Genomic DNA, 254,064 nt, shown 5'->3' on the forward strand with positions numbered 1-254,064 from the left:
AGGAAAAGAGTAGGTACACAGTCTACCGTCGGCGGGGTGCGCTGCGCGCTGCACCCAAACGGGTAGAAGGGAGGCGCTACAGGGCAGCAACCTCAGGTCAGTCTCCACTGAAACGTGCCCATCCTTCTTTCCTCCCCCCCCCAACATTATACAGTAAAATAAAAACACTGGCTTCCTCAGGCCCCCCTCAAGGAGCTAAGATGAATTTGTAAAAGGCGCTAGTTAACCAGTTAGAGCGAGAGCTATTTAAGGCATATTAGGAATTTCTGTCTACAGTTAAGCAAGGGAGGGTGTGCAGATAAGATGTTTGGAGATGAGTCAGCGTTGTTTCTAAGAACTAACGGGCTCAGGTAACGTGATTTGGGGTCAGTTTCCATATTTTACCGGTATTGTTTATACAGGTTAAAACCCAAGTCCCTTCCCTCCTTAATTAAGTGATCTTACCTAGGTTGGCTGTCAACGTTCGACAGTGTTTAAAGCCATGTTATGATTAAACTCATAACGCTCAGAATCAAGGTATATGGGCGTTATTAGGATACAGTACCATTATCTCTCTGCAAAGATTAATAGTAGCTCAGATTAGAACTCTGGGAAGAACATGTTACCATTTTAATGAGAGTTAAGTATGGCTCCCAGCTCAGGTCTTACAGAATTGATGGGTCGGAGGTTTGGATCACCTCTGTCTGCCCTTTGTTTCTCTTCCTCCTCTTGTTTGCCCGTCCCCTCCCCCACCCTCTTCTCTGTCTCTGTATTTTTCCTTCCCTGCACACTTTTCTTTTTCCATCCTTCCCTCTTTCTACCTCGAGTCTTCAACGTTTTGACCCCAGTTGTCTTTTTATATTCTAGCTGTATTACTACATACTTCTCCCTTGCCTCTATTTTTTAGCCTTTTCCCCCATTTTTAGACATTTTCTTCCTTCTGCTTTTCCCTCTTCTCCCCAACGTGTTAGTCTTTTCTTATTTTTGGAAGGGTCATTCTATCTTCATTTTAACTTGTACCTCTCCTTTTTTGTGACCTTTTTGGCTTTTTCTTTTTTCTTTCTCTTTTTCTTTTTTTCTCACTCTCTGCAGGGCAGCAGGGATGTTTTACATATGGAAGGAGCCTTTGACTAAATCTTCTGGCATTGTAGTGAGTTTCCCTCAACAGCCTTTCCTGGTGCCGAGGCTCTCACACTTCCTGTGGTAGAAAACTCTCTAGGAACAGCAAGCAGCCCGCCCACCTCCTCTTCCTTTAGAACTTAGTTGCTGGAGGAAACTAAGCCAGGTGGTGCCTTTTTAAAAAGAAGTGTTTTAAGTCTTGTATTTCTCAGTCAAGTGCAGTAGCTTTTAAATTCTAAGGAGGTGAATGGCGTGACTATTAAATCAGAGTTTCTTTTGCAACTAGCTCTGTGTATGCAAATACTCACCACTTTTTTGGCCACTGCTGGTGGTGGGAAGGATTGCAGCATAATTTTAAATTGACATGTGGGCTGGATGGTTACATCAGTTCAGCCACTTCCTGCCCAGGGGACTTTGGGAAATTCAGGAGGAGGGATGTAGGTGGGAGAGGATTTTTCTGACATTGTACTGTCAGTATTGCCCTTTCTAGACAATTGATAATAAAAGCTGTCCCAGTTTAGGAAGTCAGCTTTTCATTTTCTAGGCAAGGTGGTAATATCAATATCAATATATATTTTTAAAGCTCTTTAGGAAAGACCGACTACTTGAGTAAGTTCAAGTCTGATCACATTTGTGGACCAATTTGTTAGGTATGTTTAAATCATGTGTGACTAATTAGCAGATCCTTACACAGGCTATGTTTATCATTTTCATCCTGAGGCCTGCTCTTGCCACTTCACTTTCTCTGTAACCTTGTATTTTCTACTTTGGGCTGGCATCTCTTTTCATGTTTCACATGGCCCTTAACTCCTGCACAGTAGTCTTTGGATCTCATACTCTACTCCAGTCCCCTGTGTCATAAGGAAATTTTAGGAAAACAAAAGAAAACGAAAACAACTTATTATGGATCAAGGATCTTGATGCTCTCCAGTCAAAAGACCAGTTAACTAAGTAATATTTTGCATCCCACAATTGTTGGGCGTTTTCATTTGATTCTTTCACTTTTTAAAAAAATTTTATGATTTTTATTTTTTCCATTATTGCGGTTGATGTTTCTTTCACTTTGTTTTCTCTTCCAGTAAAATAACCCACAGGATAGTGTCAATTAATTACCTGTAGTTCCTCTTCCTGGAGCCTACTATTTATGTTTGATAACAGGCACATTTTTCTCTTATTCTCTTGCTCCAATCATGTTATCCTGCCTCAGTAGCACTTAGACTCTTGAATATATTCTAGAGGAGACTAAAACCGATTTTGAGAAATATTGAAATCTCAGTTTTCACTGGAAATGAAAAATGAAAGTGGAATTAGTATTCAATTATAAATATCTCTATGACTTTAAATGCTCTATGATAAATAAAAAGCACCCAGAAGAGGAAACAAAACTTTTAATAATGTTTACCAATTAATAAGGAAAATAAATTTCAAGAGATCTGTGCAGGTAATTCCATGTTTAAATAGGGACCCGTATAACAGAATGGACTTCTCTTATCCCTCTGTAAATGTAAAAAAGAAAAGCTTACTGCCTACCCTCCCTGAGCTCAGCCAGCCCTGGGGATAACTTAGTTTATTACAAAGGGGGGGGGTACATTTCATCAGAGGAGCCAAGGGTGATGAAATTAAGATCTTGTGGGAGTCCTTATTTTGTTTCTGATTGCTTCTTTGGCTGGGTGGTACCCGGTGGTTTCTTCCCTGCAGTTGGGTTTTTCAGGGGTCATTGGCCTCTTTCACAATCTCATAAAAAGGCTGTTACCATTTAAAGAGGCCACATCTTTCCAATCCATGTGGCTCATACCTTTTCCATTTCCTTGACAAGCTCTTTTTTGAGGAGGTATGAATGGTAAACACTATCTTAATTATAAATCTGAATGTCTAAAGTGTTTCTATTTAAAAATATAAAGGAATATATGAGACAGATCAATTTATAGACTACTTTCAAAAGCAGATCCCATAACACTATCTGGCATATCCAGATTATTGGCCTTACACATATGAGTTGTAATATTCATAGATGATTACAACACTTAGACTATATGCCCTTAATAATTTTTTTAGTAATGTAACCCTAATTTAAGAGAAAAAGCATGCTTATCCTGGTATTATTGAATTTCTAGAGGATAGTTGCTTTTTGTTATCTGAAAAAGCATCCTTATAAAGATTGTTGATTTTCTGGAGATTAGAATTGGAATGTCTCTTGTTTTCTAAAAACAATGGTACAAAAAGTAGTGGTCTTCAAAGAAAATATTCTACAATTTCTCACAGCCAGAGAATTAGTGCAAGCCAGATTTTTTTTTTTTTCCTTTAAAATAAGGGGGCAGCCGCGGGAGCGGCCCAAGAAATAGCAACAACAACAACAAAAAGACAAAAGACAAAAAAAAATAAAAAAAAATAAAATAAAATAAGGGGGCAAAGCAATAAGCTAGATAACAAGAATTGAAGTATTCTCTGGCCTAGTATTTAACAAAGATTTATTAGAATGTAATTTTTCTAGCCATTGATGTTATCATTAGTGTCTATTTTAAAAGTCTTAAAGCCTCAATATTTTGACTCTGAATATTGTGCTGAGATCTTTTATTATGGTATATGGCCTACTAGGTGTTAGATGAGAATAGGAACAGAAGAGCTAGATTTGCTTTGCAGGATATGGCAGTCTGAGGATAAAACTTGTTCTGCAATAATGATAACTGCCATTAGCTAAAGCTAATTTTCTCTTTTTTTTTTTTTTTTTTTTTTGCACTTTGGAGTGCAAACAGCCTTTATTTTTTTTTAGCTCCCTTTAATTAAGCATTTATTATATGCCAGTTCTGTACTAAGCCTTTACACATATCATCTGATTTTATTCTCATGGTAATCCGATGATGTCTGTACTATTATGCTTCCTATTCTAATACGCTTAAGGAAACTGACGAATAGAGTTGAAGGAATTTGTCAGAATCACATGGCTAGTAATATTTCTGTCCTGGAAGTGGAATCCAGGTCCACCTACTTCCTAAGTCCTTCTTACCTCACTATCACAAGGATGAAACCATTGCCACAGGCCTTCCCAGTAGGAGCCCATTGATACCTCAGGACAACCTCATTTCAGATGCAGATTAACACCTCTTAAGTAGTTTGCTGAAGGACACTGCTGGTGATCACAGATTCAAATTCAGGGTTTTCTGATGTGACACCATTTCTAGCCACTAAACCAACTAGTGCATCTCAGGATTGCCTGATTCAAATCAGTACAAGAAAAAGAAAAGCACAATTTGAGAATCATAGAGGGCTGTCCAATTTTTCTTTGCCAAGTAATAGTATTAAGAGAATAAGTCTATCCCCACCTTTTCACACACAAAAAAGACTTTTTTATCATTTTTTTCATTTTTTAAAGTTTTATTGAAGTATAGTTCACTTCCAGTGTTGTGAATTACTTTTTAAATCCTACCCTCCCTTTTCCCTTTTTTCTTTTTTGTCTCCACCGAGGCATATGGAGATTCCCAGGCTAGGGATCAAATCAGAGTTATAGCTGCCTGCCTACACCAGTCACAACAACACTGGATCCGAGCCGCATCTGTGACCTACACCACAGCTCAGGGCAACACCAGATCCTTAACTCTCTGCGAGAGGCCAGGGATCAAACCCGTGTCCTCATGGATGCTAGTCAGATTTGTTTCTGCTGAGCCACGTTGAGACATCCTTCTTTCTCTATATACGTGACCACACCTGCACTACATGGAAGTACCCAGCCTAGGGGTCTAATCAGAGCCACATCTGTGACTTAAGCTGCAGCTTGCAACTTGTGGCAACGCCTGATCCTTAACCCACTGAGTGAGGTCAGGGATCAAACCCACATCCTCATGGACACTGTCAGTTTCTTTTTTTTTTGTCTTTTTCTAGGGCCGCCCCTGTGACATATGGAGGTTCCAGACTAGGGGTCCAGTCAGAGCTATAGCCGCCAGCCTATGCCAGAGCCACAGCAACACGGGATCCAAGCTGCATCTGCAACCTACACCACAGCTCACAGCAACACACTGGATCCTTAACCCACTGAGCGAGGCCAGGGATGGAACCCACAACCTCATGGTTCCTAGTAGGATTCGTTAACCACTTCGCCATAACAGGAACTCCCAACGTCAGGTTCCTAACCTGATGAGCCACAACAAGAACTCTGAATGAATTACTTATTATAGAAAGAACATTCTAGGAGTTCACATTGTGGCTCATCAGGTTTGGAACCCGACTAGTAACCGTGAGGGTGTGGGTTCGATCCTTGACCTCATTCAGCAGGTTCATTCAAGCTGCAGCGTAGGTTGCAAATGTGGCTCAGATCTGGGATTCCCATTGCTGTGGTGTAGGCTGGCTGCTGTAGTTCTGATTTGACTCCTAGCCTGGGAACTTCCTTCCATATGCTGCAGGTGTGGCTGTAAAAAGGAGAAAAAAAGACATTTTAATAAGAGAAAACAGAAAGGCATAATTAAACAATAATTAGTTCGACTTTATGAAAAACTATATACTGCTTCATCTCTTTTGTTCATTTTGCCACAGACTGTGGTGATCATTCAGCTGTAGACCAGTTTTTGGTCATTTCTTTTACATCATATTTTCTTACAAATCCAGCAATCTATCAACTGTTAAAGAACCGTTACCCAGTTTGTTGTCATACTCTTGGTTCCATGATCCATGATTTAGGGAGCCTATTGCATATTTTGTATGGTGAGCTTCATTCTTGCTCATAGCTTGCTCTTATTTGATCGAAGATAATATAAGAAAGGGAATGTGTGTGTGTGTGTATATATATATATGTGTATATATATATATGTATGTATGACTGGGTCACTTTGCTGTACAGCAGAAATTGGCATGACATTGTAAATAAACAAAATTTATTAATTTTTTTTTCTTCTTTTTAGGGCCACACTTGTGGCATATGGAGGTTCCCAGGCTAGCCAGCCTACACCACAGCCACAGCAAGGCCAGATCTGAGCCTGTCTATGACCTACACCACAGCTCATGGCAATGTCAGATCCTTAATCCACTGAGTGAGGCCAGGTGGAACCTGCATCCTCATGGATGCTAGTCAGACCCATTTCTACTAAGCCACAACAGGAACTCCCCCCAAAAAAATTTTAATGAAAAAAAAAAAAAGTCATCTCTTAAACTCTTTCCTCAGCACATCACCACACAGGCAGAGATATTATCTGTTGAACAGTAAAGCTGGTAATTCTGGAGGAAAAAGAGGCTTATATTGTTCAAGAAACACTTCTCCTTGGAGATCCAATAATAGTAATACCATATCCCAATTAACAATCTACACATTTTGAGTTTTACACATGCACCCAAAAATAGCATACAATTTTGGGAGTTAGTTTTGACAAACAAGACTCACGGGCCTGGAGTTCCCATTGTGGCTCAGTGGTAACAAATCCGACTAGCATCCATGAGGACGTGGGTTTGATTTCTGGCCTCGCTCAGTAGGTTAAGGATCCAGCATTGCATGAGCTGTGGTGTAGGTCACAGACATGGCTTGGATCCTGCATTGCTGTGGCTATGATGTAGGCCGGCAGCTATAGCTCTAATTCAGCCCTTAGCCTGAGAACTTCCATATGCCACAGGTGCGCAACCCCCACCCGCAAAAAAGACTCATGGGTCTAACAAATATCTGATGAGTACCTCTTCTGTATAAGAAAGGCATTGTGGGAGTTCTCACTGTGGCTCAGCAGTTAATGAACCTGACTAGCATACGTGAGGAATTGGGTTGGATCTCTGGCCTCGCTCAGTGGGTTAAGGATCCAGCGTTGCGTGAGCTGTGGTGTAGGTCACAGATATGGCTCGAATTCCAAGTTGATGTGGCTGTGGCTGTGGCAAAGGCTGGCAGCTACAGCTCCGATTGGATGCCTGCCTGGGAACCTCCATATGCCACGGGTGCAGCCCTGAAAAGATAAAAAATTAAAATTAAAAAAAAAAGCATTTTGGTGGGCACTTCCCAAACCCAGAAATGGTGTCCTTTTTTTCTTTTTTACCCATACATATATATATTTATATACAGACACACACATTCCCTTTCTTTTTTTTTTTTGTCTTTTGTCTTTTGTTGTTGTTGTTGTTGTTGTTGTTATTGTTGCTATTTCTTGGGCCGCTCCCGCAGCATATGGAGGTTCCCAGGCTAGGGGTTGAATCGGAGCTGTAGCCACCGGCCTACGCCAGAGCCACAGCAACGCGGGATCCGAGCCGCGTCTGCAACCTACACCACAGCTCACGGCAACGCCGGATCGTTAACCCACTGAACAAGGGCAGGGATCGAACCCGCAACCTCATGGTTCCTAGTCGGATTCGTTAACCACTGCGCCACAACGGGAACTCCATTAGTGTGCCCCTTTCTTATATTATCTTCGATCATGGTCTATCCCAAGAGATTTGATATAGTTCCCTGTGCTAAACAGTAGGACCTCATTGCATACCCATTCTAAATGTAATAGTTTGCAAGGAGATGACTTTTTAAGTAACCATATATATAAAGATTAGAATTTGAGCTTTAAACTGCATGTAACTATAATTGTGGTTCCAAATGTAAAGAAACTCCCAAGTTAGCTTACTTCATCAACATAATCAGTTGTCACATAAGTTAAAATCAAAGGAGGTTTATTTGTGAATACAGGGTTAAAGGATACTTTTGTATTATACTTTTCCTTTGTATTCAGTTTTCTCTGTTCTTTATTTTTAATGAATAGTTGCTGGTGTTTCCTGGTAGTGCAGTAAATTATAAATGTCACTGCTGTGGTTTGGGTTGCTGTTGTGGCATGGTTTCAATCCCTGGCCCAGGAACTTCCACATGCTAAGGGCACAGACAAATAAATAAATAAATAAATAATAATAATAAAGAAAAAGAAAAAATTGCTAGTGAATATTATTTTTCAACTGAGAGAATGCATAGGAAAAAGACTGACTTCCAGTTTTGTTTTTATTTCAGACCAAAACCTCGTGCGACCAAGCACAACCATGGTACATCCAGATTCTCCTCAGAAGTGAGACTTTCCAAAGGACCAATGACTCTGTTCCTCGTGCCCTTTCAGTTTTTCCTACTCCATAACTATGTCTCGATCTCGCCATGCAAGGCCTTCCAAATTAGTCAGGAGGGAAGATCTAAACAAAAAGAAAAACAGCCAACTGAAGAAGGGATCTAAGCCTGCCAACAAAAATGTGGCATCAGTCAAGACTGTGAACCCTGGAAAATTAAAACAATTAATTCAAGAAAGAGATGTTAAGAAAAAAACAGAACTCAAACCGCCTTTGCCAGTCAGAAGCCTTCTGACCAGAGCTGGAGCAGCACGAATGAATTTGGATAGGACTGAGGTTCTTTTTCAGAACCCAGAGTCCTTAACGTGCAATGGGTTTACAATGGCTCTCCGAAGTACCTCTCTTAGCAGGCGGCTCTCTCAACCCCCGGTGGTCATAGCCAAACCCAAGAAAGTTCCACCTCCTAAAAATTTAGGAAAGCAACATGAGTGTGATTATAAGGTCCTTACTGACATGGGAGTAAAGCACTCAGAAAACGACTCAAAGCAAGTCCCAAAGCAAGACCCCCCAATCCCTCCTGATGCTGAGAATCTAATTGGCAAACAAAACACATCCTTAATTAAAGATGAGGGCCAAGAGACAACCCAGTCTTGGCCCCAAAGTGTCGAGGAATCCGAAGTAAATCATTCTACTCATAGTGGCCCTGTAGCAGAGATCCTTTCTGAGTCATTGGAAGGGACATGTGGTGGTGAAGGACTATTCTCCAAGGAGACATTGAATGATAATAGTGATTCTCCTGGAACGTTTGCTCAGGACACTCTCTGTGTTCCTTTGCTCCAAAGAGCAGCCCTCAAGGTTACCTCCGAAGGAAGCCCCAGCATTCAGTTAGAAGATTTGGGTTCAAGAGTAGAATCTCTTAAGCTATCTGATTCTTACCTGGATCCTATCAAAAGTGAACATGATTGCTGCCCCACCTCCAGCTTTAATAAGGTTGTACCTGAATTGGACCTTAGAAACTGTTTGTCTATTGGTGGGTCAATATATCCTACCTCATTAATAAAACTCCTCTTGGCAGGTTCAGAACAAGAAACCCTTTGTGCTAAACCAGATTATCAAGAGGTGCTCAAAGCTACCCCAGATCAACAGGAAATTCCTGATACCACCCCTGTCCTAGGACAGGTCTTTAGTGCTATCCCACATCCCTGGGAAGTTCCTGGTGCTAACCCGGTTCATGGAGAGCCTCTGGGTGAGACCCCAAACCCACCAGAGATTCCTGGTGCTATTCCAGTCCAAGGAGAAGTCTTTGGTGCTATCTTAAATCAACAAGTCCTTGGTATGGGTGGTGGTACTGCCTCAGACCCACCTATCTTTCTTCCTGCTCCTCCAAATCAAATTGCTACCTATTATCCTCTCCCAGAATGGCCTGAACCCCTGAGCACTGTTTCCTCTGGGCTCCAGGTCCAGGGTGCTATGCAGATTTTGCCTTTGGGCTCAGATCACACTCCTCAACCATCGTCAAACTCAGAGATAAGTTCGGTACCTCCAGTAATGGCTATAAACAGTATAGAAAATGAGAAGCAGGTTCATATAAGCTTTCTGCCAGCTAATACTCAGGGGTTCACATTAGCCCCTGAGTCAGGACACTATCATGCTCCACAAGGCATTGCCCAGCTCTCCCAGGTGAGTCCCAGCAGATTGGAAGGAGGGAGCTCCCAGATCAGCACCACCAGCACACTTGACGCCAACACCACAGTAGTGTCGAGGCCAGTGTCATTTGCAAGTACCTCCTCATCTCCTTCCTACACAACTTTGCTACCTACTTTGGAAAAGAAGAAACGAAAGCGATGCGGGGTCTGTGAACCCTGCCAGCAGAAGACCAATTGTGGTGAATGTACTTACTGCAAGAACAGAAAGAACAGCCATCAGATCTGTAAGAAGAGGAAATGTGAGGAACTAAAAAAGAAGCCGTCCATCATTGTGCCTTTGGAGGTAAGTACCCAAGAGGCTGGAGTCGCCTATGAGACTTGGTAGAATGGTCTGCGGAAGAGTTTGCTTTGGTAGAATGTTGCTTTCATTAGGAATTTGTGGTCTATAGGAATTTGTGGTCCTACCTGCTGTACATCTTGTGCAGTGAGTGATGCATTAGCTTATTTTTGGAATTTGTCTCAGAAAACTAGAATGTAAAGTTTTTCCATTATAAGATTTGATGGAGAAGAGGGGAAAGTGTATGAAAGGTGGTTTTGGAAAGATTTCCACTGTGCCTCATTTTGGCTCATTGTGGGTCTCTTTTGGAAGTTTTAGATTTAAAAATCAGGAGTGGAACAAAGTCATTAACTGCTTTTCAACCTGAGAAACCAGGGGAATTAAACTTCTTTTCAAAGAATAAGACTTGTCTATAGCTTTAATCTTGAAACTTTGCCTTGGAGGTATAACAGTAATAAAGCTTTCATCTCAACTTTTGGTGGGCGTTTTCTACCTGCTGTATACATCTCACAGAATTGTTGGGATTAAATGGTAAACAGAAGTTGGAAATGGCTTATAGACATTCATATTACTGTTATAGCTCTGAACTAAGGTAGTAAATTGACTTAGCTTTGTTTAAAGGGTTTTGTGGAGCTTGGTTAATACTTGGACTTGCTTTGCAGACCTTTAATTAAAGTACCTGTCAGCTATGGTGTTTTATGATTTTTAGATCACTCACTTGAAGTTATATTTATTTTGAGTCTACTGTGAATATGAGTATAGTAAAATAAATTAATTTCAAAATACTATGAACTGAAATTCAGTCAACCGTTTCTATTTCATTCTAGATTTAAATTATCTCTCAAAAAGTGCTAATTTCCTATTTGACTGACCCATTGCCAACAAGAGATCAGACATTTAACCAATCATGTATTGATGGCATTTAAGGTGTTTCGAAAATATTATGTTATTATAAACCTTACTGCAATGAATAATCTTTTTTTAAGTGATTCAGTTATATATGTACACATATCCATTCTTTTTCAGATTATTTTCCCATGAAGATTATCACAGAATATTGGTAGAGTTCACTGTGCTGTATAGCACCTCCCCGTCAATCAATCATTTCATATACCAGGGTGTGCATATGCCAATCCCAAACCCCCAGTCCATCCCTCCTCTGCACCTGTCCCCTTTGGTAACCATAAGTTTGTTTTCAAAGTCAGTGAATCTGTTTCTGTTCCGCAAATAAGTTCATTTGTATTCTTTTTTTAGATTCCACATATGTGATATCATATGATGTTTGTCTTTCACCGTCTAAGTTCACTTAGTATGATCGTCTCTAGTTCCATTCATGTTTCTGAAAATGGCATTATTTCGTTCTTTTTTATGTCTGAGTAATATTCCATTGTATTAATTTACCACATCTTCTGTATCCATTCCTCTGTGGATGGATGTCTAGGTTGTTTCCATGTCTCAGAAAACTGTAAATGGTACTGTGATAAACATTGGAGTGCATGTATCTTTTCAAAGTATAGTTTTCTCTGGGTAGGTGCCCAGGAGTGGAATTGCTGGATCATATGGTAGTTCTATTTTTAGTTTTTTGAGGAACCTCCATACTGTTCTCCATAGTGGTTGTACCAATGAATATTTTTATACAAATCACTTCACACATGTGGGAGTAGATCAAAATGTGGCCAGTAACTTGATAGATTAGGAATTTATATCCGAAACACTTTGTAGCAATATTTTTTATACAGAGAGACCTCCCTAGTAAGCTCCTGATTTGTAACATTGCCAAATGACATTGTTGCTAAAGGTACTCTAATACCTATAAACATATTTGTTCTCTTTTCTAAACTTGCTTCTCCTCCTGCATCACATATTTGGTTCAATGGTTTGGTTACCATCTACAGAATCACCCAAAATGGAGAATTTAGTCATCTCTAATGCCTTTCTCTCACTCTTCTGGTAGCTCTTGTTCTACAAGATGTGACTGTCCTATCTCTCCATTTTCATGGCTCCAGCCATGGTAGTTGAGGCCTTTATCTCTTACTGGGACAATTTCAGTGTGCTCTTTATTTTCAGAAAGTATTTATTGCACTTCTGCTCGGGGTTGTGCACTGAAATAGAGTCCTGAGGATACTAGCTAGCAGAGAAGTCAGAATGTTTTCTGAAACCCTGCTCCTATTTAAATACATTTAATGCATTTAATGTATTTTAATGTATTTAGTGTTCTTATGTTTGCTTGTCTGCTTTTTTGGCCTGCACCCATAGCATGCAGAAGCTCCTGGGCCAGGGATAAAACCCGCGTCACTGCAGTGATAGGGCCAGATCCTTAACCTGCTGAGCGTCAAGGAATTCCCATTTGGTGATTTTCTGTAGGTGTGGTTTATCTCACTCAAAGTGAAAGAAATGGTAATCAGATGTTGAAAATGGCAAAGTTTTCAGTACCTTCCAATTAGAGATGAAGCCTAGATTTCTTAGCATAGGATATAAGATCTTCAAGATCTTGGGAGTTCCCTGGTGGTCTAGAGGTTAGGGTTCTGCACTTTTACTGGTGTGGCCTGGGTTCAGTCCCTGGACTGGAAACCGAGATCACACTTCAAGCCTCTGCACACTGCAGCCAAAAACCAACCTATCAACCAAACAAACAGATTTCAAGATCTTGGCATAACTGACCTCTTCTGTCTTGTTTGCTATCACTTCTTACATTATACTCGAAGTTTCAGCAATATCGAGATACGTGTATTTCCCAAAGCTCACCATAGAGGATCCAGTCTCAGTGTCCATGCTCCTGGTACCTATTCTTCCTTTTCCTATCTGACAAGACTTCACCCACTCACTCACCCCTCCCTGTGCCACAACTGTATCTTTGCGTGTTCCTCAGGTTCCATATCTTGGGACTAGCCTGCCTAGGCTTGGTACCATGATAGGCACTAAATAAACACTTATTAGTGAAATGAAAATAACGTATTTGGGTCAAATAATCAGGTTTAGAATTTTTTTTTTTTTTGTCTTTGTTTGTTTGTTTTCAAGGCTGCACCCTTGGCATGTGGAGGTTCCCAGGCTAGGGGTCTAATCAGAGCTGTAGCTGCCGGCCTACGCCACAGCCACAGCAATGCCAGATCCAAGCTGCGTCTGCAACCTACACCACAGCTCATGGCAAGGCCAGATCCTTAACCCACTGATTGAGGCCAGGGATCAAATCTGCAACCTCATGGTTCCTAGTTGGATTCGTTTCCACTGCACCACGATGGGAACTCCAGGTTTAGAAATTTAGATGCTGGCATATGGTTTATTTCTGTAAACTTGCTCTGGCAAGCAAGTGTGGCCACTGTTGTCAAGGTCCATGAGTATGGGAAAAAACAAGTGTTTGTTAAGGAATGCAGAAATACCTTGGCTACTGGTTACAATCTCCTAAGTACCACATTCCTTTTTTTTTTTCCTCAGCCAAATGGTAGCATTTTATTGTATTACCTTATTACTTCCTTTTTTGCATTTTAAAAATTATAGTTTATTTACAATGTTGTGCCAACCTTATTACTTTCTCTCTCTCTCTCTCTCTCTCCTTTTTTTATTTTTATTTTTTTTGGTCTTTTTCAGGCTGCACTCATGGTATATGGAAGCTCCCAGGCTAGGGGTCAAATAGGCGCTGCAGTGCCAGATATGAGCTGTATCTGCAAACTACGCCACAGCTCACAGCAATGCTGAATCCTTAACCTACTGAGCTGGGCCGGGGATCAAACCTAAAATCTCATGGGTGCTAGAAGGTTTCATTACCACTGAGCCACAATGGGAACTGCTAATTTTTTTTTTTTTCCTTTTTTGCTACACCACTGCAGTGACAACACCAAATCGTTAACCCACTGAGCCATAAGAGAACTCCAATAAAATCTTCTAGTGAGATTGAGACTTGTAAATATACTGCTACCCCTCAAAGTTTTACTGCTCAGCTTTAGCATTCATTGATTTTTGCTTAATCATTGCCAAATGGTGATTTTCTATTTCCATCATTTCTTCTAATTCTATAAATTAGCTTTAACCCGAGAAAGAGCTTTTTCGTCTTACTTTATTTCAGTTAAACCTGTAGATTTTTTAAAGTTGACTTACAGTGTTGTCCATTTCTGCTGTACAGCAGTGACCCAGTCATACATATATATATACATACATACATGTATGTATATATATATGTGTACATATATACCTCTTTTTTTCTCATACTCTCTTCCATCGTGTTCTATCCCAAGAGGTTGTATATAGTTCTCTCTGCTGTATCGTATGACCTCATTGCCTATCCATTCTAAATGTAATAATTTGCATCTACCAACCCCAAATTCTTCATCATCCCATTCCCTCTCCCCTCCATAGATTTTTGTTATATTTTATAGGTTATACTCCTTTGTTATCATTACTTATTTTGGTGCTCAGATTTTCCCAAGTTTAGCTAGGGAGCACTTTCAACCATTCTTTGAGTAAGTCTTAATTTTCTGGCACAAACATTCTAAGCTTTTTTGTTTTTTGTCCATGTGCTGCTGGTGCAGCCATAAAATAAAATATTAGAATATGCATATGTTGAGTTAGTTCCCTCCCTCTCTCACGCACACAGTTATAAACATGCACTCTTCAGTATGGTTATGTCGTTCATTTTTAATATAATTTTAGTTATTTTATTTCTGTTTATATTCTATTTCAAAATTCCCTTATACTTGATGATATTCTTGCTTTCCCTCTTCCCCCAAAGATCCCCTTTTCCCCTGACAAAGCTGATTCAGAAGAATGTATGGTGTTGTCCTTATACTGAACTTTGGCAGTCGATAGATCTACTCATCCAATAGTGTGGTGAAGTAGAGGAGAATGCAGGGAGCACTTCTCTGAGAGAAGTTCATTCTGAGAGAGCAAGGAACAGTGGTACACTCTTTTGTTTCTGGTTTCTTATGCTTAATATCATGTTTATGATATTCATCAATAATGTTGCTTATAGCTGTGGTTATTCATTCTCATTGCAGTGTGATATTTCATTGCATGGAGAGTTCCCTGGTGGTCTAACGTTTAGGCCTTGACAATTTTACTGCTTCTGCTCAGGTTCAGTCTCTGGTCTGGGAACTGAGATCTCACATCAAGCAGCTGCACATTGTAGCCAAAAAAAGAAAAAAAGACTACTCCATTGTATGTATATATCACAATACTATTGTTTATGCTATTTCCCCCCCCCCCCCGCCCCCAAGGTCTCACTTGTGGCATATGATGGTTCCTAGGCCATGAGTCAAATCAGAGCCACAGCTGTCAGACTATGCCACAGCCATGGTAACACTGGAGCCACATCTGGGACCTACGTTTCTGCTTGCAGCAACACCATGTCCTTAATCCACTGAGAGAGACCAGGGATTGAACCCGCATGCTTACTAGGTTGGGTTCTTAACCTGTTGAGCCACAATGGAAACTCCTCATAATACTATTGCTAATGAATAGTGGAATGTTACTGTACAGAACAGTACAGTAAAATGAACATAGTAGTGCTATTATGGACGTTTTTATAAATGTCTTTTGGTGAATATATGTAGGCATTCTATTGAGTGTATTCCTAAGCGTAGAAGTACCGGGTTATAGAATTTGCATATGTTTATCTTCCCTGGATATTACGAAGTTATGAGAGCTCTAATTAAGACCCAACAGTAGTATATAAGAGTTCTACTTGTTCCACATCCTTGCCAACACTTAATATTTCCTTTTTTTCTTTTCTCTTTATTTTTTTTTTTTTTGCTTTTTAGGGCTGCACCTGCAGCATATGGATGTTTCCAGGCTAGGGGTAGAATCGGAGCTGCAGCTGCCAGCCTACACCACAACCACAGCAATGCGGTATCTTAACCCACTGAGTGAGGCCAGGGATTGAACCTGCATCTTCATGGATGCTAGTCGGGTTCATAATCCATTGAATCACAATGGGAACTCTGATATTTTCTCTCTTGTTTTATTTTAATCATTTTGTTCCATGTGTAGTGTTATTATTACTTTGCATTTCCTCATTGAGGAGAGAGATCAAGCTACTTCTCATGCTTCTTAGCCATTTAGCTATCATCTTTGAAGTACCTGCTAGGCCTTTTATTTATATTTAAATTGGCTTTTCTGTCTTTTCATTATTTATTTATGAGTTCATTATATTTTGTTGATACCAATCCTTTGTTGAATAAATGACTGCAGATATCTTTACCTATTTTATGATTTAATTTTTCACTCACATAATTGTGTGCAAGGTTTTCGTTTTTTTTTTGCTTTTTTTTTTGGCCATGCCCAGAGCACATGGAAGTTCCCAGCCCGGGGATGGAACCCACACTGCAGTTGCCACCTGTTCCACAGCTGAGGCAATGCTGTATCCTTAACCCCCTGTGCCACAATTTCCTTAATGGCCAGAAATTCTTAACTTTAATTGTAGTCAGGTTTACCAATCCCCTCCTTTAAGATAGCTTTTTATGTCTTGTTTAAGAAAATGTTGTCTATTTTTTGGCACATTCTAAGTCAAACAGATGTTCTCTTTTGTTGTTGTTGTCTTCATCTTCTCCTTCTCCTCCTTCTCTTTCTGCTTTTTAGGGCCACATTTGTGGCATATGGAAGTTCCCAGGCACTAGGAGTCAAACTGGAACTGCAGCTGCTGGCCTATGCCACAGCCACAGTAACACCAGATCTAAGTCATGCATGCAACCTATACCACAGCATGCAGCAATGCTGGATCCTTAACCTCCTGAGCCAGGCCAGGGATCTATCCTGAGTCCTCTTGCTTCCTCATGGATATTAGTTGGGTTGGTTTTTGCTGAGCCACAGAGGAACTCCCTTGTTTTCTTCTTAAAGATTTACTTTTTTAAACCTTTCACATTTAGATGTACAAAGATCTGGAATTGACATTTGTTTGGTGTGAAATAGGAGTCAAGATTCATTCTTTTTTCTTTTTTTTGTCCTTTTAGGGCTGCACCAGTGGCATATGGACGTTCCCAAGCTAGGGGTCCAATCAGAGCTGTAGCCACTGGCCTACGCCAGAGCCACAGCAACTCGAGATCTGAGCCGAGTCTGCGACCTACACCACAGCTCATGCAATGCTGGATCCTTAACCCACTGAGCGAGACCAGGGATTGAACCTGAAACCTCATAATTCCTAGTCGGATTCATTTCCACTCTGCCACAATGGGAACTCCAAGATTCATTCTTTTTCATATGGATATCTACTTGACCAGCATCTTTTTTTTTTTTTTTCTTTTTAGGGCTGCACCCTTGGCATATGGAGGTTCCCAGGCTAAGAGCTGAATAGGAGCTGTAGCTGCCGGCCTGCACCACAGCCATAGCAATGTGGGATCTGAGTCCCGTCTGTGACTAGACTCAAGGAAACGCTGGATCCTTAACCCACTGAGGGAGGGGCCAGGGATGGAACCTGCAACCTCCTAGTTCCTAGTTGGATTTGTTTCCGTTGCACCACAGTGGGAACTCCTTGACCAGCCCCATTACTGAAATGACTGTCTTTTCCCTACTACAAGCTCAACTTGATCGTAAGTCAGGTGATTTCTGAATTTTGTTTTTAGACTGTTTTCATTGGGCTTGTTGTCCATCTTTGTCTGAACTATCAATTACTAGGCTTTGTAACTAGTCTTGCTAACTGGTAGCATAAGTCCTTCAATTTTGTTTTTCAGTATTTTTTTTTTCTGGCTTACTTTTTTGTTCTTTGCATTTTCATCAGCTTTTTGAATCAGCTTGTAAATTTCCTCCAAAGATCCTACTGGAATTTTTACTGCGTTTATATTGAATCTCTACATCAATTTGGAGAGACTGACATTTTTACAATATTGAATCCTCCAGGTTATGGCTTTAGTATATCTTTACTTATATGTCATATTTACTTTCTTTCATTAACAGTTTATAGTTTTCAACATAGAATTATTTATTTGATTTTATTTTTAGGTATTTGATGTCTTTTTTTTTTTTTTTTTTTTTGGTCTTCTTAGGGCTGCACTTGCGGCATATGGAAGTTCTCAGCTAGGGGTCAAATTGGAGCTGTAGCCACCAGCCTATGCCATAGCCACAGCCACACCAGATCCAAGCCTCATCTTTAACCTGCACCACAGCTCATTGCAACATTGCATCCTTAGCAAGGTCAGGAATCGAACCCATGTCCTCATGGATACTAGTTAGGTTTGTTACCACTGAGCCATGATGCGAACTCTGATATTTGATCTCTTTGACATTTTTTTTTTTTTTTTTTTTTTTTTGGCTGCAGAAGTTGCTGGGCCAGGAATCAAATCACTGCCATGGCAATAACCTGGGCCACTGCAGTGACAGTGCCAGATCCTTAACCTGCTGTGCTATGAGAGAACTCTAATAAAATCATTCTGATGTAAGGAAGAAATATTTGAAATGTATTTGCTTACCAGTATTCTTAGTTATGAGAGTAAATGGCCTTCAGTCATTAAGAGCATAAAATAAACATCAAAAAATTTGATATCAGGAGTTCTCCTGGAGTAAATCCCTGGCCCAGGAACTTCCATGTGAGTGTGGGAAAAAAAATACATAAGTTACAATTCTTAAATTATTTTGCTTATTGAGAGTTGGAGTGAGAAAGAGAAAAATAACATTTACAGGTTTTTTTTTTCCTTTTTTTTTTTTTTTTCTCTTTTTTCTTTTTTGGCTACCCCTCGGCATATAGAATTCCCAGGCTAGGGATCAGATCTAAGCTGCAGTTGTGACCTATGCCACAGCTGCTGCTGCTTGGGATCCTTAACCCAACTTGCCAGCAGGGGATTGCACCTGGGTGCTAATGCTCTAGAGATGCTGCTAAACCCATTTCACCACAGTGGGAACTCCTATTTGCAATTTTTTAGTGTTAATATTTTTATTCTTATATGAAACATATATACATTTAAAAATTTTAATTTTAATTTTTAAAATTTTATGGGTACATCGTTGGCATATGGAAATACCTAGGTTAGGGGTAGAATTCAAACTAGCTGCAACCTACACCATAGCCGTGGCAATGCCAGATCTGCTGCACTGGGCAGGGATCAAATCCACACCAATGGCATTCTTAACCCACTGTGCCACAGTGGGAACTCCCAAATGTACAGTTTTATTTTTATTTGTAAAAATTGTTTTATTTTTTGGGCCATACCTGTGGCATATGGAGGTTCCCAGGCTGGGGGTCAATTTGAGCTGTAGCTGCCAGCCTACGCCACAGCTCACTGCAATCCTGGATCCTTAACTCACTGAGCGAGACCAGGGATTGAAACTGCGTCCTCTTGAATGCTAGTCAGATTCGTTTCCTTTGAGCCACATTGGGAATTCCCCAGATGTACAGTTTTAAAACAGAACTATTAGGAGTTCCCTGGTGGCCTAGTGGGTTAAAGATCCAGCGTTGTCAGTCCTGTGGTTCAGGTCACTACTGTGTCTCAGGTTTGATCCTTGGTCCAGGAACTTGCACATGCTTCAGCCAAGAGTAAAATTAAAAATAATAATAATAAAGGAGTTCCCATCATGGCACAATGGAAATGAATCCAACTAGGAACCATGAGGTTGAAGGTTCAATCCCTGGCCTCGCTTAGTGGGTTAAGGATTGGCATTACAGTGAGTTGTGGGGTAAGTTGCAGATGCGGCTTGGATCTGGTGTGGCCGTGGCTGTGGATGGCGGCTACAGGTCCGAGTAGACCTCTAGCCTGGGAACTTCCATATGCCCAGGGTGTGCCCCCCCAACAAAAAGACAAAAATAAATAATAATAATAGTTCCCCTTGTGGCTCAGCAGGAACAAATCTGACTAGTAACCATGAGGACGCAGATTCAATCCCTGGCCTTGCTCATTGGGTTAAGGATCCTGTTTTGCCCTGAGCTGTGGTGTAGGTCGCAGATGCAGCTCAGATCTGGTGTTGCTGTGGCTCTGGCGTAGGCCGATGGCTATAGCTCTGAATTGACCCCTAGCCTGGGAACTTCCATATGCTGTGGGTGCAACCCTAAAAAGACAAAAAATAATAAATAAATAAAGTAGAACTTTTAGAATTTTTTTCTTCTAAAATATTTAGCCTCCAGAAACGTACCATCTCTCAAAATATTGACTTCTAATGTCTAGGGGAAGTAAAAACAATTTTGATTTACTTTTTTTCATCATAGATTACATTTTTGTCTCCCAGTTGTCTTTTTTTAAATTGTACAGCAAGGTGATGAGATAGTCTTTCCAGTGATATCTTTGGCCAAGAAATAAAATGTTATTTTTCTGCCAAGTTAAGTTTACTGTTCTCCATATTCGGAAAAACCAGATAATTAAAAACACTTACTTTATAACTCATAGTTATCTAGAAATTTGCTCTTAGCTCATTATTCCTCATGTATATTTGTAATTTAGCAAATTGAGACCTATACATTATTCTATTTATTGAATGGTGATTGATGTTAAAAGTGGTGTGTGTGTGGGGGTGGTGCATTTTAGAAACTTAAAGAGTAGGTGCTTTGGCCAAGCTACACTTTGACAGATAATTTTTAGTGTGTTTAAAAACAACAACAGTAACAACAACAATAAAAACCATAGTTGTTTATAGTCATGCTTCTGATGGCAGGGTTTTGAATTACATATTTATAATACATGCGTTATCATGCATTTAATTAATGTGAATGACTAAGCAATTTGTGAGTTGACTGCCAAAGTGAAATAGGCTCCCTTACATTTACTGCAGTTAATATTGATTTTTTCCCCCACATTTTTTTTTCTTTTTAGGGCCGCACTTTCGGCATATGGAAATTCCCAGGCTAGGGGTGGAATCGGAGCTATAGCTGCTGGCCTATGTTACAGCCACAGCATCACAGGATCTGAACCGTGTCTGTGATCTACACCACAGCTCACAGCAATGCTGCATCCTTAACCCACTGAGTGAGGCCAGGGATCAGACCTTCAAACTCATGGATATTAGTCAGATTTGTTACCACTGAGCCACAAAGGGAACTCCCTCCCCACAAATATTAAAGGGTTATTGTATTTTTGGATAGATTAATAGCAGTATACTAGATAACACTGTAAAATGTATTATTTATTACTAAGCTACCTTCACATCTAATAGAAATTAACCTGGAAAAATATAGGTTTCACTTGAAAAACTGAAACTTAAGTAAGGAGTTCCTGTCATGGCTCAGCGGATTAAGAACCTGACTAGTCTCTGTGAAGACATGGGCTCAATTCCTGGCCTTGCTCAGTGGTGTAAAGATCCATTGCCGCTGTTAGCTATGGTATAGGTCACAGACACGACTTGGATCCAGAGTTGCTGTGACTGATTTAGGCCGGAAGCTGCAGCTCTGATTTGACTCCGAGTTTGGGAACTTCCTGCAGGTGTGGCCTTAAAAAGAATTTTAAAAAAGGGAAAGAAAAGAAAAAAAAGTAGTGGTATTATATAATAGACATTGAACCACTGATTCTTCACTCTCTGATGGATAGTGTGCTATCAGTCTATTTTCAGAGATGTCACTTCAGAATTGGTTAACATACTTGTTTAATTTTATCCATTTTAGTGGCAGTGGGGGTGGGGCAGGCCTCTCCTGACCACTGCTTTTCATAGTGTTTTCAAACAGCCGGATCTCATTTTGGCATATTTTGTATATGGCATGTGGAACAAATTTTTGCTACCAACTCTTGCAATTGAGGACAGATGTTATGGGTCCTTAAATATGCCTTTAAGGAATCTCTTTGGATCACTATGGAGACTTCAGTAGCATGCCTCATCACAGAGGTACCATAGGAAAAAAATCTTTGGCATTTAGGATCCCTGAATGTTTAGAATACATTTATGTATAACCGAATCATTTTGCTGTACCCCAGAATCTAACAAAACATTGTACCTTGACTATACTTCAATTAAAGAAATAAGTAAATAAAATAAAATCCCAAGTATGTCAACAAAACCATGCTGATTTTGGCTGATTCTGACCATGGGTCTTCATTTCTGGAATCTTGCCACTGTGATTCAAATCTTACCTTGCCATTCTGGGTAGACCATCTTGTCCAGGAAGAAAAAAATGAGTGAAACCAAAAAACACTGTCATCTGCTGTCAGTGTAATGCATGTTATACTGTCACTTACTAGTGAGCACTGTAGTTTGGTAGGTTTTTATTTTGCTATGGAGCTTAATGCCCTCTTTTTGTTGGTTAGCATCTTGATTTTTTTTTCTTTTTATTTTATTTTTTCCATTATAGCTGGTTTACAGTGTTCTGTCAATTTTCTACTGCACAGCAAGGTGACCCAGTCACACATACATGTATACATTGTTTTTTCTCACATTACCATGATCCATCATAAGTGACTAGATATAATTCCCAGTGCTATACAACAGTGAATCTTGGGTTTTTTTTTTTTTATTCCATAGTAGTGTTTTAACAGTTGCCAAAGTCACTACTTATAAAGTCACTTCCCAGTCGTTGTGCTACTCTGATGGATGTGGCACACGTGTAAGCAGGAAGGAGAGAAGGTGGAATCTTTTTTTTTTTTTTTTTTGGTATTATTATCATATTAAAACAAGATAAAACTAGCAAGTGAATCAGACTAATCTAAGCAATTCAGATCATTACCTTGATAATGAGATTCAGTGCTCAAGTCATGATTGTTCAGAAAGTCTTGGCTAATTTATCATCAGCTCTTCAGGTCTGCTTAGAAAGCAATAAGAGAAATCTTACTCTTTTCAGATTTATTTATGTCTCAACAATACTGAGTTACAGTTTTAAGAAGAAGGGCATAGTGTTCTTTGTGTGTGTGTGTGTGTCTTTTGGCCATTGCTTGGGCTGCTTCCACGGCATATAGAGGTTCCCAGGCTATGGGTTGAATTGGAGCTGTAGCCACCAGCCTACACCAGAGCCACAGCAACACCAGATCTGAGCTGTGTCTTTGACCTACCCCACAGCCCACGGCAAAGCTGGATCCTTAACCCACTGAGCAAGGCCAGGGATTGAACACACAACCTGATGGTTCCTAGTCGGATTCATTAACCACTGAGCCACAACAGGAACTCCAGGGCATAGTGTTCTGCAGAGAGATCAGAGGGCTGTTACTGCCTTGGCTTGGGTTGCTGCTGTGGCACGGGTTTGATCCCTGGCCTAGGAATTTCCACATGCTGAGGGTGAAACCAAAAAAGAAAAAAAAAGTCAAATTCAGTCAATCATGTATACCATTGTCTCTTTAAAGAAGTACACTATAGGAGTTCCCATTGTGGCTCAGTGGATTAATAGCCTGGGAACTTCCATATGCTGCAAGTTTGGCCCTAAAAAGACCAAAAAAAAAAAAAAAAAAAAAAGTACACTGTAAACCATTATATCCTATGTGTATTTAACATCATTTTAGCAGCTAGTACTCCAAAACATTTGGGGTGTCTTCTAGATGTCATTTTCAAGTACGAAAAATATTAGGATCACGGGATATCTATGAAAGAAATTCAAGGAGAGGACTTGAAAAAGATTTTAGGAAGTTACACAGTGCTTTAAAAATATGTTAGGAGGGGAGTTCCCATCGTGGCGCAGTGGTTAACGAATCCGACTAGGAACCACGAGGTTACGGGTTCGGTCCTTGCCCTTGCTCAGTGGGTTAATGATCCGGCGTTGCCATGAGCTGTGGTGCAGGTTGCAGACGTGGCTCAGATCACACATTGCTGTGGCTCTGGTGTAGGCTGGTGGCTATGACTCCGATTAGACCCCTAGCCTGGGAATCTCCATATGCCTCGGGAACGGCCCAAGAAATAGCAAAAAGACCAAAAAAAAAAAAAAAAAAAAAAAAGTTAGGAGGAGTTGCTGTCATGGTGCAGCAAAGTGAATCTGACTAGGAACCATAAGGTTTCTGCCTGGGTCCCTGGCCTTGTACAGTGGGTTAAGAATCCATTGTTGCAGTGGCAGTGGCATAGGCCAGTACCTGTAGCCCCAATTTGACCCCAGGCCTGGGAACCTCCATATGCCTCGGGTGTGGCCCTAAAATAGCCAAAAATAAATAAATAAATAAATAAATAAACAAACAGCTGCCTGTGTTCAAAATTGTTGCCATGTGCATTTATGATTGTGAGTTATACCAACTTTGGAAACTCAAAATTCTGAAGGGAAAAAGGACCATGAAAGCTCAAAATCATGTGTTTTTCTAATTGTAAAATGGAATTTAGAAAAACCATTCTAGAAGAATTACAAACCAAACTGTTGCAAGTATTTACCTCTGAGGATTGGATTTTTGGGATGGAGGAGGAGTTATTAGAAAATATGTGACTTTAACTTTTTGCTTCAGTTTTCCTACATCGTTTGAATTTCTTCATAAACAGCTTGTGTTGCTTTAAAAAGTAATAAGACATACTAAATTAAAGTAATGTGATTTGCATTTAGAATGTTTAGAAGCAGGAAAAAGATACACTAATTCTACTACATAAAGGTAACCACTATGAGTATATAGGCATATTTACGTCCAGTATTTTTTCTGCATTTAAAAAATAACATTGTGGAGTTCCTGTCGTGGCGCAGTGGTTAACGAATCCTACCAGGAACCATGAGGTTGCGGGTTCGGTCCCTGCCCTTGCTCAGTGGGTTAACGATCCGGCGTTGCCGTGAGCTGTGGTGTAGGTTGCAGACGCGGCTCGGATCCAGCGTTGCTGTGGCTCTGGCGTAGGCCGGTGGCTACAGCTCCGATTCGACCCCTAGCCTGGGAACCTCCATATGCCGCCGGAGCGGCCCGAGAAATGGCAAAAAGACAAAAAAAAAAATATATATATATATATAAATAAATAAAAATAAAAATAACGTTTAAATTTTTTTTTAATTCTCTAGAAAGGAAAGATAATGCTCTTTTAAATGTTAAGAGTGTACAAGTTGCTTTGTTACAATAAAACTAAATTGTGTGTACACACACAAACTAAATAGCATCACTGAAGCTGAGGTAAATTTTTTTCTTCTTCTTCTTCTTTTTTTTTGTCTTTTTGCCATTTCTTGGGCCGCTCTCGCGGCATATGGAGATTCCCAGGCTAGGGGTCTAATAGGAACTGCAGCTGCCAGCCTATGCCAGAGCCACAGCAACGCAGGATCCAAGCCGCGTCTGCGAGCTACACCACAGCTCACAGCAACGCTGGATCGTTAACCCAAGGAGCAAAATTATGTAACATATTGGTTTTTGTTTTTTTTTTTTAATAACCTCATCCAAGTCATGTGGAAATTCCTGGGCTAGGGATCGAACGAACCTGCGCCATAGTAGTGACCCAAGGCACTGCAGTGACAATGTCAGAACCTTAACCTGCTGGGCCACAAAGGAACACCAACATACTGTTTTATATACATTTTTTCAGAGAGATGGTCCTTAGTTTTTATTAGATTTCACAGAAATGTAAGTCATGTCTCCTATTCCCCCAAATAAAAACAAATAAGAGAATCACACCAGTCTTTTTGGACTTGGAAGGAGCAAAATGGAGAACTGTTACTATGGTGAAGGAAAAAACAGTTATACTACAGAGTTCCGATATCCCCCCATGTGGTCTTCAGTAAGAATGGATCTATTTGTAACATGGTGATAGTCTGACCTGTGAAAGCACAGATGGATACCGTAAGAAGCACAAGTGATGTCTACAAAGGGTCTGGCAGAGTCCCTGCTACACAGTAGATGCTCAAACGTGGTAGTTATTGCTTTATCCTTGAAGAGATTGTGTCTTCATTTCATTACTTTCACCCACTTTCCCTCTTGCTCCTTAATTCATGTTATTTAGAGGAAAGTAACGAAAATCCTCAGAAATAGCCAGTACACAACATTTCGCGGTATCTGCAAAAGCATTTTTCCTGCTAGAGGATTAAAATGAATGACTATGAATGAATTGGTTTCCCTGTTCCCATGTGATACAGAATTATGGTTGTGGCTTCCAGTGAGACAACGAAGCCACAGTTATTTTCTTGTCCTTGTATAATGAGAGGGTTTTAGTGTCTCTGCTGTATTCTAGACACTTACACTCTGCAGCTTATTTTCATATCATATTTCATATGAAACACCATTTTGTGGTGAGTTTTCTGTTAAAGGGCAAAAGTAGGATCAAGGCAGGAGGAAGTGGGAGAAAAGGACAGTGGAAGCCCACAGATGATCCAAGCCATGGGCTTTTGGAGGGAGCTGATCCAATTTAGGTTTAGAGAGAAGTAAGTGTGTGTGTGTGTGTGTGTGTGTGTGTGTGTTAGTTTCCTCCACTCTTGTAGGAGACAGTATCTTGTTTAGAAATTAATACAGAATTGGGGAGTACCCATTTCGGCACAGCAGAAACAAATCCGACTAGGAACCATGAGGTTGTGGGTTCGATCCCTGGCCTTGCTCAGTAGTTTAAGGATCCGGCATTGCCATGAGCTATGGTGGAGGTCGCAGATGAGGCTTGGATCTGGTGTTGCTTGGCTGTGGTGTAGGCTGGCAGCTATAGCTTCGATTAGACCCCTAGCCTGGGAACCTCCATTTGCTGTGAGTGTGGCCCTAAAGAAAAAGACAAAAAAAAAAAAAAAGGGGAAGAAATTAATACAGAATTGTAAAGAGATGTTTACTAGGCAGCATAACATAAAATTAAACTACCTTTTTTTATTCACCTAATTCCATTTTCTAGGAATACTTCTGATGCACCATGAGATGTTAAAACAAACAAAAATCAATAAAACAAGGAAAAGAAAAACAAAGTAGTTTTTTCTTTTAAAAAAGCTGTCAGAGTTCCCGGCATGGCTCAGTGGTTAATGAACCCGACCAGTATCCATGAAGACGCGGTTTTGATCTCTGGCCTCGCTCAGTGGGTTAAGGATCTGGCATTGCTGTGAGCTATGGTGTAGGTCGCAGATGCGGCTGGGGTCTCACATTACTGTGGCTGTGGCTGTGGCATAGGCTGCTGGCAGCTGCAGCTCCAATTCGACCCCAAGCCTGGGAACCTCCATATGCTGCTGGTGTGGCCATAAAAAGACAAAGAAATAAATTAAAAAAAAAAAAAAAAAAAGAAAACAGAAAAAAAAAAAAAAAGCCAGCAACCAGGAAACTTTGTCTTCATTGATAATAGGTATATAAGATTTTAACAAAATTTAAGCTTCTTTGACTTTGAAACACAGGAAACTGGTAAAGGAAAGGAAAGGGGGGAAAATAACATTTACTGAGAGTCTACTCTGAGACAGATATTGTGCTAAAAGGTTTAATGTTACCATATTTGATTCTGACAGTGAGTCATGAAGTATAATTATTAGGACTCTCATTTGGCAGACCAGGAAATGGAAACCCAGTTTAAAAAATTATTAGGAGTTCTGCCATTGTGCAGTGGGTTAAGAATTCGACTGCAGTAACTCAGGTTGCTGTGGAGGTGTGGGTTCAACCACTGGCTCAGGACAGTGGATTAAAGGATCTGGCATTGCCACAACTGTGGCAAAGTTCGGCAGCTGTGGCTCAGATTCAATCCCTGGCCTGGAAACTTCCATACGCTGTGCATGTGGCCGTTAAAAAAAAAAAATTGTATTAATTCCCCATGGCTAGCATGTAGTGGAGGTGCTCTTCCACTATGATAAAGGAGAATTAAACAATTTCTTCTCTTTAAGAAAAATGAAGGAGGGAGCTCCTGTAGTGGCTCAGGCGGTTACTAACCTGACTGGTACCTATGATGTGGGTTCAATCCCTAAGTTTGCTCAGTGGGTTTAGGATCCGATGTTGCCATGAGCTGTGGTGTAGGTTGCAGACATGGGTTGGATTGGCTATTGCTGTGACTGTGGTGTAGGCAGGCAGCTGCTGCTCCCATTTGATCCCTAGTCGGGAATATCCATTTGCTGCAGGTATGGCCCTAAAAAGCAAAAACAAATTTTAAAAATTTCAAAAATAAATATATAATTCACATATCATAAAATTCACTCTTTTCAAAAGTGTAACTATCACAATTTAATTCTATAACACTTTTCATCACCCCCAAAGTCCCCAGGATAATTAAGTAGTGACTCTCCATTCTTCCCTCCTTCAACTCCTCGAAACCAGTAATCTGCTTTTTGTCTTTATGGATTTGTCTATTGGGCCTTTTATAAGAATGGAATCATACAATACGTGGTCTTAGGTATCTGTCTTCTTTCACTTAGCATGTTTTATTTTTTTTTAGGGCCGCACCAGCGGCATATGGAGTTTCCCAGGCTAGGGGTCTAATCAGAGCTACAGCTGCAGGCCTACGCCACAGCCACAGCAATGCCAGATCCAAGCCGCATCTTCGACCTACACCTCAGCTCATGGCAACGCCAGATCCTTAACCCACTGAGTGAGGCCAGGGATCAAACCTGCAACCTCATGGTTCTTGGTCGAATTCGTTCACGCTGCACCACAATGGGAACTCTTCACTTGGCATGTTTTCAAGTTTCATCCATGTCATAGTGTTTATCAGTACTTCATTCCCTTTTATGGCTGAATAATATTTCAGAGCATGAATAAACCATGTTTTGTAAAAACCATCTATTTATGGATTCTGGGTCGTTTCTACTTTTTGGCTTTTGTGAAGAATGCCTTTATGAACATTTGTGTACAATTTTTTTGTGTGGACATGTAACTGCAGATATTTTGGGTATATTTTTAGGAGTGGAACTTATAGGTTATATGGTAATTCTTTGATTAAAGGGTTGCTAAACTGTTTTCCAAGGCAAGTGTCACTTTATTTTACATATTTTTAATTCTTACTTTTATTTACTTATTTTTTTGGTGGTGTCTGTGGCATGGGGAAATTCTCAGGCCAGGGATCTAACCTGTACCACAGCAGCAACCCAAAGCACTGCAGTGACAGTACCAGATCCTTAACCCACTGTGCCACAAGAGAACTTCCTATCTGATTTCTTTGTTTTTTATTTTTAATTGCTCAATGAATTTTATTACATTCATAGTTGTACAACGATCATCACAACCCAGTTTTATAGCATTTCCATCCCAAACCCCCAGCGCACCCTCTAACCCTGCAACCTGTCTCATTTGGAAACCATAAATTTTTCACTGTCTGTGAGTCAGTATCTGTTCTGCAAAGAAATTCATTGTGTCCTTTTTTTAGATTCCATGTAAGTGATAGATAGCATTGATGTTGGTGTCTCACCGTCTAACTTTAACTAGCATGATAGTTTCTATGTCTACCCATGTTGCTGCAAATGCTGTTATTTATTTCCTTTTAATGGACATTTAGGTTGTTTCCTGATTTCTTGATTATTGCCATCTTAGTGGATGTGAAGTGTTATCCCAGCAGGACTTTTTTTAGTTTTTTTTTTTATCTTTTGTCTTTTGTTGTTGTTGTTGTTGCTATTTCTTGGGCCGCTCCCGAGGCATATGGAGGTTCCCAGGCTAGGGGTCCAATCGGAGCTGTAGCCACCGGCCTACGCCAGAGCCACAGCAACGTGGGATCCGAGCCGTGTCTGCAACCTACACCACAGCTCACGGCAACGCCGGATCGTTAACCCACTGAGCAAGGGCAGGGACCGAACCCGCAACCTCATGGTTCCTGGTAGGATTCGTTAACCACTACGCCACGACGGGAACTCCTAGTTTTTAAATGATTTTTGTTTTTTCCATTATGGTTGGTTTGCAGAGTTCTCTCAGTTTCTACTGTACAGCATAGTGACCCAGTCACGCATATATATACATTCTTTTTCTCACATTATCCTCCATCGTGTTTCATCATAAGTGACTAGACATAGTTGCCTGTGCTATACAGCAAGATTTCATTACTTATCCACTCTAAAGGCAATAGTTTGTATCTATTAACCCCAAATTCCCAGTCCCTCCCACTCCCTCCACATACTCCTTGGCAACTACAAATCTGTTTTCCAAGTCCATGAGTTTCTTTCTGGTGGAGAGGTTCATTTGTGCCATATATTAGATTCCAGGTATAAGTGATATCATATGTCTTTGATATCTAAACTTCCTCTTTCTGACTTATTTCACTTAATATGAGAGTCTCTAGTTCCATCCATGTTGCTGCAAATGGCATTGTTTTGTTCTTTTTTATGGCCAAATAGTATTCCACTGTGTATATATACACCACATTTTCTTAATCCATTCATCTGTTGATGGACATTTAGGTTGTCTTGGCTATTGTGAATAGTGTTGCAATGAACATACAGGTGCATGTATCTTTTACAAGGAAAGATTTGTCCGGATATATGCCCAAGAATGGTGATTAATGATGTCAAGTGTCTTTATGTGCTTATTGACCATTTGTGTATCTTCTTTGGAGAATTGTCTATTAAAACCTGTCTTAGTCTGTTTGGACTGCTATAACAAAGTACTGCTGGGAGTTCCCATCATGGCTCAGAGGCAACGAACCCAAGTAGCATCCATAAGGATGCGGGTTTGATCCCTGGTCCTGCTCAGTGGGTCAATGATCCGGCGTTGCTGTGAGCTGTGGTGTAGGTCGCAGATGCGGCTTGGATCTGGCATTGCTGTGGCTGTGGTGTAGGCTGGTAACTGTAGCTCCTATTCAACCCCAGCTTTCAAATGCCATGGGTGCAGCCCTAAAAGGACAAAGCAAAACGAACAAACAAAAACAAGTATTTCAGACTGGGTGGCCTGTAAATAACAGAAATGTATTGCTCACAGTTCTGGAGAAGGCACCAGCATGTTCAAATTCTGTTAAAAGCCCTCTTCCTGATTCTTAGCTGGTACCTCCTCACTGTGTCCTCACATGGTAGGAGAGGCTAGGGATCTCTCTGGGGCTTCTTTTAGAAGGCAGTAATCCCATCCATGAGGGTTCCACCCTTATGACTTAAGCATCTCTCAAAGGTCCCACCTTGTTTTTTAAACTTCTATTTTTATTTTTAATTGTTATTTCCCCAATACAGTTTTTTTTCTATTGTACAGCATGGTGACCCAGTTACACATACATGTACACATTCTATTTTTGTACATTATCACGCTCCATCTTAAGTGACTAGACATAGTTCCCAGTGCTACACAGCAAGATCTCATTGCTAATCCATTCCAAAGGCAATAGTCTGCATCTATTAACCCCAAGCTCCCCAACCACCCCACTCCCTCCCCTCCCCCTTGGCAACCACAAGTCTGTTCTTTAAGTCCATGATTTTCTTGTCTGTGGAAAGGTTCATTTGTGCCATATATTAGATATCAGATATAAGTGATATCATATGGTATTTGTCTTTGTCTTTCTGACTTACTTCACTCAGTATGAGAGTCTCTAGTTCCATCCATGTTGCTGCAAATGGCATTATATCGTTCTTTTTAAACTTTTTACTTAAAAAAAACTGGGGGGAGTTCCATCTGGTCAGTGGTTACGATCTGACTAGGAACATGAGGTGAGGTTCATCCTAGCTTGTTCGGTGGTTAGGCTGGGTTGCGGCTGTGCGTAGGCAGTATAGCTCTGATTCATCCCTAGCTGGAACTCCATATACATGGCAGCCTAGAAAAAAAAAAAAAAAAAAAAAAAACAAAAAAAAACTGGGGGAGTTGCAGTTGTGGCTCAGCAGAAAGAAACCCATCTCGTATCCATGAAGGTGTAGGTTTGATCCCTGGTTCTGCTCGGTGGGTTAAGTAGCTGGCATTGCCATGAGCTGTGGTGTAGGTCTCAGACACAGCTAGGACCCTCTGTTGCTGTGGATGTGACATAGACTGGCAGCTAAAGCTCTGATTCCACCCCTAGGCTGTGAACTTCCATATGTCTCAGGTGAGGCCCTACCAAAAAAAAAAAAAAAAAAAAAAAAAAGGACTCTGAGGCTTGGAGAGGCCAAATAACTTGTCTACAATTGCACACTTGATCTTAGATTGAAGCCCTTGATTGGATGATAGTGCTCATTTTAACTACCATGTCCCTAAGCCAGGGCAACAAGCAAAATGTGAAGAACCCAAAGGGTAGAGAGAGGTGGGACCAAAAGGTGGATTGGTTGGAGTTCTCGTCATGACACAGTGGAAACGAATCTGACTTGGATCCATGAGGATGCAAGTTCAATCCCTGGCCTCGTTCAGTGGGTTAAAGATCTAGCGTTGCTGTGAGCTGTGGTGTGGGTTGCAGATGCATCTTGAATCTAGCATTGCTGTGGCTGTAACATAGGCCAGTGGCTAAAGCTACAATTGGACCCGAGCCTGGGAACCTCCATATGCCAGGGGTGCAGTCCTAAAAAAAAAAAAAAAAAAAGGTAGATTGGTTGATGATAGTCATGCTAAGTTTATTGCTGCTATCTTTTAGACTTGTGAAACTTCGAAAGAGATATGTAAGAATCCTGTAGGTTCATTTTCACAAGGATTTACTATATAACACAGAGAACTATATTCATTATCTTCTAATAACGTATAATGGAAAAAATATGTGTGTGTATTTTGTATATCTGATTCACTTTTCTATATACCAGAAACTAATTTAACATTGTAAATCAACTATACCTCAATTAAAAAAACTTTTTGGAGTTCCCACTGTGGCACATAGAAACCAATCTGCCTAGGAACCATGAGGTTGTGGGTTTGATTCCTGGCCTCACTCAGTGGGTTAAAGATCTGGCATTGCGTGAGCTGTGGAGTAGGTCGAAGACACAGCTCAGACCTGGCTTTACTGTGGCTGTGGCGAAGGTCTGCAGCTACATCTCTGTTTCAGCCCCTAGCCTGGGAACCTCCATGTGCTGAGATTGCGGCCCTAAAAAGATAAAAAACAAACAAACAAAAAACTGTATAGGTTCATTTTGCAAAATTATACATTTTTTGACATGAATCAAGTATTCCTTGAGTTTGCCAATTCCACTGCTTCTGTATTTTAATTTCAGGATTATGCTTCTCTTTACCCATCATTTTAAGTCTTTTCCTCCATTTAAAGTTTTTACTTCAGGTATGTTTCCACTCCCTGGACCTTGTTTCTTGTAATTTCTTGGTCTGGTAATTCATTCAGCACAATAATGGTAATTTTCCCACTCTTATACCTCCAAGCAGATGTTTTTTGTATTTTGTGTAGCTTTTCTAATTGTCTTCAGATAACTTGTTCCAAATTATCAATTGTGTTATCACTGAAAGTGAAAGTTCCATATTCTTTTTTTTTTTTGGTCTTTTTGCCATTTCTTGGGCTGCTCCAGCAGCATATGGAGGTTCCCAGGCTAGGGGTTGAATCGGAGCTGCAGCCACCGGCCTACGCCAGAGCCACAGCAATCGGGATCCGAGCCGCGTCTGCAACCTACACCACAGCTCATGGCAACGCTGGATCGTTAACCCACTGAGCAAGGGCAGGGACCGAACCCACAACCTCATGGTTCCTAGTCAGATTCGTTAACCACTGGCCACGATGGGAACTCCTCCATATTCTTTTTAACTAATAAGTGTAAGATGTTATAATGGTATGGTGAAATTAGCATGCCCCAGCTTGGGTAGATACCTTGTTAATACTAGATTTGTTTGGGAGAGATTGCAATATCCCAAACTATTGTTTGCTTAAATACCTTCATTTTTTAAAATTTGTATTGATTTATTTATTTTTGTCCTTTTTTTTTTTTTTTGAGTGCTGCACTTGCAGCATGTGGAATTCCCAAGCCAGGGGTAGAATCAGAGCTGAAGATGCTGGTCTACACCACAGTTACAGCAATGCCAGATCTGAGTCCCGTCTGTGATCTACACCATAGCTCACAGCAATGCTGGATCCTTAACCCGTTGAGCAAGGCCAGGGATTGAACCTGCATTCTAATGGATAGTAGTCGGGTTTGTTACCACTGAGCTACAACAGGAACTCCCTCCTATATACGTTAAATGAGGTTTTGTGTGTGTGTGTGTGTGTTTTAGGGCTGCACCTTCGGCACATGGAAGTTCCTAGGTTAGGGGTTAAATTGGAGCTGCAACTGCTGGCCTACACCACGGCCACAGGAACCCCAGATCTGAGACATGTCTGCAACTACGATGCAGCTTGCAGCAGTGCCAGATCCTTAACCCACTGATTGAGGCCAGGGATCGAACCTACAATCTCATGATGGTTACTAGTCAGATTTGTTTTCACTGTGCCACAACAGGAACTCCACTCAATCCCTTGTTTATTTGTATGTTTTCTCAATTAGTGAGAGGCATAGTTCTCTGTTGCTGCTGTGGAATCACTAGGAAGTCAGCTGCCAAACCACAATTTTCTCATAGCCATTATAGTATTTGACCCTACTGTCACCTTTGTCCCTCACTGAGCCGTGGGAGGTTAACTTTTTAAGGTCCCATAGTTAATAGCCATCATTGGGATTTGCATCTCACCAAGGACATACTGATTTTGTATGAGAGATCATAGTTTGATGTTGTATAACATTTTAAGTTGAACAGGCAAGCATGAAATAGTGCTTTATTTTAAAAAAAATCTGCAGTAATTTTCTGTATCACATGGATAATATAATTAAGAGATTTGTTGGATATGTTGGTTCTTCATTCCCCACCTCCAAACCCACTAATCCTTCATTTATTATCAGCAAAAGCAGCCCTATAAAAATATGAGAATTAAAGATTAATCATAGCATCAGTGAATGTAGTTTGATTTAAATGAAAAAAAAACTGTTATGGACAAGGAAAATAACAATTCACAGTTTGTAAATTTCTAGTAAAAATATAAGAATCATTTATTTTATTTTAAAAAACAAGAGCTAATGTGCCCTTTGGTTAAGTATTTGGGTGGTTTTTTTAGGGCCAAACCCATGGCATCTGGAGATTCCCAGGCTAGGGGTCTAATTGAAGCTACAGCTGCCAGTCTACGCCACAGCCATAGTAAATGCCAGAACTGAGCCACATTTGCGACCTGCACCACAGCTCATGGCAATGCTGGATCCTTAACCCACTGAGCAAGGCCAGAGATCAAACCTGCAACCTCAAGGTTCCTAGTCAGATTTGTTTCCACTGTGTACAACAGGAACTCCATGGTTAAGTATTTGAAAGTCAGGTAAAACAAACAGATTTGGAGGGAGATGATGTTTTCTTTACTAGACATTAAAAGTATCTATGGAGGAGTTCCTGCTGCGTCTCAGTGGGTTAAGAATCCTACCACAGTGGCTGGAATTGTTACAGAGGTGTGGGTTCTATCCTTGGCCTGGTGCAATGGCTTAGGTCGAAGCTGGGGCTCAAATTCAATCCCTGGCCAGGAACTCGAACAGGTTGCAGGTGCGATTGTTAAAGAAAGAAAGAAAGAAAAGAAGGAAAAAAAGATGTATTGAGTTCCTGTCATGACTCAGTGGAAACGAATTTGACTAGCATGCATGAGGACACTGGTTCAATCCCAGGCCTTGCTCTGTGGGTTAAGGATCTGGCATTGCCATAAGCTGTGGTGTAGGTCACAGATGTGGCTCAGATGTGGCATTGCTCTAGCTGTGGTGTAGGCCGTTGGCTACAACTCAGATTCGACCCCTAGCCTGGAAACTCCATGTGCCACAGGTGCGGCCCTATAAAGACAAAAATAAAAAATAAAATAAAAAACAAAACAAAAAGTGTCTATGGAAATGCCATTATAATTGGTTGTGCTAAAACATTCCTAATAAAGATAGGCAAGTTTTCATTTAAATCTGCTGGTTAACATAATTATAAGCTTGAGCTCCACACCTCTTGATTTGTAAGGTGGACTGTGTTAAAATAACTTTTGGGGGTTTTTTTGTTGTTTGTTACAACAAATATATCTCCTCTGGACTTCTCTTTGTGGCTCAGTGGGTTAAGGACCCAACTAGGATCATGAGGATGTGGATCTGATCCCTGACCTTGCTCTATGAATTAAGTATCCAGCATTGCCATAAGCTGTGGTGTTGGTCACAAATGTGGCTCAGATCAGATGTTGCCATGGCCATGGTGTAGGCCTATCTGTAGCTCTGACTTGACGCTTGGCCTGGGAACTTCCACATGCAGTGGGTTCAGGCCTTGGAAAGAAAAGCAAAAAGAAAAGATAAGAAAGAGAAAAAACAAAACCAAAACAAACTCTCCAAATATATCTCTTGATCCCACAAGGTATTCTTTAAAGGCTTTACATTGCAAAAGCTCAGGAGGATACCCTCAGACACACAACTTGGTAGTTGCAAGGTAGAAGAAATGTCTCTAGTAAAATATTGAAGATAATTTATTTATTTCTTTTTTTTTTTCTTTTCTTTTTAGGGCTGCATCTTCGGCATATGAAGTTTCCAGGCCAGGGTCTGATGGGAGCTGTAGCTGCCAGCCTGTACAGTAGCCACAGCAACACCATTCCGAGACTCATCTGTGACCTACACCACAGCTCAGGGCAATGCTCTGTTCTTAACCCACTGAGCAGGGCCAGAGATCCAACCCCAGGATACTAGTTGGGTTCTTAACCTGCTGAGCCACAACATGAACTCCTATTTTTTTTTTTTAACTTCTATTTATTTTATTTTAAACAAGAACTAATGTACTCATTGAATAAGTATTTGGATGTCATGAATGTCAAATAGCCTTTAGAAAAAGTTTGTTTTACGCATTCTATAGTTAGAAATATAGGCTCCATGGCAAGTTTTTTTGGTTTTAGTTTTTTTTTCGGTCGTTCCCCACCTCCTTCCCAAACAAAAACAAAAAATAATTCCTCTCTTCTCTACCTGAGTTGAGCTCATTGGAAAAAGAGTTATTCACCAAGTCAGAGATTCCACAGATGTTAGGTAGTGCCTCTAATATAATTGATGTTCTCTGTTCTATTTCTGGAGTGAAGAAAGGAAGGGCATCCCTTACTCTCAACATGGGAAACATCTGTCCAATACAGAGTTACCTGGCTGAAAGAGTAACATTTCTAAGCAGATATATCTTGCTTCTTCATAGATTGTATGAGACTCGAGTAAATTAACTAAGAAACTAAAGACGTTAACCCTTCCCGAGTAACTGATCTAATCTCGATAAAAACCTACATATACTAATTCTCAAAATGTTGCTTTTCGGAGTTCTATGTGGCTGAGTGGAAATGAATCTGACTAGCGTCCATGAGGACTCAGGTTCAATCCCTAGCCTTGATCAGTGGATTAAGGATCTGGCATTGCCGTGAGCTGTGGTTTAGGTCACAGATGAGGCTCTGATCTGGGGTTGCTCTGGCTGTGGCATAGGCTGGCTTCTATAGATAGCTCTGATTAGACCCCTAGCCTGGGAGCTTGTTATGCCATAGACGCAACCCTAAAAAGACAAAAAAAAAAAAAAAAAAAAAAGGAAAATACTGCTTTTTTTCTGATTAGGAGAGTTAGTTATATGTGGGGTGTTTCTAGCTTAAAAACAAGAATTTCAGATCTAGGCTAACTCAGTCCCTACTCCAAAGTTCTCTTGAAAAGGTAGCTGATATTTGTGATGAAAAATTTAACAGGAGTATCGTGTTGGCATTTGAAAGGACCATTATGGATAATTAAAAGTTGGAACAAAAACAGTTCAAACCAGGGAGTTCCGTCGTGGCGCAGTGGTTAACGAATCCGACTAGGACCATGAGGTTGCGGGTTCGGTCCCTGCCCTTGCTCAGTGGGTTAACGATCCGGCGTTGCTGTGAGCTGTGGTGTAGGTTGCAGATGCGGCTCGGATCCCGAGTTGCTGTGGCTCTGGCGTAGGCCGGTGGCTACAGCTCTGATTCAACCCCTAGCCTGGGAACCTGCATATGCCGCGGGAGCGGCCCAAGAAATAGCAACAACAACAAAAAAAGACAAAAGACAAAAAGACAAAAAGAAAAAACAAACAAACAAACAAACAAAAAAAAAAAAACAGTTCAACCAGATGGTAGAGAATGGAAGGCTGATTACATCTCTTCATTCCCCTGCTCAGTGACCAGCAATAATGCCCCAGTGGGAGCATATCTATTTGTATACATTCTCTCTGTAGTGTGACTGTCAATAGCCACATTACTCCCTGTGTCCTTGCACAGGTTGTTACCTCTATCTGGGGCACATACCCTCTTTCTGTCTATATTTCATCAACTCCTACTTACTCGCCTTAGGTTTCAGTGCAAACAAATGTCACTTCCTCTGGGAAGCCTTCTCTTGTATTACATAGCTTTTTGGGCTCATCCCCATTCTATACAGCAGCATAAGTACCCCTTTGTGAGATGGTCCATTGCAGAGGGCAAGCCCACATCTTTTTAGGGCCAATCCTGTGGCATATGGAGGTTCCCAGGCTAGGGGTCTAATCAGAGTTGCTGCTGCCGGCTTACGCCACAGCCATAGCAACACCAGATCTGAGCTGTGTCTGCGAACACCAGAGCTCACGGCAATGCTGGATCCTCAACCCACTGAGCGAGGCCAGGGATTGAACCTGCAACCTCATGGTTCCTAGTCGGATTAGTTTCTGCTGCGCCACGATGGGAACTCCCAATCTGCATTTTGAAAGTGCTCAATACTTGTTTTCAAACAACATTATTGTTTTAAAGGTTTTTGGCTATTAAGTGGAAATTTCATCATAAGAAAGTGAATTAATAAATTAGCTTGATTTTGCTAAACTTAGACCCCTAGGTCTAAAGTTCTCAGAAAGAATTGTGTGTGGAGTTCCCATCATGGCTCAGCAGTAACGAACCCGACAAGTATCTATGAAGACGTGAGTTCTATCCCCGGCCTCCCTCAATGGGTTAAGGATCTGACATTCCTGTGAGTTCTGGTGTAGGTCACAGATGCGGCTCTGAGTCTGTGTTGCTGTGGCTGTAGTGTTCCTTTGTGGTGCAGTAGCTTAAGGATCCAGTGTTGTCCCTGCAGCAGACTTGGGTCACTGCTGTGGCATGGGTTTGATCTCTGGCCTGGAATTTGCACATGCATCGGGAGTGCCCCCCCCAAAGGTTATACTAAGAATTGAGAAATTGGGGAGAGGTGATATTTCAGCCCCATCATTTATGGCATTATCATTGTCACCTGTTCTCACTTGGCAACTTCTGAAGATGACTGCTTTCTCACTTGTTCCTTAATTCTTCCTATTTGAGTAGTTGTGTTTTGTTTTTACAGTCAGTAGGCAGGACTGCTAGAGGGAATGTGGTTGGGTAGTAGGGAGACCTGGCCTCTTCAAGGTAAAATGGGCTGCTGTAGATAAGCCTCGGGGAAGGAAGTTGGGGAGGGAAGCCAGGGAAAAGCTATGCTGGGTGATCAGCCACCTATACCCACACAATTATTGCTCAACTCGGTCACCAAGGAAGATCTCCAGTGTTAGCCTTTTGGGTTCCTATGTTTCACACAAAATAAAATCAAACTAACTTTAAGATTACCATTAGAGTTGTAAAGGATGAGCTACCCTTTTAAAATTCTCATTGACTTGGAGTTACCGTCGTGGCTCAGTGGTTAACAAATCTGACTAGGAACCATGAAGTTGTGGGTTCGGTCCCTGGCCTTGCTCAGTGGGTTAAGGATCCGGCGTTGCCATGAGCTGTGGTGTAGGTTGCAGATGCGGCTCAGGTCCCGCATTGCTGTGGCTGTGGTGTAGGCCGGCGTCTACAGCTCTGATTCGACCCCTAGCCTGGGAACCTCATATGTTGCGGGAGTGGCCCTAGAAACAGCAAAAAGACAAAAAGCAAACAAACAAACAAAAAAACTCATTGAGTAGATGTTTACCAAAGATGGTCCTTGGAATACCTTACCCAGGTATCCCTGCAAACATAAGAACATAGAAGGATTTCATGGGAGAGGAGAGTGTGGCTAATATTGGAAGGAATTTGTGCTACAGAGGTGTCAGTTTGGGAAATAGTGAATAACTTTTGAGATTAACTTAGAAGTAGTCTCCTATTTGCAAGTCTAGTTTCTTGTAGGTGCAGAATTGCTTAAGTTTATAAAGAGAAGTAAAGGAGTTCTCCTGTGGTGCAGTAGGTTAAGGATCCAGCATTGTCACAGCAGCAGCTGGAGTCTGATATTTGGCCCAGAAACTCCCACATGCTATGGATGAGGCCAAAAAAAAAAAAAAAAAAAAAGAAAAAAGAGAGAAGTAGGATTTTGAAACTATTTATAAATTTTATCTCTGGGGGCACAAAACATATATTTTCAAAAGTACACCTAATGTAATGTTGATTTAAAATACTAACCTTCTGGAGTTCCCCTCGTGGTGCAGCAGAAACGAATCCAGTGGGGAACCATGAGGTAGTGGGTTGAGGATCTGGCATTGCCATGAGCTGTGGTGGAGGTCTGGCATCTGGTGTTGCTGTGGCTGTGGCATAGGCTGGCAGCTGTAGCTCCTATTTGACCGCTAGCCTGGGAACCTCCATGTGCCAAGGGTGAGGTCCTAAAAATCAAAAATAAAATAAAGTACTAATCTTGGAGTTCCTGTTGTGGCTCAGCAGTACTGAACCCAACTAATATCCATGAAGACATGAGTTTGATCCCTGGCCTCACCCAGTGGGTTAAGGATCTGGCATTTTTATGAGCTATGGCATAGGTTGAAGACTCGGCTCCTATCTGGCATTGCTGTGGCTGTGGTGTAGGCCGGCAGCTGTAGCTCTGATCTGACCCCTAGCCTGGTAACTTCCATATGCCCTACTTTCGGCCCCAAAAAAAAGCGGAATAAAATACTAGTCTTCTTGATCTACTGTTCTTCTAATCTAAAAATGATGCCTGTGAGGTTTTGTTTTGTTTCTTTGAAGTATAGTTTATTTATTTATTTATTTATTTACTTATTTTAGAGCCACATTTGCAGCATATGAAGGTTCTCAGACTAGGGGTCTAATCGGAGCTACAGCTGCTGGCCTACCCCACAGCCACAGCAATGCGGGATCAAAGCCTCGTCTGTAACCTACACCACAGCTCACCACAACACTAGATCCTTAACCCACTGAGCAAGGCCGGGGATCAAACCTGTGTCCTCGTGGATACTAGTCCGATTGGTTACTGCTGCGCCACAACAAGAACTCCGATTTATAATATTATATTAGTTTCCAGTGTACAATATAGTGATTCAGTATTTTTATAACAAAATGTGTGGTATTTTGTTTTGTCTTGTTTGTCTTTTTAGGGCCAAACCTGTGTCATATGGAGGTTCCCAGGCTAGGCGTCGAATTGGAGCTGTATCCACCTGCCTATGGTGCAGCCACAGCAACACCAGATGTGAGCTGCATTTGCTACCCACACCACAGTTTACCACAACCAGATCCTTAACCCAGCAAGTGAGGCCAGGAATGGAACCTGCGTCCTCATGGATGCTGGTCAGATTCATTACCGCTGAGCCACGATGGGAACTCCTGAAATGTGTGGTTTTGAAGATGGTTCTTTTAAGTTCATTTTGGAATATTTACAAATGTCTATTATTATTGAGTATTGAAAATGAAGAGTGGAGTTCCTGCTGTGGTGCAAGGGGATCAGTGGTGTTGCTAGGAAGAAAGTTCAATCCTCAGCCCAGCACAGTGGATTAAAAAGATTGAGCATTGCACATAGGTCACAATGGTGGATCAGATCTGATCCCTGGCCTGGGAATTCCATATGCTGTGGGGCACCCAACAACAACAACAACAACAACAACAACAACAAAAAGAAAAAAAAGAAAGAAAGAAAATTAAGAAGAATTGTAGAGAAAACAGTTGTAGATGTTTAGAATTAGGCTCTAGTCAAGTTGTAACTTGCTGTGTAACCTGAGTTAAGTAAGTTTACCTCTTTGGCCCTCAGTTTATCTATGAAATAATGTAATTAGACTAAATTTTCTCTTATTTATTTATTTATTATTATTTTTTTGCTGCACCCTTAGCATGTGGAATTTCCCAAGCCAGGGTTCAAACCCTTGCCGCACTAGCAACCCGAGCCCCCGCAGTGATAACACTGGATCCTTAACTTGCTGTGCCACAAGGGAACGCCTTTGATGTAATCATTTGGTTTTTGAAAGAAAAGAGATCTTGGAGTCCCCACTGTGGCCCAGTAGAAACGAATCTGACTAGTATCCATGAGGAGAAGATGTTCAGTCCTCGGCTTCGCTCAGTGGGTTAAAGGATCCTGTGTTATGGCTGTGGTGTTGGTCAGCTGCTGCAGCTCCAATTTGACCCCTAGCTGGGAACCTCCATATGCTGCGCTTGCGGCAAAAGCAAAAAAATAAAAAGAAAAAAAAAAGAAAAGAGATCTAATTTTGTAATATTTGAAAGAACCTAATACACTTGAGTTATGCAGTTAAATATCAACTCATGCAATTTAATTATAATAATTCCTTGTGGGAAAATCAAATAGATTTAAGTGATAAAAACATGTTCCAAATAAATAGGACTACAGCACAAGGTTTCTGAATCTGTCATTCATTCAGGATCTTGTTGTATGCATTTTGCCCTAAATAATAAGAGCATGGGAATCACTCTCTTGACCTCTATTTTCTCTGCTAGTAATCTCAGAGAACTATCATTCTCTCCATCAAAGCTCACTGTCGCCTGAGACTTGAACTGAGACTGACAAATCACTAAGTACAGGATTTAGAACAGATGGCTACAACCAATAGATGCTACCAATCTATTCTGTGTTCAAATAGATATAGATCTTCATGGAGTAGTATCAGTTGGATGTTTGGAGTTACTGGTAGCTCTGGTCACTTCCATTAACCCTCATTTAGCTGGGATGAGCTTTGGCTTTATTAACTCATTTTACAAAACACTGCACATAGAGCCTCGATGTTTGCTTAGTTTGCCAACTGCAATATTGTATCATTGCAATGGTTTCATGAGTATCCCATGAAGTGAAAATACTTGTTCATGGGGCTTTAAAAAAATGGACTTTTCACCACTGTGGATATTCAGTACACCTAACACTGATGCTGATTTTATTTTATTGAGGCAAATATATGGATCATGCAAGTAATAGACTGATTTAAAATATATAATCATGTCAACATATTATAGCTACTTTACTAAATATTGAGTAACCAACTGAGGAAAAAGTGATATTTTAAAAAATTATATTTAGCTATTTGAGGGGAAAGGCATAATCTATAATTGAAATGGAAGAAACATAGGGCTACTCTTGTATGCATTATTGATGGGAATGTAAAATGGTTAAAAAATGCTTTGGCTGCAGAAAATGTTTTGGTAGCTCCTCAAAATATTAAACAGGGAGTTCTCATTTTGGCTGAGTGGGTTATGAACCTGACATAGTGAGCCTTACTCTGTGGTTTAAGGATCTGGCATTGCCACGAGCTGTGGCATAGGTCATAGATGCTGCTCGGATCTGTCTGTGGCTATTGCTGTGGCCTAGGCCAGCAGCTGCAGCTTTGCTTCGACCCCTAGCCCAGGAACTTTCATTTGCCACAGGTGTGGCCACAAAAAGAAAAAAAAAAAAATTAAACAGATCTGTAATATGATCCGGCAATTCTTCTCCTAGGCATATACTCAAAAGAATTGAAGGCAAGGACTCCAGTAGATACTTATATACCCATGTTCAAGGCAGTATTATTCACAATGGTCAAAAAGTGGAAATGACCCAAAAGTACATCAACAGAAGAATGAATAACAAAATGTTGTGCATATACCCAATATTATTCTGCCTTAAAAAGGAAAGAGATTCTTACACATCTTATAGCATGGATAAACCTTGAAAACATTATGCTAAGTGAAATAAGCCAGACATAAAAGAACAAATAGGAATTCCCATTGTACTGCCACAGGTTAAGAACCCAACATAGCGTTCTTGAGGATGCTGGTTTGATCCCTGGCCTTGCTCAGTGGGGCAAGGATCTGGCATTGCCACAAGCTTCAGCGTTGGTTGCAGATGGCTATGGTGTAGGACAGCAGCTGCAGCGCCGATTCAGCCACTTGCCCCAGGAACTTCGATATGCCACAGGTGTGGCCAGAATGAGAAAAAAATAAAAGAACAAATAATGTATGATACTACTTCTATGAGATATCTAGAATAGGCAAATTTATACACGCAGAAAGTAGAACAGAAGTTAGCATGTGCTGGGAGAAGGTAAACTGTTTAATGGGCACAGAGTTTCTGTTTGGGATAATGAAAAGGCTTTTGAAATGGAAAGCAGTAATAGTTGCCCAACATCGTGGATGTACTTAATGCTACTAAATTTTACACTTAAACATGGTTGAAATGGCAAATTTAATGTCATGTGTATTTTAACATACATGCAAAAATCTCTACAGAGAAAAATGTAGGGTTAAAAGGTCTTGCATCCATTTTTCAAAACTTGTATTTGGTCCTGTTTTTCTACCTATTTCATGATTGCTTTATCCCCCGCAGAGAGCTTTTTAGTGTGGGTTCAGTGTACTTGAAGTTGCCATGGTGGATGTGGTGAGGTTAGGATCCACTGGTTTTGCATGTTTCTCACATTTGTTAAAAAGTTTGAGGGTGGGTGCATGAGGGAGAGGTAGTTTAAAGTGGGAAAACAATACATGTTGCACTTCCCATTCCAACAAGAGAAGCGTGCTTTTGTGGCAAACCGAAAGTCTGGGAATCAAGGGTGATGAAATACAGGCTTTCCGGCCCTCACTCTGTTCCTGATTTCTGGTTGTGGGAATCTGTTCTGAATCCAACTGCAAGTGGAAAACCTATCTTTGGCTGAGCAGCCAGAGAGGCCCTCTTGCCAATCCCCCAAATGTGCCGCTGAAACTCTGGCCCTGTGAGGATGTCTTCCCAAGATCTGTGCAGCTGTCAAGGTGGCTGTGATGGGACTGTGACTGGCCTCTGCACTGCATTTTGGCAGTGACCTTGAGACCTGCCAGCTCAAACAGCTGTCCTGGTTCTTCCTCCGCTGCCACTGTTGCATGTCCTGGAGACTGAAGGGAGGGAGCTAAACTCCTCTGGCTCTGTCATTCCCAGGGTCTGGCAAGTCCCAACTGTGGTGCCCGGCTCTCCCAGTGCCTACCACCCACTGGGCATGGGGGCCATCCAGGTGTGTGACTGTGGGTGGCTGCTTGTTTCGCCGCTGGCTCAGCTCCCCATCTCTGGGAAGTAAGTGGCTCTGTCTGACCATCAGCCTGTGCGCAGGCAGGCTCCACGTGGAAACCTGCTTGGCAGCTCTGTGGAGAGATGCTCAGTGACAATTGATGATCTTGGGAGACAGAGGAGCCAAAAGTGCCCCTTCTGCCCCAGAGGTCTAAGTCTGCCTTCTGGAAGGGATGGATTTCTTTGGGAGATGAAGGTCATCAGAAATGTCCAGAACAAGAGAAAGAAATGTTTTTGAAATCTCCAGCCACTCAGAGTGGCAAATGTATTTTGAAAACTCCTCCCCCCTCCTTGTCCTCAGCCTGTCCTTTTCCTTTTAAGTGGCCTTATTATTATTTTTTAATCCGCCTTTGTCACTGGACATTTATTGACAGAAATCAAATTGCTGTGTTTCTGGGCAAAGCGCCTGCTGCAAAGAGGTGTGGTTCCCGAGGAATGAGACACGCAGCCCAACAGCTGAGCCTACACTGTCCTCATATAACCTCCCTGCCTTAAATATCGCCAATATTTAGCCTTGCCTTATAAAGTAAAAATGCACAATACCTTCCAGAGTTTCAGCAAGCCCAAATGCCCCCCTCAGCTCGGTTATATCTCCTGTACGTTGGAGGCAGGGCCTCGCACCCCTCCCCCCACCCCGTGCAGACCTGCCCTCGGAGCCACCCAGAGGTTACTAATCAGGGAGACTCCGCCATCGATCCGATGGTGGAGACCTGGGGGATTTGTGTGCATTGTTTTTGCTGAAGCCTCCTGTGATTTCGGCGCGACCAGATCCTCTGCAGAGAACTCCATGTCGCAGCTTGTGGCTGCCTGTGTCCTGTGGTGAGAGCGGAGCTGCACAGGAGATCCTTTGTCTAGGAAGGCTAGGCAGAGATCACTTTGGAGTTTCTAAGCTCTGCATTGCCATTGGCTGCACTCTTTGTGGGGCTGTTTTTGCAAAAGGCATGCCCAGCACGTCTACAGTGCTGGCAGGCCAGGGCTGCCTTTAAACACCATGATAATAATACCAAAAAGCAGTTTGCAGAACTGTTCCACTGTAGAGGCTTCCTCTGCAGAAGCAAGCAAGATGGCTACCTCGTGGGCTTCGCTGTGAAGAATGCAGAGGCTAATTAAGACAGACTTTAAGGGGAAAAAAGGGTATTTCCCTACTTCATCTTTATGCAAGGCTTTTTTTCAGTGACTTTTAAAATATACATTTTACATAAGCTCTTTAGGTTCTGCCTAGCAAACATGTTGATGATTTTAGATGGTCTAAGTAGTTTTATAGAGAAATAGCCAAAAATTTTGGGGGGGTGGGAGCTAATTTTTTCTCTTAAACGGAGGCTCATTTTGCAATTTGATTTTTTTTAGGTTATAAAGGAAAACAAGAGGCCCCAGAGGGAAAAGAAGCCCAAAGTTTTAAAGGTAATCAGCTATTGATTAAATCATATTTATTTTTTTCCATTTCATATAGTATTTTTCTGTCACTTAGGGGTAAATTTGGAGTAGTGGATGTGAATTCTCCTGGATTTTCAGTAGATTAATGAATTTTTACTCAACTAAAGTGTTTTTTTTTCTCTCTCTCTCTCTTTTTTGATGTGCTGCATAATGTGCATATTAGCATCCTTTATTTTCAACTCCACACAAGTCTGCAGAAGGAAAACTTTATATGCAAAGTGTTGTGAATAAAATTTGTGGGTTTTTTGGTAGCTCCCTTTGTAGCATCTGCATTTGTGGTGCTGCACCAGTGTGTAAACTTAAGCTCTTAAGGAGAAAGACACTATTTAAAGTTGACAGCTATAATCCATTGTGATTTTAACAGACCTTCCATTAGATACTATTTTAAAATGTGTTATTTTTCTTTCCAAAGGAAAAGGTTCTTGGAGGTTTTAGTTCAACTTAAAATATGTAAGCCATTGAGATTTTACAGCCAAATTACAATTGCTTAATCTCATTATATCACCTTTAGTTTTGGCATTCAAGGAGCTCTAGGAATGTGCATATATTTTTTTATTTTCAGTAGTTTGCCTAATGAGTATTTAGTAGTTACTTAATTCAATTATAAGCTAGCCATTTGTGTCATGAGCTTTGTACAGTAGTTAAAAGGGTTAATTTAAAAGCATATGGCATTACTAAAAGTTCAAAGCTAGCTTTAGTTTAGCACATAGGTGTTAAAGGTTTCAAGTTGTATATTGCTATTATAAATGGAAGCAACCTGAGCAAGCAACCTTTTTAATTCAAGAAGACACATTAAGCAATAAAATGATTGGTCTTTAAAATTATATTGTTTCTATATAAATTAAAAATATTTTAATCTTAGCTTTTCTTTTGCAAATAAAGTTTTGGCACTCAGAGAGGAACAACATGTTTGAACTATAGATGTAGCACAGTTTTTAATCTCATTTGTTTCCTCAGTTGTGCACCTTGAAAATGTTATTGACATGCATAACCAAACCCTGCATTGCTTTGTAATTTGTCTGACCACTTTGAGTTTCTGTTTCCTGTGTGCACACAGCATTGCCATGTACATTTTTTTTTATCAACCAACAAGTATTTATTTAATATTTACCACATAGTCATCAGTGTGCTAGGCACTGTGAAATGAATGAAATTGCTTGGCACTAATTCTTACTGGGCCTGGACAAATAGAATACTGGTTATTTTCAAGGTAAATTATACCCTTCTCTGTTTTTCTTCTGCATATTGAAACCACCCCCCCCTTTTAATTCCTTCCCATCCCCCAATTATAGAAGAATATCATTAAAATCTCTAATTATATTTCTTAATCTCTTTTTACACTCTCTGTGCTGGGTGTATCCATCTCAATCATTTTGTCTTGAAATCTTCAAGTGGGAAATAGTTTTAGTCCTGAACTTATAAATGGCTCTCAAATTTGGGAGAATGGGGGTAGGAAGCAGGCATAGGAGAAAAGATCAGCGACTGCATAAATAAACTAATATGGGCTAAACTTGGTAGCTAAATCATCACCTGCCTTTGCTAGGAGGTAGAATTGGCTTTGGGAATACTATTTAATTCTGTTTATTTTGTTAGTCTGTGGGTGTCCTGTCACCTGAAATAAATTTCAGAAGTAAATATTACTGTGTGTTGCTTTTTTGAATCATGGCAATGGACTCTAACTGAAAACAAAACAAAACAACAAAAAAAGTGCCTGTGGGTGGCTGAATTTCATGTGCCACAGCAAGCAGAATCAAGTTGCTGCTTGCTTCCTCTGCAGTGATGAGTTGTTGTACTAGAGTAAGGAAATACTCTAAAAGGAAAAAATAATAATTTTTCCCCCCTGGTGTTGGTATTTTAAAATGTTTTCTATAATTTTCTGTTGGGTGTGATAGTTTTTGTTCTTCTTCAAAGAAAGCTATGTTTCTCTGCTCCACTGTAGAAGTGCTTTAAGCTTGATGTGTGTAAAATACAGTTAGAGCAGATATAGAATATTATATAACCCCAAAGGAGGTGCTAAGAAAACTAAATTCACATTTTGGGAAGGATGGTGGAAGAAAAGTAAAACTTTCCATTTAGGGTTTTATGGTTGAGGACCTAACATTGCAGCTGGCTGCTCTAGAGAATCAGTGATGGGGATCTACACATTATAACTTTGTCTCCTTTCATAGTGCCTTCTTTGCTTTTGGCATTGGCATCCACAGAATTCCTGTTCTTCCTTTGACTATGGCCTCTTAGATCTTCAAATTGCGTGGGTCCCTTGCTCTTTGTCAGATGAATGCTACCTGTAGGCATCCTGACTGAATTTCATCTTCATCATCTATTAGGAAATAGTTGGATAGATGAAGAATCTGACTAAGGAAATTGGAAAATGGAATTGAAGCTTGTCTCATCCTGCTCCGAACCTACTAAGTAGATACCAAATTCAGTTGTGGGGCTGAAATTGCCTGGTGTGTCTCATACCTCTCATCCTTAAACAATCTACTATTTATATTGATAACCTAGTTTCATTCTACTATAATTCAAAGTTTAAAACTATAAATAGTGATCTCAAATCCTTGACTAGAGAGAACATTTTTCTCTAGCTGAAATGATAGTTTCTGTCCAAAGCACTCTAATGGCCAGAATGGGTTTCAGATGATGGGGGTGAGAGTGGGATACTCAGCACTAACTCCTGCCCCAACTGGTCCTGAAGGCCTTATCGTTGATCACTGGAGTTATTTTCTTTCTCCCTTCCTTCCTTCCTTCCCCACATCCATGGCATGCGGAAGTTCCCTAACCAGGGCTCAAACCTGAGCCCCAGCTGTAATTAGAACTCTGACACTGCCGAATTTTTGACCTGCTGAGCCATCAGGGAACTCCCTGGAGTGAGTGAGTGAGCGAGTTTGTTTCTTTCTCTCTCTCTCTCTCTTCTTCCTTCCTTTCTTTCTTTTTATCTTTTTTTAGGGCCATACCCACAGCATATGGAAGTTCCCAGGTGACAGGTCAAATTGGAGATGCAGCTACTGGCCTATACCACAGCCAAAGCAATGCCAGATCTCAGCTGAGTCTGCGACCTACACCACAGCTCATAGCAATGCCGGATCCTTAACCCACTGAGTGAGGCCAGGGAATGAACCCGTGTCCTCATGGATACTAGTTGGGTTTGTTACTGAACCACAATGAGAATTCCCTTGGAGTTATTTTCATATCTCCACGGCAGCTTGTTAATTGTGCTACAATTGTTTCCTTGACTCTTGAGTAAGGTAAAGGTGGTGAGATGATTCCAGATTTTGATTCATGAACTTGGACTTGAGAGTGACTTGGTTTGGAGTTTGTCTTGGTAGCAACATTGACGTAAATAATCACTCCATTGTGTTATCAGGTAGGAGGATACGTTCTCTTAGAGAAAGGCAATTTTAATGTAACATCATTTTGGTTAGGTTGTCAGTCCCTATGGAAAAAAATCAGATTGCATGATCAGTTGGGAGTATAATTTTTTTTTTATTTCAGGTTTGTTTTTTTTTTGGGGGGGTGGTTTCATCTGTGGTATATGGAAGCCCCCAGACTAGGGGTCAAATCAGAGGTGCAACCGCCAGTCTATGCCAAGCGATAGCAATGCCAGATCCAAGCCTACAACCTACACCGCAGCTCATGGCAACACCAGATCCTTAACCCACTAAGCAGGGTCAGGGATCAAACCCGTATCCTCATGGAAACTGGTCGGGTTCATTCCACTGAGCCACCATGGGAACTCCAGGGAGAATTTAAAAAAAGAGATATTTTTTAAAGGATATAAGCAGGGTTCGGGAGAAAAAAAAAATCTAGGGATAACAAAGCATCATAGGGCTAATGATGAGAGAGACATTGCTTCTCCTGGGCATCAAGGGGCAAGGGCGTGGGAGCAGGAATGCCTGAGGAGAGTTGTAGCCAAATAGAGAGACCAGGGCTTTTTGTGTGGCCTTTGGTAATGGGATATTTCCAGGAAGAGAAAGTCATGGGTAGGTAGGTATGGAAATAAATACTCTGCCCTCCAATTTTATGCTGCTTTCATTGGTTGATCCCAATCAGAAGCCAAAAGGGGAAAAGGAGTCCAGTGATGAAGTATATCTTGGTCAGCCTCCTGCGGCATGTAAGAAAGTGTAGAAGATGGTGTGTGCACTTGAAAGGACATGCAAAACATATTTAGCTTTACTGGTGACCACAGAGGCAGCATGGGAGGGACAGAAGTAGTACTAGAACCATTATTATGGAAGAAAGTAACACTAGACAAGATTGGGTGTTTATATATGAACTCTATACTATGTTTACAACTTACCTGAAAATCTAAATCATGTCAAAGTACGAACTATGAATATCCCTGAGAGCAGACTGCCTTCATACATTCTATAATTTCTTGGCTGGTAAGGGACATTTTCTAGATATTTTGCCATAAAATATCATCAAAGTCGTATTTGGAAGAGCTGGGTGAACAAATATAAAGAAATGTCAGTGGATATTAAACCAGGAGACTGTCTACAGATGATTTAGAAAAGGAAAAAAAGAAAAAGAAGAGAAAGGAAAACGAAGTGATCTTCCTGCTAGCTTCTGAGCTGGCAGCCCAGCTCTTCACTGTTTCCTTCCTTCCTTGATGATGCTGATAAAAGAGAAGAACAAGTGGTTGGAGGGGGTGGGGTGATGGAGGGAAATAAGACTTTCTCACTAGGCAAGAAGGACAAGACATTGGCAAGCAGCTGTGCTGATAAGTCTTTTTGAAACATGTTTTAAAAGGAGAATCAAATCATGATTGAATCACAGTCATGTGTGGTCTTAATTTATGCAAGAGTGATATTCATAATATTTAGTACCATTGTTGCCTGGCACAATGTAAATGCTCAATATGTTCTTTCTTGAACAGCAAGTATTCCTAACATTTGATAAGTGTATTTTTTTAGCCCATACTAAATGCTGGGGCTACAATGGTGTACAAGACCAAAATGATTTCTGCCCTTAAAGAGATTAAATGTTGCTGAGGCAAGTCAGACCAAAAAAGAAAAAAAGGAATAAATTACGGGAGTCTTGCTATGGCAAAGGAGGTTAAGGATCTGGTATTGCCACAGCTGTGGCATAGATTGGAGCTGCAGCTTGGATTTGACCCCTAGCTTCCTGGGAATGTCCATATACCGCGGGTACAGCCTAAAAGAAAAACAAGAAAACAAATTTTAAATTGTTTGCTTAGGAACAAGGAAAAATGCCAAGATGGAGGACAACACCCACTAGGGAAACTTACTTGATATCTCTGAGAACTAGTCCTTTCATTTGTAAATTGTATACTAGTATACAATACTAGTGAGGGTTTAAATGTACCAAGTTAGATACAATTGAGGTACTTTGTTTATCTTAAAAACTCATTAAGCTACAAGAAATGAAAGATAAAAGGGTTACTAAAGATTTTTTTCTTTGGACACTTATCTACAACTTTGTTTCAGTTAGCAAAAGAAATCATTGGTAAATTGACAAACTTTTCTTAACTTAGGTTTATAAAGTAATATTTCACGAGTTACAGTAGCAACACATTGCAGATTTTAGTGACATCAAATATTGAGCCTTATGGTTGTGGGGAGGGGACCCCCATTCTGACAGTCTTGCATAGTCCCAGGAAAAGAACTCCAGGCTTCCAAATATAACAGATCAGCTATTGGGGGTGGAGGGTTGAGGCTTTCAAATATAACAGATCAGCTATTGGGGGTGGAGGGGTTAGGTTGAGAAGGTGGAAGGTGGGGGGAGGGAGGGGAATTCAGAGTAGGTGGTGAGAGTATCCACAAAAGGATACCAGCTTTAAAACAAAGAGAAAGGAGTTCCTGTCGTGGCGCAGTGGTTAACGAATACCGACTAGGAACCATGAGGTTGCGGGTTCGATCCCTGCCCTTGCTCAGTGGGTTAACGATCGGGTGTTGCCGTGAGCTGTGGTGTAGGTTGCAGACGTGGCTTGGATCCCGTGTTGCTGTGGCCCTGGTGTAGGCCGGGGGCTACGGCTCCGATTTGACCCCCTAGCGTGGGAACCTCCATATGCCACAGGAGCGACCCAAGAAATGGCAAAAAGACAAAAAAAAAAAAAAAGTGCTTTCTTATATATATATATATATATATATAATCTATATCTACACACTCATTGGAAGAAGATAATCTCAGAATATAGGATTGGAGTTCCCGTCGTGGCGCAGTGGTTAACGAATCCGACTAGGAACCATGAGGTTGCGGGTTCGGTCCCTGCCCTTGCTCAGTGGGTTAACGATCCGGCGTTGCCGTGAGCTGTGGTGTAGGTTGCAGACGCGGCTCGGATCCTGCGTTGCTGTGGCTCTGGCGTAGGCCGGTGGCTACAGCTCCGATTCGACCCCGAGCCTGGGAACCTCCATATGCCGCGGGAGCGGCCCAAGAAATAGCAACAACAACAACAACAACAACAACAACAAAAAAAAGAATATAGGATGGTCATATAAAATTTAGTAATTTAGACTTAAGATTCAACATATGGTCCTTATTTTCCTCATTATGTCATAAGCTGGCAAAAACTTTCAAAGATGTGTGCTCATCCATGAGTGTTTATTCACACGCTCAAAGCACACATGGGGCTTCTGGTGTGCATACCCAGAAATTGTAATACAGCCCTTTGCCCAAGGATGATGAGTTTGATTTCAGGGCTGAGTTCTCACCAAGTTAGCTCACACACAGTCAAATCATTCATTTATCATTGGAACACGTACATTTCCAGTGATTCAAGACTCATGTCCATTTTGTAATTTCTAGGAATGATCCCAAACAGAGAATCAGAGTGAACAGAAGCCAAGTAGGGTGAATGGGATTGAAGAAAAATTCATTCAGGCTACCAAAAAAAAAAAAAAAAAGTGTTGAATACTCCCTCGCTTAGAAAAGAACATATGCCTCCTGTTTTGAATCCTTATGCTCAACTGAAAATATGTTTGTGTTTTGATAGTCTTATATTCATACTGTGTTTTGAGGTCTGCGTTCTTCACTATATAGCTCTCCGTGTGTTGACTAGAATATATTCTCAATAAGTAAAAAGAGCCAAATAAGAATCATTAATTAGGAATTCCTGTTGTGGCACGGCAGAAATGAATCCAACTGAGAACTATGAGGTTTCGGGTTTGATTCCTGGCCTTGCTCACTGGGTTAAGGATCTGGCATTGCCGTGAGCTGTGGTGTACGTTGCAGATGCGGCTTGGATCTGGCGTGGCTGTGGCGGTGGCCGGTAGCAGCAGCTCCGATTAGACCCCTAGCTTGGGAACCTCCATATGCCACAGGTGCAACCCCCAAAAGACCAAAAAAAAAAAAAAACAAAAAAAAAAACCACACTAGTATCTTAATTCAAGCTGTAATTAATTTAATAACGGAAGGCCTTTCATTGTTCAAAATGTATCATAAAAATGATTATAAGTATTAGAAGACAAGATTTACCCACCATAGTGGTCTATTCAAGAAAAGGAAGATCACAGTGTCATTCTTTAACCTGTCTTGATGCTTCATAGCTTCATAGTTCATTTTCAACCAAAAACAGGACTTTTCTGCATGTGAATTTTTTTGGGAGGGCGGGGGCACACCTGCTTCATATGGATGTTCCCAGGCTAGGGGTAGAATTGAAGGTGCAGCTGCTGGCCTACACCATAGCCACAGCAATGCCAGATCTGAGCCATGTCAGAGACCTGTACCACAGTTCAGGGCAACACTGGATCCTTAACCCCCTGAGCCAGGCCAGGAATCAAACCCGAATCGTCATGGATACTAGTCAGGTTCCTTTTTGCTGAGCCACAACGGGAACTCCTGCATGTAAAAAATTTTAAGGGAATTGATGCTGCAGTTTTATTACCCATTTTTGAAATTTAGGCATTCCCTATTGTGGCTTAGCAGGTTAAGAACCTGACGTACAGTCCCTGTGGATGCAGGTTCAACCATTGGCCTCACTCAGTGGGTTAAGGATCTAGCATTGCTGCATGCTTCAGCTTAGGTCACAGATGTGGCTCAGATCTGGCGTTGCTGTGGCTGTGGTGTAGGCCTACAGCTGCAGCGCTCATTCAACCCCTAGGGTGGGAACTTCCATATACTGCAGGTATGGCCATAAAAATAATGGAACAAAACAAAACAAAATGAAAAAACAAACACAATTTAATGACACATGAATTTGTTTAAAGCTTAGTTTCTTTTCCTAGTTCCAAGGAGCCAGATGTTAAACAATAAACTTATTTTAGGAACTTTGTTATTTTCAATAACTAAAATATTTTAAGCATCATTTTGTGCATTTAAGTTTACATTATACTAAATTACACTATACATTCATAGGCTCATAAGATGGTTACGGAGTTAAGAGAATTATTTAACATACGGACATTGCTTAGGACAGCTTGACGTATAGTAATTCTCAATTAGTGATATTATTATACCTAAAGGTATAATTTGTTACTAAAAATACTAAGTGAACTTTTCAGAAAATGTATTTTCTTGTCAATATATTCACTTGCCTTATTTGAAAAATGTAAACCTATTTTCTGAAACCCTTTTCTTTCCTTTTGCAAATGTCACTTTTGCTTTTTGTAATAATATCAGAAATACTTAAACTTTGAAAATATTAAATTGCTCTCTTCCCCTTTTATATTTCTGTCTTAGAGAATCAATAATTCTGTAATATAGACTAGAATATCATCAATATGAAAAATAATCTCACAGTTGACTGTTAATTTGAATTATAAAACTCAAAGCTGCAAAGAAGGTGGTGGACTAGAATGAATGCATTTGAAACAGGATACAAGTGGAGTTACCATCATGGCTCAGTGGTTAATGAACCCGGCTAGCATCCATGAGGACGTGGGTTGTGGCACGCTCAGTGGGTTAAGGATCTGGCTTGCTGTGAGCTGTGGTGTAACTCTCAGATGAGGCTCTGATCCTGCACTGCTGTGGCTCTGGCATAGGCCGGCAGCTACAACTCTGATTCAACCCCTAGCCTGGGAACCTCCGTATGCCTCCAGTGTGGCCCTTAAAAAAAAAGAAAGAAAGAAAGAAAGAAAGAAACAGGATACAAGTAATAGTGCTGTTTGCAAGTTATGTGCCTTAAGCATGATTTCTTCCACATCAGAATCACATAAGCAAGATCTCATTAATTTATCACATTATTTATCTTAAATATCCAAAGGTATTTTTTCCTTAGAAAGAAACGTTTTTACTTAACATCTTGTGTATTAATTCTACTTTAGAAAAGGGAAAAGAATCTAATGACTCTGTATTCCACTTCTTGAAATTAGCTTAATATTATTTGTTTAATATTTATTTTTATTCTTTTCTTTTTTGGCCACACCTACAACATATGGAAGTTCCTGGGCCCAGGGATCAAACCTGAACTGCAGTTGTGACCTGTGGCACAAGGGAACGTCCTCTACATAGTGTCTTAATGTAATATCTTGTGCTTACAACTCAATCAGTGTCAGGGTTTTTTGTTTTGTTTTGTTTTTTAGGGCCACACCCGTGGCATATGGAGATTCCCAGGGTAGGGGTTTAATTAGAGCTACAGCTGCTGGCCTACGCTACAGCCACAGCAACGCCAGACCTGAAACTCGTCTATGACCTGCACCACAGCTCACAGCAATGCCAGTTCCTTCACCCACTGAGCGAGGCTAGGCATCAAACCTGTAACCCCATGGTTCCTAGTCAGATTAGTTTCCACTGCACCGTGACAGGAAGTCCAATGTCAGTTTAATGAATGAATTAATGCATTTCATGGCTTAACTTTAGTCAGTTAGGTTTGAACTGTAGAAATTATTATAGTGACCTTCTGGGTGTGTCACAAAAACTGTACTTTCTGAAATCATCAGGCCATTCTTGAACAGTATTGGTGAGGAATTGCTGTGGAAATCAGGATGTATGTCTAATATGTTTATTTTATTGTTGTTGTTTGTTTGTTAGTTTTGTCTTTTTGCCATTTCTTGGGCCACTCCCGCGGCATATGGAGGTTCCCAGGCTAGGGGTCTAATAGGAGCTGTAGCTGCCAGCCTACGCTACAGCCACAGCAATGCCAGTTCTGAGCTGCGTCTGCGACCTACACCACAGCTCACGGCAATGCTGGATCCTTAACCCACTAAGCAAGGGCAGGGATCGAACCCACAACCTCATGGTTCTTAGTCGGATTCGTTAACCACTGCGCTACGACGGGAACTCCTAATATGTTTATTTTAATTTGATTACTTGTTCTCTAAATTTGGTTTGAAAAAAATCAAACCTACAGGAAAGCAGAAAGAATAATACACTATGCATCAATACTCTTTTTTAATATATATTTCTTTGTTGGACCATGTGACATTTTACCTGTAAATTCTTCAGCAGGCCTCTCCTTATCTATAGTACAACGATCACACTGAAGAGAATTAACGGTTTAGTCTAACCTAATAGAAGATATTGTCCATTTAAAAATCTTTTCAGGAGTCCCTGTTGTGGCTCAGTGATTAACGAATCCAAATAGGAACCATGAGGTTGCAGGTTCGATCCCTGGCCTTGCTCAGTGGATTAAGGATCTGGTGTTGCCTTGAGTTGTGGTGTTGGTTGCAGGCGGGGCTCAGATCTGGCATTGCTGTGGCTCAGTCGTAGGCTGGAAGCCGTAGCTCTGATTAGAACCCTAGCCTGTGAACCTCCATATGCCATGGGTGCAGCCCTAGAAAAGACAAAAAACAAAAAAAAACCAAAAACTTTCAGAACTAGTATGTAGTGATGGAAAGCAGATCAGTCATTACTTTGGTGGGGGCAAACAGCAGGAGAGAGGGACTACCAAGAGGCATGAGGAAACTTTGGGGGATGAAATTATCTCAATTGTGGGGTGGCTTCATTGTGTGTACCATATTACAACTTATTAAATTTTATATTATTAATATGTACAGTTTATAGTATGTCCATTAAGCTTCAATAAAGCTATTATTAAAACTAAAAAAATAAAAGAAAAATCTTTTCAGGAGTGCCTGCTATGGTACAGTGGATTAGTAATCTGGCTCACCTTTGGTGTTGCTAGTTTGATCCCTGGCCCAGCATAGTGGATTAAGGAAGGATCTGGCTGCAGCTATGGTGTAGGTTGCAGTTCCTGCTTGGATTTGACCCCTGGCCCAGGTATTTCCATGCCGCCTCGGTTTTGGCCAGGAAGAAACCCAAAAAACTTTTCAATTATTCCCCCTTTCAGCACACCCTCTTCCCAGTCCTCTTGAGCTGTTTTCCTCCTAATCTAGGGTCTAGTCTTGAGAACATGCCTTGCATTTGGTTGTTCTGTGTCTTTGGTCTCCTTTTATCTGGGGACCCCACCATTGTGTGTGTGTGTGTGTGTTCTTTTCTGATTGGTGATTTCGAACACAACTTCTTTTTCATTATGTTTTTATAAAGTGTTTTGAGTTGAAAAGTGATCTGGGTAAATGACAGTGTCAGATTTCAGGTAGGTCGTCCAATCTACCCTTGGCTGTTGTGGTCTTTGTTGGAGATTGTCCAGTGCTTCCTGGGTTGAATCCTAAATTCCTAATTACAGGAGACTAGGAGATTGAAATAAAAAAAGTAATTGACTAAACTCAGAGATTAAATTGATCTGGTGCATCTAAGAGATTAAATTGATCTGGTGCATCTATACCAGGTGCAGGGAGTAGAAGAGAAAGAGATGCCATCATTATTGGTTCACTGAAATACAGAAATGAGAAAAATGAAGTAGGGATACTTATAGAGACATGGGGAAGAACTTTAAAAAGTATTATTCTTGGCTTGAAGTAAGGGTATTGATGAACCTTATAAAAATCTGAATGTTATTTTCTGATTAAAATAAATAGAAGCTATTTCAAAGTGTTGATTTTTGTCACTTTACCCATGGAATCTAATTTATGCCCTCACTTAATGGACAGTATAAAATAGCTACACTGCAGGTTAGAACATTTCATCAGAAATTCAATCCAGCTGTCCAGGGTTTATTTAAAGCCTCTGATATTTGATCACTTCATTAAAACAAGTTAGGACCATTAGAAAGCTGAGTTACCTGGGCCACATTTGCTGAGATAAACTATTCATTATGACATACAATAGCTATTACATATAGGACAGGCTAACTTCTGCTCAGTATAATTTCTAGTGAAAAATTTTCTGTGAACATTAATTTATTTGCTGCCAATGGTCAGAAAAAAAGAATCTAAACAGCATGTTTTTGAGTCTGAAAACTCATTCCTTGGTCAAGGAGTGTAATATGGTCAACTCTGAAATTAGAAAGCATCTTTCCACTCTAATTCTTTCTGATAGACTTCACTAAAATACAGAAAATTTTTGGACATAATTTCAAACAATAGAAAAGCTGTAAGAGTAAAATGAGGTATTGTCATACACCCTCCCACCCAATTTACATGTTAACATTTTATCTTATTTGTTTTATCGCTCTCCACATAACGCAGATTTTCCCCTTGCATTTTTTGAGAGCAGTTTCAGACATGAGGTCTCTTTATCCCTACATACTGAATTGTGTATTTCCTACAAACAAGGACCTCTTCATAGATAACTAAAGTACAATGATCAAAATCAGGAAATTAACATGGATACAATACTATTATTATCTAATCTACTGATCAGAATGAACCAGTTGTCCTTAATATATTGTTTATCAGAAGATAATGACAGATCATGAATTGCATTCAGTTCTTTTTAGTCTTATCAATCTGATGTTTTCAAAGAGTACAGGTCAGGTAGAATGTCCCTTAATTTGGGTTTATTTGATGTTTGCTGATGATTAGATTCAGGTTATGCATTTTTAACAACGTCAGGGAAGTGAGTTTGTGGGGTTTTCATCTGTGAATCATCTGGAACCATGCAGTGTCAATTTGTTTGATTACTTTGATCTTAACATTGATCAGCTGGTTAAGGTGGCATCTGACAGGTTTCTCCTGAGTTATGCTTTTTCCTTTTGTAATTAATATCTCTTGTGGAGATACTTTAAGACTTATTCTGTCTTCTGTTACTTCTCATTGGTTTTTATTCCAATGGATCTTGTTTGATATAATTATGATGGATTCCATTTTAACCTAAACATTTTTGTTTTTTTTTTTTTTTTTTTTTTTGTCTTTTTGCTATTTCTTGGCCCGCTCCCGCGGCATATGGAGGTTCCCAGGCTAGGGGTTGAATCGGAGCTGTAGCCATCGGCCTACGCCAGAGCCACAGCAACGCGGGATCCGAGCCGCGTCTGCAACCTCCACCACAGCGCATGGCAACGCCAGATCGTTAACCCACTGAGCAAGGGCAGGGACCGAACCCGCAACCTCATGGTTCCTAGTCGGATTCGTTAACCACTGCGCCACGACGGGAACTCCTATTTGGTATTTTGTTACCTTTAAGGCATCTTGACTTTCCTTTGGGCATAGAAACAGCACATAATTTAAGTTTGGAAGATAAAATGAATGACAGTTTTAAGTAATAATGAAAAATATTTATGATTCTATTTAATGGCTTACAATACATTGTAGCCAAATGGTTAATTTTGGTTGAGAAAGTTGGACAGGTCACTGTATGATAAAAATGTGGGTATAGTAAGTATCTGTGATGTTGAAAAAATGCAGCTATGAGGATGAGGCTTACTTGGCATAGAATTCCAAGAGAATGTGACTTAGACTTCATTCCTTCTTTATCTCAACCTTTCCACCCTTAATCTTCCACACCACCCTCTCTTCCCAAGAACGCAACACAAGAGAAAGAAGCCTAACTCAGAACAACTCAATGGAGACAAAGAAAAACAGAAGACACCTAGTCAATCAGTAACTGAGAATCTGCAGATTCTCAGTCTTGGAAAAAGAAGCATTAAAGACAAGGAAAAAGATTTGTTGATGAACCAGATAGGAAACAATTTACATTAAACATCTCTCAGGGTGTATATAAGCAACAAAAGTCACAAAATTAGCTCTAGGTGAAGTTTATAGATGATCAGAATAGCAGGAAAAGATTTCCCTTCATGGCTCAGTGGTTAATAAATCCAACTAGGAACCATGAGGTTGCGGGTTCGATCTCTGCCCTTGCTCAGCGGGTTAACCATCTGGCATTGCTGTGAGCTGTGGTGGAGGTCACAGACGCAGCTTGGATCCCGCGTTGCTGTGGCTCTGGCATAGGCCAGTGGCTACAGCTTCGATTCGATCCCTAGCGTGAGAACCTCCATATGCCGCGGGAGCGGCCCAAGAAATGGCAAAAAGACAAAAAGACCAAAAAAAAAAAAAGTATATATATATATATATGTATGTATATATATATATATAATCAGGAAAGGAAACCACAATCCTATGTACAATTAATGATCTGAGACAAACACCAGAGTGTAGTCAAGACTTTGTTGAGGAAGAAAAAGCAAACATCAGGATTATTTAAAAGGAAATCCCGGAGTTCCCACTGTGGCACAATGGGATTGGCAGTGTCACTGCAGCTCCAGGACGAAGGTTCAATTCCCCACTCGGTACAGTGGGTTGAGGGATCCCACATTGCTGCAACTGTGGTTCGAATCTGATCCCTGGCCTGGGAGTTCCATGTGCCACCAGGTGCCAAAAATAAATAAATAAATAAATAAATAAATAAAATGAAACCCAACAAACTCATTTAAAAATTGTTTTAGAATCCGACTAGGAACCATGAGGTTGCGGGTTCAGTCCCTGGCCTTGCTCAGTGGGTTAACGATCTGGCGTTGCCATGCGCTGTGGTGTAGGTTGCAGATGCGGCTCGGATCCCGAGTTGCTGTGGCTCTGGCGTAGGCCGGGGGCTACAGCTCCGATTCGACCCCTAGCCTGGGAACCTCCATATGCCGCGGGAGCGGCCCAAGAAATAGCAGAAAGACAAAAAAAAAAAAATAATAAAATAAATAAATAAATAAATAAATAAATTACAAACAAAGAATAATCTTCGAGTTCCCACTGTGGCACAACGGGAGCATCGGCACCTCTGCTGCACCAGGATGCAGATTGAATCCGTAGCCTGGCACAGTGGGTATAAGAAAGAAAAATTCTTAAAAGAAATTCAAACAGAATTGTACGAAGAAAAGGAAAAAAGTTCCCCTTTATACTCATTGTCTCTCATCCTCCTTTCTCTCATATCTGAGAGGTATATCCTCTTAGTAGTTTTGTGTGTATTCTTCCAGATAAAGTTTGTATACTTACAAGTGCATCTGTAGTTACTATGTATGTGTATATACAGTTGCATCATCTCATTCTTTTTAAATAATGGCCTTATTTTAATTTTATTTTTTATTTTTTTATTTTTTTTCCTATTTAGGGCTGCACCTGTGGCATATGGGAGTTCCCAGGCTAAGAGTTGAATCTGAGCTGCAGGTTCAGGGCTATACAGCAGCAACAGCAACGCCAGATCTGAGCCATAATTGTGACCTATGCCACAACTTATCATAATGCTGATCCTTAACCCACTGAGCGAGGCTAGTAATCGAACCCAAATCCTCACAGAGACATTGGGCTCTAAACCTGCAGAGCCATAATGGGAACTCCACTTTCTGTGACTTTGGATTTGCTTATTCTTGATATTTTGTAGAAAGAGAGTCATAGTACAGAGTACTTTGTAATTGGTTTCAGGTTTTTAGGGCATATAGCAGTATATAGAGCTTCCCACGCTAGGGGTCTAATTGGAGCTGTAGCTGCTGGCCTATGCCAGAGCCACAGCAACTCCAAATCCGAGCCTCATCTGCGTTGTACACCACAGCTCATGGCAATGCCGGATCCTTAACCCAGGGATAGAACCCGCGACCTCATGCTTGCTAGTTGGATTCGTTTCCGCTTCGCCACAATAGGAACTCCTGTATTTGGTTTTTTTCATTTAGCATAATGTTTTCAAGGTTCATGTTGTAGCATGTGTAGCATGTATTTGTATTTCCTTCCTTCCTGGATATTACTCCATTACATGTACATAGCACCTTTTCCTTATCTAGTCACCAAGTGATGGCCATTTCTGTTTTCCACTTTTTGGCTCTTATGAATAAGGCTGCTATGGTCTTTCATGTACACATTTCTGTGTGGTCATATGTTTTCATTTCTCTTGGGTACATACTAGGAGTGGCCCTGCTGGGCTGTATGTTAGTCTATGTTTAACTCTTAGAGGAACTGCCAGTGTATGAGAGATCCAGTTTCTCTACATTTTGGCCAACACTTGTTAAAGCCTAACTTTTTAAAGTCTTTCTGGTGGGTGGGCAAAGTGATATCTTAGATGGTTAATTGATAGTAAGCATCCCTTTATGTGCCTCTTGGCCATTTGTATATCTTTGGAGAAGTGCCTATTCATTTTTCTTTTTTTCTTTTTTTTTTTTGGTCTTTTTGCTATTTCTTGGGCCGCTCCCGCGGCACATGAGGTTCCCAGACTAGGGGTCCAATCGGAGCTGTAGCCATCGGCCTACGCCAGAGCCACAGCAACTCGGGATCCGAGCCCCGTCTGCAATCTCTACCACAGCTCACGGCAACGCCAGATTGTTAACCCGCTGAGCAAGGGCAGAGATTGAACCCGCAACCTCATGATTCCTAGTCGGATTTGTTAACCACTGCGCCACGACGGGAACTCTGCCTATTCATTTTTCAATTGGGTTATTTAATTTTTTATATTTGGTGTGATGTAGGGTCCCACTTCATTCTTTTCCACGTGGATTTGCCCGTGGATATTCCAACACCATTTGTTGAAAAGTACTGTCCATTGAATGGTCTTGGAACTCAGCGTGTTATTTTTGAGTTTCATTCATGCTCTTGCATATATCAGTCATTCTTTCCTTTTTATTGTTAAGTTGTACTCTGTTTTGAGAATACTTTGTTTTCTCATTCTCTCATTGATGAACATGTGGATTGCTTCCAGTTTTGGCTATTATGGATAAATCTCGTATAAATATTCTTATACAGGGCTTTTCTTTGGTGTGGAGATATATTTTCATTTATCTCGGAACATAGGAATTGAATTGCTCATACGATAGGTGCATGTTTAATTTTTTAAGACTCTTGCACTGAAATCATAAGAATTTTACTTGTGTCACATCTTCTCCAACATTTAGTGTGTCAATTTTTTCATTTAGTCCTTCTCATGTTCTTGTTAGTTGTTACCCATTAAATGGCTCTATAATAACTGCTTTAATTTACTTTTGAGTAATTTTCTATAAATTACCTAAAATAGTAGCATTATCAAATTATAGTAGCATTTTCAGGAAAACACTATTGTTCAGGGGAATTAATTGGGTCCTTTTTTTTTTTTTTCTTTTCTTTTTAGGGCCACACTAGCGGCATGTGGAGGTTCCCAGGTTAGGTGTTCAATTGGAGCTACAGCTGCTGGCCTACGTCACAGCCATAGCAAGGCCAGATCTGAGCCACGTCTGTGACCTACACCACAGCTCACGGCAATGCCAGATCCTTAACCCACTGAGTGAGGTCAGGTATTGAACCCTCATCTTCATGGTTCCTAGTCTGATTTGTTTCTTCTGCGCCATGACAGGAACTCCAGCTCCTAATTTTCATCATTATAATTGTTAAACATACTTGATGAACACACATTTTAAAAAATGTTGTGTAATCTATGAACATGTCACAACATTGAGTCTGCAATAACAGTATGAAGAGCATAAAGTTAAACGTGAGGTGAGTTTTTTTTTGTTTTTTTGGTTTTTTTTTTTTGTAATTCTAAGGGCTTGTGTTGAATTTTGGCAACTATGCAAAGGAAACAGAATTTACCTTGTAGCTTTGCCATTTATTTGCCATTAATCTTTAAAGAATTGATAGAACTTAGAGAAGAGGAATTGAAGTTCAGGATGTTTTATGGTAGCATAAAAATCTAATGCTTGGTCTAAATAGAGTTCAAATTTCTAATTAAGGTAGATTAGATCTGATAATACTGACAGCATTTGCAAATAAAAGTACCTAAATACCATCAGTGATGTTCATGATGACATGGAGTATGAAAGAGGTACCTGGAAGTTTAAAATAAAGGAAAGAACTTACTAAGTGGTCAGCTTCACACACAAATAAGAAATAATTTTAAAAATGGTCAGTCTATAATAATTTGAAAAAAACACATTATTTTAAGATACATTATTATTTTTTTTTTTTTTTCCTTTTTAGGGCCAAACCCACAGCATATGGATGTTCCCAGGCTAGGAGTCCAATTGGTGCTATAGTTGCCGGCCTATACCACTGCCACTGTAACATCAGGTCAGATGTGCATCTGCAACCTACACCGCAGCTAGATCCACCACAGCTACACCTGCCAGATCCTTAACCCACTGAGCATAGCTAGGGATCGAACCCAAAACCTTATGGTTCCTAGTCAGATTCATTTTCGCTGCACCACCAGGGGAACTCCTAATTTTTTTAACCATATGATGTTTTTTGTTTTGTTTTTGGTCTTTTTGTCTTTAGGGCTGTACTCGCAGCATATGGAGGTTCCCAGGCTAGGGGTCCAATTGGAGCTGTAGCCACCGGCCTACGCCAGAGCCACAGCAACGCGGGATCCGAGCCGCGTCTGCAACCTACATCACAGTTCACAACAACGCAGGATCCTTAACCCACTGATCAAGGCCAGGGATTGAACCCGTAACCTCATGGTTCCTAGTCCTGATTCGTTAACCACTGAGCCACGACGGAACTCCTAACCATATGATTTTGGAAAGACAAAAGAATACAATAAGCAAATATGAAAAAGTTGAGTTCAAATGGGACAGTCCTGGCAATCTATGAGAAAATAAATTGGTAATTTTTTCTGGAGAACAGTTTGGATAGTCTTGAGAGTGTGGGTGCCTATTCGGTCTAAAGAAAGAGAGGGCTTAAAAAATTTGTTGTTGTTGTCCACACCTGCTGCATGTGGAAGTTCCCAGGTCAGTGATGGAACCTGCACCACAGCAACAAATTGAGCCACTGCAGTGACAATGCAGGGTCCTTAACTCACTGTGCCACAAGGGAAATCCCAACTATTTTTCTTTGTTTTCTTTTTTTTTTTTTTAATAGCCACACCCATGGCATATGGAAGTTCCTGGGACTGGGACTGAATCAAAGACACAGCTGGGACCTATGCCACAGCTGTGGCAACACCAAATCCTTAATCTACTGCACCAGACCTCCACAGTGACCTGAGCTGTGGCAGTCAGAATTTAACCCACTGTGCCACAGCAGTAACTCCCAACAATGTATTTTTTTTAATCAAAAAATTGGATACAGGCATTCCCTTTGTGGCTTAGCAGTTAGTGAACCTGACTAGCATCCATGAGGACGTGGGTTCGAACCCTGGCCTCACTCGGTGGGGTAAGGATCCGGTGTTGCCGTAAGCTGTGGTATAGATTGCAGATGTGGCTCAGATCCCATGTTGGTGTGGCTCTGGCGTAGGCTGGTGGCTACAGTTTCAATTGGACTCCTAGCCTGGGAACCTCCATATGCTGTAGGTGTGGTCCAAAAAGACAAAAAGACCAAAAAAAAGTTGTATACAAAATGACATCTGGTTTCCATTTCATTTTTGTTTAAAAATACAGTGCATCAAATATATTTATATACATAAAATGGAATCTGGTAGACTACATGCTAGTTTTTCCTGAAAAGATGATTTGGAGTCTTTCCCTCTGGTTTTCCTTACCCTTATCGGCTGGGTTTTGTTTGTTTTCCGTAATGAGTAAAATATAATGAAGTAAACTTGTAATTAAAATTTAAAAACACAAACCAGGGAGTTCCCGTCGTGGCGCAGTGGTTAACGAATCCGACTAGGAACCATGAGGTTGCAGGTTTGGTCCCTGCCCTTGCTCAGTGGGTTAACGATCCAGCGTTGCCGTGAGCTGTGGTGTAGGTTGCAGATGCCGCTCGGATCCCGCGTTGCTGTGGCTCTGGCGTAGGCCGGTGGCTACAGCTCCGATTGGACCCCTAGCCTGGGAACCTCCATATGCCGTGGGAGCGGCCCAAGAAATAGCAGAAAGGCAAAAAAAATAAAAATAAAAATAAATAAATAAATAAATTACAAACAAAGAATAATCTTCAAGTTCCCACTGTGGCACAACGGGAGCAAGAAATAGCAAAATGACCCAAAAATATAAATAAATAAATAAATAAAAACACAAACCAGAGTTCTCTTATGGCACAGCAGGTTAAGGATCCAGCGAAGTCACTGCAGTGGTTTGGGTCAATCCTTGGCCTAAGAACTTCCACATTCCCACTGACGCGGCCAAACAACCAACAAACTAAAACAGTAAAAACATAAGCCCTGACATTATGATTAAAAAGCAGAGTGGGGAGTTGCTGTCATGGCTCAGTGATTAACGAACCTGACTAGTACCTTGAGGATACAGGTTCAATCCCTGCCTTGCTTGGTGGGTTAAGGATCTGGTGTTGCTGTGAGCTGTGATACAGGTTGCAGGCACAGCTCAGATTCCGCATTGCTGTGGTTGTGGTGAAGGCTGGCAGCTCTGCTATGACCCCTGGCCTGGGAACACCAAATGCCATGGGTGCGGCCCTAGATAGATAGATAAATAAATAAATAAATAAATAAATAAATGGCAGAGTGATCAGCGCAGTAAACATTGTGAAAATCCTTCCCTCCATATAAAAGCCTTGAGAGGGGAAATGGATCTTTGCAAAAGGGAAGTGGGCTCCCTCCAGGCTATGATGGGTATATATTTTCTGACTTTTTATTTGGATATCTTTTTTCTTCTCTTTTTTTTTCCTTCAATTTTGGCCACCCTGTGGCATATGGAGTTCCCAGCGATCCGATCTGAACTGCAGTTGTGACCTATGCCACAGCTGCAGGAAGCCAGATCCTTTAACCCATTGTGCAGGGCCAGGCACTGCATCTCCCGACACTGCAGAGGCACTGCCAATCCTGTTGTACCACATTGGGAGCTCCTGGGTATCATTTTTAATTTATAAACATTTTGCAAAAATAGTGCAAAGAATTTCCTTATACCCTTTACCCAACATTCCCAAATGTTAACATCTTTCATAACCATAGTACCATGTTCAAAACTGGGCCATTAACCTTGACCCTTACTACTCTCCATTCTAAAGACCTATTTCAGATTTGGCCAATTTCCCCACTGATGTCCTTTTTCTCAGTGCAGGATTTTATTTTTTAATTAATTATTTTCTTTTTGTTTAGGGCCACACCTGCAGCATACAGAGTTTCCTAGGCTAGGAAATCTCCTGAATCAGAGCTGAAGCTGCCGACCTTACACCACAGCCACAGCAAGCCACATCCTTAACCCATCCTCAGTGTTTCGAAGTGTTTTATAACATTGACAGTTTTGAAGAATCCTGGTCAATTACTGAGTAGAATGTCCCGCAAGCTGGGTTTGTTAGATGCTCCCTCATGATTAAATCTAGGATATGCATTTTTGGCAAAAATCCACAGAAGCAATCAATGTACCCTTTTCAGTGTATCTTATCAACCCTAAACTGCAAATATCCTGTTTTCCATCATATTTGTACCCACTAATTTTGGCATCCATAGATAATTCTTGCCTCCGATAATTATTAATTAATGTGGTACTTCCCAAGTAGTCATTTTCTATAACTACTATTCCTCTCCTTCTATTCATGGGAATTTCCCTCTAAGGAAGCACTGTCCCTCTTCTCATACTTATTTTCATTCAATTATTTTTTACATCAGTATGGCTGTTTATTTTATTCTGTGGGCTATAATCCATCCCTGACAGATGGGTGATAGGTTAAGGAAGACTTGACATGTCCGGGTTCCAAAGGATAAAAGTAGGAGTGTTGGGTGAGTGATGCCGTGAACTGTTAGGAGGTAGTTTCTCGTTACTTTGAGGACTTAAGCTAACGTTGATGGAGTGATTGCTTAATAGGGGTAATTCAGAGATAGTTCATGCCTGGCATCACTTAGATAGACTCCATGCCCTTGACAGTGTCTTCTAACCTTGAGATCCTCTCAGCAGCTTAAGCAGAAAACACAGATGGCCACTTCATAACTTACTTAGCCACTAAGCTTTCATGGTAAGGGTTTTATATCTGAGCATGTTTAGCCTCTGTCCCATAATGAGTAAAATCCAGCCAGCACCCCAGGCAAAGGGTAAATGTATGGAACTTCAGTGTAAATAATCTAAAAATGCTGGACCTGACTAATTCCAGCAGTCTTTCTAGCTGGGTTCTCACTTCTTAGAACTAAACGTAATGTTGTGTACATTTAGCTCAAGATGACTTTTTCTTGGGATGTGTAAAGGAGATTATTGCATTTGCTGGTATAGTTGTATTTTCTAGTACCAAGTACACTGCCTTATGATTTGTTTGCCCCTTCCACTTAAAGTCCTTTTTCATCACTTCAGAATTTCAGCCTTGGATTTATTCCCCCCCCCAGCATTTCTATATTTTTCAGGTTAATTCTATACTTGCCTTTTTTTTTTTTTCTTTTGGCCATGACCACAGCACATGGAAGTTCCCAGGTCAGGGACTGAACCCGAGCCACAGCAGTGGCAATGCTGAATCCTTAACCGCTAGGCTAGCAGAGAACTCCTATGCCAGTCTTTATTTCCATGAAACAATATAATAGTTTTAACAAACACTTTTCTTATTTTGTGTTCATTTATTTCTTTTATATAGCAAAGGTATAAAACCTTATTTTTATTGAAACATTTAAAAAATTTATTTTTCAGAGTTCCCATTGTGGCTCATTGTTTAAGGACCTGAGGTAGTCTCCATGAGGATGTGGGTTCCATCCCTGGCCTTGCTCAGTGCGTTAAGGGCCTGGCATTGCCACAAGCTGCAGCGTACATCTCTGCAGCCTCACTCAGTGGGTTAAGTTCCTGTGGTTGTGGTGTAGGCCTGCAGCTGCAGCTCTGATTTGATCCCTAGCCTGGGAACTTACATATGCCGCAGATACAGTATTAAAAAGGAAAAAGAAAAAAACCCTGTTTTAACTCAAGCTTCACTGAGATACAAGTGACATATGACAGTATGTAAGTTTGGGGTGTACAATGTGATGATTTCATATACTGTATGTTTTCAAATGATTACCACATTTTAGTGTTCTTTTGGAATGTCACTGAAATTTTCTTCCCTTTTAGTAGCTTGTAGCATTAGTCTCATTTATTACTGGCTGAAAGTTTGCTCTTTACTGTGTTTTTAAATTAACTGCTAGAGTTAAAAGGTCTGAGGTATTATTTGAATCTCTACCAGTCAAGTACTCCTCACTCCTGGCAAGTTTCCTTTATTTACCATATTTAATCCAGCTTTTCCTTTCTCTGATTGCTCTTCCCCATGCTGATTTGTTGGAATCAGTTTTGCAAGTAAAATACCAAGAGACCTTGTTGGAATTGCTTCATTATCAATGTCCAAATGTATAACATCTGCTGAGGTTTCTTCAGGCCTGGAGCCTTGTGTTCTCAAAACTCCCATTAGTTTTCATGGCTGTCATCTCATTTGTTAACAAGCATCAAAGTGGTTTAAGAACAGGCTACAAAAGTCTACCTGGCAGCTTTCCAGAGAGGTGCAGAATAGAGGTAATTTAGGGTCAGGTTGTAACTCTGAAATTCTTAAAAGAGAGGTGTGAAAAATTCAGTGTTAACAAAAAGCCCTCAGTGTTCACACACTGGGAAACCATTTTCTGGTGCTGTTTTTGTTTATTTTTATTAAAAACCTTATACTAAGCTGTCAGCCTTGACGACCAAACTCAGTGTTTATTAAAATTCTGTGATTTCGTCCTTTATTGTATAACAGCAGTCTTTTGGGAACTGTGATATTCAGAACCATTCTGATTCATGATTTTATTCTTATCTTTTTCTTTATTGGATTTATATCCCAATAGTATTTAAGATGTTTCTGAGGAATTAAAAAGTAATGGGGTCCCACACTTGAATTTGTCTTTTTATAATTGTCAAAGAAATATTTAAGGAGTTCCCGTCGTGGCGCAGTGGTTAACGAATCTGACTAGGAACCATGAGGTTGCAGGTTCGATCCCTGGCCTTGCTCGGTGGGTTGGGAATCCGGTGTTGCCGTGAACTGTGGTGTAGGTCACAGACGTGGCTCGGATCCCGAGTTGCTGTGGCTCTGGAGTAGGCCAGTGGCTACAACTCCAATTCGACCCCTAGCCTGGGAACTTCCATATGCTACGGGAGTGACCCTAGAAAAGGCAAAAAGACCAAAAAAAAAAAAAAAAAAAATATATATATATATATATATATTCTTCTATATTTAAGAAGAAGGGGGAACTTTCATGTCCCATGGGGGCAGGCTGCCCCCCACCACCAAAAAAGTTATTACTGAGATTTTTTTTTCAACCTTATTGAGATATAATTGACAAATAGATTTGTAAGCTCTTTAAAGTGTGTACTGTGAAAGTATTTTCCCCATGGAGTTAATTAAATTAGCACATCCATCACCTCACTTGGCTACCTTTCTTCTTCTTCTTCAGTGAGAACAATTAAGTTCAATTATGCAATGCAGTATTATCAGCCACAGCAACACTGGATCCTTAACCCATTGAGTGAGGCTGGGGATTGAACCCGCATCCTCACAGAGACAGCACTGGGTCCTTTAACCCACTGAGCCACAATAGGAACTTCTATATTATGCTTTCTTTACCCATTACCCATTCATCAGTAGACAGACACTTATGTTGTTTCCTTACCTTGGCTATTGTGAATAATGCTCCTACTTCATTTGAGGTGCTTTTAGCGTTTTGATTTGTATTTTCTTGGTGATTAATGGTGAGTAGCACCTTTTCATGTACCTGCTGGTCATTTTTATGTCTTGAGAAAAAAGTACATTCAGGGAGTCCCCGTTATGGCTCAACAGGTTACAATCTAAGTCGTATCTGTGAGGAGTCGGGTTCAACTCCTCCTGGCCCTGCTCAGTGGGTTAAGGATCCGGCGTTGCTGTGAGCTGTGGTGTAGGTCGAAGACGAGAGGCGTGGATCTGGCATTGCTGTGGCTGTGGTATAGGCCTGCAGCTGAAGTTCCAGTTGGACCTTTAGCTTGGGAACTTCCATATGCTGTGGGTATGGCCCCAAAAAGCCAAAAAAAAAAAAGCAAAAGGAAAGAAAAAAAACCATACATTTAGGTCCTTAAATTTTGGGGTTTTTATTGTTGTTGTTGTTGTTTTATTTTTTGGCTACATCCATGGCAAGTGGACATTTTTGGGCCAGGGATCAAACTCATGCCACAGCAGTACCCAGGGTCAAGGGACTGTCATCGCTGGATGCTTAACCCACTGAGCCACTAGGGAATTCCTTCGTCCTTAATTTTTCTTTATTATTAATGGGATAAAACATTCGTTTTCATGGAAAAAATTTTTTTTCTTTTTCTTTTCTCCCCCCACCCCCTTTTTTTTTTGTCTTTTGTCTTTTTTTTAGGGCTGTACTCTGAGCCTATGGAGGTTCCCTGGCTAGGGGTTGAATTGGAGCTGTAGCTGCCGGCCTACACCACAGCCACAGCAATGCCAGATCCGGGCCGCATGTTCGACCTACACCACAGCTCAGGGCAACACCAGCCTTAACCCACTGAGCAGGGCCAGGGGGCCAGGAGGAGTCGAACCCAACTCCTCACAGATACTACCTGGATTCCTCACCTGCTGAGCCACCCGTAACCTCATGTTTCCTAGTAGGATTCATTTCCACTGCCACAATGGAAACTCCAAGGAAAGTTTATTAATACTGAAGTTTGGTGGCTTTCTGAATTTTATTTTTTGTGTGTATGTATTTAGAATTTTTTTCAATCTTTTTTTTTTTTTTTTTTTTTTTTTTTTTTGTCTTTTTACCATTTCTTGGGCCGCTCTTGCGGCATATGGAGGTTCCCAGGCTAGGGGTCGAATCGGAGCTGTAGCCCCCGGCCTATGCCACAGCCACAGCAACGCGGGATCCGAGCCGTGTCTGCAATCTACACCACAGCTCACGGCAACGCCGGATCGTTAACCCACTGAGCAAAGGCAGGGACCAAACCCGCAACCTCATGGTTCCTAGTCGGAGTTGTTAACCACTGCACCACGACGGGAACTCCTCAATCTTTATTATAAAAGAAACTGATGCTAGTTGGAAAAAATAATAAAATAGCAAAGTGCTGAAGGTTAAAATTTCCCTGTTTTCTTTGTACTCTCAGTCTCTTAGTCCACAGTAACAACCACATGGCTAGGTTGTTGTATATTTTTTCAGATGTTTTATTTATTTATTTAATTTTACCTAATTTTTTAATTTTTGGCTACACCCATGACATGCAGAAGTTCCTGGGCCAGGGATGGAACCTGAGCCACAGCAGTGACAAGGCCGAATGCCCCAAATGTGAGGCTACGAGGGCACTCCCAAGTGTTATTTATTTATTTATTTACTGACTGACTTACTGCTTTTTCGGGCTGTACCTCAGCATATGGAAGTTCCCAGGCTAGGGGTCGAATCAGAGCTACAACTGCCAGCCTGCACCACAGCCACAGCAACACTAGATGTGAGCCATGTCATTGCAGCTCAAAGCAATGCCAGATCCTTAACTTACAAAGATTCCTCTCCCCAACACTCTCCATATACACACACATACAAATGTGCCTTTTGCAATTTGTACAGACATATCATATCCTACTTTATTCATCTTTTTTTTTTTTTTTCTTGTTCAGGCCCCACCTACAGCATATATAAGTTTCTGGGCTAGGGATTGAATTGGAGTTGCAGCTGCCGTCTTATGCCACAGCCACAGCAACGCTGGATACTTAACCAACTGAGAGAGGCCAGGGAGCAAACCCAAATCCTCACGTATACTAGTTGGGTTTGTAACCTGCTGAGCCACAATGGGAAATTTCCAGTCCTATATTTTGAAATGTTTCTGCTATGATGCAATTTCAATTTCAACAAGCCTTCTGTACATATTCTCATGTATATTTTTACTCTTTTTTTAAAGAATTTATTCTGTAGATCAATATCAAATATCAGTTGGGATGTGTAGGAGGGGATCTTTTTTTTTTTTTTTTTTTTAATGGCTGACCCTTAGCATATGGAGGTTCTGGGTGAGGGATCAGATTTGAGCCGCAAGTATGGCAGCAATGCCAGATCCTTAATCCACTATGCTGTCTCAGTGCTCCCAAGATGCCACTGATCCCTTTTTGCCACAGCGGGAATCCCTAGTCTTTTTCTTGATGAAATATTAAAATATTTTTAAATTATTGCTTTTAAGGAGTTCCCTGGTGGCCTAGTGTTTAGGACTTGGCACTTTTACCACTGCAGCCCTGGTTCAGTTCCTGATCCGGGAACTGAGATCCCATATCAAGCTGTTGCATGCCACTGACCAAAAAAAAAAAAAAGCTTTACTTTTAATTAAGAGGGAAAGATAAAGAGAAACCCCATCATTGAGGTTCATAAATTATATATAGGAATTATATACAGGAATAAGTGGGAAGAAAGTACTCATGATGGGAGTTTGTCTTGGTGTGTAGTACCTCTTAGCTTCATGGCTCTGGCTGTAAGTGCTTCTTTTGGTTTTTCTTACTGACTTGCCCAGTATGAGTCCTGCATTAAGAGAGGAGTTGGATGAGAAAAGATTAGAGCTCTGGTTAAGGGAAAAAGTGGATAAGAAGGCTGATGTGAGGTCCTGGAGACAGTTTTGCAAAAGGCAAGAAATGACTAGAACAAGTGCATCTAAAATAACTTTTGCTGGAGTTCCCTTGAGAGCAGCGGGTTAAGGATCTGGCGTTGCTGAAGCTGTGGTGCAGGTTGCAACAGTGGCATGGTTTGATCCCTGGCCTGGGAACTTCCACATACAGCTATAATAATAATAATAATAATAATCATGTGTCTGGTTCCAAGAGCCACATTTCATAAAGAAACATTGGAAAAATTGACATTTAGAAAAGAGAGAAGGACTCTATTCTTCTACTCTAAAATAATATTTACAAATGCAGAGTGGAAAGTCTCCCCAGATTGAGCCACTGCAAAATATCTGTTTTGTCTTTATTTTGTTTATATGTTTATTCATATTTTAATTTGTTAAGAAAAACATCCAACTCTTCAAATGAAAATTCCAAGCATATTATAAGTTGAGCATAATGCAATGAACACCACTATCCTCTCTATTCAATAATTGTTCTTTTGTATGAATGTGAACTATCGGAGAGTAGGTATCTTTAAGGTTAAATATTGTAAGAACATTCTACACAATCATACTATCATTATAGTTTCCTGGAGTTCCCATTGTGGCTCAGTGGTAACAAACCCAACCAGTATCCATGAGGACTCGGATTCGATCCCTGTCCCTGCTCAGTGGGTTAAGGATTTGGTGGTGTTGCCATGAGCTGTGGTGTAGGTCACAGAATCTTGGATCTGGTGTTGCTGCAGCTGTGACATACGCCGGCAGCTACAGCTCCGATTGGACCCCAGCCCGGAAACTTCCATATGGTGAAGGTACGGGCCTAAAAAGACAAAACAGCAACAACAAAACCCCAAAACAATTTCCTCATATTATCTGGTAGCTAGCCTATACTTTGTTTTCCTACCAAAATAAAAACACACGTTTTTGAGCCTAGAGGACAAGCATCAACTTGTGTCCTCTGAGGTCTAAAGTCCAGGATGCGGAGACAACATTGCAAACAAATAAGTAAGAGCAGTCTACTGCTGTGATAGATAATCTGTGCAAATATAGTAAATCAGGGAGTGTTCAATATTATCTGAGCTAGGGTAGAGGATGTGAAATACTTGACTCTACCAGCTGGGGAATTGTTAAGAAATACCTGATTTCCCAGATCACCTTTCCTCTAGTTCTCTACAGGTGAATTGGTGTTTTGAAGGCAAAGTGGATGGGGGAGGGTTGAATGACCAAAGAGCTTTCTGTGTTGAAGTTGCTACTTGAGAAAAGACCAGGCTGCTTAAAATAGCCCAGAGGAAGCAAGGGTGGGGGTAGGGCTGGTGTAGGGAGACTTCTAAGAGACATTCTGTAAAATTCGGCCAAAGCTAGGAACCAGAGTCCTTGCTTGCTGGACTGAGAAATGCGAATTTTTCTCTGGGGATTCATGGTTCCCAGGTTCCCTACCAAGCTACTCTTTGCATCTTGATAGTGTTTTTTTAGCTTCAGACCTAAGGAAACCTTGCAGGGCATAGTTTAGAATCTGTGGTTTTCTAAACCCCCCTTGGGTGATGTTGATGTTTAGCCAGGTGCTCTGTGGAACACAGCCTAAAGCAATGAGATTTGCATTTTAAATGAATTCCATAAATAACTGCATTGTCTAATAACTTGAAATTTGGGTTGAACAACCCGAAACTGACTTGTAATTTTCTATTTTAATTAATTTAAAACTTAAGATCGAAGCAAATTGAAACATTTTTCCATGAAATACAACTTTATTTTGATATTACTGCATTTTACTTTAACCATTGAATAATTAACCACAAATGGAAACTCATTAAAATATATGCTGAATTTCATAGACTTTATATAATAAAGTAAAATATTTCTGATAATTTTTATATTAATTTCATGTTGAAATAATATGTTGATATGGTGGCTTAAATAGAAATACATTAAAATTTATTTCACCTACTTCTTTTTATTTAAAAAAAAAAACCTAGAAACTTTTATTTTTTAGCCCACATTGTATTTCCATTGGAAAGTCCTTCCTTAGAAATATATGAAAATTTGGGAGTGCTACATTCTGGAAGCCAATCCCAATTCTGAGATCTACTAAGGGTATAAGATGAAATCTACTTAAGGGTATAAGATGAAAGATTAGGTTCTGAAAATATTTGTTACCTAACCACCATGAGAATATGACCTCCATGAGAGCTGGTACCTATTTTGTCATGCGTGGAGCATGATTTGTTGAAGGTGTGCTCTGAGGCAGAACCAGTAGGAAAGGGAACATAGGATAATAGAAGAGGTTTTAAGTTCAGAATCCATTGAATTTAGAGGCTGCATTTCAGTCTTTTTTTTTTTTTTTGAGTGCCACACCTGTGGCATATGGAAGTTCTAGGGCTAGGGATTGAATCCGAGCTACAGCTGCCAGCCTAAGCCACAGCCACAACAATGCAGGATCCAAGCCATATCTGTGACCTACACCACAGCTCATGGCAACACTGGATTCTTAACCCACTGAGTAGGGCTGGAAGTCTAACCTGCATCCTCACAGAAAATAGCCAATTCGTATCCACTGAGCCATAAGGGGAACTCCTGAATTTGAGGCTTGAACTAGGAGAATTCTGAGAAGACTCATGGGTCATTAGGTGGGTTTTGGAGTTAAAGCAGGCTTGGGAAAGTAGTTCATTAACTTGCAGGCATAGTTGAGGTTTTTTGTTTTCTTTTCTTTTTTTTTTTTTTTTTTTTTTTTTGTCTTTTGTCTTTTTTAGGGCTGCACCTGAGGCATATGGAGGTTCCCAGGCTAGGGGTCCAATCGAAGCTGTAGCCACCAGCCTACGCCAGAGCCACAGCAACACCAGATCCAAGCTGCATCTGTGACTTACACCACAGCTCACTGGCAATGCCGGTTCTTTAACCCACTGAGCGAGGCCAGGGATGGAACCCGCAACCTTATGGTTCCTAGTCAGATTCGTTTCTGCTCTGCCACAACAGGAACTCCAGTAGTTGAGGTTTTTTTTTGGGGGGGGTGTCTTTTTGCCATTTTCTTAGGCCGCTCCAACGGCATATGGAGATTCCCAGGCTAGGGGTCCAATCGGAGCTGTAGCCAACAGCCTACACCAGAGCCACAGCAACGCAGGATCTGAGCCATGTCTGCAACCTACACCACAGCTCATGGCAATGCCAGATCCTTAACTCACTGAGCAAGGGCAGGGACCAAACCTGCAACCTCATGGTTCCTAGTCGGATTCGTTAACCACTGCGCCACGACGGGAACTCCTCCAGTAGTTGAGTTTTAATTGCCTGATGAAGATGTCTGGTTGAAGGATGACTGAATTTGAAGCTCAGGAGAGATATCTTGTCCTGATGAGAGAATCAGCGACAAAAAAAAGGTAGAATGAAGGGCAAGTACATGGATAATTGGGGAGATTGGAGAGGAGGCAAAGGGAAACAGTATCTTTTATAAGTAGGCAGAGAAGCCAGCCAGGGAGACTGAAATGATGGGCAAATAATTGAAGAATCTTTAGTGAGCAATAGTCTCAAAAGATAGTCTGCAAGTCCCTTGAGTTTGGCATTGGACTACATTGGTGAATCTTTGGCAGTTTCCATGAGGTGGTGTGAGTAGAAGCTTAATTACAAAGGGTGGAAGAGTGTATGATAGACTTCTTTATAAGGAGGAGAGAGAAATAGGGTGAGAGCTAAATACTTGGTTTTTTCCCCCCTTAAGACAGGAAAAACTTAAGTTAGTTGTGGCCTGAGGGAAGGAGGTAGAAGGGAAAGATTTACAGATCTTTGGCTTCAGAATGCTCTCTGATTTTTCTGTTAGGAATGTGTAAATACCTCTGTGCATATCATCACCAGCTAAGTGCTGAATAAATACCCAGTATTCCTGGAGATTGTGTTCTTATTCTTAGAAAGACTAAACTAAAATAGACATTTTCACTTCAAGGGAAAACAGTAGAGGAAGGGTGTGGACACCCAAGGCCACATGAGCAATGTGGAAAGAAGGAAAAGCTGAAACCTTTATTGGTAACTTGTGGGATCCTGAATTAACTAGTTATCTGATGGCCTCCTGGAGGGAGTTAGGTGAGGCAGGGTCCTTGAATATTATCTTGGATCTAGTGGGAGCCTTCCAGTAGGGCGACTTGATAGGAGCCAATCCCTAGTGGAAAACAGAATAACAAAATCTCTTGAAATCTTGAGGAACTTTTTTTTTTTTTTTGCTTTTTAGTGCCATACCCATGGCAAGGAGGTTCCCAGGCTAGGGGTCGAATCAGAGGTACAGCTGCCGGCCTGCACCACAGCCATATCCACGGAGGAGCCAGACCGTGTCTGCAACCTACACCACAGCTCACAGCAACGCTGGATCCTTAACCCACTGAGCGAGGCCAGGAATGGAACTTGCAACCTCATGGTTCCTAGTTGGATTCCTTCCCTCTGTGCCACGTCAGGAACTCCTTGAGGAACATTTTAGTGCCATTAAAAAAGAAAAAACAAAAAAGAAGTTCTGTGGTGCAGTGAGTTAAGGATCTGGAGTTGCCACTGTAGCTGCTTGGATCACTGCTGTGACACAGGTTCAACAGCTGGCTCAGGAACTTCCATATGCTGTTGGTAAGGCCAAAAAAAAAAAAGAGAGAGGTATTTGGAGCCTACCTTCTGTCATGAACCTTGACCTGACCTGATAAGTGCATATAAACCACATTTATAAAACTAGTGAAATTGAATTAAATATTCTGTAATTTGTATGTACTTTAAAAAAATTAATATGGCAATTGATATTGGAGGATTATTTAATACCAAGAAGCTGTCACTGAATCCTAGTCTCTTAATTATATGAAAGTGAAAATTTTGAGGAAGAAATTATGCAAGAAGGTAAAACATATCAGGATTATCAGAAATAAGGAGGGTTGTATAACAGACCAAGGAACTTTTTGGGGGGATATTAGACAGTGAGCTTTTACCACATCTTAATTAGATTCTAAATTAGGTTCTGATTTCACCCACTTTCCTTAATAAATTTGTGTGAATCCAATGTGCATATACTGAATTTGGATATTAAGTTATATTTTGGTTTTTAAATTTTTTTATTTTATTTTATTTCATTTCATTTCATTGCTTTTTATGGCTGCAGCTGTGGCATATGGAAGTTCCCAGTCTAGGGGTCTGCTGCTGCCAGCCTCTGCCACAGCAACACAGGATATGAACCACATCTATGACCTAAGCCACAGCTCATAGCAACGCCGGATTCTTAACCCACTGAGCAAGGCTAGTGATGGAACCCACATCCTCATGGATACTAATCAGGTTCTTAACCCACTGAGCCACAACAGGAACTCCCAATTAAGTTATAATATCTTGAATAGCAGTGCTGCACTGTTACAATTCACAAACAGATGAATAAAAGTAGGCCAGTTAGTTTAGAAATATAATTCCCACAATCTAACAAAAGAAGCTACCATAGGAATTCTGTGTTATTCTAAGCATCTATTGCAATCTTAGTTCAGTAAATATTAGTAACTAAAGGAATTTGCTATAAATGTTTTTTTTTTTTTCTCTCTAGGGCTGAAGCCACGGCATAGGGAGGTTCCCAGGCTAGGGGTCTAATCGGAGCTGCAGCTGCTGGCCTACGCCAGAGGCACAGCAACGCAGGATCCGAGCAGTGTCTGTGACCTACACCACAGCTCATGGCAATGCTGGATCTTTAACCACTGAGCGTGGCCAGGGATCGAACCCACAATCTCATGGGTCCTAGTTGGATTCGTTAACCACTGTGCCACAACAGGAACTCTGGAATTTGCTATAAATGTTAACACTCTAGGACTTAAGAGAGATTTTTGGTTTGGATTTTGGCTCAGAATATTTATCTAACTTTGGCTATTGAGTGAACCTTCTCAGAAACTTCCTTATTAGAAGACTGGAGATGTGACTAATCTTATCTCAACAGAAAAAGTAAATGAGATAGTGCCCATAAAGTGCTCATAATGATGCCTGGCAAGTTGTAAATACTCAATACATACATAATAGCTATTAATAAATATTCTGTTCTTTTTTTTTTGCATCAAAAGTCTCTTCATTTGATATTCTGTTTTAATTGTGGATTTGAGACTGGAATTACTGGTTTTTTGCTACATATTGAAGGACATGTAGGAAGGGAAGAACTACCTAGCATGTATTTTTTCCCCTTAAATAGTTCATTTCTGCACCTATAAAAGTCCAATGCTGTATGTACATAAGTAGTTTGATTTAATCCCCACAACAAACCTGTTCCATAAGTGCTACTACTAGTCTTGATTTATCTTAAGGAAACTGAGGCTCAAAGAGTCTCCCTAGAGCAAGAACTCACTCTGGCCCATGTGGCTGATAAGCAGTGGAACTGGGACAGTTGCTGGTTTGACACTATTAAAAATACATGAGGACAGGGGAGCACTGGATTGTAGGTTTAAGCCCTGGCTGACAAAGTGGGTTAAGGATCTGGCATTGCCATAGCTGCAGTTTAGGTAGAGACGATGACTCTGATCTGATCCCTGGTCTGGGAATTCCATATGCCAAGGGGCAGCCAAAGAGAAAAAATATATATATTTATAAATATATATATATGTAGCAGGAGTTCCCTGGTGTTGCAGCAGGTTAAGGATCTGGCATTGTCACTGCAGGGGCTTGGGTTGCAGCTATGTTATAGGTTCGATCCTTGGCCCAGGAACTTCCATATGCCTCATGCATGGCCAAAAAATTAGAATTAAAAAAAATAAGGGGTTCCTGTCGTGGCTCAATGGTAACAAACCCGTCTGGTATCCATGAGGACTTGGGTTCGATCCTAGCCCCGCTCAGGGGGTTAATGATCCAGCATTGCCATGGGAGTTCCGGTCGTGGCGCAGTGGTTAACAAATCCGACTAGAAACCGTGAGGTTTTGGATTTGATCCCTGGCCTTGCTCAGTGGGTTAAGGATCCGACATTGCCGTAAGCTGTGGTGTAGGTTGCAGACGCGGCTCGGATCCCGAGTTGCTGTGGCTCTGGCGTAGGCCGGTGGCTACAGTTCCGATTCAACCCCTAGCCAGGGAACCCTCACATGCTGTGGGATCAGCCCAAGAAATGCAAAAAAGACCAAAAAAAAAAAAAAAAAAAAAAAGGTGTAAAGAATATTAAGTATACTGAACACCAGAGGTGGTTCTTAACTTGAAACATGGATAGATATGTTTACTCATGAAAAATCTGAAGTACAAAATGGCATTGGGTTTCCATTTAGAATCCTTTAAGGAATGGGCTCAGGGGGACACACGCAGAGCCAAGGGATGGAGACTGAGAGACCCCAGGGGAGACTTCGATTTTAGTTTCTTTTTTTCTTTCTTTTTTTGTCTTTTTAGGGCAGCACCTGCAGCACCTGGAAGTTCCCAGGTTAGGGGTTGAATCAGAGCTGTAGCCCCTGGCCTACACCACAGCCACAGCAATGCCAGATCTGAGCCTTATCCCGATTTTAGTTTCAATTGAGTGTTTCCTTGGGGGTCTACAAAAGATTAGGTTAGGTCTCTAACTTTTAAGGAATGGATTGAATTTGGACTATAGCGACTCCTTATAACCTTTCAGCATAACCACGTGAGATTAGAATGAGGAAGGGATTTTTTGATGGGTCGATAATTTGAAGCTATCATTTATCTAATGGGGTCTGACAGGTTTTTTTGTCTCTTGTGGTTGTTACATGAACTCCACCCATTTATTGTAGGCTAGCCACGCTACAATCGGTGGAGCTTCCACTGGTCTTTCCATTGTTTCAGTCAGACTTTACAGCAATGACAGAAGTACTGCTATAGGTCCAGGCATCACCCTCGGCCTTTCCAGGAATCACAGCGCCAGAACCCCAAAGCTCATCTCTTCATCTTGGATTTGACGTCGGAGAAGCAAGTGTCCTTGGCATGCTGGCTGACTTCAACTTTCTTCACCATTTTCTTGGGGGTTGGAGGGGCGGGTGTGGGGAACCAGCACTGTTAGGTCTTGGTATTTACTGACAGTTGGACCTTCTTGGTGCTCTTAGCATTGTCCCCACAAAGTAGGTTCCTACCCAGACTCTGCGTGTGTGTGTGTGTGTGTGTGTGTGTGTGTGTGTGTGTGTGTGTGTTGTCTTTTTGACTGCCTTCCTACCCAGACTCTGTGTGTGTGTGTGTGTGTGTGTTGTCTTTTTGACTGCCTTCAGAGGAAGAAGTCTAGGACAAGGTCATCTGTGAATTGAGAGGTTTAGTTCTTGACAGTTTTGTGTACATTTGGAACTAATCTGCAATTGACTTGGTTTTTGATAAAATAGAAGCTGTCCCTCCCTTTAGTAACTCTGCTCCTTTGCCCCACCCCAACGTTAAAAGATTGACTTTGGGATGTGACCCTGTGGCCAAATGAGGGTGGAGTTTTTGTTTGGGGATATGAATAAAACATCAGAAACATCTTCTGGATCTGGCGACTGGATCTGCTGGAGAGAAGTGAGAAACATCTGAAGTTTCTGCCATGGCTCCTATTCGGCTCCAGCATGGAAACGCCATAAGGCCTTACAGCACCAAGGTAGGGCAGACCCAGCTTCTTAGACAGCCCCCCTCTCCAGGCTGACCTAGCCCTGCCTTCCTGTGGCCTTTGAATCCCTTACTGGGTGCTGTATTCCGTGAGCTTTGCCCCTGAGAAACAGCTCAGAAGTAAAGTTCACAGAATATTAGGGCTACAAAACTTGGTAGGGCAGGTTTTTCCTTTTGATACCTACAAAAGCCAAAGCGGGAACTCAATGGCTGGAATTCTGGAGTAGATAATCTCACTGCTCAAGGAAAATGAGGTACCTGTCTTGCCGCAGGTACTTCAAGGAGGATATTTTGGTGTAGGTCTGTTAAATGTTTATTTTAGAATCTCCTAGGTCTTTGAGGAGCTGCTTCAGCTTTCCTTTTGAGTCAATGGGTTTTGTTAGCAGGCAGTTGTGGTGAGCATTGCATGGTGGTAGGGCTACAGAGCAGGGCTGATGTCCATGCTTCTTTTTAGGGGATGTGGGAGGGAAAATACAATATCAAGCAGAATTGCGTCATCTTAAAGTTAACATTAATGAAGTTTCCCAGTGGTTCGCCCTCAAAATTTACTCTAAGCACATGTTTTCAGGAAGATTTTAAAGGTGTCATTTCTGATTAGGCTTAAATACATTGTGGGATGCTCCTCATGTTCTACATGTTTTCGAAATGCTTTTTCTGCAAAAGAAGTGAAAATTGGTGCGTGGTGGGGAGTGGAAGGTGGAAAAATCTTAGATATTACAATGGGGTCATAGTACATAAACAGACACATGCCATATTTGGGTATTAAGATTTCACAGGAAGGAATATGAAGGAAAAGATTTTGCAGTAAGGGGTGAAAAAAAAAATGAAAAGAAGATTGAGAAATACTAACCTACCTGTGTAGTAAAGATCACAGTCTTGTTGGATCACATCTCTGAACATGCTTTGAAAGTGTTTACTTTTTTTTTTTAAGGGCTGTCCCTGCAGCATATGGAAGTTCTCGGGCTAGGGGTTGAATCAAAGCTGCAGCTGCAGCTGCCAGCCACAGCCACAGCAACTTGGGATCCGAGCCGCATCTGTAACCTACACCACAGCTCTCGGCAATGCCAGATCCCTGACCCACGGAGCGAGGCCAGGGATCTAACCCAAGACCTCGTGGATACTAGTTGGGTTTTTAACCCACTGAGTCACAATGGGAACTCCCCAAAAGTCTTCACTTTTTTTATGTGCTCTGGGTACTTGTTTCTTGATAGAGGAAATGCAGCATGTATGGAATGTAAGCATGTGTTGGGGACAGGGTTCAATCAGATTCTGTCCAAAGGGCAGGGCTGTTTCAGAATAAAACACCTAATTGCTCGATGCCATTTGAGCTCCTTCTAGAGTGGGTCTAAGAGTATCATAATGATAGGAATGTGGAAAAATGAGAAGGTGGAGGAGGCTTGGGAACTATTGGAACTAGATCTAATCTGGGGAGTTCAACATTCCTGTTAGTTCAGAGTGCCAGCAACCTATAATCTTGGGCTGGGTATAGTGTGGAAGACAGAGAACTAGGGGACTTTGAATCTGTCTTTTAAATTGTACCTTTGGGCCCTTTTGGAGCAGCAGAAGACAGGAGTGGGAGGGGGGCAGGGCTGGAGGAGAAGAGACCCCAATACCTATGGTGTTCCCAAAGTGTAGATGAAACTTGAAGGGATAAAAGAGCCCCACTATATTTTGCTTTTTATGGTTGCACTCGTGGCATAGGGAGGATCCCAGGCTAGGAGTCCAACTGAAGCTCCAGCTGCCAGCCTACCACACAGCCACAGCAATGCAGGATCCAAGATGGATCTATATCTACACCACAGCTCACGGCAACGCTGGATCCTTAACCCACAGAGCAAGGCCAGGGATAGAACCCACAACCTCACGGTTCCTAGTCAGATTCGTTTCCACTGGGCCACAGCAGGAACTCCCTGATATTCTTGAAAAACTTCACTTTCTTCAGAGATAGAAGTTAAATAATTTGAGACTCAAGGTGTGATGGTCAGGAAACAGTATACTGAGCAGATTAAATGCCAATAAAATCTTCATTTAAAAAATTTCATAACGTCAGTGTGGTAGTTTGGATTAGCTCTCAGTACACCTTCTAGCTCTTTCCAGCTTTCTTCCCAGTTCTTGCTCAGGTGGTTACATTCACAGTGTACAATCCACCGTAGTGGGTGTATGTATACCACAAAAACTGGCCAACCCTACAAAACAGGGCTTCCTTCCCACGACTTCCCAAGCTGACTGTTAAACATTTACCACAATACCACTGACAACAGTTTTTATAAGACAAATGTTGACAGTTGTATGTAGCCTTTCTGAAATGTCTTAAACAAATACTAGCATATACGTATGTACTCTGCACTCTTCCTTGTGCTCTTAATTTGTTTATAATTTGATAATGCCTAAACTATTTTGGATTTAGGTTTTTTAACTTACTCTACTCTAGAATTCTTTCCATAGAGTGCTTTGTCTATTTTAGCTTAGTTTTAAAGGAATTAAAAAGTCAAAACAACAACACAAAAAGTCAAAACGATATTTTATCAGTCTGGGTCTAAACATTTCCTAAACCCTTTCTGTTTTCTCACTGGTAGATATTGCTCCTAAATTCTTGCTATTCACCACCTGTATGACTCTCTTTTGTCTTCTTCCAGAGTATCTTCGTGTAAATGTCAATGTGATTATGTATTAATATACATGAATGTATGAAATACGAGTATATTTAATATATGTTATTTATTTATTTATAATTTATTTTTACACAAAAAGAAATATCCCATTATAGAGGTTCTTTTTTTTCCTTTTTTTCTCCCCAAATGACCACACCTGAGGCATATGGAATTTCCAAGGCCAGGGACTGAATCCAAGCCTCAGCTTCAACCTGTGCCACAACTGCAGCAACACCGGATCCTTTAACCCACTGCACCGGGCCAGGGATCCAACCTACACCTCCAAAGCCACCCCAGGTGCTGCAGCCAAATAGTTAACCCACTGAGCAAGGCCAGGGATCCAAGCTGCATCCTCATGACTACTAGTGGCTTTTGCTACTGATGAGCCACCATGGGATCTACCTGTTTCTCTTTTGTTATATTTATTCATTTGTTTTATTTTTTAGATTCCACATATAAGGGATAGCACAATATTTGTTTTTCTCTGACTTTTTTTTCACTAAGTATAATATTCTCCGAGTCCATCCATGATGTTGAAAATGATAAAATTTCATTTTTTATGGCTGAGTACCTTCCCTTGTATATAATATGCCATATCTCCTTTTCCATTCACTGCTTGATGGATACTTGGGTTGTTTCCGTGTCTTGGCTATTTAAATAATGTTATAAGCATTGAGTTGCATGTGTCTTTTTGAATTAGTGTTCTCATTTTCTTCAGATGTATACCTAACAGTGGAATTGCTAGAATTGGTAGTTCTATTTTTAGTTTTTTGAGGAACCTCCAAACTATTTTCCACAGTGGCTTTATCAATCTGTGTTCCCACCAGCAGTGTAGGAGGCGTCCCTTTTCTCCCCATTCTCACCAACAGGTTATTTGTGGTCTTCTTAATGATAAGCCATCTCGGACAGGTGTGAGGTGATCTCATTTTGGTTTTGATTTGCATTTCTCTGATGAGTGATGTTGAGCATCCTTTCTTGTGCCTCTTAGCCGTCTGCCTGCCTTTTTTGGAAAAATGTCTATTCACATCTTTGCCCCATTTTAAAATTGAATTTTGTTGTCTTTTTAGGGCCATACCCGTGGCATATGGAGGTTCCCAGGCTAGGGGTCTAATTGGAGCTACAGCTGCCGGCCTACACAACAGTCACAACAAGGATCCGGCTTGCATCTGCGACCTTCACCACAGCTCATGGCAACGCCGGATCCTTAACCTCATGGTTCCTAGTCAGATTTGTTCCCTCTGAGCCACAATGGGAACTCCCTTAAAATTGTAAATTTTTTTTTTTTTTTTGGTCTTTTTGCCTTTTCTAGGGCCGCTCCCGCGGCATATGGAGGTTCCCAGGCTAGGGGTCCAATCAGAGCTGTAGCCACTGGCCTACACCAGAGCCACAGCAACGCAGGATCCGAGCTGCGTCTGGGACCTACACCACAGCTCACGGCAGCACCGGATCCTTAACCCCCTGAGCAAGGCCAGGGACCGAACCCGAAACCTCATGGTTCCTAGTCAGATTCGTTAACCACTGCACCACAACAGGAACTCCAAAATTGTATTTTTTTAAAAATATTTTTCTTATAGTTGATATACAATGTTCTATCGGAGTTACTGTTGTGGTGCAGCGGAAACAATCCAACTAGTAACTGTGAGGTTTCAGGTTCCATTCCTGGCCTCGCTCAGTGGGTTAAGGATCTGGCTTTGCTGTGAGCTGTGGTGTAGGTCACAGACGTGGCTCAGATCCCTGTTGCCGGCCCCCAGCAACAGCTCCAATGGGACCCTTAGCCTGGGAACCTCCATATGCTGCAGGTGTGGCCCTAAAAAGACAAAAAGACAAAAAAAAATAAGTATAATATTCCGTCAATTTCTGCTGTACAGTAAAGTGACCCAGTTATACACACACTTATATATACACATTCTTTTCTTTTTCTTTTTTTTATAAGAGAACAAATCCTCTTATTTATTTACTTTTCAGTAAATTTAAATCCTTGAAGGGTACATCATCACACAATTCTGTGTCCAATGGCCATAGCAGGAAGGTTGCTTCAGAATTTGGCATGAGCCATGCCACTGTTGCCATGAGCATGAGCTTCCTTTCCCCAGATTATTCTGGTTTTGTTAGGTTTTCTGCCAGGAGTCACTGTTATTCTTTGCTTTGTATACATAAGCACATCTCTTGCCTAGATAAAATTTAGTTTCATCTCTGGCATAAACATCTTCAATTTCAAGAAGAGCTGTCTGCTGCCTCTGGTTCTGGAGACTCTGCTTATAACCAGCAAAAATGGCCTTGGACCACAGTCTTTCCAACATATTTGTTGTTTTAGAAGTCCTGTTCCCAGCAGACCTTAAAAATAATCAGTTTAAGATTTCTATTCGCATGTTTCCTACCTAGTCTCTTCAGAAAAGGACCCCAAACTCAGATAAAGCTAAGCAAACTCCAAAATGAGGCAAAAACGAAAGTGGCAAGACACTATATTACAAGTAACTCCTAGAAACTCCAGAAGTAAGTCTTAAAAAATTCACGCCACGATCAGTAGGAAAAAATGAAGATCAAAGAACCAGAGAAGCATGCAGGAAACAAGGTTTTTAAGCACAGAATAGGAAAGAGAGCTAAGCAGAGGGATTGTAAACCAGCAAAGCCAGGTTTGGAGTGGGAATAAGTGGACAAAGGACCCTGCCTGAAGGAGCCACTGCTTCAAAAAGGGCAACTGCTGCCAGACAGAATGCATCTGTTTTCCTTCTCTGGGGGCCAGGAAGCATCTCTGATTCCGGGAGCACCTGTTCTTGGAGGTCAGGGGACCAGCACCATCAGTCCAATATCTCTTCCATCCTGTCTTCCTTGCTGCTGGAATCCATGCATATCATTAGCTGGAAGAGACCTGGCAATGCACCAGTGCCTTGCTGAGGCAAAAAGCCCTAAATACACATTTTTTTCTCATATTATCCTCCATTATGTTCCATCACAAGTGATTAGATATAGTTCTCTGTGCTATACAGAAGTAAATTGTTTAGTTTTTTGTATTGATTTGTACGAGCTGTTTATATATATTTTTCAACATTAACCCTTTATTGGTCACCATTTACAAATACTTTCTCCCATTCAGTAGATTGTCTTCTGTTGATGGTTTCTTTTGCTGTGCAAAAGCTTTAAAGTTTAATTAGATTTCATTTGTTTATTTTTGCTTTGTCTTAAGAAACAGATCAAAAAATAATGCTACAATTTGTCTCAAAGAATGTTCTGCCTATGTTTTTCTTCTAGAAGTTTATGGTTTCAGGTCCCTTTTGTTTCTATTTTTATTATTCCAAAAGGTGAAACAAAGAAAAATATTGCTGCCTTTTATGTCAGTGTTCACCTCTGTTTACCTTTAAGAGTGGTATCTGTCCTTACATTTAGTTTTTGTTGTTGTTTGCCTTTTTTTTTTTTTGGTCATTTTAGGGCCATACCCACAGCATATGGAAGTTCCCCAGCTACAGCTCAAATCAAAGCTGGATCATAGCCATAGCAACTTGCAATCCAAGCTGCATCTGCGACCTACACCACATCTTTCATCAAAGCAGCATCCTTAACCCACTGAGTGAAGCCGGGATTGAACCCAAGTCCTCATGGATACTATACTAGTCGGGTTTGTTAAACGCTGAGTCACAATGGAACCTCCTACATTTAGGGTTTTTTGTTTTGGGGGTTTTTTTTGGTCTTTTTTGACTTTTCTAGGGCCGCTCTCAGAATATGGAGGTTCCCAGGCTAGGGGTCAAATCGGAGCTACAGCTGTCTGCCTATACCACTGCCACAGCAACACAGGATCCAAGCTGTGTCTGCGACCTACACCACAGCTCAGGGCAACGCCAGATCCTTAACCCACTGAGCAAGGCCAGGGATCGAACCCACAACCTCATGGTTCTTAATCGTATTCATTAACCACTGCTCAACGACGGGAACTCCTACATTTAGTTTTTTAATCTATTTTGTATTTATTTTTTCACGTGGTGTGAAAATGTGTTTCTAATTTCATTCCTTTACATGCCATCCAGCTTTCCCAGTACCACATGTTGAAGATACTATCTTTTCCTCCTTGTATCTTCTTGCCTTTTTTTGTCATAGATTGACAATAAGTGGGGTTTTTGTTTTGTTTGTTTGTTTTCCTGGGCTCTCTATTCTGTTTCATTGATCTTGTTTTTATGCCAATACCATACTATTTTGATTACTGTAGCTTTGTAAAGTATCATCTAAAGTAGGGCCGTGTGGAGTTCCTGTCGTGGCGCAGTGGTTAATGAATCGACCAGGAACCATGAGGTTGTGGGTTCGGTCCCTGGCCTTGCTCAGTGGGTTAACGATCCGGCGTTGCCGTGAGCTGTGGTGTAGGTCGCAGAGGCGGCTCGGATTCCGAGTTGCTGTGGCTCTGACATAGGCCAGTGGCTATAGCTCCGATTCGACCCCTAGCCTGGGAACCTCCATATGCCGCGGGAGCAGCCCAAAGAAATAGCAAAAAAAGACAAAAAATAAAATAAAATAAAGTAGGGCCGTGTAATTCCTCCAGTCCTGTTTTTCCTTCTCAAGATTATTTTGGCCGTTCAGGGTCTTTTGTGTTTTCCTACAAAATTATTTGAAAAAATATTTTTTGGCACCCAGCATGTGATAGTTCATGGACCAGGGATCCACCCAATCCACAGTAGTGACAATGCTGGATCTTTAATCTGCTGAGCTATAGAGGAACTGTAATAATTTTGATTTGGTATTTTGATAAGGATTGCATTGTATCTTTAGACTGTCTTGAATAGCATGGTCATTTTAATAATATTAATTCCTCCAACCAATAAACACAGTACATCTTTTCTATCTGTTTGTCATCAACAGTTTTTTGTGGAGTTCCCACTGGCCAAAAAAAAAAGACAAACATCAAAAACAGACCTAATGGTCACCAAAGGGGAAGGGCAGGGAAGGAATAAATTAAGAGTTTGGGATTAGTAGATACAGACTACTATAAATAAAATAAACAACAAGGTCTTTCTGTAGATAGAGTACAGGGAACTGTAGTCAATATATTGTAAGAAACCAAAAGAGTAGTTTCTCTCATCAGTGTCTTAGGTTTTTCCAATTAAGTCTTTTACCTCCTTGGTTATTTATCCTAGGTTTTCTTTTCTTTTCTTTTCTTTCTTTTTTTTTTTGATCTTCTTAGGGCTGCACCCACAACTTAGGGAAGTTCCCAGGCTAGGGGTTGAATTGGAGCTACAGCTACCAGCCTACACCACAGCCAGAGCAATGCAGAATCCGAAACGTTTCTGCAACCTACATCACAGCTCACAGGAACACTGGATCCTTAACCCACTGTGAGAGAAACCAGGGATCAAACTCTCGTCCTCATGGATACTAGTTGGGTTTGTTACCCCTGAACCATGATGGGAACTCCTATTTTTTTTTTCTTTTTGATAGGATTGCAAATGGTTTTGTTTCCAGAGTTTCTCTTTCTGATAGTTTGTTGTTAGTGTGTAGAAATGCAAAATATTTCTTTTTTTTTTTTTTTGCAAAATATTTCTGTACGTTAGTTTTCTATCCAGCAATTTTACCAAGTTAATTGAATAGCTCTTGTAGGTTTTTTTTGTTTGTTTGTTTGTTTTTTGTCTTTTTGCTATTTCTTTGGGCCGCTTCCGTGGCATATGGAGGTTCCCAGGCTAGGGGTCGAATCGGAGCTGTAGCCACCAGCCTACGTCAGAGCCACAGCAAAGCAGGATCCGAGCCACGTCTGCAACCTACACCACAGCTCATGGCAACGCTGGTTCCTTAACCCACTGAGCAAGGACAGGGACCGAACCCGCAACCTCATGGTTCCTAGTCGGGTTCGTTAACCACTGCACCACGATGGGAACTCCAGCTCTTGTAGTTTTTTATCTTTAGGACATTCTATGTATAGTATCATGTCATCTGCGGTGACAGTTTTATTTCCTTTACAGTTTGGATTGCTTGCATTTCTCCTTGTTTTGATTGTTGTAGCTAGGATTTCCAATACTATAAAAGCAGCAAGAGTTCCCGTCGTGGCTCAGTGGTTAACAAATCTGACTAGAAACCATGAGGTTGCGGGTTCAATCCCTGTCCTTGCTCAGATGGTTAAGGATCCGGCGTTGCCGTGAGCTGTGGTGTGGGTTACAGATGTGGCTTGGATCCCGAGTTGCTGTGGCTCTGGCGTAGGCCGGCGGCTACAGCTCCAATTCGACCCCTAGCCTCGGAACCTCCATATGCTGAGGGAGTGGCCCTACAAAAGGCAAAAAGACCAAAAAAAAAAAAAAAAAATGTAGCAAGTGTGAGCCTTCTTATCTTCTTCTAGATCTTAGGGAATACTTTCAGCTTTTCACCAGTGTATGATGTTAACTGAAATTATCGTATGTGGCCTTTATTATGTTGAGGTGTGTTCCCTTTATACCCACTTTGTGGTGAGTTTTTTGTTTCTGTTTTTGTTTCCTTTATTTTGGCCACCCTGCGGCTTATGGAGTTCCCTGGCAAGGGATCAGATCCAAGCCACAGTTGTGACCTACGGGGCAATGGCAGCAATTGCAGCAATGCTGGATCCTTTAACCAACTGTGCCAGGCTGGGGCCAAACCTGTGTCCTGGTGCTGCAGAGATGCCACCAATCCCATTGTGGGAACTCCTTTATGGTGAGTTGTTTTTTTTACTTTGTAGGGCTACACTTGCGGCATTTGCAAGTTCTCAGGTTATGTGTTGAACTGGAGCTCCAGCTGCAGCTGCTATCCTATATCACAGTCACAGCAATGCCAGATCTGAGTATTGTCTTCGACCTACACCATACGTCAGAGCAATGCCAGATCCTTAACCCACTGAGCAAAACCAGGGATCAAACCTGCATCCTCATGGAGACTAGCTGGGTTCATAACTGCTGAACCTGACTAGTCAAGCCTTTTCTGCATCTATAGAGGAGATCATATAGTTTTTATTCAGTTGTTAATGTGGTGTATAACATTCATTGATTTGTAGATATTGACTAGTTTCATTTCTTTACAACAAGTCTATTTAAAAAAAGTGTTCTAGGAGTTCCTATCATGGCCAGCGGAAAGAAATCCAACTAGGAACCATGAGGTTGCAGGTTCAATCCCTGGCCTTGCTCAGGGGATTACGGATCCGGTGTTGCCATGAGCTGTGGTGTAGGCCGGCAGCTACCGCTCTGATTGGACCCCTAGCTTGGAACCTCCATATACCGTGGGTGCGGCCCTAAAAAGAAGGAAAAAAAAGACAAAAAACCCCAAAAAACAAGGAAACTATTTTAAAAGTTCCCACTGTGGCTCTTTGGTTTAAGAACCCGGTTAGTCTCCATGAGAATGTGGTTGATCCCTGGCTTCATTCAGTGAGTTAAGGATCCAGCATTGTTGCTGGCTGAGGTGTAGATCGAAGATGTGGTTTGGACCCAGCATTGCTGTGGCTATAGTGTAGGCCAGCAGTTACAGCTCTGATTCGACTTATAGCCTGGGAACTTCCATATGCCTCAGGTGGTACCTAAAAACCAAAAAATAAAATAAAATAAATAAATAAATAAAGATGAAAGTTACATTTATCTAAATAAGATGATATGTAATTTTAAAATTGCTTCTTTACTCATCCATGTTAATTCACTTTTGACATGATTTGAATTTGAATTTCTTTTCCCCAGTAGTGGTAAATCTATTTGCTTTGGCTGCTCAGTTTCAAGATAAATAAACAGCAAGTAGCTGGAAAAGAGTAACCTTTCTCTAATGTCATAGGCACATACACATTTTATTATATTTAATTGGAATGTGTTTCAAAGACTCCAGGGTGATTTCAAAGATTGTCTACTGAAATCTAATTTGTTACCTTGTTTTCTTAAAGTTTAGTTTTTGAGTTAGAGGGTAGGATATGTGTTCATGTATTTATATGCTTGTGATACCCAATGGCTTTTTTTTTTTTTTTTAAAAACTGTATGAAATACTAAGGCTTTTTTTCTATTTGCATACCAAGTAGGTGGTATTGCTTGCTTTGCCTTTGAAAAAATGCAAGAGATCTAAGAAAAGAACTGTTGAAATGGCAGTCCGAGAGATCTAGACTGTGTAGGAAAACAGCAAAACGAGAAGATGCAAAATGAACTGTGACTCGATAGGGGTGGTCAAGAAACTTGAGGGTATCATGAAGTAAAGATCTGAGACAGAGAAGTACTATCAGAATTCTTGGAATAACTTTTTTTGTTTTTGTTTTTGGTTTTTTTTGGCTACAAAATGCAGGTGGCTTGATGTGGATCTCAATTCCCAGGCCAGGGATTGAACCCGGGCCTCAGCAGTGAAAGCACGAAGTACTAACCACCAGATTACCAGGGAACTCCCACTTTTGTTGTTGTTTTTTTATTTGCCACTTTATTGCTTTTTTTTTTAGTTGAATATGGTGGATTTACAATTATGCATTAGTTTTAATTGTATATCAAAATGATTCAGCTATACATATATGTATACATATTCTTTTTCAGATTTGTTTCCATTATAGATTATAAAATTATTATAGGTTGTTACAAGATAATGAGTATAGTTCCCTGTGCCATATCGTAGGTCCTTGCTTCTATTTTATCTATAGAAGTGTGTATCTTTTAATCGTGAACTCCTAGTTTATCCCTACATCCTTTCCCCTTTGATAACCATAGTTTTTTTTCTGTGTTGGTCAGTTGGTTTTTGTTTTGTTTTGTTTGTTTTGTCTTTTCTTGGGCCGCTCCTGAGGCATATGGAGATTCCTAGGCTAGGGGTCTAATCAGAGTTGTAGCCACCAGCCTACACCAGGGCCACAGCAACGCAGGATCCGAGCCACGTCTGCAACCTACACCACAGCTCACAGCAATGCCAAATCCTTAACCCACTGAGCGAGGCCAGGGATCGAACCACAACCTCATGGTTCCTAGTCGGATTTGCCAACCACTGAGCCATGACGGGAACTCCGGTCAGTTGGTTTTAAGTAAGCTCACTAATTAATGAGAATGTCCTTTAGTTTTGGTGCACAGATTTGAAAAGGACCTCAAGATCTTCTCTATAGGGGAATGTATACATTGAATTCCAGTGTGTTTAGATATGGATATCTATACAATTAAAATAGCTTCAAGTAAAAAATAAAATTCTTCTTTTCTTCAGTTCTATTTTAGTGGTAACTGTTATTACCTTTTTAGGTTTGTCTTATCAGCTTTTTGTCTGTGCTAGACAAACACTTGTGTTTTAAATTAAAAGGGATGATAGGAGTTCCGTCTTGGCTCAGTGGTTAACGAATCCAACTAGGAACCATGAGGTTGTGGGTTCCATCCCTGGCCTTGCTCACTGGGTTAAGGATCTGGTGTTGCTGTGAGTTGTGGTGTAGGTTGCAGACACGGCTCGGATCCCACGTTGCTGTGGCTCTGGTGTAGGCCAGCACTACAGCTCTGATTCGACCCCTAGCCTGAGAACCTCCATATGCTACAGGAGCTGCAGGAGCGACCCTAGAAAAGGCAAAAAGACAAAAATAAATAAATAAATAAATAAGGGATGATAATGTCACGTTTGCCTATTTGAGTTAACGATATATCATGGATAACTTGCCTCTCACTCACTAGATTGATACGTAGAGTAATGGCTACATATTTTTTTCAAAATACTACTGAGTTTGTTTATTTAATGTTTTCTGTAGTATAAATGTTATGTTGCATTATGAGTTGCTTTACAGATGATTCTGCTTTATTCTTATAATTTGGGTGAATGAAAACATTACCTTTATTTCCATTTGTGCTCATCTTATACTAAAGTTGGATTGCTTTTGATCCTTTTGATTTCCACCTAAGTGAATTGCATATGCCTATTCTTTCCTCACTGAGTCATTTTCCTTCCTATTTTGTGGGAGGTCTTTTCCATTACGAAAAGTAACTCAAGAATTCCCAATGTGGCACAATGGGATTGGTGGCATTTGGGAGTGCGAGGACACAGGTTAGATCCCTTGGCCAGCACAGTGGGTTAAGGATCTGGCATTGCCACAGATGTGTCTCAGGTCACAACTGTGGCTCAGGGATCCGATCCCTGGGCCAAGAACTCCATATGCTGAATAGTGGCCAAAAAAAAAAACGAATAGTAAATTGGAGTTTTTATGGCACAGAGGGGTTGAGGATCTGGAGTTTTCACTGCAGTGGCTTGGGTTATTGCTGTGGCACGTGTTTGATCCGTGTCTCAAGAACTTCCACATGCCATTGGTGTGCCAAAAAAAAAAAGTATCTCTATTTATATTGTGAATACTTTCCTGGTCTATTACTTTTGAATTTGTTTTTGGCAATATTTTTCTTACATTTGAAGTAGTATACATATCAAGAAATACATTCTACATTGTAATTCATTCACAGACACAAACACATAATAATAGATTTATATGATAACACTTATCTTTACCGAATGTATTATACTCAAATTTAAAAATAATCCGTTAAAAAAACCCACTTGTCACAAAGTCTATTGGGACTAATACGTTGAAAGCATATTATGGTGCTTTTGCCTTTAAAACTGCTAATATATGTAGTCAACGAAATTTTCTGGAGTTCCTGCTGTGGCACAGCGGGTTAAGACTCTGGCATTGCTGTGGTTGTGGCATAGGTCAACCTCTTGCCTGGGAACTCCCATATTCCACAGGTGTAACCCTAAAGTGAATGAAAAAAATACTACTGGTCTTCTATGGAGTCAGTTCTTTCATCTTTGTTTAACAAAAACCTCTTAATTTTCTTTTTTTGCTTTTTAGGACCACACCCACAGCATATGGAGGTTCCCAGGCTAGGGGTCGAATTCGAGCTACAGCTATAGCTGCCATCCTATGCTACAGGCACATTAACGCCAGATCCAAGCCTCATCTGCAACCTACACCACAGCTCACAGCAACGCTGGATCCTTAACCCACCGAGTGAGGCCAGGGATCAAACCTGTGTCATCATGGATGCTAGTCAGATTTGTTTCCATTGTGCCACAACAGGAACTCCAAAAGCCTCTTAATTTTTGATATTCATATTTTACTTTCTTTGAGACATAGACTAGAACTTCCAGAGCTATGTTAAATATTAGGTTGTTTTCTATTTGGTGCTAACAGAAATGCCCCCCTATTGTCTCATCCTGTGGTATAGTTTTAATTTTTTTTTTTCAGCCACTGCCATGGCACTCCCTGAGCCACAGTGGGAACTTCTTTGTGGTATTGTTTTAAATGAGCAGTTTCAACATTTTAAAAAATAGGCATTAGTTGGGGAATAGAGTGATTCCTTAATGGGTGTAAGTTTTCTCTTAGGGGTGATAAAAATATTCTCGAATTCGATAGAGGTATTGTTGCACAACACTTGAATAAAATAACAGAATTATACAATTTAAGTGGTAAAATCATGACCTTTATTTCATGGAAACTTAATCTCAGTTTTTTTTGGGCTATGGTGTGCAGCAACTTGATGTGAGACCTCAGTTCCCAGACCAAAAATTGAACCAGGGCTGTAGTGGTGAAAGCACAGTGTCCTAATCACTAGACCACCAGGGAATTCCCTCAAATTTTTAAAGAAGGAATGTTACTATATAGGTACTCACCAGAATGGCTGATGTGAAAAGACAGAAAATACTTGTTAATAAGGATATGATCTGGAGATCCTGTCATGGCACAGTGGATTAAGAATCTGACGGCTGTGGCTCCAGTAGCTGGGGAGGTAGGGGGTTTGCTCCCTGGCCCCATGCAGTGGGTTAAGGATCTGGCATTGCTGCAGCTGCAGTGTAGGTCACAGCTGGGAGCTGGATTTGATCCCTGGCCGAACCATATGCTGCAGGTTTGGCCATTAGAAAAATCAAGAAGAAGAATATGATCTAATTGTTGATAGAAATTGAAACTCAGTTCCTGGTGGGAGTGTTTGCTGATAACCACTGCAGAAAATTCTTTGGCCTACCTCTTAATGCCGAAGGTATATATACATATATCCAATGCTGAATAACCCAGTACTTCCACTCCACTAAATGTATAACGGTAATATGCTATAGCAGTGTCCTTTGTTATAGACAAAATTAAAAATAAACCTCCATCTACAGTAGAATAAGTACATTGCAGTATATTCAACCACTTGAATTACCATATAGCAGTAAGAATCAATGGATTACAATTATAATCTACAATGTGGATGACTCTCACAAATAAAATTTTGAGTAAAAGAAAGGCAGCAAAAGAAATCTATGATGTCACCAGTGGTCACCCTTTGGAACGCCTACTAGTTTTTTGTTTGTTTGTTTTGTCTTTTTGCCTTTTTCTTGGGCCACTCCCTCGGCACATGGAGGTTCCCAGGCTAGGGGTCGAATTGGAGCTGTAGCCGCCGGCCTACGCCAGAGCCACAGCAACTCAGGATCCGAGCCTCGTCTGCGACCTACACCACAGCTCACGGCAACGTTGGATCCTTAACCCTCTGAACAAGGCCAGGGATCGAACCCACAACCTCATGGTTCCTAGTCGGATTCGTTAACCACTGCGCCAGGATGGGAACTCCACTTTTTTTTTTTTTTTTTTTAAACTTTCTTTTGGGACTATATATTTAATTGCTATTGAATTGTAAAATTCCTATGGCTCTTAGATATTTGAGTAAATTATATGGGTAATTTCTATGTTTATTTTATAGGCAGATTTTGACAACAAACCAGTAAATGGCCCCAAGTCAGAATCCATGGAATACAGTAGTTGTGGTCATGAGGAAGAACAAAGATTGGAACTGAGTGTATTTCCTTTTGAACATGTAACTAAAAATGAAGAAAGTATGACAGGTATTGAAGTGGAAAAGTGGACACAAAACAAGAAATCAAACTTAAGTGATCATGTCAAAGGAGAATTTAATGCAATAATTACAGAAGCTGAAAATCGGAAAAACTCTGAAGATGACAGGAAAAAAGTCCTACTTACTGACCTCCTTGAACCTCAAAAATTGTTTGCACAAACTGTAAGAAACGGCATTAAAAATGTACACTATTTACCAACTGAAACGAATTTGTCTTTTAAAAAAATCAATATTGAAGAACTTGGCAAGGCATTTGAAAACAATCCTTACAAATTCCTGAAAGACACAGCAAGCCATAACAATGCCATGAGCTCCATTGCTACTAGTGCGAGCTGTGATCATCTCAAGGGGAGAAATAATATTTTGGTCTTTCAGAAGCCTGGCTTTAATTGCAAGTCTTTTCCAGATCCTGCAAACTGCAACTTAAATAGTCGTACTAGTGTACACAATGAAAGTGATCAACCAAAATCCCTAGAAAATATAACAAATAGAGAACCAAAAGAAGGAGCAACACTTCAACCAAGTCTTCTTTCCCTAATGAAAGATAGGAGATTAACGTTAGAACAAGTAGTGGCCATAGAAGCTCTAACACAACTTTCGGAAGCCCCATCAGAAAATTCTTCACCATCAAAGTCAGAGAAGGATGAAGAAACAGAACAGAGAACAGCTAGTTTGCTTAATAGTTGTAAAGCTATCCTTTATTCTGTAAGAAAAGACCTCCAAGACCCAAACCTACAAGGGGAGCCACAAAGCCTTCATCACTGTCCATCTTTGGAAAAGCAAAATTCCTGCAACACCATAGTGTTTAATGGCCAAAATAACATTTCTAAGTCACATAGCAGCTCACCTAGTGACCAAGCATCCACAAAGGCACAGGAATATTCAACAGTCACAAATTCAATATCTCTTTTTATACCAAATTCAAATTCATCTAAAACTGATACCAATAAAAATGTTGCTCAAGGTAAAGTTACTCTTAACAGCTCTAAGAATTTGCATCAGTTGACAGTAACTAATAAATTGGAGAATTGTAACCAGTCACTGGACAGCAGCAACAAATTGGACTCAAAGGATAATCCATCATGTCAAGATACAGTTCATAGTAAAATAGAAGAAGATGTTGCAACTCAGTTAACACAACTTGCATCAATAATTAAATTCAATTATACAAAAGCAGAGGACAAAAAAGTTGAAAGTACACCAAACCTGACTGCATATAATGTACAGCAGAACTATTGCCAGAAGCCACAATACAACAGAAACCACCCTCCAGTGTACAAAATAATCATGGTTCATCAGTAACAAAGCAGAAGAACCCAACCCAAAAAAAGACAAAATCTACCCCGTCAAGAGATCGTCGGAAAAAGAAGCCTGCAGTCATAAGTTGTCAAGAAAATGACCAGAAAAAACAGGAACAGTTGTCATATGAGTATAGTAAGTTACATGATATTTGGATAGCATCTAAATTTCAAAGATTTGGTCAATTTGGTCCACATAATTTTCCTATTCTATTGGGCAAAATTCCTCCCCTAACCAAAGTATGGAAACCACTGACTCAAAAGCGTTCAGCATTAGAACACAAAACATTATTTCCTCCACTCAATCAGATAAAAGTTGACCGATATTATCCTGAATTAGCACAGGACAAAATGAAGGTTGAACCCTTGGATTCTTTTCCCATAATCCAGTTAAAAACAGAATCCAGTGGGCAGGCATTTACAGAAAATGCATATCCTCAGGTACCACCAACAGTGAATGTCAATCAGAAAGTTCATCCTTTACTCCAGCCCTCCTCTCCAACTAACCAGTGTGCTAATGTAATGGCTGGCAATGACCAAACACAGTTCCAACAGGATGTTAAAGACCAACACATGCATCAGAGACTGCCGACATTGCCTGGTATCTCTCACGAGACCCCCTTACCGGACCCAGCACAAATTCTCAGGAACCTCAATGTAGTATGTTCGGGTGGAATTACAGTGGTTTCTACCAAAAGTGAAGAGGACGTCTGTTTATCTAGCATTGGAGCATCCGAATTTTCCCCAATAGACAATGCACAGAAAAGTTTTAATGATTATGCCATGAACTTCTTTACTAATCCTACGAAAACCCTGGTGTCCACAACGAAAGATTCTGAATTGCCAACCTGCAACTGTCTCGGTAAGTGCATGTATGTGTGTGTCTTCACTTACTTGCATTAAATGCTTCAAGTCATGACCAATTCAAATTTGGTTTATCTTTTTGCCCTTTTTTGTTTGTTTGTTTGTTTGTTTGTTTTTTAATGGATGCAACCACGGTATGTAGAAGTTCCCAGGCCAGGGATTGAATCTCAGCTACCTCTGTAACCTATACCACCTCTGCGGCAATGCTGGATCCTTAACCCACTGCACAGGGCTGGGGATTGAACCCGATCCTCTGCAGTCAGGTTCTTAGCCCACTATGCAATAGCGGGAACTTTTAGTTTATCTTTTATAACGTTTTTGCCCCATTCATATTCTAGCTAGGATGGACTAAATAATTCTAATCTCCCATTTTTCTGTGGGACTTTCACTGATGTTGCACAAATCCAATTGGCAATTTGTAAAGTTTTTAAGGTGGAACATTAATGATTTCTCTCAAGCCAATGTCTCAGGTTGTTTATAGTGCCTATTGTAAGAGTGAATTCCTTTAGTTATAGTTTATTCTTCCTGTTTTCAAAGAATTTCATCTTGTAAAAATTTTGTTTGAAAATATGTAATTTGAGGAGTTCCAAAAATTGTTGTTTCTTAGGAATCATTGAAAAAGAATATTCAGAAACTAGCAATTAAAAGTTTTATCAGTGTGTTAAAAGCCTTGAGATAACTTTGTTGGAGTAAAGATTCTTAGGCAGGGCTTACAAAGAATGCACTCAATATTTGGAACATATAAAAGTTCAATTTGAATCCTGCACTGATTAGTCACTATCGATGTTCAGATTTCATGTAACTGCTCAAAAATAAGAAATTTCTTCTCAAATATAACTAAAAATTAGGGAGACTGAATAGATTGTGGCATTAAAGTTTGTCAGGCTTCAAACACTTTACTATTTCAGCTTTTACACAACTTAGTATACAATTTGTGAAATAACCTGTTTTGAACCCATATAGGTTTAATTATTAAAACAATGTTTCTTACAATATGGCCGCAAATCACAAAGACTCAAGACTTGCCTTGAACAAAGGTAGTCTTTCTGCTAGAAACATGTGGTTCATTAGTATATTTCAGAATAGTAGTGAAAGACTTTATTGGAAGGATAAAGTAAGTATATCATTCTGGTATTTTTTTTTTAACTACAGTAGAAAAAAATAGTGAAGTGTAGCAGTGACTTTAATTCTTGATTATTCAAAATCCACTTGATATTCTGAAGTGTATCCTTCTATTTCTCTACTTATCATTCAACACTCATTTTGACAGCCTGCCTCGTGCCAGGCACCAAAGACAGGCTCCTCTGAGAATGAAGAGCCTCCCAGGAGAAGGATGCTGTCTGAGTGGGGTTCCTAGACCAAGGACCGAAGAGTATAATAATGATTATGGCTCCTATTCCAGAGCTTTACTGCAAGTCTGATACTGTGCTACATCCTTGACTAGTTATTTTCACAACAACCTACCATAAGAAAATGCTTTTTATCCCTATTTCGCAAGTGAGGAGACTGAATTGGAGAAGTTCACACCTAGCAAATGACTAACCTGGAATTCAGAGACAGGAGGTCACAACTCCTGAGGCTATGTGTGTAACTTCCATCTTCTGTTGCTTCAAAAATCTGAAGTGAACAAGAATATTTTTCCGAATATTATTTAAAATGGAAAACATTCCCCAATTTAAAATGCCCTTAGGAATTCCCATCATGGCTAAGCAGAAACGAATCTGACTAGCATCCATGAGGATACAGGTTCGATCCCTGACCTCACTCAGTGGGTTAAGGATCTGGTGTTGACGAGAGCTGTGGTGTAGGACACAGACGCAACACGGCTCAGATCTGGTTGCTGTTGCTGTGTGTAGGCCAGCGTCTACAGCGGCGATTCGACCCCTAGCTTGGAAACCTCCTTATGCCAGATTAGTGGCCCTAAAAAGACAAAAATAAAACACCCTTAAAATTTGTATATCTGAGCTATTCTCCTTTGACCATATACATAGTTTCAATAGGATGATTATCTAGTTTCAAGACCCTTATACATAGTACATTGTCTTAGGGTAGGAGTCTAGACAAGACAGCCAGGTAAAGTTTATTTAGTACCTACAGTGGACCAGGAACTGTTTTATACTGTCATTTACATGTGAACTTATTGTGCTCATTGTATAAAAATGGGAACTTAAAGAGAAGGGGAAAGAAAAGCAGATTCAGGAGTTCCCGTCGTGGCGCAGTGGTTAACGAATCCGACTAGGAACCATGAGGTTGCGGGTTCGGTCCCTGCCCTTGCTCAGTGGGTTAACGATCCGGCGTTGCCGTGAGCTGTGGTGTAGGTTGCAGACGCGGCTCGGATCTCGTGTGGCTGTGGCTCTGGCGTAGGCCGGTGGCTCCGATTCAACCCCTAGCCTGGGAACCTCCATATGCCGCGGGAGCGGCCCAAGAAATAGCAACAACAACAACAACAACAACAAAAAAGACAAAAAAAAAAAGAAAAGCAGATTCAGTTCCCTGGTGATGCAGCAGGTTAGGGATCCAGCATTGTCACCCTCTGGTTCGATCCCTGTCCCTGGAACATCTGCATGCTGTGGGTGCAGCCCCCCAAAAAAGAAAAAAGACTCGGAAATCATCCCAAGTGGGACCATCTTATCTGAGAGTAAAAGATGTCCCTGAAAGTATTATGTTTTAGCAAAATAGGAGTAAATAACCTCTAGATCCGGGTTCCTCAAATTTAACACTGTTGGCATTTTACATGGTATAATATTTTGTTGTAGGGAGACTGCCTTATATATTGTAGGTTGTTCAGTGGCATCACTGGCCGCAACTTGCTAGCAACAATATACACACAAATACACATGCACAATTGTCACAACCGAAAATATTGCCAAATGTTCCCTTTGGCAGTCACCCCTGATTAGGAACCACTGCTCTAGATCACTAATAAGTTGAAAATTATTCAGATATCTTATGTAGCCACAGAAATAATTCTAGGGTTTCCGTCTTGGCTCAGTGGAAATGAATCTGACTAGTATCCATGAGAACAAAGTTTTGATCCCTGGCTTCCATTCAGTGGGTTAATTTGGCATTGCTGTGATCTGTGGTGTATGTTTTAGATGCAGCTCGGATCTGGCATTGCTGTGGCTGTGATGTAGGCCAGCAGCTACAGATCCAATTTGACTCCTAGCCCAGGAACCTCTATATGCCATAGGTGCAGCCCTAAAAAGAAAAAAAACAAACAAATAGATAAATAATTCTACATTTCTCTTAAATAAATCAAAAAATGTATATACCCTTAAAAGGGTTAAGTAACGAACTTTTAGTGTGGGTACAGACATACATTCCCCAGTAATTCTACTTAGACATGATTCTAAGAGGCCAAGTTAAAAATGCTGTTTTTCTGGGAGTTCCCTTCATGGCTCAGTGGTTAATGAACCCGCTAGGATCCATGAGGATGAGGGTTCGATCCCTGGCCTTGCTCATTGGGTTAAAGATCCAGCATTGCTGTGGCTGTGGTGTAGGCCGGCAGTTGCAGCTCCGACTGGACCCCTAGCCTGGGAACTTCCATATGCCGTGGGTGCAGCCCTATAAAGAAAAAAAAAAAAATACTGTTCTTTAAGAAATATGTAGTTCCCAATCATGAAAATTCAAATGGTAGAGAAGTTCCTGCCATGGCTGAGTGGGTTAAGGATCTAGCATTGTCTCTATAGCAGTGGTGCAGGTTCCATCCCAGGCCTGATGCAGTGGTTAAGGATCTGGTGTTGCTGCAGCTGTGGTGTAGGTTGCAGCTGTGGCTCAGATTCAGTCCCTGGCATGGGAACTTTCATATGCTGCCTGTGCACTGGAAAAGAAAGAAAAATAAAATGGAACAATTTCCTAGGGGAAATTCAAATGGTACAGAAATATGATACAAATACCTTGCAGTCCCATTCTCTCAAGAAAACATTTTAGGAGTCCCCTTTGTGGTTCATCGGTAATGATCCTGACTTGTAACCATGAGGACACAGGTTTGATCCCTAGCCCTGCTCAGTGTATTAAGCATCTGGGCTTTGCTGTGAGCTGCGGTGTAGGTTGCAGACAAGGCTCAGATCTGACATTGCTGTGGCTGTGGTGTAGGCCAGCAGCTACAGCTCTAAATCGACTCCTAGCCTGGGAACTTCCATATGCCAAGGGTGCGGTCCTTAAAAAAACAAAAAAATGTTAGTTTTTCTATATGAATTGACAATATTAGTGATTATTATTAGCATGTGGAAGTTCAGGGGCCAGGGATTGAACCCACACCACAGCAGGGACCCAAGCTGCTACAGTGACCTGCTACAATACAATGGAACTCCCCATTATTAGTGATCTTAATTTTGTTTTTGATTTAACAAATCTTAAGACTTTTAAAACATACTATTTTTACAACTTGGTTTTTTTAAACATAATGAAATCTTAGATTTTTTTTGTTGTTTGTAAATATTGTTTTAATAGTTTTATTGTATTCCAACATCCCTAAATTTATTAAATTATCACTTACTGAAAGATGTCAAAAAGCGTGTCTCGTGATATTACATATAATTGTAACATGGAACATTCTGTGTACATGTACATTATCAATACATAATTTGTGTGTGTGTAATAGAATAAATTCTTACAATTGTGATTGTTGGGCTCAATTTTAATAGCATTCTGAGGCCAAGCTGTTAACATGTATTGCTCTTGGATGTCTTAATTTTGCACCTCAGTTTTTCTAGATTAAAAAAAACAGAAACAAAAAACAAAAACAAGAGTTAGGAGAATATGACTCAAAACTGAAAATATCTTTTTCCTCCTCCGATTCTTAGAGAAAGAGTGAATTAACTAGGAGCAGAAGGAAAGGAATAAGTTAAATTCCAGGGCCTATTGCCCTCAACTTTAATTAAAGAAGCTTACCAAATCTTGTCAAGATTCATTGTTCTGAACTGAAAAAGAAAAAGAAAAAAAAAAAAGTAAAAATAGCTCTTCCTTGCCCCTATGCAATTCTGTAAAACTTTGGGTCTAATAATCTTATTCCTTCCACAGATCGAGTTATACAAAAAGACAAAGGCCCATATTATACACACCTTGGGGCAGGACCAAGTGTTGCTGCTGTCAGGGAAATCATGGAGAATAGGTGAGGAAATACGCTTCCCTGTTAAAATCATTGATTATTGGGGACCTGATTCAAAGAAGAGAAATGATCTCTGGGAACAAACATGAGGTGAATGGAGAACCCCCAGGAATATGAGTTGGATGTTTCTTAGGGCCCAGGAGAAGCACAGTGTCCTGGGGTTCCTGCTGAGTCACTCATCACAGGAGCCACTGGGCACTCAACAAGACACTCACCAAGCCAGGCTATCTTTGCTAAATTCAGAAATACTTATTTTTATATTATTGTATAATGGTAGAAATATTTAAAATTACTTCCATCACCACGGCATTCACATCCCTTTTTGCTTGTCTTGGAGCCAGGCCATTTTTTAAAAAGAGTGATCCTTAAGGATAAGTAAACAGAACTCGATAACAAATAAAAATATCCGCCCCACAAAAATCAGCTTTTAACAAAGTAAATTATGAGATGTGTTTGATTTTTGTACTTCAGGAAATCTCTATCTTCTGCACATTAAGATGTTAAAAGTGTATTGCAATTATTTTCCCTTCACTGTGTTTCGCACTCAGGTATGGTCAAAAAGGAAACGCAATAAGGATAGAAATAGTAGTGTACACGGGGAAAGAAGGAAAAAGCTCTAATGGGTGTCCAGTTGCTAAGTGGGTAAGTATTTTGTATTTATACATTTTTCAAAATGGATTATCTTCCACATTTTTTCCCATGAAAATATGGACTAGAAAAATACCCACTCCCATGATTCACAGGGAAATAAGGAAACTGTCTTAGCCTGGGCTCTTTAAGATACATGAACAAAACGGTATGGCCATTCACAGTTGGTAGCTAAGGGTCTAGTGTCACCAGTTTTACTGTATTTTTTTACTTTTAGAGAGCATTTAGTGCATTCTTATTTTTACATTTTTTAGCTTTCTCTTTTATTATTCTTAATTGAAGTATAGTTGATTTACAATGTTGTGTCAATTGTGAAATGATTCAGTGATACATACATGCACATTCTTTTTATATTCTTTTCCGTTATGGTTTATCTCAGGATATTGAATGTAGTTCCTTGTGCTATACAGTAGGACCTTTTTTTCAATGCACTTATAATTAGATAGCATAAATAAATGGTACTAAACTATATATGTATTGCTTCTTATATCTTTTATCTGTCATTTTGAAATTTTTTCCAATTCGTTATCTCATATGGCCACTTTAATGAAGACCATATGGTATTGAAAGCAAAACCAAAAATTTTACAACATATTTCCAAAATTGTTTCTATGACTACTTTGAGCTTACTGGACATGTAGAGCTATAAGAAGTGAGAACTGAATTCAGCTTCTTTGGGAAATTCTTAGCTGAGAAACAGTGTCATCGCCAAGTGTGTATTTTCAGGAGGACAGTCACATCCTCAAGCGTATTTACCCATTTATTTGGAAATCATGAGCAAAGGATCATTTGAGATCCTGTCCTATCATTTGTTAGTAATGATAATAACGATCCTAATGATAGTAAAATAATAGCAACCACCTTTTATTTTACATATCGGGCACCATGTTAAGAACTTGACATACATTGACTTATAAATCCCCCAAGATCTGGGAGTTCCCATTGTGGCTCAGTGGTGATAAATCCAACTAGTATCCATGATGATGCAAATTCAATCTCTGGCCCTGCTCAGTGGGTTAAGGTTCCGGCATTGCCATGAGCTGTGGTGTGGTCGTAGAGGTGGCTTGGAATCCACGTTGCTGTGTCTGTGGTGTAGGCCAGCAGCTGCAGCTCTAATTGGACCCCTAGCCTGGGAATTTCCTTATGTTGTGGGGCAGCCCTAAAAAAAATTTAAAAGTCCCCAAATAGGGACCCCTATGATTTTGTAAAAGGTAAAAGTAATGATTTTTAAGCCCATTTCAGAAAAATAAAAAACTTTAAATGGGGATAAAGGTTTGAACCCAGATATTCTTGCTTTGTGGGGTTTTTTTTTGGCCGCATCCACATCATGTAGAGATTCCCAGGCTAGGGGTCTAATTGGAGCCACAGCTGCTGGCCTACACCACAGCCACAGCAACGCCAGATCTGAGATGTGTCTGCGACCTACGCCACAGCCCATGGCAACACCAGATCCTTAACCCACGGAGTGAGGCCAGGGATCGAACCTGCAACCTCATGGTTCCTAGTCGGATTTGTTTCCAATGCACCATGACAGGAACTCTGAACCCAGGTATTTTTTTTTTTTTTTTTTTTTTGTCTTTTTGTCTTTTTGCTTTTCTTGGGCCGCTCCCGCGGCATATGGAGGTTCCCAGGCTAGGGGTCTAATCAGAGCTGTAGTCACCAGCCTACGCCAGAGCCACAGCAACGCGGGATCCGAGCCGAGTCTGCGACCTACACCACAGCTCACAGCAACGCCAGATCATTAACCCACTGAGCAAGGGCAGGGATCGAACCCGCAACCTCGTGGTTCCTAGTTGGATTCGTTAACCACTGTGCCACAACGGGAACTCCTGAACCCAGGTATTCTTAAAGCAAGATAATTACCACCCTTATCTATTCCAGTAGACTGTCTGGGTTACTTTTCAACTTTGGAAGGTGACAGCAGTGACGAACACAAGAGCTGAACACCGAACACTAAATGTTAGAATACTTTCCTCTATTTCTTCAATCTATTTTGAGTATTTAATCTTATCACAATTGTCCATATGTTTAATACTACCTAGATGATGATATAAATGGCACCCCAGAAAGCTCCCTTTGGCCCCTCCCAATTAATCGGTAGCTGCGTGTAAAGATAACCACTATTGTAAGCTTCATTGCTATAAAGGTCCTTTTAATGAACTTATGTAACTGTTATCATTAAATGTACTTTTTGAGTCTGTCTTCTCTCCATCAACATTGATGGAAGATGGAAAGAGCAACCACAGCCATCTGGAACCATGACTGACTTGATGGTAGATGATAGATGTACTAGGATGGGGAGGAGAAAAACTGGAGCCTGAGTCCACAATAGAACTTCTGTATCAATCTTGGGCTTCTTAAACCTGGATTTCTCTGAGAGAAATTATTTTCACTTTTTAGGGAGTTCCCTTCGTGGCCCAGTGGTTAACGAATCTGAGTAGAAACCATAAGGTTGCGGGTTCAATCCCTGCCCTTGCTCAGTGGGTTAAGGATCTAGTATTGCTGTGAGCTGTGGTGTAGGCTGAAGATGTGGCATGGATCCCGCGTTGCTGTGGCCCTGGCATAGGCTGGTGACTACAGCTTTGATTAGACCCCTAGCCTGGGAACCTCCATATGCTGCGGGAAGCGGCCCTAGAAAAGGAAAAAAGACCAAAAAAAATTTTTTTTCCACTTTTTAAAAACCTGTTGTTAAGGGATTTTGAATAACAGTAGAATCAAGTCCCAAATAAGATACCTGCTTTCAGGGACGTTCCCATTGTGGCTCAGTGGAAAAGAATCTGACTGGTATCCACGAGGATGCAGGTTCAATCCCTGACCTCGATCAGTGGGTTAAGGATCCGGCATTGCCATGAGCTGTGGTGTAGGTCACAGACGTGGCTCAGATCTGGCATTGCTGGATTCAACTCCTAGCCTGGGAACCTCCAGATGCCGTGGGTGTGGCCCCAAAAAGACCAAATAAAAAAAACAGAACAAACAAAAGCCTGCTTTTAGTTTGTTACAATGTGAATGAACTTGGAAAATGGGAAATTAAAAAAAAAAAATTCAGAATGAGAAATATAAGAGTAGGAACTCATGCTTATTGAGTACTTTCTATTGCCAGGTGCTGGGCTAGATCCTAGGAATATAAACATGAATTCAGATATACCAGTCATTTCATTTTGTAGATGGGAAGAAACTTTGGCCCTGAGTCATCAGCTATCACAGACTCATGTGGGACTAAAGTTCACTTCATCTCTAATAATGTGAATGTTTGCTGGGGTCACTTTGCCTCTCTAGAACTAGATAAATTTCCTGAAATGCCTCCAGAAGTGTAAAATTTTCTCTAAAATTTCCATTGTGTAGGTGGTTGGGATGGGATAGAGGTGTCGCTTGTTGTGAACGATTATTTCCTCATTTCATTGATCAACTTCTTGCTGTGCACTGATTTTCATACAGCATCAATTCGTCTGTGCAGGTTATATTTTCTCAATTTCACAAAACATTCACTCACACAGGTCCATCCCCTGGAGTTGGAGGATATATCTAAACAGTAGTCAGTGATCTTTATTTTTATATTTTATTCATTCTTCAAAATGTAAGACAGTTGATTCAAAGCATTTTAAAGTGGGAAATAAGGAGTTCCTGCTATGGTGCAGTTGGTTGAAGGATCCAGTGTTGCTGAAGCTGCAGCTGGGATTCAGTCCCTGGCCCAGGAACTTCTGTATGCTATGGGTGTGGCCATAAAAAATTAAATTAAATTAAATTGAAATTAAAGTAGGAAATAATAGAATTATTAAGCTTCTATTGATTTTTATAGAACCTCCTTTAGAAAATTGACCATTTGTGATATAAGTTGCAAATATATTTTGTCACTTTTCAACATTAGGTTTTTTTTTTTTTTTTTTTTTTGTCTTTTTGCTATTTCTTTGGGCCGCTCCCGCAGCATATGGAAGTTCCCAGGCTAGGGGTCGAATCGGAGCTGTAGCCACTGGCCTACACCAGAGCCACAGCAACGCGGGATCCGAGCCGCGTCTGCAACCTACACCACAGCTCACGGCAACGCCGGATCGTTAACCCACTGAGCAAGGGCAGGGACCGAACCCGCAACCTTACGGTTCCTAGTCGGATTCGTTAACCACTGCGCCACGATGGGAACTCCAACATTAGGATTTTTAATTTATTTTATTTATTTATTTTTTTGTCTTTTGTCTTTTTAGAGCTGATCCCACAGCATATGAAGGTTCCCAGGCGAGGGGTCTAATCGGAGCTGTAGTTGCCGGCCTGCGCCAGAGCCACAGCAACATGGGATCCGAGCAGTGTCTGTGACCTACACCACAGCTCCCGGCAACACTGGATCCCTAACCCACTGAGCGAGGCCAGGGATTGAATCTGCAACCTCATGGTTCCTAGTTGGATTTGTTTCTACTGCGCCATGATGTGAACTCCAGGATTTTTAAAATTTCTTTAAATTCTAAGTTAAAATTTTAAAGGAAAACTTTACTTTTTGGTTTTTGTGTATTATATCTTTTTAAATTTTATTAAATTGACATCTAGTTTATTTACAAGTATTGTATTTTAATTTGAAAAATCTTTTCCATTTCTAACTTATGAATAGTGGTAACATTTTCTTTTTGTAGTATTTTAATAATTTCATTTTTGGAGTTCCTGTCATGGCGCAGTGGAAACGAATCAGACTAAGAACCATGAGTTTGTGGGTTCAATCCCTGGCCTCACTCAGTGGCTTAAGGATCCAGTGTTGTTGTGAGCTGTGGTGTAGGTCATAGATGTGGCTTGGATCCCAAGTTGCTGTGGCTGTGGCATAGGCCTGTAGCTGTAGCTCTGATTAGAGCCCTAGCCTGGGAACCTCCATAAGTGGCAGGTGTGGCCCTAAAAAGCAAAAAAAAAAAAAAAAAAATTAATTTTTTTTCTACACTTCATTATTTTATCCATCTTGTGTATAGAATGTTAGTCATAACTTCTTTTTTTCCAACTGACTGCCCAATTATCCAATACCACTTGTCTTCTCCCTACTGGTTTGTGTTTGTTAATACTAGCAGATTTTTCTATTTTGTCACATCATATTATATCTCTACTATATCGGCATCAAATTACTCTTAATTATTTGGATTTTATATTTTAATATCTGGTTGATATAATTCCTTTTAGTTTTTTTAGAATTTCCTTATTATTCTTGCTTTGTTTATTTTTTCTGTATGAGTTTATAATTACCTTGTCTAATTGCAAGGATAAAGTCTTTAAGTATTTTTATTAGAGTCGTATTGCCGGGAGAATTTGGAGAATTTGATGTTTAATCTTCATAGCCTACATACTCTGCCTTTGCATTTGTCATATTTGTTGATGCCTTCTTTTGTCCTTTGGGAGTATTTTAAAGTTTTGTTTTCACAGAGTTTACATGATTCTTGTTTTCCTTATTTCTCTTATGTATCTGGATATTCAATCATGTAACCTATAATGACGAATTTATAATCTGCATTCCAAATTTGACTATTAATTGCTTTTTTCATGTAATATTCTAACAGACTAACTTCAATTTTATATTTCATTAAATATATTCTCCTTTCCCTCTATTAGTGGGAACCTTCTAGGGTTTTCTCATTATAAATGGGTCATACTCCCTCTCTGGTGAGGGAACTTTTTTTTTTTTTGTCTCTTTAGGGCCACACGCATGGCATATGGAGTTTCCCAGGCTAGAGGTCGAATTGGAGCTACAGCTGTCTGCCTACACCACAGCCACAGCAACACTGGATCTGAACCGCCTCTGCTACCTACACCACAGCTCACAGCAACACTGCATCCTTAACTCACTGAGCTTGGCCAGGGATCGAACCCAAAAACTCATGGTTACTAGTCGGATTCTTTTCTGCTGTGCCACAACGGGAACTCCTAATGAGGGAACTTTTAAGCTGAGAAATGAGTCACAGAAAGAAGCAAAGAATACTCCCAAGAGCATTCCTAAGCTGAGAAATCAGCAAGTATAAGGTCAAGAAAAAGAGTACTTTCTGTAGTAATTGAAGAAGAATCTACTGAAGTTGAGAAGGTAGAAAATGGAAATAGGGGAATATAAAAGTTTAGGCAGAAGCCAGTACATGAATGGTTTTGTAGGCCATAGTGAGGAGTTTGGGTTGTAGTCTACGAACAGCATGAAGTGTTGAAGTATTTTAATTAGTGCTATGTTATCCCATCGGGTTTATGTTTATGAAGAGCATTCTAAGTAATTATTTATTAAGCTCAGTATTACTTGTCAGTAATTACTCAGTATTACTAGTTTGCTTAGCAAACTAGTCCAAAATTTAGTAGCTCTGAACAGCAAACATTTACCTCATCGATTTTGCAAGTTCTGAGGGTAACTTAGGAGAGTGCTTCCGGAAGAGGGTTTCTCTTGAGGTCGCATCATCTGAAAACTTGAGCAAGGGGCTGGGGGAGGCGTTGAGGGTCCATTTCCCATGACATTTCAGGAGGTGTTAGTTCCTTGATAGCTGTTTACTAGAGGACTTCCTTATCATAGGACCTAAGGGTTTCCTCATGTCGTAGTGGCTTGTTTTTCCCCACAATGAGTCAATCAAAATATAACAAGGAGGAAGCCACAATGTCTTTGAGAGCTTTGGAAGTTGCTACACGAATGAGCCCTATTCACTGTTGGAGGGGACTATACAGGGGCATAAATACCAGAAGCTGGTGATCATTGGGGACATCTTGGAGATTGGATACTGCAAAATTCAATATCTTTTTCACTAAAAATATCAGTATTTTTAAAAAAAATGCTCTATCAACAATGTAAAATATAGCTTTCTTAGCCCTACCCCATGTATATAATACATCTAATTTCTCTCCCTTAGCCCTGTCTTTTCTAAAGGGAAATCCTTTAACTTGTGAATCTTTATTCACAAAATAATGCTATTAAGCATTGTGTTCATGGTGGAATATATCAACAAAAAAGTTCAGGAAATATAAAGGTACAATTTACCTATAATTATAAATTGAACACTCAATAGTTCAAACAATTACTCAGGTGAAAACACAACATTGCTAGATTCCCAGGTGCTCCAAGAACCCCTAGCCTGACTTTCGTGCTAGTAATTTTCTTGCTCCCCTCACTTATTATTTCTAAACAGTACGGTGGGACATTTAAAATTTTTTTCAATTAATTAAAGTATGGTTTTGTTTTGATTTGTTATTTTGTGTTTTGCCCCCACATAGTGCCTTGCACACTTGCTGAAATAGGTGTTAGAGATTTGTTCCCAGTCTTTGGCACTGATTGTTTATGTAGGTTTATTTATAGATGTATTAGTTATTTCCGAATCTTGAATTATTTGCCTGTAAGTAGCAAAGGGTGAAAATATTCTCATGGAGACTGGCTTCCCTATTAATAAGTAATCCAAAATAGAATGACGTAGCTGGGTTAAGTGGTGGGATTTGGGGTGATTCTTTCTTCCTGCCTTTCAAAACTTCTCTGGCATAGTAACAATAATTGCACTGATAGAATTCTTTTTCTTTCTTTTTTTTAACACACCTATAGCATACAGAAGTTCCTGGGTTCAGGGATTGAACCCAAGCCACAGCAGTGACCCTAACCATTGCAGTGACAGCACTAGAATCCTTAACCCCCTTCTCCAATGGGGAACTCCTAGAATTTTGATATATACTCCTTTTTTTTTTTTTTTTTTTTTTTCCTAAAGACAAATAGAAAATTTGCAGCTTAAAGATTTTGGCAGCAATTTTCTCTTAAAGTCCTATTAATAGTTTAAGTGTTCTTGAGGATTCTTAGGTATGAAAAAGAGTATTTAGCATTTTCCACGATGCAGCTGTAACAGAATTTTTATTTTCCCTTTTGCAATTTTTCTTTCAGAATCTGACAATTTGCACAAATACAGAAACATTTCAGAGATAAGAACTGAAATAAAGCACAATTGCTAAGCAACTTAATGAAAATTGTGTTATCTATTAATGTGATTCAAGAGAATAATCATGGGGGTTTCCACTGTGGCACAATGGGATCAGTGGCATCTTGGGAACCCTAGGACACAGGTTCGATCCTTGGCCTAGTGCAGTGGGTTGGGGATTTGGCATTGCCACAGCTGCAGCTTAGGTCGAGGCAGTGAATTAGGGATCTTGTGTTGCTGCAGCTGTGTCTTAGGTCACAACTGCCACGTGGATCTGATCCCTGGTCAGGGAACTCCATATGCTGCAGGGCAACGAAAAAAGAAAAAAAGAACCTTGATAACAAAGAGAAGAATTCTGTGTATCTACGAAAAAAAGTTCTCATAAAATGATTATGAATGTTAGAAATATCAAAACATTAATCACTTAGTTTTTTGCAAACTTTCCAAATTATGATATCTAAAACACTCGTTTTTTGTTTGTGCCTTGAACAATGCCCAGCACATGGTCAGTACTCATTAAATTTTTGTTGAGTGAATAAATATGGAGCTTGAATAAGAATATTATAGAATATTGAATGGTTTGAATTGCTTTTGGTATCTTGAAATAGTTGCTGTGCTAAACGATATTAGCTCTTTCCTAAGGTCTGGGACACATTAAGCATTAAAGCTAAGTCTTCAAAAGTTGTCCAACCCAAACTCAAAAAGAGTTTTTGGGGTTTTTTTGTTTTTTGTTTTTTTTGTCTTTAGAGTCACACTAGTGGCAAATGGAAGTTCCTAGGGGTCAAATCTGAGCTGTAGCTGCTGACCTACGCCACAGCCACAGCCACACCAGGATCCAAGCTGTGTCTGTGACCTACACCACAGCTCACGGCAACACCGGATACTTAAACCACTTAGCAAGGCCAGGGATCGAACCTGTGTCCTCACGGATGCTAGTCAGATTCGTTTCCGCTGAGCCACGAGGGGAACTCCCAAACTCAAGTTCTTGATAGAGGTTGAATGAGAAATATGGATACTTAATGCAGGAATGAAGGGAAAGGAGGGAGCAGAAATGAAGGTCAGTGGTTTTAAACTAAGGAATCTGAGAAACCTTCAACTGGTACATTTTACGGCTCCAAATTTACTTTGCAGCTTGTATAGTTTACATTGGTCATGTATTTGATATTAAACATTAACCTAAATCAAGTATTTGTGATTTTTTTATGTACATCTTTTCATCTCGGTGTGAGGGTTATATGTGGTAATAGTAGCTGAATTCTATCCAACTTTTATGCTGCACTTGCCTCCTTTTCTAGAAGGGAGGAGTTTATTATTTCTCTTTATTGGTCCCACACAAAAAGCCTAACAACAAATACTAACTGGGTAGCAGAACTTTCTGAGCAGTCTCACACTGTTTGGCCTTTGCTCTTAACACAGTTTTATTCTTTTCTTGGAGATATTTCTTTGCCAGGTGGTCGGTCTTTAACATGCCCCTATAACTGTGAGTCTTTAGCATTTTTTATTCTTCTCTGTGTCACTTTGAATCTTTTCAGAGACTGGTTATCTTGTTTCAGTACATTTTGTCTTACTCCCTATACTACCCCACCTCTCCCCCAACCCATTCCACCCCCAGTTGAGACTTTAAGGTGCTGACAGGAGTTGGGAAAATAATTCAAACAACAAGCTTCCCCAGATGACTCCAGTTCCTGAGCACCTCACACCAGGCCGGAGTTCATGGGTTCCCCTCTGTAGGATTGTTATGATTCAGGAGCGTAGGTGCGACAATGAATATGTAGAAGTGTGAATATTGCCTACTTGGGACTGATGTTACCAGAGTTTTGGGATGAGGTGTAAACTGAGATGAAGTATCTAAAAGTGTTCAAAAGTGTCAATCATCTTCCCTGCATTTATATAATTTTGAAAGACTTTCTTCTTTTTTTTTTTTTTTTTTTTTTTTTTTTTGGTCTTTTTGCCTTTTCTAGGGCCACTCCCACAGCATATGGAGGTTCCCAGGCTAGGGGTTGAATCGGAGCTGTAGCCGCCGGCTTACGCCACAGTTACAGCAACACGGGATCCTAGCCACATCTTCGAACTACACCACAGCTCAAGGCAACACCCGATCCTTAACCCACTGAGCGAAGTCAGGGATCAAACCCGAAACCTCATGGTTCCTAATTGGATTCGTTAACCACTGAGCCACGACAGGAACTCCAACTTGCCTTTTGTTCCCAGGTTCTGGCTAATATCTGCTTTAGTTGTCTTCAAGCTGTATCACAGTGCTGCTTATTTCTGTACTCAAATCAGGCATTTCCTGTGTATGTGTGTGTGTAAATATATATGTTTTTTTCCTTTTTCATTTTAGGACTACACCTGTGGCATATGGAGTTCCCAGGCTAGGGGTCGAATCGAAGCAGTAGCCACCAGCCTACGCCAGAGCCACAGCAACACAGGACCCAAGCCGTGTCCGCAACCAACACCACAGCTCACGGCAACAACAGATCCTTAACTCACTGAACAAGGCCAGGGATCAAACCCACAAACTCATGGTTCCTAGTCAGATTCGTTTCCACTGAGACACTATGGGAACACCTAAGGTTGTATTTTAAAGACTCTTCTATTTACTTTTTAAAAAAAGTGATATAGTTATATAATTATACAGTTATTAAATTCAGATTTTTAAAATTAAATCAATTGAAGTATCCATGTAGAAAGTTAAAGCTCTATATTCAATTAAAATTAAATTTTGGAGTTCCCATCATGGCTCAGTGATAACAAATGCAACTAGTATCCATGAGGACATGGGTGTGACCCCTGACCCCACTCAGTGGTTTAAGGATTCGGCATTGCCATGAGTTGTGGTATAGGTCAAAGACGCAGCTTGGATCCTGCATTGTTGTGGCTGTGGTGTAGGCTGGCAGCTGTACCTCCAATTAAACCCCAAGCCTGGGAACTCCCATATGCTGAAAAGTAAAGAAAGAAAGAAAGAATTTAAATTTTAAGGGAGTTCTCTTGTGGCACAGTAGGTTAAGGATCTGGCGTTGCTACAGCTGTGGTGCAGGCTGCAACTGAGGCAAGGGGTTTGATCCCTGGCCCAGGAATTTCCACATGCTATGTGCAGCCAAAAAAAAAAAAAAACAACAACAAACCATCTTAGTTTTACCCTCTGAGTATAATGATACTAGCAATTTTGGGTAAACTCAAACTAAGAATTAGGATGTTAGAAATTGCAACTAAAAATCATGGGCAACTATGTCTTCCAATCATTATACTATTCCTTTCTTTGTTTTTGTCTTTTTTAAGGCTGCACCCATGGAGTGTAGAAGTTCCCATGCTCAGGGTCGAATTGGAGTTGTAGCTGCTGGTGTCCGCTCTATTCTACTGCAATGCGGGATCCAAGCCATGTCTTCAACCTACACCACAGCTCTTGGCAGCACTGGATCCTTAACCCACTGAGTGAGGTCAGGGATTGAACCTGCAACCTCATGCATACTAGTTCGGTTTGTTACCACTGAGCCACAATTGGAACTCTACTACTTATTTCTTTTAATTTTTTACCACATTGTTTACTTGATCTAAATTATCACCTTTAATCATAGTATTTAGAAGTTATAGTATGAGCGGTTCCCATAGTGGCTCAGCGGGTTAAGAATCCAACTAGTATCCATGAGGTTGTGGGATTCATCCCTGGCTTCGCTCAGTGGATTAAGGATCCGATGTTACTAAGAGCTGTCATAGGTCACAGATGCCACTTGTATCCTGGTTGTGGTGTAGGCCAGCAGCTGCAGTTCCAATTCAACCCCTAGCCCAGGAACTTCTATATGCCACAGGTGCAGCCCTAAAAAGAAAAAAAGTAGTTGTATTAGCCTTTGTATGTTCAAATATCTGCAGGTACCAGCAAATGTTGTAGTAGTAATTCTGATGCAAAAAACGATGTATTTCCAAAAGAATAATTACAAAGTCTGTATACCGTCAAGAACAATTCGTGATTACAGTGGAAGATAATTAAATGCCAGCATACCATTCATCCAGTGTTGTCCCCACTCCCATTTTTGCATCCTTTGTAAAGTATGGCCCTAAACCCACTAGACCACCAAAAGTTATTTCAAATATCCCAGATTATCACTCTTGATTTTGCCTTAAAAGCTTCCTCTGGGGAATTTCGGAGTACCCATTGTGGCGCAGTGGTTAATGAATCTGACTAGGAACCATGAGGTGATGGGTTCAGTCCCTGGCCTTGCTCAGCTGGTTAAAGATGCAGCGTTGGGAGTTCCTGTCGTGGTGCAGTGGTTAACGAATCCCACTAGGAACCATGAGGTTGCGGGTTTGATCCCTGCCCTCGCTCAGTGGGTTAAGCGTCTGGCATTGCCATGAGCTGTGGTGTAGGTCGCAGACTCGGCTCGGATCCCGTGTTGCTGTGGCTCTGGCGTAGGCCGGTGGCTGCAGCTCCGATTCAACCCCTAGCCTGGGAACCTCCACATGCCGCGCGAGTGGCTCAAGAAAAGGCAAAAAGACCAAAAAAAAAAAAAAGCTTCCTCTGGGGAATTTAAATAGATTGTCCCCTCCAGATCAAGTTAACAGAAATAGTTTAGAATGTATTTTTCACAGCTATTCATAAACAACTTATAACCCAGGATAAGTGAACTCTATTCTGGAAATCCTAGGAAATCTTTTTCCAAATGATCATCAGGCTGATCTTTTGTCTCCACTTTTCTGAAAAAAAGAAAGCTATCCTACTGATCCTGAATACTTATCTGTCGAAGAAAGTACACGTCCTCATGAACTTTATTCAGCAGTTCAGGGTATTGGTCACACTCCCTTTTCTGAGAAGGTCTTTCTTCGCTTGGCTTCTGTCACACAGCTTTCCTTCATCACTCTTCAGCAACTCGAGGAAGCCAGTCTATGATAGGCCTTCCTAGGTGATCTTAGTCCTGGGTGCAGCTTAGGCCGTCAGTATGCTAGTCACTACTCCCTATCACCTGCCTACTTGAGAAAAGCATGGAGAGGGAGCAGAGAGGAAACCAATTGTAACTTTCGTTGGTGAGGGTCCAAGAAGGACTTTGGGGGAAATGTTGACCCTAGAGCTACATCTTAAACAGAATAAGCATTATCTTTTTTTTTTTTTTTTTTTTGGTATTTCTTTGGGCCGCTCCCACGGCATATGGAAGTTCCCAGGCTAGAGGTCAAATCGGAGCTGTAGGGCCAGCCTACCCCAGAGCCACAGCAACTCGGGATCCGAGCCGCGTCTGCAACCTACACCACCGCTCACAGCAACGCCGGATCGTTAACCCACTGAGCAAGGGCAGGGATCGAACCCGCAACCTCATGGTTCCTAGTCAGATTTGTTAACCACTGCGTCACGACGGGAACTCCATCATTATCTTTATGTCAGAGATCTCAGAACTAGAACCAACTAAATATAACAATTTAGTAAAAGCAGGTTTTTTCTTTTTCTTTCTTTCTTTCTTTCTTTTTTTTTTTTTTTCTTTTTGCCATTTCTTGGGTCACTCCCATGGCATATGGAGGTTCCTAGGCTAGGGGTTGAATCAGACGTGTAGCTGCCGGCCTACACCACAGCCACAGCAACGTGGGATCCAAGCTGAGTCTGTAACCTACACCACAGCTCATGGCAATGCCAGACGCTTAACCCACTGAGCGAGGCCAAGGATCCAACCCACAATCTCATGGTTCCTAGTGGGATTCGTTAACCACTGTGCCATGACGGGAACTCCTTTTTTTTTCTTGTAAGGGCTACACCTGAGGCATATGGAAGTTCCTAGGCGAGGGGTTGAATTGGGGCTGCAGCTACTGGCCTACGCCACAGCCACAGCAACTCAGGATCTGAGCTGCATCTTCGACCTATACCACAGCTCACGGCAACACCGGCTCCTTAACCCACTGAGTGAGGCCAGGGATCAAACCTGTGTCCTCATGGATACTAGATGTATTTGTTATCGCTGAGCCATGATGGGAACTCCCAATAAAGGCAGTTTTATAATCACAGAAGCCATCTGGGGAGGATACTTGGCAGAGTTCTTCCTTTAATGGCACCCTTGCTTTGTGGGTTCATTTTTCAAAAAAATCTTAGAATTGCCTTTGTATTATCATTTTTTCTGGTGGCAGACTTCCAGTTCTTTAAGAAGCATCGCCATGAAGCCTTCCTACTGTCTCCAAACAAAAAGTGTCACCCTCTTTTGCGCCCTTATTCCTACAAACCTCTCAGAAAAAGTCTTACATTTTCCCCTAACAATACAATAGAAAAATGCATTGCTAATATTTTCCCCTTTAGTGGAAATTACACTTTACATCCAATCTTTGATTTATACCTAGAGTTTCCGTTTGGCTCAGCAGAAACGAACCAGACTAGTAACCATGAGGAGGCAGGTTCTATCCTTGGCCTTCCTTAGTGGGTTAAAGGTACAGAGTTGCCATGAGCTGTGGGTGTAGGTCCCAGATGTGACTTGGATCCAGTGTTGCTGTGGCTGTGCTGTAAGCTGGCAGCTGCAGCTGCACCTCTGATTATACCCCTAACTTTGGAACTTAGGCTATGGATGCGACCCTAAAAATAAATAAATAAATAAATAAAACATCTTGAGTTTGGAGTTCCTGTCGTGGCGCAGTGGTTAACGAATCCGACTAGGAACCATGAGATTGCGGGTTCGATCCTTGGCCTTGCTCAGTGGGTTAAGGATCTGGCGTTGCCATGAGCTGTGGTGTAGGTGGCAGACTAGGCTCGGATCCCATGTTGCTGTGGCTCTGGCGTAGGCCGGGGGCTACAGCTCCAATTGGACCCCTAGCCCGGGAACCTCCATATGCCTCGGGAGCGGCCCAAAGAAATAGCAAAAAGACTAAAAAAATAATAATAAAACAATACACATTGGATATTCATATTCCCATAGATTAAGTTTAACTGCAAAGTTTTTTTTCCTTTACAACAAATTCTCTCCACCTGATAAAATTCTGAGAGAAAAAAAAAATTCTCCCATTGTCCATTCCTCAGGTTATGCAAGGATTTACTTTTTGCTCTTCTTATATTGATTCTGACAATGGCCTGTTTTTTAAATCACTAGAGTTGTCGAGATTGCCCGAGAGCTTGTCTTCCACTGCTAAAGGCCTTAAGTGCTTACGTTGGGAGTACACTACACAATGTTTCCCAAAATGTTGGCCAGCACCACAGAACTACTTCTTAACTTACCGTTTTGACATAATTTTGGTTACTAATAAGTTGCAAGAAGAGAAGAGAAAATTCCTATTTATGCTACACTTGACATTTCCAAAATTTAACTTTTTACCGCCTATGATTTTCATTATCTCTTTGTTCTCTCTCCTTTGCCCCTCACCTTCTCTATTTTTTCTGAGCTCTTTTTCAGGGCCTCGCCCGTGGCATATAGAGGTTCCCAATTGGAGCTGTAGTCACCGGCCTACACCACAACGCAACGTAACACGAGGTTCTTAACCCACTGAGTGAGGGCAGGGATGGAACCCACATCCTCAGGGATACTAGTTGGACTTGTTCCCCTTGAACCACAATAGGAACTCCTCTCACAGCATTTTAATTGTAAGATTAATCCACGTTGTTTGTAACTGTAGATCATTCTTGTTCTCTTTGCTCATTAGGGTTCATTTGTGAATTGTTAAAATTTTTTGAGCCATTCTTCTGTTGATTAACATTTGGGTTGTTACTAGTTTGGGGTAATTTTGAATAGCGGTGTTACCTTCATTTTATACACTGTCCTGAGTGTGTAGTGCTTTTTTATGTCATCGGGTTTTTTTTTTTCTTTTTAGGGCCGCACTCGTGGCATATGGAGGTTCCCAGGCTAGGAGTTGAGTCGGAGCTACAGCTGCCGGCTTATGCCAGAGCCATAGAAATGCCAGATCCAGAGTTCCTGTCGTGGCGCAGTGGTTAACGAATCTGACTAGGAACCATGAGGTTGCGGGTTTGGTCCCTGCCCTTGCTCAGTGGGTTAACGATCCGGTGTTGCCGTGAGCTGTGGTGTAGGTTGCAGACGCGGCTCGGATCCCGCGTTGCTGTGGCTCTGGCGTAGGCCAGTGGCTACAGCTCCGATTCAACCCCTAGCCTGGGAACCTCCATATGCCGTGGGAGCGGCCCAAAGAAATAGCAAAAAGAAAAAAAAAGAAAAGAAATGTCAGATCCAAGCCGAGTGCAGCCTACCCCATAGCTCACAGCAATGCCAGATCCTTAACTCACTGAGTGAGGCCAAGGATTGCACCTGCAACCTCATGGTTCTTAGTCGGATTCCTTTCCACTGGGCCACAACAGGAACTTCTGTAGTGCTGTTTTTGTTTTTTTTTTTAAATATTTATTTCCTCTTTTTAGCTTTGTGGCAAAATAACATAAATTTTTTTTTTTTTTTTGTCTTTTGTTGTTGTTGTTGTTGTTGTTGTTGTTGTTGTTGTTGCTATTTCTTGGGCCGCTCCCGCAGCATATGGAGGTTCCCAGGCTAGGGGTCTAATCAGAGCTGTAGCCACCGGCCTACGCCAGAGCCACAGCAACGCGGGATCCGAGCCGTGTCTGCAACCTACACCACAGCTCACGGCAACACCGGATCGTTAACCCACTGAGCAAGGGCAGGGACCGAGCCCGCAACCTCATGGTTCCTAGTCGGATTCGTTAACCACTGCGCCACGACGGGAACTCCCAACATAAATATTTTTTAAGAGTATGGTTCAGGAGTTCCCATCAAGGCTCAGTGAAAATGAATCTCATTACTATCCATGAGGACACTGGTTTGATCTTGACCTCGGTGGGTTAAGGATCTGGTGTTGCTGTATGCTGTAGTATCGGTCACAGACATGGCTTGGACCTGGCATTATTGTGGCTGTGGAGTAGGCCAATACCTACAGCTCCAATTCAGCCATTAGCCTGAGAACTTCCACATGCCATGGGTGCGGCCCTAAAAAGACAAAAAAAAAAAGTACAGTTCAGTAGTATTATGTGTATTCATTGTTGTGGATCAGAAATCCAGAACAGTTCCATCTTGCAAATCTGAAACTCTATACCCATCAAACAGCTCCCTATTGGCCTATCACCCTAATCCATAACACCATTTTACTTTTATGTTTTTATGAATTTGACTACTTTATATATGCCAATGTAAATGAAATCATTAAGTGTTTTTGTCTTTTCATGACTGGCTTTTTTTCACATAGCATTATGTCCTCAAGGTTCATGGCTTGTTGTGGCAAATGACAGGACTTCCTTCTTTTTTAAGTCTGGATAATATTCTCTTCTGTGTATATATAACAATTTGTTTATCCATTCATCTGTCAACGGGCATTTGGGTTGCTTTCACTTGATGGCTATGATAAATAGTAACGCAGTGAACATGGGTATACAAATACCTGTTTTGGACCCTACTTTCAATTCTTGTGGATCTGTAACCAGAAGTGGGATTGCTTGAACATATGGTGGTTCTATTTTTTATTTTTTGAGGACTTTCTTAGTGTTTTCCAGGGCAGTTACATCATTTTGTACCCCACAAATATATGTAGTGCTTTTAAATATTTTTTAATTTGCTAGATGATTAATAATGTTGAGTTTATTTTCATATGCTCATCATCTGTTTGGATGGTCTCTTGTGTTGAGCTTGTTGAATTTTGGGTGCCAATTTTTTATTGTGTTTTTATTACTCATTGGCAGTAGTTTTTAATACATTTTTGGTAAGAATATTTTGTCAGTTCTATATGTCTCCCACTGTACTGCTTACCTTTCTACTTTCTTAATCTTTGGTTATTGTTTTTGATAAACAAATAATCTTAATTTATTTTATTTTAAATTTTGGCTGTGCCCACAGCATGTGGAAGTCCTAGGCCTGGGATTGAACCCATACCACAGCAGCCACTTGGGCCACTGCAATGACAATGCCGGATCCTTAATCCTCTGCGGCACAAGAGTACTCCCTATTTAGATCTACAATAGGAGCTCTCTTCGTGGTGCAGCAAAAACGAATCTGCCTAGAATCCGTGAGGATGTGGGTTCGATCCCTGGGTTTGCTCAATGGGTCGGGGATCCGGCTTTCCATGAACTATGGTATAGGTTGCAGATGTGGCTCAGATTCTGCTGTTGCTGTGGCATAGGTCGGCAGTTGCAGCTCCAATTTGATCCCTAGCCTGGAAACTTCTATATGCCATGGGTATGGCCCTAAAAAGCAAAAAAAAAAAAAAAGATCCACAATATAATAGTTGTGTAAAGTAGGCATCCATATGATACCTATGAGTACCATTTATTGGAAAAAAATGCTTTTTGCATTGTACTACAGTGTCAACTTTGTCATAAGTCAGGTGACCATATTTGTATGGATCTCCTATACTGTTTTATTCCATTGATCTCTTTATTTGTCATTTTACCAATACTAGACTATCTTTTTTTTTTTTTTTTTTTTTTTGTCTTTTTAGGGCCATACTCATGGCATATGGAGGTTCCCAGGCTAGGGGTCAAATGGGAGCTGCAGCTGCAAGCCTGTGCCACAGCCAGCAACACCAGATCCAAGCTGTGTCTGCAACATATATACTGCAGCTCATGGCACCATGGATCCTTAACCCACTGAGCAGAGCCAGGGATCAAACTTTCCTCCCCAATACTAACTAGTCAGTTTCCTTACCTACTGGGTCCTCCTTGATACTAACTAGTCAGTTTCCTTACCTCTGAGCCACAAGGAAGGAACTCCTCCATATAAACTTTGCTACAAGTCAATTTGCAACTTTGTCAATTTCCACGCAAAACATAACTACCTTTGATAAGATTTTTTGTTTGTTTTTTGTTTTGGTCTTTTTAGGGCTGCACCCTTGGCATATGGAGGTTCCCAAACTAGGGGTCTAATCTGGGCTATAGCTGCCAGCCTCCCCCACAGCCACAGCAACAGCCACCCGAGATCTAATCCGAATCTGTGATTTGCACCACAGCTCACGGCAGTGCCAGAACTCCAACACACTGATCGAGCCAGGGATAGAACCAGCATCCTCATGGATGCTAGTCGGGTTCGTTAACCACTCAGCTATAATGGGAACTCCTGGTATCTCTCTTTCATTTAGGTCTTCTTTAATTTCTTTCAATAATACTTAATATATTTTTCAGAGGTCCTATACAGGTTTAATATTTCTATTCCATTTAGACTGCTATGAGAAGACATTTGACTGGGTGGCTAAGAAACACCAGAAATTTATTTCTCACAGTTCTGAGGTTTAGAAGTTGGAGATCAGGATGCCATTGTGGCTGGAGGGTCCTTCTCTCTTTGTGTCTTCACATGGTTGAAGGGACTGGGTACTTCTGTGGGTCCTCTTATAAGAATACTAATCCCAATAGAGAGGACTTCCCCCTTGTGACTGGCTTAACACCTAAAGGACCCTACATATTCGTACCATTATTGGGATTTAGGATTTATTACATGAATTTTGGGTGGACCCTAAAATTCATACCCTAGCGATACTTCAGCAGCTAACTGAAGCTAGATTAGAATTTAGAGACTCATTTATGCTTAATTATCTATTACTCACTGAAGGAAATTTGGAATATCTGGAAAAAGCTCAGCTATAATGAATTAATAGCATTTTAGCATTTTCCCGTATAAGGACTGGATCACTGTTAATTACTGTGTTGTTGGCCTGACAACATGAAGATTGCCTGGTGTAATTCTGTTTGATACAGTATATCATTTTGCATTTAAGCATATTTGAAAGCAAATGTATTCTTATTTGGCTGTAAGAGAACATATAAATATAGAAAAAAATTTTAATATAAATAATTGTGTTTAGGGGGAAGGTCCTAAAGTCAACTCTACTCAAGGGATGCCTTGGTAGCAATGATTGTTAACCATCTGGAGAGCCAGAAGAAAGTGATATTGGGTAACTAACACCTTAAGAAGTTTCATCTCAAGTTTTTGTAATAATATAGCAACAAAAATGGAATATTAATTATGCTATGGGGTGCTTCATTCTGGTCTCAAGGGCGGGCATTTTATCATTTACTAATTATGTGCTGATTAATGGGATCAGTCTCTAAATCTGGTATACGGAGGAAGTCTTAAACATAGTTGTATGGTTTTACATGGTGTCAACATTTTCATGCAATTTTTAAAAATAAAACACTAGGTCCCCCTGAATAGTGTTTTAAATACTTTGGAAGCCCTTTTTAGCAACCCATGAGTATGATGTGGTGTAAGATAAATGGATGAAGATTGGAAATTAATTGTTATAATTTGCTTTCACCCTGTCAGCTGGACCACAGTTCCCTAGTGGCTTAGCAGGTTAGCTAAATATCCAGCATTGTCACTGCTGTGGCGTTGGTTCAATCCCTGGCCTGGGAACTTCCATATGCCTCAAGCACAGCCAAAAAAAAAAAGGGTATCATCAGTCCTTGTGTTAGCATGGGAAAATCACAGGAAATACTGGAATCTATAGTTTTTCTCAGATGCTAAATTTTACTGCTCCAAATAGTTTATTTCCAATGTTGGGAGTCCTAGGTTATTTCCATTTAGCTAGATTTCTCTAGTTACCACAGTTATGAAAGAGTAGAGTAGTTAAGTGGTCTCTTTTCCTTTGGATCCTCTGCTGTTTGTTTTGCAATACTGTATCAATAGTGAAATGAAACACAGACTGTGTCCACAGATTTCCTTCTGCCTGTTGTTAGTCAAGTAACCTGAGATACCCTGTGATGACTTGTGTGGAGGCAGCTAGTCTAACAACCAAAGATCCTACAGGCTTTAACCCTTTGAGAAATAGTAATTAAAAACAAAAACCCAAATGCAATGATACAGAGCTTTAAAAGCAGTATCCCCTGCATTCGAATTTAGGTTTTCTGTTTTCTGTAAATGAATGCATTCTGCTTTTGCAGGTGTTGGTGGGTTTGGTTTAGTTGAGTTTTTTTAATTTTTTAAATTTTATTTTATTGACATATAGTTGATTTACAATGTTGTGTTCATTTCTGCTGTGCAACAAACCGATTCAATTATATGTATATAATAACATAATTACATGTTCTTCTTCATATTCTTGTCCATTATGGTCCATCACAGGATAGTGAATATAGTTCCATGTATTATACAATAGGTCCTTGTTGATTCACCCTATATATAATAGCTTTCATCTGCTTTTGCAGGTTTTAAGAAGAAGCAGCGATGAAGAGAAAGTTCTTTGTCTTGTTCGACAGCGTGCAGGCCACCACTGCCCCACAGCTGTGATGGTGGTGCTCATCATGGTATGGGATGGCATCCCTCTCCCACTGGCTGACAGACTGTACTCTGAGCTTACGGAAAGTCTAAAGTCCTACAATGGTCATCCCACAGATCGAAGATGCACTCTCAATGAAAAGTAATCAAATCTGTTTTGTACTGCTTTGCCATTCCGACGTCTATTCTGTAGTGTTAAATTAACTACCAACTACATATATTATACAGGAGACTAAAATTTTAGGTATTGTGCAACAACAACAGCAAAAGAATGATCATTTCTTTAAAGAGAGACTTGGGTTTCTTCGTGAGATAAGACCATTTAGGATATTCTCCTATTCTTGCTTTCCTCTTTGGTACCTGATCCCTTTCACCCCTAGAGACTGGAGGAGAAAGATTTTTCTATAAATAACAGCTCCTCCATAAGAAATTGTACCATTTTCCACTTCCTCTCTTTGCAATGTAAGAAAATATCTGTTTTCCTACAGTTTTCTAGTGAATATGTTGTTAAAGGTGAGTTTTTTCCCATTTAATAAATGGAATTGTTTTACTTTGAGTCACATTTTTAAATATTATAAGAGTTTCTTCATATGGTTAAGAGCATTTGCCACTTTTTTTTTTTTTTTAAGGGCCACACCTGCCGCATATGGAGTTTCCCAGGCCAGGGGTCAAATTGGAGCTGTAGCGACTGGCCACAGCCACAGCAACAATGCCAGATCCGAGCCACATCTGTGACTTATGTATGCTACAGCTCACAGCAACGTCAGATCCTTAACCCACTGAGCGAAGCCAGGGATCAAACCTGTGTCTTCATGAATGCTAGTCAAATTTGTTTGCTCTGAGCCACGACAGGAACTCCAAATTTGGCCTTGTTTAAAATTTGTTTTTTTGGTCAGAATCTGTTAATTATTCTGGCCCACATTTCTAAAGATCTGTTCATTTTTTCCATTTTATATATTGGAGCTGTTTACCCTTAGCAATGTAATTTCTAAAAGCATTTGCATTTTCTACATTTAGTTGTTTTGGCTCTGCCCTTGGTATGTGGAAGTTCCCCAGGCCAGCTCGCCAAGCTGCTTCAGTGACAACACCAGATCCTTAACTCCCCCTGCATTTAGATTTTTCGATTGGTATTTGCCTTTTTATTTTTACTATGTCGCCTTTTGCAAAAATTTACTTTTAAAAGTAAGTTATTGTATCTATCTTTTCCTTTATTTGTGTCTGATTTTGAGCTGTATTTAAGGACGTTTTTCCTCTCACACAAGTTATAGCATAATTCGCCCATGCTTTCTTTTATTACTTGTTGAAATCTTAAATTTTTGAAACATAAGCCTCATGCATTTAAATTTCATGCTTGGGAGTTCCCATTGTGGCGAAGCGGAAACAAATCTGACTAGGAACCATGAGGTTGCAGGTTCGATCCCTGGCCTCGATTAGGGGTTAAGGATCTGGTGTTGCCGTGAGCTATGGTATAGGTCGCAAACATGGCTCAGATCCGGTGTTGCTGTGGCTCTGGCATAGGCTGGCAGCAACAGCTCTGATTAGACCTCTAGTTTGGGAACCTCCATATGCCTCATGTGTGGCCCTAAAAAAAAAAAAAAAGAAAGAAAGAAATAATAATAAAATAAATTTTATGCTTGGAAGAAGTAGGAAGAAGAGATCTATTCCTATGCTTCTTCCTCCTTTTTTCCCCAATACTACTTACTGAAGAGTAGTTCTTTTCCACTTGATTTGAAATATTACTTTATACAAAAATTATATATGGGAGTTCCCGTCATGGCGCAGTGGTTAACGAATCCGACTAGGAACCATGAGGTTGCGGGTTCGGTCCCTGCCCTTGCTCGGTGGGTTAACGATCCGGCATTGCCGTGAGCTGTGGTGTAGGTTGCAGATTCGACTCGGATCCCGCGTTGCTGTGGCTCTGGCGTAGGCCAGCGGCTACAGCTCCGATTGGACCCCTAGCCTGGGAACCTCCATATGCCGCGGAAGCGGCCCAAGAAATAGCTAAAAAGACCAAAAAAAAAAAAAAAAAAAAAAAATTATATATGAAATAGTTCTTTTGTATAGGAATTCCATATCACCGTTTGGCCTTTTCAGGTACTGGTACCACATTTTTCAAGTTATAGTGGCATTATAGTTTAATGTTTGGTAATGCTAGCTTACCATTCTTGCTCTTTTTCAAGGCTTTCTATGTTATTATTTTACTTTTGTGCTTTCAAATGAACTTTATGATCAATTTGCATCATCCTCTCTCTAACATCCACACGACAGTATTTTTTACCTTCCAGAACATATCTTTATGCTTAAAATCATCATTTCATCATATATTTTTATTGTCTTTCTAATGTCAGCAAGTATGCATACATCATTTTTTTATATTTTGGCTGTGGCCACAGCATTCAGATCTTTCCTGGCTAGAGATCAAATCTGCCTCACAGCCGTGTCCCAAACCACAACAATGACAACCCTGGATCTTTAACCTGAAGAGCCACCAGACATTTTTATTTTGTTATGTGGACACACACTAATAATAACACCTCTTCTATAAAGAAACTGCGCTGAAGGATATACATATATTATTTACTTCTCACCAGAATCTATAATGTATGTTTTAGTGTGTTATGCCCAATATAGACCCAGCATATCACTTCTTTAAAAATTGATATTTACAGAAATGATGCCAGAATATTTTAGCGAGGGTTTCTTGGTGGCTCAGAGGGTTAAGGATCTGGCGTTTTCACTTCTGTAGTGGGATTTGATCCCTGGCCCTAGGACTTCCACATGCCTTGGGTGCAGCCAAAGAAAACTCCCAAGAAAACCAAAAACGTAGTGAACTCTTATACCCCTAACCTAGATTCCACAATTTTTTTGTTATATTTACATTTATACTCATAGTCACACCTACACATGAACTTACCTGTTGTCATTATTGATATTCTATATTTTCTTTCTGGATTTGTGAGCTAATTGCAAACTTTATGCCTTTTTCTCCTAAAAAATACTTTAGTGGTGTTTTCTAAGAATGAGCACATTCATGTACATAACACCAGTACAATTATCAAAACCAGGAAATTTAACTATGATAAAATGCTATTCTCTAACCCACTGTTATATGTAAAAGTCATCTATTTCCCAATAGCATATTTTTTAGTAATTTCTCCCTACCCAGAATTTGATGGATTGAGTTTTTTTCTCTTTTTGATTCTTAAACCTTTTATCTCAGTTTTTCTTTTGGCTTTATTGACCTTTTTGAAAGAGACAGGCTAATTTTGTAGACTGTTGCTCAATTTTGTTTTGTCTGGTTGTTTCTTCCTGATTCAGTTCAATTCAGGAATTATTAGCAAGAATACTACACTTGAGTCCTAATATTAGAAAGTGTTTTACGTCAATTTGTCCCATTATTCATGACATTAACAGTTTAAAATATTCTGTAGAAACTGTTTTCTTTCTTTCTTTTTTTTTTTTTTTTTTTTTTGGTTTTTAGGTCTGTACCCGCAGCATATGGAGGTTCCCAGGCTAGGGGTCTAATCGGAGCTTCAGCTGCTGGCTACAGCCACAGCCATGCAGGATCTAAACAGTGTCTGCAATCTACACCACAGCTCACAGCAATGCTGGATCCTTAACCCATTGGTGGAGGCCAGGGATGGAACCCACAACCTCATGGTTCCTAGTCGGATTCATCTCTATTGCACCACAATGGCAGCTCCCAGAAACTGTTTTCTTTAGGTCTCATGGTCAGTAATGAACCTACAATTTTCTATTTGTTTGACAACTTGAATTTCCATCTGCAATTTCAACTTTACCTCCTTAGATCTCATTTGCATTCCATTTTTTCTTCCCTTTCAAGTTAATTATGATCTTTTCCCCCTTTAAAACATGTTTTTCATCTTTGTAAGAAGATTTAGTAGAAGTTGGAATATTGGAAGTATTCCTCCTTTTTTCCTTCATAGTATCTTAAGTGATCCTTTTTTTATTCAAACATCTATCACAATTGTGACTTTCCCAAGTAAAAAATCCAGTTTTTATCTCTAAATTTCTATATTATCTTCACTTACTGTTTTTGAAAAAAAATGTGTTTTTTTAAGTGTCCTTTTAAGCCATTATGTTAGTACTATGTATATACTATTAGAAGTTCAAGCATTTCGTGAATAGGAACCACAAGAGTGTATATTCCCTGTTTGGTTTCATTTCGTTGTATATTCTAATCATTGTCATTCTAACTATAGAGTCTATTTTGAGGCTTCAGAGATGCCTCCAAAATGATAAAATTACCAAATCACTGAACAAAATGGGCTTCCTCCTCAATTTTTTCTCTTGTGACATTCATAAATACTCTCTTTAAAACTGACAGTGATTTCACATACAATATGTATTATCCTTAATCAATCCTCACAGGATTATTTTAGCAATGTCCTTTTATAAAAAAAGGATAAATTAAGAGTTAATGAGAGGCTCTAATTTTCAGTTCTGATAGGAAACAGACTAGGACTAAAATCCAGGCCCTTTATTTCCCTTCCTTAGATACCTCTAATTCAGATGCGGTTATGGATATTCCACATCTGTATAGTTTGTTGGCATTTATTTGGGCTTAAAAATCTTGAACAATTTTCATTGAAAACTTAGTTATAGGAGTTCCTGCTGTGGTGCAGTGGGTTAAGGGTCCAACGATGTCTCTGTTGTGGCACAGGTTCGATTCCTGGCCTGTCACAGTGGGTTAAGGCTCTGACCTTGCTGCGGCTACAGTGTAGGTCACAGCTTCAGCCTAAGTCGTAGCTCCGGCTGGGATTCAATCTCTGGCCCAGTAACTTCCATAAATTGCCGGTGCATCTAAGAAAAAGAAATTAAAGAAAAGAAAAGAGGCCTTCCCTCTGTGGCTCAGGAGGTTGAAAAACCAACTAGTATCTGTGAGGATGCCAGTTCAATCCCTGGCCTCACTTAGTGGGTTAAGGACCATTGCTGCTGTGAGCTGTGGTGTAGGTCTCTGATGAGGCTTTGATCCCGCGTTGCTCTGGCTGTGACATAGGCCAGCAGCTACAGCTCTGAATTGACCCCTAGCCTGGGAACTTCCATATTCCATAGATATGGCCCTAAAAAGAAAAAAAAAAAATTTTTTTTTAAAAAGAAACAAAAAGAAAAAAATTAGGAATAATCGATTCCACTTAGCTTTATATTAACATAATACTACCTTAGATGAAATAAGTGATAAAATAGTCGTGTTAAAATAATTTAATTACCATCTAAAGTTATATGAACCTGAAATGTTGTTTGAGGTATTTTCCTACTTTATCAGTTCATTCCCTTGCAATTACCATCTTACAGTCGAACCTGTACATGTCAAGGACTTGATCCAGAGACTTGTGGAGCTTCCTTCTCTTTTGGCTGCTCATGGAGTATGTATTTCAATGGCTGCAAATTTGGTAGAAGCCCAAGTCCTAGAAGATTTAGAATTGATCCAAGTTCTCCCTTACACGTAAGTGTTCTTTTTACTTATGAATTACACAGTGACTATTTAAGTACATTCCTTTTAAAAAATTTAAATCATAATAAATAAATATTAAATAGTACAGAAAGTAGTGAGAAAACAGTAACAACATCTATATGTGTATATATACCAGAAAATAGTATAAAATTCTAAATAACAGAGTTAAAATCTTCAACTACCAACCCAAATTCCAGTTGTCCCCGGCTCCCTCCTCCTTACCCCTAACCCCAAATGGAATCACTGTTAAAAGAACTTAGAATTTTATACCCAACTAAAGTAGGAAGAATAAAATAAAGCTATTTGCCAAAATTTCAAAGACTCAGAAAGTTTACTACCCACAGCACTACTATGAAAGAATTACTAAAGGACGTAATCCAGAAAGAAGATATATGAAACCGGAACCAATCTGTCCGGAACACAAGGCCATGGTGAGCAAAGAAATTAGTCAACCTTACTGTTAAGTTTAAATAAGTCGAATACTTACATTTTTTTTTTTAATCAAAATAACAACCTATAAGATAATTCCATACTCTTATCAGTGGGAGGTGGTGGGGCACCTTTAGGAACTAAATGTGGTAATGTTTTATGCTTTGTTTGGAATGGGGAGGATTTAGATACTGATTAACTCCAAGATCAGTGTTTTTCAAACTTTGTGCGTTGTGACCAAGCATAAAAAACTTTTTATATTACAAACAGCTATTCTTATATATGTGTGTGTATATATATATATATATATACTCAAATAAATCAAACAAACCTATCACAAAATAATACTTAGCCTTGTTATATGTAACAAAGATAAATATTAAAATACCAAAGCATTATAGATCCAATGTACTTACTGTCCTAGGATCACTATGATACAGTAAAGTTTTTTTTATTTTTTTTTTTACAAAATTTCATTTCATTTTTGGATGCTAGTTGTGACCTACTAAACTGATTGCACAACCTACCAACCCATGAGTCATGACCCACAGCTTGGAAAACACTGCTCTAGCTATTATGAGAAATACGTATTTGAGAAAATGTATGTATAAAAAATCTTTAGATGAATAGAAGTAGAATTTATAACATTTGAACTAGTTGTGGAAATAAAAGCTTTAAACAGAAAGCAATCCATTCATAAATCAGCAAAGGTAGTTTTAAAAATCATTAGGATAAAGGATAAATAGAAAACATAAAATAAAACAGCAGCAGGAATTAATCTATTTGCATCTGAAATACAATGAATATAATATCTTTTTGGAAAGCTCAGAATAAACAGATAATCCCTTTAAAGAGGTAATCAAAATTATTTCTTATTTTCTGAAGTTCCCATCCACTGTAATAAAAGAAGGAAATGACTCTAGAGAGAGAACTATCTTTTGCAGATAAATTATCTTAGAAGAAATCCAACAACAATTTTATTAGACTTCTAGGGATGAAACTGTACAAATTTACTAAAGACATATAAAATACCTGATAATGAGATGTGAATTCTCCCTTAAAATTAATCAGTTAAGTTTTCTTTCTAAATAATTCTGTGATAAAGCTGTCAGTATACAAATAGATTAGCAATATTGACATGACTGCTAAATTTTTATTCCTAACAATAACACTATTATGTAATTGTGAGATCACTTTTTGCTTGTGTTTGTTATTGACAATGAGTAACATTTATGCAGTGTTTATGATACAGGAAGAAGCATTGCTCTTTCCAGGAACTGACAAAAGGCCAGGCTGAAGCTCAGCAGGCAAGGGAGAGTGAGTGTATACAGTAGCCTTGTAAGCCATGTCATGAATTTTGGAAGATCATTGAAGGATTTTAAGGCAGAGAGTGATATAATTACACTTTTTTTAAAAGGGATCTCTCTAGCTGCTCTGTGGATTGGAGCTGGCCAAGAGCTGGTTTAGCAAATTGACTACAAGAATGGTCTGGAGAAGAGACAGCAATGACTTAGAGTATGGTTGTGACAGAGGAAGTGATGAATTAGTGGTTGGTCTGGAAAGACTTTTTTAAAGTAGGTCCTATTCTTTGACATAGGGTCTGCTGAAATAGGATCAGGTTTATTATAGACGGCAGATTGTGGATTCATTGTGTTGGAGATTCCTAAGAGAAATCCAAGTGGAAACGTTAGGTTGTTAATAAGAACTTGAAGCTCAAGAAGTGGTGGTAATTATAGGCATGAATGTGACAGTGATCCTAGAGCCAAGGTAGAGGCTGAGAAGAGCAGAAGGGTGTAGGCTTGAACCCCATTAGGCAAAGTCTGATAAGAAGTCTCTAAATCTGACATGAACATTCAGTCTAACAAAACAATTAAAAATGAGGCTTTTTATAATATGGATAAAGAAAGGACCTACATTTATAAAACGACACCAAACATCAGCCCTATCAGTTTTATTTAATTTGTTTCTATTTACCACCTTATTTCATTTCCACACAATAGAAAATGTTTCATAAGATGACACATCTCAGGGAGTTCCTGTTGTGGCTCAGTGGTAACAAACCTGACTAGTATCTATAAGGACACAGGATTGATCCCTGGCCTTGCTCCCTTGCTCAGTGGGTTAAGGATCCAGCATTGCTGCAAGCTGTGGTGTAGCTCACAGGCTTGGATCCCATGTTGCCGTGGCTATGGCTTAGGCCGGCAGCTGCAGCTCCAATTCGATTCCCTAGTCTGGGAACTTCCATATGTTACAGGTGCAGCCCTAACAACCAAAAAAAAGAAAAAAGGAATTCCAGGAAACAGAGCAGGAGAAGGTGGCTCGGGAGGATACAAGGAAAGCACAATAAACAGAAAACATAAGTCAATGATTGGGAAAAAAAATCTAAATGACAAATTCTGTTAAAAGGCCATATTTAACCACATGCTTTTCACAAAAATCTCACCTAAAACAAAATAACAGAAAGACAAACAGAGGAAGACTGGATGTTGAAAGTTTTCAAATGGTATTTAAATATCCACTGAGATAATTACATTGTTTTTCTCCTTCAGTCTATAGTCTGTACCTTTTTTCTTTGGGAAATTGAGATTTTCATTATGGTAGAACACTGAACGGATTTTTACATATGTTAGAAGCATGTTTGGAAAGAATATCTATCTATAGCTTAGAAATATAACATGTGGGAATTCCCACTATGGCTCAGCAAATTACAAACGAGACTAATATCCATGAGGATACGGGCTTGTTCCCTGGCCTTGCTCAGTGGGTTAAGGATCCAGCTTTGCTGTGAGCTGTGGTTTAGGTAGCAGATATGGCTTGGATCTAGCAGCTGCAGCTCCGATTTGACCCCTAGCCTGGGAACTTCCATATGCCACAGGTGCAGCCCTAAAAAGACAAGAAATAAATAAATAAGATGACACATTTTGTAAATCTGACTTGTTACACTGAATGGTTCATGATGTTCCACTAGCAGTAAAATACAATTACAGTTATCCCAATATTTCAAGTATTAGAAAATATAATCTCTCTTTTTTTTGGCTTTTCTAGGCCCACTCCTGTGGCATATGGATGTTCCCAGACTAGGGGTCGAATCAGAGCTGTAGCTGCCAGCCTATGCCAGAGCCACAGCAACGCCGGATCCTTAACCCACTGAGCAAGGCCAGGGATCGAACCCACAACCTCATGGTTCCTAGTCGGATTCGTTAACCACTGTGCCACGACGGGAACTCCGAAAATATAATCTTTATAATAGGTACTCAAATCATAATGCTGAAGTTTGCCCCAAATAAATGGAATAATTAATGTGTGAGTCTAGCCAGTGTTTTAAAGTAGCTCTGACTTCGCTGACTGTATTTACTAAGCTACATTAAGTAACAGATACGTAAGTAGACAGAGTGATCTAGACAGAGACCCTATATATGTTCATTTCTATTTCAGTGAAAGCACCAACCTAAATGGGTAAGAGACCAAAATGATAATCAGTGATGCTTTGCAGTCACCAAGATGTGGCTTGTAATAAACACTCAAGAATAAACTTTCTGGAGTTCCCGTCGTGGTGCAGTGGTTAACGAATCCGACTAGGAACCATGAGGTTGCGGGTTTGGTCCCTGCCCTTGCTCAGTGGGTTAACGATCCGGTGTTGCCGTGAGCTGTGGTGTAGGTTGCAGACGCGGCTCGGATCACGCGTTGCTTTGGCTTTGGCGTAGGCCGGTGGCTACAGCTCCGATTGGACCCCTAGCCTGGGAACCTCCATATGCCGCAGGAGCGGCCCAAAGAAATAGCAAAAAGACAAAAAAAAAAAAAGAATAAACTTTCGCTGTCTACATTGTTGTGTGGCTTTGGTTTGGTTTGTTTTGGTTTTTGACTTTTTAGGGCCAGGCCCTCAGCATATGGAAGTTCCCAGGCTAGGGGGTGACTCAGGGTTGTAGCCTACACCACAGCCACAGCAATGCTGGATTGTAGCCACGTATGTGACCCACACCTGTGTGGCTTTGGTTTTTATAATGGTCTGCTGCATATCAGAAGTTGAATTGATCCACATGAAGGTTTTCTTTCTTAGTTCTAGGCAGCCATCAAATCTCAAATGAGGCAAAAGCCTTGAAACCTTCTTATATCCCTCATTCATCCTTGCTGTCAGTTTTCCATCATTTACGTCCCTTAGATGTGACTGGTCGTTTATCAGGTTTCTGACTTGATTTAGAATATACTCAATCCTGAAAAACTATCACTATCAGTGGTCTTCCAACTATTGTTGCCAAAGGCTCCTTCCTCTACCTCCTACTGTCATCAGTTTTTAATACTCTTGTCACAATAGTTTTCCTTTGAAAAAGTCTTAAATGTTTTTATTTTCATTTGAATCCAGATTCTTAATAAGGCGTTAAGGCTTCTCCACAGGTTCTATCAAATCTTCCTCAGTTCGTAACCATTACTGTGTGGAAAACACTGGTTTTAGACAGTTGATTGCCTACTTACTGTATTTGAAACTTCTAGCACTGATCTGATACGCAGTATGTGCCTTAACATCTGTTGCTCTCCCATCTCTGTCAATAGAAACTTGTTGCACTGTGTTAGAATTCTTCACATCTCCACTTGCAGCAGAGCAGTTGTCTTGATTTACTTCAAATGCCTTGTATTTGAAATATAAAATACAGTTCTCCCTTTTAGCAACGTGAGCACTTTTGCAACTTACCTGTAACACCAATTAGATTTCTTACTAGCTGATAACACAGACTTTTTAATTTCAAAAAACTAAATTAAAGCATAACAATGACTAATAATTTAGATTTTACAAACAATCCACGCTATACTCTTTTTTTAGAGCCACACCCAAGGCACATGGAAGTTCCTAGGCTTGGGGTCGAATCAGAGCTGTAGCCACTGGCCTACACCACACATTCACAGCAGTGCCAGATCCAAATTGCATCTGCAACCTATACACCACAGCTCACTGCAATGCTGAATTCTTAGCCCACTGAGCGAGGCCAGGGATCAAACCTGCGTCCTCATGTTACTAGTCAGGTTCATTACCACTGAGCCACAATGGGAACTCCATCGAGTTATATTCTATAGTAGTTCTTTCATCAGGGTAAGTATGAACTATGCATCAACCACACATCAGCAATGATACATAATTCATTTTGATACCTTATATAAACTCTATAAACTCATCACTCATGTTATTATGTGACAACTTTTACGGACTGTCTTTTCCTATAGGAAAAAAACATTGAAGATAATTTACAGACTTTGGCTACAGAATTAGCTCCAATTTATAAACAGTATGCTCCGGTTGCTTACGAAAACCAGGTATGTTTTGGGACCTCATACAGCACAATTAAACATGGTTGAAATTTATATCTAAACAAAATCATCATTAATAGAAATTTTTTTTCTAATTTGAACTTTAATGTAGATCTCTTTTTATCAAACATTTTAAAAATTTATCTTTTTTTTTTTTTTTTTTTAAGTCTTCCTATTAGGGCAATTGAATTATACCTCCCAAGTGACAAAATTATGATTATTTCCAGAAATAAAACTTTAAAAGAAGGAATCTATGATTAATAACACTCAGTAGGAATTCCCTGGTGGCTCAACAGGTTAAGGATCTAGCATTGTTACTGCTGTGGCTTGGGTCACTGCTCTGTGGTGAGGGTTGAATCCCTGGCCCAGGAACTTCTGCATGCTGTGTGCATGGTGAAAAAGAGAGAGAGAGAAAGAAATGAAAATGGGTAATCTGCACCACTTCTCCCCCCCAATGCAAGCACACACACAAAAACTATTATAGCTAATACAAGAGTTCAACAAGTTTTCTAGATATAAGTTCAATATGCACAAAATCATTGCATTTCTATATACTAGTGATAGACAATCCAGAATGAAAAAGTAGGTCATCAAAATTAAAAAATTTTGTTTTTCAAAGGACATCATCAAGAAAGTAATTGGCGAGTTCCCTTTGTGGCGCAACGGAACCAGGAACCATGAGGTTTCAGGTTTGACCCCTGGCCTCGCTCAGTGGGTAAAGGATCTGGCATTGCCGTGAGCTGTTGTGTAGGTTGCAGACTCAGCTCGGATCCTGTGTTGCTGTGGCTCTGGTGTAGGCCAGCAGCTGTAGCTCTTGATTTGACCACTAGCCTGGGCATCTCCAAATGCAGCAAGTGTGGCCCTAAAAAGAAAAAAAAAAAATCCAACTTTTCATTTTAAAAGGAGTTACAAATTTATATTCTATGCTGGTTTGTGAATATATATGTACATCTGTTGAAAACTGCATACACTGTATGCCTTTCTTTGCAATGAAATAATTTAGGCTACTATACTATCAGCAGGTAGATATTAGTGCCTTCACTCATAGTCAGTGATGGTTGTTTTAGTCTATGTCCTCTTAAATGCTTTACCTTGAACATTACTAAACTACACAATCACTACAATAATACACTGTAGTGTCAGAAACCTTTGATATTATCAAGTGTAATTAGGAACGTTGTCAGAAAGTAATTTTTACTCTTTTCTGAAGGTGTTCGGTCTTTTAAAACTCTGGGACATGTGTTATTTTGTAGGTGGCGTTTGAACATGTTGCCAGAGAATGTCGGCTTGGCAAGAAAGAAGGTCGTCCTTTCTCTGGGGTCACTGCTTGCCTCGATTTCTGTGCCCACCCCCACAGGGACATTCACAACATGAATAATGGCAGCACAGTGGTATGTACCTGGGTGGCTTTTGATTCAAAGCTCCACCACAGAATTCCCTTGTGGTGCAGGGGGTTAAGGATCCATTGTTGTCACTGCATCAATTCAGGTCACTGCTCTGGTGTAGGTTGTATCCCTGGCCTGGGAAATAACACGAGCTGTGGAGTGGCCAAAAAAGGAAAAAAGAAACCTCCATAATTATATGCTCAGGCTGAGGTGCTTAAAGATGATTGTTGTAACAAATCCTACATTATGTTTTATTCTACACAGTATATATTCATAGCGTTTATTTAAGTTACTATTGAAGTGCTACCCAAAGGTTTTAGAACCAGCCTAAAGGTTTGTTGAAGGTCCTGAGTTATATATTTAATTGAGGTAGGTTGTTGGGATGTAGGAATACATGATCATTCAAAGCAACCATCCTGTGCTATCAAACTGGTAGGCAGGAAGTTAAGCAACTTAATGTGCACTCTATGTTGACAGGCATCAAAAGAGTCATGTGCCCTAGTGTGAGGTCAATGAAAAGATAGTTAAGTTGGGGAGAAGACCTTGGGGGAAATCATGCAATAGTTCTTTAATAAGGAAGTGAGTTTTGTTTTGTTTTTAATTTTATTGATGGGAGTTCCCGTGGTGGCGCAGTGGTTAATGAATCCGACTAGGAACCATGAGGTTGCGGGTTCAGTCCCTGCCCTTGCTCAGTGGGTTAATGATCCAGCTGTGAGCTGTGGTGTAGGTTGCAGACGCGGCTCGGATCCCGCGTTGCCGTGGCTCTGGCGTAGGCTGGCGGCTACAGCTCCGATTCAACCCCTAGCCTGGGAACCTCCATATGCTGTGGGAGCGGCCCAAGAAATAGCAAAAAGACAAAAAAATAAAAAAATAAAAAATAATTTTATTGATGGCTAGTTGATTTACAATGGTGTGTTAAGTATAAAGGAAATGAGTTTTAAGTAGTTATCTTTTTTTTTTTTTTTGTCTTTTTGAGGGCCACACCCATAGCACATGGAGGTTCCCAGGCTAGGGGTCTAATCAGAGCTGTAGCTGCTGACCTATACCACAGCCACAGCAACACCAGATCTGAGCCACGTCTGTGACCTACACCACAGCTCACAGCAACGCCGGCTCCTTAACCTACTGATCAAGGCCAGGGATTGAACCTGCAACCTCATGGTTCCTAGTCAGATTCGTTTCCGCTGTGCCATGACAGGAACTCCAAAGTAGTTATCTTTTTCCTGGTAAAACAGCGTGATGGCCTCTTTCTGCACTGCACTTGCCTAAGACATAACTTGGAACTGCACAGTGTGACCCATCAACAGGCAGCCTTCCTTCCTTATGTGGTTAGTGAAGTCTGCTAGTAAGAGATTAAGGAACCAAAATAACTTTTTTGCCAATCACACCTTTTCCCTGAGATTAACTGGGATCTCTAGTATTTCCAAATGTTGAAAGCGTATAAATCCATTCAGATGGATCTTAGCTAAAGAGTGATTCAGCATCATGCTTGGCTTGTATGTTTTAACTGAGTTCCTTCATTTAAGTTTTTTAACACTTCATTTTAACATATTTGTAGATTACATGAAGGTTTTTTTGGGAGGGGTTTTGTATGTCTGTTTGTTTTTAGGGCGACACCTGTGTCATGTGGAAGTTCCTGGGCTAGGGGTCTAATCAGAGCTGCGGCTACCAACAAAACAGCCACAGCAACACTGGATTCAAGCCACATCTGTGATCTATCACCACAGCTTTTAGGAATGCAGGAGCCTTAACCCACTAAGTGAGGCCAGGGATCAATCAAACCCACATCCTCACAGTCGCTATGTTGGGTTCTTAACCCTATGAGCCACAAAGGAATTCCCAAGCTGTTTTTTTTTTTTTTTTGTTATTTTAGGGCTGCACCTGGTTGGACCTGGTTGGTTCCCAGGCTATGGGTTGAATTGGAGCTGTAGCCTCTGGCCTACACTACAGATCACAGAAAGGCTGGATGCTTAACCCCCTGAACAAGGCCAGAGATTGAACTTGTGTCCTCATGGATGCTAGTCAGATTCATTACAGGTGTGCCACAAAGAGAACTCCTCCGAGTTTTTGTTTCATTTTCTTAATAAATTTTATTGGGAAATAGTTGCCGTACAAAGTTTTTAATTTCAGGTGTATAGCAATGGAAATACATATTTCAGTTATGCATATACATATATTCATTCCTTTTCAGATACTTTTTCCCATATAGGTTATCACACAGTATTGAATAGTTTACACTGTGCTATACATTAGGTCCTCCTTACCTATATATGTTTTATATATAGTAGTGTGTACATGCCAATCTCAACCCCTCTAATTCATCCCCCCACCCGCCTACATTTTGCTTTTGTAACCATACATTTGGTTAACACATAACAAAAAGAGTTCAGTGGTTCAAACCTTGCTGGCAAATGTCACTGTAGATATTTGAAAATAGTGTGATCTTTTTAACCTTTAGGAGTTGCCTGGTGTCTTGGTGAGTTAAGGATTTGGCATTGTCACTGCTGTGGCTCAGGATCCATCCCTAGCCGGGAACTTCTGATGCCTTGGGCGTTGCCAAAAAAATACTAGTTTATGAAGAAGAGTATTAATAATAGGTATCAATGTCAGGAATTTCATAATTTCCCTGTATTTTACTTTCTCTACAAAGGAATAGAAATATATTTTTTTCAGTATTAGAATATAGGTCCTGGAGTTCCCGTCGTGGCGCAGTGGTTAACGAATCCGACTAGGAACCATGAGGTTGCGGGTTCGGTCCCTACCCTTGCTCAGTGGGTTAAGGATCTGGTGTTGCTGTGAGCTGTGGTGTAGGTTGCAGACGCGGCTCGGATCCCGCGTTGCTGTGGCTCTGGCGTAGGCCAGTGGCTACAGCTCCGATTGGACCCCTAGCCTGGGAACCTCCATATGCAGCGGGAGCGGCCCAAAGAAATAGCAAAAAGACCAAAAAAAAAAAAAAAAAAAAAAAAAAAGGAATATAGGTCCTGCTAGAAAAAGAAATCTCTTGTGCTTTTTTCATTAATACCATTTAATCAAAATTATACTGGTCTTCTTACAAACAGTTGATAAGATACTTGAACAGACCAGCCTCGAGTGGCTTGATATATGATACATATATATGTATATATATATATATATATATATATATATATGAAATATTATTCCAGGAGTTCCTGTCCTGGCGCAGTGGAAATTAATACGACTAGGGACTATGAGGTTTCAGGTTCGATCCCTGGCCTCGCTCAGTGGGTTAAGGATCCAGCATTGGCTGTGAGCCGTGGTGTATGTTGCAGATGAGGCTCAATTCCAGCGTTGCTGTGGCTGTGGTGTAGGCCGGCAGCTGTACTTCCAATTCAACTCCCAAGCCCGGGAACCTCCATATGCCACAGGTGCAGCCCTAAAAAGCAAAAAAATATATATATATGTATATATATATTATTCCAAGTTGAATATACCAGCAATAATCAATTGAAAATAAAACGGGGATAAAATGGCAACAATAAAAGGTAGGAACATCTATGATGAATGTTTAGGATCTCTATTTCCCATTTCATGTCTTCTTACTAGGTCTGCACTTTAACAAGAGAAGATAACCGCTCATTTGGTGTTATTCCTCAAGATGAGCAGCTGCATGTGCTTCCTCTTTATAAACTTTCAGACACAGATGAGTTTGGCTCAAGGGAAGGAATAGAAGCCAAGATCAAATCCGGGGCCATCAAGGTCCTCACACCCTGCAGCAGAAGAAGAACACGATTCACTCAGCCAATTCCTCGTTCTGGCAAGAAGAGAGCAGCAATGATGACAGAGGTCCTCGCACATAAGATAAGGGCTGTGGAGAAGAAATTTATTCCTCGAATCAAGCGGAAGAATAACTCAATGATGAACAACAGTAAGGCTTCATCGCTGCCACTGTTAGGTAAGGCTTATTTAGGAAGCCTGCTAATTTTCTGTGCACAACTTTGACTAGCAAGAGGAGAAATTTAAGGATGCAAAGAAGTGCAGGAGTTCCCTTGTGGCACAGTGGTTGAGGATCTTTTTTTTTTAAGATGACAGAACTAGAGTTCCTGTCATGGCTCAGTGGTAACAAACCCAGCTAGTATCCATGAGGACGCGGGTTTGATGCCTGGCCTCACTCAATGGGTTAAGGATCTGGCATTGCCATGAGCTGTTGTGTAGGTTGCAGACGTGGCTTGGATCTGGCATTGTTGTGACTGTTGTGTAAGCTGGCAGCTACAGCTCCGATTCAACCCCTAGCATGGGAACTCTATATGCCATGTATGTGGCCCTAAAAAAGACAAAAAAAAAAAAAAAAGATAAGAGAATAGACAGGACAGACATTTATGTAGCACTGAGTAGGATTTGATAAAGAAACAGTGAAAGGACAAAACAAGGGAATGTTTGTTATCATTCCTTTTTGCTTATAGCTCAACAGATATTTAATATAGTTTAGTTTTTGCTTTTTTTTTTTTTTTTTGCGTTTTTAGGACCCCACCGGCAGCACATGGAAGTTCCCAGGCTTGGGGTTGAATTGGAGCTACAGCTGCCAGTCTACACCACAGCCACATCAACCCCAGATCCAAGCTGCATCTGTGACCTACACAACAGCTCACGGCAATGCCAGATCCTTAACCCACTAAGCGAGGCCAGGGATCGAACCAACATCCTCTGGGATCCTAGTCGGGTTCGTTAACTGCCGAGTCACGAAGGTAACTCCTGGAAAGAAATCTTTATGAAAAAAATACTGAGTAAAAAACCATACCCAAATTAGCTACAGTTTTTAATGTGTGCCGATATCAGACTTAAGTTAATAGAACACAACTGCCCAACATTGCCACCATTAGAGTTTTGTTCTATTATTCTTTGTACCTTTCTTTAAAAATACAACTATCAAGTCTATATTTATCTTCACATTTGGTGTCCTTTTCTCTGTTTAGGGAATAAAATAGAGACCATGCAACCCGAAATAAAAAGTGAAACGGAACCCCATCTTATCTTCAAAGGTTCAGAAAACACTAAAACCTACTCACCGACCCCATCCATTCCTCACCCAGTGAAAGAGGCAAACTTAGCTCCAGGCTTCTCCTGGTCCCCTAAAAGTGCTTCGGTCACAACACCTCCTTTTAAGAATGATGCAACAGTTTCGTACGGGTTTTCAGAAAGAAGTAGCAATCCCCACTGCACGACGCCTTCTGCGGGACATGGTGGTGCTAATGCAGCTGCGGGGGAAGGCACTGGAATTGCACAGCCTGGTGAAAGGTTTCCTCTTCCGACCTTGTCTACCCCCGGGACAGATTCCCTGGGTTATCCTGAGCCTCCCACCGGTCCATGTGAGCACCTCCCTTCTCATCAGCCAAACCAGCAGTCCCCATTCGTCACCTTTCCACATGACCCTGCTTCCTCTCTGGTGGAAGAAGACGAGCAGCATTCGGAAGCAGATGAGCCTCTGTCAGACGACCCCCTGTCAGATGATCCCCTGTCACCTGTTGAAGAGAAGTTGCCCCGCATTGAAGAATATTGGTCAGACAGTGAGCACATCTTCCTGGATGCCAATATCGGGGGCGTGGCCATAGCGCCCGCCCACGGCTCCGTTTTGATCGAGTGCGCCCGGCGAGAGCTTCACGCTACCACGCCTGTCGAGCATCCCAACCGGAATCACCCTACCCGCCTGTCTCTTGTTTTCTACCAGCACAAAAACCTGAATAAGCCCCAACACGGTTTCGAACTAAACAAGATTAAGTTTGAGGCGAAAGAAGCTAAGAATAAGAAAATTAAAGCCTCAGAGCAGAAAGACCAGGCAGCTAATGAGGGTCCTGAACTGTCCCCTGAAATTAATGAATTTAGCCAGATTCCTTCTCATAAAGCATTAACATTAACCCATGACAATGTTGTCACCGTGTCCCCTTACGCTCTCACACATGTTGCGGGGCCCTATAATCATTGGGTCTGAAGGCTTTTCTCCCCTTAATGCCTTTGCGAGTGCAGTGTATTTTTTTCAAGGTGCTCTTAAAAGAAAGTCATGTTGTGGTTTACTATTTCTTCATCTCACCCATTTGAAGGCTGAGGTAAAAAAAAAAAAAGAAAGAAAAATTGGGGGTGGGTGTTTCTTAACTGTGACTATATTTTGACAATTGGTAGAAGGTGCACATTTTAAGCAAAAATAAAAGTTTTATAGTTTTAAATACATAAAGAAATGTTTTGGTTAGGTGTTAACCTTGATAGAATCACTCAGTTTGGTGCTTTAAATTGTTTACTATGAAACGGTCATTTTTAGAGGATTTTAACAGGTTCATGTGCTATGATGTAAAATTAAGACACACAGTGTTAACTCTACACAGCTCCTGGTGCTTAACCACATCGACACAAAAATAAGCTGAATTATTATTTCATGGTGCCATTGTTCCAACATCTTCCAATCATTGCTAGAGAATCGGCATATTCTTTTGAAATAAACCAATGAAATGTTTTCTCTCTTAAGATATCTCTCCTGTATAAAATAATTCATTATTGTTCGTAATGGTTGGAGGCTGTTCATAAATTGTATATATATATTTTAAAAGCACTTTCTATTTTTAAAAGTAACTTGAAATAGTATAGTATAAGAATCCTATTGTCTATTGTTTGTGCATATTTGCATACAAGAGAAATCATTTATTCTTGCTGTGTAGAGTTCCATCTTGTTAACTGCAATATGTATTCTAATCATGTATATGGTTTGTGTTTTTTTAATGTGTCCTATCTCATTCAAAGATTAGCTTCTTATATCAAATAGTTCATGCAAAAATTGTTTGTTCTCTCTAAAATTGGAATTAGGAAGCATATCACCAATATTGATTCACTTTTCCTTTGGAACTAAGTAAGAGTGGTCTCTTCTGATTTTTTAAGCAACAATGGCCCTAATTTACGTTCACACCCAGCTTTCTCCATGAAAGGTGTTTCCAAAAGGAGATGAGATATAATAGAATTCTGAAGAGTCAAATGCTTCTAAAGTTTCAAGGTGATAAAATACAAAAATTAAGTAGCAAGAACCTTATCCATCCCAAATTGCCTTATTCATTCTGAAATTCATTTTGGTACAGAATAAGAATAAAATTCCTGTACAAGTCTGTTGAAACTAAATTCCCTATCATCATTACATACCCCAAACAAAACAGTACAAATGGTATTAATCAGTATGGTTTGTCCTTTAAGAGCTAATCCAAAGTAGTTTATCTAAGTATATTGGTTTTGGGGGAAATGTCAATTCATCTTTTTCTAGGTAACAGGAAAATAGGCATTCCATTTATTTTAGTCCTAAATTGTTTTTCCCCCATTTTATTGACTCATTTTATAGCAAAACAGAAGGGATTGCCCAAACAAAATGTCTCGAACAAAAAGAAATTTCAGTGAAATACTTGATTCTGTTAAAATGCAGAGGTGCTATAACATTCAAAGTGTCAGATTCCTTGGGAATATGGAAAACCTAATGGTGCTTCTCCCTTGGAAATGCCATAGGAAGCCCACAACCGCTAACACTCACAATTCTGGTGCAAAAGCAAACAGTTCCAAGTTCTCTAAAAGAAAACTCATTTTAATTTATATTAAAATAATATATGGTGCAAAGTATAAGTTTCAAGCTTTTGACTAATTTTGACTTAAGGAATATGAAGGGATTGTAAATAACAACGTCCATTGTTAGACCATCTTGTCAAGTAGATTTCTGTTTCTTGAATATGTAAAATAGATTTGTTTTCATTGACTTGTTTTAGTATTTTGTGTGCCTTAGATTTCTGTTTTAAAACATGTATATTTTTGTGAGCCTAAGGTTTCTTATACATATAAGTATATAAATAAGTGATTGTTTATTGTTTCAGCTGCTTCAACAAGATATTACTAGTATTAGACTATCAGGAATACACCCTTGTGATATTTCATGTTAGACTTTAGGCCTTAGCTCCCACTAGAAAGTATTTCCTCACGAGATTTAATGGATAAAGTTGTTGTAAGACCCTTTATCCATCCACCCATCTATCCATTCTTTGATTCAATTCTTGTTGAATATCTGCCAAGTTTAAGCATTAGCTTTTATTTTTCTTTAAATCACCACTCATGATATAGTAAACTTGAGGAATTAAAATCCTAAAAGGTACTCTTACATATGTTTTTCCAAAAATAGCAAATTTCCTCCAACAATCCATTGTGATGTATCTGCAGCAATTCAAATCAGTCATGAACTTAATCTTTTTTTTTTGTCTTTTTGGGGCCGTACCTGTGGCATATAGAGGTTCCCAGGCTAGGGATCCCATTGGAGCTGTAGCTGCTGGCCTATGCCACAGCCACAGCAACATGGGATCTGGGCTGCGCCCTCGACCCACACCACAGCTCATGGCAGCTCGGGATCCTTAACCCACTGAGCGAGGCCACAGGTCGAACCCATGTCCTCACCAGTGCTAGTCGGGTTCGTTCAACTGCTGAGCCACCTGACAGGAATTCCACGAACCTTAAATAAGTTCCTTAATAATCTAAACCTGCAGCACCAATGTCGATTTAGGGACTATTGAGATTAATGGAGTTAGTTGCAGTTTACCAGATCAGATACATGAAAATATCCTGTCTCAACTTAAATATTTCCATCCTGTTAATGTAATTAACACCAAGAATGGTCTGCCTCATCTGATAATCCCTTGGTGGGAACCACATGTGATTCCTACCTCGTTGAACAATATTTCATAAATTTGACAGTGTACCATCCCATTGTCCACCCTGTGATTTTTTTTCCAAGTTCATGCTTAGTCAATGTTTTGCAACATTGTGATTGTATGTTGACTATATTGTTTTTAGAATGCTCTTTCTCATAAAGCAAGGAAATAAATTTATTTGAAATGACAATTTTACTCAGAAAACTTGTCATCTAACATTATTTCTATACCTCTATTACGTTTTATTGTACTGTCACCCTTTGTTTTGCCTCTTTTATAGCATGCAAGTTGAGTTTTGAATCTTCTGCCTTTGTTCATGGTAAGATAATTGAATTCATTGACACATGACCCCCAGGTTAGCCCAACCTCATAATGTTACACAGCTACCAACTACAATCAAAATAACTCCTGCCTTATGTAGGATCCTACAAAGTGTCATGCTGCTGTTTGGAAACCCCTCTTTTATCATTTTTATATTTTATGGCCACAACTGCGGCATATGAAAGTGCCCAGGCCAGGGTTTGAATCCAAGCCAGATCTGTGGCGACTCTGGACCCTTTTACCAACTGCACCGGGTGGGCATAATACTTGTGTTTCTGCAGTATGTGAACCGCTGCAGTTGGATTCTTAACCCACTGAACCACAGTAGGAACTCCCGAAAATTCTATTTTTAATGGTTTTCAGGCCATCGATAAAGAAATTTCTCTTGTTCTTGTCAGCCTCACCTACATCTTTCTAGTTCATCCACAAAGTACCAAGTACATCATGTCATAAATCAGATTGAAATATATTATTTTTGGAAAGTGAGGCTAGCTGAAAATGTATAGCTAGAGAAAAAATTCTGCAACATGTTAGCAAAATATTCGTGTCTTAAGTAACCTTTCAACATCTTTATTATGTAATCTGCATGTGGATGAAATAATTTCATTTGTTAAATATAGAATTTCAACTAGGTGAGATTCATAAGCAATTTACTTGACATAACCCAATACATAGTTAATTGAATGCATACCCCTGTGTAAATGAGATACTGAATTCGTATGAAGTAACCTACTTTTTAATGTTACTCCTTCAGTGGGTTCCTACTGATTATCATTTATTTCATGATAAATAGCATGTATGAAAATATCCCCAATCTATGTTTAATCTTCTTAAAGCAAATTGTATCGATCTTTTATCTGGGACAAACTTTTGACATTGCATGCCAATTTCCATGATAATGGGCATAGCATTTTCTTTGAATGTGTCACAAATCAGTAGCTGTATGTAACCTTTAATACATAGCTACCTTCTATTTCACAACTTCCTGATGCATGGAAACTTTTTTTGTCTAGATTTAGTACAACCGCAGATTTTGAACTTTTGTAGAAATTTATGGTGAGAACTATGAAATAAGGTAACGTAGTGGCCTCTCACAGCCCTAGAAGTTACCTTTGAAGTCATAATAGTTCAATCACTGGGCCCAGACAGATGTTAGTATCAATGTTTGATTATGTTTGTAATTCAACAGTCAAGTGAAGGCCACTTTGTGGTTAGGAGGACTGTAGGAAAACAGTCTTGTTTTGCTCACCCACGGGGCATTTTATCACTGGGAACTAACCTTTTTGTTACAAGTGGAAAAAAAAAAAAAGGCTTTGGGCTTCTTTCTGAGCAGTTCAGGGAAAGGAGTGAAATTGGATCAAGATTTCCCTGCCTGCAGAGTTTTGTGGACCTTGTGTGGGAAATCTAGCTGACTTTAACCTATGAAGCTGTCCTGTTAATTCATTCCACAAAATGTAGCAGTAGTCCTATTTGCTATTTCAATAAACGAATATCAAGTGCTGATGTAGAGTACAGGTTTTTATTTCCCGGGGGACAGGTGTTTGGCAATGTATAAGGAGTTACAAAAGATTGAATGGAATAATTGGGGCAAGTGTATTCCTACTGTATATACTACCTAGCCATAGTTGTACAGTCTATTCCCACTTTTGCCTAGCTGGCCTCACAGTTAAGTCCCAGCAAATTTATTTTGATGGGACTGTCTCCATGTATCTAGAATACTGTTTTGTTGTGCACAGCTCCTAAACTTGCCTATAAGTGTATTGAACTTAGGTAACTTCATTTAACCAAGTGATAGAGCATCAGCGCCCTGATTCCTAAAATAGTCTGAATTTATCTTAATCAAATTGTGCTCCATGAGGAGCTTTCTTCTAACAGCTGTAGAACATGATGCCATCCATAGCTCTGAAATGAGAAAGAATGTCCTTTACTAGAAATGGAATTTGTGTATTGTCTGAGAATGTTGCTTTTCTCTTGTAATATAAAATAGAGACTATGTTCCTCTCAAATTTGGAGATGGTGGAACCGGATTTTATGCAAGACATTGCATTTTGTGTCCACATCAAACTCTACAAACTTTAATTCTCTGCATACCAGTATCTGGATGACTTCGTTTCAAATGCCTTTTTCTTCTAGGTACTCAGTCAAATATCACTGTTCATTTCAAAAGGCATGCATTTTGTTCCTTCGAGTATTCCAAATGTATTCCTTATTTTGCCACTTCTAAGTTTCCCTTCTGTAAGGGCTTCCCAATGTGTTTCTCTTTTGATAGTACGCAATATTTAATAGTTCTAGCTCTAAAAGTCCAACGTTCATCTTTTTCTTGTTGCCTGTACCCCCTTCCCATCCCTACTGTGATGTCCATGATCCTGCTTGGGCCATAAATTTTCTTCTAGTTTGTTTAGTCATAGATGTTCCCTAAATTAAAGCAAAACTAGTCTAAGGTAGAAATGTTATCATCATGTATTAGCTGATTTAACCCATTTGTCTTTGAGTGCAACTTTGGAAACACGTGGTTAACAGCAGAAACCTAGTTTTCCTAAAAATAAAGCTTTTTTTCCTAGCAGCTGTCATGAAAGGCATTCTTTCTCATTTTATTGAAGTTACACTGTCACTAAGTGTACTCTCCTCTCATCCTTTTTTTTTCCTTTTTACCATTTTTATTCTTTCTTCTGATTTTCTTTAAAGTCTATAGCTTCTACCCTCTGTTCTACCTCTACCCACCAAGCCCCCTACATATTACAGAGGGTTCATTTTAATAATGGCAGTGATCTTGGTTAAGCTGTCTTTTCCAATCTTTTAAAAAACCTTTTACCAGTCCTTTTTGGAATAATACCAAAAAGAATTAAGAGCTTTTATTCAGCCCTTTCAGTTAGAAGCAGACTCAGTTTTTAGGAACCCCAGGTTATCCTCACGTGCTCTCTTTACCTATCCCAGCATTGTTTGAGCCTCAACTCATTTATTGATGTTTGAGTCTTTTGCAGAAAGTTGTATAAGAAGTTATATATTCTAACACTCTTTCTATTTGGCTTTGCTATTTCTGTATAATGCCTCATACTAACTATCAACTGTCCGACTGGTGACTTTGAATTAGTGGGTATGATCTATAGGATAGATAGTACCTTTTTGCATGTTTTCCTCCTTATCGCCCAGATCAATTTTGCAGATGGTATGTATTTTCTAATGTAAATTTACCCCTTCAGAATTGGGTTGTTGGCAATAATAGGAACTGTGTTATAAGCTGGGTGAGAAAGGTTTAAGAAAAATGGACTGGAATTAATCCAAAGAGTTCTTAAATAAGCCAGTCATCAGAAGTTCTTTCCAGTTCAGGAGGGGGAAGTTAAGGGCAGAAAGGAAGAACCGTATTCCTAAGAAGAAATCTGTGGGTTCAACTACCAGCTCAACACCAAGTTGTGCTATTTCTGCTTCCCACTTGTACCAGTTTTATCTGAAAAAATAGCAGTGGAAAATGAGGAGCCATTTTGAAAAAATATGGTAGTATGAGGAATTATGATCCTTGTCCTTTATAATGTTTTAGGCTATCAAGCTGCTTTCCTATGTGCTGATTTTTTTTCTTCCCAACAATGCTGGTTGGACAGAGAACAATGTTCCCATCTTACTAGTGAGGAAGCTGCAGATTGGCAAATATAGCAAATGATTTGCTCCCATTCCCACAGCAAGTCAACCCATCTTATACTAAAACAGGTAATATCTGCAGACTGCTGAATGCATTTCTGTGCCATAAACTGACTTAGAATGTTTTATTGAGTGGGAATTATGTCAGGCCTAGTCTAAGAATAATATAAAACCTACTTATTGTACACAAAATATGTTTCTAAAGTATTTCGTTTCCACTGTTTATTTTAGCCAGTTATTTTTTTTAATGCATACTTTGGAAGGTCTGCACTAATTGCCAGGACTTCTGTATTAGGGCTTAGAGTAATGAAATTCTATTTTTGCCCCTGTTAAAAAAAAAATCCTTTTTAAAGAATATCCCTAAACTACTGATACAAAGGGAAACTTCCTAAATAATAACTACTTTTGAAAAAGTGTTTTAAAGACCAAGGTCAGCAACACATAATTGAAATTTGGTTTTGTAGATTGAAATGCAATTTACTTAAAAATAAAGTGAATGCAAGTTTCTTGAAGGGAATGTGCTGGGTAATCTATTGTAGTTCCCAGATACTCTCGGTAAAAATGTAAAATTATTGACCTCTCTGAGATAGCTCTGTCTCCCACTTATTTGAATTGGTTTTATTTTGTTTTCCCACTTTTCCAGCCACATAAGATCTCTGGGTGACAGTTTAAGCATACCTTTGCCCAGAGGGTTAAGAAAAATAATGAGATGTATTTGTACAGTTTTTAGTAAGCTCTTTATAAATATAAAGAGATAGGAAATTTGGGCTATTTCATCAGTATTTTAGGAGTTACTAATGAAAAATGTAGATCAGATTGCCCTCACTAATGCCTCTTTGTGATATTAAAAAAAATAAATGACTGACTGCATAGGACTTTACAAAAAGAGCTCTTCAAAAAAACACAAGGACATACGGTCATTTTTTTAACTTTTATAACGATAGGTGCTTTAAGAGAAGTATTTTTCCAGAATGGTTTTATAGTAAACATAAAGGGCAGCTTTTGCATTGTAATGTGTAGGTGGATGGTCATCTTTAGGTTACTAAGAAATCATGAAGTGTTCCCTAAGGAGAAACTCCAAAAACTTCTTGGCAGGAAGAAAAAGCATCGGTTTCTGTTTTTTTCATTTTCTCTTATGCTACGAGTTAACCTCCCAAGGAGATTCACATGTATATCAATATCTTGGTTCAAAGGAGAAGACTGAATTTTTATCATTAGTGGGAGGAAAATATTCATACTCTTCACCAAGGCAAAATAGAATAGTATTGACTTCCCAATAGAGAAATAGCAATTTCACAAATAATATCCTATCTCTAGCTGACCTCTTCTCTCTTGGGGGTGTATTTACTATTTATCTTGTACTTTTTTTTTTTTTTTTCCTTTGGAGGATTTTACCTATTGCCGTCCTACTGTATTAAATATCCTGTACCATGAAATAGGTCAGCAAGGAAAAGATTTTAAAACCCCATAAATACCTGGTTTTGGTTCTTAACATACGGGGGAAACAGTTTAAAGAAAAAGCACTTCAACATGGAGAAGGGAAAGAGATCATCTGAATCCTGATGATTTCAATTCAGGATCAACATGTAGTGCTCTGCATACATGGGAACACTTACTAGCAGTACTTGAAGACTTGTGAGTTGGAATTGCATGTTACTTGAAAGACCTAATTAAGCTAAATTTTGGTGCACAGCAGTTGTACATGATTTCATGTTTATGTAGCAAAATGAAATGTACTAGTTTTGAAATATACATGTACAGATAGTTGTGAAAATTGTCTATTGTATTTTCCTTGTGTGTCTCATTTATTTAGAGCATAAAGTTTCTTTTTTTTTTAAAAAAAAAGTTGTTCTAACTGAATAAGGCTAAATGAATACTGTAATTGAAATTATATTTTAAATCTTGTCATGAGTTTTTTAAAAAAAAAAAACTATTGCAAATTGTATCATTCCTGATTACACAGAACTTTGTGGCTGGTTTTAAATAAATTTTATACTTCTATTTTGCACCTGGTGGTCTAATTTTTCTTTCCTCCTCGAAATCACATTTTTAAAATGTAATATCCAATAAAATTCATACTTTTTTTTTTGGCTGCACCTGCAGGATGCAGAAGTCCCCAGCTCAAACCTGTTCCACGGCAGTAACGAGAGCCATAGCAGTGACAATGATGGATCCTTAATCCACTGAGCACCAGGAATCTCCAAAATTCACAATTTTTTTAACTACAAAGGACTATAAGATTTAACACTTGGGAGTTCCCATTGTGGCTCAGCAGTTTAAGAACCCAACAAATATCCATGAGGATGGGGGTTGTGGGTTCGATCCCTGGCCTTCATCACTAGGTTAATGATCCAGCGTTGCTGTGGCTGTGGTGTAGGCAGCAGCTACAGCTCCAATTCGACCCTAGCCTGGGAACATCCATATGCTGCAGGTGTGACCCTAAAAAGCAAAAAAATTAAAATAAAAATAGGAGATCCCGTCGTGGCTCAGTGGTTAACGAATCCAACTAGGAACCATGAGGTTGCAGGTTTGATCCCTGGCCTCACTCAGTGGGTGAAGGATCCAGCGTTGCCATGAGCTGTGGTGAAATTTGAAGATTTGGCTCTGATCATGCGCTGCTGTGGCTGTGGCATAGGCCAATGGCTACAGCTCTGATTAGACCCCTAGCTTGGGAACCTCCACATACAGCGGGTGCGGCCCTAAAAAGACAAAAAAATAAATAAATAAATAAAAATAAAAATAAAAAAACCAAAATCATTAGTTCAAACACCTCACATCAAGACCTTAACCTCTTCTCTCTTCTGTTTGTTCTGTCAGCTGTTTCCACAACACTTTCTATCTCATTGGACTCTCCATTGATCCTTCTTTCTTCCTGCAATCTTTCCCTCTCTATCTGGCTTATTTCTTTCTCTTTTCTCGTTTCTTTCTTCTTTTCCTTCTTTTTGACCAACGCTATGGCATGCAGAAGCTCCTGGGCCAGGGATTGAACCAGCACCACAGCTGTAACCAGAGCCACAGCAGTAACAATGCCAGGTCCTTAACCTGCTAAGCCACAAGGGAACTCCTATCTGGCTTCTTCCTTCCTTCCTTTCTTTTTTCTTTCTTTCTTTTTCCTTTCTTTCTTTTCTTTGTGTGTGTGTGTGTGTGTGTGTGTGTGTGTGTGTGTGTGTGTGTGTGCTTTTTAAGCCACACACACAGCATATGGAAGTTCCCAGGCTAGGAGTCGAATCAGAGTTATGGCTGCCAGCCTAAGCCACAGCCAGAGCAGGATCTGAGCCACATCTGTGATCTACACCAGAGGTCATGGCAGTACCAGATCCTTAACCCACAGAGCAAGGCCAGGTGTGGAACCTGAATTCTCATGGATTCTAATTGGATTCGTTTCCACTGAGCCATGACAGGGAATTCCCTGGCTTCTTGATTTCAATCATTCTCTTGCCAACACCTTACATTCTCTTTCGAATCAGCCCTCTCTGGCTATTTAAGGAAAAATATTTGGCTAAAGATCAATGAAAATTCTTTCTCCTTGCCAGGTTCCAAATTTATTACTAGGCTAATTTCAAAGGCCATGAATGAAAAGTTCAGAACTTATTCAGATACAGAAATTATTCAAGAGTATTTTTCAAGATATTTTATTTTCCTTAAAACACGTTTAGGGAGTTCCTGTTGTGGTTCAGGAGTAATGAACCAGACTAGTATCCATAAGGATGCAAGTTTGATTCCTGGCCTAACTTAGTGGGTTAAGGATCATGTGTTGCCATGAGCTGCAGCATAGGGCACTGAGCACGGCTTGAGTCCTGCACTGCTGTGGCTGTGGTGGCAGCCACAGCTCCAATTCAAATACTAGCCTGGGAACTTCCATATGTAGCAGGTGCAGCCCTAAAATGCAAAACCAAAAAAAAAAAAAAAAAAAAACCAAACTAACCAACAAACAAAAAATATATTGAATACATGATTTATGATAAACTGATAAACTTGCCTTTCTTATTTGAACAACTTAGCGGTGGTATTTCTCTGTTCTTCAACAGAGTAATGCAAAGGAGTGAGCATGCCAAATTTTTCATAACCTAGTGCATAATGTAAAGTCTGAGAGAATGTTGTGTTTTGGTCCTTTTTCCTTGGTTATTATATTTAATATTTTCATGAAAATGAGACAGCCTCGGCCTTGCTCACCTAGCGGTAAGTTATTGATTCCATGTGTTCTTAGATGTAGAGAACACATGGCCTATGGCCAAGAAGCCTTTCTACCTACTGAGGCTGGATTATCCAAAGGTCCCCCCGCATGCTGGCAGAATTGCAACTCGCATAGTCACATAGTCACAGTTACTAATGTCAACTGGGCCTGCGATATTATTTCTCTAATCCATTCAGTCTGTGTGTACCTTTGAACTACATTTGTTCTCAGATGTTGACTGCCTTTTTCTTCAGAGAAGAATTAGAAACCATGGAGCAAAAATCCTTTTCTTCTCCCCGCAAAAGCTTTTAAATCTACTTCCACCTGCATCCAGCTTCTGCTTCCTATTTCAATGAAGGAAATATCCTTCCTCCCATCAAAGGTTAATCCCTTCATGTGTCCTCTGGCTTCTGTCCAATTTAGCCTTAAGGACTTCACTTCTTCAAGAGAGACTCATTGCTTCTTTCTCCTGTAACTGTACTCTCTTTACTGGATCCCCCATCAGTATGTCAATACAACCTAATCTCCGAGTTGAACTGTGTATCCATACGTTGCACATTACACTCACTGAAAAATATCATTTTCTGTATTTTTATTTTTCAGAAAATTTTATTTATTTATTTATTTTGTCTTTTTGCCTTTTCTAGGGCCATTCCCGCAGCACATGAAGGTTCCCAGGCTAGGGGTCTAATTGGAGCTGTAGCCATCAGCCTACGCCAGAGCCACAGCAACGAGGGATCCGAGCCGTGTTTGCAACCTACATCACAGCTCATGGCAACCCCGGATCCTTAACCCACTGAGCAAGGCCAATGATCGAACCTGAAACCTCATAGTTCCTAGTCGGATTCATTAACCACTGAGCCATGATGGGAACTCCAGAAAATTTAGTTTATAATCTCAGATTGGGAATGGCTTTTTTTTTTTTTTGGGGGACTGCACCTGTGGCATATGGAAGTTCCCAGGCTAGGGGTTGAGCACTGTAGTTGCCAGCCTATGCCACGGCCACAGCAATGCAGGATCCAAGCAGAGTCAGCGACTTACACCAGAGCTCACAGCCACGCTGGATCCTTAACCCACTGAACAAGGCCTGGGATCGAACCTGTGTCCTCGGGGATGCTAGTCAGGTTTGTTAAACTGAGCCACAACGGGAACTCCAGGAAAGGCTTTTAAAAGGCCAAAGTCTCAGAGTCCCTAATAGCCTGGTGGGTTAAGGATCTGGTGGTGTTACTGCTGTGGCATGGGTTTGAACCCTGGCCTGGGAACTTCCTCATGTCACAAATGCAGCCAAAAAAATAAATAAATGAAAAATAAAATAAAAGGCCCATATCTGAGAGTTCCCATGTGGCTCAGTGAGTTAAGAACCTGAATAGTGAAGTTCCCATCATGGCTCAGCTGAAATGAATCTGACTATCATTCATGAGGTTGAAAGTTCGATCCCTGGCCTTAATCATCTGATTAAGGACCCGGCGTTGCTCTGAGCTTTGGTGTAGTTCAGAGACAGGGCTCAGATCTGGCCTTGCTGTGGCTGTTGTGTAGGTCAGCGGCTATAGCTGATTTGACCCCTAATCCAGGAACCTCCATATACTGCAGGTGCGGCCCTAAAAAGACAAAAAAAAAAAAAGAAAGAAAGAAAAAAAAAGGAATAAAAAGCATTCAAATTGGAACGGAAGAAGTAAAATTATTTCAATTTACACATAACATGATCTTATATATATATATAAAATCCTGAAGAATACACACACACACCACTAATAAATTAAACAAAGTTGCAAAATACAAGTTCAACATACTAAAGTCAATTGCATTCTTTTTTTTTTCTTTTTCTCATGGCATATGGAATTTCCCAGGCTAAGGGTCCAATCAGAGCTGCAGCTGCAGGTCTATGCCACAGTCATAGCAACAGGGGATCCGAGCTGCCTCTTCGAACTACACCACAGCCCATGGTAATGCAGGATCTTTAACCCACTGAACAAGGTCAGGAATGGAACACCCATGGATACTAATTGGGTTTGTTTCCACTGTGCCACAATGGGATCTCCTCAGTTTCATTTTTATAAACTATAAGCAATCCAAAAAGTGAAGTAAAGGTGTTCTCTTCTGGTACAGTGGGTTAATGATCTAGTGTTATGACTGTGGAGGCTCAGGTTACTGCTGTGGTGAAAGTTCACTCACTGGCTTAGGAACTTCCATAGGCTGTGAGTGCAGCCAGGAAACAAAACAAAACAAAACATACCCAAAACAAAAAATGAACTTGGGGAGTTCTCGTTGTGGCACAGTAGAAACGAATCCTACTAGGACCATGAGGTTTCATGTTCTATCCCTGGCCTCGCTCAGTGGGTTAAGGATCTGGTATTGCCGTGAGTTGTGGTGTAGGTTGCAGACGCGGCTTGGATCTGGGTTGCTGTGGCTCTGGCGTAGGCTGGCAGCAACAGCTCTGACTAGACCCCTAGCCTGGGAACTTCCATATGCCACAGGTGTGGCCCTAAAAGGACAAAAAGACCCCCCAAAAAAAGTTTCATTTACAGTAACATCCAAGAACAAAACAAGGATTTCCCATTGTGGTGCAGCATAAACGAATCCAACGATGATGTAGGTTCAGATCTCTGGCCTTGCTCAGTAGTTTGAGAATCCAGTGTTGTCATGAGCTGGTGTAGGTCCTGGATATGGCTTGGATCGTGCATTGCTGTGACTGTAGAGTAGGCTGGTAGCTGCAGCTGTGATTTGACCCCTCGCTAGGGAACTTCCATATGCTGTGGCTGCGGCCCTTAAAAAAAAAACAAAAAAAAAACAGCAAACAATACAAACAAAAACAAACAGTTGAGGAATTAAATGTACTTAAGGAGATGCAAGAGTTGAACTCAGGGAATTCCCATCCTTGCTCAGCAGTATCAAACCTGACTATGATCCATGAGGATTCAGGTTTGATCCGTGGCCTCACTCAGTGGGTTAATTATCCAGCATTGCATTGAGCTGTGGTGTAGGTTGCAGACTCGGTTTGGATCCCCTATTGCTGTGGCTGTGCCATAGGCTGTCAAATATAGGTCAAATTTGACCCCTAGCCTGGGAACTTCCATATGCCTCTGGTGCAGCCCTAAAAAGAGGGAAAAAAAGAGAAAAAAAAAAAAAAAAGAATGGAATTCCAAAATCTGCAATACATGCTGAAGGAAATTAAAGAAGACCTAAATAAATGGAAAGATATTCCATATTCATGGAATGGACACTTAATTTTGCTACTTGTGGGAATATAAACTGGTTTAGTCACTAAAAAAACAGGTTGGCAATTCCTCAGAAGGTTACGTAGAACATTACCATGTAACCCAGAATCCACTCCTAGGCATAAATCCTAGATAATTGAAAACAGGTGTACAAACAAAATGTGACCCTTCATAGCAACATTATTCACAACAGCCCCAAGGTGGAACCAACCCAAATGAACAAATGACAAATGGACAAATTGTGGTATTACCCATACAATGGAGCGAAGTACTGATGCGTGCTACAACATGAAACTTGGACATAATATCGTAAGTTATAAAAGCTAGATACACAAGGCCATATGTCAGTATGATTCTATTAATATGAAAAGTCTAAGATAGGCAAATCCATAGAGATAAATCCGATTAGTGGTTGCCTAGGGCTGCAGCGAGAAGGGATTAAGGAGTGACTGCTTCGTGGGTAGGGGTTTCTTTTAAGGTGGAGGGTGCATAATGTTATGACTCTGCTAAAAGACATTGAACTATACAATATAAAACACTTAAACGAGTGAATTATATGTGAAATCAATTTCATCTCAGTTTTTTTAAAAAGTTAGGATGTCAGGCTTATATGCATTTTTCAAAGATCTTGAATTATTTTTTTAAAAAAGACAAAAAAACACAAAATGGCGACAGGGTCATCGGATCACGTGACTGGCGGTTCTTCCCACTCGCAAAGCCTTTTCCTTTGAGCCTGCGCAGGGACACAGGCTCATTGTTACGCGAAGCCAAGGTAACCCTTCTTAGGCGCGCTCTAATTCTACCGGCGTAGCGAAAGCCGTGAGCGTATTGAAGTCGAGCTGGGGAACGCGCACGTAGAACGTACGCCCGTAAGTGCCGCTCCTCGGCGAGTTGGGTGGGGGAGAGGCGTGGAGGAAGACGGGGAAGTTGGCGCATGCGCCCAAAACTGACGGGTTTGAAATGGCTTCGGTCTTATCCGGGACTGGATTCAGGTGAAGCTCTGGTCGTCGCGACTGGAGCGGCGGGCGGCCCAACTGGGGTTTTAAAGCCCTAGCGGATCCGCGGAAGGGCCGAGCGCGACGGCTTTGGTAGCACGGCGTCCATAGGCCAGCGACGGTGGGGCTCTCGTGGGACTGGGACGGGAGGGGACACGGTCCCTTTTGTGCGGGTCGGAGCAGGCCCCGCGCGGCCGGCCCCTCCCCCACTGCCTCGCTTTTTTCCGGTGGCCCCTCAGGTGCCCCCGGCGAGCCTCAGCCTTGGCATGGAGGGCTTGAAGGGGCTGCTGACTGCAGTCTCTCGTTCCCAAGCTGCTGCGGCTTTAGCCTCCCGGCTTCAGGTCCGGGGCGCAGGGGCCGCTCGTGGTAGCACGGATTTGTGGGATGGAGGCCTTTTCCGCGTCTCCTTTCCTCGGGGGATGTTAAGGGGCTCAGAGCTCTCGCTATTCCCCTGTTGGCGTTTTGCTTCGTCTCGCGGGACGGAGGATTCCGCCTCCACTGGTCTGCGGCCCGTGAGGAGCTAGCGCTGGAGAAAGATGGATAGCAGTGCCCCGGCCTCTCGGAGGCGGAGGGGGGGATGGGGGCGCGGCCTGGGATCTTCGCCACTTCTGGCTTGATGGGAGGGGGAGGGGTCTTCGTTTTAGTGCTTTAAGGAGGCGTCCGTTATTTCAACTGTCTTTCCCATCGAGGGAAGGGAGGGTAAAGGGGCCCCCAGACCCTTCCCTAGTCTTGAAAGTAAGGAGACGTCCGTTATTTAAATGATATTCTTGAATACCTTTGTTCTGTGTCTCCGTCCCAATTTCCGTTATTGGTTTTGCCACTTTCAGTCCCCAGCTCTTGGCCAAAAGACACATGCAGGCTGTATTTCCTTGCGTAAAGCGGTGTTACTTCTTATTGCTAAGAATTGGGTAGATAGCAGCAGATGATCTTCTGTTTAAATGTGACAGTTTGTAGTCGCCGAAGGAAGTGCCTTTCTTGTAAGTTAGCTCCTCATGTCATCTATCAGATGCTTTTGGTCAACTTCTTGATGTAAAATGTTTTTACTGCGTATCGGACGTTTCATATGCCTCTTGCTATTTATATTTGGTCTAGGAAGATGTCCTTGAAAATTTAAACGTTTCCTTAATGCTTTTGTTGTATTTATAGTTTGGTTGAACTTTGAACTGTGTGGCTCCTTTCTTAATAGATCGCTGTTGTAGAAGACAAACAAGCGAAGGTTGCCCCCCTCTTTTATCATGGCTCAGTTTGGAGGACAGAAGAATCCGCCATGGGCTACTCAGTTTACAGCCACTGCAGTATCTCAGCCAGGTCAGGCTTCTGTATACACGTACTGTAAATGTGGGATTGGGGGACATGTTATAACTATATGAATTAGGCTCTGCGTAATGTTGTAAACAGTTCACAAATGCCTTACCTTTTTTAAAATTACTTAATGATTTTTATTTTTTTCCGTCACAGCTGCTTTACAGTGTTCTGTCAGTTTTCTACTGTATACCAGGGTGACCCAGTTGCACATACACATAAACATTCCTTTTTCTCACATTATCATGCTCCATCGTAGGTGACTAGATACACTTCCCAGTGCTATACAGCAGGAAAATGCTGTATTTTTTAAGCTTATGTATAAAGCTTCTTTTTAACAATTCATGGATCAACTAGTAAAGAAATCTGTTTTACACATTAGTTTGGAGAGTTATATATAGTTTTTCAAACATTAAATTGAATAATTTAAATTAGTTTATGTTAACAGTCACTCATTCATTAGTTTACCTCATATGGCATGTTAAGATGTCAGTATTCACAAGTTAAAGTAAGTGTATTAATCCATACTTGATGAAAAATTATACATGACTGTTTTTCAGTTATTTGAATTTAAAGTAGAAAAACCAAGCAAACACATAAATAGCTGTTAAAAAGGAGCAAATGAAATAAAAAAAAAAAAAAAAAAAAAAAAAAAAAAAAAAAAAAAAAAAAAAAAAAAAAAAAAAAAAAAAAAAAAATAAATAGCTGTAAAAGGAGCAAATGAATATTTACATTTTCAAAATAAAGGTCAAGAAAGCATCCCTTTCAAGAGTTCCCGTTGTGGTGCATTGGTTAACGAATCCGACTAGGAACCATGAGGTTGAGGGTTCCATCCCTGGCCTTGCTCAGTGGGTTAAGGATCTAGCATTGCTTTGAGGTGTGGTGTAGGTGGCAGATGCAGCTAGGATCCCATGTTGCTGTGGCTCTGGTGTAGGCCAGCAGCTTTTGCTCGGATTAGACCCCTAGCCTGGGAACCTTCATATGCCGAGAGTGCGGCCCTAGAAGAGACAAAAAAGAAAATGTCCCTTTCAAAGTAAAGTAACAAAATTTGTCATTGAAATTGTTTCAGTGTTTCTTCCCCTTAGGAAGAATTTTTTTTTAACCATTTCTTTACTTACAGTTTGAGCTTTAAAACTAGTTTCCCAAGGAGTTTACAGAATGAAATTTTGAGTTTCTTTGAGTACCCAGAAAAGTTGCAGCTTATTCTGTTAATTTGAATATATTTTTATTTATGACATAGCTGATACTGGTTCTTTGCTTCATTTCTACTTACTTAAAATTTTGTAATTCGAGGTCAGTGGCGAAGACACTGATCTTCTAATTCCAGTGTTCTAAATTTGAAGGAACTGATTAGTTATGTAGATGACCTTTCTCTTTAAAGAAATGGATACAGAAAATTATACATATTATTTTTATTTTATTACACTTATCACAATTTTATTTTAATTACTCTTGATTTGACGGTTTAAATAATAATTACTTCTGCAGACAACTAAAAATAACAATAAAGATTATGTCAGTTAAGATCCAACTGTTTCTACTATGTGTTAAATAGTGCGGAACCCGATAATGACTTAGTTTCAATGAAACAATAATTATTAGCAACTACTGTGTACCCAGAAGCAAGTGCTGTATGCTGGTATTTTAGTAAATGAAGCATGCTTACCTTTTTTTCCTGCATATAATTTGTTTTAAATTCATGCCTGTATTCTAATAGAATATCCGTTGTGGAATTCCATTGCCTATAGGTCTTAACATTTTTATTGTAATTACTTAAACATGCACTATACTCTTGTATTTTTTGTTTATTTTGTTTATTTATTTTTTTTTAACTATGGTATGCAGTGGCTTGACGTGGGATCTCAGTTCCTAGACCAGGGATTGAACCCAGACTGCAGCATTGAAAGCGCTGAGACCCACCCACTAGACCACTAAGAACTCCCTATACTCTTGTTATTTATTTTATTTTTGTTTTGTATATTTTATTTTATTATTATTTTTGCTTTTTAGGGCGGCACCCAAGACATGTGGAGGGCCAGGCTAGGAGTCTAATTGGAGTTAGAGCTGCCAGCCTATGCCTCAACCACAGCAATGCCACATCTGAGCCATGTCTGCGACCTATACCGCAGCAGATTCATTTCCGCTTGCCATGACGGGAACTCCAATCATAGTTTTTTAAACTCTAAAAATTTTATTGATCCATCATGACTTCAGTAAGTAAGCAAGTATTTTGTTGCATCTATGTTTACTTTTCTTATAAACATCCTGGAATAGGTTCTAATTGGAACTCTAGTGATAATATTTTTATTAAAATATTTAATTTCATAGCTCCTGTCTGTGGCTCAGGGGAAACGAATTCGACTAGGAACCATGAGGTTGTGAGTTTGATCCCTGGCCTTGCTCAGTGGGTTAAGGATCCGGCATTGCCATGAGCTGTGGTGTAGGTCACAGACGCGGCTTCGATCTAGCATTTGCTGTGGCTCTGGCGTAGGCTGGTAGGAACAGCTCTGATTCGACCCCTAGCCTGGGAACCTCCGTATGTCGCAAGTGCGGCCCTAAAAGACAAAAAAAATTTTAATTTCTAGGTGCTGTATTTTGGGCTGTTTCCTGAAATCTTGGTATTTTCATGCCTTTATTTACAAGCCTGTGTGTCCAATTATAATCTTATTAGAGTTGATTCTCAGAGCCAAGCTAATTTTTGTCAGAGTTAAATTATTTTCAGTCCTAAGGACATTCAAATATGTTTCATTTACACCTCATTTCATTGGAGATCTTTTTTTTTAATTAATTAATTGATTAACTTTTTTGCTATTTCTTGGGCTGCTCCTGCGGCATATGGAGGTTCCCAGGCTAGGGGTCTAATCGGAGCTGTAGCCACTGGCCTACGCCAGAGCCACAGCAACGCAGGATCTGAGCGGCGTCTGTGACCTCCACCACAGCTCACGGCAACACCGGATCCTTAACCCACTGAGCGAGGGCAGGGATCAAACCCACAACCTCATGGTTCCTAGTCAGATTCGTTAACCACTGTGCCACGATGGGAACTCCTGGAGATTGTTTTCACCTAAGTATATAGCACCTTAAATTTTTTCCTGACAACTTCAAATAAAATTTCAGAAAAAATTTCAACTAAGGGCATTAAAAGGACTTAATTCGGGAGTTCCCATTGTGGCGCAATGGAAATGAATCTGACTAGTTTTAAAAATCTGACTAGTTTTACCATGAGGATGTGGTCAGGGCCTCATTCAGTGGGTCAGGGATCTTCCATCGGCTGTGGTATAGGTCACAGACATGGCTTGGATCTGGCATTATTATGGTTCCAATTTAACCCTTAGCCAGGGAACTTCCATATGCTGTGAATGTGGCCCTAAAAAGCAAAAAAAAAAAAAATTAATTAGGTTAATAGTATAGGTGCCAGTTTTACTCTGGTTAAAAAAAAAACAAAAGCACACATTGAACCAGATGCATTAGTATCAAAGGTCATTGTCATAAATGATCGTGCAGAAGAAAGAGGTTAAAGAATTAATTCAATTCAAATGAAATATTTTGATCTGTGCTTATATGTTTTACTTTTTCTCCTGAAAGCAATATAAAAATGACCACTCTTTTTGTATATAACTTAACATAGTTTTGTTTAGTTAATGGCTTTGCTTTTCTATTTTCTCGCAGGGTTATTTTGTATTTATACTAACTGAAAATTTTCACCAGACAGTGATTTGAAAATGTCATTGCACTCACACAGATATCATTTTTAAAATAATGTTAAAAATAAGATTAAAAACTGTAAAAGTATGAACACTAACAGTTTGTTGCTGAAATTTGTCACAAAATTGAAAATCAGTATTTGAATTTTTTTTTTTTTGTCTTTTTAGAGCTGTACCCATGGCATATGGAGGTCCCCAGGCTAGGGGTCAAATAGGAGCTGTAGCTGCTTGCCTGTAGCAATGCAGGATGTGAGACGCATCTTTGACCTACACCATAGCTCATGGCAATGCCGGATCCTTAACCCACTGAGTGAGGCCAGGGATTGAACCTGTGTCTTCATGGATGCTAGTCAGATTTGTTTCCACTGAGTCACGATGGAAACTCCTGAATTGTTTTTGATTAATTTTAGTGCTGAGTCTGTTCAGTTAAGGAGCATTAGCAATTTCTAGATGTCGTAATCTGTCATCTGTAGTTTTCTTTTCTTTTATTCCCTATATTCATTCATATATCAAAACCTTGACTTTTACTCTTTTGAAATTGCCTCAAAATTTATGCCTGTATCTTACATTTACGCCCTCTGCAGGTAACATTTGGATAACTGCATCAGTAGCAGCTTTTTCTTGGTTACAGATCCTATGCCAAAGTCTCTCAACTTTTAGGCCCTTTCATACCCTTCCCAGACCTTTATATCCTAATCTATAATGATTATTATAAATCATGCACTGAAATCGGGATGTTCTTCCCAACCTGTCACTTGATGGTGCTCTGTATTTATTATCCTTTATTAAGTTCTAACTACTTTTGTTTGCTTTCCTGTCTTAACTTACTGGGTATGGTACTTATTATTTCTCCCCCAATTCCAATGTATATCTGTTAGATATGATATTCCTAGAGTTTGATTTTCTATAAATTTTCCAGAGCTGGATAAGCCTTGATGTAGATTCTTTCTCAACTCCTTTCTCTAACAGGTGAAGAATTTGAGGCCTATGAAAGTGAAGAAATTTGTTTTCTATATAATGTCACAGAAGAGTCCAATATTAGATCACAGAATTGTAGTTCATTGTTTCTTCCCTGACTCTGTGCTTTTATTTATTCTCAAAAATACCTTCAAGGATTTTTAGAATACATTCCAAACTCCTTCATGGTATTCAAGATCTATATTCCCAGCACTATTTCTCATCTCCTACACTGAAATATTTGTTTTTAATAATTTACCCTATTTTCCCATCTCCTGGCTGAAGTGCTGTGGTGCATATTCAGTGACAGTCACACCTAACTAGAGCATGTATTTATTTATTTATTTTTGCACTCACGGCATATGGAGGTTCCCAGGGAAGGAGTCTAATCAGAGCTACAGCTGCTGGCCTACACCACCACAGCCACAGCAATGCCAGATTCTTAACCCACTGAGCAAGGCCAGGGATCGAACCTGCAAGCTCATGGTTCCTAGTCAGATTCGTTTCTGCTGCACCACAATGAGACCTCCTTAACTAGAGAGCTTTTAGGTTTGAAAGTTTTAAGAATTTTCTATTGTTTTAAAGTGACATTCAGAGAGAGCTGGCAAGTCACTGAATCTTAAGTAGCCCTTATATTAATTAATTATATTGATTTAGGAATATCTTCAGTATGTTTGACTCAGAATATTTGCATATGTATATAATTACAACTGTATGAAAGTGTTGGGATCGAATTAGCCAATTCAGACCTATTCTTTTTTTCTTTTTTCTTTTTTGGTCATGCCCTCAGCATGTGGAAGTTCTTGGGCCAGGGGCCAGGAACTGAATCCACACCAGAGTAGTGACTGAAGCCTCTGCAATAACAACTTTGTATCCTTAACCCTCTTTGTCACAGGAGAACTCCTCTAGGTTATTTTTTCAAATTGAGTTGTAGATAATTTACAGTGTTATGTTAGTGTCAAGTGTGTAATAAAGAGTTTCAGTTGTATATTTATTTATATATATGTATATATGAGGTTTTGGATTTTAGTATTTTAGAAGGATGACTTGTTTTAGTAACAATAGGTATAAAGGTAAGGATCTTTAAATTTGTGAGTGATCTTACAAAGGACAACAAATAGGGGACAGGTTTCTTATGTGTTTTAATGCTGTGTGTACTAGTATTCAGTATATAGTTATTAAGAGTATGTCATGACTTGAAGGCTTTAGTCATATGAAGTTGATTTTATGGTTTAGAAATTAATTTTACTTTTGCGCTTAAAGCTTAAAGGAAACCTATCCCTTAAATTTACTTTACCTCTGATAGTCTCTGGTCATTTAGGGCTCATTTCTTTGGTTTGTCTGTGGAAATATTGATACTTAGTTACAAGTATATCTGTTTCAGTTAGGTCATGAGACCTTCAGCAATCTGTTGAATCAGGTACAGATAAATGAACAGACTGTTCCAATATGGATAAGTGGAAAAGATCTCTAACTGATAATGTGGCCACTTACAGAGAGAGAAAGATTAAATCAGAGATTAATACCCTTATACTTTGCAAGCTATAAAATTATCTTGCAGAATATTGATTGTAGTAATTCATAAGAATAGAGAATACTATATAGGAATATTCAAGGATAGCTTCTCAGATGTCCACAAAAAAAGAGAAGCATAATAAATTTTAATGAAATATACTTCAGTGAGATTAAAATCTGAAATATAAATGATTTTTAAAAAATTTTACTGTAGTGTAGTTGATTTACAATATTTTATAGTTTTAGGTATACAGTAAAATGAATCAGTTATACATATAGATACCTATTCTTTTTTCCCCTGTATGTTATTACTGAACATTGAATAGACCTCTCTATGATATATAAGTAGGTCCTTGTTATCTATTTTATATGTAGTATGTACTGCGTTTATCCCATTCTCCCAGTTTATCCTCCCACCCCAGTAGTTTCCCCTTTGGTAACTAAGTTTGATTTTGAAATCTGCAAGTTTGATTTTGTTGTATGAATGAATTCATAGGTATCATTTTTTTTAATTGTTCACAAAAATTTTTTTTGGCTTTTTTTAGGGGCACACCCTCGGATGTTTGGAAGTTCCCAGGCGAGGGGTGAAATAAGAGCTGCAGCTGCTAGCCTATCCCAAAGCCACAGCAATGTGGGAACTGAGCCATGTCTGTGACCTACGTGACAGATCATGGCAATACCAGATCCTTAACCCATTGAGCAAGGCCAGGGATCGAACCCGAATCCTCTTGGATACTAGTCAGGTTCACAACCTGCTGAGCTATAGTGGGTACTTCCTTATCATGTTTTATTAGATTCCACATACAAGTGATACTATATTTGTCTTTGACTTACTTCACTTAGTATGATAATTTCAAGATCTATTCAGTTGCTAGAAATGGTATTCATTCTTTTTTTTATTGTGAGTAGTATTCTGTTGTATATATATATGTACATCGTCTTTATTCTCTTTTTTTGGTCTTTTATCTTTTTAGGGCTGTACTCACGGCTTATGGAGGTTCTCAGGCTAGGGGTCTAATTGGAGCTACAGCTGTCAGCCCACACCACATCTCACAGCAACACCAGATCCTTAACCCACTGAGTAAAGCCAGGGATTGAACCTGCAACCTCATGGTTTCCTAGTCAGATTCGTTTACACTGCGCGCCATGACGGTAACTCCCATTTTTCTGTTGATGGACATTTAGGTTGCTTCCATGTCTTATTATTGTAAATAGTGTTTCAGTGAACATTGGAGTGTGTGTATCTTTTTTAATTACGATTTTCTCTGGATATATGCCCAGGAGTGGGATTGCTGGGTCATATGGTAGTTCTGTATTTAGCTAAGGAACCGCCATACTGGTATTCTTAGTTGTTGTACCAATTTACATTCTCACCAGCAGTGTGGGAGAGTTCTCTTTTTTCCATATCTTCTCCAGTGTTTATTGTTTGTAGACTTTTTTTTGGCCACACTTGCAGCATGTGGAAGTTCCCAGGCCAGGGGTTGAACCTGAGACATAGCTGTGACACAGGCTGCTGCAGTGACAACACCTTATACTTAACTCACTGTGCCACAAGGGAACTCCTGATTTTTGTTTTATTCATTTATATTTTATTTTATTTTTAAATTTTTATTTATTTATTTATTTTTAGGGCCTCTCCTGCAGCATATGGAAGCTCCAAGGCTAGGGGTCAAATTGGAGCTACAGCTGCTAGTCTACACCACAGCTACAGCAACCCAGGATTCACAGCCCATGGAAATGCTGGGTCCTTAACCTACTGAGCAAGGCAAGGGATGGAACCCGCAACTTCATGGTTCCTAGACGGATTTGTTTCTGGTGCACCATGACAAGAACTCCAGGACGGAACTTCTGTAAATGATTTTTCTTTTTTTTTTTTTTTTTTTTTTGTCTTTTTAGGGCCTCACACGTGGCATATGAAAATTCCCAGGCTGGGGGTTGAATTAGAGCTGTAGCCCCCTGCCTACACCACAACCACACCAACACCATATCCGCGCCTCATCTGTGACCTGTACCACAGCTCCAGGGAAACCGGATCCTTAGCACACTAAATAAGGCCAGGAATTGAACCTGCATCCTCATGGATAGCAGTTGGTTCATTACTGCTGAGCCATGACAGGAATTCCTCTAAATGACTTTTAAGAGCTATATTAGAGACATAGAAAAGCCATAACCATGTGCACAGTAATTTTACAAAATCTGGACTAACTAGCTAGTAGTGTGAAGCATCTCCTTCCCATAAATTTCTCCTAGCAGTTGAGCCTTTTAGTACCAATCAGTATGTTTTATAGTTTCTTTTTCTTTTTCTTTTCTTTTTTTTTTTTTTTTTTGTCTTTTTGCCATTTCTTGGGCCGCTCCCGTGGCACATGGAGGTTCCCAGGCTAGGGGTCTAATCAGAGCTGTAGCCACCGGCCTACACCAGAGCCACAGCAATGCCAGATCCAAGCCGCGTCTGCGACCTACACCACAGCTCACTGCAATGCCGGGTCCCCAACCCACTGAGCAAGGGCAGGGATCGAACCTGTAACCTCATGATTCCTAGTCGGATTCGCTAACCACTGCACCATGACAGGAACTCCAGTATGGCCACCTTTAAGATATAAATTCTTCCAACCCAGGAGCATAGAATATCTTCGATTTCTTTGAATCCTCTTTAACTTCCTTGATTAATGTTTTTATAGTTCTTGGCAAACGAGTCTTTCACCTCCTTGGTCAAGATTATTCCTAGGTATTTATTTTTTGGGGGTGTGATTTTAAAAGTTTTTTTTGATATTCCTTTTCTAATGTTTCATTGTTAGTATACAGAAATGCCACCAATTTCTGAATGTTAATCTTGTATCCTGCTACTTTGCTGAATTCGTTGATCGGTTTGAGTAGTTTTTGTGTGGAGTCCTTAGGGTTTTCAATAGTGTCATGTAATGTGCATACAGGGATAATTTTACCTCTTCTCTTCCAATTTGGATACCTTTTATTTCTTTTGTTTGTCTGATTGCTGTGGCTAGGACTTCTGTGTTGAATAAAAGTGGTGAGAGTGGGTCTTGTCTCGTTCCAGATTTTAGCGGGAAGGCTTTCAGCTTTTCTCCATTGAGTATTATATTTGCTGTGGATTTGTCATAAATGGCTTTATGTTAAGGTGTGTTTCCTCTATACCCACTTTTGTAAGAGTTTTTTTTATCATGAATGTATATTGTGTCAAATGCTTTTTCTGCGTCCATTGAGATAATCAAGAGGGTTTTGACTTTTCTTATGTTAATGTGGTGTATGGCTTTGATTGCATGTTGAACCATCCTTGTGAACTAGATGAATCCCACCTGGTCATGGTATGTGATCTTTTTTATATGTTGTTGGATTTGGGTGGCTAAAATTCTGTTGAGAATTTTCATGCCTGTATTCATCAAAGATATTGGTCTAGGAGTTCCCATCTTGGCACAGCGAAAACGAATCTGACTAGGAACCATGAAGTTGCAGGTTCCATCCCTGGCTTTCCCTCAGTGGGTTGAGGATCTGATGTTGCCATGAGCTGTGGTGTAGGTCACAGACTGGGCTCAGATCTTGCATTGCTGTGGCTGTGGTGTAGGCTGGCAGCTGTAGCTGATTGGACCCCTAGCCTGGGAACCTCTATCTGCTATGGGTGTGGCCATAAAAAGCAAAAAAAAAAAAAGAGAGATATTGGTCTCTAATTTTCTTTTTTGGTAGTATCTTTAGTTCTGGTATTCGGGAAGGGTGATGGTGGCTTCATAGAATGTCTTTGGGAAAAGTTTAAGGAGAATGGGTATAAGTTCTTCTTTGTATGTTTGGTAGTATTCGCCTGTGAAGCCATCTCGTCCTGGGCTTTTGTTTGTAGGAAGTGGTTTTATTACTTTTTTAGTTTTTAAAAATTAGTGTTGGAGTTCCTCTTGTGGCTCAGCAGGTTAAGGACCTGATGTTGTCTCTGTAATGATAGCGGTTCAACCCCTGGCCTTACTCAGTGTGTTAAGCATCCTACATTGCCACAAGTGGGGGTGTAGGCCACAGTTTCTGCTAGGATCTGATGTTGCCATGGCTGTGGTGTAGGCGGCCCTTGCAGCTTTGATTTGACCTACTAGCCGGGCCACTTCTGTATGGGGCAGCTGCAGCAGTAAAGAAAAAAAAAATCTGTGTTTTAGTAGGGAATACTTTGTAATTGATACAAATTTCAAACATTATTTCTGGGATTTGTTATTGCGTATCTTTATTGTTGGTTTGTTTTATTTATTTATTTATTTTTTTGTCTTTTTGCCTTCGCTAGGGCTGCTCCTGTGGCATATGGAGGTTCCCAGGCTAGGGGTCGAATTGGAGTTGTAGCCACCGGCCTACGCCATAGTCGCAGCTACTCGGTGTCCGAGCCATGTCTGCAACCTACACCACAGCTCATGGCAACGCCAGATCCTTAACCCACTGAGCAAGGCCAGGGATCATACCTGCAACCCCATGGTTCCTAGTCTGATTCGTTAACCACTGAACCATGATGGGAACTCTGGTTTGTTTTATTTTTAAGTAGAATTAATCTGGATTTTTAAACAGCTGATTGATGGTGAACCTCACCTAAAAGATTTTCTGGAAGATTCGAGACTAGTTGCTTTGGTTAATTCATTAATGGCTTCTATTCTGTTCCTATAAGGCACAAAGTTGTTCTTTGAAAAGGGTTATTGGGAGTTCCTGTCGTGGCACAGTGGTTAACGAATCCGACTAGGAACCATGAGGTTGTGGGTTCGATCCCTGGGCTTGCTCAGTGGGTTAAGGATCTGGTGTTGCCATGAGCTGTGGTGTAGGTCACAGACGCAGCTTGGATCCTGTGTTGCTGTGGCTCTGGCATAGGCTGGTGGCTACCGCTCCGATTGGACCCCTGGCCTGGGAACCTCCATTTGCCATGGGAGCGGCTCAAGAGATGGTAAAAAGACAAAAAAAAAAAAAAAAAAAAAAAAATAGAGGTGAAAAGGGTTATTGGAGTTCCTGCTGTCCTGCAACACAATTGGCAACATCTCTGGAGCTGTGGGTTTAAACAGTGGTTTAAAGGTCCACTGTTGCGGTAGCTGTGACATAGGTCTGAACTGTGGCTTGCATCTGATCCCTGGCTCGGGGGCTCAGTATGTTTTGAGGCAGCCAGAGAAGAAAAAGGGTCATTAACCAAAGCTATAGAGCAGTATTTTTTCAGGTTATTCTCAGGTGTAAGCAATGTTTTTGAAAAGGGAGTATTACATCAGCAAATACTGCTTTAGTGGCAACATCTTTGAGGTTCATAGTGCTTAGTGGCATATTAAAGTTTCTTATCAAAAAAAATAAAGTTTCTTATCAAAGCACAGTAAAAATGTGTGCTTTAATACACTGTTTCCTAAACTTTTTAAATTTTACATCCCTTTTTTTTCAAACTGCAGTTCTTTGGAAACTAGGCCTTGTTCCAGGAAATAACAGTTTTGGGAAGTGCAGTGTTAGACTAATTTATGGTTGATAGTGCTTTTGCATTTAATGGAATTGCATAAAAGCATCAAGTAAAATCTTTCTCATGTTCTTTTCAGTGGTTATTTAGTCTTTTTTTAGGGCCATACCTGTGACATATGGAAGTTCCCAGGCTAGGTGTCAAATTGGAGCTGTATCCACTGGCCTACACCATGGCCAAGTTGCGTCTGCCACCTACATCACAGCTCATGGCTTCGCTGGATCTTTAACCCACTGAGTGAGGTCAGGGATTGAATCCTCATCCTCATGGACGTAACGTTCATCACTGACGAGCCACGATGGGAATTCCCTCTTCAGTTTTTAACCTTGTTTGAGCATACCGTAAGCATTAAATTGCTAAGTCTCTCCTTCTGAGCCCTCTCTGCAGTTATTTGGCTTAAACAAATGATTGTTAAAGCACTCTGTGGTTGTTGCTCATTGCTCAGTATAGTAGTGAACTAAAATTAAAAACTTTGGGTTTTGAATTATTTTTATTTTTTGTTTGTCGTCTTAAGGCTGCACCAGTGGCATATGTAGGTTCCCAGGCTAGGGGTCGAATTGGAGCTGTAGCTATCGGCCTACGCCACAGGCATAGCAGTGCAAGATCAGAGCCTAGCCTACAGCTTGCAACAACACCGAATCCTTAACCCACTGATCGAGGCCAGGGATCAAACCTGCATCATCATGGATACTATTCAGGTTCATTAACCACTGAAAGGAACCCCTATTATTTATTTATTTATTTACTTTTACTTTTTAGGGCCACATCTGAGGCATATGGAGGTTCCCAGGCTAGAGGTCGAATCACAGCTGCAGCTGCCGGCCTACACCGTAGTCACAGCAACGCTGCATCCAGGCTGTGTCTGCAACCTACACCACAGCTTGAGGCAAAGTTAGATCCCTGACCCACTGAGTGAAGTCTGGGGTGGAACTCGAATCTTCGTGGGTACTAGTGGGATTCATTTCCCCTGCACCACAACAAGAACTCCCTATTTTTATTTTTTATTTTTGTGTTGTCCCTATTTATTTATGACAGATATTCCATATTCCAGGTCCTGTTCCTGTCATAAGTTCTTTAAAAGTATGGAATGCAGAGTTCCTCTTGTGGCTCAGTGGTACCAAGCCCAGTTAGTATCCACGAGGATTCGGGTTCAATCCCTGGCCGTGCTAAGTGGGTTAAAGGATCCTATTTTGCTATTGGCTATGGTGTAGGTCACAGACGAGGCTCGGATTTGGCATTGCCGTTGCTGTGGTGTAGGCTGGCAACAATATCTCTGATGTGACCCCTAGCCTGGAAACCTCCATATGCTGCATCTGTGGCCCTTAGAATATATAATATAGGAGGAGTGCCCATTGTGGCCCAGTGGTTAATGAATTCGACTAGGAACCATGAGGTTGTGGTTTCAATTTGTGGCCTTGCACAGTGGGTTAAGGATCTGGCGTTGCCGTGAGCTGTGGCATAGGTCGCAGACACGGCTCGGATCCCGAGTTGCTGTGGCTGTGCTGTAGGCTGGCGGCTACGGCCCCGATTTGACCCCTAGCCTGGGAACTTCCATATGCCGCTGTTGCAGCCCTAGAAGAGACACGCACACGCACACACACACACAACACACATATAATTGGAATGCTTATCGTGCCCTTGTGGCAAAGTGGGTTAATGATCCAGCTTGTCTGTGTGGAGGTGCTGGTTCCATCCCTGGCCCAGTGCAGAGGGTTAGGGATTTGGTGTTGCTGCATTTGGCTTCGATTCGACCTCTGGCTTGGGAAGTTTGGTATGTTGTATGTGGCTAAAAAAAAAAATATGGAATGCTCCATGAATTTGTGTGACATCCTTGTGCAAGGGCCATGCTAATCTTCTGTATATCATTCCAATTTTTTTTCCCCCCAAAGGAAGGCTTTATTCTTTTTCTTTGATCTTTTTGCTATTTCTTGGGCCGCTCCCACGGCATATGGAGGTTCCCAGGCTAGGGGTCCAATCGGAGCTGTAGCCACCGGCCTATGCCAGAGCTGCAGCAACATAGGATCCGAGCCGTGTCTGCGACCTACACCACAGCTCACAGCAACACCAGATCCTTAACCCACTGAGCAAGGCCAGGGACCGAACCCTCAACCTCATGGTTCCTAGTCGGATTCGTTAACCACTGCACCACGACGGGAGCTCCCATTCCCATTTTAATATATGTGCTGTTGATGCCAGCAAAAAAGCCATGTTTTGTTTTGTTTTTTTTGTCTTTTCTAGGGCCACGTCCGCGGCATATGGAGGTTCCCAGGCTAGGGGTCCAATCAGGCTTACGCCAGAGCCACAGCAGCTCGAGATCCGAGCCGTGTCTGCAACCTACACCACAGCTCACGGCAACGCCAGATCCTTAACCCACTGAGCAAGGCCAGGGATCAAACCCGCAACCTCATGGTTCCCTGTCGGATTCATTCACCACTGAGCCACGACAGGACCTCCAAAAAAACCATGTTTTTAAAATGTTTCTATTGTGTGTTTTTTAGTTTTACCTTTTTTTTTTTTTTTTGTCTTTTTGCTATTTCTTTGGGCTGCTCCTGCGGCATATGGAGGTTCCCAGGCGAGGGGTCGAATCGGAGCTGTAGCCACCAGCCTACGCCAGAGCCACAGCAACGCTGGATCCGAGCCGCGTCTGCAACCTACACCACAGCTCACGGCAACGCCGGATCGTTAACCCACTGAGCAAGGGTAGGGTCCGAACCCGCAACCTCATGGTTCCTAGTTGGATTCGTTAACCACTGCGCCACGACGGGAACTCCAGTTTTACCATTCTTTTTTTGTCTTGTTAGAGAGCTGCACCTGTGGCATATAGAGGTTCCCAGTCTACGGGTCTAATCAGAGCTGCAGCTGCTGGCCTGTGCCACAGCCACAGCAATGCAGGATCCCAGCTGTGTCTGCAACCTTCACTGCAGCTAACGACAACGCCGGATCATTAACCCACTGAGCGAGGCCAGGGAATGAATCCAAACCTCATGGCTCCTAGCTGGATTTGTTTCCACTGTACCATGACGATACTCCTTCTTACCATCCTTTAATGCAAAGAACAAATACATGAAATTTCTGTCCAGTAGGATGTTTTAAGGGTAAATCATTATCAGGAACACTGTCCTTGATGTACGTTTTTAATCTGCTTGAATATAAAACAAACTCTAGTAAAATAAGATAATTTATCTTTTGCTCTTACTAAAAATATTTCTTAAGAGTACTGTAGCCTCTTTTTCTAGGTAAGATTGGTTGGATTCATTTTGTAGTTTAATTTTTTGGATTAATGTTTTCCTTTTTTGTTGTGACGAATATATTGTAGAAATCTATTGGAATCTGAGGTGGGACATCAATCAGTTAAACTCAACAAACATTACTGGAGTTTTTCTTTAGGTTTTTATTGTTGTGGCAGACTGTAATGCATAACTAAGCACTATTGATAAATACCTAGAAGGGATCCAAATAATCTTGATTCTTGATTCCCCCCCCCCACCTTTAATCTCATTTTAGCTGCATTGGGTGTTCAGCAGCCATCACTCCTTGGAGCATCTCCTACCATTTATACACAGCAAACTGCATTGGCAGCAGCAGGCCTTACCACACAAACCCCAGCAAACTATCAGTTAACTCAGACTGCAGCATTGCAGCAACAAGCCGCAGCTGCAGCAGCTGCATTGCAACAGGTGAATCTTTAATAGTTTTTAATATGTGACATAGACATGAAAAGCTAGGATAGGTACCTTAATATTTTAAAGAATGTATATGGGGTTTTATTACACTTACTGTTCTTTTCGGTTGATAAGAATTATAATAGCCCAGAACATACATAGAAGTTTAGTTGAGAATAGTCAAACTTCTTAAGTTCTTATATTTTTATTATTTGATAAAATTCTATTCTTGAATCTCAGTATAAGTAGTTACTATTTTCTTAATTGTAGCTGTTTCAGAAAATTTCTTTTTAGTGTAATTCTGGTTATGTCTTTGTGTATGTATGGATATCGCTTTTTGAGTATGAGTAGAACAACTAATAATGCATATTTTTCTTTGAAAAATCTCTTTTCCAGCAATATTCACAACCTCAGCAGACCTTGTATAGTGTGCAACAACAGGTTAGTTTATATTTTCCATGTTAAAAACTGATTTTTAAAAAGTCATTTGTTCTAACTAAATTTATATAGATTTTACTTCTCATCAGTAACCTTAAATGTGTGATTTGAATTCTTTTCAGGTGGAGGAAATGTGGTAGGTAGAAAGGAATGTCTCCAGGGAAAAGGAGGATAGGAGAGAAGTCTGAAAACTCAAATCCTCAGCTAGCCCCCAGTCTTTGTTGCATCTTTCTAAGAAAGCATGCAGAGGGTAATCTGGAAAGCACCATGCTTATTACTGAGTCTTTGGCCCACTAGTCCTGTTTGAAACCTGTAGTCCTACTGTGCTGTACTAGACAGACCATTGGCTTTCAGCCTTTATTTATTTAAAGCAACAGAACGGTACCTTCTGTTTATTTGTTTGTTTGTTTTTTGGCCTGCACCCATGCCATGTGGAAGTTCCTGGGCCAGGGATCAAACCTATACCACAGCAAGTGACCTAAGCCACAGCAGTGACAATGCTGCGTCCTTAACTTCTAGGCCACCGGGGAACTCCAGCCCTATTTTTTTTCCTAATAAGATTGTATATTGAAACCCAATATTTAATGTATAAAAATGTTGAAAATGGGAGGAAGCCTCCCCTTGTAGTTCCAACTCCTATTCCCAAAGCACATTTGAGCAATTCGAAAGCTCCTTACTTAGACTAAAAGCAGTTTCTTTGGCTCCTTTTCCCTAGGCCCATAGTCTAATCATGTTCTTCAAGGGTTCTGTCTGTGATGGTAGGAAGAGGTTGGAAAAACTAAATCTGAGGAGAAGCATGTCAAGGAAGGAGGAGTTTGACCTGCTGGAATCTAGATAGGATCTAGTCTAAGCACACATTCTAGGCTTTTCCAGGATTAAGAGGTAGTCTTCAACCTTTTTCAGTTCCATTAAGAAGCTTCAGGAAAGTACAGCAGTCGAGAGAGGAAGAAGGGATCCTAGGGGAGTTCCCATTGTGGTGCAGTGGTTAAGGAATCTGACTAGGAACCATGAGGTTGTGGGTTCGATCCCTGGCCTTGCTCAGTGGGTTAAGGATCTGGCGTTGCCACGAGCTGTGGTGTAGGTCGCAGACGAGGCTCGGATCCTATGTTGCTGTAGCTCTGTCGTAGGCTGGTGGCTACTGCTCCAATTAGACCCTTAGCCTGGGAACCTCCGTATGCCGCAGGAGTGGCCTTAGAGAAGGCAAAAAGACAGAAAAATAAATAAATAAGTAAAAAATAAGGGATACTAGAGAGAGGGACCAAAAACTTGGATCCTAAGACCCAGTAGAGAAACATGAGGCTTTTCAGTCCATTAACTCATCCCTAGATCCATGCCCCCATTTAATCCTTAGCTTAAGTCCTTCAGGGCTTCAGAAGCATTGTATTTTCCCCAAAGATTAAATTATCCCATTAGTAATTGCTTTAGACTTCTAAAAAATTGGTAATGGTTGGTGTCCAAGTTGGCTATCTTGTTTTCAGATATTCTTAGACTTACTTTAGTACTATTAGGAAATATATTTATTAAAGATTGTTATTTTGAACCACATGAAAATGGCAATACTCAAATGTTCTTGTCCTAAAAAATGCCATTACTCATCCATTCATAACTTACAGGAAAATGGTAATTTGGTAAATTTAACCTTTAATATATTTTGACCCAGGTAAACTGAATTAGAATTAGAATGTCATATATATTGTTTTACCTTAGCTTTTTTTCTTCTTTTTTTCAAAGTCTTCCAAGGATTTATTAGGAAGCTTATTACAGTAAATAAAAAGCCATGAACAAAAGAACTGAGATCTAGATTCTGCCATTGGGCTTCAAACACTAGTTAGAAGCTAATAAACATTAAGGATGTCCTAAGGGGAATTTTGCCTTGGTCCCAATCTTAGCCCCCTTAACACTCACACACACAGCAATGATGCCCGTGCTCTTCTCAGACTGCTTAACGGGAGTAGTAGGAAAAAAGACCTTCTCAAGCTATTAAGCATCATTAGGAGATTCCTGCTCTTACACCTGTAACCGTGGGACATTGGTGTGTAACAGACAGCTCCAAGCTGGGCAACTTGACAGGAACGTTGAAAGATGACGGGGAGAAGGAATAAGCACAGGGATAAGTATTTCTAGTTGTAGACCTTCCTGTTGGTAATACAAACACAATACTGAGCCTTCAGAAAGTTTACTTCTCTTCCAAAATTTAAAAATTTCCCCCTTTACACTAATTCCTTTTGCTGTGGAAATGCTATGCTTTGTTATTGCCAGAAAAACTATATACGTCAGAGTGTGTTGTCCTTTATGGTCTCCATGCCTTTGGCAAATCTGACTCTGAGGAGTGCTTCTTGTTTTTGGCGGATATGTGTGAATTGGATAGCCAGTAATGTTTTTGCTAGAGGTAGCATTCTGATGATATTGAATCATTTCTGTAGCATGGTAATTAATATGGGGCAGAACTAGAAATCTACCCCACAAGGGACTTTTCAGATTTTTTGGTGGATGTTATTCCTATGAAATAACAAAAATAATTTCTTTATTGTTATCGAACGAATTAGTTTATATATAAGGCCGACAGTTAAAGTAGTTGTAGGAAACCCTTATACCTAATGACCTATTATATTTCACATATTTCTTATTAGTACTAGTGTAATAGGAATTTTTCCTTTGGTAAAGCATCTCTGAAATAGCAATTCTGATTTATCCTTATGTTTTTTCTTTCTGTTTTTGTTTTTTCTGTTTTTAGTTACAGCAGCCTCAGCAGACCCTTTTAACACAGGTTAGTTTGGCATTACTTTATTTCCTTTGGATATCTGAGTGAAGAGAAGACCAAAGTTTTATTCCCATTCTAGTTTTTCTTTCAGGGTTTAAAGATGAATATTTGTTGGATTCACCTAATAGTGTAGCAATATAATGCTAGAGAAAGATGGAAAGCGTGTTGTTTTTGCTTTTTCTCTTTTATGCTGTTTGATTGCTGATCCAGCTGTTATTTAGTTTGAATAAATGTGAGATTTTATTTTAAATTTAATACTCATTTTGGCTTTTTTTTTTTCTTTTTTTTTGTCTTTTTGCCATTTCTAGGGCTGCTCTCTTGGCATCCCAGGGTAGGGGTCTAATCGGAGCCGTAGCCACTGGCCTACACCAGAGCCACAGCTTCACGGGATCCGAGCCGCGTCTGTGACCTACACCACAGCTTACGGCAATGCCAGATCCTTAACCCACTGAGCAAGGCCAGGGATTGAACCCACAACCTCATGGTTCCTAGTCAGATTCGTTAGCCACTGAGCCACGACGGGAACTCCTGATTTTGGCTTTTGTTTATTTGTTTTTGTCATTTTGCCTTTTCTAGGGCTGCTCCCGTGGCACATGAAGGTTCCCAGGCTAGGGGTCTAATCAAGAGCTGTAGCCACCGGCCTACGCCACAGCCACAGCAATGCCAGATCTGAGCCGCGTCTGCGACCTACACCACACCACAGATCACAGCAACACCGGATCCTTAACCCACTGAGCAAGGCCAGGAATTGAACCCGCAATCTCATGGTTCCTAGTTGGATTCGTTAACTACTGAGCCACGATGGGAACCTGATTTTGGCTTTTACATTTTTTTGTAGCTAGGATTTTTAGGAATTTTTTTGGACGTGTTATGTACTTCTTAGTTTGAGCTTAGTAGGTGAAGTTATTCTGTTACATTATCAACTTAATTTTTCAACAACATTAAAAAGTTTGTGAACTTTTGATATGTAATGCAACTTTAGGCTTTGTGGAGTGCTTATAGTCTCTGTTGCCTATTTTTTGCCTTTTATACAATTCTTTAAAAGTGTAAAAATTTCCTTGTCTTATAAGTTGTTTAAAAATCATAAGTTGTGGGCTGGATTTGGCCTATGGGTTGTGGTTCATTGACCCCTGGTATATGCTTAGAGTGAAATGCTATGCAAGTATTAAAAAGAAAGCAGAACCACTAATAATAACTAGGTGATTATTAAGTGATTGCCCCATGGATAGGAAACTAGATAGCTGAGGAACAGGTGGAAGAGCTTTTTTTTACTGTGTAACCTTTTGTACCTTTATAGTCCTGAATCTTAGTTATTATTAATTTTCTTTTTGAAATAAAGTACAGTGCAATTGAGAAGTCAGGGAGTTCCTGTTGTGGCTCAGTGGGTTACAGGCCTGACTAATATCCCCGATGTGTGTTTAATCCCCAGCCTCACTCGGTGGGTTAAAGATTTGGCGTTGCTGTGGCATAGGCCACCAGCTACAGCTCCAATTCACCCTGTCACCTGGAACTTCCACATGACCCAGGTGTGGCCTAAAAAAAAAAAAGAGAGGTCAACCTTACTTTCCGTTTGTTTATGATTTCTGTTTTTTCCATTATAGTTTATTGACAGTGTTCATGTCGATTTCTACTGTATAGCAAAATGACCCAGTCCTGTGTGTGTGTGTGTGTGTGTGTGTGTGTGTGTGTGTGTGTATATATATATGCACACATATTCTTTTTCTCGCATTATCCTCCATCATGTTCCATCACAGGTAACTAGATATAGTTCCCTGTGCTATACAGCAGGATCTCATTGCTTACCCACTTACTCTCTGTTTATTCCTTGGTTTGAATAGAAGAATCAGATGATTGTTCCTTTCTTTTTAATAATTTTATTTCTACTTATATACAGAAGTTTTAATAAATATGTTGTTATTCATGCTTGATTGTGCCAGGAAAGATCAAGGAAGGTGTTACCTTTTCCATCCCTTTTTTTGAGATGTAATTGACATATAACATTGTATTAGTTTAAAGTATATGACATGATTTGATAATGTATATATCATGTTTGATCTTCACAATAGGTTTAGTTATTATTCACCTCTTTGCATAGGTGGATTTTTTTTTTTCCTCCGATGAGAACTTTCAATATCTACTCTCTTAGAAAGTTTCAAATGTATGATACAGTATTTTTTAACTATAGTCACCATCCTGTATATTGTATCACCAGAACTCATTTATCATATAACTGGAAGTTTGTACTTTTTGACCACCTTCACCCAATTTCCCCCATCCCTCCCAACACTCTCCTCTGGCAGCCCCTAGTCTGTTTTCTGTTTTTGTGAGTTCTTTGGTTTTTTTAGATTCCTTTCCACATATAAGTGAAATCATACATATTTAGTTGTCTTTCTCCAACTTATTTCAATTTTATAGGACCTTCCTGAGTCTTTGTTATGCCACTATGGATTTTGAATTTCTGAGAGGGTCTAGAATATGCCTTGTTTTTTAAACTCATTGTGCTGTGGTCACTTTTTTTTCCTGAAACAACCTGTGAGAAGTTCACCTCACGGCATAGTGGAAACGAATCCGACTAGGGACCGTGAGGTTTCGGGTTTGATTCCTGGCCTCGCTCAGTGGGTTAAGGATCCGGTGTTGTTGTGAGCTATGGTGTAGGTCACAGGCGAGGCTCGGATCTGGCATTGTTGTGGCTCTAGCATATGCTGGCAGCAACAGCTCCAATTAGACCCTATCCTGGGAACCTCCATATGCCTTGGGTGCAGCCCTCAAAAAACAAGACCAAAAAAACCCCATAAAAACCTGTGAAAAGATTCATCTGAGGGAATTTAATCATGAAATCTATCAAAAATGACATTTTGAGACAAAAAAAATTTTTCAGATTTGATTCTCATCTTCAAAGCATACATATTTTATTTTTTAACTTGAAATAAATTGTTTTTAGCATTTTGGTATGATTTTAAATAGTCAGTTTTAATTTCTAGACTACTTCATATCACTACCTTAATTTGGTGTTGATTTTGTTTTATAGCCAGCTGTTGGACTGCCTACAAGCCTAAGCTTGTCAACTCCTCAACCTGCAGCTCAGATAACTGTATCATATCCAACACCAAGGTCCAGTCAGCAACAAACGCAACCTCAGAAGCAACGTGTTTTTACAGGGGTGGTTACAAAACTGCACGATACATTTGGATTTGTGGATGAAGATGTATTCTTTCAGCTTAGGTAAAGTTCTATTAGGTGTTGGCAGATGCCATCTTACATTTAGCATTAAGTATATTTATAAGGTACCTGCTTAATTGTGGCATGGGATTGTGGCTTAGCTGTATTTTTCTGCTTTAATCATTCAACCTGGGACATTTTTGATGGAGAATGTGACCAGAGATATCTTTTGATTATTAAATAGCATCTTTTGACTTTTTTTTTATCTTTTTGTCTTTTTGTCTTTTCTAGGGCCGCACTGGAGACATATGGAGGGTTCCCAGGCTAAGGGTCTAATTGGAGCTGTAGCTGCCAGCCTATGCCAGAGCCATAGCAACTTGAGATCCAAGCCGTGTCTGCGACCTACACCACAGCTCATGGCAACGCCAGATTCTTAACCCCACTGATCAAGGCCAGGGATCGAACCCGCAACCTCATGGTTCCTAGTTGGATTCCTTAACCACTGAGCCATGTCGGAAACTCTTGACTTTTTAATTTTTTTTGTTTCATTTTGTTTTTGCTTTTTAGGGCCTTACCCACAGCATATGGAGTTTCCCAGGCTAGGGGTTGAATCAGAGCTGCAGCTGCCAGCCCATACCACGGCCATAGCAACACCATACCTGAGCTGTGTCTTCGACCTACACCACAGCCCACGGCAACCCAGATCCTTAACGCACCGAGCGAGGCCAGGGGTCGAAGCTACAGCCTCATGGTTACTAGTCAGATTTATTTCAGACTTGCCACAACAGGAACTCCCAAACAGTGTCTTTTGACTATTGGACACTCTAGTAATGGTGAATTCCTCATGTTTTGTAGGAGTGAGTTTATTTTTCTGGTATACTTAAGTGAAATTAAGGATTGAAAGTCAAATGCCTTTTAAAATTTAACCTTCTGGAGTTCCCATCATGGCATAATGGAAATGAATCCGACTAGGAACCATTAGTTTTCAGGTTTGATCCCTGGCCTGCCTCAGTGAATTAAGGATCTGGCGTTGCCCTTAGCTGTGGTGTAGGTCACAGATGCGACTCAGATCCTGCGTTGCTGTGGCTGAGGTGTAGGCCAGCAGCTTTAGCTCTGATTTGACCCCTGCTCTGGGAACCTCCATGTGCTGTAGGTGTGGCCCTAAAAAACAAAATAAATAAATAAATAAATTTAACGTTCTGTTTGATAAATCTAATGACAATACATGCTAGAAATATTTTAATTGACAAAGATAAAATTGAAAGATTGAGCCATTGGATTCAAAATTGTATTTTATTAGTGTGATAGTTGTGAGAAAAACATATTTCATTAGCTATTTCAAGTGTATTTTTAATGAACTTCCTTTAAAGTACTTTGGGAAATTAAGTTTAATTATTGTATAAAGTTTTTCTATAAATTGGTCTCCTATTTTCTATCTTTTTTGCATTCCTCTCATCTTTTCAAAGCCCAAAACAAATCTTAGTTTATAAAAGAAAGTATTGTAGAAGAAGGACATAATATTAGGAAGATAGGGCATGTAAAATTACTTCCTCCACTTGAAACTCTTTGTTTATATAGCAGGAGTGAAACATGATCAGTTCTAAAATGAAGTTAAGTCTAGAAGGTATATCTACTTTTATTTTTTTGTCTTTTTTTGCTATTTCTTGGGCCGCTGCCACGGCATATGGAGGTTCCCAGGCTAGGGGTCTAATCCCAGCTGTAGCTGCCGGACTACGCCAGAGCCACAGCAACACGGGATCTGAGCCGCATCTGCAACCTACACACCACAGCTCACGGCAACGCCGGATCGTCAACCCACTGAGTAAGTGCAGGGACCGAACCCGCAACCTCATGGTTCCTAGTCAGATTCATTAACCACTGCGCTACAATGGGAACTCCAGGAGGTATATCTACTTTTAAAAGAGCTTTTCCCACTTCATTTCAGGTATAGTTTACGTTAGAATGTTAAGTATATAAATCTTTTTTGGAGAAATCTTTTCTAATTTTGTTTATGTTTAACTTATTTTTTTTTTCAGTGCTGTCAAAGGGAAAACCCCTCAAGTGGGTGACAGAGTACTGGTTGAAGCTACATATAATCCTAATATGCCTTTTAAATGGAATGCACAAAGAATTCAGACACTACCAAATCAGGTATATCAAATATTGTTAGGTATCATAAAAACTTGGTGAACGAGTCATCCAATTTACAAAAATTTTTCTTTTTTAAAAAATATTTTATTTCTTTATTTTTTTAAGAATCAGTCTCAAACCCAACCTTTACTGAAGACTCCTCCGGCTGTACTTCAGCCAATTGCACCGCAGACGACATTTGGTGTTCAGGCTCAGCCGCAGCCCCAGTCACTGCTACAGGCACAGATTTCAGCAGCTTCTATTACACCACTATTGCAGACTCAGCCACAGCCTTTATTACAACAGCCACAGCAGAAAGGTATCACATGGAATGTGTCTTTGCTTTTCATGTTTCAGGTTAATATGTAACGGTTTAGTAATTCAAATAATGAGAATATGTTATTAATTACAAAAAAGACAGAGACTTCCAGCATGCTTGAAGGGAAGCTTAAATATCTTGCATAGGTCACTTCTATTTGGAAGTTTTTTTATTTCTCTTATTCAAAGACATGCTTCTTGTGGACTTAAATATCAAAACTAATAATTTTCTGCCCTGCCTTTGATATCTGTAATAGAAAAAAATGGTTTGACACTTATTTCTTAGGAACTTGGTATTTAATATACCTGTAGAGTCTGGCACATTGCAGTTACTGAACTATAGTGCATCAAATAAATAAGCTCCTTTAAATTTTCTCTTGCAAACTGATAATTTGAAACCTTGAATTTTTTAAAAAATCAAAACAATGTTAAAAATTAATTCCTTGGGCATTTCCCTTTGTGGCTCAGCAGTAATGAACCAGTGAGTATCTATGAAGACGCAGGTTCGATCGCTGGCCCCCCAGGGTTGCTGTGAGCTGCAGCGTATGCCGGAGATGCAGCTCGGATCTGGCCTTGCTGTGGCTATGGTGTACGTCATAGCTCCAGATGGACCCCTAGCCTGGGAGTTTCCATAAAAAGTAAAAAGCAAATAATTGAGGCATTTTCTCTTTTATTGTGAATTGACAAAAATATAGCAGAGTGATAAATCAGACTGCAGTGTACTGAGGTATTGTTTTAAATGAACATCTGTGTAATCACTACTTGGGTAGAAAAAGTACAGCATTGCTAGTTACCTCTTTTTCTTTTTTAATAGTGTTACTCTAAGTATGTATGTATGTATAATGTAGCTTTGTTTGAATCTTACATAATGTGTAATTGCATCTATATATAATCTTTTTTTGTAAGATTTTTGTTCAACATTATATTTTAAAGTTTCTTTTTTTTTTTTTTTTTTTTTTTTTTTTGTCTTTTTGCTATTTCTTTGGACCGCTCCTGCGGCATATGGAGGTTCCCAGGCCAGGGGTTGAATCGGAGCTGTAGCCACCGGCCTACGCCAGAGCCACAGCAATGCGGGATCCGAGCCGCGTCTGCAACCTACACCACAGCTCACGGCAACGGCAGATCCTTAACCCACTGAGCAAGGGCAGGGACCGAACCGGCAACCTCATGGTTCCTAGTCTGATTCGTTAACCACTGTGCCATGACGGGAACTCCGGAACTCCATATTTTAAAGTTTCATACTGTTCATGTGGCTCTAGTTTTTGTTTTATTATTGCGTAATCTAATGTATGAATATTTTACAATTTTTCTGTTCTTCTTTGTTTTGGGTTTTGTTTTTTTGTTTTTTTTTTTTTTTTTTTTGCTTTTTAGGGCTGCACTCTGACATATGGAGTTTCCCAAGCTAGGGGTCAAATTGTAGCTGTGGCTGCTGGCCTACACCACAGCGACAGCATCGTGGGATCTGAGCTGCGTCTGCAACCTACCGCAATGCTGGATCCTTAACCCAGTGAGCAAGGCCAGGGATTAAACCTGTGTCTCATGGATGCTAGTCAGACTTGTTACTTGCTGAGCCACGACAGGAACTCCTCAAATATCTTTAAAAAAAATTTTTTTGTTTGTTTCCTAAACAAAAATGTAGTAAAGTTTTTCATGTATTGTATTTGTTTTTTTTTGGGGGGGGTGGCATGCAGAAGTTCCTAGGTCAGGAATTCACCTGAACCACAGCAGTAATGAAAGCCACTGAAGTGCAAAGACTGGATCCTTAACATACTATGCCCCAAGGGAACTCTTCTTTAGTCTTTTTTTTTTTTTTTTTTGTCTTTTTGTCTTTTGTTGTTGTTGTTGTTGCTATTTCTTGGGCCGCTCCCGCGGCACATGGAGGTTCCCAGGCTAGGGTTTGAATCGGAGCTGTAGGCACCGGCCTACGCCAGAGCCACAGCAACGCGGGATCCGAGCCGCGTCTGCAACCTACACCACAGCTCACGGCAACGCCGGATCGTTAACCCACTGAGCAAGGGCAGGGACCGAACCCGCAACCTCATGGTTCCTAGTCGGATTCGTTAACCACTGCGCCACGACGGGAACTCCTTTTTTTTTTTTTTTTTTTTTGTCTTTTTGTCTTTTGTTGTTGTTGTTGCTATTTCTTGGGCCGCTCCCGCGGCACATGGAGGTTCCCAACATTTTTAAAAGATTATTTTAAAATATACAAATGGGGAGTTCCCGTCATGACGCAGTGGTTAACGAATCTGACTAGGAACCATGAGGTTGCGGGTTTGATCGATCCCTGGCCTTGCTCAGTGGGTTAACGATCTGGCGTTGCCGTGAGCTGTGGTGTAGGTCGCAGATGCGGCTCGGATCCCGAGTTGCTGTGGCTCTGGCGTAGGTCAGTGGCTATAGCTCTGATTCGACCCCTAGCCTGGGAACCTACATATGCTGCAGGAGCAGCCCCTAGAAATGGCAAGAAGACGGAAAAAAAAAATTTTTAAGAAAATTAAAATTAAAAAAAAAATAAATGAAATATACAAATGGAAGTTCCCATCATGGCACAGTGGAAACGAACCCAACTAGGAACCATGAGGTTGCGGGTTTGATACCTGGCCTCGCTCAGTGGGTTAGGGATCTGGTATTGCTGTGAGCTGTGGTGTAGGTCGCACACTTGGCTCGGATCTGGCATTGCTGTGGCTGTGTCGTAGGCCAGCAGCTACAGCTCCAATTAGACCCCTAGCCTGGGAACCCTCATATGCCTCGAGTGCAGCCCTAAAAAGACAAAAGATATGTATATATGTATATGTATATATATGTGTGTGTATATATATATATATACACACATACACACACAAATGGTCTCTACCATTTACAGGTCACAGAACCGAAATAAAATGTTAGCAAATTTTTTATTAAAATTAAACCAGGTAATGCCTTTGAACTTTGTTTAAATAAATCAAAATAATCTTTTTCTGTGTCTTTTAAAGCTGGTTTATTGCAGCCTCCTGTCCGTATCGTTTCCCAGCCACAACCAGCACGGAGGTTAGATCCACCATCCAGATTTTCAGGAAGAAATGAGAGAGGAGATCAAGTACCTAACAGAAAAGATGACCGAAGGTAGGTTTTAAAAAATGTACTGTTTAAAAAATATATATTAAAAAAAAAAAAATGTACTGTTTGAGTTCCTCATGTGGCTCATTGGTGGTAACAAACCCAAGTAGTATCCATGAGGATACAGGTTCAATCCCTGGCCTCACTCAGTGGGTTAAGGATCTGGCATTGCTGTGAGCTCTTCTGTGAACAGATGAGGCTTGGATCTGGTGTTGCTGTGGCTGTGGTGGGCTGGCAGCTGCAGCTCCAATTCGACCTGTAGTCTGGGAACTTTCATATATTGCAGGTGTGACCCTAAAATAAAAAAATACGCACACAAACGCATATATACTGTTAAAAATATATAAAAATAAAGAACATAAAAATAAACTAGTGTTTTGTTTTGTTTTGTCTTTTTTTTGTTTTTTTTAGGGCTGCACCCGTGGCATATGGAGGGTCCCAGGCTAGGGGTCTAATTGAAGGTGTAGCTCCTGGCCTACACCACAGCCACAGCAACGTGGGATCCGAGACACGTCTCTGACCTACACCACAGCTCACAGCAACACTGGATCTCGAACCCACTGAGCGAGGCCAGGGATCAAACCTGCAACCTCATGGTTCCTAGTCAGATTTGTTTCTGCTGAGCAGCAACGGGAACTCCAAAAATATAGTGTTAATAAACATTAAAAAAATAAAAATAAAAGTGAACTGTTGATAGTGGTGATCGTTGTAGTGTGAACACACTTAATGCCACTGAATCGTATACTTAAAAAGGGTTAAAGTAGTAAGTTTATGTTAAGTATATTCTACCACATTTTTCAAAAAGTTATTTTAAAAATGTATGCTGTGGAATCTTGCATTTATTACCTATTATTTCATTAATGAACTCTTTGATAATGTGAGAAATAATAGTAATTTTAGAAAAATTTGCTTTAAGTCGAGAAAGAGAGAGAGAAAGGCGTAGATCCAGAGAAAGATCTCCTCAGAGGAAACGTTCCCGGGAGAGATCTCCTCGAAGAGAGAGGGAGCGGTCACCACGGAGAGTTCGACGTGTTGTTCCACGTTATACAGTTCAGTTTTCAAAATTTTCTTTGGATTGGTAAGTTCTTCTTTTCCCCATTGTTTTTTTGAGTTACAGTTTCATAATTATGTTTATTTTTGATGGATGTGTTACAGAGATATTTTTCTTACAACTTTCATTTCCTGGCCTTTAGTGCTCTTAAGGGTAGAAATGCAGTTTGAAGTAGCAATTTGAAGTAGTTCTTTGCAAGAGTGCATTGTTTCATACATTCATCAAAGATACTGGTTTCTGAAAGAGGCACCCTGTCTATAATGAATCATTTAAGATTCAGATCTATTGGTAACTATTAAGGTTATGCAATATTCATTGTGTATGAAGAGGTAGTGATAGTTCGCTAGTGAACCAATTGTTTTAAGTTAGCTGTGACAGTGTGGTGTAATAGAAACACACCTGCATATATACTCACAGACATATATACGTGTATATATACATAAATACATTTTTTGGTCTTGGGAATCAGGGGTAACTGGAAAGTTATGAAGAATTTCTGAGCTGCTGCTGTGAAATGGAATTTGTGTCACCTAGCCCATTATGGAGAATATGAGTTGATTTCATGTATCTGAAGCACTTAACCTAGTGTGTGACCATTGTAGATAATAAGTGGTGGTTGGCATGTGGTGGCAACTAGTAATTCATAAAAAACAAATTCGGGAGTTTCCCCTGTTGAAAATGGGATCAGCAGCTTCTCTACATTGCCAGGACGCAGGTTCAATCCTGGGCTTGGCACAGTGCGTTAAAGAATACAGTGTTGGAGTTCCCGTCGTGGCGCAGTGGTTAACGAATCCGACTAGGACCCATGAGGTTGCAGGTTCGGTCCCTGCCCTTGCTCAGTGGGTTAACGATCCGGCGTTGCCGTGAGCTGTGGTGTAGGTTGCAGACGCGGCTCAGATCCCGCGTTGCTGTGGCTGTGGCGTAGCCTGCGGCTACAGCTCCAATTCGACCCCTAGCCTGGAAACCTCCATATGCTGTGGCAGCGGCTTCAGTGTCGGTCGAAACTGCAGCTGGGATCTGATTACTGGCCTGAGGACTCCAAATGCTACAGGGTGGCCAAAAAAAAAAAAAGAAAAAGAAAAAGAAAGAAAGTGGTAAATGATTAGTTTACTCTAAGGAATTATCTAAGGCCTTGGTACTTTTGTATACATTAATTAACAGGTGGAAAAAACAAATTTACAGTAAAATAAGAAAGATTAGTCACTAAAATTTGCATTTAAAGAACTGTTTGGCATAGGAACAAATAACTGCATTTCAGTGTCTTGAGAGCGTATTGTTGCATTTTATCAGTATAATCAATATTCATAACTGGCCTATAAAAAGTTAGAATTCCTATGTATTCAGTTCTAGATTGAGTAAACCAGTGTATTATTAAGCTACTCAGTGCCTCCCAGAATCTTGCTTGATGACTTTACTTAGTTGTTGTGTAGTTGTTGTTCGCTTACTCTTGCTTGTAGTCAAATCAGCAACTATTCTTTTTTTTTTTTTTAATTGTTATTTCCCCAATGCAAATTTTTTTTTCCTACTGTACAGTATGGTGACCCAGGTACCCATACACGTACACATTGTTTTCTCACATTATCATGCGCCATCATAATTCCCACAATTCCCAGTGCTACACAGCATGATCTCATTGCTAATCCATTCCACAGGCAATCGTCTATATCTATTAACCCCAAGCTCCCAATCCACCCCACTTCCTCCCCTCCCCCTTGGCAAACCACAAATCTCTTCTCCAAGTCCATGATTTTCTTTTCTGTGGAAAGGTTCATTTGTGCCGTATGTTAGATTCCAGATAGAAGTGTTATCATATGGTATTTGTCATTCTCTTTCTGACTTACTTAAGTCAGTATAAGAGTCAGCAACTCTTCTGAAGTTTTACTAGTTTAAAACTAGTTTTACTAGTTTTTACTAGTAAAACTTCTTGTCCTGATTACTTGTATACTTAGACATATCTTCTTTGCATTTTCAGAAATTCATTGGTAACAAAATCATTTCTTCAGCCCTTCAAATATTAACTAGAGCAGCTCTACTTTTAACCAGATCTGTTCCCAGTCTAGAGTGCTATTTTGGGAGAAGATGCATAGGAAATAAATTGAACAGCTGTCTTTCTCCTTCCACATTAAATCTTCAGTTTAACTTTATCACTTTGAAGTAAATTCCCAGAACATCAGATGAACACATTAAAAATAAAAGTGATTTAAATTTCTATACCTCTTCTCATCTGTAATTATGGAAATCAAGATTTTCTTTTCCTTTTTTTTTTTTTTTTATGCTTTTTACTGCCGCACTAGCAGTATGTGGAAGTTCCCAGGCTAGTGGTCGAATCAGAGCTGTAGCTGCTGGCCTACACCACAGCCATAGCAACTCCAGGATCCAAGCTGTGTCTGCTACCTACACCATAGCTCATGGCAACACCAGATCCTTAACCCACTGAGCGAGGCCAGGGATCAAACCTGCATCCTCATGGATACTAATCGGGTTCATTACCAGTGAATGATGATAGGAACTCCAAGATTTCCTTATACTAATAAGATTATAAGAGACTTTATGCTAAGAAATGATATATTCTTATATTTTGTTTTATTATAGAATTTTTCTCCTATGAGATAAAAGCACAACTTCAAAAATTCTGGTGATGGAAAAATAGAATCCTTTAACATACTATTTGTATCACTTCTTTAAAAAACAAGAATAGGAGTGCCTACCATGGCACAGTAGGTTAAATGATCCAGCATTGCCACAACTGTGGTATATGTAGGTCACAGCTGCAGCTTGGATTCAGTCCCTGGCCCTGGAATTTCCATAGCTGTGGATGTGGCAATAAAAAAATAAATAAATTTAAAAAAGAAATAAAAACACAAATAGCTGTTGTCATGTTTTTTGTTGTTCTGATGGCACAGTTATCCAAATAAGTTTAATTATGTCAGTAATCAAGTGAAAAGTTTATCATTCTATATTTTTATTTTTAGATTTCAAAGAAAAAGACATCCCTGTAGATAGACTAGTTCACATTTTGTACTCTTGTCTCTAGTTGTCTTTTAAAAGAATAAATGTAGTTATCTTTTCATCTTACAAATTATTGATGTTTTCCACTTTTCATTATGCTTTTAATAGAAATCTTTCGGCCTTTTATCAGATTGCTTTACTCAAAAGTTTCTCTCTTCTAAAAGTTCTGCTTCTTAGGAAAAAGGAAATCTTCCTTTTAAAAAGTCAGTATGCCAGATTTAAAAAGCAAGAAATGTATCCTCTTTTTATATAATAAATAATCAGGTATGAATCTTAGTCATTAAGTAGAGAGGTATGGAGATGTAGATAATCCAGAAAACATTTGGGTTTTGCTTTCATGTGGATTTTTATGTTTAATTTTAAATGTAACTGCCTGATCTAGGTCTTACTATAGAATAAAGATTGTGTTCTACCCTGTATAAGCCTGATTAAAGAGCACTCGTACTGATTTGGCACCACTCTTCTTTGTATCCATCTATGTGAACCATACTTTTCTCAAAAATGCAACTTCAACTGTGGCGGAATTACTTTTGTTCAGATCTTCTCTGGAGCTTGGGTTGAAGTTTTAAGCTACACACAAAAAATAAATAAAAATAACAAATAGGTACTAGTTTTTTATTCAAAGCTATAAGTAAACATATTTGAAAATGACAGTTTCATATGCCTGTGTGTAAAGAGCTATAGCTCATTAAATAGTTAGCTGTTCATTTTCAGCTGCTTTTTAATGGTATCAGGTTATATATTTAGCTTCATAATTAAATGAATGTTCGCATGTTCTTTAGTATTAAGGTTGTTTATTCACTACTCATATCTGTTTTTCAGTCCTAGTTGTGACATGATGGAACTAAGGCGCCGTTATCAGAATTTATATATACCTAGTGACTTTTTTGATGCTCAGTTTACATGGGTGGATGCTTTCCCTTTGTCAAGACCATTTCAGCTGGGAAATTACTGCAATTTCTATGTAATGCACAGAGAAGTAGAGTCCTTAGAAAAAAATATTGCCGTTCTTGATCCACCAGATGCTGATCACTTATACAGTGCAAAGGTTTGTATTATGTGTGTGATATACAGCTAAAATTTCTGAGCAGTTATTAAGAGTGTATGTGGAATTAACCTTCAGAAATGGTTATTACGTTTAAGAGCTAAATACCTGTATTTGCTTCTTGACTGACTGATTCTGTTTTGGTTAGATGAGTAATTTAATTTAACCTCTTTGTGCCTTAACTCTTAAGTTGTAAATATTTTTTTAGCATTTTGAACCTCATAAAAACGTGAAGATGAAATTCATTTTACTGAGTTTTTGGAAATGTTCTGTGGCTTCTGGTAGCCCCAGGTGAAATGTAATTTTAGGTGAATGCACCGTATGTTAGTCTTAGGGTACCATTCAGTATATTGCTTATGGTCAGTAGTTTTCTGCTGTATTAGAACATTGATCAAAAAGTACTCCTAGGATTTCCCGTTGTGGCTGAGCAGAAACGAATCTGACTATTATCCATGAGGACACAGTTTCGATCCCTGGCCTTGCTTAGTGGGTTAAGGGTCCGGCATTGCCATGAGCTGTGGTAGGTCCCAGACATGGCTCGGGTCTGACATTGCTATGGCTGTGGTGGAGGCTACAGCTCCGATTCGACCCCAAGCCTGGGAACCTCCATATGCTGTACCTGTGGCCCTAAAAAGACCAAAAAAGAAAAAAAAAGAAAAAATCTTAAGAAGTTAAAATTTTATAAGGTATCTAATACCATTTCTGCTATAGCATTTTACTTTCCATTTTTATAAAAATCTTCAGATCTAATATATGTAAGGATAATTAGTAGAGCTTCTCATTTTTTTACATTACTTTAGACTTTTGACAGGATTGAATTATTTGACTATAATAGGTAATGCTGATGGCTAGCCCTAGTATGGAAGATTTGTATCATAAGTCATGTGCTCTTGCTGAAGACCCACAAGAACTTCGAGATGGATTTCAACATCCTGCTAGACTTGTTAAGGTAAAATGGAACATTTATTTTAAATTTAAGTATATATTTGCCTTGCTTAGTTCTGTCTGCATATAAAACTAAAATTACTACTTTTTAAATTTTGTTGATTTGTTTTATAACTAGTTTTTAATATAGTTAAGGCACTGAGTGATGTAGATGTTTTTCTCATTTCAGGTAATGCCTGTATCTTATTTGTATGTCACTAGTTCAGCTGTCCTTTTGATACCTTATATTTGAAGCATGTAAAATCTTAGTGATACGAATTTAGTGTATCTGGATGATCTTAAAGTTTGAATTATAGTGTTTTTTTTAAAAGAGCTTTTTATCTGAGGAAATACTTTAGAAGGATGAGTTATGATGTGTAAATCCTATTCCATTGCTGAAATGCAGTGTGGAACACGATGAACTGAACTCTTCCTTGACTGACATACCAGAGGTAGTAAAAATGACATTGGAAAGATTTGTTCCTTTACTTTTCAAGTATTTTATTGTAATATGACAAGTTGCATAATATATGTAAATGATTCTTTTTTTTAAATTAGTTTTTAGTGGGCATGAAAGGCAAGGATGAAGCCATGGCCATCGGAGGTCATTGGTCTCCTTCGTTGGATGGACCAGACCCAGAAAAAGACCCCTCTGTGTTGATTAAGACTGCTATTCGTTGTTGTAAGGCTCTGACAGGCATTGATCTAAGTGTATGCACACAATGGTAAGTACCAATTTATTTCTTGATTAGAAATGTTTTTTTAATAGTTTATGTAGATGTTCTTGTGTATCAGTCTTTTCCCCCCCTTATTTTAGCATTCTTGATCATGCAGTAATCTCAAAGGAAAATACCCATTTGTAGCAAAAGTTTATTTGGTGCCAAAATCGTTCGGGGGTAAAAGGATTAAGAACTAATCAAAATAAAGTGAAAATTTAAATGTTTTGTTATGCCGTACTTTGGAAGTTGGATGTATGTTGAAAATATTTTTCATTTCATGCATAGCTGGAGAAGATCGTCAAGAGAGAACTTCATTTCATTACAATTCTTTTGTTATAAAATGATGTAGTTGCTGTTTTTTTTTTTTTTTTTTTTGTTCAGCCATATTTTCTCTTGAGGCTTATTTGTCCTGTGTATTTTAGTGTATTTCTCGTGACTTAATTGAAAATATTCTTTTTTAGCACATGAAATCTGAACAGCTATCCAGCTTCTTCAGGTATTCTCTAAAATATGGGTAGCTCTGTAATCAAACTTGAAATGCCTTGGGGAACATATTCTTCTTTTAACCATAAACTATTGTACAAATGTACCAAAAGAGGAACTATGGCTTCTATAATTTTTTTTTTCTTTAGACCAACCTCAAGTTCTTGCAGCAAAATTTCTTTACTTGATGTGCTACAAGTGAACTAGGGTCTTTAAAATGTATTTTAGAATTTTTTTTCCAACATGCTTCTTCCCTTGCAACAGGTACCGTTTTGCAGAGATTCGCTACCATCGCCCTGAGGAGACCCACAAGGGGCGTACAGTTCCAGCTCATGTGGAGACAGTGGTTTTATTTTTCCCGGATGTTTGGCATTGCCTTCCCACCCGCTCAGAGTGGGAAACCCTCTCCCGAGGATACAAGCAGCAGCTGGTCGAGAAGCTTCAGGGTGAACGCAAGGAGGCTGATGGAGAACAGGCACTGAACGCTAATCCCTTTTTCTATTTCCGCTTCTCACAGGCACAGGAACACAGGCACAAATGCACACCACACACTACATAACAAACACACACGGAGGAACATAACTGGTAACAGCGACTGGTAATCCAGCTTTCAGCAGTATAGTTGATGTTCTTTTCTCTGTAAAAAAAAAAAATCTGTCTAATATGTTAACTTTAAGTGCTAAGGCCTCAAAGGAAAATAAGTTGTGCTTAAATTGCACAGAATTTTGTTTTTATCATAGGTCTAGTTGCTGGAATCTGGGACCAGTTGTTGAGCAAGATTCAGTATTAAGCCATTTTAAATATTTTGCCATTTTCTAAAATTTAAAAAATTTTCTCTTTCACGGTCATCAGTTCTAGTCATGGATATTTGAAATTGGACAACCACAAGTCTGAGAGATTTGAAATTTCAGGCTATGTGGCAACGTCTTTGGTACATTTGAAAGGTCTGACTAAATCAGTCTTAACTTTGGGTGGCTTGAAAATTGGGGCAAGATCACACACTGTGTGGTTAGTGGAGACCGGCAGTGTTTGTGCATCCCTGATATCCTTTGTGTTGTAATTTATCACCCTTTTGTGTTTCACAGATCTGGCTTTGATTGGCTGATGAGTGTCTTTGTGATCAGTTAAAAGTGGTAGAATGTATGTACGTGGACTTGCCTAAATAATAACTTTAGGAGAAGACAATCTGAAACATTTGTGACCTTGCACAGATCAGCAACAGACTTTTAAAAGTAAATTACCTTTATTTTAAAGTTTCAGAATAATAATTATATTCTCAACTTTGTATATCAGGATGAAGAAGAAAAGGATGATGGTGAAGCAAAAGAAATTTCCACTCCTACCCATTGGTCTAAACTTGATCCAAAGACAATGAAGGTAACTTTGAAAGTAATGATACTTAATTTGAAGTCTATAAACAGGAATAGAGAATGAGGACAGTGACTTTTCAGAGATGGGCCATAAAAAATGTCCACTGTTTTTATATAAATATTTTGTGTTGTATTTGAGTGTGTGTGTATAAAAATTAAATAAAAGGTGACTATAAATCATTTCGGCCAGTATTTGTTGAATGTAGTAATGTGTCTTTAGTGTGAGCAACACTTGTTTTCTCATGACCTTGACCAAGAGGGTGGATTTCTTTGCTTAAGTAACTTAAATTCAAGGAGAAGGAATAAAACATAGGAAGGGATTATCCAGTTTTTAGAGTAAAATTTAAAAGTAAAATGTGGATTGGAGTTCCTTTCGTGTTGCAGCGGAAACAAATCTGACTAGTATCCATGAGGATGTAGGTTTGATCCCTGGCCTTGCTCAATGGGTCAGCGATCTGGTGTTGCTGTGGCTGTGGTGTACGGCAGCCACTACAGCCCCCATTTGATCCTTAGCCTGGGAACCTCCGTATGCTGTTAGTGTGTCTCTAAAAAGCAAAAAAAAAAAAAAAAAAAAAGTAAAAAGTGGATTGATATACATCTGAACTGGGAAGAAGATCATTTAAGAGCCTTTTTTGAAACTCTTTGATTAATCAGTGCTAGTTTTTCTTTGTTCCCCAGGGTCTCTGGACCTAGTATCTTTCTGCACTTTTGCCTCTCTGGACCTACATTGTGAATATAGATCCATAGATTCTATGTACATAAATTATGCATAGGTCAGAAGATCAGAAGGCTGATCATTACTTCCTTTTGCAACTTACTATTTAACACATGAAAGCTGACCTTTTGGCTAAGTTCTGTTCTTAGCAAAAAATAGATTTTTTTCCTTCTTTGAAACTGTAGTTATTAAACACAACATTGCTTTTTTTTATTTTTAGAGAATGTATATCGTAAGAATGGTTGTTATTCCTGCACTACTCCAAGTTGTTATCCTCAACTTCAAGTTTCATGTTAAGTTCTATAAATTCAGAAAATTAGCTTAAGCCTGCATCACAGGACTTTTTGTCAAACTGATGGCTTCACTATTAAGTTCTTTATTTTAAAACTTGTATTCATTTTGATTATAAATATAATCCATTCTTATTTTAAAAATGGATGTATACGTGAAAAATTGAAGGGAGCTCCCGTCATGGCTCAGTGGTTAGTGAACCTGACGAGCTTCCATGAGGACATGAGTTCAATCCCTGGCTTTGCTCAGTGGGTTAAGGTTCTGGCATTGCTGTGAGCTGTGGTGTAGGTCGCAGACACAGCTCGGATCCCATGTTGCTGTGGCTGTGGCATAGGCCGGCGGCTACAGCTGGGATTGGACCCTAGCCTGGGAATCTCCGTATGCCACGGGTGCGGCCCTAAAAAGACCAAAAAAAAAAAAAAAAAAAAAATTGAAGAAAAAAGAATTACTCAACTTACTGCTCAAACACATGCTTAAATTTTTGATGCTTTTATTATTTTTTCTGGGGATAAGCTGAGTGGTTGGTTGCTTCCAATCACACTGAGTAAAAAAGTTGCTATTTTAACATTTTCAGTTAGTAATAGTGTTTCCACATAATTATTTTTAAATATTCTGTATTTTCCTATTTAGTTGATAAATTCTTTTTCTTATATATTATTATTATTATTACTGTTTTTCTTTCCTTTTTTGGGTCGTATTTGCAGCATATGGAAATTTCTGAGCTAAGGATGAATCAGCAATGTCACAGAGACAGGCTGGATCATTAACCCCCTGTGTTGCAGTGGGAACTCTGTTAGTTATTATCCTTTTACTGGATATTTAGATTATTATTATTATTATTTTTTTTTTTGGCTATGCCCGCGGCATGTTGAAGTTCCTAGGCCAGGGATTGAACCTGTGCCACAGCAGTGACCCAGGCTATTGCAGCAATAGCTCAGGACTCTTCACGTGCTGTCCCACAGGGGAACTCCAATTCTTCACTTTTCAAAGAGAGAGACTATGACAAGGAATGTATGAAAGATTTTTTTTCTTGTGGTTAGGTTATTTCCTTAGGGTAAACTCCCAGAAATTCTAAATTCTGGGGCAAGGGGAGCATTAACTTTTTTAAAAAGCATATTAAAATGTGTTGCAAATTAATTTTTAAAAATAATTCTGTCATTTTGCATTTTTGGAAACATTTTATGAGCAGTATAAGTGTCCCTTTCACTAAAATTCTTAAAAATCAGACAAAAGATCATTGCACAGTTCCCTATTTAAATATCTTGTTTTCTTTTTCTATATTTTTATGCTGTTTATTTAGGTAAATGATCTCCGTAAAGAATTAGAAAGTCGAACTCTTAGTTCCAAAGGCTTAAAATCCCAGTTAATAGCCCGATTGACAAAACAGCTTAAACTAGAAGAGCAAAAAGAAGAACAAAAGGAGTTAGAGAAATCTGAAAAAGAAGAGGAAGAGGAAGATGATAGGAAATCTGAAGATGATAAAGAGGTATATATTAAATCATTTAAATATTATCAAATATAATATGGTTTTTAGGGAGTTCTTGGAATATATATATGTGTATATTTTTATTAAGGTATAATTTACATAGTAAAGAAAACCTTTTATTGAACAGTTGTGCAAGTTTTGACACATGCATGTAAGTCATGTAACCACTACCACAGTCATGATATAGATCTGTCACCACCTCCTCAAATTTCTGCTGTACAGCAAAGCAATCCAGTCATACGTATATTTAAGTGTCTGTGTGTATATATATGTATGTATATATATATTTACATTCTTTTCTCACATTATCCTCTTTCATATTCCATCACAAGTGACTAGATATAGTTCCCTGTGCTGTGCAGCAGGATCTCATTGCTTATCCATTCCAGATGCAACAGTTTGCATCTATTAGCCCCAGGTTCCTAGTCCATCCCACTCCTTCCTCCTCCTCCCCCTTGGCAACCACAAGTCTGTTCTCCAAGTCCATGAGTTTCTTTTCTGTGGAAAGGTTCATTTGTGCCATATATTAGATTCCAGATATAAGTGATATCATATGGTATTTTTCTTTCTCTTTGCGACTTACTTCACTTAGTAGGGACGTTTAGGTCATTTCTCTGTCTGGGCTATTGTGTATAGTGCTGCTGCAGTGAACATATGGGTGTTTGCATCTTTTTCTTTTTTTTTTTTTTTTTTTGTCTTTTTGCCTTTTCTAGGGCCGCTCCCACGGCATATGGAGGTTCCCAGGCTAGGGTTTTGATCGGAGCTGTAGCCACCGGCCTACGCCAGAGCAACAGCAACACGGGATCCGAGCCTCATCTGCAACCTACCCCACAGCTCACGACAATGCTGGATCCTTAACCCACTGAGCAAAGCCAGGGATCAAACCCACAACTTCATGGTTCCCAGTCAGATTTGTTTACCACTGCGCCATAGTGGGAACTCCTACATCTTTTTCAGTGAAAGTTTTGTCTGAATATATGCCCAAAAGTGGATTGCTGGGTCATATGGTAGTTCTATATTTATTTTTCTGAGGTACCTCCATACTGTTTTCCATTGTGGTTGTACCAAGTCATGTATTCTTAATCCTCCCTTTTAAAAATGAATAATAATGTTTTAGATAAAGAAAATGAGAGAAAATTTTATTGACAGAGCCGTTAAGTTTACAGATTGAGTTCTAATGAAGTGCCTTTCTGAGAATTTTGCTACTTAAAAAGCAGTGTATGGAGTTCCTGTTGTGGCTCAGTGGAAATGAATCTGACTAGTATCCATGAGAGTGCAGGTTTGATCCCTGCCCTCGCTCAGCTAAGATCTGGTGTAAGCTGTGGTGTAGGCGAGTTGTGGTGTAGGTTGCAGACTCGGCTCAGATCCTGTGTTGGCTGTAGCTGTGGCATAGGCCAAGGTGCCTACAGCTCCATTTTAACCCCTAGCCTGGGAACTTCCATATGCTTTGGGTGCAGCCCTAAAAAGACAAAAAAAAAAGGTTATGTGTTTGATTGCATCTCAGTCCTTAAGACTCAAAGGTTGTTTATTCAAGCTCAACTTATGCCTTAATCTTATGTGTAGTAGATAACTCTTTTGTGCATAAACCTGTTGTGTTTTCTGAGTTTGAAATACAGTTATACCAGAGGCAGGTACAACACCAGTAACTAGATAAACCAACATTATGTGTTTCCTAATGGAATGCCTTGTAAAGTATACATGATTATTTATGAAGCATTCCTGCCAAAAATATTTTACCTTAATTTAATTGTTTCTGAGAAAACAGATAAATTTAGAATGTGAGAAATTCTACAAAGCACCTTATGTGACTTTTAATGCAAGACAAAAGAAGAATGGTTTAAAGAAGGTCAGTAAAACATGACAGGAGTTCCCGTCGTGGCACAGTGGTTAACGAATCCGACTAGGAACCATGAGGTTGCGGGTTCGGTCCCTGCCCTTGCTCAGTGGGTTAACCATCCAGCGTTGCCGTGAGCTGTGGTGTAGGTTGCAGATGCGGCTCGGATCCCGAGTTGCTGTGGCTCTGGCGTAGGCCGGTGGCTACAGCTCCGATTCAACCCCTAGCCTAGGAACCTCCATATGCCGCAGGAGCGGCCCAAGAAATAGCAACAACAACAAAAAAGACAAAAAAAAAGACAAAAAAAAAAAAAAACATGACAACTGAATGCACTGAGTGAAATTTTACTAGATCCTAGATAGAGGGGAAAAAAGCCATAAAGAATATTCTTCAGGGAGTTCCTGTCGTGGTACAGCGGAAATGAATCCAACTAGGAACATGAGGTTTCGGGTCTGATCCCTGGCCTTGCTCAGTGGGTTAAGGATCTGGCATTGCCATGAGCTGTGGTGTAGGTCGCAGACATGGCTTGGATCTGATGTTGTGGCTGTGGCGTAGGCCAGCAGCTGTAGCTCCTATTCAACCCCTAACCTGGGGACCTCCACATGCTGCGAGTGCGGCCCTAAAAAGCAAAAAAAAATATTTTTCGGATAATTTGAGAAATTTGATAGTGGATATAATATTAGACAATAATGAGGCAATGTTAAATTTCTTGGGTACGATCATGTTTTTGTAATTGTATAGGAAAATTACCTTGTTCTTAAGAGATGCGTGATTTCCTATTTTACTAAATAGGTTATAAATATTTATTTTGGCAATGAAATTGTCTCAAGCTTGGCCAGCATGAGGCTTTTCAAGTTGACTTCTGTGTTCTTTGAAATGTCCTCGTCATGTTTTTGAGGACTCCTTTTTTATTTTGCAGCGCAATACAGTCTTTGAGTTTCGCTGTGTGCTACCTTTGTCCTATCTCGGAAGTCAGCCATTTCCCAGGAAGCCCTGGTACCTTTTAGTGAAGAATTAGAGTTCTCTGGTGGCCCAGAGGATTAAGGATCTGGCATAGTCACTGCTGTGGCTCTGGTTACAGCTATAGTGGGGGTTTGATCTGAGCCGCGTCAGCGACCTACACCACAACTCAGGGCAATGCTGGATCCTTAACCCACTGAGCGAGGCCAGGAATTGAACCCTCTTCCTCATGAATACTAGTTGGGTTCGTTAATCACTGAGCAATGATGGGAGCTCCATAGGGAATTATTATTTAATATGTAAAGTTCCTGTTTGGATAAAGTTTTAGAAATGTAAAGTAGTGATGGTTGCACAACATTGTGAATGTACTAATGTCAATAAATTGTACACTAAAAAATTGTATAGGGTAATTTTAATTTATGCATATTTTACCACTAAACCAAAAAACCAAAAAAATTTTGTTAAAGAGTGACTCTCCAGAAAAAAAAATTCTCTCTACATATTGATGCATCTAAAGATATTAATACAAAATGACCAATATCAAAACAGATTAGAGTAGTTCTTTCATGGCACAGTGGGTTAAGGATCCAGCATCACTGCAGTGGCTTTGGTCACTGCTGTGGCACAGGTTCAGTCCCTGGTCCCAGAACTTCCATATGCCTTGAGCGCAGCCAAAACAAAACAAAAATGATTAGAAAGCAAATTGCACTGTTACCACTTTTTCACAGCAATATCTTATATAAGAGAGAAGAGTAACATTTTTAAGATGGTCAAGGATCATAAATATGAGTCAGGAATTCTATTTTATTTATTTATTTTCGTCTTTTTAGGGCCACACCTGCGGCATATAGAGGTTCCCAGGCTAGGGGTCTAATTGGAGCTATAGCTGCCAGTCTATGCCACAGCCACAGCAACACCAGATCCGAGATGTGTCTGCAACCTACACCACAGCTCACGGTAACATCGGATCCTTAAACCACTGAGTGAGGCCAGGGATCGAACCTGAAACTTCATGGTTCCTAGTCAGATTCGTTTCCGCTGCGCCACAATGGGAACTCCTGAGACAGAAATTTTATATTCAAGGTGTTCCCTTCGTGGCTCAGCAGTTAATCAACCTGACTAGGACCACGAGGATGTGGGTTCAATCCCTGGCCTTGCTCAGTGGGTTAAGGATCCAGCATTGCTGTAAGCTGTGGTGTAGGTCAAAGATGTGGCTCACATCCTGCATTGCTGTGGCTGTGGTGTAGGCTGACAGCTATAGCTCTGATTCGATCCCTAGTCTGGGAACTTCCACATGCCTCGAGTGCTGCCCTAAAAAGAAAAAAAAAAACAAAAAGCAAAAACACTGAAAAACAAAAACCTTGAACCTCTCTTCCTGTACCCCTTGGTAACTTCAATTCTACTTTCTGTCTCTCTGAATTTGCCTATGCTAGATAACCTTCTGTAAATAGAATCATGCAGTAGCATTTTTATTTTCATGTCTGGCTTCTCTCACTCAGCATTATGTTTTCAAGGTTCATCCATGTTCTAGCATGTATTTGTTTTTTGGCCATACCCACCAACAGGATCCCTAGGCCAGGGGTCAAACCAGTAGTACCACAGTAGGGAACCTAGCTGCTGCAGTGACAATGCCAGATCCTTAACCTGTTGTGCCACCAGAGACCTCTAGGTTTTTACTTAATTTTTGTTTCTTTTTTGGGTTTTCTTTTGCATGTATTTAAACTTGATTTCTTTTTAAGGCTGATTAATATTTCATTGTATATGTGCACCACATTTTGCTTCTTATCCATTCATCTGCTGATGGAAATTTGTGTTGTTTTTACCTGTTGACTCTTGTGAATAATAGTGCTGTGAACAAACAGGTTTTTGTTAAGTAAGTTTTTTATTTGTTATTTTCCCCTTGTTTTTGTTTTTTTGGGTTTTTTTTGTCTTTTTTGTTGTTGTTGTTGTTGCTATTTCTTGGGCTGCTCCCGCGGCATATGGAGGTTCCCAGGCTAGGGGTCGAATCGGAGCTGCAGCCACCAGCCTATGCCAGAGCCACAGCAACTCGGGATCCGAGCTGTATCTGCAACCTACACCACAGCTCACGGCAACGCCGGATCGTTAACCCACTGAGCAAGGACAGGGACCGAACCCGCAACCTCATGGTTCCTAGTCGGATTCGTTAACCACTGCGCCACGACGGGAACTCCTGTTTTTGTTTTTTTAAGGAAATCCAATGTATTGAACTTTTTCGCTGTCTCAGTATTGGTCATTTTTTCATGAATCCTTTTCCTCTTTATTTATATATTTTTTGTCTTTGTGTCTTTTCTAGGGCCGCTCCTGTGGCACATGGAGGTTCCAAGGCTTGGGGTCGAATCGGAGCTGTTGCCGCCGGCCCACACCAGAGCCACAGCAACACGGGATCTGGATCTGAGCCGCATCTGCAAGCTACACCATGGCTCAAGGCAATGCTGGGTCCCTAACCCAATGAGTGAGGCCAAGGATCGAACCCGCACCCCCATGGCTTTTAGTTGGACCCCTTAACCACCGCGCCACGATGGGAACGCCTCCTCTTTATTTTTTTGATCATTTGATTTCCACATTACCTTTTGTTCTCTTAAGGCATTTTCTCTTGAGTTTATTGCCTTTTTTTCCCTTCTAGTTTGTTCTTAAATTTCTGAAACTCTCTTCTCTGATTATTCCTTAAATTCTGTCACCTTGGTTTTTACTTTAAAATTTTTTATTCATGTTGTTCTTTCGTATCTTGTAATATTTTCATAATGTCTCTTAGCATACTTTAATAAGTTAAAAATTTTATGTCTTTCGGCCATGTCTTTCTGGTCCATTTTCATTGTATGCAGCTGTGATTATACTCCTTGTTCTTTTTTTTATTTTTCCCCGTAATAATTGTATAGGATATGACTTAATACTTTTCTCTTGCTCTTTTTGTGTGAATATGGTTTGTCTAAAGTTTATTAGAAAGAGATTGCTTTAGGTAGCTTTTCTAACTTCACAGAGCTCTATATTCTAGTGGGTATTTTTTGTTCTTTCAAAAAATAAGGTAGCTTGCTAAGATTTCTGTCTCTGTTGCCTCTATCACTCTTTATCTAGATCTTCTCTCCCATGTCTCTGTTGTCTCTTTTGTACCTGTCTTCCCTGTGCTGCTCACTATTGATTCTGCTCCCAGAAGTTTCTCCTCAGTTTGGGACCCTGTGCTAGAAGGATGCCCTGGTAAATAGCTTTGCAAGTTCATTGGTAGGGCTAGAATGACTAGGCCCTTTCAGATCTTAACATCGACCCTTCACTGACTCACTATTACTGGGATAAAACCTTATCCTAGTTTCAGCTACTGTTCTTAAATTGATCTTTTATGTTTTCCTGTGAGTGCCTAATGAGTCTTATGGTTTTCCTTAGATCCATCAGGCAACCTCATTGCTTCCTTTTTTTTTTTTTTTTTGTCTTTTTATTATTTCTTGGGCCACTCCCGCGGCATGTGGAGGTTCCCAGGCTAGGGGTTAAATCGGAGCTGTAGCCACTGGCCTACACCAGAGCCACAGCAACGCGGGATCCGAGCTGCGTCTGCAACCTCTACACCACAGCTCACGTCAACGCCGGATCATTAACCCACTGAGCAAGGGCAGGGACTGAACCCGCAACCTCATGATTCCTAGTCGGATTTGTTAACCACTGCGCCACGACAGGAACTCCCTGCTTCCTTCTTTTTTAACACCCATACAGATGCTAGTAACACAGGGATGTTTTGGCTCTTGTGACTTTTCCCCACACACTTGTGTATTAGAATTTGTGGGGATAACTTTGTTCACCTCATTTTATTGCGATTTTAATTTTGTTATCTTGCTTATTCTGTTTATTTTTCTTTTTAGGGCTGTACCCAAGACATATGGGAATTTCCAGGTTACGGGTCGAATTGGAACTGAAGCTGCCAGCCTACACTATAGCCACTTCCATGTGGGATTTGAGCCTCCCCTGCAACTTAGACCACAGCTCAGAGCAACGCTGGATCCCCGACCCACTGAGCGAGGCCTGGGATCAAATCTGCATCTTCATGGATACTAGTCGGATTTGTTTCTGCTTTACCACAATGAGAACTCCCAATTCTGTCTCTTTTTAGATGTGGGGATTCAGGTAGACCCAAAAACTATGTCACCACCACTAATCCCCTGGTTTATATGATGATATAAGTTGGAGATTTTTTTTTTCCTGTTTAGAAGGTCGTTTCTTATGTTGGGAAATCAAATCCAAAAGGAAGAGAATTAGGAGCCATAAAAGCTGCTATCCTCTTTTGAACGTTCCTCCTTTCTTAGCCCTTAAAGTTGGTTTTATCATTGTAAGGGAGTTACAGACATTTTACCCTTTTTCTTTATGTGTTGTATAGTTGGTATGTATTCACATTGTACATTGAGATTTAACCATTACTTAAAATTTCAAATATGTAGGAAGAAGAAAGAAAACGTCAAGAAGAACTAGAACGCCAGCGTCGGGAAAGAAGATACATTTTACCTGATGAGCCAGCCATCATTGTACATCCAAACTGGGCTGCAAAAAGTGGCAAGTTTGATTGTAGCATCATGTCTTTGAGTGTACTTTTGGACTACAGATTAGAGGATAATAAAGAACATTCATTTGAGGTAATGTTTTAAGTTTGAATTGGCATCTAAATAAGGTTAACACATTTTCTTTGGTTAATATATCTCTTAAATATCTTGAATGTCTCTTTCATTGTTTTTGTTTCTTGTATTTTCCTTACAATGTATTTTTTTGGGCTGGGGGAACAACAGATGATTTTTCCTACAGACTCACTTTTGTTGATTGCATTCCTATGGTATGCTTCCTCTGGCATCTCTGGTTCCCAGTAATTGATAGTTGGATCTTTTTTTGTCTTTTTAGGGCCGCATCCGTGGCATACGGAGATTCCCAGGCCAGGGGTCCAATCAGCTGCAGCTGCCAGCCTACAACCACAGCAGCTAGGGATCCAAGCCATATCTCTGACCTGCACCACAGCTCATGGCAATGCTGGATCCTTAACCCACTGAGCCAGACCAGGGATCAAACCTGAGTCCTAATGGATGCAGGTTGGGTTCCTTAACTGCTGAGCCATGATGAAACTCTTTCTTTTTTTTGAGGCCACACCTTCGACATATGGAAGTTCCTGGACTAGAGGTTGAATTGGAGCTGCAGCTCCACAGCTCAAGGCAATGCCAGATACTTAACCCACTGAGCAAGGCCAGGAATCAAACCCACATCCTCATTGATACTGATCAGGTTCGTTACCTCTGAACCATGACGGGAACTTTCTGTGTTGGTTCTTTACCCACTGAGCCACATGGGAACTCTTGATATTTGGGTCTTAAGTCTCAATCAGATTCCAGTTCAATTATTTATTTATTTATTTATTTTTAGCCGCACCTGTGGCATGTGGAACTTCCAGGGCAAGGAATCAAACCAGAGCCATAAAAGAGACAATACTATATAGTTATACTGCAGGCCACAGGGGAAGTCCAAGGTTCAATCATTTTTTCCCAAGACTACTTCACAGTAGTAGTATGTTCTTAAAATATCAGGTATGGTATGGTATCAATAGTGGTATGTTCTTAAAATATCAGGAGACATAGGTGCTCCTATCGGGTTTCAGCAGAAACAAATCTGAATAGCATCCATGAGGATGCAGGTTTGATCCCTCACCTCACTCAGTGGGTTAAGGATCCAGCGTTGCCATGAGCTGTGGTGTAGGTCATAGACACGGCTCAGACCTGGCATTGCTGTGGCTGTGTCATAGGCCAGGACCTACAGCCCCAATTTGACCCCTAGCCTGGGAACCTCCATATGCTTTGAGTGTGGCCCTAAAAAGACAAAAAAAAAAAAAAAAAAAAGATATCAGGACACATATGATAAAATAATGTCTAATTGTCTCTTGGGAATGAGGTACTTTATTAATTAATTAATTAATTTTTTGTTTGTCTTTTTAGGGCCTCAGTTGCAGCGTGTGGAAGTTCCCAGGCTAGGGGTCGAATTGGAGCTGTAGCTATCGGCCTGTGCCACACAGCCCCAGCAATGTGGGGTCTGGGCCTCATCTGTGACCTACGCCATAGCTTACGGCAACACTGGATCTTTAACCCACTGAGCGAGGCCAGGGATCAAACCTCTGTTCTCATGGTTTCTAGTCAGGTTCATTACTGCTGAGCCACAATGGGAACTCCAAGGCATCTTATTATTTAATCAGGAATTAAAATATCCTTTAGTGGGATTGAAACTTCTGCTTGTGTTCATTTAGCTGTAAGATAAAATAATTGGTATTTATCTTTTCAACATGAATCTTATTTCTTTGTACTGTTACTTTATTAGTATTTTTTTGTTTTGGGGCCATACCTGCACTTTATGCAAGTTTCCTGGCTAGGGGTTGAATGGGAATTTCAGCTGCTGGCCCAAGCCACACCCACAGCAATGTGAGATCTGAGCCAAATCTGCAACCTACACTGCAACTCATGGCAGTGCCGGATCCTTAACCCACTGAGTGAGGCCAGGAATCAAACCCACTTTCTCATGTGTGCTAGTTGGGCTCATTACTGCTGAGCCATAAAGGGAACTTCCTGTACTGTTACTTTAGAGCAGCTTTATTTTATTTTATTTTATTTTTTTGTCTTTTGCCTTTTTTAGTGCTGCACCTGCAGAATATAGAAGTTCCCAGGCTAGGGGTTGAATTGGAGCTACAGCTCCTGGTGAACACCACAGCCACAACAATGCTAGATCAGAGCCACTAATGTAACCTACGCCACAGCTCACAGCAATGCCAGATCCTTAATCCACTGAGTGAGGCCAGGGATCGAACCTGTGTCCTCATGGATGCTAGTCAGGTTCGTAAACCACTGAGCTACAATGGGAACTTCTAGGGCAGCTTTATAACATAAAGTTTATGTCACTTTTTTTTTTTTTTTTTGGTCTTTTTTTTGCCATTTCTTGGACCGCTCCCACGGCATATGGAGGTTCCCAGGCTAGGGATTGAATCAGAGCTGTAGCCACAGGCCTATGCCAGAGCCACAGCAACGTGGGATCCGAGCCGAGTCTGCAGCCTACACCACTGCTCACGGCAACCCCGGACCCTTAACCCACTGAGCAAGGCCAGGGATCGAACCCTTAACCTCATGGTTCCTAGTTGGATTCGTTAACCACTGAGCCACGACAGGAACTCCTATGTCACTTTTTAAAACGATTGAAGTGGACTTTCATCCCTATGTAAATGACTATTTCATTCTGTAAACAAAATAGTGAAACATGTTCCTAAATATTAGTTTTGAAAATGGACTGTATAGAATTATAATTGTGGTCAGTTATTGTCTCTTATCAGCATACCTCTGAGTTCTTTTGCAGTGTAGTGGCTTAAGGATCCAGCATTGTCACTGCAGAGGCTTGGGTCACAGCAACAGCACAGGTTTGATTCCTGGCCTGGCAACTTCCACATGCCGTCATCATAGCACAAAGAACATACCTCCCATTATTTTATTTGATAAATTATATTGGAAAAATCACTCATATCTCCTTGACCCATGAGTTCCTTGTCCACCAAATGGTAAGCTAAAAATAAATCACTTAGACCAAAATTGTTTTCAAAGAAAAATAGAGGACTGCTGAGACAGTTATTACATATGAAGTGCATGCTTATGGGTCTTAATTAAAAATGCTACAAATACTAAAATATTTAGGAGTTCCCTTCAGGGCTCAGCAGTTATCCAACCTGACTAGGTTCCAACCTAGTTCCATCCATGGCCTTGCTCAGCAGACAAAGGATCCAGTGTTGCCGTGAGCTTTGTAGTTTGCAGACATAGCTTGGATCCCCAGTTGCTTTGACTGTGGTGTAGGCAAGCAGCTACAGCTCTGATTCAACCCCTAGCTTGGGAATTTCCATTGCTGTGGGTGTAGCCCTAGATAGACAAAAAAAAAAAATTAATTTTTTAACATTGATAATTCCACTAAGCCAATGTTCTTAAACATTATATCCTATATGATTTTATTTTTATCAGCTGCCATAAATTTAACTTTTTTTATCTTTTTTTTTTTTTTTTTGCTTTTTAGTGCTGTATTCACTGCATATGGAGGTTCCCAGGCTAGAGGCTGAATTGGAGCTACAGCTGCCAGCCACAGACACAGCCACAGCAAGGTAGGATCCAAGCCACGTCTGTGACCTACACCGCAGCTCATGGCAATGCTAGATCCTTAACCCACTGATCGAAGCCAGGGATTGAACCCACAACCTTATCATTCCTAATTGGATTTGTTTCTGTTAGGCCACAGCGGGAATCCAAATTTAACTTTTTTTTTTTTTTTTTTTTTTTGTCTTTTTGCCATTTCTTGGGCTGCTCCTGCCTCTTATGGAGGTTCCCAGGCTAGGGGTTGAATTGGAGCCATAGCTGCTGGCCTGTGCCACAGCCACAGCAACGAGGGATCCAAGCCGTATGTGCAATCTACACCACAGCTCACGGCAATGCCAGATCCTTAACCCACTGAACAAGGCCAGGGATCGAACCCGCAACCTCATGGTTCCTAGTCAGATTCATTAACCACTGAGCCACAATGAGAACTCCCAAAATTTAACTCTTAATGGTACCTTTCATGTAGTATTCATTCAAGATGTAAATAAATAAATAGTCTTTGGTATTACATATTGCTTATATAGTATATACAGTATATATAATTGATGCTGTAAGAGGATCTCAAATTAATGTTGCTCCATGGAAACAAAGTGATTGAGAAACGGCCCTCTGCTAGCAAAATGATCCTTTATTTTGTTCCTCTCTATCTAACATATCACCTTGGTTAGTTTACTTTTTTTTTTTTTTTAGTTTCTTTTTAATTTATTATTAGAATGTAACAGTCATTTTAGTATATGAATTTAAAAGAACTTACTCTGTAAGAAAAACCCATATATCATCAAAAAGAAATTTTTTGGCTGATTTAATATTAATGCTAGACAGATCTCCTTTTACTGCTTATAGATGAAAAGATGAATTAATACTGATCTAGGGGTTCCCATCATGGCTCAGCGGTAATGTACCTTACTAGGATCCATGAGAATGTGGGCTCGATCCTTGGCCTCAGTCAGTAGGTTAAAGATCCTGTGTTACGGTAAGCGGTGGTATATGTAGGTCGCAGACACAGCTCGGATCTGGTGTTGCTGTGGCTGTAGCATAGGCCAGCAGGTATAGCTCCAATTCAGTCCCTAGCCTGGACACTTCCATGTGCTGTGAATGTGGCCCTAAAAAGCACACACACATGCACACAAAAACTGATCTAGTTACTAAGACAATTTCAATCGAACACCTTTTAATTGCCATTTATTTCAGTAATAGAAACAAGAACACACACACAAAAAAAGTATATGACTCTTGCTATTTATTTACACAAATGGAGATTTTGTTTAGTTTTTTGTTTTGTTTTTGTCTTGTCCCTAGCATGTGGAAGATCCTGAGCTTGTAGGAGTGACAATGCTGGATCCTTAACCATAAGAGAACTCCATTGTTTAGTTCTTACATTAGTCGTCAAGAAAACAGAATTTTCAACATCTGAATGGTTATGTTACTGATACTAGGTTTCTTCTTAAAAATGTATAAAGACAGCACAGATCAAAGAAAACTAGATTATAAGATTAATTACAGTTTGGTTTGGTTTGTTTGGCTGTGCCTGCAGCATGCCAAAGTTCCCAAGGCACAGCAGTGAGAACACTGGTTTTGTAACCACCAGGCCACCATAATTTTAATACATTGCATATTCCTTTATGAGGAGGAAGATAGTCCAATTAAAGTGTTTTACCATATACACCTAGCACATTGCTAGAGATTATGTATTTTAGAATTATGGCAACCATTTCAAATTCTAGGCCTGTGAATCTATTGAAAGCACGTGTTAGCCTGAGATATATTTACATAAAAAATTAGTATATAATTTTAAGTTCATGACTATATTAAAGGTCATTATCCCTGGATCCTTGCATAGTAATAGTGCTTGGTACCTCATTAGAATTTCAAATTAAGAGTTCCTGTCGTGGAGCAGTGGTTAAGGAACCTGAGGAGTAACCATGAAGTTTTGGGTTTGATCCCTGGCCTTGCTCAGTGGGTTAAGGATCTAGCATTGATGAGAGCTGTGGTGTAGGTTGCACACATGGCTCGGATTCCGCATTGCTGTGGCTCTGGTGTAGGCCGGCATCTGCGGCTCCGATTGGACCCCTAGTCTGGGAACCTCCATATGCCACAGGAAGCAGCCCTAGCAAAAGGCAAAAAGACCAAAAAAAAAAAAAAGAAAAAAAAAAAAGGAATTTACAATTGGCTTCCCCTGCCTGGAATGTTCTAGGTATCTACATGGCTCATTCCCTTGCTGCTTTCATGTCACTTTTCAACTTTTACCAGATCAGAAAGGTCATCTTTGACTACACTCTCTTCTTACACTCTATGTTCCTATCCTGCTTGTTTTCCTTATAATTTGATGTTGATTTGGTTATTCCATCCTTTATCCCACTAGATTGTTGGCTCATGAGAGTTGGGATTTTTACCTACTTTCTTCACTGCTATATCCCCAGTTCCTAGAACAGTCCTGGTATATAGTAGGTATTTCATAAAAACTTGTTGAGTGCATCTCATGATAAATGTACATGATACCATACATGTATATTTACCATAATGATTAACTGTTGTGTAAGGAAGTAAAAATCCTTTTTTTTTTTCGGAGTTCCTGCTTTGGCACAGTCGGTTAAGAATCTCATTTCAGTGGCTCAGGTCGCTGTAGAGCACAGGTTTGATTTCTCCCCTGGCAGAGTGGGTTAAAGATTCCAGCATTCTTGCACCTGTGGCATAAGTTGCAGCTGCAGCTTGGATTCAGTCTTTGGCCTGGGAACTTGCTATCCCATGGATAGCCATAAAACTAATAACAAACAAACAAAAAGACCTTTTCTTTACTCATTTTCAGATATTCTGTAGTCTGGTTATTATTGTTTGTGGTATTTGACCAAAAGTATATTAAGCATAGTATTATATCTTCAGAAGAATTTTTGAGGATTTTGAGGCTCTTCAAGCATCATCGATGTCAGTGATTAGAATTTTATTTTTAGTGCACATTTTAATTAATTATTTATTGTCTTTTTATTTATTTATTTATTTTGCTATTTCTTGGGCCACTCCTGCAGCATATGGAGGTTCCCAGGCTAGAGGTTGAATCGAGCTGTAGCCACCGGCCTACGCCAGAGCCACAGCAACGCAAGATCCAAGCCACATCTACAGCCTACACCACAGCTCATGGCAACGCCGGATCGTTTAACCCACTGAGCAAGGCCAGGGACTAAACCCGCAACCTCGTGGTTCCTAGTTGGATTCGATAACCACTGCGCCACGACGGAAACTCCTTTTTTTTTTTTTTTTTTGTCAGCATTTTTAGATGTGATGAGTTATTGCTTGATAAATTACTGACTTGTGGGATTTATTTAATATTTCTATTAAAGTTGGCTGGGTTACTCTTGGTGTCTTTTTATAGGTTTCATTATTTGCAGAACTTTTCAATGAGATGCTTCAAAGAGATTTTGGTGTTAGAATATACAAATCATTATTGTCTCTTCCTGAGAAAGAGGATAAAAAAGAAAAGGAGAAGAAAAGCAAAAAGGATGATAGAAAAGATAAAAAAGAAGAAAGAGATGATGAAACTGATGAGCCAAAACCCAAGCGAAGAAAATCAGGCGATGATAAAGATAAAAAAGAAGATAGAGATGAAAGGAAGGTCTGTAATTATTTCCATGACTAGCAATCTGTTTAGATATATTCTAAGGTCTTTCGCAGTATAAAACATGATAAATTCCATCAGAATAGTGAAATGTAAAGGCTAAACTTAAAGTTTTTTGTGTATCCTTAGAAATGTACGTTTTTGAAATAAGCATCTGTAACTAGTTTTCTAATAGTTTATTCTATTTTTAAGTTAAGTATACAGCATGATGGCTTTCACATTGTGAATGGTAGTAATATATTCTTAAAATATATTATTGTATGAAATTTATAATGTGATACTATTTCAAGTAAATTGAGTGAATTTACTCTTTTTCTCATAGTCAATGGTGGGATTTTGCTTAATTTCAAGACATTTTAAATTATAGAAAGAAGATAAAAGAAAAGATGATTCTAAAGATGATGATGAAACTGAAGAAGATAATAATCAAGATGAATATGATCCAATGGAAGCAGAAGAAGCAGAGGATGAAGAAGATGGTATGGTTGAAATTTATTTATTTCCCCTTAGAATGAAAAATTCATTTTTTTGTGTGGTGATTTTGTATCCCTGAAATCTGTAATTTTGGTATTTTTTACTCTGTCAGAATCCTGAGGTCTTTTGTCAGCATTCAGCAAATTTTCTATGTGATTAGCTGTACATGTAGATGCATGCTCAGTATATTTATGGGAGGAAGTGAGCCTCATATCTTACCACTCAACCGTCTTCATTATCTCCCATTTCTTAGAATAGAAACAAAGTATTCTTTGTGGAAATGTGTTATTAATTATTGCTTCACTGATTTTTAGGTCAGAGGAATGTTTTGTTTTGTTTATTTTTTTGCCTTTTTGCCTTTTCTAGGGCCGTTCCCACAGCATATGGAGGTTCCCAGGCCAGGGGTCCAATCGGAGCTGTAGCCGCCAGCCTACACCAGAGCCACAACAACGCAGGATCTGAGCCATGTCTGCAACCTACACCACAGCTCATGGCAACGCTGGATCCTTAACCCACTGAGCAAGGCCAGGGTTTAAACCTGCAACCTCATGGTTCCTAGTCAGATTCGTTAACCACTGAGCCACGACGGGAACTCCTAGAGGAATGTTTTTTTAAGAAATGTTTATTTTGGAGTTCCCACTGTTGCTCAGTGGGTTAAGAAACTAATATTCTTGCTCAGTGGGTTAAGGATCTGGTGTTGCTGCAAGCTGTGGCATAAGTCACAGATTAGCGTTGCTGTGGCTGTGGTATAGGCCAGCAGGTACAGCTCCAATTAGACCTCTAGCCTGGGAACATTGATATGCCATGGGTGTGGCCCTAAAAAAGACAAAAGGAAAAAAAGTTTATTTTTTGGAGTTCCCATTGTGGCTCAACAGGTTACAGATCCTTTGGGATGTTGTTTCTGTGAGGATGTGGGTTTGATCCCTGACCACACTCAGTGGGTTAAGGATATGTGTTGCCCCTATCTGTGCCATAGATCACAGATGTGACTCTGATTCAACTCCTGGCCTAGGAATTTCCGTATGCCACGTGTGTGGCCGTAAAAAGGAAAAAAAATGGTTATTGTTGATTCTTCTGTCTTCCAAATATAATTCATGCTAACTCTACATAAAGGAAAAAAAATTTCCCAGAATGTGGTGTTTAGACCATGTCATAAAATGTATCATAGTCTTCCTTGTTCTATAGACTATAATCTTTAGAAAACTAATTTTAGCATTTTTTAAAATTACGAAGACTATCAAAGAGCATTATAGCATATAGGTAGAATTTAAAGAGTAATAATAGTAAGCACTTGTATACCTGTCTCTCAAGTTTTAAATTACAAATGGATATTAATGATATTCAAAGTACCTGAAAATATGATGTTTGACTGGTCATAGGTGCTAGCCCTTAAGTACTTATAGGGCTGATAACCTATCAGTCTAAATGTATTGGGACATTTTAAAAAACCCTTTTTTTTGAGATCAGAAAAACATAAGAGTTTTTTTTTATAGTACTTATCTCTGAATATTATTACTACTTAAGGTTTGCCTCTACTTTTTTTCTTCCTACCATAGCACTTTATTTTTCTTCTAGTTTATGAAAATGTCCAAACATAAGAGAAGTTGAAAGAATAGTGGAGTTCCCCCATACCTCAGTGGTTAATGAATCCAACTAGCATCCATGAGGTTGTGGGTTCGATCCCTAGCCTTGTTCAGTGGGTTAAGGATCTGGCATTGCTCTGAGCTGTGGTGTAGGTCACAGACGCAGCTTGATCCCGAGTTGCTGTGGCTATGGTGTAGGCCAGCAGCTACAGTTCTTATTCGACCACTCGCCTGGGAACCTCCGTATGCCGTGGGTGCAGCCCTAAAAAGACAAAAAAAAAAAAAAAAAGAAATTAAAAAAGAATAGTGCAGGAGTTCCCGTCGTGGTGCAGTGGTTAATGAATCTGACTAGGAACCATGAGGGTGCAGGTTCCATCCCTGGCCTTACTCGGTGGGTTAAGGATCTGGCGTTGCCGTGAGCTGTGGTGTAGGCTGCAGACTCGGCTCGGATCCCACGTTGCTGTGGCTCTGGCATAGGCCAGTGGCTACAGCTCTGATTCGACCCCTAGCTTGGGAACCTCCATATGCTGCGGGAGCGGCCCAAGAAATGGCAAATAGACAGGAAAAAAAAAAAAAAAAAAAGAACAGTGCATTGAAAACCCTATATCTATCAGTTGCTTCACTTGTTAGTATTTTGCCTTAATTTGTGTTGTCTTTGTATTTATTTGTGATTCTGATCCAATTGAAAATAGGACTTCTTCAACTTGCCTAAGAAAAACCATTCTTTTAACTACAACTCCATAATCACACTGAAGAAAGTTAACAATAATGTCATAATAATGGTGCCATATAATATGTAGACTTTTTTTTTTTTTGGCTGCACCTGGGACATACGGAAGTTCCCGGGCCAGGGGCCAAATCCAAGCCACAGCTGTGACCCGCACCACAGTTGTGGCAATGCCAGATCCTTAACCCATTGTGCCACAGTGGGAACTCCTGAGAAGTAGTCTTGTTTTAATGACTCTATATTAATGATATAATATGCACTTGTCAGTATTTCTTTTTTTTTTTTTTGCTATTTCTTTGGGCCGCTCCCATGGCATATGGAGGTTCCCAGGCTAGGGGTCTAATCGGAGCTGTAGCCGCTGGCCTACGCCAGAGCCACAGCAACGCGGGATCCGAGTCGAATCTGCAACCTACACCACAGCTCACGGCAACGCCGGATCCTTAACCCACTGAGCAAGGGCAGGGACCGAACCCGCAACGTCATGGTTCCTGGTCGGATTCGTTAACCACTGTGCCACAACGGGAACTCCAATATTTCTTATTTTATCTTCATTACCTGCTTTACTTAATGAAGATTAGTCCCCCCCTTTTTTTGATCCCACCCATGGCATGTGGAATTTCCTGGACCAGGGTTCAGACCTGCACCATAGGAGTAACCAGAGCTGCTGCAGTAACCATATCACGTCTTTAACCAGCTGAGCCACAAGGCTAATCAAATATTAGCCTTTTGTTACAGTCCGATTTTCTCTCCCCATCCTTTTGTTATTGTTTTATCACTACTTTAAATCAGTAAATGTGTTCTCATTATTTGTCTGTGTCAAAATGTCCTGTCTCTCATCCCTTAGTTGTTTATTCCTTTTCTGTAACTCCTTTAGTGGTGTTCTCATCCATTCTCCCGCCTTAAAGAAATATAAATACTGATAGTTCTCAAATTCATAAGTCAGACTTCTGTTCCTCCACATCGGCTGCCTATTCGACTTAGCTGGTATTTCAAAATAAATACATCTAATGTGTAAAACTGAACTGCTTTTCTTCCCCTTCACCATAAGGAAAACAAACCAAAATTATCCTCTAATTCTGCCTTCCCCAAGTCATTTGATGGCAATTCCATCCTTACAGTTGCTCAAGCTAAAATCATCCTTGTTTCCTTTTGGGGGGGAGCATATTCCATTTCCAGTCTATCAAGAAGTCATATTTCCTCTATCTTCAAAATATATCCAGAATCAGACCAGTTCTTACAAGCTTCTAATCTAACGTAACTGATCTAACCTTAATTCAATCCTTGTTTCTTGCCTAGATTTTGGGTGGGGGCGGTCAGGAGGGCGGTGCCACACTGTGCCCTGTCATTCCAACGATACTCTGGCCAGGGACTGAACCTGAGCCACAGGCGTGACAACACCAAATTTTTCTTGACAACACCAAGCCAACAGGGAACTCTTTTACTTATTGTCTGTCTTCTTTTCCACTCAAATATAAGCTCTTTATAAGAAAAAGAGTTTTTTCGTTATTTTCTTTGCTAATGTATATTGCATCTTCCTAGGACAGTCCAAATATCCAAAAAGTTCTAAATAGATGTCGTAAACTGAAGTTTGGGGGTTTCCCTTGTGTTTCTAATTTTTTTTCACAGTTTGTATCTCATTATCTAATCAAGTATCCAGAAAACCACTTCTTTTCCCATAGAAAATAGAATTGGTTGTTTAAAAAAAGAATAGGAGTTCCATTGTGGTTCAGCGAGTTAAAAACCTGGCATAGTGTCTGTGAGGATGCACTTTCAATCCCTGGCCTCGCTGCAAGCTGCAGCATAGGTGGCTGATGCAGCTTGCATCCAGCATTACTGTGGCTGGGTTGTAGCCCTGCAGCTCCAATTCAGGCCCTAGCCCGGGAAGTTCCATATGCCTAAAAAGAACTTGCAGGTGTGACCCTAAAAAGAAAAAAGAAAAAAAAAAAAGAGTATATAATTGCAAGTTAATGCCTAAAATGGTATTGAATCTTCTTAGTAATCATAGAAACAAATAACAGTAAGAGTCTATCAAATTGATGAAAATTGAATCTTAGTTTAACACCAGTTTAACAAGGGTAAAGAGAAGATTACTTTTGCTCTTGGAGTCAGTTTAAATTGTTGCACCTTTTCTTGATAGAAATTTGGAAATGTGAATTAAAACAAAAAATTAGATACCATCACTTAAAATAGAAGATACAGTGTTACACATATTTGATAAAGCTAACGTAAAAATCATGCTATAGACTCATCCTATCTTCAGCATCAGAAAATCTGAATGTCACTGGTAGAACCACAGATACCAGGAATAAGTGTTCCTACTGATACCTCAAACATGGATATTAGTGAACCAGAGAGAAAGAAGAAACTACAAAAATAGCTAGTCAGCAACAACAACAAAAAACCTTCGAAGTTTTGTTTTCTTTAGAAAAAAAAATCTGTAGAGAACACTTCTAAACTTAATACTTGTGTGATACAGTTTGTTACTTTTAAGTACATTTTAATGATTTTTTAAATTTGCATTTTTATTGAAAAGAAATTTGGAAATGTGAATTAAAACAAAAAATTGGGGAGTTCCCTAGTGGCCTAGTGGTTTAGGCATTTTCTTCGCTGTGGCACGAGTTTGATTCCTGGCCCAGGAACTTATGCATGCCACGGACATGGCCAAGAAACCCCCAAGCAAAAAAACACCACAAACAATTAGAATAAATCTTAATATTAAAAAACAAGTTATTTAAATATATTTTAATATAGATAAGCAATTAAATTCTGTGTAGTCATTGACAAAGAAGTTAGGATAGTGGCATGGTAAAAGATTACAAAATAGTTTTTATAGACGTAGACACATGTTCCTTTAAATGTGTATCATATGTATAGTTGTATGAATGTGGCAAGAAAATAAAGGACATGTTCACCTCCATAATTTTATTTTTTATTTTACCCTTTTTTTTTCCATGCCATGGCATTTGGAAATTCCCAGGCCAGTGACTGAATCCATGCTGCGGCAATGCCAGATCCTTAACCTGTTGCACCACACTGGATCTTCCTCACTACCCTAATTTTTTTTTTTTTCTTCCAGGGCTGTACCCAAGGTATATGGAAGTTCCCAGGCTAGGGGTCGAATTGGAGCTACAGCTGCCGACCTACACCACAGCAACGCAGAATCTGAGCCACATCTGCAACCTGTGCTACAGCTCACAGCAACACTAGATCCTTTAACCCACTGAGCAAGGCCAGGGATCGAACCCAAGTCCTCATGGATCCTAGTCGGGTTTGATACCACTGAGCCATACGGGGACTCTACCATAATTTCTAACTTATTTTCTAAGATGAGCAAAGATTACTTGGATTTTTTTTTTAAATAGCTTAAAAGTTTAGGTTTCAGAAGAGATAGTTTTGAAAGTGATACCTTTCAAGTTAAATACTCAAAATAAGGTGTTATGTCTATAAAATGTTTATAAATGAAAATTAAAGGGACTTTTGTGTAGTTTATGATACACTTTTTTATTTTCCTTTTTTTTTTTTTTTTTCTTGTGGTCACACCTGTGACTTATGGAAGTTCCTGGGCTAGAGTTCAAATCAGAGCTGCAGCTGCAGGCCTATGCCATAGCTATGGCACCTGCATTGCTACAGCTGTGGCATGTCCAGATTATCTATAGAGACAAAAAGCTGAGTAATGATTGCCTAAGACTGAGGAGATAGGGGAAATGGGAGGGACTAATGACTACAGGGTTTCTTTTAGAGGGAAGGACAATGTTCTAAAAATCACTCTAGGGATTTCCTGCTCTGGTGCAACAATTTAAGGATCCAGTATTGTCTGAGGACGGGTGGATTTGATCCCCGGGGCTGGCACAGTGGGTTAAGGATCCAGTGTTGCCACAGCTGTAGCTCAGATGCGATCCCTGGCTGGGGAACTTCCATATGGCACAGGCACAGCCTTAAATAAATAAATAAATAATAGATTAAATTAAATAGAATAAAACAGTACCTCTGAGTATAATTGTGAGGATTTAATAATATTAAACAAAAAGTATATCTGGAGTTCCCATTGTGGCTCAGAGAGTTACAAACCCAACTAGTATCCACCAGGTTATTGGTTTGATCCCTGGCCTACGCTCAGTAGGTTAAGGATCTGGTGTTGCCACCTGCTGTGGTACAAGTCACAGACGTGGCTCGGATCCTTTGTTGCTGTGGCTGTGGCATAGGGCAACAGCTGCTTCTCCAATTTGACTCCTACCCTGGAAATTTCAATATGCTGTGGGCGTGGCCCTAAAAAAAAAGTAAGAAAAAGAAAATATATTTTGTTTAAATTTGTATTATAATTTTCAGTTTTATATGTAAAGTTTATTCATTTTTTTGGAACTAATTCCTCCAAATATTTATTACATTTTTTATTTCATTCAATAAAGCCCATTTTTCCCCTCCCTTAGTCTTTTTATAAATTTCTTTCTCTTATTCTTTATAATGATTTTTCATAAATTCAAACTAATATTTCTTTGTTTTTATGTTTTTTGAAAGCTGATCAGTAACAAAAAATATATTTTTGATCTGTACAGTAGTTGAAAATTTATCTGTATTAATGATTTTCTTGCTGCTATTGTATTTATTTTATAGATCGAGATGAGGAAGAAATAAACAAACGAGATGACAAAAGAGATATTAATAGGTACTGCAAGGAGAGGCCCTCTAAAGATAAGGTATTTATTAAATACTGTATATATTTTTTACAATATATTTGACCTACAATACCCTGTTAGTTTTATGTATACAAGAAAGTGATTTGGTATTTGCATACAAAACTATTTTTGTCTTTTGCCTTTTCTAGGGCTACTCCTGTGGCATATGGAAGTTTCCAGGCTAGGGGTCTAATCAGAGCTGTAGCTGCTGGCCTTCGCCAGAGCCACAGCAACGTGGGATCCGAGCTGTGTCTGCAACCTACACCACAGCTCATGGCAACGCCGGATCCATAACCCACCAAGCAAGGCCAGGGATCGAACCTGCACCCTCATGGTTCCTAGTCGGATTTGTTAACCACTGCACCACGACGGGAACTCCAAAAACTATTCTTTATAATATGGTCATTTCCATTTCTTATAAAGACTATATTAAACATAACACAGTCAAGAATTTTATTGGTTCTTATATATCTATATATTACCACTCAGCAAAATTCAGTTGCTCGTATTTTGATATTTGCGGTAATTTCAGATAATCACTATGGCTTATCTTTCTCCTATGCACGTAATATCAGATCAACTCATTTTAGCTATGATGAGGCAAAAGTTTTTTCAGATTTTTGTTGTATGGATACAGTCTAACTTTCTCACTTTTCAGGGGTAAAAATTACTCTATTTTCTGCATTTTCTCTAGGAAAAAGAAAAGACTCAGATGATCACAATTAACAGGGATCTGTTAATGGCATTTGTTTATTTTGATCAAAGCCATTGTGGTTACCTTCTTGAAAAGGATTTGGAGGAAATACTTTATACCCTTGGACTACATCTTTCTCGGGCTCAGGTAATCTATCTGGTGAATATTTTAAATGAAAAACATTTTAAAGTAACTATCTCTTCAATATCTTTGACTTTTTGAAATATTAAAAGCAATACAAGCTTGTCCAGTTAAGTAATAAATAAGGTAAAAAAATTTAAAGTTTCCTCTACCTTTTGTTCTCCAGCCTAATATATAAACTTTGGGGTTTTTTGTATGCAACTCGTGTGTATATATGTATATGATTGTTTCACTTTTATAAGAAAAACACATGAAGTCATTCTGAACACAGTGATAGACAAATTTTTTTCATTTAGCAAGATATCAGGGGCATTCTGCCATGAAAATAGAGACCTATTTTGTTCTTTTTGTTACTGCATTGTATTCTATGGTATAGATAGGCTTTGCTGGTTCCAGTTGCTGCGTGGTTTTCATTTTTAGGATTACAAACTATGCTATAATAAACACATCTGTACATAAACTTTAATGTATGTATTAGCATTTCTGTCAGTGTTAGACTTTTTAAAGCAAAAGCTTTTCATATGATAATTTGGATTTAAGATTTATGGAGAAGACAGTTGAGCATAAGTGCTCAAATTGAGTGATAATGGATACCTGAGAAATACCATTGATGTTCATCTTATGTGAAAATTAGAACACAGCTGTTCAAGGAGAATAAAAAACTTATTTTCATCTTTTTAACTTCTTACTTCCTTGCTTAACAGGTAAAGAAACTTCTTAATAAAGTAGTGCTCCGTGAGTCTTGCTTTTACCGGAAATTAACAGATACCTCAAAAGATGAGGAAAACCATGAAGAATCTGAAGCATTGCAGGAAGATATGCTAGGTCTCGGTATATTAATTTTAAGATCATGCCTTTTTATACCTTTATTAATGAAAGAAGAAAACATTAAAATATGCTATCTTTTGCTTTATAGGAAACAGGTTGTTACTTCCAACACCAACAGTAAAACAGGAATCAAAGGATGTGGAAGAAAATGTTGGCCTTATTGTGTATAATGGTGCTATGGTAGATGTAGGAAGCCTCTTACAAAAATTGGAGAAGAGTGAAAAGGTACGAGCTGAAGTAGAACAGAAGCTACAGTTACTTGAAGAAAAGACGGGTAAGGAACAACAGGATATGTTGGTGCTTTTAATGTTCTTTCGGCATGTGTATGTGTACAGACACTTGTTCATACCTATATACCTTGTGTTTTAGTCTAGACACATAATTTAGCTTTACTTTTGACCATTTTTGTTAAAGGTTATAAAATTGTTTAGCTTTATAAGAATCTTAGAGCCTTATGCGCAGTCTTAGGTTTGATTATTGTTCTGTTTAATCCTCCCCTGGTTCCACTTAAGTTTTCACCACCTTCTGCTACTTTCTCTAGTCTGTACAATCATCTAAAAATGGGAGTTTCCACTGTGGCATAGTGGGTTAAGAATCCAATTGTAGTAGTTCCTGCTATGGCCTCAAGGGGTCGACAGTGTTTCTGCTGCACCAGGATGCAGGTGCAATCCCTGGCCCAGCACAGAGGGTTAAAGGTTAAAGGATTGGTGTTGTACAGTGTAGGTCACAATTGCCGCTTAGATCTGAACCTTGGCCTGGGAACTCCATGTGTCTTGGGGTGGCTGAAAAAGAGGGGAAAAAAGGAATCCGAATGCAGCAATTCAGGTTGCTGCAGAGCTGTGGGTTTAATTGCCAGCCTGGTGCAGTGGGTTAAAGATCTGACATTGCTGCAGCTGTGCATATAGAGCTTGGCTACAACTGGGATTCAGTTCCCGGCTTGGGAATTTCTACATGCTGTGGATATGGCCAAAAAAAAAAAAAAAGCATTTAGAAATGTAACTTGTGTTTAGAAATAATACTTAGATAAATCATAATTTAAATGAAATGAGTATTTCAGTGTACTTTATAACTATTTACATTGACCCTTGTGGCCATTTTAAAGAGTTATATATACTTTTTTCTCCTAGCTTAAAAATATCTTCAAAGTTAAATTAGAAATTTTAAGAGATAAGATGCTGAGTTTCGGGTTATATATATTTTTTTTTGACAGATGAAGATGAGAAAACCATATTAAATTTGGAGAATTCCAACAAAAACCTCTCTGGTGAACTCAGAGAAGTTAAAAAGGACCTTAGTCAGTTACAGGAGAACTTAAAGACTTCAGAAAACATGAATTTGCAATTTGAAAACCAACTGAATAAGACAATCAGAAACTTATCCACAGTAATGGATGAAATCCACACTGTTCTTAAGCAGGTTAGCTATTTTGTACTTTTAACATTTTCATAGTTTATTCCATTTTTTAAAAGTCTATTTCTGGTAATTTTAATATTACTAAGCTCTTAGTTGTTTTTCTAACAGAAAATAGTGGTAGCATTATGTCTTCCATTAGTCAAAACCAATTCCCTGAAGTTGGTATTTCCCTCAAACTTATTTTGGATATCAACAAGTTCATGTGTGCAGACTTCTGAAAAAGCAAGCTTTACTTGTATTTCTTTCAGAATCAGAGATTGAATTTGAATTTGAGGAAATAAGCCATTCACTTTTTTAAAAAACCCATTTAGGAGTTCCCATTGTGGCACAGCAGAAACGAATCTGACTAGGAACCATGAGGTTTCGGGTGCTATCCGTGGCCTCACTCAGTGGGTTAAGGATCCAGAGTTGCAGTGAGCTGTGGTGTAGGTCACAGACATGGCTTGGATCCCGAGTGGCTGTGGCATAGACCGGCAGCTATAGCTCCGATTTGACACCTAGCCTGGGATCCTTCATATGCCACAGGTACAGCCCTTAAAAAAAGGCAAAAAAAAAAAAAAAATTAGTGTTGGGCAGAGCCGACACTATCAAAATTAATTTATTAATATTTTTTGTCTCAGGGAGTTCCCTTAGTGGCTCAGTAGGTTAAGAACCTGACTGGTGTTTATGAGGATATGGGTTCAATCCTTGGCCTCACTCAGTGGGTTAAGGATCCGGTGTTGCCACAAGCTGACACAGCTCAGATCTGGTGTTGGTGGTTCTGTGGCATAGGCCACCAGCTGCAGCTCCAGTTTATCCCCTAGCCTGGGAACTTCCAATATGCCTTGGTATGGCCCTAAAAAGGAAAAAAAAAAAAATTTGATATACATTTTTTTTTCTCAAAAAGATTTAGGAGCTCAATGCCATTGTAAACTAACTTCAGTAAACTTCCACATTCTGGGCCTCACTCAGAGAACAAGAAAGAAAAAAATCTATTAGTATATTATGCTAAGAGAGTATATTCCTAAGAACCTCTGATTTCTTAGGACTTAGTTGGATTTCTAAAATACTAGAAGCCATGAATTGACAGATTTCTTTCACAACTCCCTCCAGGGTCTGTTTTCCATAGATGGTGAAATGAGCTATCTGGAGTATCTCTGTTTATTAACGTTTATTATTTTTAAAATTACATTTAAAAGTATCTAGTAAGATACATGTTTTCTTTGTATATTTTGCAGGATAATGTGAAGAATGAAGATAAAGATCAGAAATCCAAGGAGAATGGTGCAAGTGTATGATAAAATTTGTGTAGTGGTGCAGAATGGTGATAAATAATGTAATATATAAAATCATGATACAAGAATGTTTGAAAGTGATGCATGTTTGATTTTAGTAGTATAAATATCTGTTAGTTCAAATGATGTATAAAGTTTTATGAATGTGAGAGTCTTTGCTTTTGAAAATTGCTTGTAATTCCTGGCATCCAAATTATTAAACACTCCTTGAGTGAAATAATTTTGCATTGCAAAATGTTTTAGGATGAACTTTGTTATAGTTTTAACCCCAATAAAGTTCATCAATTTAATTGACAGTAGTATTTAATCACAAATGACTTTTATTAAAAACCTAGAAAGTTATAATTTTATTTATAGACATTATCATTATTAGTTTTAAAGTATTTTTACCCTTTTCAAGTTTAAGTAAGAATCATAAAATAGCATGCTGCTTAATTTTTGCAAGTTTTTTGGATACTTTTTTAATTGTCCTAAAATCTTAGTTATCAGTATCTAAGAAACACTTATTAAAAATTTTGAAGTTCCCTCATGGTGCAGCAGGTTAAGGATCTGTTGTTGTCACTGCAGGATACTTGATTTGCTGCTGTGGCATGGGTTTGATCCTTGACCCAGGAACTTCCACGTGCTGAGGGCACAGCCAAAAAAATAAAAAATTAACTGATTCAAAAGACAGTACATCAGAAACTAAGACTATAATAGGTAGTTGTCATTGTTAGTATATATGTTAGTCTTTACATAAAACATAGTTTTGATGTTAATGTTAACTGCCTTCAATTAATTGTTCTTATTCCCCAGAATAGTACCTATATTACTTTTAATTTTGAGGGTTTTTTAAAAAAATGCAGTATATGTCAAATGTACAGTTTAGTACCAAGCCGGTAGATGTCAGTATGATGCCTTAAATTAAGCCTTCTTTAATTAAAAATATTTTTTTATTAGTGTGTGTACTTCCTTCAGAACTTTAGCAGAAAAATACGAGTTTATTAACTACTAAATGAAAAAGGTTAGGAAATGCGGTACACTCTAATAAAGCAGTGCTTCTTCTCCACAGGGAGTGAATTTGCCCCACATTTAGCAGTGTCTGAGTACATTCGTGTCTGTCACATTGGTTGAGTGCTATTGGTATCTAGTTGGTAGAGCCCAAGGATGTTGCTTTGATATACTACTTCATGTAGGACTGCCCCCCACAACAAAGAATTATCCAACCCAAAATGTCTGTAATGGCCAGGTTGAAAAACTCTGGTCTAAAAGGATATGGCATTGTGGCTCAATAGGTTAAGAACCCGACTATTACCCATGAGGATGTGGGTTCGATCCCTGGCCTTTCTTAGTGGGTTAATTATCTGGCCTTACAAGCTTTGGCATAGGTTGTGGGTGTAACTTGGATCTAGTGTTGCTGTGGCTGTGGTGTAGGCTGGCAGCTACAGCTCTGATTCAACCCCTGGCCTGGGAACTTACATATGCCACAGGTTTAGCCCTAAAAAGAAAAAAAGGGGAGGGATATGGGGTTAAAAATAACATGTCTTTAAATAACGCTAGTGGAAAGTGAATTGCATCTTCAGCAAATAATCAGGTTTTTTTGTATATAAATAATGGTTCTGGAATGTTTCACTGTCAAAGAAATACATGCTATGTTAGGGTTTTTATTTTTTTATTATTATTATTTTTTTAAGAAGTGGCCTCACCTGCAGCATATATGGAAGTTCCCAGGCTAGGGGTCGAGCCACAGCCACTGTAGAAGCAACGCCAGGTAGCTATGTTGTGAGCCACACGGGAAGTCCATATTAGGGTTTTTTAATTTTATTTTGCTACAATAATGGTTTAATGGTTTAACGTCCAAACAGGTTAATGTGAGTTCAAAAGTGCTCTGTTACACCTATCTTAAGCTAAATGGAATCCACATAACTCTTACTCAGAAATAGATTAAAATACCTGAAATTCATTCATACCAATTTTTTACCTTAAGTTGCTCTTTCTATTCTTAATGGTTTGTTGAGTCTCTCTGAAGTCAGTCTACTGATTGATCCATGATTATACAGTTATTGTATAAATCTTTCTCTACCTTTAAGGTAAGATAAAACATTGTAGATAGTTAGAAAGTGTTTTTTTCTTAGTGTAAAATCTTGGAGATAAACCTTTAACTAGGTGTGTGGTACAGTGGGTTAAGAATCTAGCTGCAGCGGCTTGGGTCACTGGGGAGATACGGGTTGATCCCCCACCTGGTGCAGTAGGTTAAATAGGATCCAGCATTGCTGCAATTGTGGCATGGGTCGAAGCTGCAGCTTGGATTCAGTCCCTGACTTGGAACTTCCATATGCCATGGGTTTAGCCAGAAAAACAAAACAAAACAAAAAGCAAGGAAAAAAAAACCCCAGAAACATTTTTAATTAAAAGATCGTGAACAAGTTCCCTGGTGATCTAATAGGTTAAGGAAATGGCTGTGTCACTGCAGTGGCTCAGGTGGCTGCTATGGCTCAGATTCAGTCCTGGGAACTTCTACATGCCACAGGTGCAGCCAAATAAATCAAATTAAATATGAAGATAGGAAATTCCTATGTGGTGTGGCGGGTTAAGGATTTCACATTGCTGCAGCTGTGGCACACGCCACAACTACAGTGGTTCAATCCGCACAAAGAGACTAGACTGATGTTTTTATTTTATTTTTATTTTACTTTTTAGGGCCGTACCTGCAGCATATGGAGGTTCCCAGGCTAGGGGTCTTATTGGAGCTACAGGTGCCGGCCTGCACCACAGCAATAGCAACATAGGATGCAAGCCGCGCCTGCGACCTGCAACACAGTTCATGGCAATGCTGGAGCCTTTACCCACTGGTGAGGCCAGGGGTCGAACCAGCAATCTCATAATTCCTAGTTGGATTTGTTTCCACTGTGCCACAGTGGGAACTCTTAGACAATGATGCTTTTTAAAAAATGTTTTTTTTTAAGTGAAGAGTATTGTTTTTAATACAGTATTTTCTTTTTTTCTTTTTACAGCCTCACTTTACAACAACAGACCCATTAACCCATTCAGTGAGGCCAGGGAATCAAACCTGTGTCCTCACAAAGATTATGTTGGCTTACTAGTCCACTGAGCCACAATGGGAACTCCACCTACAGTATGTTTTTGAATGAGAAAAATCATTATAGGAGTTCCTGCTGTGGCAGTGGGTTAAGAATCCAACTGCAGGGGCTTGGGTCACTGCAGAATCATGGATCTGATCCCTGGCCCAGCACAGTAGTCTAAAGGATCTGGCGGAGTTTCCGTCGTGGTGCAGTGGTTAACGAATCCGACTAGGAACCATGAGGTTGCAGGTTCGATCCCTGGCCTTGCTCAGTGGGTTAACAATCCGGTGTTGCCGTGAGCTGTGGTGTAGGTTGCAGACGTGGCTCGGATCCTGCTTTGCTATGGCTGTGGTGTGGGCTGGTGGCTACAGCTCCAATTCGACCCCTAGCCTGGGAACCTCCACATGCCGCGGGAGCGGCCCAAAGAAATAGCAAAAAGACCAAAAAATAAATAAATAAATAAAGGATCTGGCAATTGCTGCAGTTGTGGTGTAGGTAGCAGTCTGGGAACTTTTAAAAAAAAAAGGTAAAGTCTGCTTGTCAAACTTATTTTTTTTCTCAGAGATAGTTACATGAGAATATTGGGAGAAGGGAGGAAAAAAAATTTTTTCCCCACCGTATTGTTACTTAGAGGTACATTGAAAGTGGAGAGTGAAATGGCTAAAGCTGGAAAAAAATGATAGGCTATATAGAACAAATGGTTTTTGTGGAAGTGAGGAAAGAGAACCTATTTTTGTCTTTCTACATTGTTTTGTCTTTGTTTATTCAGAGGTAAACATGTAGTCTGTTCTTATATTCTATTACCTGTTGTTGGCCAAGCCAAAAAATCAGATAACAAGAAAGTTTATGATAACATTTTATTTATTTATGTTTTGGCCACACCCATGCCATCTGGAAGTTCCTAGGCTAAGGATTGAACCCATGCCACAGCAGTTGATAAGGCCAGATCCTTAACCTGCTAAGCCATGAGGTAACTCTAATAACATTTATTTTTATTTTTCCATTTTAAAAAAATTAATCTGGGTGCTTGTTTTTCTAATTCTTGGTTTAGTCATTTTAAGACAGTGAAGTTTTAAGAATTCTGTATTTTTTTCTGAATTTCATATGAGACCTAGAAGATAACTCCTCAAAATATAGCAACATAAAAAATCCTTTTTTCTTTTTTTAGCTTTTTAGGGCCACATCTGTGGCATATGGAGGTTCACTCCCAGGCTAGGGGTCAAATCAGAGCTACAGCTACCGGCCTATACCACAGCCTCTGCATTGCAGAATCCAAGCCACGTCTGCAACCTACACGGGAACTCAGGGCAATACCGGATCCTTAATCCACTGAGCGAGGCCAGGGATCAAACCCACAACCTCATGGTTCCTAGTCGGATTCATTTCTGCTGCGCCATGATGGGAACTCCAGCACTGGATCTTGAACACACTCAGCCACCAAGGAACTCCAAAAGTTTATCAACTTTTGGTGGCTTGATGTGGGATCTCAGTTCCCAGACCAGAGATCAGATCTGGGCTGTACGGGTGAAAGCACAAAGTCCTAATCACTAGACCACTAAGGGAAGTTCCTCAAACTTTATTAAAAGTCAAGTTTATGTGCCCCTTTTAAGGTTTGAAGTGCTTTTGCTTTTTACCGTAATAATCTTAGAACCTTTATCAAAGTCTTATGGCTTGAATGAATTGATAGTTTTATTGTTAAGCAAGATGAAGAATCTTAATCCTCTTGTAAGTGCAAGATTTACCCCCTGAAATGTCAGAAGAATGCTGGGTTCTTTGGTATTAGCTGCCTTAGTAGCTTCTTGCCTCTGTTTCTGTCTGTGAAGTTGATAACCATCAAAAGTGACAGTGGACGACTTGGTACAAATAACCCCAGTGTCTTTATTGATAATATATAATTTCTGAATCTAGTACAGAATGTATAAATCTGTATTTTGGAAAAGCAAAGATTAAGCCTTCTGGAAATAGTAAGGCAAAACCATTAAACAAAAATTTTTAATACAGTTCAAAGAATTAATGTTATAGGATGTTTCAGAACATTTGAAATACATTTTATGGCAAGGATGTGTAGAAATGATCATGGGGCAAAAATCTCAACAAGAGTCATAATTAACCACTTACATTCAAATAACTCAATCGACAAAATCTCAGAGGTTATTTTGGTATTGATCTGATAACATGATTTTGGGTAACACCAAATTTCATAGGTTATAAAATATTTTTGTAAAATTGACTCAATTTATGTTAACAATTTGAAAAAACTTGTGTTCCAAAGAATTACATAATCATAGTGGCAGAGCTAAGAGGAGCTAAAACCAGGGCTCATCTTTATGTTTCAGCAAAGTGAAAACCTAAGTACTTTTGTCATCAGTAGTAATTTACTGGAGTTCTCATCGTGGTGCAGCAGAAACTAATCTGACTAGGAACCATGAGGTTGCCGGTTCGATCTGTGATCAAAGACTCTTTACAAATTGTTTGTTTAATGAAGCTTAATCGAATGAGAATTTTTCAGGTATCGTTATTAATACATTTTATACTGCATTTTATGTTTTATTTTGAATGGATGCTATTTAGACCATAATTTACTGTCTAAACTGGGAATATTTTGAGAGGAGGGTGCCAAGAATAATATCAAGACAGCAGGTGTAAACTAGTACTAAAGCAAACTGTTACCTATTTATTATTCACCTTGTGGGTAAATCTGACCAGCTTTTGGTGTTCTTTAGTTTAAAAACAAGCCTTAGGCTTATACGTGAATGAAGATTAAGTCCCAAGGTACTTTTGACCACAAATTATATCCTTGGTTTTCCTTGTTGTAGGGAGGACATTTTATGTCAGGTAGTCAGATAGGTACTAATTAAGTTGCCAAGTCACCTCCTATTTCAGTGCCATTAGTGATGGATTTAAAATGTGATCATTGTGCCTTATTAAGGCAGTGGTTCTCAAACTAGTATGCAGCAGAATCACCAGGGAGTCTTGTCAAACCACATTTCTGGGCCCCATCCCTAGAATTTCTGATTGAGAAGGTTCCAAGTAGGGTGTAAGAATTTGCATATCTAACAAATTCTGGGTGCTGTCGATGCTGAGCAACTGAATTAAATAAGTTAACAAAATCAATCTGTACAGTTTTTTTTCCACTTCTCAAGCTAATATGATTATATAATAACTTTGTGATGTATCAAATTCTGAACATAATCTAATGTGGAATGTCTCTGTGTGGTCTCCACCATCCATTGGTCAGATGACAAGAATGTGCCAACAGTTTGTGAAGGTGGTTAGGTGCTTGGTTGGGAGAACAGATAAGTGGTGAGGGGGCAGATCAACTGCCTTGGGCAAGAACACTAGAGTGAATTGCTGGGATGAGAGAGGAAAAAGTAAAGAATTGAAGTGGTTGTGGGGCGACAGGTAAACAATAGGCAACAAAATTTTTGACAATGGAGAAGTCAAGAAAATGAAAGGCACAGACTAGGTAGACATCAAGGAGGATCTCTTGAAGAGATGTGAGTTGTGAGCAAAGACTTTCAATTCCAGGTTCTCTGTGCATCTCCAGCCAGGGTTTACTCATTTGTCTGAATCTTAAAGGAACTAAACTTGAAGGCAGTGACATCATCCTCTGAAGCCTTAACTGAAAAAGCTGTGTTCTCTCCTTGAGGCAAAAACGGAGCTTCCTTGACTAGTTAGGCCCTCACATAGAAATGGCTTAGAGTGGGCAAGGAAAATGGTGAGAGGAAGTTATTTTGGCTAAATTCAATTCCTTAAATGTTGCTTCATTGATTGAGGTTTTTTTTTCTTCTTCTTCTTCTTTCTTCTTTTTTTTTTTTTTTCTTTTCTTTTTAGGGCCACACCTGTGACATATGTAAGTTCCCAAGCTAGGGGTCGAATAGGAGCTGCAGCCTACAACCACAGCTCAAGGCAATACCGGATCCCACACCCATTGAGTGAGGCCAGGGATTGAACCCACATCCTCATGGATACTAGTTGGATTCATTACCGCTGAGCCATGACAGGGACTCCTTCATTGAATATTTAAAGAACTAGAGTATATTGGTAATCAATGGGACTGATGTGTAGGGGTCATCCTAACCATCAGCTCCTCAGGACGCTGGGGCTGACTTCGCTGTCTAAAGGTCTATGGTGGGTAAGAAAACATAGAGGTTGAGGAAATGGTAATCCTCTAGGCTGTGCCAGTATTACTGAAAATCAGGTGGATTTTAATCTTAGTGCCAGGGAAATTAATCAGTTAGAATTAGACCTCAGCCAGAAGACAGGCCAACCCCTAAAGAAGAAAGGATTTTGCGGAGTTCTGTCGTGGCTCAGTGGTTAACGAATCCGACTAGGAACCATGAGGTTGCAGGTTCAATCCCTGACCTTGCTCAGTGGGTTAAGGATCTGGTGTTGCCATGAGCTGTGGTGTAGGTCGCAGATGCAGCTCAGATCCTGCGTTGCTGTGGCCGTGGTGTAGGCCGGTGGCTATAGCTCCGATTAGGCCCCTAGCCTGGGAACCTCCATATGCCGCAGGTGCAGCCCTAGAAAAGGCCAAAAAAAAAAGAAGAAGAAGAAGAAGAAAGGATTTTGCTGCCAGGACTTCAACCACAGAAGCAGGATTCAGAGCTGGGGCTCCAAGTTCAGCAAACAATGGAGGCAGAAACCAGAAGCCAGGTAGAGGCTTAGCTACACTAATTTTGACTGAAGACAAGAGCATGGTGAGGGTGGTGGCATTTGGGTTCACACTACATTTTAGGACAATGAAAATAATAAATCCTACCTCTTGGTATAACTCCTCCTAACTTGTTGTCGGGCAATTTGGATTAGCTCAGAAACCTGTTGAGCCTAAATCTATAGTTTAAAGATCTGAAACTTGTAGCTAGGCAGGGCTGAAATGTAGGCTTAACCTCAGGTGGTTTTATAGATGTTTATTACAATCAAAAATATCTAAGCATTTTCATGTATTTAATGTTTTGTTAGTGTGAGCCAGCCTAATTTCAAATTGAGTGAAATCAAATCCAGGGTAAATCTGAATTTGGAATGAAATAAGAACCCTGCCATTCTAAAAATTAGGTTTTCAGCTCCACAGTTAATTTTTGTTTTAGAAATTGGCCACCTTTGGAGTTTCCATTATGGCTCAGTGGTAACAACCCAGTTAGTATCCATGAGGACGAGGGTTTGATCCCTAGCCCCGCTCAGTGGGTTACAGATCCCGGATCCTGAATTGTTGTGGCTTATGTTTAGCTCTTGGTTGCCTGGGACTTCCAGCTGTCTGCAGATAAAAATCACCTTAGGGGATCATGTATAATTAAATCACTTTGTTGTACAGAGATTACCACAATTGTAAGTCAGTTATACTTCAGTAAAATGTTAAAAAATGAAAAAAGAGCTAACAATAAAATCACCTTAGGGGAATTCTCATGTGGCACAGTGGGTTAAGGATCAAGTGTGGTACAGCTTACATTCCTGGTCCAGGAACTTCGATTTGCTATGGGCATGGCAAAAAAAAAAAAAAAAAAAAAATCACCTAGTGAAACAAAAGCCTAGAGTTAAAAGTTGTTACCTTCAAGCCTCTTGCTTTCCTGGACATGCTGTTGCTTATAAGTAAACTCAAGATCAGAAGCAAAGCCAATGCTTTTATTTATTTATTTATTTAGTCTTTTTGCCTTCTCTAGGGCCGCTTCTCATGGCATATGGAGGTTCCCAGGCTAGGGGTCTAATCAGAGCTGTAGCCGCCGGCCTACACCAGGGCTACAGCAATGCAAGATCTGAGCCGTGTCTGCGACCTACACCACAGCTCATGGCAACACCGGATCCTTAACCTGCTGAGCAAGGCCAGGGATCGAACCCACAACCTCATGGTTCCTAGTCGGATTCGTTAACCACTGTGCCATGATGGGAACTGCCAGCCAATTCTTTTAAAGAGGTCTTGTGTTTTCTATAGGAGATCCTAAGCGGTTGTGAATCTTTGTGAGGACATTTTTCAAAGTGTATGAATCTGTTCGGAAAGCATCCTTGTAATGGTAACAAAAATCTTATTGTGGGCATACCTGAGGTAACTGTATTTTCTGACTTCTCTCTCATTGGTCTTGTTTTTACCCCTCATATTTTCTAAGTGGACATTTTATTTTATTTGTTTTTTAGGGCCGCACCTTCAGCATATGGATTCCCAGGCTAGGGGTTGAATCGGAGCTGTAGTTGCTGTCCTACACCACAGCCATAGCACTGCGGGATCCAAACCATATCTGCAACCTACACCACAGCTCATGGCAACGCCAGATCCTTGACCCACTGAGCAAGGACAGGGATCGAACCTGCATCCTCATGGATGCTAGTGAGATTCGTTAACTGCTGAGCCACGTTGAGAACTCCTATTTTATTTTATTTCTTTTTTTTGTATTTTTTATGTCTTTTCAGGGCCGCACCCACAGCATAAGGAGGTTCCCAGGCTAAGGTCCAATCGGAGCTACAGCTGCTGGCCTACACCCCAGCTCACAGCAACACCAGATCCTTAACCCCCTAAGCGAGGCCAGGGATCAAACCCGCAATTTCATGGTTCCCAGTGGGATTTGTTTCCACTGTGCCACAACAGGAACTCCTGTTTTATTTTTTTAATGATTTTTATTTTTTCCATTATAGTTGATTTATAATGTTCTATCAATTTCTACTGTACAGCAAAGTGATCCATATCAAGAGACTAGATATAGTTCCCTGTGCTGTACAGCAGGATCTCACTGCTAATCCACACCAAATGCAATAGTTTGCATCTATTAACCCCAAATTCCCAGTCCATCCTACTCCCTCCTCCTCCTCCTCCCCCTTGGCAACCACAAGTCTGTTCTCCAAGTCCATGAGTTTCTTTTCTGTCTAAAGATTTATTTGTGCCATACATTAGATTCCAGATATAAATGATGTCATGTGGAATTTGTCTTTCTCTTTCTGACTTACTTAGTATGAGAGTCTATAGTTCCATCCATGTTGTTGCAAATGGCATTCTTTTGTTGTTTTTATGGCTGAGTAGTATTCCACTGTGTATATATACCACTTTTTCTTAATCCATTCATCTGTTGATGGACATTTAGGTTGTTCCCATGTCTTGGCTATTGTGAATAGTGCTGCAGTGAACATGTGGGTGCATGTGTCTTTTTCAAGGAAAGTTTTGTCCAGATAGATGCTCAAGAGTGGAATTGCTGGGTCATAAGGTAGTTCTGTATATAGTCTTCTGAGGTACCTCCATACTGTTTTCCATAGCGGTTGTACCAATTTACATTCCCTAAAACAGCATAGGAGGTTTCCCTTTTCTCCACACCCTCTCTAGCATTTGTTATTTGTTGACTTTAATGATGGCCATTCTGACCAGTGTGAGGTGGTACCTCACAGTAGTTTGCATTTTTCTAATAGTGATGTTGCACATTTTTTTCATGTGCTTGTTGGCCATCTTTATATCTTCTTTGTTTGGAGAAATGTCTATTCAGGTCTTTTGCCCATTTTTCAATTGGGTTGTTGGTTTTTTTGCTATTGAATTGTATAAGTTGTTTGTATCTTTTAGAGATTAAGCCCTTGTCAGTTGCCTCATTTGCAACTTTTCTCCCATTCTGTAGGTTTTTTTTTTTTTTTTTTTTTTTATGGTTTCCTTTGCTGTGCAAAAGCTTGTCAGTTTGATTAGCTCCGATTGGTCCCAAGTGGATATTTTAAAACATCTATTCACTTCTAAATTATTTATTTATTTATTTATTTATTTATTTTTAGGGCCACACCCGCGGCATGTGGAGATTCCCAGGCTAGGGGTCCAATCAGAGCTACAGCCGCCAGCCTCTGCCAGAGCCACAGCAACACCAGATCTGAGCCACATCTGCCGCCTGCACCACAGCTCACGACAACGCCAGATCCTTAACCCACTGATCGAGGCCAGGGATCAAACCCAAAACCTCATGGTTCCTAGTTGGATTCATTTCCGCTGCGCCACTATGGGAACTCCTCTACTAAATTATTTACACTTTAAAAATATTTTGAAGTCTAGGTTTAGATATTTCAATCACCTTTTAAATATTTGGCTCTTGGCATTGTTTTATAGTGTCTTGAGAGCAGATGGCTTTCCAGTTCACCTGTTTTAGAGCCCATGTGCCCTAGACCTAACATCAAAGAATGTCATATAACCACTTTAATTTTTCTCTGTTATTACAATACTGCAGTTTCACTGTTGTTAACATGTGGTTAAGATGGTGCCTCTTCATATGAAGTTTGTTCTAGGGTCTCAAATTTGGGGTATTAATACAACTTCAGAACTGAACTTCAGCCAAACTTTTTTTTTTTTTTTAATTTTTTAACCACATCTAAAAATTCTCTGTACTACTAAATCAGGTGCAAATTCACCTTTGGTCCAACAGTAATCGATATTTTCCATTGCTCTAACAGTTGATGTGAATGAAACATCAGAAAGACCAGGGAACAAGTTTAAATGTGATCTAAAGTAAAGGAAGTCGTTATATAGAGATTATTACAACATTATCTTGGAGTTCAAAACTTAAAAAAAAATCACATCTAAATAGATTAAATATGAGAAATCTGCATACTGTATGGTTTATGATTGTTCTAAATGTTCAAGTTCAGGAGTTCCCGTTGTGGCGCAGCAGAAACAAATCCGACTAGGAACCATGAGGTTGCGGGTTTGATCCCTGGCCTCGATTAGTGGGTTAAGGATGCGGCGTTGCCGTGAGCTGTGGTGTAGGTCGCAGAAGTGGCTCAGATCTGGTGTTGCTGTGACTCTGGCGTAGGCCAGTGGCAACAGCTCCAATTAGACCCCTAGCCTGGGAACCTCCATATGCCACGGGTGCGGCCCTAATAAGACCAAAAGTAAGTAAATAAATAAATGTTCAAGTTCACACTCAAAATAAACCAGAAACATAAATTCATCTTGGGATTAGTTTGTTATGACAAATCTGCTTTGCAAGGGTCATATAAGGTTTGGAAAATTGATATAGCAGTTAGTAGCCTATGCTTCAGCAAAAAGGTTGGTCGTGTTATTTTCCCCATTCTAAAGCTAAGAAAAATGCAACCGCAAACAATGGAAAGTTACTCCCTAGTGGTCCCCAGATAAATTACAAAGTTTAACATTTCACATTATCTGGCCTCAGTAAAACCTTATATTCACTTAATAGTTGAATCTAGCCTCCTAGTCTTTATAAGATAATATTTCCAAATGCAGCTCACTGGTCATCTCTAGCCTTTTTATCTTCTTTCAGGCAGGGAAAGAACAGAATCAATCTACTTCTAACATATATTTTAAGAATAAATATTTAATGTCCATTCATTTTCTTAGATAGGTCTTTTGAAAGCCCGTCCCTGGCCACACAAAACCACTTGCTCTTTCTGGCTATAACATAAATATTTAATTAAAACCCACTTTGAAACATCCATCCTTAAAGCACAAAATATACTAGCCTTGGGCTGCGCTTATGCCATTTCCAAATCCATCTGTTATTTAATCCCAGGGTTTTTACCAGCTTTGAAAACTCAGGATGCATTCACCTGGCTGCTGGAAATATTTTCAGGAGGTAAAATTTTAACCTCTGAGCTACTGTTTCCAGAAGAGAACCAGTCAACCAATAACTGTCACTATAAGAATTGGAATGTGGAATAAAATGATAATTCTGCCATTCTAAAGCCAATCCTTTAGCTGCACAGATAATTTCCGTTTGAAGGTGTGATCATGTTTAACTCTTGGTTGCCTGGAACCCCTAGCACTTTGCAGATAAATATTACCTTGGGGAGTTCCTTGGTAGCTTAGCACCTTAAGGATCCAGCAATGTCACTGCTGTGGCATGGGTTCAGTCCCTGGCCTGGGAAGTTCTGCATGCCATAGCCGTGGCCAAAAAAAAAGAAATCAACCTGGGAAATTGAAGCCAGAGATAAAAAGTTGTGATCTAGTGTGAAAGCTTCTTGCTTTCCCCAGTGTTCAACATTGCTTCAGCAGTATACTTACTTTAAATTATTAAGATTTAAAAAAAATTTTTTTATGGCCACACCCATGGCCAGGGACTGAATCCCAGTGACTTAACCAAACCCAAAGCTCCTTAGTGACCCAAGCCACTACAGATGGATTCTTAACCCACTGTGCCACAGCAAGAACTCCAAGAATTTGTCGTAAAGATTTTTTTTTTTTTTTTTTTGTCTTTTTGTCTTTTCTAGGTCTGCACCTGCGGCATATGGAGGTTCCCAGGCTAGGGGTCTAATCGGAACTGTAGCCACCGGCCTACACCTCAGCCACAGCTATGTGGGATCCAAGCCGCTTCTGCAACCTACACCACAGCTCACGGCAACGCCAGATCCTTAACCCACTGATCGAGGCCAGGGATCGAACCCACAATCTCATGGTTCCTAGTCGGATTCGTTAACCACTGAGCCACGATGGGAACTCCAAGATTTTTCTTTATAGCTGACCAGTTTCTATTTCCTGGGTGCCAATCTTTATCTGCTTGGAAAGAACAAAAATTTTGAAGAAAGTAATTCATTTGATTCCATTGCCCAAGATCATGAGGTTGCACATACACCTCTGTTATGATTATTGAGAGAACTGGCAGTTACTTTGTTGATACACCTATATCCAGAGTGGAATTGGAAAAAGTAAAAGAGGAATTCCTGTCATGGCGCAGCAGAAGCAAATCCAACTAGGAACCATGAGGTTGCATGTTCGATCCCTGGCCTTGCTCAGTGGATTAAGGACCCGGCATTGCTGTGAGCTGTGGTGTAGTTCTCAGATGCGGCACGGATCCGATGTGGCTGTGGCTGCGGTGTAGGCCGGCAGCAGTAGCTCCATTCAGACCCCAAGTCTGGGAACCTCCATATCCCATGGGCGCGGCCCTAAAAAACAAAACAGAAAAAAGGTAAAATGTTGAAGTTACACAGTGTAAGTATGAGAGACAGGAACCTAATAAAGGTATGACGTGTGGGTTTAGTCAATGCAGACAGTAAGGGTTGACTGACCTGGCCCACAGAAACTAAGCTATGGCTGGAGTTCCCGTCATGGCTCAGTGGTTAACGAATCCGACTAGGAACCATGAGGTTGCGGGTTCGATCCCTGGCCTTGCTCAGTGGGTTAAGGATCCCGCGTTGCTGTGGCTGTGGTGTAGTCCGGCGGGCTACAGCTCTGATTCGACCCCTAGCCTGGGAACCTCCATATGCCGCAAGAGCCATCCAAGAAGTGGCAAAAAGACAAAAAAAAATTAAGCTATGGCTCGGGTCACTGCTCTGGCACAGATTTGATCCCTGACCCCGGAATTTCTGCATCCCTCAGGTGCAACCAAAAAAGTTGTTTTTTTTTTTTTTAAAGGGGTAAGGTACAAAATACAAAAAAACACACAAATTTTATTTTTCTTTTGGCTGTACCCACAGCATATGGAAGTTCCCAGGCCAGGGATCGGATCCAAGCCTCATCTGTGACCTACACCACAGCTGCTGCAATGCCAGATCATTAACCATAGCAGGAACTCCCCAAAACAGATTTTTAAGAATTCAATCTCTAGCTCCATTCTTCACTTAAAGAAAAAAGTGCCAAAGTTCCCATCGTGGCTTAGCAGTAATGAACCTGACTAGTATCCATGAGGTTCCGGTTTGGATCACTGGCCATGCTCAGTGGGTTAAAGATCCAGCATTGCCGTGACCTGTGGTGTAGGTCATAGACGAAGCTTGGATCTGGCATTGATGTGGCTATGGTATAGGCTGGCAGCTGAGCTCTGATTTGATCCTAGCCTGGGAACTTCTATATGCCTTGGGTTGCACCCTAAAAATACCAAAAAAAAAAGGTGCCAATTCAGGACATTAGGCCAGCTATGATTTAATGGTGCCTGTATTGACAGTAAAACTCTTTGTTAAACTTTTTTTGGACTGTGCCCTTAACCTGCTGAAACACAGGGAAACTCCTAAATTTTTAATTTTTTAAATTTTATTTTTTTAATTTTTTGTCTTTTGTCTTGATGGCCACACCCACGGCATATGGAGATTCCCAGGCTAGGGGTCTAATCGGAGCTATTGCTGCCGGCCTATGCCACAGCAATGCCAGATCCGATCTGTGTCTGCGACCTACACCACAGGTTGCAGCAAAGCGAGACCCTTAATCCACTAAGGGAGGCCAGGGATGGAATCCACAACCTCATGGTTCCTTGTCGGATTCATTTCTGCTGAGCCACGACAGGAACTCTGGGAACTCCTAAATTTAAAAAAATAATAATAATGTGTGTGTGTGTGTGTCCATGCCTATGGCATGTGGTAGTTCCTGGGCCAGGGATGGAACCTGTGCCACAGCAGACACCTGGGCTGCTGCAGTGACAACACCAGATCCTTAACCCACTGTACTGCAAGGAACTCCTAAACTTCTTAAAATAACAGCAGAGTGGAAGTTTAAGCTGCAGAATTAGAGCCACTGCTGTCTTGTACTACTAACAGTAACTACTTAAGTACCATCTTGCCCTGCTTGAAATGCTTCAAATGTTTAAAGGGACTACTCAGTATTAATTTTAAATGTAAATTACTTTGAGTAAATGTATATTATTCCTAAGTGATGTAATCCCTAGAAAACCACATTCTTTCAGGTCACAGCAAAGATCCTCTGACCTTTACTAATACCTTCAAAAAACACTCTTAAATGAAAATGGTTTCTTACATCCACATTTTATTGAATGACAGAGGAAATGTAAATCAGAACAAATAATACTAGGATAAAAAATATGACTCTGGAATTTTAGTGTCAACAAGATGGATATTTATAGTAGCAAGGTGGATATAAGAAATGATACTGGAGTTCCTATTATAGCTCAGTGGGTTAAGAACCTGCCTAGTATCCGTGAGGATTCAGGCTCAATCCCTGTCCTTAGTGGGTTAAGGATCTGGCATTGCCCTGAGCTGCAGTATAGGTCGCAGATGCTGCTCTGATACCGCATTGCTGTGGCTGCGGCGTAGGCCGGCAGCTGCAGCTCCAATTTGACCCCTAGCCTGGAAACTTCCATATGCCATGAGTGCAGCCCTAAAAAGACCAAAAGAAAAAGAAGTGATACTTATTTTGTAAAAATCTACATTTTATAGTAAAATGTATACTCTTTTTTTTTTTTTTTTGGTCTTTCTGCCATTTCTTGGGCCGCTCCCACGGGAAATTTAAAAATTCTTTGAGAGCTTATGCTATTTTTGGAAAAACAGCTTATGATCGGATGAGGTTTAAAACAATCTGGCTGTGATGAACTGATCAGAAACAGATACGTTGCTGCCTTTCAGCAATAACTTCACCCATTTCACCTCTCCTTCGTTGCTCACGGTGTGTCCTCGGTGCTTGATGTGGTACCTATCATAAACTTCTTTTCGGCCATCTGCATTGCTTTTCACAACCAGTTGAGTTAAATACTTTGATACATAGAGGTCCTCTGTGGTTTTCCCTTTTCCTTTGCAAATGTTAAGCTAGCAGTTCAGGAATGGAGAAGTTATCGATTATAACTAAAAAAAAAAAAAATCACAGGTATAAAGGTCTTCAGGTACAAAGTGGATGAATGCAAGCTAAGAGAGCAGACATCTTCATTCTGGATGCCTAGCAAGAAGTCTCAGACAACTGGGTTAGGGAATGATATATAGTAGGACCCTGTTGTTTATCCATCCTAAATATACTGGTTTACATTTGCTAATCCCAAACTCCTAATTATCCCTCCCCTACCCCTCCACCCACTTGAGTCTTTCTGTTTTGTAGATAGGTTTGTTTGTGCCATACTTTAGATTTCACATATTGCTATTTGTCTCTTTCTGAGTTCACTTAGTATGATAATCTCTAGGCCATCTCTTTTGTAGCAAATGGCGTCATTTCATTCTTTTTATGGCTGAGTAGTATTTCATTGTATATATGTACCACATCTTCTTTATTCATTTGTTAATGGATATTTATGCTGTTTCCATGTCTTGTCTATTGTAAATAGTGCTGCTGCAAACATTGGGGTGCAGATCTAGTTTTATAACACCAAAATGTTAAGGTTTCGCTCATAGGCAACTTGTCACACTAAGAAACAGGAAGATCTCAAAGTGAGTGGGGACACCAACACAGAGATGATCCAGATGCTAGAATTATTTGGCAAGGGCTTTAAAGCAGCCATTGTACAATTGGTTCAATAAGCAATTAAGAGAGGAGTTCCCTGGTGGTGCCGTGGGTTAAACATCCAGCATTGGCACTGCCTTGGCTATTGTAAATTGTGCTGTTGTAAACATTGGGATGCATGACTCTCTTCATCTTATAACTGGAAGTTTGTACCATTTGACTACCTTCATCCAGTTTCCTCCCCATTTACCTCCCCACCTCTGATAACTACAAATCCGATCTTTTTCTATGACTTTGGTTTTGGTTTGGGGGGTTTTGTTTGTTTGTTTTTTAGATTCCACAAATAAGTGAGATCATAGAGTATTTATCTTTTTCTAGCTTATTTCACAAAACATAAGGCCCTCAAAATCCATCCTTGTTGTTGCAAGTGACAGAATTTCCTTTTTTATGGCTGAAAATGATCTATTATCTATATCTATATATACACCAAAATTTCCTTACCCATTCACACATCAGTGGACACTAAAGTTGTTTCCATGTCTTGGCTATTATAGATAATGCTGCTATGAACTTGGAAGTGTAGATATCTCTTTGTTATATTTTTAAATTCTAGTATTTCTATTTGGTTCCTTTTATAAAATTTTTATTTATTTATTTTTGCCACACTGGTGGCATGCAGAAGTTCCCAAGCCAGGGGTCAAACCTTCATCACAGCATCAACCCGAACTGCTGCAGTGACAAGCTTGTTCTTTTTTTTTCTTTTTCTTTTTGTCTTTTTGCCTTTTCTAGGGCCGATCCCACGGCATATGGAGGTTCCCAGGATAGGGGTCTAATCGCAGCTGCAGCCGCTGGCCTACACCACAGCCACAGCAACTCTGGATCTGAGCCACGTCTGCAACCTACACCACAGCTCATGGCAACGCCGAATCCATAACCCACTGAGCAAGGGCAGGGATTGAACCCGAAACCTCATGGTTCCTAGTCAGATTCGTTAACCACTGAGCCACGACAGGAACTCCCACATGCTTGTTAATTGAACCAATTTTATAATGGCTGCTTTAAAGTCCTTGCCAAATAATTCTAACATCTGCATCATCTCTGTGTTGGTGTCCCCAGTCACTTTGAGATCATCTTGTTTCTTAGTATAAGTTGCCTATGAGCAAAACCCAAACATTTTGGTATTATAAGACTAGATCTTGAAGTTCTCATGTGGCACAATGGGTTAGGATCCAGCATTGTCACTGCAGTGGCTCGGGCAGCTGCTGTGGCTGGGGTTTGATCCCTGACCTGGGAACTTCCACATGCCATGGGTGAGACCAAAAAAAAAAGACTAAAGACTAAATCTTATTTGCTTATTTCAGCAGACACCATTCAAAACCCTGACACCTCTCCATTGGGTAGAGAGGAATGTTATCTTATTACCACCAAATCAGTGTGAAAGTCCAGGATTCCTAATCTGGCTCCTTTGACAATGGGGTGCAGATGAGGGGGAGTTGTTGTAGCTTCTGGGTGGGGATGGGCTTTCAGGCTCTCCACTAGGCTTGAAAGTGGAAGGTCATCTTACTGCTGCTTTCCCGTGTGGCCTCCACTGACCCTGTGGGCAGGGTGGTCTTGTAACTGCTGAGCTATGGTGGAAGTCCTCCCTCTCTACCTGGCTACCTCTGACACCACCCCAGCAGAGAGGGGAGGACACTCAGCACTACCTGGTAGGGGTAGAAGTCCAGGCTCCTCCTGTGGTCTCCACTGAAACTGCAGGGCTTTGGGTAGGCAGGCCACTCTTTCTTTCTTTCTTCCTTCCTTCCTTCCCTTCCTTCCTTCCTTCCTTCCTTCCTGTCTTCCTGTCTTTTCACCTTTTCTAGGGCCGCCCCTGCGGCATATGGAGATTCCCAGGCTAGGGGTCTAATTGGAGCTGTAGCCACCGGCCTACACCAGAGCCATAGCAACCCGGGATCCGAGCCGTGTCTGCAACCTACACCACAGCTCACGGCAACACCAGATCCTTAACCCACTGAGCGAGGCCAGGGACCGAGCCTGCAACCTCATGGTTCCTAGTCGGATTCGTTAACCACTTCGCCACGACAGGAACTCCTGGCCACACTTTCTTTATCACCACTTTGTTTTTTTCTTTTTTGCTGCCTCTACAGCATTTGGAAGTTCCTGGGCCAGGGATCAAACATGTGCCACAGCAGTGACCTGAGCCGCTGTGGTGACAATGGCGGATCCTTAACCCACTGCGCCACAAGAGACCTCCTTTGTCATCACTTTTGGGGGTTGGAGTTAGTTGGGATACCTCGTTATAGCTTGGCAAGTGTGGAAGTCTAGGCTTTCCAATTTTCTGGTAGGGTGATAGACCACAATTTTTTTCTGTGATGTTTGGCTGGAGTAGAATGGTTACTATGTAAAAGTTTCTGTCTTGCTAGGCTGCCCCTTTCTTGGTCCTTTAGCTAGAGAAAGTTGGCTTTTCTTGAGGTGTGGATTTCGTCTGTGTCCATTGCCCATTGCTATTTCCAAGTGGCTGGCTTTAGTAGTATCCAGCCTGGAGTATATGAAGCAAAAAGAAACCCTAAGGAGCTCACAACTGTGGTGATGTTCTTGGGTCCAAGGTCCCTAGCCAACCATCTGCCATTATAAATCTGTGTCTTGGGAGATATACATAACAATATATACATATATCTCCAAGGTTTTTTAGTTACTGTTAAATGGAAAGTATATGGGAAAGTATGCCTAGTCTATCTTCCTGAAACTAATGATTTATTTATTTATTTATTTATTTGCTTTTTAGGGCCACACCCATGGCATACAGAAGTTCACAAGCGAGGGGTCAAACGAGCTGCAGCTGCTGACCTACACCACAGCCACAGCAACACCGGATCCTTGACCCACTGAGCAAGGAAGTCCTCATGGATACAGGTTGGGTTCATTTCCAATGTACCACAACAGGAGATCCTTGTCTAATTTTTTTTTTTTTCTTTTTAGGGCCGAACCTGCAGCATATGGATGTTCCCAGGATAGGGTTCAAATTGGAGCTACAGCTGCTGGGCTATACCACAACCAGAGAAACTCGGGATCTGAGCTGTGTCTTCGACCTATACAACAGCTTGAGGCAACTCCAGATCCTTAACCCAGTGAGTGAGGCCAGGGATCTAACCCTCATCCTCACTGATCCCGCTGTGCCCCAACAGGAGCTCCCCAGCTAATATTTTTAATTTAAAATATGATATGTAATATGATTCCATTTTTCCAAAATTATTTCTGTTTACTTAGAAAAATGTTCACCTTGGAGTTGCTTAGTGGCTCAGTGGGTTAAGAATCTGGGATCACTGCTATGGCTTGGGTCGCTGCTGGGGTGCAGATTTGATCCCTGGCCCTGGAACTTCCCTATGCCAAAGATGTGTCCAGGAAGGGGGGAAAAAAAAGGGAGTTCCCATTGTGGCGTAGCAGAAACTAATCTGACTAGTATCCATGAGGATGCAGGTTTGATCCCTGCTCTTGCTCAGTGGGATCTGGCGTTGCTGTGAGCTGTGGTGTAGGCCAGCGGCTGTAGCTTGATTCGACCGCTAGCCTGGGAACTTCCATATGCTGTGGGTGTGGCCCTAAAAAAACAAAACAAAACAAAAAGTTCACCTTGGGAGTTCCCATCATGGCTCAGAGGTTAACGAACCCAACTAGCATCCATTAGAATATGGGTTCAATACCTGGTCTTGCTCCGTGGGTTAAGGATCTGGGTTGCCATGAGCTGTGGTGTAGGTCACAGATGTGGTTCAGATCCTGCATTGCTGTGGCTATGGAGTAGGTTGGCAGCTACAGCTCCAATTTGACCCCTAGCCTGGGAACCTCCATATGCCTCAGGTGAGGCCCTAAGAAGACAAAAAAAAAAAAAAGAAAAAGGTTCACCTTGCTAAAGATGATCATTTTTGGGTCACAGAATTTCAAGTGATTTTTTTTTTCTTTTTTGTATGGTATTTGAATTTTTAATAATGAAATGTATCATTTTTTCAAAAATAACAGAGGGCATTCTAAAAAAGTGTGTGGTTTGGGTGAAGATTGGGAGAGGTTAATGCCCCCCCCACCAAAATACCTACAACCTGGAAAACCTAGTAAATCTCCTTTCTGACTGATTGTAATCAATTGAAAAGAATTTCCTTTTCCTATTTTTCACTAGTGTGATTTACTTCTCATCACCATTTGGCAATTTGAATGTCCAAGAGGGACAGTTTCCTGGTTTCAAAAATAATTCTTGGCTTCAAATTCATGCAAGGAACATGGATACTATGGTTATGTACCCTCTTAATCTTCAAAATATGAATGAAATTTTCGGCAGATGTGAAAAGGCTACACTAACATTAAAAAATTATGACATTGTTAATGTTCTGATTGCCATTATATCATTCATTTTATCTGTTTATTTATTTTATATTTTTGGCTGCAGCAGTAGCATAGAGGAATACCTGAGTCAGGGATCAAACTCACACCACAGCCATGGGAATTTCTAAATTGTTCATTTTAGAATAAATAATTTTGATTTATTTAGAATAACCAATTTATATTAGGTGAGTAGCACCTCAGTATTTTAAAGTTATGAATTCTTTTGAATAACAAAATACACACTCTCAAAAAAAAAGTTGTATTTCTTTTAAGAAATGGTCCACCTTAAGGATCTGGTGTTGTCACTACAGTGGCCCAGGTCACTGCTGTGGCTTGGGTTTGATCCGTAGCCCAGGAACTTCCACATGCTGCAGGTATGGCCAAAAAAAAGAGAAATGATCCACCAAAGGTTTAAGAAGTAAGCTCTGTTCATCTTATTAAAATATTTACAGAGTTCCCGTCGTGGCTGAGGGCAAACAAATCTGACTAGGATCTATGAGGACCCAAGTTCAATCCCTGGCCTTGCTCAGTGGGTTAAGGGTCCAGCGTTGCCGTGAGCTATGGTGTTGTTTGCAGACATGGCTCAGATCTGGTGTGGCTGTGGCCGTGGTATAGGCCAGTGGCTAGATCTCCAATTTGACCCCTAGCCTGGAAACCTCCATATGCCATGGGTGTGGCCCTAAAAAAAAATTGCAATATGTACATAAAAGTTTATTTACAGTGATTTTTTTTAGGCAATCTAGTATAAATAAAGTTGCCTATAAAAAAATATTTTCACTTGTAAGAAATGTGTTTTGAGAACTCATTGGCCCTTGGAAGTGGATCTTGGATTTCCTAAAAAATTCAGAACTCTGAAGTGGAGGGCCTGGTGCTCTTAAATTCCAAGGAAGCTGATTACTACATATGGCTCTAATAAAGTTTGGCCATAAACATCTGTGGGAAATCTGAGGGTCATCTTGTGGTGGGATATTAAATTTGCCAGGGCTGTCGGATGTTTATCCCCGAAGTGTTAGGTCCCCTTGTGGTAAATGAGGTGAATTCTTAGACGCTTTTTCCTAAGGAGTCTAGAGAGCTCTAGGGATTGGTGAGAGGGCTGCCTTTTATTTTTTAAGCTCTAGTTTGAAGCAAACCAGGTTAACCCTGTGACCCTGAATTGCTTGTGTGAAATGAGGTGGTGATCTCAGTTCTGCCTTAAGGAAACGCCTTTCACATAGAAATTGGCACTAATTGGTCTCCCTGCTGACAGGGTTAGCTGAGAGGCTCCTGACTGAATGGGCAGTGAGAAGAAAAACTAACTCCCACCCCCACCTCAGCTCAGCATGTTGGCCAGAGGATGCATAATGCAGCTGCCAGGTCTCCCCTCTCCAGAAGCATCCAACACACGATGCAACTGAGTTGAACCAGGAGGCCCAGAAAACCTACCATTTGTGCAGTAAGAATCCTTTCCCTATCTTTGGCCCTGTTCTGTAGAGCAGCCTTGACACGACAAGAATTCTGCACACTTTTTGTGTAAAGGACCAGAGAGGAAATATTTTAGGCTTTGCAGACCATACAGTCTCTGTTGCAACTGCTCAACTCTGCTGACAAGAGCAGCCGAAGAGAATAATACATACATGAAAGAATGTGCCAGTGTTCCAGTAAAAATTTGTGAACACTGAAATGTGAATTTCATGTAGTTTTCACATGTCAAGAAATGTCATTTTTCTTTTGATATATTTCTCCAATTATTTAAAAATGTAAAGATCATTATTAGCTTGTAGGCCACACTGAAACATGAGGCAGGCTGGATTTGGCTCACCATCCTTGGTTTGCCTGTCTCTGCTCTAGACCTAGGGCTGGAAATCTCCCTAACTTCCATTCCTGGCTCCCTACTAAGTAGCCCTGAGACCCTGGGCACTTCTTTAATTTCTGTGGCCTTCTGTTTCCCTATGAAGTATTTTTTGTTGTTGTTGTGTTTTTTTTTTTTTGCTTGTTTTTTCTTTTTAGGGCGCACCTAAGGCTAGGGGTCAAATCGGAGCTACAGCTGCTGGCCTACACCACAGCCACAGCAACGCCAGATCTGAGCCGCGTCTGCGACCTACACCACAACTCATGGCAACACTGGATCCTTAACCCACTGAGGAAGGCCAGGGATCAAACCTGAAACCCTAGTTCCTAGTTGGATTCGTTTCTAATGCACCACAATGGGAACTCCTTGGTGGGGTTTTTGTTTGTTTTAGGGCATGTTGTTTTATACACCTGCGGCATATGGAAGTTCCCAGGCTAGGGATGGAATCAGACCTGCAACTGCCAGCCTACACCACAGCCACAGCAACCATATCTGAGCCACACCTCGTCTCTGACCTACACCACAGCTAGGCATCAAATCCACATCCTCATGGATACTAGTCAGATCTGTTACCCCTGAGCCACAATGGGAACTCCTCAAAGTATGTTTTGACAGAATGGGGAAGAACAGGAACAGATGAAACTGTTCCTTCTAGCTACAATATTAGATTTCCTGATTCTATCATAGGAGCAGAAGTCAACCCAAGCAACATTATATGTGAGAAATGGAAATTAATTTACTTAAAGGATACAAATCTTAATATCCCTCCTGTGAGTGTGAATCTTGCTCCTCATATGAGGAACAATGTCGCAACTCTGATAGACCAGAATCTGTAGCCTCCTGACACTGAAGCTTCATATCACTTCTTTCTAATGTTCCAGTGGTCCTCTCCTGTTATTTTTTTGGTGGGGGTCGTTTGTATTTTTTTTAATTGGTGGGCAAAGAGAATACAATACCAGAGTTAATTGGAAAAAAGACATTTCTCTCCTTCAAAGACAACATTTAGGGAGTTCCTGTCATGGTGCAGAAGATATGAATCCTACTAGTATCCATGAGGATGCAGGTTGGGGATCCGGCGTTGCCATGGCTGTGGTGTAGGTCGCATTCGTGGTTCAGATCCCAAGTTGCTGTGGCTGTGGCGTAGGCTGGCAGGTATAGCTCTGATTTGACCCCTAGCTGGGAACTTCTATATGCCCTAGGTGCAGCCCTAAAAAAAAAAAAAAAGGTATTATTTAAAAATATTAATGTTTTTGTGTCCTATTGGCAAGTATATTTGACAAGCACTCTGCTATCTAGATGTACCTTATTGTAAGAGGTAATGACTGAGGGTACTAATCAATTTTATTGAAGAGTGGAAAAGAATATCACTAAACAGTTTGTTTTTGTGGCTGTAGCCACAACATGCAGAATTTCCTGGGCCAGGGATCAAGCCCCAGCCATAGCAGCGACCCAAGCTGCTGCAGTGACAATGTCGGATCCTTAACCCTCTGTAACACAAGAGAACTCCCACCAAACAACTTATTCAACACAATGATAAACATTATTAAAGGTGGAGGTTTATTTTTTCAACAACTGGTTAACAGGTAGACTGTCAGAAGGGGACAGCAACAGTTTGTTTCCCAATTCATGATGATTTCCGTGTGTGAGAGATGCCTTAGCATTTTCCTCCCCTTCCCCCATAAGGAAGCGAGAACACAGATTTGTACCTAGAAGACAGGGGTTTCCCTGGAAACAAGAGGTCCTTTGAGATCTGGGCACCAGGAATGGAGCCAACTTATTTTTGCTCGGATGTGCATGTAAAGAGTGGGTATAAGGCCCAGCTTTACACCCTCTGCTGTAATAGAACTGAAGAAAAGTCATTTCTCCTTGAAAATCCTGAAACTGGAATTTTCTAGTAGCTCAGTGGGTTAAGGATCTGGCATTTTTCACTGTTGTACCTTGGGTTGCTGCTGTGGTGCGAGTTCAATCCCTGGCCTGAGATCTTCCAAATGCTACAGGAATGGTCAAAAGTGAAAAATAAGGAGTTCTCATTGTGGCACAATGGAAATGAAGCCAACTAGTATCCATGAGGATGTGAGTTTGATCCCTGGCCTCACGCAGTTGGTCCGGGGTCACATGTTGCTGTGGCTGTGGTGCAGGATGGCAGCTACAGCTCTAATTCAATCCCTAGCCTGGGAATCTCCATATGTCACGGGTGTAGCCCTACAAAGCAAAATAAATAAATAAATAAATAAATAAAATCAAAAGTGAAAAATAAAATAAAATCCTGAAACTGGATTTGGCATCTTGCCTTAGGCCTCCATACTTTATTTATTTGTCTTTTTTCTAGGGCCACAACCACGGCATATGGAGGGTCCCAGGCTAGGGGTCAAATCTGAGCTGTAGTTTCCAGCCTGCACCACAGGATTTGAGCCACATCTGTGACCTACACCACAGCTCATGGCAATGCCGGATCCTTAACCCACTGAGAGAGGCCAGGGATCGAACCCGTGACCTCATGGTTCCTAGTCAGATTCGTTAACCACTGAGCCACGACAGGAGCTCACATACTTTATTTTTTGATGTCAGAGAACTAATCAATCAGATTTTCCACATTTCAAATAATAGAAATTTTGCTGACGTGCTCTGGCCACGGGGCACTTAGTTGCATGCCTTCTTGACAGGATGCTGCTCCAGCTTTCTTGCCAGAAGTAATCTTTTCCAGCTCAGAGACCTGCCCCCTGACCCCACATTTAATGGAGAGGTGGAGTGATGGAGTCTGTTCATTTTGGTTAGAAAGCTTATTGCCTTTGATGGCCCCAGTGCAGAAGAGCCAGCTGCCTTTACTTCCTTTAACTCAAACATTATTAGGGCCTCTTTTTAATTACAGAATACTTGGAAAGTATAGAGAGCTCAAAGAAAGAAATAAAAATTGCTTGTAATCCCACTAATCTCAAAATAATTTTTGTTAACATAATGATAATTATTCCAGTAATCCCCTGGAATGGAAGTTTACAAGAATAGGATTGATTATAGAGTATTTTAAATGCTGTATGGATGTTAAGTCCTTTAACGAAGTAGGGAGGGCTGAACAACGGGAAGTTTGTACTGGCCCCTGACAAAGACTTTCCTTGACCAAACTTTATAAAGTCAGGTTCTTCTTCTTTTTTTTTCTTTTTAGGGCCGCACCCGCAGCATATGGAGATTCTCAGGCTAGGGGTCTAATCAGAGCTACAGCTGCCGGCCTAAGACAGCCACACAGGATCCAAGCCACATCTGTCACCTACACCACAGCTCATGGCAATGCTAGATTCTTAACCCACTGAGTGAGGCCAGGGATCGAAGCCTGAATCCTTATGGTTACTAGTTGGATTTGTTTCCACTGACCACAATGGGAACTCCTAAAGTCAGGTTCTTCTGGGCTCTTTTTTTTGGGCTGTGCCTGAGGTATGCACCAGGACAGCGATCAAACTGGTGCCAGAGCAGCGACCCAAGCCACTGCAGTGTAGTTACAATGCCCAATCCTTAACCGGCCGGGCCACAATATTTTTTTTTTTTTTGGTCTTTTTGCCATTTCTTGGGGCGCTTCGCGGCATATGGAGGTTCCCAGGCTAGGGGTCCAATTGGAGCTGTAGCCACTGTCCTACGCCAGAGCCACAGCAACGCGGGATCCGAGCCACGTCTGCGACCTACACCACAGCTCACGGCAACGGCAGATCCTTAACCCACTGAGCAAGGCCAGGGATTGAGCCCGCAACCTCATGGTTCCTAGTCGGATTCGTTAACCACTGCGCTACGACAGGAACTCCTAGGCCACAATATTCTTGAACAAACTCTTTCTTACCATTTTAACAAGTGTCAGAATAATTTTTTACATCATTTCTCACATCAGAATCATGGGTTTTTTTGATATCCCAAGCCCTTTAGTGTTCTAAGCTAAGGAGATTTCCCCTCCAATATTTATTTCTTTTTTTGGCCTCTTGCCATTGAGAAGATAAAGCGATATGTTTAAAGAAAAATCGGAATCCGCTTTGGAGCTATCTGGCTCTCAGGCTCTGATTTTTGCATCCGTTAGGACCTCACTGGGTTCAATGATTATTTTTATTTTATTTTATTTTATTTTTTTTTGTCTTTTTTGTCTTTTGTTGTTGTTGCTATTTCTTGGGCCGCTCCCGCGGCATATGGAGGTTCCCAGGCTAGGGGTTGAATCGGAGCTGTAGCCACCGGCCTACGCCAGAGCCACAGCAACGCGGGATCCGAGCCGCGTCTGCAACCTACACCACAGCTCACGGCAACGCCGGATCGTTAACCCACTGAGCAAGGGCAGGGACCGAACCCGCAACCTCATGGTTCCTAGTCGGATTCGTTAACCACTGCGCCACGACGGGAACTCCTCAATGATTATTGAAACCGCATTAGGGTTCCTGCTGCTGGGCGTGAAAGCTGAGCTGTAGAATTATGAAGTTGGAGGGGCCCTAAGAAATCCTTCAGGTCAGCCAATTATTTTTACTCGCATTTTACAGATGTGGTCCAATCTCTATGTTAGGCAACTAGAATAAAGACGGTAATGTTTTTTCTTAAA

General features: G+C 40.2%; 2 protein-coding genes and 1 pseudogene across 9 annotated transcripts; 2 read left to right on the forward strand and 1 right to left on the reverse strand.

The window, feature by feature from the left end:
• On the forward strand, positions 8,167–145,228 carry TET1 (tet methylcytosine dioxygenase 1). Its single transcript, NM_001315772.1, is given in 12 exon segments — positions 8,167–10,080; positions 97,546–98,941; positions 98,944–99,858; positions 104,883–104,973; positions 105,519–105,612; positions 126,589–126,800; positions 131,975–132,125; positions 132,479–132,565; positions 137,778–137,867; positions 139,115–139,252; positions 142,811–143,159; positions 144,178–145,228. Coding segments are annotated over 12 exon segments (6,450 nt in total). The 3' UTR covers positions 145,191–145,228.
• LOC106508086 lies at positions 86,769–87,450 on the reverse strand (annotated as a pseudogene).
• Positions 160,005–227,139, forward strand: CCAR1 (cell division cycle and apoptosis regulator 1). Of its 8 annotated transcripts, none has more exons than XM_021072498.1 (25): positions 160,005–160,130; positions 161,443–161,564; positions 176,691–176,863; positions 177,245–177,289; positions 180,021–180,053; positions 183,076–183,269; positions 185,243–185,357; positions 185,463–185,655; positions 188,627–188,756; positions 189,667–189,828; positions 193,633–193,858; positions 194,691–194,804; positions 195,338–195,504; positions 196,246–196,456; positions 197,275–197,358; positions 199,658–199,843; positions 207,077–207,268; positions 214,152–214,391; positions 214,762–214,873; positions 221,790–221,872; positions 222,546–222,692; positions 223,391–223,517; positions 223,603–223,788; positions 224,725–224,930; positions 226,145–227,139. In XM_021072498.1, exons 2-25 carry the CDS (start codon positions 161,492–161,494, stop codon positions 226,202–226,204), a joined length of 3,459 nt encoding a protein of 1,152 aa, XP_020928157.1. In that variant the 5' UTR covers positions 160,005–160,130; positions 161,443–161,491; the 3' UTR covers positions 226,205–227,139. The 8 variants fall into 8 exon arrangements, with proteins under 8 accessions (XP_020928157.1, XP_020928156.1, XP_020928160.1 ...); XM_021072497.1 differs by having other exon boundaries at positions 160,122–160,253; XM_021072501.1 differs by having other exon boundaries at positions 160,122–160,253; positions 223,391–223,511.

The sequence above is a fragment of the Sus scrofa genome, chromosome 14 (assembly GCF_000003025.6).
Source record: "Sus scrofa isolate TJ Tabasco breed Duroc chromosome 14, Sscrofa11.1, whole genome shotgun sequence".
Lineage (NCBI taxonomy): Eukaryota > Metazoa > Chordata > Mammalia > Artiodactyla > Suidae > Sus > Sus scrofa.

Coding starts and splice junctions, on each gene's coding strand:
- CCAR1 (XM_021072498.1), top strand. CDS start 161,492: ATGGCTCAGTTTGGAGGACAGAAGAATCCGCCATGGGCTACTCAGTTT. Junction 176,864..177,244: donor CAGCAGCTGCATTGCAACAG/GTGAATCTTTAA, acceptor TCTCTTTTCCAG/CAATATTCACAACCTCAGCA. Junction 194,805..195,337: donor ATCCTGCTAGACTTGTTAAG/GTAAAATGGAAC, acceptor TTTTTAAATTAG/TTTTTAGTGGGCATGAAAGG.